This window comes from Myotis yumanensis, unplaced genomic scaffold, assembly GCF_028538775.1.
Source record: "Myotis yumanensis isolate MYYU_CA2020_CCGP unplaced genomic scaffold, mMyoYum1.0.hap1 SCAF_20, whole genome shotgun sequence".
NCBI classification, from domain to species: Eukaryota; Metazoa; Chordata; class Mammalia; order Chiroptera; family Vespertilionidae; genus Myotis; species Myotis yumanensis.
Window position 1 is genome coordinate 10,905,836 of NW_027223771.1, and position 280,225 is coordinate 11,186,060.

General features: G+C 59.3%; 7 protein-coding genes, 2 long non-coding RNA genes and 1 other non-coding gene across 13 annotated transcripts in view; 6 read left to right on the top strand and 4 right to left on the bottom strand.

Annotated features, from left to right (window-relative positions):
• Nucleotides 1–2,475: 2,475 nt before the first annotated feature.
• ABHD17C (abhydrolase domain containing 17C, depalmitoylase) lies at nt 2,476–41,586 on the top strand. 2 transcript variants are annotated; one of them, XM_070400440.1, is made up of 3 exons: nt 2,476–3,127; nt 29,482–29,661; nt 41,505–41,586. In XM_070400440.1, the coding sequence occupies exons 1-3, from the start codon at nt 2,514–2,516 to the stop codon at nt 41,557–41,559; spliced, it is 849 nt and encodes a 282-aa protein (XP_070256541.1). In that variant the 5' UTR covers nt 2,476–2,513; the 3' UTR covers nt 41,560–41,586. The 2 variants fall into 2 exon arrangements, with proteins under 2 accessions (XP_070256541.1, XP_070256540.1); XM_070400439.1 differs by lacking the exon at nt 41,505–41,586 and adding an exon at nt 33,926–36,094.
• TRNAH-GUG (transfer RNA histidin (anticodon GUG)) lies at nt 15,025–15,103 on the bottom strand. The gene has a single exon. It is a non-coding gene; the product is annotated as a tRNA-His (tRNA).
• Nucleotides 41,587–49,022: 7,436 nt separating the features above from the next.
• Nucleotides 49,023–166,605, top strand: CEMIP (cell migration inducing hyaluronidase 1). Its single transcript, XM_070400529.1, has 30 exons — nt 49,023–49,223; nt 109,094–109,190; nt 109,472–109,600; nt 112,460–112,606; nt 112,892–113,030; nt 114,830–115,066; nt 116,789–116,968; nt 118,738–118,808; nt 119,685–119,777; nt 120,732–120,853; nt 123,736–123,868; nt 125,449–125,640; nt 133,586–133,761; nt 138,103–138,312; nt 140,288–140,493; nt 141,050–141,119; nt 142,136–142,264; nt 145,242–145,327; nt 146,517–146,648; nt 148,702–148,737; nt 148,827–148,982; nt 151,393–151,573; nt 153,275–153,490; nt 153,863–154,074; nt 155,313–155,498; nt 158,593–158,797; nt 158,945–159,031; nt 160,989–161,146; nt 163,697–163,797; nt 166,244–166,605. Exons 3-30 carry the CDS (start codon nt 109,489–109,491, stop codon nt 166,369–166,371), a joined length of 4,101 nt encoding a protein of 1,366 aa, XP_070256630.1. The 5' UTR covers nt 49,023–49,223; nt 109,094–109,190; nt 109,472–109,488; the 3' UTR covers nt 166,372–166,605.
• On the top strand, nt 49,710–106,703 carry LOC138998329 (uncharacterized). The gene is made up of 4 exons (XR_011469136.1): nt 49,710–50,179; nt 51,718–51,901; nt 53,944–54,116; nt 106,357–106,703. It is a non-coding gene; the product is annotated as an uncharacterized lncRNA (long non-coding RNA).
• Nucleotides 166,606–170,056: 3,451 nt separating the features above from the next.
• Nucleotides 170,057–177,780, bottom strand: MESD (mesoderm development LRP chaperone). The gene is made up of 3 exons (XM_070400625.1): nt 177,563–177,780; nt 173,601–173,833; nt 170,057–171,152 (listed from the first exon to the last, which is right to left on the bottom strand). The coding sequence occupies exons 1-3, from the start codon at nt 177,764–177,766 to the stop codon at nt 170,897–170,899; spliced, it is 693 nt and encodes a 230-aa protein (XP_070256726.1). The 5' UTR covers nt 177,767–177,780; the 3' UTR covers nt 170,057–170,896.
• A 2,530-nt stretch (nt 177,781–180,310) lies between these two features.
• Nucleotides 180,311–183,291, bottom strand: LOC138998313 (zinc finger protein 296-like). Its single transcript, XM_070400375.1, is given in 4 exon segments — nt 180,311–181,333; nt 181,335–181,529; nt 182,259–182,368; nt 182,370–183,291. Coding segments are annotated over 4 exon segments (1,245 nt in total). The 5' UTR covers nt 183,216–183,291; the 3' UTR covers nt 180,311–181,239.
• Nucleotides 183,292–185,536: 2,245 nt separating this feature from the next.
• LOC138998494 (uncharacterized) lies at nt 185,537–191,966 on the bottom strand. Its single transcript, XR_011469177.1, has 3 exons — nt 191,843–191,966; nt 190,697–190,796; nt 185,537–186,752 (listed from the first exon to the last, which is right to left on the bottom strand). It is a non-coding gene; the product is annotated as an uncharacterized lncRNA (long non-coding RNA).
• Nucleotides 191,967–194,789: 2,823 nt separating this feature from the next.
• On the top strand, nt 194,790–196,433 carry TLNRD1 (talin rod domain containing 1). The gene has a single exon (XM_070400624.1). It carries the CDS (start codon nt 194,800–194,802, stop codon nt 195,919–195,921), a length of 1,122 nt encoding a protein of 373 aa, XP_070256725.1. The 5' UTR covers nt 194,790–194,799; the 3' UTR covers nt 195,922–196,433.
• Nucleotides 196,434–246,917: 50,484 nt separating this feature from the next.
• Nucleotides 246,918–260,531, top strand: CFAP161 (cilia and flagella associated protein 161). 3 transcript variants are annotated; one of them, XM_070400410.1, is made up of 8 exons: nt 246,918–246,997; nt 248,897–248,986; nt 249,895–250,127; nt 252,621–252,705; nt 255,752–255,910; nt 257,457–257,530; nt 259,273–259,402; nt 260,209–260,531. In XM_070400410.1, the coding sequence occupies exons 1-8, from the start codon at nt 246,929–246,931 to the stop codon at nt 260,227–260,229; spliced, it is 861 nt and encodes a 286-aa protein (XP_070256511.1). In that variant the 5' UTR covers nt 246,918–246,928; the 3' UTR covers nt 260,230–260,531. The 3 variants fall into 3 exon arrangements, with proteins under 3 accessions (XP_070256511.1, XP_070256510.1, XP_070256512.1); XM_070400409.1 differs by lacking the exon at nt 260,209–260,531 and having other exon boundaries at nt 259,273–259,488; XM_070400411.1 differs by lacking the exons at nt 255,752–255,910; nt 260,209–260,531 and having other exon boundaries at nt 259,273–259,488.
• A 19,218-nt stretch (nt 260,532–279,749) lies between these two features.
• IL16 (interleukin 16) overlaps nt 279,750–280,225 on the top strand; it is a 53,407-nt gene continuing 52,931 nt past the window's right edge. Inside the window, 1 exon segment of the mRNA XM_070400347.1 lies at nt 279,750–279,843. Coding sequence (XP_070256448.1) covers nt 279,804–279,843 — 40 coding nt within the window. The 5' untranslated portion in view covers nt 279,750–279,803.

Genomic DNA, 280,225 nt, shown 5'->3' on the forward strand with positions numbered 1-280,225 from the left:
GCGGGCGGTGGGAGGAGGGAAGCCCAGGTCCCGGGAGCTGGTGTCGGCAGCCGGGAGAAGGAAGGCCTACTCTTGCACGAATTTTTGTGCATCAGGCCTCTAGTCAGTGATGAGAGAGAATCATGGATCGGCTGCCTCCTGTACGTGCCCCACTGGGGATGGAGCCCGCAACCCGGGCATGTGCCCCGACTGGGAATCGAACCCTGACCTCCTGGTTCCTAGGTCCACGCTCAACCACTGAGCCATGCCGGCTGAGCTCAGAATGACTTTAATGAACAAATGGTCTTTGGGAGGCAGGTCCCCGGGTTATGAGATCCGTGTGGGCGAGTTCACGTAGGTGAGGCCTCCCGAAGGAGCCACGATAAAAGTTAATTTAATCCTCTGGGCGTCTGTGAGTGACAGCAGCAGGCCCAGAGAGGCAATTGGCCCCCCCCCCCCCCTCCCCCGTCCGCAGCCGCCCTGCTGGCGATCCAGGCGGGTCCCTCCTGCCCCTTCTTCCGGAGAGGGAATTCGGCTGCCAGGCCAGGAGGGATGAGGGCAAACGGGAGGCCCCGGGCAGTTGGCACGGGGCATGCTCAGGGTCAAGGCACTGAGTTAGATTTAAAAAGTCACCTATGAAATATTAGTGTTTATTGCATGTCATATATCCTATTTTTTAAAATATATTTTATTGATTTTTTACAGAGAGGAAGGGAGAGAGACAGAGAGTTAGAAACATCGATGAGAGAGAAACACCGATCAGCTGCCTCCTGCACACCCACCACTAGGGATGTGCCCACAACCAAGGTACATGCCCTTGACCGGAATCGAACCCGGGACCCTTCAGTCCGCAGGCCGATGCTCTATCAACTGAGCCAAACCGGTCAGGGCATATTATCCTATTTAAAATAGTGTTTCTTGAAATATTGTTTATTGCATGTCATATTATCATATTTAAAATAGTTTTTCTTGAAATATTAATGTTTACTGCATGAAAATGGCTAATTATTTTGCCTCTACAGTCTGGTAATAGATTTATTTTGTATATTGTAAAATAAAATTTAAAAAGTCACCTAAAGGTGAGTGCCAAGATGACAATGGATTTATTTTATTTTTTTATTATTATTTTTAAAATTTATTTTATTGATTTTTTACAGAGGGAAAGGGAGAGGGATAGAGAGTCAGAAACATCGATCAGCTGCCTCCTGCACACCCACTACTGGGGATGTGCCCGCAACCAAGGTCCATGCCCTTGACCGGAATAGAACCTGGGACCCTCCAGTCCATAGGCCGACGCTCTATCCACTGAGCCACACCGGCCAGGGAAATTTATTTTATTTTTTAAAGAGCGGGGCCAGGCCCTGCCTTAAATGTTTTAACATGCTTCTAACTACCTTATGACGTTGTCTCCATTTTATTTTATTTTATTATTATTATTATTATTATTTGTTAATCCTCACTCGAGGATATTTTCCCCATTGATTTTTAGAGAGAGCGTAAGAGAGAGGGCGAGACAGAGAGAAACATTGATGCGATTGACACCCATCTATTGGCTGCCTCCTGCACGCACCTCCACCAAACCTGCAACCCGGGCATGTGCCCTTGACTGGAATCGAACCCGGGACCCTTCAGTCCGAGGGCCAGCGCTCTAGCCACTGAGCCAGACTGGCCGGGGCGCACGGCGGTGGATTTAAATCGCCGCCGCAGGAGATTTATTGGGGGTTCAGACCCCTTCACATCCATGGCCCGAACCCGGTGGAGGTGCGTGCAAGTAGCCGGCAAAGGGCCTGCAGTCACTCACTCCCAGGGTGTCCCGTGCGCCTGGGCGCGCGAGAGGGAGGCTGGCTGCTCGGCGCGCACGGCCCCGCCTGCCTTCCGCTGACTCGGGGACCTTGTCCGGAGGGGAACAGCCACGACCGCCCGGCCCCACGACCCCACGACCCCACGACCCACCCCTCCCGGGACAGAGGCCGAGGACGAGGCGGCTGGGAAAGCAGCAGGCCCTCCCCACGCTCCCCGAGCCGCGGCTTGGCTACAGTCCCAAGGGCCTCCGTGCCGCACAGAACTTGGGGATCGGGGGGACGGGAACCCCAGGGGCCGGGCAGCGCGGGGCCCCGTCCTCCCCGGAGGCCACCCGCCCCCCTTGCCGCGGACGCTCTGGGCTCCTCCCGGCGGCCCCACGCGCGGCCGGTTCCCCGGCGGGGAGCGCGCGCGCCCTGAGCGCGTCCGGGGGTGGTGCCGCCGCGCGGTCCCCGGAAGTGGCGGGGCCCGGGCGGGCGGGTGGGGGCGTTGCGCGCGGGGATCGGGGCGCCTCCGCCATGGCCGCCGGCTTTGTGCGCTGCGCCCGGGCCCGGGCCGTCCACGCCTCCCCGGGGCGGCGGCGGCGGGGCCTCCGCTGACCCCTCCGCGCCCCGCCCCGCCCCGCCCGCCGGCCCCGCCTCCGCCTCCCTCCGCGCGCGCTCCCCGCGCCCGCGCGCCCGGCCTCGCTCCTGCCCGCCTGCCCGGCCGGCGGGGGGGTGGACCCAGCCGCCCCGATGCCCGAGCCCGGCCCCAGGATGAACGGCTTCTCGCTGGGCGAGCTGTGCTGGCTCTTCTGCTGCCCGCCCTGCCCGAGCCGCATCGCCGCCAAGCTGGCCTTCCTGCCGCCCGAGCCCACCTACACGGTGCTGGCGCCCGAGCAGCGCGGCCCGGGCCCGGCCGCCTCGGCCACCCCGATCCCGGCCGCCCCGGCCGCCCCGGCGCCCCCGATCCCGGCCGCCCCGGCCCCCGCGGCCGCCCCGGGGCCGGCGGCGGCGGCGGAGGAGGGCGCGGGCGCGTGCTCCCTGCACCTGAGCGAGCGCGCCGACTGGCAGTACTCGCAGCGCGAGCTGGACGCCGTCGAGGTCTTCTTCTCGCGCACGGCCCGCGACAACCGGCTGGGCTGCATGTTCGTGCGCTGCGCGCCCGCCGGCCGCTACACGCTGCTCTTCTCGCACGGCAACGCCGTGGACCTGGGCCAGATGTGCAGCTTCTACCTCGGCCTGGGCTCGCGCATCAACTGCAACATCTTCTCCTACGACTACTCGGGCTACGGCGTCAGCTCGGGCCGGCCCTCGGAGCAGAACCTCTACGCCGACATCGACGCCGCCTGGCAGGCGCTGCGCACCCGGTGAGCCCGCGGGGGCGCGCGCGATGGGGGGCGGTCCGGCCCGGCCCGGCCCGGCCTGGGGCTGGGCTGCGTGCGAGGAGGGGAGACGGGTCGGGTCGGGTAGCTGGGGGGTCCCTCCTGGGCTGTGCGTTCGCCTCCGTGTGCGTCCTGGCCTGGTTTCCACCCCCCAATCCTTTCCATCACCGCTGAGGGGCCTTGGAGAGCTCAGATTCGGAGGGTTTTGCAGGCTTGGGCACATCTGGGTGCCCCCGTCTCCCCCTCCCCCCCGCGGTTGGGTCTTCTGTTGCTCTGGTCACCCCAAGTGGCGCGTGGGGTGCTCAGGGACCGGCAGAGAGAAAACTACTGGGTTGGCGGCCAGGAGACGGGAGGTCCCTGGGGCTCCCGTGACCTTGGGCCAGGCACAGGGCGCCTGGAGACCTCTGGTTCCTGGTAAGCTCAGGGGTGAGGTGGGCTGGCCTCCCCAAAGGCTGTGCGTTAGGGGGGTGCGGTGCCCTGCGGGGTGGCAGCACCTGGGCGGCCCTGGGCAGAGCGGGAGGGCCTGGGGGTGTGTGAAGTTGGCGCCCTGGTGGGCAGGACGCGAGGGGTGCCGCCGCCGGGCGCCCTCCCTGAGCCTGGGCAGCAGCCCAGGGTGCCCGTGGGTTTTACAGGGTTCTGGGGTTCTCTTTGCCTTGGATTTGCACCCGCAGGAGGACGGGGACGTGTTGGTGGAGGGAAGGCCCTTGGCCGGGCCAGGCTCAAGCGGAGGGCATCGTGCCAGGCCAGCAGGACACTTGAGTGCCACTCTCCGCTTGCACAAAGTGGGGCGGTCACTTCACCGGGCGCCCATTTTTTTTTTTCTCTCTATCTGTGACTTGCCCTTTCCCGCCTGAGGTCAGTGATGAGTGGACACACCCAGGAGGGTGTCTGCAGGGACAGCTTCAGGGGACAGGGTTGCAGGGTACGTCTATGGCCTGGCCGCGGCCCCTACACGGCTTTTCTCTAAAATGTGTTTGCCGAGCACCGGCCGGTGTGGCTCAGTGGATAGAGCGTCGGCCTGCGGACTGAAGGGTCCCAGGTTCGATTCCCGGTCAAGGGCACAGGCCCGGGTTGCGGGCTCGATCCCCAGTGTGGGGCGTGCAGGAGGCAGCCGATCCATGCTTCTCTCTCATCATGGATGTTTCTCTCTCTCTCTCCCTCTCCCTTCCTCTCTGACATCAATACAAATATATTTAAAAAAAATAAAAGTAAAAATCAAACGTGTTTGCCGGGCTTATTCACGACCCTGTCCCCATTCCTGAGCCTAAATAAGCTCCTATGTTACCCTTTGCTGTTCTGGGGGGGAAATGGCTTGTCCACCAGGAAGTGCTTAAGATGTCATACAGGTTGCTTCTCCCAGTTCCGGGCAGACATGGAAGTCGTATGCAAATACGTTGAGTCAGAGAATCCACAGGTCGTTCAGAGCCACCTGTTCCGGGAAAGGGTGTCGAAGGTGTTTGTTTGTGGTTTTTTCTTCAAATATATTTATATGGATTTCAGAGAGGAAGGGAGAGGGAGAGAGAAAGAGAAACATCAATGATGAGAGAGAATCATGGATCGGCTGCCTCCTGCACGCCCCCCACTGGGGATTGAGCCCACAACCCGGCCCATGTGCCCTTGACCGGAATCGAACCCGGGACCCTTCGGTCCGCAGGCCGACGCTCTACCCACTGAGCCACACCGGCCAGGGCTCAAAGGTAGGTTTTACACACGGTCTGTGGGGCGCTGGAATTTGCTGTCGGTGATGAAGGTATTAAAGGGGGAAGGGTTTGGGCCCGGCTGGCATGGCTCAGTGGTTGAACGTCGACCTAGGAACCAGGAGGTCACGGTTCGATTCCCAGTCAGGGCACAGGCCCGGGTTGCGGGCTCGATCCCCAGCGGGGGGCATGCAGGAGGCAGCCGATCCATGATTCTCTCTCATCATGGATGTCTCTCTCTCTCTCTCTCTCTCTCTCTCTCTCTCCCTCTCCCTTCCTCTCTGACGTCAATCCTATATGATAAAAGGCTAATATGCAAATTGTCCCCTGGACCAGGAGTTCAAGCAGAACTTTGACCAGAGGGCGGGGCCTGCTGGCCAACCGCCTGCAGCCCCTCCCCCGGCCGCCCCCACCTCTGATCGCCTCCCCCACCCCGATCAGGGGCTGGGCCGGCCAGACCCTACCTGTGCACAAATTCGTGCACCGAGCCTCTAGTGTATATATATATATATATGTGTGTGTGTGTGTGTGTGTGTGTGTGTGTGTACAAAATGAGGGTTTGGCATTAGGCTTTGGTATTGGACGCAGTGAAGCTCTTCCTTGAGTGGGTTTTCTAATAAGATGCCAGTGGAACCCTGTCCCTCCCTACCTGAGCGTCCACCGCAGGGAAATGAACGCCTGTCCGGGGACCAGGCCCGCCCTTTGGCCCGAGTAGGCAGGTGTGTCCACGTTACAGCATCCGTGAGGCGTCGCTACTTCCCGGAGGCCGGGTCACGCTCTGTTGAACGCAGGGCGTGGTTCTGGAACAGGGCTTCGTTTTGAATCATCTGACGAGGTATCTACATTCTGCCCACGGTTTGTTTAACGTGAAGCCGGAACGCCTACCTCGACTGCCAGGCACGCCCGTCAGACGGGAGGGTCTTAGGATTCGAAGAAACCTGACCTGACCTCTGTCCTGGGCGTTTCACACATTTTAAAGTTATTATTGTTATGATTATTATTATTGCATTTACTGGTCCATTCTTGTGTGTGCCCTGACCGGGGATCGGACCCGTGACCTCGGCGTGTTGGGACCATGTTCTAACCGACTACGCTACCCGGCTGGGGCCTCAGACTCTTTGGATGGCGGCCCCCACAGTAAGAAACACATTTTATATCTTTTTAAAAAATATATATTTTTATTGATTTCAGAGAGGAAGGGAGAGGGAGAGAGAGAAACATCCATGACGAGAGAGAATCACGGATCGGCTGCCTCCTGCACGCCCCCCACTGGGGATCAAGCCCGCAACCCTGGATATGCGCCCTTGACTGGAGTCGAACCTGGGACCCTTCAGTCCGCAGGCCGATGCTCTATCCACTGAGCCAAACCAGCTGGGGCTATATTTTTATTGATTTCAGAGAGGAAGGGAGAGGGAGAGAGAGAGATAGAGACATCCATGATGAGAGAGAATCATGGACCGGCTGCCTCCTGCACGCCCTGCACTGGGGATCGAGCCCACACCCCGAGCCTGTGCCCTGAGTGGAATCGAACCTGGAACCTTTCAGTCCGCAGGCCAACGTTCTATCTACTGAGCAACACCGGCCAGGGCCCGATGTAAACGTTTTAATCTAGGGCAGTGGTCAGCAAACCGCGGCTCGAGAGCCATATGCGGCTCTTTGGCCCCTTCAGTGTGGCTCTTCCACAAAATACCACGTGCGGGCGCGCTCGTACAGTGCGATTGAAACTTCGTGGCCCATGCGCAGAAGTCGGTATTTTGTGGAAGAGCCACACGCAAGGGGCCAAAGAGCCGCATGTGGCTCTCGAGCCGCAGTTTGCCGACCACGGATCTAGGGCAAGGAGAGAGATGGGGCATTCGTGCTCCCGTTCACCACTGATAAATCAGAGACTCATAGCCTGAGTGCGAAAGGCAGATGAGGAAAGACTTACCATTTCATCCTCTTGTTCATTCATTCATTCATTCATTCATTCATTCATTGGACCAGCCAGCCATCATCCATTAAACACGCACGTGGCGATCCCGTGCTTGGACCGGACGCTGTGGTCGGCCCACACGGCCCCTCTGTGCTGTGCAAACACGGGTTAGGTCGCAGCGGCATTTTGAACGTGTCAGCACGCGGGGCCGTGGTTTCTCGGGATCGGAACAGGAAAACCCGTCTGTCCCGGGACGGTGGCTGGGGACCCCGGGCAGTCAGAGCGTCTGTCGGCGGCGAGTGCCGTGTGCCGTGCGGGTCTCTCCGGGAGGAGCAGGGAGTGGCTTCCCTGGACCTGCTGGAGGGAACGACCTGCCATCCCCGCTCTGTGGCCTCAGGGGGACCGGCCAGGCCGTCGAGGGGAGAGGGCTGGGAAGCTCCTGACCCTGAGTGAGCGGGGAACCTGTTAGAAATGCGTCTGATGTCGGGCGAAGACACACGGATCCTTCCAGAAAGGAAGCAGGCGACACCCTGTACCAGCCCATGAAGAAGAGCTTAACTCTGAAGCCGGGTGTGTTGAAATTGAGGGAGGCGGCCAGCAGGCGGGGCTCAGGGGTTGAGCGTCGACCTAGGAACCAGGAGGTCAGGGTTCGATTCCCGGTCAGGGCACAGGCCCGGGTTGTGGGCTCCATCCCCAGTGTGGGGCCTGCAGGGGGCGGCCGATCCAGGATTCTCTCTCATCGTTGATGTTTCTCTCTCTCTCTCTCTTTCCCTTCCTCTCTTTGAAATCCATAAAAATATATATTTTAAAAAATGATAGTGGCAGTAACAATAATGATAAATAATAACCAGCACGGCCTCGTGATGCGTGCTCCAGCACAGCGCCTTCCACTTAGTCAGGGCACAGTGAGCCGTCCGAGTTGTTCAGCGCCATCAGTACAACGAGAGGCGCGGTGCACGAAATTCGTGCAAGAGTAGGCCTTCCTTCCCCCGGCTGCCGGCACCGGCTTCCCTCTGGGACCCGGGACCCAGGCTTCCCTCGCAGCCCCAGGCTTCGTCCGGAAGGTCGTCTGGAAGGACGTCCGGTCTAATTAGCATATTACGCTTTTGTTATTAGAGAGTATTCGGGCTGTAGCCACCGCGTGCTTGGATCATGGGGGACACCAGGTGCTTCCATCAGAAGGCATCTGTAATAAGGAAAGCGTAATATGCTAATTAGACCGGACAGTCGAACGACCTTCCGGACCTCATTCTGGACGTCCTTCCAGACCAAGCCACGGTGGCGGGGGCTGAGGCAGAGTGGTTAGGGGAGATCAGGCAGGCAGAGTGATTAGGGGCGATCAGGCAGGCAGAGTGGTTAGGGGCGATCAGGCAGGCAGAGTGGTTAGGGGCGATCAGGCCGGCAGAGGGGTTAGGGGCGATCAGGCAGGCAGCAGAGTGGTTAGGGGCGATCAGGCAGGCAGGTAGGTGAGTGGTTAGGGGTGATCAGGCAGGCAGAGGGGTTAGGGGCGATCAGGCAGGCAGGCAGAGTGGTTAGAAGCTAGTGGTCCCGGATTGTGAGAGGGATGTCAAACAGGCAGTCGGACATCCCCTGGGGGGTCCCGGATTGCGAGAGGGTGCAGGCCAAGGTTAGGGGACCCTCCCCCACTCCGTGCATGAACTTCGTGCACTGGGCCTCTAGTGTTAAAGAAATTGCTCCCTCCCTCCCCACCCCGCACACACGTACATAACAGCAGGGCAAGCCTCGCTCGGTGGGTGTGGGACCGGGGGATGTTGGCTTTATTTGCGATGAAGGGGAAAGAGCGTCTTTGAATGAGCCCGGCCTCTCCTGTTTTAGCTTTGGGGCACCGCAGATGCATTCATATTTTTAACAAATATATATATTTTTATTGATTTCAGAGAGGACGGGAGAGGGAGGTGTAGAAACATCAATGATGAGAGAGAATCATGGACCAACTGCCTCCCGCAGGCACCACACTGGGGATGGAGCCCGCAACCCGGGCCTGTGCCCTGACGGGGAATCGAACCCGTGACCTCCTGGTTCCTAGGTCGACGCTGAAATACTGAGCCACGCGGCCGGCCGGGCTCTGCATTAGTATTTTAAGTCGGGCTGCACCTCATTGACCGCGGTGTTTATGTCCCCAGAGGAGCTCTGAGAGGAAGCGGAAACCTTACTACCTGTCACCCAACACCCGCCCGCTCCTTTGCAAACCGCCCCTCCTTGGCTCCGGCCGCCATCGCGTGTCGTGTCCCGGCTGAGTTCTCAGGACCTGCTCTGTCTCCTGCTGGAACCAGACCCGCCTCCCAGCTCAGGGTCAGGGGTGGAGAGGACGAGGAGGCGAAACCCCGTCTCTCCCCACCACGCAGAGCATTCTGGTTGCTTTTTTAAAAAAATTTAAAAATTTGTATTGATTTCAGAGAGGAAGGGAGAGGGAGAGAGAGAGAGAAACATCCATGATGAGAGAGAACCATGGACCGGCTGCCTCCTGCACGCCCCACACTGGGGATCGAGCCCAGAACCCGGGCCTGTGCCCTGACCGGAAATCGAACCCGGGACCCTTCAGTCCGCAGGCCGACGCTCTATCCACTGAGCCACACTGGCCAGGGCGCGAGATCCATCTTGCTCCAAAGCTGTTTTTAGGGGCCGTCCTGGGCAGAACGAGGCGGGGGGGGGGGGGGGTGTAATTATGTGGACGGCAAGTTCTGCGATGCCAGATTGTTGTACGCTGGTTCGACTTCTTGATTTATCCCCATCGTCTTAAAGAGCTCCAGGGAGGTTCGGAGTCGGCGCCGGTAATCGCTGAGTTTTTTTAGTGATCCTTGCCGCCCTTCTAACTGGAAACATTGGCATTTATACATATTCCGTGGCCGGTAGCCCAGCTGGTTAGAGTGTCGTCCCCCTACACCAAGGTTGCGGGTTCGAGCCCCAGTCAGGGCACACGTACAGGAAGCCACCAGTGAGTGAATGTATCGATACGTGGAACAGCACATCAGCGTTCCTCTCTCTCTCCTTAAAAATCAATAAGTAAAAAATTAAAAAATATATATACATGTGTTAGCCCTATCAGATGTGGCTCAGTGGATAGAGCGTCGGCCTGCGGACTGCAGGGTCCCAGGTTCAATTCCGGTCAAGGGCACAGGCCCGGGTTGCGGGCTCGATCCCCCGTGGAGGGCGTGCAGGAGGCAGCCGATCCATGATTCTCGCTCATCATGGATGTTTCTCTCTCTCCCTCTCCCTTCCTCTCTCTGAAATCAATAAAAATATATTTAAAATACATATATATATGTTAGAAAAGGACTATTCACATGCTAATCATTTCTAAACACATTTTATATAATTCAGTTGGATTAAAATACATTTTTTAAAAATATGTTTTTATTGATTTCAGAGAGAGAGAGAGAGAAACATCCATGATGAGAGAGAATCGTGGATCGGCCGCCTCCTGCACGCCCCCCACTGGGGATCGAGCCCACAACCCTGGGGCCTGTGCCCTGAGTGGGACTCGAACCCTGACCTCCTGGTTCCTAGGTCGACGCTCAACCACGGAGCCACGCCGGCCGGGCCACCTAATATTTTGGGGGTTTCTTTTCTCAGAATCACAGGATCTGAGCGTGAGGAGGAGTGAGGAATCTTACACATTTCAGTCCTTCAACAAACCCAGCCCCTGCGGGATGGACGGAGGTTGGGTGCTGGGCTAGCGGCTGGCATAGTCTCTCATTGTTCGCAGGTTTTCTATGGCACAGAGAGAAAGAACAAAAATCCCCAATTTGCATTTGAAAGGTGACTTTGAATTCCCCTGGAGAGCCAGCCCCCCTCCCCCTGCGATGGAATTCCGTGCTTTTGTCTCAAGGTTTTTCTGAAGGAGAAGAAGGCCCGGTGAACCCCTGGAAATCCATAGAAAGGGAGGAAAGGAATTTTCTAAGGAGGTGGCCACTGGGGTGCCTTTGCCAGGGACGCCCCCCCCCCCCTATGGCTCTGCGGACTTTGCCCTTTGTCCACTGAGGCCCGATAGGATGCAGGTGGCTAAGGATTGGTCCACAGAGCCCTGGGGGGCGGGGGGGGCCTCGGGGGCGCCTGGGTTTGAACCCCCCGGCCTCGCTGTGGCTTTGTGCCTCAGTTTACCCTTCTGTGAACCGGGAAAGGACGCCAGTGTTTGCCGTGAATAATGCTAGTGCGTAACTGTTCACCAAGTGCCGGGGTTTGCGTGTGGAAAAGTGAGTTTCGGCCCCGGCCCTGAGCTCAGGGGGTTAGCGCGTCGCCCCAATACACTGAGGTGCTGGGCTCGACCCCCAGACGGGGCACAGACAGGGACCGACCAGTGAGCGCATTAGTAAGCGGAACAACAAATCGATGTTTCCCTCTCTCTTTCTCCTCTCTCTCTCTCTCTGTGCCCCAAATCAATAAATAAGCCCTAGCTGGTGTGGCTCAGTGGATAGAGCGTCGGCCTGTGAACTGAAGGGTGCCGGGTTCGATTCCCGCTCAGGGCACAGGCCCGGGTTGTGGGCTCCATCCCCAGTGGGGGGCGTGCAGGAGGCAGCCGGTCCAGGATTCTCTCTCATCACTGATGTTTCTATCTTTCTCTCTCTCCCTCTCCCTTCCTCTCTGACATCAATAAACATATATTTAAAAAATAAAAAGAAAATCAATCAATAAAAACAATTGAAGAAAAATGAATTTTTAAAGCCGCTGAGTAGACGGAGGGAAAGAAATGAAAAGGTTTGTAGTGAACAGCCTTTAGCGATGGGAGCAGCCGTGTCTCTAGAGCAGTGGTTCTCAACCTTCCTGATGCCGCGACCCTTTCATACGGCTCCTCACGCTGTGGGGACCCCCAACCATAACATTATTTTCGTGGCTACGTCATCACTGTCATGTCGCTGCTGTGATGAATCGTCATGTAAATATCTGATATGCAGGATGGATTTTCATGGTTACACATTGAACATCATGAAAGCATCGTGATTGATCACAGAAACAATCTGTAATTATAGATGTGTTTTCCGATGGTCTCAGGGGACCCCTGTGAAAGGGTCGTTCGGCCCCCAAAGGGGTCGCGACCCACAGGTTGAGAACCGCTGAGAATCTAAAGGGTTTTGGCGTCGCCAGGGCACTGGGTGCACCAGCTCTGTGACCGAAGCCTCGTCTGGTGAGAGAGGGGGGGCCCCACGGCGGTTTCGGAGGGATTTGGGGATGCGGAGGGGCCTCGGGGGGAGTGTCGGTCGGCAGCCGGGGCGAAGCTGCCTTGTATTCCTCTGGACTTAAACCTGCTCTGGGCGGCGTTCTCTTACTTTGCCGCCATCTGCAGCGACTTCTGTCCTCGTGTGGACGAAAGGGGGCCACACGCTCACCCCCCCACCCCACACCTCCGCCCAGCAGCTCAGGGGGGGCCTGCGGGGGGGCCTTGCAAACCCCAGACCTGTAGTCACCACACAGGGTGGCCTGACATTAAAACTTTTTGGTTTTTTTTTTCAAAGAAAGAAGGTCTTTTAAATATATATATAATTTATTGATGTCAGAGAGGAAGGGAGAGGGAGAGAGGAACATCCATGATGAGAGAGAACCATGGATCGGCCGCCTCCTGCACGCCCGACACTGGGGATCAAGCCCCCAGCCCGGGCGTGTGCCCCTGGCCGGGAATCGAACCCGGGACCCTTCAGTCCTCAGGCCGAGGTGCTGTCCACTGGGCCACACTGGCCAGGGCTGAGCTGAAAACCTTTAAATTAAAAAGCAGTTGGTAGTGGGCAGCCGTGTCCGAGGCCAGTATCTTCCCTGACAAAGATCAGCTTCCGCCTCTACGGAGCCTCCTGTCTTTTTGCCTCTGAGATGACACACCTGGGGAACGTAACCCCCCTTTCTCCAGACCCCTCGGGGCAGGACTCATGGCGGCAGGGCACAGGCCACAGAGCCCCGCATTGTAGGTTGTGGTTTTAACTAGAGGCCCGGTGCACGAAATTCGAGCGCAGGGTGGGGGGGTCCCCTCAGCCCAGCCTGCACCCTCTCCGATCCCGGGGATCGGGCCTAAACCGGCAGTCGGACATCCCTCTCACAATCCTGGACCGCTGGCTCCTAATCGCTCACCTGCCTGCCTGCCTGGTTGCCCCCAACTGTCCCCCTCCCTGCTGGCCTGGTTGCCCCCAACTGCCTTCCCTGCCGGCCTGGTCATCCCCAACTGCCCCTCTTACCAGCCTGGTCGCCCCTCACGGCCCCCCCTCCCCCGCTGGCCTGGTCGCCCCCAACTGCCCCCCTGCCAGCCTGGTCGCCCCCAACTGCCCCCCCTCCCCCGCTGGCCTGGTTGCCCCTAACTGCCTCCCTGCCAGCCTGGTCGCCCCCAACTGCCCCTGCCCCCGCTAGCCTGGTCGCCCCCAACTGCCCCCCCTCCCCCGCTGGCCTGGTTGCCCCTAACTGCCTCCCTGCCAGCCCGGTCGCCCCACGCAGCCTGCTATTCAGTCGTTTGGTCGCCCCTCACTAACCCCCCTGCCTGCCTGGTTGCAGGCAGCCATCCTGTGAGGGCGTGAGGGTCAATTTGCATATCACCTTTTTATTCTCTAGGATAGGATTGCTGACTGTTAATGCTCCTGCACCCACCTGAGTAAAGAAGCAGGTGTCCATCATCTTACTTGTTATCCAATCCCAGGGGCTCCCCCCACCCCTGCTTTGCTTGCTCCCGCCTCCCTCGTCCGTCCCCCCATGGATCCCCTGTCGCCCACCTCCGCCCCTCCTTCGATTGCAACGTCTAAAAACAGGCGAAAACCAGCCCTTCCCCGGAGCACGGTCCCCATCCGTGGAGAATTCAGCTTCCCGGCGATTGTCTATAGATTGTCGGCCGTTTGGCCCAAATAAACCCACAGAAACTCTGCAGGTTTGAGTGTTTTCGCACGTTGACGGCTGCTTTCTAACGACCGTGAGTGAGGCAGCTGTGTGCGCGGTCCGGCCTCCCCTCCCTCCCTCTGGGGCTTCCCTCCCCCCATCCCTCCCCGTCCTGTTGGGTTTTATTTCTCACTCCCCGTCCCGCCGGAAATGGGCCTTAAACAGCCACGGTGACCTATTTTAAACTCGTTTCTGTCCGTGCTTTTAACATCGGGCCAGCGTTTCCCGCTGAGGGAAGGAGTTCCCTTTCGCGACGGGGAGTGAAAACCCTTAACAACACCCCCCCCCATCCCCGCCCGCGTCCCCATGTCCGTGGGGCCTCGGCCTCGAGAGAGAACCAGGGAGGGGGCTCCCCGGGCCGTGCCCACCGGGGACGGCGATGTTATCACGCCGGCTGCTCACGAGCTGGGCACCGGGCAGTTCTCAGGGAGGGTTTATCCACTGGATCCCAGGTTGGGCCCTTCTGTTGTTTTTTTAATGCATTTTTAAAATTAATTTCAGAAAAGGAGGGAGAGGGAGAGAGAGAGGTAGAAATAGAAATAGAAACATCAGTGATGAGAGAGCATCATGGATCGGCCGCCTCCTGCACACCCTCCACTGGGGATCGAGCCCCCAACCCGGGCCTGTGCCCTGACCGGGAATCGAACCCTGACCTCCTGGTTGGTAAGTCGCCGCTCAGCCACGGAGCCACGCCGGCCGGGCAGGGCCTGTGTGTATTTTGTGTGGTTTCATTCTTGTGCATCCTCACCCCAAGGATATGTTCCCACTGATTTTTAGAGAGAGCGGAAGGGAGAGGGAGAGACCGAGAGAAACATCGATGTGAGAGAGACACCTCCAGGGGTTGCCTCCTGCACACACCCCGACCAGGGCCCCGGCCGGGGAGGAGCCTGCCACCGAGGCCCGTGCCCTTGACCGGAATCGAACCCGGGACCCTCGATCCGCAGGCCAAAGCACTATCCACTGAGCCACACGGGCCAGGGCCTGATTCTTTTTTGAGGGCCCTTGGGGTATCCTGGGGAATAAGTCTCAGTAAGTACAGTCAGGTATGTCACTAGGCACCAGGTTATGCTTGTGTGGAGCCCTGGCCAGTGTGGCTCAGTGGTTGGGCGTCGGTCTATGAACCAGGAGGTCAGGGTTCGATTCCCGGTCAGGGCACAGGCCCACATTGCGGGCTTGATCCCCCGTGGGGGGACGTGCAGGAGGCGGCCGATCCATGAGTCTCTCTCATCATTGAGGTTTCTATCTCTCTCCTTCTCCCTTCTTTTATTTTTTTAAAAATATTTTTTTATTGATTTCAGAGAGGAAGGGAGAGGGAGAGATAGATAGATACATCCATGATGAGAGAGAACCATGGATTGGCCTCCTCCCACACACGCCACACTGGGGATTGAGCCAGCAACCCGGGCATGTGCCCTGACCGGGAATCGAACCCGGGACCCTTCAGTCCACAGGCGGACGCTCTATCCACTGAGCCACACCGGCCAGGGCTCCCTTTCTTTGTGAAATAAAAAATATATATATATTTTAAAAATTAAAATTAAAATAAAAGCTTCCGTGGCCCCCTCCCCCCTGGCCCCCAGCACCCGGGGGCGGGCGGCTTTCACGGTATCTGTTGACTCTCTGCTGAGAAACAGGATGGCTTGTCTTGGCCCTCCATCCCCGCTGGCTTCCTCTCGCTATTTCCAGCGTCTGAGGTTATTTTTGGGTCTCCCCTGGCAGCCTTTGTGAGGCTAAGTAACGGACTGGCTTCATCCCTGTGCCTCCAAGACCTTCCGTATCTGAACCCGCCTCCCCGCCTCCCCTCCTCCCCTCCTCCCTGCAGCCCCGCCTTCCCTGGGGCCTGGAGGGGTGGGCCCCCCCCCACCCCCCCTGCTCTCCCCGCCTCTGTCACCCAGGCTCCTGGCTTCGCCTCAGGGTCCCTCCCAGGCTCCAGCTCTTGGTCCGGCGCCTCTGCCCTCCCGTCTTCAGCAGGTCTCCCCGCCGGCCCTCGGTTTTCCTGTCCAGGTTCATCCGTGCCCTCCGACCTCCCTTTTTCTATTTTATTTTATTTTATTTATTTATTTTTTAAAATATATTTTATTGATTTTTCACAGAGAGGACGGGAGAGGGATAGAGAGTTAGAAACACGATCAGCTGCCTCCTGCACGCCTCCCACTGGGGATGTGCCCGCAACCCAGGTACATGCCCTTGACCGGAATCGAACCCGGGACCCTTCAGTCCGCAGATCGGTGCTCTATCCGCTGAGCCAAACCCGTTAGGGCTATTTTTTTATTTATTGATTTCAGAGAGGAAGGGAGAGGGAGAGAGAGATAGAAACATACATGATGAGGGAGAATCATGGATCGGCTGCCTCCTGCACGCCCCACACTGAGGATCGAGCCCACAACCCTGGCATGTGCCCTGACCGGGAATCGAACCCGGGACCCTTGGGTCTGCAGGCCGACGCTCTATCCACTGAGCCACACCGGCCAGGGCTGGGCTCCCTCTTTCAAAGCGTTTTCCAACCAGACAGGCGGTTTAGGGTGAGTTTAACTTTCCACTGAGCCGAGCGCCTGTACGGGACGGAGGTGGGGAGGCCTGACCCCCTGGGACGCCGGGGTTCCGGCTACCCCAGAGGCGGCCAGCGGCCCTGGGGGTCTGGTTCTAGACTCAGCACTTCGGAGCGGCCTGGTGTGTGGATTATTTTATTTTGCTTTTTTAAAAAATATATTTGTTATTGATTTCAGAGAGAGGAAGGGGGAGGGAGATAGAAACATCCACGATGAGAGAGAATCACGGATCGGCTGCCCTCTGCACGCCCCGCACTGGGGATCGAGCCCGCCACCCGGGCCTGTGCCCTGACCCCCGTGACCTGGTTCACAGGTCGACGCTCAACCACTGAGCCCTGATACCCTCAAGCTCAGGGGTGCGGGCGGGGAGGGGCCTCCTGGGTGCTCCTGCCCTCAGCTGCCTGGAGAGCTTGCCTTTTTCTCGTCGTCTCCTTCACATGTAAACACCTGTTATTTTTGCGTTGGGTGGTTTTTTGCAGAGAATGAGGACACGTGCCTTTACTTGGCCAGTGTTTATCAGCTGCCCCACCGTACCAGGTCCTGGCCGGTGCTGCTCAGTGGATAGTGCATCCGCCTGCGGACCAAAGGGTCCCGGTTCGATTCTGGTCACGGGCACAGACCTCGGTTTCGCAGGCTCCTCCCCGGCCCGGGCCCTGGTCGGGGCGCGTGCAGGAGGCAGCCCATCGATGTGTCTCTCTCGCATCGATGTCTCTCTCTGTCTCTCCCTCTCTCTTCCACTCTCTCTAAATCAATGGGAAAATATCCTCGGGGGAGGATGAACAGAAATAATCTATACTAATGAAAGCCTAGGTGGCCCTCACGCGTGACGTCGTCACAAGATGGCCGAGCCACAGCGGAGGCAGGGCCCAGCGGCCACTCTGTGTGGTGAGGCCTGGGTGTCCCACGGCTCCGCATGGCACAGAGGAGGCCCGTCCTGGCGGAGGAGGCAGGTCGCAGCAGGGGAGGGCAGTTGGGGGCGATCGGGCCGGCAGGGGAGGGCAGTTGGGGGCGATCGGGCCAACAGGGAGGGCAGTTGGGGGCGATCTGGCCGGCAGGGAGGGCAGTTGGGGGCGATCTGGCCGGGAGGGGAGGGCAGTTGGGGGTGATCTGGCCGGCGGGGAGGGCAGTTGGGGGCGATCGGGCCAGCAGGGGAGCAATTAGGGGCAATCAGTCAGGCAGGCAGGCGAGCGGTTAGGAGCCAGCGGTCCCAGATTGCGAGAGGTGTGTCCGACTGCCGGTTCAGGCCCGATCCCACCCTAAACCGCCAGTCAGACATCCCCCAAGGGGCTCCAGATTGGGGAGGGCGCAGGCCGGGCTGAGGACAACCCCCCACCCTGTGCACGAATTTCATGCCCCGGGCCTCCGGTAAAAAAAATATAACAAAATCCTGTGCTGAGTAGCGTTTCCTAATGAGCCTGGTTCCGTAGCTGCTGTTATTAGATGTGTTGATGCTGCAGCGTCTTGGAGAACAGCCCAGGAGGCGGCACCGAGGGGCCGTGCCAGCCGCCGTGGTCGCTGCCTGCGCAGCTCAGTGCACTTCAGAGATTGGGGGCGCCGAGCCAGGGAGGGGGTGCACAGAGCCTGGTCCTGGAGGAATCGGAGCTGAGATACCCAGACCGTGCGGCCGCGGGGCAGGTGGGCCCTGGGCGAGGCGTGTCCGCGGTGCCCGTGCGGCCGGGAGGGTTCGAACAGCCCGCGTTCCTCCAGCCGCTCTTGGGCCTCTCGCCCGTCCCGGCCGGGCATTCTCCCGACGTTAGGACTCAATCCCTTTCTTTTTTTTTTATAATATGTTTTTATTGATTTCAGAGACAAAGGGGGAGGGAGAGAGAGAAATATCCATGATGAGAGAGAATCATGGATCGGCTGCCTCCTGCACGCCCCCCACTGGGGATCAAGCCCGCAACCTGGGCCTGTGTCCTTGACGGGAATCGAACCCAGGACCCTGCAGTCTGCAGGCCGACGCTCTATCCACTGAGCCACACCGGCCAGGGCAGGACTCAGTCCCTTTCTAGAGAGAGGGACTGTTTTCCTGAGATGCCGGGGCAGTGCTGGGGGAGGAGGAGGGGAGGAGCACACGGAGGGGCCGAGAGCCGGGACCCAGCTGTGTTATTCCGGCGTCTGCGCCGGCAGCCCTGAGCCTGCCCGGGGCCCGGGGAGCCGGTGACTGGTCAGGGGGGGCGTCTGTGCTGATTTCTGCTGCTCCATTGATTGTGGGGTGTCCAGGGAGGTCCGATGCTGCATCATTTAAAGGTGTGAGTGTGGCCCGGCCGGCGAGGCCCAGTGTTTGAGCGTCAGCCTGTGAACCAGGAGGTCAGGGTTCGATTCCCGGTCTGGGCACAGAAACCAATGAAAATATATTTTTTTAAAAAAATATATGAGTGTGGCCCTGGCCAGGTAGCTGGGCTGGAGCGTTATCCCAATTTTCCGAGGTTGCGGGTTCGATGCCTGCTCAGCGCACAGACAAGAATCGGCCAATGAATGCACGAGTCAGTGGAGCAACAAATCGATGTTTCTCTCTCTCTCTCTCAAATCCTATATAATAAAAGCCTAATATGCTGAGTGTCTGGTGGTCCAGGTGGCCGTTCAACCAATCAAAGCGTAATATGCTAATGATATGCGAAGGCCGCAATGACATGTACTGACCACCAGGGGGCAGACGCTTCAACCGATAGGTGAGCTTGCTGCTGGCGTCCAGCCGATCGGGGCTGGACATACCCTGGACCCCTCCCCGGCTGGCCAACCTCCTGCGTCCCTCCCCCCGCCCCGATTGTGAACCGGTGGGGTCCCCCGGCCTGGCCTGCACCCTCTCGCAATCTGGGACCTCTCGGGGGATGTCGGAGAGCCGGTTTCGGCTCGATCCCGCAGGCCAGGCTGAGTGACCCCACTGGTGCACGAATTCGTGCACCGGGCCTCTAGTTAATTCATAAAGATGTGAGTGTGGAGCGAGGGAAGGACTGGTGACATCCTTACGGACACGGGGAAAGAGGGGTGACCAGGCCTTCTGTGCGCCTGACTTCACCTGGTCACCGAGGAGCTGCCCGCCAGCCCTGGCCGTCGGTGGCCACGGGGAGGCGAGGGGCCCATGACCTTAGCAGGTAGCATCTGACCGGGGCTCGGAGCCGGCCACTGCCACCTGCCTGCTCGGTGGCCCTGGGTGACTCCCCCAGCTGCCTGGGCCTTCAGCTCAGAGGAACTGCTGACAGCACCTTGCAGGTGGGGGTCGGGTTCAAGAGATGGCGTGTCGCAAAGTCGTCAGGGCTACCGCTTATCCTGCTTTTTTAAATATATAGATTTTTATTGCTTTCAGAGAGACAGGGAGAGGGAGGGAGAGAGAGAGAAAAATAGCCTATATAATAAAGAGGAAATATGCAAATTGACCCTCACTCCATCACGCCACCACAAGACGGCTGCACCCACAGTGGAGGTGGGGTACCCGTAATGAGCCGTAATGAGCGATCAGCAGAGACTTGAGGCTCCATGGCACCGGGCCAGGGCGGGGGGACCTGAGGCTGCACCCCCTGCCTGGTGGGGCTTGATGGGGGACCTCAGGCCGTGCCCCCCACTCGGCAGGGCTTGACAGGGGCCCTGAGGCTGCGCCACCCGCCCAGCGGGGCTTGGCGGGGGTGGGGCCGGCCGCGTCTGAATCTCGTGCGATTTCGAGGCGCACGTGGGTGGGCGGGGACTTGACTCTGGGTCCCGCGGCACGCCCCAGATTCTGATTTTCAGATACATTTTACTAATTTTCTTTCATCTCTGCCACTTCTATAATAGAGAAAGGGCAAATAGCAGTATTAAAATATTTCCTCTAATGAATCCCCTTTTCATGTGCACGAATTTCGTGCACCGGGCCACCAGTCCTATATAATAAAAGCCTAATAAGCAAATCAACCGACCGGTAGATTGACCGACAGAACGGCCAGTCGCTATGACGTGCACTGACCACCAGGGGGCAGATGCCCAACGCAGGAGCTGCCCCCAGCCTGCAGGCCCCAGGCCAGCCAAAGCGGGTGCCCTTTGCCCTGCAGAGGGAGGCGACTGCAGGTGGCCGCAGGGGCTGGCGAGTGGTAGGCGCCAGGCTGGCCAAGGTGGGTGCCAACAAGGGTCCCCTGGTCACCCCGCCCGTTGCCCCAGAGATCAGCCCTGATTGCCAGCCAGGCCTAGGGGCCGTACCGGTGCACGAATTTCATGCACCGGGCCTCTCGTCAATGAGGAGAGAGAATCACGGATCGGCCGCCTCCTGCACGCCCCACACTGGGGATGGAGCCTGCAACCCGGGCCGGTGCCCTGACCGGGAATCAAACCCTGACCTCCTGGTTCCTAGGTCGACGCTCAGCCACTGAGCCACGCCGGCCGGGCTCCTGTGCTTAATCAGCATTCATCCCAGGCTCTGCCAGCGGGTCCTGAAGCCCCCTGTCCCCGTAGCATGTGGGATCCACGCCGGAGGCCTGGCTGGCTCTGCCCTCCACGCTCCGGTTGACCGGTGGGGAGGTGGGGCGCCTGCACAGGCTCTGTCCCGGGTGTGACGGGGCCTGGAGGTGTGTCCCTAGCCCCGAGTTTCCGCGAGGACCGGGAGTCATTTCCGAACAGGAGCCCGGACTCCCTCCGTCCCCGGTGGACGCCTGACCGGCAGGGGAAGCCGCTCCGTTTCCTAAACGATTTCCGTCAGAGACACAGTGTTTTCTTTCTTTTAATTTTTTATTTATTTTATTTTATTATTTTTTAAAATGTATTTTATTGATTTTTTACAGAGAGGAAGGGAGAGGGATAGAGAGCGAGAAACATTGATGAGAGAGAAACACCGATCAGCTGCCTCCTGCACAGCCCCCACTGGGGATGTGCCCACAACCGAGGTCCGTGCCCTTGACCGGAATCGAACCCGGGACCCTTCAGTTCGCGGGCCAACGCTCTATCCACTGAGCCACACCGGCCAGGGCACAGTATTTTCTTACTTTGTCTTTTTGTGCATCCACCCCCGAGGGTATTTTCCCACGGATTTTTAGAGAGAGTGGGAGGGAGGGGGAGAGACAGAGAGAAACATCGATGTGAGAGAGACACCTCCAGGGGTTGCCTCCTGCACGCGCTCTGACCAGGGCTGGGGATGAGATGGAGCCTTCCACCGAGGTCCGTGCCCTTGACCGGGAATCGAACCCAGGACCCCTCCGTTCCCAGGCCGGCGCTCTGCCCACTGAGCCACACCGGCCAGGGCGAGAGGCACAGGGTTTTCCATCCGCCAGGGAGAGGCCGGGACCACAACGGGGAACACGTGAGACGCACAGGGGGAGGTCGAGAGTGTGGATTGATTGACGCGTAGACGTGGGGGGTCCAGAAAGGCTCGGGGTGTCGCCGGGGTTGCGTTGGCCTCGGGAGGCGGGGTCCCGCGGGCGTCGTCCGGGCCACGGCCGGTGCGTGGGGGGGACCGTGACCACTGGCCCGGCCTGTGGGTCGCCGATCCGCGCACACGGCGTCCTCGGTGGCCCATGAGCCTTCCCGTGTGTCCTGCGTGAGGACGCGGCCTGCGCGCTGTTAGGTCTATACGCCACCAGGTATCCGAATCGCGGTGTCTGTGGATGCCACCTCCGGTCCCGTCTGAGAAGGAAGTGAAGGTCCGCGTGGGTGAGACCGCCCCGAGTCCGGCTGTCCTGGGGAGTCCACGGGCTCTGCCCCCTGCCCCCCCCAACCTGTGGCGGACGAAGCTGATGTTTTAGAAGCAGGCGACTCGGTGACCACCGCCCTTGTGTGTCCAAATATAGGCATTGGAATCCTGCTTCGGTTGCATTCAGATGGCGGGGTGCCGCCCAGAGAGAGGGGGGTCTGTGTGTCCACCCGGCACCTGGGTCCTTTTGTGGGTTCCTGTGGGCACCCCCTCATCTCCGGGAGAGAAGGGACGGGGTTCTGTGGGCACCCCCTCATCTCCAGGAGAGAGGGGACGGGGTTCCTGTGGGCACCCCCTCATCTCCAGGAGAGAGGGGACGGGGTTCTGTGGGCACCCCCTCATCTCCAGGAGAGAGGGGACATGGGGTTCCTGTGGGCACCCCCTCATCTCCAGGAGAGAGGGGACATGGGGTTCCTGTGGGCACCCCCTCATCTCCAGGAGAGAGGGGACGGGGTTCCTGTGGGCACCCCCTCATCTCCGGGAGAGAAGGGACGGTGGCAGGATTGTGTGTTGTCCTAGGAAGTGGTCTCCTTCGTTTTGTATTAAAAAAAAACAACAAAAAACAAAAAAACCCAGGCGAGGTGGATGGAGGGATGATGGCAAGGACAGCAGGTCTTTGTGACAGGAGGTCAGAGTGACGTGTAAATAACATAGAGACCTCGCCCTGGCCGGTGTGGCTCAGTGGATAGAGCGTTGGCCTGCGGACTGGAGGGTCCCGGGTTCGATTCCTGCTCAGGGCACATGCCCGGGTTGCGGGCTCCATCCCCAGTTGGGGGGCGTGCAGGAGGCAGCCGGTCCATGATTCTCTCTCATCATGGATGTCTCTCTCTCTCTCTCTCTCTCCCTCTCTCTCCCTTCTTCTCTGAAATCAATAAAAATATACTTAAAAAGAAATGTCACGTGGGGCCGTGGGCATGCTGAGTGCAAATTGCTTGGATCTCTGAGCTCAAGGCGGGCGATTACTAACATCATGGGCGGGGGGTGGGGGTTGGGGGGGGGGTGGGCTGCAGGAGACGGAGGCGGATGTGCGAGCCCGTCTGGGCCGGGCTGTGTGCCCCGCGGCTGGGTTCCTGAGTGATCGGCTGGGTTCCTGAGTGATCGGCTGGGTTCCCCGATGATCGGCCGGGCTCCCGGGTGATCGGCCGGGTTCCGGGGTGATCGGCCGGGCTCCGGGGTGATCAGCCGGGCTCCCGGGTGATCGGCTGGGCTCCGGGGTGATCAGCCGGGCTCCTGGGTGATCGGCCGGGTCCGGGGTGATCGGCCGGGCTCCGGGGTGATCAGCCGGGCTCCCGGGTGATCGGCCGGGTTCCGGGGTGATCGGCCGGGCTCCCGGGTGATCGGCTGGGCTCCGGGGTGATCGGCTGACTCATAACTCCCCCCGGGGGCGGTCCCGTTCAGGCTGTCCCACACTCGGGGCAGCCGTCTGGGTCACCCCTGGTCTGAGTTGAGTCAGTCGCCCGGCCCCGCGCGCCGGCGTCCTCATCTCTACAGCGAAGTCGTCCATCCGTGAGGTCCCCGGGGGCCTCTCCGTCCTGTTCTGTGGTTCCAGGCGTTTCCATAACCGAGGCCGCGACCTTCTTATGCTCTTAAGAAAGTGGGGGTGGGGGGGAGTAGAAGGTTCTGGAAACAGAATGGAGCCGAGGAACTCTAGGAAAAGGGACCGAGTCGGGTGCCGTCACGGAGGGTCTGCCCCGGGGCCGTGTCTGTTAACAGACTTCCGGTCTGCGTGTGCGCACACCACTCAGAAGGGGATCGTCCGTGAGCGGCCGTGTGGCCGAGCCGGAGCCGACAGCGGCCCGCCTCCTGGTCTCAGGTCAGGTGTCGCCTTCTGTCCTAGGGCCTCACAGATCCCCCCGGGCCTCACAGATCCCCCGGGCCTCACAGATCCCCCCGGGGCCTCACAGATCCCCCGGGGCCTCACAGATCCCCCCGGGGCCTCACAGATCCCCCCGGGACTCACAGATCCCCCTGGGCCTCGTCAGATCCCCCCGGGCCTCACAGATCCCCCGGGGCCTCACAGATCCCCGGGCGCCTCACAGATCCCCCCGGGGCCTCACGGATCCCCCGGGGCCTCGTCAGATCCCCCCGGGCCTCACAGATCCCCCGGGGCCTCACAGATCCCCCCCGGGGCCTCAAAGATCCCCCCCGGGGCCTCACAGATCCCCCCTCCGCCCTCACAGATCCCCCGGGGCCTCACAGATCCCCGGGCGCCTCACAGATCCCCCTGGGCCCTCACAGATCCCCCCGGGCCTCGTCAGATCCCCCCGGGCCTCACAGATCCCCCCGGGGCCTCACAGATCCCCGGGTCCTGGTCAGATCCCCTGGGGCCTCACAGATCCCCCGGGGGCCTCACAGATCCCCTGGGGCCTCACAGATCCCCCCGGGCCTCATCAGATCCCCCGGGGGCCTCACAGATCCCCCCGGGCCTCGTCAGATCCCCCTGGGCCTCACAGATCCCCTGGGGCCTCACAGATCCCCCCGGGCCTCGTCAGATCCCCCCGGGCCTCACAGATCCCCCAGGGGCCTCACAGATCCCCCGGGGCCTCACAGATCCCCCCCTGGGGCCTCACAGATCCCCCGGGGCCTCACAGATCCCCCCGGGCCTCACAGATCCCCCCGGGCCTCACAGATCCCCCCCTGGGGCCTCACAGATCCCCCGGGGCCTCACAGATCCCCCCGGGCCTCACAGATCCCCCCCTGGGGCCTCACAGATCCCCCCGGGCCTCGTCAGATCCCCCCGGGCCTCGTCAGATCCCCCCGGGCCTCACAGATCCCCCTGGCGCCTCACAGATCCCCCCGGGCCTCACAGATCCCCCTGGCGCCTCACAGATCCCCCCGGGCCTCACAGATCCCCCCGGGCCTCACAGATCCCCCCCTGGGGCCTCACAGATCCCCTGGGGCCTCACAGATCCCTCCGGGCCTCACAGATCCCCCCGGGCCTCACAGATCCCCTGGGGCCTCACAGATCCCCCCGGGGCCTCACAGGTCCCCCCAGGGCCTCACAGATCCCCCGGGGCCTGGTCAGATCCCGGTGGGGCCACACCTGGGGATAGAAACAGGCAAGCGGTCTAGAAGGTGGAGAGGGGACTGCCTGGGGCCTCCCTCGTTCCCTCACTTCATCCCCCACCCCCCCATCTGCAGACCAGGGGACCACACGCCTTCCCCTCTGTGGCCGGGACGCGGGCTGCACCGAGGTCAGATACCGGTGCGTGGCCAAGCGGGACTCAGTCCTCGCTGGTCTGGTTGCCAAGGTCACACCTCCTGCTCGCCTGCCCTGAGTTTCTCCAGGCTCGGCCCCGGCCCCAGCCCCCCGCCCCCCCCCCGCCCCCCAGTCCCGACCACACCCTCCCTGTGGCTCACAGACACGTAGCTGTGTGAGCTCCACCCAGGTCCAAACTCCAGCTGGCCGGGCCAGGCTGGGCGGGGGCCTCCCTCGGTGCCGTCGGGCTCGGCCACTCCCTCCCACGGCCTCGCTGTCCTCTGCGCAGGACCCTTAAGGAGGCCGTTCTGTGGGTGACAGAGGGCGCCCCAGGCCCGTCCTGGCTCCACTCACGCTGGTCCTCGAAGGGGATCCCCTGCGCTGGCCAGAGCTGGGCACCGGTCCCCCCGCCCAGGGCACGTGGGGGAGGGGGACATGCTCTGAAAGATCCAGCAGGCGGCCCTGGCCGGTGTGGCTCAGTGGATAGAGCGTCGGCCTGCGGACTGAAGGGTCCCGGGTTCGATTCCGGTCAGGGGCATGTACCTTGGTTGTGGGCACATCCCCAGTGGGGGGCGTGCAGGAGGCAGCTGATCGATGTTTCTCTCCCATCGATGTTTCTAACTCTCTATCCCTCTCCCTTCCTCTCTGTGAAAAATCAATAAAATATATTTTTAAAAAGAGAAAGATAGAGCAGGTGGAAGCTCGCTGTCCCAGTGCGTGTGAGCCCCAGGGCTTCCCCGTGGGCATCTCAGCGGTTCCCCTGCAGGATCGGAAGCCACAGATGAGTCATCGGCGAGCGAGTGTCTTGTGCGCTGTGGCCGTCGCTGTGGTCCTAGGAGACCGACAGACACCGGATTCTCCAGTTTCTCCAGTTTCTCGTTTTTTGTGTGTTTTTTTTTCAAAATTGATGTCAGAGAGGAAGGGAGAGGGAGAGAGAGAAACATCCATGAGGAGAGAGAATCACGGATCGGCTGCCTCCTGCACGCCCCACACTGGGGATCGAGCCCGCCACCCCGGCCTGTGCCCTTGACTGGAATCGAACCCGGGACCCTTCAGTCCGCAGGCCGACGCTCTATCCACTGAGCCACGCCGGCCGGGCCTGGAATTAAGTTGTTCTGAAGGTGGGTTTGGACCAAAGCCCTCGCCTGCAGCACCGTCTGGGAGGAATTCTCAAACATCTGGGGTAGAAGGAAGCATCGCACACGTTCTGACGTGTTTTGAGAGGCTGTGGAGACGGGCATCCCTGCCAGCTCCCCGCGCCTCCTCGCAGGGACACGTCCCCCGGGCGCCGTGCTGTTCTGAGGGTGACGTTGTTGGCTCGGGAGACTGTTTCAGAAAAGGACACCTTAGTCCTGGCCGGTGTGGCTCAGTGGGTAGAGCGTCGGCCTGTGGACTGAAGGGTCCCGGGTTCGATTCCCGCCAGGGGCACGTCATCCCTCGGTTGTAGGGGCGCGTGCGGGAGGCAACCCATCGATGTGTCTCTCTCACATCGACGTTTCTCTCTCTGTCGCTCCCTCTCCCTCCCTTCCACTCTCTCTCTAAAAATCAATGGAAAAAAATATCATCAGGTGAGGATGAACCACAAAAATAAATAAATCAATAGGAAAAGTGGCCGGCGTGGCTCAGGGGTTGAGCATCAGCCCATGAACCAGGAGGTCTCGGTTTGATCCCCAGCGTGGGGCGTGCAGGAGGCCGCCGATCCATGCTTCTCTCTCATCATGGATGTTTCTCTCTCTCCCTCTCCCTCCCTCTCTGACATCAATGAAAGGATATATTAAAAAAAAAAAAAAAAAAAAAGCCAAACCAGTTTGGCTCAGTGGATAGAGCGTCGGCCTGCGGACTGAAGGGTCCCGGGTTCGATTCCGGTCAAGGGCATGTACCTGGGTTGCAGGCACATCCCCAGTGGGGGGTGTGCAGGAGGCTGCTGATCGATGTTTCTCTCTCATCGATGTTTCTAACTCTCTATCCCTCTCCCTTCCTCTCTGTAAAAAATCAATAAAATATATTTTTTAAAAAAAGGGGGGGTGGGAAATGAGCACATTTAAGCAATGGATGCTTCTATCGCTTCCTCATCATTAAACAGTGAGCGCACAGCACGTACACTCTGGCCACGGGCGGGCGGGCGTGGCTGGCCGTGAACGTGCCCGCAGGCCACGCTTCCTGGCGGTGTTTGTGTCCTCCCCCGGCAGCCCTGTTTACCCACCTGCTTCCCTGCACGGTTGGCCCCTCCGCTCCCCCGGCTCGGCCCTCACGTGTGTGAGGCTGTCTCCGTCCGCTCAGGCCCCTCCTCCTGCAGTTCACATGCCGTGAGTGACCTTGGCCGCTCGCCTCTGTCCTGGGACTGAAGGTATTTCCTCCCGGAACTGGAGCCTGGGATATTTACACCGGGGACTTCCCCGTCGGGGTCCCCGGGCCAAACCGCTTCCTCCGAGGGGCCGTGGACGCCCCCCCACAGCCCCCCACGGGACAAAGTCAAGGCCGGTCCCTGAACAGGATGCGCCGTGTCTGCGAGGGGCCCCAGAGCCCGCTGTGCAGTCGGCACAGAAAGCCTTCCGTCGAAGGGAAGCGAACAGGTCGTCCCCTACCTTCTCGGGGTGACGGGGCGTTCCCATGGGGCGTTCCCATGGGGCACATCCTCCAGGCTGAGTGGGAACCGAAGGCCGCGTTCTAAATGCTTTGTATTTTGTATTTTTTAAAAAATATTTTTTATTGATTTCAGAGAGGAAGGGAGAGGGGGTGTGAGAGAGAAACATCAACATGTATAAAAGCCGAAGTGACCGTTCGACCGGCAGCCATGGCGTGCACTGACCACCAGGGGGCAGACGCTCAACGCACAGGCATGGAAACAGGGAACAGACTGATGAATCTCAGGGGGGATGGGGGAGGGGGGAGGGAGGAAGAGATTAACCAAAGATCTTCTATGCATCCTAGCGGCCTGGTGCACGGATCCGGTCACCGGTGGGGTCCCTCGGCCCGGCCTGCAGGGATCGAGCTGAAACCGGCTCTCCGACATCCCCCGAGGGGTCCCGGATTGCGAGAGGGCGCAGGCCAGGCCGAGGGACCCCACCGGTGCATGAATCTGTGCACCGGGCCTCTAGTCAGTAATGAGAGACAATCATGGATCGGCCGCCTCCTGCACACCCCCATAATCGGGGATGTGCCCCGACCGGGAAGCGAACCCTGACCTCCTGGTTCCTAGGTCGATGCCCAACCCGGGCGCCACGCCGGCCGGGCCAGAAGGGCTCTTCCTAACGGTGTTATGATTGGCCCAGCACGCTGTTGTCGCTGTGTGTAATCCTCAACCGAAGACGTGTTTCTTATTGATTTTAGAGGAAGAGAGAGAGAGAGAGAGAGAAACACACACATCGATGTGGGAGAGAAGCCGATCAGTTGCCTCCGTACACACGCCGCCCGGGGATCTGTTCTGCAGCCGGGCACGTGCCTGGAACGGGGATGGAGCCTCCCGGTGCACGGGACGCCCCTCAACCCTCCAAGCCTCTGAGCCGTCTGTCTCGATATCAGAAATACAGACGTGATTCCCAAGGAATCTACATCCGGGGAAACGCAGAGAGTGAGGTGTCTGTAACATCATCGAGCGAAATGCATGTAGTTAATTGTTCAGAATAACAGTGTCCGGTCACTGTTGTGGCAAAATGTCGGAGGAGGTGGCATGTCCTGAGGGACGAGGTAACGCCTGCTTTTGCCAGGTGCACGTTCATTTTAAGCCGAAGCGTAGGATGTGGGTCTCATGCGTGTGAGATACGGTGGCTTTATTATTATTATTTTTTTACTAGAGGCCCGGTGCATGAAATTCGTGCACTGCGGGGCGGGGGGGCAGGGGGAGAGCGGGGGGGGGGGGGGGGACGGTGCCCTCAGCCCAGCCTGCACCTTCTGCTATCCAGGACCCCTCGGGGGATGTCGGACTGCCGGTCTGACAGTCAGACATCCCTCTCACAATCCTGGACCGCTGGCTCCTAACCGCTCACATGCCTGCCTGCCGGTGGCCCCTAAGTGCCTGCCGCTGCCAGCCTGATCGCCCCTAACTGCTCCCCCCTTCCAACCTGGTCGCCTGCAACTGCCCCCCCTGCCAGCCTGGTCACCCCTCACTGCCCCCCCTGCCAGCCTGGTCACCCCACGCAGCCTGCTGTTTGGTCGTCTGGTTGTTTAAGTCGTCACAGCCCCTGACTTTTTATATATTAGGATTGATTTCCGAGAGGAAGGGACAGGGAGAGAGAGAAACATCCATGATGCGAGAGAACCATGGATTGGCCGCCTCCTGCACGCCCCCCACACTGGGGATCCAGCCCCCAACCCGGGCCTGTGCCTTGACCGGGAATCGAACCCTGACCTCCTGGTTCCTAGGTCGACGCTCAGCCACGGAGCCACGCCAGCCGGGCAGACAGGGTGGTTCTGGTCTCTCTCCCGGCCACTCCTCGGCTCACGGCCCGCACCTCTGGCCCCGCAGGTACGGCGTGAGCCCCGAGAACATCATCCTGTACGGGCAGAGCATCGGCACCGTGCCCACCGTGGACCTGGCCTCCCGCTACGAGTGCGCCGCCGTCATCCTGCACTCGCCCCTCATGTCCGGCCTGCGCGTGGCCTTTCCCGACACCCGGAAGACCTACTGCTTCGACGTGTTCCCCAGGTAAGCCCGCCCGCCCACCTGCGCCCCAAGCCCCAAGTCCTGGCCTGACGTTGCCGGTAACTGTCACCCCCGTGCCGGCGCCTTCGCGGACACGGAGGCGACCAGACACGCCCGCCGGGCCCGGCGTGGTCCTCGGGGTGTGGCCTGCGGTGCAGACCCGCCCGATGGCGTCCGAGGGCCCCGTTCGCTGGGACCGGCCCCCGGGCTTCCCTGCTCCAGCTGTCTGTCTGTGTGGGAGGCAGAGCATCGAACCCTGGCCTCCTGGTTCATAGGTTGATGCCGGGGGAGGGAGGGAGGGAGGGGCTCAGAGTTCGTGCACCGGGGGAGCGTGGGCTGCTGAATCGCCGAGAGCCGCATGCAGAGGTGTGACGGGCGCTTAGCGTGGGGCACGCGAGCGGCAGACTGCAGGCACCACGGGTTTGCTTCTTGCTGTTGTGGATCCTTTTATTCATTTATTTTAAATATATTTTATTGATTATTCACAGAGAGGAAGGGAGAGGGATAGAGAGCTAGAAACATCAATGATGAGAGAGAAACATCGACCAGCCGCCTCCTGCACGCCCCCCACTGGGGATGCGCCCGAAACCCAGGTCCGTGCCCTTGACCGGAATCGAACCCGGGACCCTTCAGTCCGCAGGCCGACGCTCTATCCACTGAGCCACACCAGATAGGGCATGGATTGCTTTTTAGAGAGAGAGGCAGGGAGGGGGCGAGACAGAGAGAGAAACATGGATGCGAGAGACACGTCCACGAGTTGCCCCCTGCAGGCGCCCCAACCAGGGCCAGGGAGCAAGCCCGCCGGCCACCGAGGTCCGCGCCCTTGACCAGATTCGAACCCGGGACCCTTCCGTCCGAGGGCTGGCGCTGTCAGCACTGAGCACATGCGCGAGGGATTTTTTTTTTTTTTAATCCTCACCTGAGGACGTTTTCAGGGATATTGAGAGAACAGGAAAGAGGGAGAGAGCAAGAGAGGAACGTTGATGTGAGAAAGGAACATCCATCGCTTGTCTCCCGCGTGCCCCCCGGCCCGGGATCGAACCCCGCACCCCGGGCGTGTGCCCTGACCGGGAATCGAACTGTGACCTCCTGGTTCACAGGCCGATGCTCAACCACTGAGCCACACGGGCCGGGCTTTGAGGATTTTGATGGTCCTTCTGCAGCTGCTGGGGGTGAACTGTGGTCACGTAATTGTGCATACACGGCCGGCCTCGTTCACCAGGAGGGACATGGTGACCCCTGGGGTGAACCAGTTCAAGGCGGCGAATTCCGTGCCCGGGGAGTGCCCAGCGCTGCCCGCCCCAGGGCTGCGGCCGGGAATGCTAAGTGGCCGGCGGGCGCCTCCCAGGCGGCCTGGTTGGCACTGAATCGGCTACGAGAGGCCGGCCAGTGGCTGAACGGGAGGTGCCTGGCCTGCGTTGCCCTGGCAACAGAGCGAGAACAGCCTTTCTGAGTGACTCTTCAGCTCACTCCTTAACGGTCAAGCAGCCGCCAGTGTTTGCTGGTGGGTGGAGTGTGTGGCCTCGGGGGCCCGGCCGGCGGGGGCTCAGGGGCCGAGCGTCGACCTTGACCTATGGACCAGGAGGTCACGGTTCCATTCCCGGCCAGGGCACACGTCTCTCTCGCATCGATGTCTCTCTCTTATCTCTCCCTCTCTCTCCCTCTCTCTCTAAAAATCCATGGGAACATATCCTCCAGCGAAGATTTAAAAATAATAACTTGCCCTGGCCGGTGTGGCTCAGTGGATAGAGCGTCGGCCTGCGGACTGAAGGGTCCCAGGTTCCATTCCGGTCAAGGGCATGTACCTGGGTTGCGGGCACATCCCCAGTAGGAGATGTGCAGGAGGCAACTGATGGATGTTTCTCTCTCATCGATGTTTCTAACTCTCTATCCCTCTCCCTTCCTCTCTGTCAAAAATAAAAAAAAATGTTTAAATAATAATAATAAAGAAAGAAATGAAAAACGAAAATCTCATAAAGGAGGGTCCCTTCCCATGTTCTTTTTTCAAAAAAAAATTTATTTTTGCCCCTGGCCAGTGTGCCTCAGTGGATAGACCATCGGCCTGCGGACTGAAGGGTCCCGGGTTCAATTCCGGGTCAGGGCACATACCCGGGTTAGGGCATTCCTTGATTTTTTTTAAAAAAATGTTTTTATGCCGTCAGGGACTTGCACACTTTTTTAAAAAATATTTTTTGTTGTTGATTTTTAGAGAGAGACAAAATGAGAGGAAGAGATAGAAACATTGATGAGAAAGAAACATCCATCGCTGCCTCCCGCACGCGCCCCACTGAGGGTCCCGTCCAAAACCTGGGCATGTGCCCTTGACTGGGAATCGAGCCCGGGACCCTTCGGTCCTCAGGCTGATGCTGTATCCACTGAGCAACACTGGCCAGGGCTGGGACGCATCTTTTAAGTGGAATGTTATTGGACTCACGCGTTCTTTTTTTTTTTTTTTTTTAAATATATTTTATTGATTTTTTTACAGAGAGGAAGGGAGAGGGACAGAGAGTTAGAAACATCGATGAGAGAGAAACATCTATCAGCTGCCTCCTGCACATCCCCAGTGCGGGGGATGTGCCCGCAACCCAGGTACATGCCCTTGACCGGAATCGAACCCGGGACCCTTCAGTCCGCAGGCCGGCGCTCCGTCCACTGAGTCACACCAATTAGGGCTTTGATGTTACATGCAGGGGGAGGTAGTTTATAAACACGGCTCTTTTTTTTAAAAATATATTTTTATTGATTTTAGAGAGGAAGGGAGAGGGAGAGAGAGAGATAGAAACATTCATGATGAGAGAGAATCATGGATCGGCTGCCTCCTCCATGCCCCCTACTGGGGATCCAGCCTGCAACCCGGGCATGTGCCCTTGACCAGGAATCGAACCTGGGACCCTGCAGTCTACAGGCCGACGCTCTGTCCACTGAGCCACACCAGCCAGGGCTATAAACACGACTCTTAACCTGCGAGGCTGCGGCTGCCGCCGTGGCTCTGACCTTGGCCAGGGACTGGCCTGGGCGAGGCTCTGCCATCCTCAGCTCTGCTCCCCGCGTCGCTCTTCACGGCTGGGCAGCTGTTTGCACACGGGAGGACTGTGTGTCACCTCACCGCCCCTCGCTGTCCCCGTGGCCTCGGACGGCGGTTTATCTCTGAGCTTCGGACCCTCCCTGCTACACAGATGACCTTTCTCCACGCCCACGCCCCCCGTGCCACGTCCCACGAGGTCTCCTGTGCAAAGGGCGAAAGGCTCCCGGCTCTGGTCACTGTTTAACCATGTGAGCGATTGCTTTGAAGAGAAAGGTCCCAGGAGGTCAGGGTTCGATTCCTGCTCAAGGCACAGGCCCGGCTTTTGGGCTCCATCCCTAGTGGGGGGCGTGCAGAGGGCAGCCGATCCACGATCCTCTCTCATCGTGGATGTTTCTCTCTCTCCCTCTCCCTTCCTCTCTGACGGCAATAAAAATTATCTTAAAATTAAGAATTTCTAGAGCAGTGGTTCTCAACCTTCCTGAGGCCGCGACCCTTTCATACAGCTCCTCATGCTGTGGGGACCCCCAACCATAACATTATTTTCGTGGCTACTTCATCACTGTCATGTTGCTACTGTGATGAATCGTCATGTAAATATCTGATATGCAGGGTGTATAGGGTCTCCCAAAATTCACGCAAGATTTGAATTCTGCGTGAGCATTAACAACAACAACAAAAAAACACAAAAGCCTGATTTTACTGGGTTGATTGAATCAGATTCTAACATCTGTTGCCCTTGGAAGTCAATCCCTTCCATTGGATCAGCATCGCCAAGTACCAATGACGGCCCAGGGGCAGGGACAAGGAAGACCAATGAAGACCACGGCTTTGCGTCTGTGCCAGCAAAGCCGTGGAGGCCATGTACCCGATGTGCTGTTCCACACATAACCCTAGACTGTGTCCTTTATGGATCCATAAAACATTTACAACTTTTAATTATAAACCTGTGTTTCCTATCAAAATTACTTCTTGCGTGAATTTTGGGACACCCTTTGTTTTGATTGTTACAAATTGAACATCATGAAAGCATCGCGATTCATTACAAAAACAATCTGTAATTATAGATGTGTTTTCCGACGGTCTTAGGCGACCCCTGTGAAAAGGTCGTTGGACCCCCAAAGGGGTCGCGACCCCCGGGTTGAGAACCGCTGCCCTAGAAAAAGAGGAATTGGTCTGGGATGTCGTCTGCGAGCTTCACTCAAGAATCCTTTCTCCCCCCGCAACCCCCTCTTCTCTCCGCAGCATCGACAAGATTTCTAAGGTCACCTCCCCGGTGCTGGTCATCCACGGGACGGAGGACGAGGTCATCGACTTCTCCCACGGCCTGGCCATGTACGAGCGCTGCCCGCGGGCCGTGGAGCCGCTGTGGGTGGAGGGCGCCGGCCACAATGACGTGGAACTTTACGCACAATACCTGGAAAGGCTAAAACAGTTCATCTCCCACGAACTGCCCAACTCCTGAGGGCGCCCCGGGTTCTTACCTCAGTGACAGCGAACGCCGGGCCCTCTGTTCCCGCACACGCTCTCCCGGGTGGCGGCCACGGCCACGGCCGGCGACCGGGGGAAGCGCCCGGCCCGGACGCCAGCGTTCTCACTGTTCTCACCCGAGAGCCCGGGAGGCCTCGGCCGCGTAGCTAGAGAATTTCTACTGATTCGCACCACCTCCGACTCCGACCGGCTGTGGCTCCAGCTCCGTGACCTTGTGGGGGGTCGGGAAGGAGGGCTGGGGGGGGGACGACGGGTTCTCGTGCCATGTGAGGATCCTCCCAGCTGCGTGGCTTCCTTACCCACCACTTGGGGTTCATTTAAGCAGAACCCCCCCCCCCCCCCCGCCATCCCCTCCCCCATGTCCTCCGCATTCACGGGTGAAGCTGTGATAGAGCAACTAAAACACTGGTGACTAAAATTCCTTCACCTTTTTTCTTTCTGTTCTTTCTTTTTTTTTTTTTTTTTTTTGTTAATCCTCCCCCGAGGCTATTTTTTCATTGATCTTTTTGAGCTGCGGTTGGTTCTCAACCTGTGGGTCGAGACCCCGTTGGGGGTAAGGGGTCGAACGACCCTTTCGCAGGGGTCGCCTAAGACCGTCGGAAAACACATCTATAATGAAATATCGTTTTTGTGATTAATCACTATGCTTTAATGATGTTCTATTTGTAACAATGAAAATCCATCCTGCATATCAGATATTTCCATGACGATTCATCACAGTAGCGACATGACAGTGATGACGTAGCCACGAGAATAATGTTATGGTTGGGGGTCCCCACAACATGAGGAACTGTATGAAAGGGTCGCGGCATCAGGAAGGTTGAGAACCACTGTTTTAGAGAGAGTGGGAGAGAGAGAGAGACACACACACACACATTGATGTGGGAGAGACACATCGATGGGTTGCCTCCTGCACGAGCCCCCGACCAGGGCCCGGGCCGGGGAGGAGCCTGCCACCGAGGTCCGTGCCCTTGACCCGGAATCGAACCCGGGACCCTTCGGTCCGCAGGCCGGCGCTCTATCCACTGAGCCACACCGGCCAGGGTCCTTAACTTTGGTCACCATGCTGGCCTTTTCCCCCAGAACAGATCATTTGGAAGGGTATCTACTGGACCGACCCTGACCAGCTTCACCAACTAGAACCGTGGAGCCATCACGGGAATATTCTTAAACAAAAGAAACTGGTGTGTTTTTTTTTGTTTTGTTTTTTTTCTCCAGTATCCATTTATTACTCAGTCCACAGTTTTCCTACGTGGATGGTCGGGTTGGTCCTCTGACCAGAGCCCGGCCGGCCTTCTCCTCCCGGCAAACCCTCCCCGCAAGCTTTTCACAAAGTCCCGTCCGTCTTTGCCGTGACCTTGTGCATCGATCCCTAACGGGTCCCTGTCCCCACCCCCCCCCCCCCCCGTCAGGATCCACCAATGAACTGCAGAGTCCTCGTCTGTAATGTACATGATTGGGTACATTTTGTTAATACGTTTTTATTCCTCGGTTTTGCTATTAAAAAAAATTTTTATACCATTTCCAAGACACACAAAAAAAAAAGACAAAAAAAAAAAAGGAAGAAAAAGTGAACGCCACGTTGATGCTTTGAAGAACTCGTGTCCCTAAAATTCCACGAAACACGTCCTCTCAGTTTAGCGGGGATGTGGGTCTGGGCGCTGGAGTTGCGCCTTCGACGCGTCCGACACGGAAGATGCTTCACGTTGCTACGCCGCCCGTCTTGGGAGGGGGTTTGGGTTTGGGTTTGGAGGGGTTTTGCTTTCATTTCTTTGCTTTTTTTCCCCTCAATTGTAAAAGCCTTAAACGTACTGTCAGCCTCAGACCGCTGTCGGGCGGGGTCGCGGTCGATGGCCAGTCCGCGTGCTGTGGCTCGGACGCGGCCCGGGGGTGGGTCACGGAATAAAGGATGCATGGACCGGAGCCTGGAGCCCTTCTGTGCCTTCCTCCCCTCCCTCCCCCTGAGAACATAACGGTGAGCAGCGCGTTCTGATTCGATTTCGAAGGAATCCCTCGGGGCTCAGGCACTTCGATCCCTTTCTCACGGGACGGGTGGGCCTTTGTTGGGTGGGAGAACTTAGAGGACTTTTGGGAGAAGCTCGGAGAGAAAAAGCGTAGGAGGGCCCGGCCGGCGTGGCTCAGTGAGGGAGCATCCACCTAGGAACCAGGAGGTCACAGTTCGATTCCCCATCAGGGCACAGGCCCGGGTTGCGGGCTCGATCCCCAGTGGGGGGCGTGCAGGAGGCAGCCGATCCATGATTCTCTCTCATCAGGGATGTTTCTGTCTTCCTCCCTCTCCCTTCCCCCATCTCTGAAATAAAAACAAAACCAATAAAAACATCTTATACACACACACACACACACACACACAGGTTGCTGGCCTGATCGCCCCTCACCGCCTCCGCCTCAGCCCCTGCCACCGTGGCGTTGTCTGGAAGGATGTCCGGAAGACGTCTGGTCTGATTAGCATATGACTAAGCATAGTTGCTTAGTAAAAAAAATAGCCTAACCTAGTGACAAACTGGGGGGAGGGGGGACATTATAAAGCATATGGCAGATGACGTAAAAATATACTTCACTAGAGGCCCGGTGCACGAATTCATGCACAGGTGGTGGGGTCCAGGCGACCTGCCCTGATTGGGGCCGATCAGGCCGGGCCAGCCAGGGGGCGGGGCCGCCGGAGGTTGACTGGCCAGCTCCGCCCCCTGGTCAAACTCCCGGTTGAACTCCGGGTCAGGGGACAATTTGCATATCAGCCTTTTATTATACAGGATAACGGAACGATGAGGCCAGCAAGCACAGGACACGAAGGGACTGTTTATAGCAGATCCTTGTCCGTCGTCATCACATAGAAATAGTCACGGGAGCTTATCAGGGAACTAGAGATGCAAGTAATGCAATTGCATCTTGAAGGACGGAGTCGGTGAAGGTATTTATTTGAGCGAGTTGTTTAATATTTGAAGAGGTGACTGCCCATCATCCCCACTTTCAGACTTAAGCAAACCGTCTAGGTCAGGGGTCCTCAAACTTTTTAAACAGGGGGCCAGTTCGCTGTCCCTCAGGCCGCTGGAGGGCCGGACTATAGTTAAAAAAAAAACTATGAACAAATTCCTATGCCCACTGCACATATCTTATTTTGAAGTAAAAGGACAAAACGGGAACAAATACAATATTTGTATTTGCATGTGGCCCGCAGGCCGTCGTTTGAGGACCCTTGATCTAGTGAATACATATCCTATGTAATAAAAGGCTAATATGCAAATTGTCCCTTTGACCAGGAGTTCGGCCAGGGGGGTGGGGCCGGCCGGACAACTGCCCGCAGCCCTTCCCCCAGCCTGCCCAGCCCAATCGGCCTCCCCCTCCCCCTGCACCAGGGCTGGCTGGCTGGACCCCACCTGTGCACGAATTCGTGCACCGGGCCTCTAGCATCAAATACAGCAGGTCCTCGCGTTACGTCAGAGATCCGTTCCTACGGTGACATAACTCGATTTTCGCCATAGTCGGAACCCACCTGCATAAGCACCTATGTCACATGGGGCACAGACACAGCAGTCATGAAGGGAAACAGTAAAAAAAAATGTAAAAGATAACAATTCCTGACCTTTCCTTGTGGCAAATAAATAAAAAACATAAAGCACATAGGCACATACGTCGAAATGACGGAACTTTTTAAAAAATATATATTTTATTGATTTTTTTACAGAGAGGAAGGGAGAGGGATAGAGAGTTAGAAACATCGACGAGAGAGAAACATCGATCAGCCGCCTCCTGCACGCCCCCCACTGGGGATGTGCCCGCAACCAAGGTACATGCCCTTGACGGGAATTGAACCCGGGACCCCTCTGTCTGCAGGCCGGCGCTCTATCCACTGAGCCACACTGGTCAGGGCTCTTTTTCTCTTTTTAAAAGATGTTTTATTGCTTTTAGAGAGAGAGAGGAAGGGAGAGGGAGAGAGAGAGAGAGAAAGAGAGAGTGGGGAACATGGACCTGCTGCCTCCTGCATGAGTCACACCGGCCAGGCCAGATAAATGCTAATCTTGCACGCCAGACGGGCACAAACTTTGTAAAAGCATCCTTGGAATCCGAAGCCTTATCTAGCGACATGGCTTCCAGGAATTTCTCCCTGGAAAACACCATTGACAAAATAACATTGTCGCCCTGACCGGTGTGGCTCAGTGGATAGAGCGCCGGCCTGCGGACTCAAGGGTCCCTGGTTCGATTCCGGCCAAGGGCAGGTACCTGGGTTGCGGGCACATCCCCAGTAGGAGATGTGCAGGAGGCAGCTGATCGATGTTTCTCTCTCATCGATGTTTCTAACTCTCTGTCCCTCTCCCTTCCTCTCTGTAAAAAACCAATAAAATATATTAAAAAAAAAAATAACATTGTCATCTGATCACACGGGCAACCAAATATGACCTGTGGTGTGAGTCCCCCGTTCCTCCTGCCTCTGCGCACATCCAGACCCAGACCCAGAGCCAGCTTTGCAGCAACATGCTAACCGATGTGCCTCTCTGTGCCAGGGGCGTCCTCGTCTGGTCAAGCAGTCTTGTTTACTTTTGTTTTTATTTTTTATCCATTTCAGAGAAAAAGGGAGAGGGAGTGAGAGAGAGAAACATCCATGATGAGAGAGAATCGCGGATCGGCTGCCTCCTGCATGCCCCACACTGGGGATCGAGCCCGCAACCCGGGCCTGTGCCCTGAGCGGGAATCGAACCCAGGACCCTTCAGTCCGCAGGCCGACGCTCTACCCAGTGAGCCACACTGGCCGGGGCGGGAATCCTCGCCGCCAGGGCACGTGAGCGGGGAAAGGAGGGAGACGCTGGCTTTCTCGGGTACAGGGGGTTCCGGGCGAGGAGTCTTGAGACGGGAAGGCTCCCTCCCGCCAGGCTCTGGGGTCGAGAAGGGCTTTCCTTCGCCCCCACCCCCTGGGCTGGCTCAGCTCCCTCTTCTCGCCTGAACGGAGCTGTTATCGTTGCTGCTCGAGACCACCAAGGAGTCGATGTCTAGATCTGATTTATTAAGAACCAGAGGCCCGGTGCACGACATTCGTGCGGGGAAGCGGGGAGTCCCTCGGCCTGGCCTGTGCCCTCTCCCAGTCCGGGAGCCCGCTGCGCTGGCCAGCCCTGAGCCCGGCTTCTGGCTGACCGCCTGCCCCCTGGTGGCCAGTGCACGCCATAGTGACCGGTTGTTCCACCGATAGGTCAATTTGCATATTAGCCTTTTATTATATGGGATGTGCAAGTTGCGCCCAGCCGGCATGGCTCAGTGGTTGAGCATCGACCTATGAACCAGGAGGTCACAGTTTGATTCCCGGTCAGGGTACATGCCTGGGTTGTGGGCTGGATCCCCAGTGTGGGGCGTGCAGGAGGCAGCCGATCCATGATTCTCTCTCATCATGGATGTTTCTATCTCTCTCCCTTCCTCTCTGAAATAAAAACAAAACAAATAAAAACCTCTTATCCACACACACAAGTTGCTTTAGTAAAAAAATAGCCTAACCTAGTGACAAACTGGGGGGAGGGGGAAACATTATAATGACGTAAAAATATACTTCACTAGCGGCCCGGTGCACGAATTCATGCACAGATGGGGGGTCCAGCCGGCCCGCCCTCATTGTGGCGATCAGGCCAGGCCGGCTCGGGGGAGAGGCCGTAGGAAGTAGGGTGGCTGGCACCACCGCCCATCGGGGTGCGGGGCCGATTTGGGGCCGTGTTGGCCGGGGGGTGGGGCCATGGGCGGTTGGCCGGCCAGCCCTGCCCCCTGGTCAAACCCCGGGTTGAACTCCGGGTCAGGGGACAATTTGCATATCAGCCTTTTATTATTATATAGGATAACAGAACGATGAGGCCAGCGAGCACGGGACACGAAGGGCCTGTTCATAGTACATCCTTGTCCGTCATCATCACATAGAAATGGCCACGGGCCCATATCAGGTAAACAGAGATACAAGCATTTATTTGAGGGAGTTGTTTAATATTTGAAGAGGTAATTGCCCGTCGTCATCACTTTCAGACTTTGCTCTCTGAAACCAATAAAAAAAAATATATATATATTTTTAAAAAAGCTTGCCAGGCCTAACCGGTGTGGCTCCATGGATAGAGCGTCAGCCTGTGGACCCAAGGATCCCGGGTTCGATTCCGGTCCAGGCCACGGACCTCAGCTGCAGGCTCCTCCCCGGCCCGGGCCCTGGTCCGGGCGCGTGCGGGAGGCCACCCATCGCTGTGTCTCTCTCCCATCGATGTCTCTCTCTGCCTCTCCCCCTCCCTTCCACTCTCCCTAAGAATCAAGGGGAAAATACCCTCGGGGGAGGATTACAAAGGAAAAATAAATAAACAGTGGGTGGTGAAATGTCTGGTCTGTGATTGGTCAGGAGAACAAGGGGCTTCTCACAGACACCGGCCTGTGTGTGGCGCCCGCCCGCGTCCGTCCCCGATCGCTCTGTCTTTCCCCTTCTCCTGGCGACGGGTCATCTATTTGGGACACGAACCCTTTTTTTCGTGTCCGCAAATGTCTCGGGTCCCTTTTTATTTTGGTTTTCTCTGTGACGTCTTTTGCAGAACACACCAGCTCAACCCTTTGTGGGTTTTGGCCCCGTTACCCCGTGAATGAGTAGATTTGAAACACATTCACTTTCTTTTTTTAAAAAAAAATACGCAGTGGGGCCTCGACTTACGAGTGTCCCGACTAGCGAGTTTTTTGAGATACCGGCTGACTCTCGGCCGATTTTTTGCGTTGAGTTGACAGAGTAATTTGAGTTAACGAGCTCGGTCTCGGAACGAATTAAACTCGTAAGTCAAGGCCCCACTGTATTTTATTGATTTTTTTACAGAGAGGAAGGGAGAGGGATAGAGAGTTAGATACACCGATGAGAGAGAAACATCGACCAGCTGCCTCCTGCACGCCCCCCACTGGGGATGTGCCTGCAACCGAGGTACATGCCCTTGGCCGGAATCGAACCCGGGACCCTTCAGTCCCCAGGCTGACGCTCTATCCACTGAGCCACACCGGTCGAGCTAAACACATTCACTTTCTTTCAAAGCCACAAGAAGAAGCAGACAGCTACACCGTCTCCCCAGTCCCCCCAAACAGGACTCCCCAGGCCCAGGACACACAGAGCAGTGATGAGTATTAGCTGCTGTCCTTCGTAGAAACATGGCGTTTTATTCTCTGCTGAGAGAAAGGGAGAGGGGGAGAGCGAGAGAGAGAGAGAAACATCCATGATGAGAAAGAATCATGAATCGGCTGCCCCCTGCCCGCCCCCCACTGGGGATCGAGCCTGCAATCCGGGCGTGTACCCTGACCGGGAATCGAACTGTGACCTCCTGGTTCCTAGGTGGACGCTCAACCACGGAGCCACGCCAACGGGGCTGGATGTCTCTTATTTTTGAGGCTGAGTAGTAGCCCACGGAATGGACACACCGCCTGTCGCGTATCCACGCCTCTGCTGTCTGGCTGTCGTCACCGACGCTGCGGTGAGCATGGGTGCACAGCTGTCTCCTCCATTGTGGGAAGCCCAGGTCGGGCTAAGCCTCGGACTGACCGTCACGTGGGCAAAGTCACAAACAAGTCCCAGCTTAGAGGGCTCAGTCCTCTTAGCATATTTAGGCTGGACCTTATGACGCTCCCTAGATCTTACCTGGGAAGCTGATGGGCTGAGGGAAGTGCAGCAAGAACAAAAACCAGTGAAACTCACAAGAACAGTGTAACTATGGAAACCACTACCTTGTTTACCTCTGACTAGAAAATAAAGGCTCAGCTGGCCTCGGGATCTCTCTCTGTGGCCTCAGCCCAGCACAGGAAGATCCACAGAGACTAAAGAGAGAGCTAGAGAGTTCTGAACGCTGTCTCCGTGTAAAGCATTCTTCGCCGACTCCGTCCACACCTTTGGGAACCCCTGGACCCCCGGGGCTGGACCCCGGCACTCCATGCCTTGCTTTCCATTCCTTTGGCCATGTTCCCCGAAGTGGGATCGCTGGGGCAGAGCAATTTTTTGAAGAAAGCCCAGTTACTTTCCGCTCTCGTCCCTGCGTACAATCTCTCCAACACTTTGCCAATGCTTGTTATTATTTAAAAAATGTTCTTAAATCCTTACCTGAGGATATGTTTATTGATGAGAGAGAGACATCTATCAGTTGCCTCCTGTACGTGCCTCGACCAGGAATCGAACCCACAACATTTTGGTGTATAAGGACGACACTCCAACCAACTGAGCCAGCTGGCCAGGGCTAGATCATTATCTATACTAATAAAAGGGTAATATGCTAATTAGACCGAACATCTTCCGGGCGACCTTCCGGACGTCCTTCGGAACAAAGCCATGGTGGCGGGGGCTGCAGCAGAGGCAGTTAGGGGTGATCAGGCCGGCAGGGGAGAGCAGTTAGGGCAGTGGTTCTCAACCTTCTGGCCCCTTAAATACAGTTCCTCATGTTGTGACCCCAACCATAAAATTATTTTCGTTGTTACTTCATCACTGTGATGTTGCTACTGTGATGAATCGTCATGTGAATATCTGATATGCAGGATGGTCTTAGGCAACCCCTGTGAAAGGGTCTTTCGACCGCCAAAGGGGTCGCGACCAACAGGTTGAGAACCACTGAGTTAGGAGGATCAGGCCGGCAGGGGAGAGCAGTTAGGGGGATCAGGCCAGCAGGCAGGTGAGCAGTTAGGAGCCCGCAGTCCCGGATTGGGAGAGGGATGTCTGACTGCTGGTTTGGGCCCAATCCCGCAGGGGTCCCGGATTGGAGAGGCTGCAGGCCGGGCTGAGGGATACCGCCCACCCTGTGCATGAATTTCATGCACCAGGCCTCTAGTCCTATATAATAAAGAGCTAATATGCTAATTAGACTGGACAGTGGAACAACCTTCCGGAACGAGTCGGAGGTGGGGCTGTGAGGCAGCCGTGGCTGCGAGGACCGAGCCCCTTGCACGAATTTCGTGCACCGGGCCTCTAGTGTATTTATAAATAAGTATGTTTTCCTTTTGGACCAATCGTAGCTTGCTATACACGTCCCTTTGCACTTTAATTTTTCGTTTTGGTACATACATTTATCATTACTCTTTATTAAAATAACTGTAGCATTCCCTTGCATGGATGTAACATCATTTAATCAGCCCTATGACTAGGCGTGTAGGCTGCTTCCTCTTTTTTAGTTTTTTCCCTGTTACAAATAGGGTTGCGACGGACAGCGCTGTCATTCCCTACATTGTGCAAATATTCCTACAGGCGAAGCTATCGGAAGCGGAATTCCTGAGTCAGGCATTTTCAGGAATCTTGGCCGGTCGCCCTCCGCGGTGGTACCAGTTTGCGCTTGTATCAGTGATGTATGAGGCGAGGATGTGTCCACCACCCCCGCCCCACCCCCCAGCCAAGGGGGCAGCCTCGAGCTCTTGGGGTTTAGCCAGGGGGATGCGTATGTCGGCTCAGTATTAATCTGCCTCTCTCTGTGTGCAAAGCTGCGCCTCTTTGCAAAATGTTTAGGAACCACTGGGTTTCCCCCCCCCTGGCCCCGAATTCCAGGTGTAAGCGTTCTGTTTTATTTATTTATTATTATTATTTTTTTTAAATATATTTTATTGATTTTTTACAGAGAGGAAGGGAAAGGGATAGAGAGTTAGAAACATCGATGAGAGAGAAACATCGATCAGCTGCCTCCTGCACACCCTCCACTGGGGATGTGCCCGCAACCCAGGTACATGCCCTTGACCGGAATCGAACCCGGGACCCTTCAGTCCGCAGGCCGACGCTCTATCCACTGAGCCACACCGGTTTCGGCTAAGCGTTCTGTTTTAACTATAAACGCTCCCCCGTGTACTCACTCGTTCCCAGGGTAGATCCCTCCTGCCAACCGACTGTGTTGGTCGCTGTAGACGTGACCTCGAGGGCCGGGCCTCTGCCCTCCCAGGCGTGCAACCTGGGGAGAAAGATTTTGAGCTACACATCCAACTATTTTTTAAAAATATATTATTATTGATTTCAGAGAGGAAGGGAGACAGAGAGAGAGAGAAACATCGATGATGAGAGAGAATCATGGATCGGCTGCCTCCTGCACGCTCCACACTGGGGATCGAGCCCACAACCCGGGCATGTGCCCCTGACCGGGAATCGAACCCTGACCTCCTGGTTCCTAGGTCGACGCTCAACCCCTGAGCCACGCCAACTGTTTACAGACAACTTACATACATGTGTGTATCTGTGCATCTATAACAGCCGTGGGCAATCTACGGCCCGAGGGACGGATCTGGCCCGTTTGAAATGAATAAAACTAAAAAAAAAAAAAAGACCGTACCCTTTTATGTAATGATGTTTACTTTGAATTTATATTAGTTCACACAAACACTCCATCCATGCTTTTGTTCCGGCCTCCGGTCCGGTTTAAGAACCCATTGTGTTGCCGAAACCGGTGTGGCTCAGTGGATAGAGCGTCGGCCTGAGGCCTGAAAGGTCCCAGGTTCGATTCCTGTCAGGGGCATGTGCCTGGGTTGCGGGCACATCCCCAGTGGGAGATGTGCAGGAGGCAGCTGATCGATGTTTCTCTCTCATCGATGTTTCTAACTCTCTCTCCCTTCCTCTCTGTAAAAAATCAATAAAATATATTAAAAAAAAAAAAAGAACCCATGGTGGCCCTCGAGTCAGAAAGTTTGCCCACCCCTGGTCTATAATCACATGTGACCTGTACGTGGAAACGGACATGTACTGACATCGACCGAGCTGATCTTTGGTTAGAAGCAATTTCCCCCTTCTTCTCTATTTTTCAAGCTTTTTGTAATGTGCGGGCATGATGCTGCAATTAGGTGGTCAGGCCTTTGTCCATGATCTGAATTTTCAAAGTTCTTTTGCAAAGAACATGTAAGATTTAAAAAATGTTTTTTTTTAGTTGCACATTATTTATTTAGTATTTTCACTTAGTTCAGAATATTTCTAATTTCCTTGATGATTTCTTCCTTTTTATTTATTTATTTATTTATTTATTTTAAAAATATATTTTATTGATTTTTTACAGAGAGGAAGGGAAAGGGATAGAGAGTTAGAAACATTGATGAGAGAGAAACATCGATCAGCTGCCTCCTGCACACCTCCTACTGGGGATGTGCCCGCAACCCAGGTACATGCCCTTGACTGGAATCGAACCTGGGACCTTTCAGTCCGCAGGCCGATGCTCTATCCACTGAGCCAAACCGGTTAGGGCGATTTCTTCCTTTTTAAAATTTTTTTCTCTGTTGATGAAGGTATTACATATGTGTCCTTATCCCCCCACGGCCCCCCTAGCTCCCCACTCATGCCCTCACCTCCCTGGTGTCTGTGTCCATGGGTTAGGCCTATATGCATGCATATATGTCCTTTAGCGATCTCTCCCCTTTCCCCCCACCCTCCCCCACCTTCCCTCTGAGCACGTATGCTTTCTGCATTTAGAAAAAAGAATTTGATGTGAAAACATCACGCACAGATTAACATGTATTATATATATTTTTTATTGATGTCAGGGAGGAAGGGAGAGGGAGAGAGAGAGAAACATCCATGATGAGAGAGAATCACGGATCGGCTGCCTCCTGCACGCCCCTCACTGGGGATGGAGCCCACAACCCGGGCCTGTGCCCTTGACCCGGAACCGAACCCGGGACCCTTCGGTCCTCAGGCCGACGCTCTACCCAGTGAGCCACACCGCAGGGGAGGAACGTCCTTTCTCTTTGGAGATGCTGAGCTCGAAGGGGAAGATGCAGAAATCCATGTGCAGAGCTCCTGGTGGTTGGCCAGCGAGCGACCTAGGGCTTCCCGGCCCCAGATCCCAGCACCGACCTCCCTCCCTCCCCTCGGGAAATGAGGCCTGGCCTCCTGGCGGGCAACCTCATCTGCCTTCAGCCAGAACGGAACCGGGCCCATTCTGAGGCCTGGAAACCTGGCCCCAGCTCCCAGCCTGGGAAATTCCCTTCCCAGATGCCAGCGTCCGGCTCCGTGTGCAAGGGCGACCCCTGCAGCTGGCATCTGAAATGCCAGCGACCGGGGAGCCACCCCTCCAGGCCTGAGGTCTGGTGTGTTTGTGGGGTCCCCTCGCTCCTCACCCCACCTCTCCGGGCCCCAGGTCCCCACAGGCGGGGCCTGACGTCTCCCCTGGGAGGAACCAGACCCCAGGCTCGGAGGATGGAGCCGGAGGCGTGGGCCAGCCTTTCCCAGGTCCAGGGCAGGCTGCTGGCTGGTCGGCCAGCAGGTAGAGAGAGGGCGGTGGCTCTGCAGCCAGGGACAGACGTGGACATGGGAATGCAGGGCGCGGGCAGCTGGGGGTGGGGAGCCGGGCGCCGGCGGCCGGGCCGTGCAGGGGGCTGACCAGCTGGGGGAGGACGGGGCCAGGTCCCACCTGGACGGGGCGTCCCGGCTCCTGGATCTGCTCTTAGAAGAGCGAGCGTTGGGGTGGAGGGGAGTTGGCCAGGGTGTGTGTGCTGTCAGCATCCGTCCACAGGAGAATTCCCCGCCACAGCCCGTCCATCACGGGCGCTGAGTGGGGGCGCGGGGCGGCCGGGCCGAGGAATCTGGCTGCGGGCACGCCGAGCCCGCCTGCAACTCATCAGCGTTGCTCTGCTCCCCGGGGGCACCGGCTGCAGATAAAGCGAGAGGAATGTGAGGGCCTCGGAAAAACATGACACAGCATTTCTCTGGAGCCTCGGGCCCCGCAGGCCCCATGCCTGCCCCCCCCCTCCATGGGGCAAGGGCAGGCCCGCGTGCGGCCCCACTGTGCCAGGCGCTGGGTGAGGCCCGTTCAAGGCTGAGCCGCCGCCTCTGGGCCAGGTGCTCTGCCTTCCGCGTGGCTGTGGGTTCTGGGGTGTGTGTCTATGTGTGGGGGGTTGGGGGGCTCCTGTTACAGGAAGGAAAGGGGCCCTGGCCGGTGTGACTCAGTGGATAGAGCGCCGGCCGGCGGACCGAAGGGTTCCGGGTTCGATATTCCCGGTCAAGGGCACATGCCCGGGTTGCAGGCTCGATGGGGATTGTAATAGGGGGCGTGCAGGAGGCAGCCGATCCATGGTTCTCTCTCATCATGGATGCTCCTCTCTCTCTCTCCCTCTCCCTTCCTCTGAAATGAATAAAATATATTTTTATTTATTTATTTTTTAAATATATTTTATTGTTTTTTGTTTTTTTTTGTTTTTACAGAGAGGAAGGGAGAGGGATAGAGAGTTAGAAACATTGATGAGAGAGACACATCGATCAGCTGCCTCCTGCACACCCCGCACTGGGGATGTGCCCGCAACCCAGGTCCATGCCCTTGACGGGAATCGAACCCGGGACCCTTCAGTCCGCAGGCCGACACTCTATCCACTGAGCCACACGGGTCAGGGCATAAAATATATTTTTAAAGGAAAGGAACCAGGGCACTTGGTTCCACTGAATTTGCTGGAAAGGAAGGCTGGGGAGGGGCCTGCCTTAGCACCCAGCTGGCTCAGGGCGGGGTCCTGGAGGGAGGGAGGGAGGGCGGGCGGGCTGCCCAGGCTGTGCCAGGGGATGGAGGCTTTGCCCGCCCAGAGACTCGGGTGCAGACCCCAGGAGGCGGCTCTGGCCGACTGCAGCCCGGATGCGGCCTCAGGGAGCTGGTGTGTGAGCCCAGAAGGCAGACCGTCCTGCAGGCTGGGTTCTCCCGGGCACCGGCCTGGCTGGCTGGAAGGAGGGGGGTCGTCAGGGGACTCCAGCCACACAGGGGAGGGGGCCCAGCTGTAAGCTGCAACAACAAAAAAAGAAGGTGGAGAAGGAAGGGAGATCGGTATCAAAGCCCTCACCTCACAGATAACAGGCAGACCCAGAGAGGGCGAGGCGGTGGCCTGGGCCGCCCAGCAGGCGAGTGGCCAGGTGCCCCGGGGGCCTGTGCGGCCCCGCGCCAGGGGCTTTGTTTACTCAGCAAGACATAGCGAGAGATGACACCTCTGACCCTCGCGAGGATCCGGGTCTGTCCACACCTGGGAAGGATTCCCACGTCCTGAGCACCTACTGTGTGCTGGGCCCGCCACCATCCCAGCCTCTCTGGAGTCCTCTCGTCAGTCCTGCGGGGGGAAGCGCCATAGAACCCATTTCCCTGAGGAGGAGACTGAGGCCCAGCATAGGACCCTTGTCCACAGTCACACCCCCGTGTGTCTGACCCGCTTTCCATCAAAGGGCAGCCATTTGCCTCTGGGAGAGCCGGCGAGGCCACTCTTTCCTGACCAGTTAAACAAACAAACAAAAAAAGATGGCCCTGGCCGGTGTGGCTCAGTGGATAGAGCGTCGGCCTGCGGACTGAAGGGTCCCGGGTTCGACTCCGGCCAAGGGCATGGACCTAGGTTGTGGGCACATCCCCAGTGGGGGGTGTGCAGGAGGCAGCTGATCGATGCTTCTCTCTCATCGATGTTTCTAACTCTCTATCCCTCTCCCTTCCTCTCTGTAAAAAATCAATAAAATATATTTAAAAAAAAAAAAAAAGAAGATTGTGAGGGTCTCTCTCTCCTCCGTGGCCTCCTCCTCCGGGAAGCCAGCAGCGCGCGTGGGATTTTTCTGTCCTGGCGCCGCGACCCTCCCACCCTGGAGCCTGGATCGCGCTCCCAGCGCCCAGCTCGCCGCTTGGAGCCCGGGGATCCAGCGCCCCCACCCGGCGGCTGCGGCGCCTTCTCCAAGCGCCTGGCTCCGGCCGGGGCGCGGGCGGGAGGGAGGGAGCCCGGGCGGGGTGGGGGGTGGGGGCGGGCTGGTGGCGGGGCGCTTGGGCCCGGGGAGGAGCCAGCGCTCTGGCTGCCCGAGCGGCAGCTATAAAGCCCGGCGCTGGCGGCGGCGGCGGTTGGAAACGCGAGCGCAGCGCAGCGCAGCGGAGAGGTCGGTCGAGCCGAGCCCCGAGAGCCAGGAGCCAAGAGCCAGGAGCCAGGAACCAGGAGCCAGGAGCCTCGGGCAGCTCGGCCAGGCCTGAACCCCGCTTCCCGGACCCGCCCCCGCTCTGCCTGCCCGCGGCCCGGAGCTCTGCGCCCCGCGGCGGCCGCCGGACGCGCCGGCCTCTGCGCTCCCCGCCGGGGAGGCGTGGCACCGCCGGGGCGGCCGACAGACCGGGAGGTAAGGGCGCTGGCGGGCGCGCAGGCTGCCCAGCCTCGGAGGGGAGCGCAGAGTGGGGGGGCCGGCGGCTCCACGCGTCAGCATCGGCTCCTGTTTGTCTGCTCCGTGCTGTCTGTCTGTCTGTCTGTCCCCGCGCACGCCCCCCGTCCCCGTCCCCGGTGAGATTTTTTCTCTGCGGATCGATCCTGCGATCCCTTTGCCTGCGGCAGGTGCCCGGGCGCCTGTGTTCCTTGGAGCGCATCCAGCGAGGGGGCTGGGCAGACCCCCCGCTTTCCAGAGAGACCTCCCTCCTGGATGGGTCGCGGGGGTCGTACCCAGGACGGCCCTCCGCGGGGGGCTTGGGGGGGAGCCGGCTCGCAGGGTCCCGCTGCGGAGTCTGGACGACCTGGGAGCCGCTCGCGCTGCGCATAGGGGCGCGCGCGCCTGGAGACGCGTCTGCGCTGCGCTGCGCTGCGCCGCCGCCGCGGGGTCTGAGCACCGGCTCCTCTCCGGTCTCCTCTCCCCTCCTCCTCCTCCTCCCGGACGGCGCCAGGCTCCGAGCAGGGTGGTGGGGTGGAGGCCATTGAACCGTAGAAGACACGAGGGCCCCCGCGGATGTGCAGTCGGGGGCTCCAACCTGGAATCTCTGGAGGAGGGTTCGGTGGTTCCCGGCAAGGCATGGAGGTTCCGGGAAAGGTCCGACTTAGGTCGGAAGGCCAGGCAGGGACCCGGCGGAGCGCAAGGCCGGGTCTCCAGCGCGCGCGGCTCCGGGATCGAGGGCCGGAGACCTTCCGGAGCGGACGGACCCGTGGGGCGCACGTGCCCCCAGGAAAGGCGCTCCGTGCGTGCGCCCAGGTGCCCAGCCGCGGACTCGCTCTCAGCGCACCTCGGCGGCCCCCGGAGCCCAACGCCAGGCGCTGCCAGCTGCCGGATGTGCGGTCCCGAGTCCTGCTCCCTGCGGCCAGCGCTGCCCACAGGTGAGAACTCCCTTTGGACGGACCCTTTGAGGTGTGAGCCAGGGCCTGGCTGCAGCCCCGTCCCGGAGCTGGTGAGCCCGGAGCGGCTCTCTCCATTCCGGTGGTCGGTCTGGAGAGAGAGAGCGAGCCGGGGGCGGGCGGGCGGGCGCACCCGGGGTGGAGGGGGGGTGGGAGCCCGCAGGCGCCGCGCCACCATGGACAGCTCCCAGGCGCTTCCTCCGCGCCGGGTCCCCGGCCCTGGGTCTCCAGCAAGTCGCGCGCTTTCCTCCCAGACTCAGGGCGTTAGAGCGCAGCGCAGGGGAAGAGGGTGGGGGGCTGGTCTGGGGGAGCCCCCGGTGCCCTGTCCCCAGGCTGGGCGAGCCACTCGGGAGGAGAGCGTGTGGCCGGGCCGGGGGTCACCCTGGGCTCCTGGAGCCTCCGAGGGAGGCGGGGAGGGGAAGCCGGACTCCCCGGGGCCTGGCGCCAACCGCTCGCTGTGCCTCTCCCAGGATCCTGCTCCGCTTTGAGGACACTGTTCAGTGAGCGAGGTACCGGCAGCGTATGTTAGTGTCACAGTCCCAGGGACCAGCCAGACAGAGCAAGTTCATGGAGAACGGATCTGGGTGCCTTTGCCAAAGCCGCTGGGCTGGGTTCTGAGCCTGTTCGCTCCAAGGGGCTTACGGCTCCCAGCGAGGCCCCCAGCGTCCCCTCCCGAGCTCAGCGTGGGGTGTCCCTGGCTGGTTGCCTGGCAGCACGTGGGCGCACCTGTAGGGGCGCATCTGCCGTTCCAATACGTCCCTCCCCTGCATAGAAAGGCCGTGGGCTGGGGCGCTTCTGTTCTGGCGCCTCCATGAACACAGTGGTGTGGATCGCCCCCCACTTGGGGAAAAAAAATGTGAGAGATTCGGTCCGCTGCTGCCGAAGGCCGGCCAGAGAGTAAAATCCATGGAGCTTCCCCTCTTCTCTCTTTGGCCACAGCCTGTGTGAGTATCCAACAGTCATGTCCGCTCTGGGCCTGTGTCCAGACCCCCACGCGCGGACAGCACTGTTGGGACAGCTGAGCTGTTCATGAGAAGGGGTACAGGGAGTGCTCGGAAAGTGGTGGCCATCACAGGCGTATTTTGTATCTATTTATTTACATACCAGAGGCCCGGTGCACCGATTCATGCACTGACGGGGTCCCTGGGCCTCGGCCGGATCCCAGCTGCAGCAAGCTGACCTACCGGTCGGAGCGTCTGCCCCCCGGTGGTCAGTGCGCATCATAGCGACCGGTCGGGCGGTCAACGGGAAGGTCGGACACTTAGCACAGCACGCTTTTATTCTATGGGATGGCACTGAGGTCAGAGAGGAAGGGAGAGGGAGAGGGAGAGAGACATCCATGAGGAGAGAGAACCATGGATCGGCCGCCTCCTGCACGCCCCCCCCCCCCCCCCCCCGCACTGGGGATGGAGCCCGCAACCCGGGCCTGTGCCCCGAGTGGGACTCGAACCCTGACCTCCTGGTTCACAGGTCGTGGCCAGCCCTCTGTTCTCTCCCCTGACCGAGCCATTGTTCCACAGGGAGTCTGTCTCCAGATTATTTTCACTTTGAGAAGCCGATGGAGGTGCTGAAGTTGACGGCAATGCCAAAAAGGAAAAAAGGAAAGAAAAGAAAAAGTCGAATTCAAAGATAAATGGAATCATTTCTTGTGAGAGGGGTCTGTCCCCTGTTTTTCCCACCCGCACCGCTCGGAGGCAAGATCAGGTAAGTCATTTTTTAAAAAAATATATATATATTTTATTGCTTTTTAACAGAGAGGAAGGGAGAGGGACAGAGAGTTAGAAACATCGATGAGAGAGAAACATCCATCAGCTGCCTCCTGCATGCCCCCCACTGGGGATGTGCCCGCAACCAAGGTCCATGCCCTTTACCGGAATCGAACTCGGGACCCTTCAGTCCACAGGCCGATGCTCTATCCACTGAGCCACACCGGTCAGGGCCTGTAAGTCATTTTCAACACTTCCTCGCCGCCTCTGGTCGGAGCCTCCTCTCAGAAGCCGGCAGGGCCTCCCCAGGGGCCTCCGGGTCCCAATGGGGTGAGGTCCTGTGGGTGTCGGTGGGGAGCGGCCCCGGGGCCCCACTGCTGGGGCATGGGGTTCCCTGTCCCTGGGCGAGGAGCCCCTCCGTGGTCATCCCCACGCCGGAAGCACGTCCTCCCTTTGCGTGGGCCTGGGCGGCTGTGAGACCCTGACAGACGCTCGCTGAGCCGGGAGCCCTGGCTGAGTGCTGGGTCCTGTTGGGTTTCAACATTCCTTCCAGGCCTGGCTGGTGTGGCTCAGGGGTTGAGCGTCGACCTAGGAACCAGGAGGTCAGGGTTCGATCCCCGTCAGGGCACAGGCCCGGGTGGCGGGCTCGATCCCCAGTGTGGGGCGTGCAGGAGGCGGCCGGTCCATGATTCTCTCTCATCGTGGATGTTTCTCTCTCTCTCTCCCTCTCCCTTCCTCTCTGACATCAATAAAAATACATTTCAACAAAAGACATTTCACCCCAGTTCTTCGTGTGGGTGCAAATCTCCAGTTAGTGCAGCATCACAGGGGTTCGGATAATGGCAGCGCAGTGGGCCCTCTTATATGCATCCCACCCCCGCCCCCAAAAGTGTGTGTGTGGGTGTGTGTGAGGTATGTGTTGTGTGTGTGTGTGTTGTATATGTGTGTGTGGTGTGTATGTGTGTTGTGTGTATTGTGTGTGTGGTGTGTTTTGTGCGTGTGTTGTGTATGTGGTGTGTGTGTTGTGTTTGGTGTATGTGCTGTGTGCTGTGTGTGCTGTGTGTGGTTTATGTGTGTGTGTGTTGTGTGTGTTGTATGTGTTGTGTGTATTGTGTGTGTATGTGTTGTGTGTGTATGTGTGTGTGTGGTGTGTGTGTTGTATGTGTTATATGTGTGTGGCGTGTGGTGTGTGTGTATGGTGTGTTTTGTGTGTGTGTTGGGTGTGTATGTGGTGTGTGTTGTGTTTGGTGTATGTGTTGTGTGTTGTGTGTGTGGTATGTGGTATGTATGTGGTGTGTGTTGTATGTGTTGTGTGTGTGGTATGTGTGTTGTGTGTGGTGTGTGTTGTATGTGGTGTGTGTTGTATGCGGTGTGTGTGTTGCACGTGGTATGTGTGTGGTGTGTGTTGCACATGGTATGTGTGTGGTGTGTGTTGTATGTGTTATGTGTGGTGTATGTGGTGTGTGTGTGGTGTATGTGGTATATGTGTGGTGTGTGTGGTGTATGTGTTGTGTGTGTTGTGTGTTGTGTGTGTTGTGTGTGTGTGGAGTGTGTGTGTGTTGTATGTGGTGCATATGGTTGTGTGTGGTGTGTATGTGTGTGTTGTATGTGGTATGTGTGTGTATGTGTGTTTGTGTTGTGTGTTGTGTGTGGTATGTGTTGTGTGTGTTGTATGTGGTGTGTGTATGTGGTGTGTGTTGTATGTGGTGTGTGTTGTATGTGTTGAGTGTGTGTTGTATGTGGTTGGTATGTGTTGTGTGTGTTGTGTGTGTTGTATGTGGTGTGTGTATGTGGTGTGTGTTGTATGTGGTGTGTGTTGTATGTGTTGAGTGTGTGTTGTATGTGGTTGGTATGTGTTGTGTGTGTTGTGTGTGTTGTATGTGGTATATGTGTGTATGTGTTGTGTGTTGTGTGTGGTATGTGTTGTGTGTGTTGTGTGTGTTGTATGTGGTATATGTGTGTATGTGTTGTGTGTGTGTGTGTGTGTGTGTGTGTCTGCAGCCTCCCGTGTTGGTGCTGACTCCCTCTCTTTCTCTTCAGGAGCCAGCAGGAGGCCCAGCTCCCTGCACCGAAGGCCGCGGAGGCCCAGCCCACAGCCCACACCCCGGAGCCTCCTGTGGGTCCCCCGCCCGCCGTGTGGAGGGAGCAGGAGGCGGGGCCCGGCCCCCCGAAGTCCTGGCTGTCTCCTCGGTTACCACGCAGCTCCGGCTCCGGTAGGACAATGGTTAGCGCCGGAACACCGCGCCGTGCGGGGCTGGGCGGGGTGGACAGGGCTCCCGCGGCCCTGGGCCTTCTGTCTGAGGCCGCCGTGGCCCCGGGACGGACAGACGGACGTCAGGACCGTGCCGTGGGGAAGGCCGGGGGACGCGGGCGGTGACTCGGGGCCGCTCCAGCCCCCGCCAGAGTGACCGTCCCCTCGGATGGCGTGGGCAGAGCACAGTTTTGTGTTGCGTTTCGCACGGGCAGCTGCAGCTCAGGCGAGCAACGCGGGCGGGCCCGTGGGCTGGGTTCCTGCGAGGACCGGGGTCGTGTTGAGAAATCGCCGTTTCCACGGGCTTCGTGGCTCTCTCCTGGCGATGCACACGCCAGGCGTGGGGTCTGGCCAGGTCAGGGGGCTGGGGGGGGACTCCGGCGCCCAGTCGAACGGCCCTCTCACAGGGGTCGCCTGAGACCATCGGAAAACACATCTATAATCACATATAGTTTCTGTGATCAATCACGATGCTTTCATTACGTTCAATGTGTAACAATGAAAATCCATCCTGCATATCAGATATTTCCATGACGATTCATCACAGGAGCAACATGACAGTGATGACGTAGCCACGAGAATAATGTTATGGTTGGGGGTCCCCACAGCGTGAGGAGCCGTATTAACGGGCCGCGGCGTCAGGAAGGTTGAGAACCGCTGCTCTGGGCCCTGAGCGCCCTTCCCGAGCCCGGCCCGGCCCGTGGGGACTGGGTTACGTTGGGAGACTCTGCTGGTTGCCATAGTGACGCCTGTTCACCTCCGCGCCTCGCTGCCCAGCCCCGTCTCTCCAGGCACCACCCTCGCCCCTGTAGCACCCCATCCCCTCCCTCTCTGCTCTGTCTGTGCTCGAACCGGCTCTGCAGGAGGGAGGCTGCCCCCAGAGAAATGTCGCCAAAATGCATTTGTCCCCTGGCACCCAGGGACTCCCCCCCCAACGAGAGGAGCCGCCCCTCTTCTGCCCTGCGACCCTCCAGGGCCGGCTCTGGCTCCGCTGGGCCCAGGAACGCCTGGCCCTCCGTCCAGGGGACTGAGCCGGGCGCCTTCCTCCGGCTCCCTCTGAGCAGGTCTCCCCCTCCCGCCCCGACAGGCCGGCTCCTGGGCTCCTGGCCAGGGAAACAGCGAGGCCTTATCTCTGGATCTCCTGCCGGGGCAGCCGCCTGACAGGGTCCATGTCACTCAGCTCCGACCAGACAGCTGCTTAGGAAAGCCGGTGCCTGTCTTCCTCCCAGCTGTGCGCCCAGAGCCGAGCCCCAGGCAGCTCCTGCTCCAGGGAAGGCGGCGAGGAGCCGGTCCCCCCCCCCCCCCCCAGCCCCCATGGGAAGCGTCTATGCCAGGGCCCTGCCTCAGGGGGCGCAGGGGGCACAAGGGGCACAGGGGGCACAGGGGGCACAGGGGGCACAGGCTTCCCCGGTCCGGCTGTCCTGGGTCCCAGGAGCTTGTCCTGATGGGCAGGTCTGGGGCGGGGCCTGGGCACCTGCCTAGCTGACAAGGTCCCAGGCCAGGCTGCCCATGGCCGCTCGCTCTCTGTGATTCTGAGTCAGCTCGTGGCGTAGCTTCTGATGTCCACGTGGATGGGGCCGCTGGCCTGTGTCCTCCCAGCGACCTCCTCACGACCCTCCAAATTCTTGGAGACGGTGGTCGCTCGTCAGCTGCCTCGTTAGCTCAGTAAGAACCTGGGACCCCTTGAGTCGCCCCCCGCCCCCCATATTTTATTGATTTTTCACAGAGAGGAAGGGAGAGGGATAGAGAGTTAGAAACATCGATGAGAGAGAAACATCCATCAGCTGCCTCCTGCACACCCCCCACTGGGGATGTGCCCGCAACCCAGGTACATGCCCTTGATCGGAATCGAACCCGGGACCCTTCAGTCCGCAGGCCGACGCTCTATCCACTGGGCCACACCGGCCAGGACTGGACCGGGCATCTTTTAAGTGCACGGCCACCGTGCGAAGGCGGTTTAGCTCTGCCCGGCCCAGGCACGCGGCTGGCGCTAAGAGATCACTTGAATGGAAAGCTCATGTCTCTCCCTCGCTCCCCCTCCTACCCCCCGTCCCCGTGGCATCCCTGCGGCCGCCCGTCACAGAGGCCTCTGCTGAGCCTCAGGGGCAGGTGGTGTCCGGAGAGACGCGGGCCCCAGTGTTTGGCATGGTCTGCGTTAGCCACCCCGGGGGGACGGTGTTGGGGGAACGCTGCCCGCCCTGCAGAGCGAGCCGTCTGGCGTGGGGGACGGGCGTCATGTCGGAAGTCACCGTGCCGTGTGACGGGGGCCAGGGCAGGTGGCTCAGGCGGGGGCCGGCCGGGGGAATGGGGAGCTGAGGTCATTCCCGGAGCTGCCCCGAGAAGGGGCGGGAGGTGATGGGGAGAGATCAGACAGGGATTCTCTGCTGAGGCTCAGGTAGGGGTGTGGGAAGTGGGTGCAGGAGGCGTTTCACACAGAGAAACCGGGGGAAAGATCTAGAAGCCCCGCCAGGCCTGAGCCTCTCACCTCCTGCCGGCTCCCAGGTGTAGGAGGCGCCTCACCTGCCCAGGCCTTGACCTTGGGCCTCACCTCGCAGGAGAGAGAGCCCTTCTGAGCAGCTGGAGGCGTCTGGGTCCCGTAGTCTCTTAGACCAGGGCTTTAAGATGACTTGAACCGGCCCTGGCCGGTGTGGCTCAGTGGGTAGATCGTCGGCCTGCGGATGAAAAGGTCCCAGGTTCGAATCCTGGTCAAGGGCCCATGCCTGGGTTGTGGGCTCCATCCCCAGCAGGGGGCGTGCAGGAGGCAGCCGATGCATGATTCTCTCTCATCATGGATGTTTCTCTCTCCCTCTCCCTCTCCCTTCCTCTCTGAAGTCAATAAAAATATTTTTTAAAAAATGACTTTAACCATAACAAGGTTTCCCCCCCCCCCCCAACAACATCTTACTAAACCCGCTGTCTGGACCCGGTAAAACCGGCCGGGCCGGCGTCGGGCCTGGATTTTGGTCTTGAGGCCCCTCTGGAGCGCCCGGAGCTCCGAGGGTTCCCCGGAACACAGTTTGCAAACCTTGCCCTGCCCCGATGGTGTCCGCTTGCTCCCGGGCAGTCGGGTTGCTGGCGTGCGCGACCTTCGTTCTGTGGTGGTTCTTGCCGTGTCCTCTTTGCATTCCGATGTCTCGCTGGGTTTCGTGAATTTCCGGGGCGTGGAACCAGGATCACCCGCGTGTGACAACCTCACACACACACACATGGGCTCGGGGGCGGCCAGTGGGAAGGGACATGGCACGGGCGACCCTGGCCCCTCGATCCCACGGACCCACACTTGTCCCCCGCACCCGCTCACCGCGCTGGGGGCCGCCCTCCCTCCACCCCCTGACGGGCGGGGGTGTCCTCAGGGGGCGATGGGCTGGGGGGGGGGCACCTTGGTGTCAGCCTAGTTCCTGGTCCCGTGTCTCACTCCCCTGCCTTCTCCGGGCTCTCGGCCTTGCTGAGGGGTGGGGACGCGGGAGGGACGCGGGAGGGTGGTCAGCCCGGGAGGGGCTCCAGGGCGTGTCCGGCCCGTCTAGCTCAGTCCCGATTGGCCGGACCCCAGCAGCAAGCTAACCTACCCGTGGTCAGTGCACGTCATAGCGACTGGTCGACTGGTCGGCTGTCTGGCCCCTGGTGGTCTGTGCATGTCATAGTGAGTGGTTTAACGGCTTTAGCATATCATTAGCATATTATGTTTTGATTGGTTGAATGGCCGACCAGTCGACTGTCTGTCCCCTGGTGGTCTGTGCATGTCATAGTGAGCATTTGAGCGGCCTTAGCATATCATTAGCATATCACGTTTCGATTGGTTGAATGGCTAACCTGTCAACTGCCCCCTGGTGGTCAGTGCACGTCATAGCGGGCGGTTGAGCGGCCTTAGCGTATCATTAGCATATTACGTTTTGATTGGTTGAATGGCTAACCTGTCAACTTCCCCCTGGTGGTCAGTGCACGTCATAGCGAGCATTTGAGCGGCCTTAGCTTATCATTAGCATATTACGTTTTGATTGGTTGAATGGCTAACCTGTCGACTGCCTGCCCCCTGGTGGTCTGTGCACATCATAGCGAGCATTTGAGCGGCCTTAGCATATCATTAGCATATTACGCTTTGATTGGTTGAATGGCTAACCTGTTGACTGTCTGCCCCCTGGTGGTCAGTGCCGGTCATAGCGGGCGGTTGAGCGGCCTTAGTGTATTGTTAGCCGCCCAGCAGCTCAGTTTCCTGCAAACCCTCCCCACCCCCTTGCCCCTGCCCTGTCCTGGGTCCCCGGGCCCCCCCCCCACCCAGGCCACCGACAGTGGGTGTCGTCCACGGCCCCCCAGCTGGAAGGAAGCACAGGGATGAGCCCCACAAGGAGGGAGCCGGGGAGTCGGTGGGGGCCAACCGTGAAACACGCTTTTTAAAAACAAACTGGTGGTTCCTGCCGAGCCGGCCTCCCGGCCTCGGAGCCGACCCGTGAGCAGCCGCTGAGTAACCCGTGTGCTCAGCTCCCCGGGGCCTGGGCTCCGGAAAACCTCAGGCAGCGCGGCTAACAAGGTACTTTTCCTTTCCTTTCAAAATCCTGTTTGTTTTCTGGGGAATTCGACCCGTTTCCGTGTTACTCAGCAAAAGCTTGTTTTCCCGACGTGGCTGAGCCGTTCCCTGCCCTCTCGCTGCCCCCCCCCACGCCCCCCTCCCCGTCTGGCCGCCGGCCGGGCCCACGCGCTGCCCATCTGGAGCGCACAGCTGAGCCCCGGCCCCCCGCTGAGCCCGCGATGGTTTCTTACGGGGTTTTTTTTTATTTAGTTTTTTTTTTTTACGAGACCCAGTAGACATAGCCACAGGAGGAAGTCAGGAACACTGACCCTGTCTTTATTCAGCGTTTTCGTCCGTGGTCCACTGTGGTTTTTTTTTTCGCGTGAACTTGGACTGTCACATGTTGCCTGGCAATACTATATGGATGGCTGAGTCTTCTGATGCCCCCTTTATTAAAAATATATATTGATTTCAGAGAGGAAGGGAGAGAGGGAGAGAGAGAGACACACATTCACAAGGAGAGAGAATCGTGGACCGGCTGCCTCCTGCACAACCCACACCGGGGCTCGAGCCCGCAACCCGGGCGTGTGCCCTTGACTGGAATCGAACCCGGGACCCTGCCGTCTGCAGGCCGGTGCTCTATCCACTGAGCCACACCGGCCGGGGCTCTGACTCCCTCTTACATTTCAACCCTTCCCCTCCCCCGACCCCGGGGAGCACCCCCTCCAGGGGTCTGCCCCACCTTTCCGGAGGCAGAGGTGCATCCGGGCCAGAGATGGGGAGTGGGGGTGTGGCAACGGCTTTGGGTGATGCCGAAGGTGCCTGGGGCCCTTCAGCGAGCCGTGGACTTGAACTGGGGGCAGGACGGCCCCTCCCCACCTCCCCGAAGGCCCTCTCCCTGCCGGGTGGGGTGGGGGGTCGGGGGTGGGCGGAGAAGGAATGATGGTTCGCCACAGTCGAATGTTTTGCTCACGCTGCTGGGCTGATGTGTCACCCTGCCTACCGCCTTCTGACCAAGAAGGCCCCGAGTTCACCAGATTTCTCACCAGATGTCTCAACCCGGTTCCTGGTAGCGAAAGAGAAAGCAGCGGTCGGGCTCTGCCCCCGGAGCGTTCCTGAGGTTCAGGAGCCAGGGCTGCTTCTCATTTGCGCGCTGGTCGTGAACGCCCCGGGGGCACGGGGCGTCTGCCTGGTGCCCGGCTTTGAAGAGGCTTGGACGGCATCGCTGCGGGCTGTGCCGGTGCCTGGGCCTCCAGGTGGCTGCGGGCGCGCGCGCTGGGGTCTGGTTTAGATTTTAAAACCACTGGGTCATGTGGTGGCACGTGTGGGTCCCATCTCAACACGGTCCCGGCGTCTTTTTGAGAACGGCCCGGTGGTGGGCGGAGTTCCTGTTGCTCCACGCACCCCCACGTGCGGTTGCTTTACCTAAGAAACAATTTGAAACTTGCCAAGAAAAACAAACAACAAAAAAAAACCACGACGCTTTGATGCGATCTTGCTTCGTGCGCCTGAACTCGAGCTTCTGCTCTGCTGAGGTTGCGTGAGGACAGCTCCTCTCCAAGGTCAGGGGGACCGTGGGGTGGGGGTGGGGCGGGGGCGGGTCAGACGTCGCATGGCGTGCATCTGGGGGGGAGTCTGCCAGCATTGGAAATGATGGGCAGCCGCCCGGCCTGCAGCCTGTGCCCGGAGGAAGGTGGGTCCGGCGCACGGCCTGCGCCCCGCTCGGCGCCCACAGGAGCAGGAGCAGGGCCTGGGCTTTGCATGTTTCAGCCCTGAGACCCCGGGCGGGTGAGCTCTGGTTTAATTAATTAATTAATTTCGAACTAGAGGCCCAGTGCACAAATTCGTGCACCAGTGTGGTCCCTCGGCCTGGCCTGTGGGGTCGGGCTGAAAAGGGCTCTCCGACATCCCCCGAGGGGTCCCGGATTGCAAGAGGGTGCAGGCCAGGCTGAGGGACCCCACAGGTGCACAATTGGGGCGGGGGAGGGACGAGGGAGGTTGGGCAGCTGGGGAGGGACCGCAGGAGGCCTCCAGGGCGTATCCGGCCCGTCTCGCTCAGTCCCAATTGGCTGGACCCCAGCAGCAAGCTAACCTACCAGTTGGAGCATCTGCCCCCTGGTGGTCAGTGCACGTCATAGCGAGTGGTTGAGCAGCCTTAGCATCTCATTAGCATAGTACGTTTTGATTGGTTGAACGGCTGACCGGTCCACCAGACACTTAGCATATTAGGCTTTTATTATATAGGATTTCCTTATTGATGTCAGGGAGGAAGGGAGAGGGAGAGAGAGAGAGAAGCATCCATGATGAGAGAGAATCATGGACCGGCTGCCTCCTGTACGCCCCCCATTGGGGATGAGCCCGCAACCCGGGCCTGTGCCCTGACCGGGAATCAAACCCGGGACCTCGTGGTTCACAGGTCGACGCTCCACCACTGAGCCGGGCCGGCTGGGCGGGCCCATTGCTTTTATTTTATTTTATTTTATTTTATATTTTAAATATATTTTATTGATTTTTTTACAGAGAGGAAGGGAGAGGGATAGAGAGGTAGAGAAACATCCATCAGCTGCCTCCTGCACACCCCCTGCTGGGGATGTGCCCGCAACCAAGGTACATGCCCTTGACCGGACTCGAACCCGGGACCCTTGAGTCCGCAGGCCGACGCTCTATCCACTGAGCCACACCGGCCGGCTGGGCCCACTGCTTTTAACGTCAGCTCCTCTGAAGGGCCGCGCACTGTGCAGCCGTTACCTGCAGCCGAGGGCAGGGTCCCGGGCGACTCCTGTCCCGTGTGCGGGCTGTCACTGCCGTTACAGACAGGCTGGCCCGGGGCGGCTGGCCCGGAGGCATGCCTGGCCCACGGCACCTTAGCCCAGTGCTCACGCAGACCCAGGTGGGGCTCTCAGCGGAGATTTGGATCGGCCTCCCTGGCCGGCTGCGCTCGGAGCCACAGAGAGCTCTGTAAGCCGATAGGGCCGCGGCGAGACTCAGCCACGGACGCCGCCCCCTCCGCGGCCCACATTTCATCCTGGGCGGCCGGGCGAGGCGGTGAAACCCAAGACGCACTCCGGAGGAAGCAGCCGGGCCGGGAAGGGGCCGACCAGAGGGGTGCTGGGGAGGGAGGGGCCCTCATCGCAGGGCTGGCGGGGGGGGGGGGGGGTGCGTGCGCTCTGGGCCCCACTGCCGCGTCCGTCCGATGAGCCACCGAACATTTATCAGCCCGACCTGTCCACTGAGGCAGACACGGGGGCCGGGAGCTGCGAGGCAGTGGATCCAGAGGCCCCGAGGCCCTGTTTGCTCAGCCAGCTTGCCCAGTGCATGTCGACCTGTCGCTATGACATGCACTGACCACCAGGGGGGCAGTTTAACCAGCCTCTCCGCCCCGACACGGAGCCCGCGGGCCCATAGCTCCCGCTCCTGCCACTCATTGGAGGTGTGGGGCGGCCACGGGAATGAGTGGGGGATACTCAGATGGGGGGCAGGGAAGCGAGAGCACCCCGCGGTTCCTGGGGGACCTAGTGCTCGATTCCGACACTTGTCTGTTGGGTGGAGAAGGGCTCTCTGGACGGAGGCAGATCGGACCTCCTGGTACCGTGAAGGGCTTGGCGTGGCCCGAGTGTGCGGAGAAAGACGGATGTGGCCGAGAAGGCTCACGAGACCGGGCCTGGCAGGAGTCCCTGGCTTCGGAGACGGGATGGCCAGGGCTGCGAGGGTGGAGGGGCAGCAGCCGGTGGTCGGCACAAGTGCAGGAGGGGAGACAGAGCCCTGGCTGGGCTGCTCAGTGGTTAGAGCGCTGGCCCTCGCACTGAAGGGTCGTGGTGGTTCGATTCCCGGTCAAAGGCACGCGCCGAGGTTGCAGATTGGATCCCCGGCCCTGGTCAGGGCGCGTTCGGGAGGCAACCAGTCGATGTGTCTCTCACATATTGATGTTTCTCTCTCTCTCTCTCTCTCTCTCTCTCTCTCTGTCTCTCCCTCCCCCTCCCACTCTCTCTCTAAAGATCAATGGAAAAATATCCTCGGGTGAGGATCTATACTAATTAAAGGGTAATATGCTAATTAGACCAGACATCTTCCAGACGTCCTTCCGGATGTCCTTCTGGACAAAGCCACGGTGGCGGGGGCCGAGGCAGAGGCTGTTAGGGGGATCAGGCCAGCAGGAAGGAGCAGTTAGGGGGCTCAGGCTGGCAGGAGCAGGTGCAGGCCGGGCTGAGGGACCCCCCCCCCCCCGCCCCAAGCCGTGCACGAATTTGGTGCACCGGGCCTCTAGTTAAAAAAAATAAAAAGAAGCGGAGAGGCAATATCACCTTGCACGTAAGCACGCGAAAGCTTTCGCCTCCGTTTTCAAAATCATCATTGTTCTTCCCGTGAAAGGGCCTCCAATTCACGTCTAAGTCTCTGCTAAGCAATTTTTAAGCGACCGTTTCACACAGATGCTTTTCCCCAATTTTGAGTGTTTTCCCTCAGAAAGATTCCTGAGGCTGGAATGAGGTGGGCCCGGGGATATGGCCACTTCCGCGATGCCTTATCCACATGGCGGCCTCTGACGATTTATTCAAACCCGCGCCACCCCAAACTGCGTATTTCCCCGGCGTCAGACAGCGCGTCACGTTTTAAAGACCATGTCATCCCTGACCGGTGTGGCTCAGCGGATAGAGCGTCGGCCTGGGGACTGAAGTGTCCCGGGTTCGATTCCGGTCAAGGGCATGTACCTGGGTTGCAGGCACATCCCCAGTAGGGGGCGTGCAGGAGGCAGCTGATCGATGTTTCTCTCTCATCGATGTTTCTAACTCTCGATCCCTCTCCCTTCCTCTCTGTAAAAATATCAATAAAATATATATTAAAAAATAAAGACCACGTCAGCAGGTGAGAAGTCACACCTGATCGTTTAAGTCCGTGCTTCTTCCATGACTAGTCAAGCCAAAGACTAACTCCTCTGTTTGCTTCGCTAGCTATTTTTTCCTTTGCAGAATTGTCCATGGGTGTCATTGGGCCCGTTTATGGGGAACCCATCTGCTTATCAGAGGCAGTTCCGGGGTCTCCGGGTGGCCCCCCCGAGCGACTCTCACGCTTCCCGACCCGGCTGGAATGGCTTTCCGTTCCTGGTGCCGAGCGAGAGTCTAACCCCGTTTCTCCCTCGACTCGCCCGCCTGTTCTCCGACACAGCTTTAGGGAACAGTCTTCCCTTTCTCTGCTGACTCTGTGCTTCCAGTGAGAGCTTCTGTGACCCACTTCCCCGGTGGAAGATGTCAGGAATGCGATAAGGCTCGACATTCGATCTGCCCATCGGGGCGGGCTCCGTTCCCGGGGACCGGGCCTGGTCCTGTCTCCCCCGCCAGCCCTGCCAGCCTCTCTCTCAGACCTGAGCCGAACGGGGATCGGCCACCCCTGAGCTCCAGGTTGGGCAGTCCCGGGGGGCCGGGGGGGTGAGGGGGAAGGAGCTAGACAGCGCTTCCCCGCGAGGGGCTCGTTGGTGTGTCTCTCAGGGAGTCAGGGCCTGACAGAGACCCCCCACTGGGGCTCCCACACACGGCCCAGACTAGGGGAGGCCTGGCCAGGGGGGCGTCACAAATCTGGGATCCGGTGCAGGCCCTTCCCAGCCCCCCGACCCGGAAAAGGGAGTCTGTGCAAGGCTTTGCTCACAAGCAGTGTGAGAAAACGTGTTCATGGCCTGTGTCGAAGGGGCAGCGGAAGTCACCTCCCGACCTCGGGGTTCCAGGGCGCCTCTGTTGGCACAGACCAGGCGGGGGGGGCTGGTGTGGTGTGGTCAGGTGCCCATTCTCCCCCTCTGCCCGGGTGCCCAGAGAGCTGGTTCATGCCTGTGTATTTATACAGGGTCAGGGCCTGTGAGGTCTGACTGAGTCCATGCCTGCTGCCTTTATGGAATCAAGGAGTGGATAGAAGGATGGATGGAAGGAAGGAAGGATGGATAGATGGGTGGATGGATGGATGGAAGGGTGGATGGAAGGAAGGATGGATGGATGAATGGATGGAAGGAAGGATGGATGGATGGATGGATGGATGAATGGGTGGATGGAAGGGTGGATGGAAGGATGGCTGGCTGGATGGATGGATGGATGGAAGGAAGGATGGATGGATGGATGGATGGATGGATGGAAGGGTGGATGGAAGGATGGATGGAAGGATGGATGGATGGATGGATGGATGGATGGATGGAAGGAAGGATGGATGGATGGATGGAAGGAAGGATGGATGGTGGATGGATGGATAGATGGATGGATGGAAGGAAGGAAGGATGGGTGGAAGGATGGATGGATGGTGGATGAAAGGATAGAGAGGAGGGAGGGAGAGGGGGCCGGGGCCGTGTTGGTGACCAGGCCACCCCGCTCGCCTCTGGGAGAGCTGCTGGCTCTGTGGCGTGTTGCGCTCGGCTGTGTTGACGCGGCGACACCTTGCTTGTGGGTTCACCCGTGTCCCGATGCTGCAGCGCGTCCTGGGACTCCCCTCCATCTCCCTGGCCATGAGTCACCATCAGTTAATCTCCCTGGATATGTGGCCATCCATGCCCTGCATGCAGCGACGAGACCAGGCCGGCACTGGAGAGTGGGGGTCACCAGGAGGGTGGGAACCCTGTGGCGGGGGCGGGGGGACACGCCACACAGAATCGGGGCTGCGAGTCCCGAGGGCCGGGGCCCACCGCGCCCTCCCCGATGCCCCTGCCCTCCGTGGGTGTGGGAGGTCCCGCCGGCCTGACCCGCCTGTCAGCAACGCAGCCCCGGGGGACCTCTCCCGCCTGCCCACACACCCGGATGCCGGCGGGGGGCGGCTCCAGCGCCAGCCGCCGGCCTGAATGATGGCCTCATCCCTGCTCTGTAAGCATGACCGCGGCACGTGGGCGGGCCCGGCGGTGACCTCACCCCCTGCCATCCCCGTCCGTCCTGCCGCCTCTCCCCGCGTCTCCCCCCGGGGGCCTGTCCCGGAGGCTCCGGCGCTCACGGGCCGACGTGGCCAGGAGAGCCATGGCCTGGGAGCCGGGGTCCCGGGCCCCATCCCGCCCTGGCTCTGCCGTGTGATGGGGACCAGGAGCTTTGTTCACTCCTCCAGGCCCCGGTCTTCCCCGTCCCATGGCGGGGCAGCCGTGATGGGGTCGCTGGAGGCGAGGCTGATTCCTGTGTCCGAGGACACGGCCGCCCCACCAACATACGTTTCCCGCTGTGTGCGTTTCGCCAGCATGCCCCCGCCCCCATTCCCTCCATTCCTGTGTCCACACCCTCCCTCCCCCAGCTCCCACCAGCACAGGGCAGACAGCTCGGACACTGATAAGATCAGCAGAGGCTCTGGGGCCCCATCGGCCGGGAGAGGCCGCCCGCTGCTCTGCCCCGCAGGCCTGGCCGAGGAGGGCCGTTTGCCACCGAAGGAACCGGCAGGAGGAGATGATTATGGTGTTTTAAAAACCGGCCCCTTCCTGCCCCTTCCGGGACAATATTGACCAAGGCCACAGGCACACAGGCCAGCCTTCTCTCGGGTCCGGGGGGCCCGGGAGCCAGGCGCACCCGTGCCCGGGCCTGCCCTGCGCTGGTTTGTTAATTGCGCGTCTGCCCGCCCGCGGTGGTGACCCTGTGGCCAGGGAGACCGGAGCCGTGCTGTTCGTCCTTGAAGAGGGTGCAGGCCCTGTTTGCAGGGACCCAGCCTTGGGGCGCCCGGTGTGGGCTCGGATCCCCTTTACGATGAGGTTGTTTGTGTGCAAACGCGAAACCGGGTACGCATCCCCGCAGCTGCAGCTGTGAATCTAGAACAAACACAAACACACGAGACGCGAACAGAACTCCAAGGCCAGTGGAATCCCGCGTGTGGCGGCCACGTCCCGGTCTCTGCCCTCGGGCTTCGCGGGGACGAGAGTGGTGTCTGCATTTTGTGTCTCACGTGGTCATGGTGTCTGTGGGGAGCGCTCACGTGTCAGTATTTCCTACGTTTAGAAATATTTATTTTTAGGGATTTCAGAGAGGCAGGGAGAGGGAGAGAGAAACATCCGTGATGAGAGAGAATCATGGATCGGCCGCCTCCTGCACGCCCCACACTGGGGATCGAGCCCGCCACCCGGGCTTGTGCCCTGGCCAGGAATCGAACCCTGACCTCCTGGCTCCTAGGTCGAGGCTCAACCACGGAGCCACGCCGGCCGGGCGTGTTGCCCACTTTTGAACACGGAACTCGTGTTGAGCCACGGAGCTGTCGTTTCATGAAGCCAGTTGCTGTAGAAGGAGGAAGAGTCCTTAATATCTGACACTACAGAGAAGTTCAAGTGCTGGTCATGGACTGTTCTTTCTTTTTTTTATTTTATTAATTCGTTATTGTTGAAAGGATTACATGTGACCCCTTTTCCCCCCATGGGCCCCATCTAGCATGTCCCCGCCCCCCTCCCCCCCCACCCCAGGCCTTCACCACCCTATTGTCTGCGTCGGTGGGCCATGCATATCTATACTGATAAAAGGGTAATATGCTAATTAGACCGGTCATATTCTGGACGTCCTTCCGGACAAAGCCACAGTGGTGGGGGCTAAGGCAGAGGCGGTTAGGGGTGATCAGGCTGGCAGGGGAGGGGAGTTAGGGGGAGATCAGGCCAGCAGGGGAGGGCAGTTAGGGGAGATCAGGCCGGCAGGGGAGGGGAGTTAGGGGGAGATCAGGCCAGCAGGGGAGGGCAGTTAGGGGCGATCAGGCCGGCAGGGGAGGGCAGTTAGGGGAGATCAGGCCGGCAGGGGAGGGGAGTTAGGGGGCGATCAGGCCGGCAGGGGAGGGCAGTTAGGGGTGATCAGGCCGGCAGGCAGGCGAGTGGTTAGGAGCCAGCGGTCCTGGATTGCGAGAGGGTGCAGGCCGGGCTGAGGGACCCTCTCCCCGACCCCCTGCATGAATTTCATGCACCGGGCCTCTAGTATTCATACAAGGTCTTTGGTTGATCATGTCCCACCCACCACCCTCCCACCTTCCCTCCCAGATCCCGCCCCCTGTTCCCTGCTTCCTAGTCTCTGTCGTGGGCTATTCTTGATCACCTCCCGCTAACGAGGTCCGTATCGTGCGCTCTGCAGCCGGAACATCCTGTGCCACGTGTTAGGGGGGCAGGGTGGCATGTCCGTTCGAGCCTGTGGCCGCTGGTGGCGGACACCCAGGGGCTGTCACTTCCTCTCGCTTTGGCCCAGGGGGTTCACCAGGGCAGCGCACCCCTCCCTCCCCCCGAGACTGTGTCCTGAGGGAGGTGGGCTCCCCACAGTGTGGATGGCCAGGCTGGCGGCAGACCCAGGGGACAATGGACTCAGTGCACATGCAGGGAGCCCCATATGCTCACCCACCGGCGTGGGGGACGGGGGATCCCTCACCAGGCCTTACAGACTCAGGGCACCCCTGGCTCAGGGCACCCCAGGCTCAGGGAACCCCAGACTCAGGGAACCCCAGGCTCAGGGCACCCCCAGCTCAGGGCACCCCCGGCTCAGGGAACCCCAGGCTCAGGGCACCCTTTCACAGGGGTTGCCTAAGACCATCGGAAAACACATCTGTAATGACATACTGTTTTTGTGATTAATCACGATCCTTTAATGATGTTCAATTTGTCACCATGAAATTGGGGGGTCACCACAACACGAGGAACCGTATTAAAGGGTCGCGGCGTGAGGAAGGTTGAGAACCACTGGCTTAGAGGGATCCGACTTGGAAAACTGGAGCAGTAGGATCTTTTTCCGAGGAAGAGGGGGATGGGGAGGAGGGGGAGGAGGAGGAGGAGGAGGGGGAGGAGGGAGGAGGAGAGGGGGGGAGGAGGAAAGAAGGAGGAGGAGGAGGAAGAGGAGGAGGGGGAGGAGGGAGGGGGAGGAGGGGGGAGGGAAGAAGGAGAAGGAGGAGGAGGAGGGGGAGGGGGAGGAAGAGGAGAAGGGGAGGGAAGAAGGAGGAGGAGGAGGGAGGAGGAGGAGGAGGAGGAGGAGGGAGGAGGAGGAGGAGGAGGGAGGAGAGGAAGAGGAGGAGGAGGGGGAGGCGGAGGAGGAGGAGGGGGAGGAGGGAGGAGGAAGAGGAGGAGGAAGAGGAGGGAGGAGGAGGAGGAGGAGGAGGGAGGAGAGGAGGAGGAGGAGGAGGGGGGAGGGAAGAAGGAGGAGGAGGAGGGAGGAGGAGGAGGAGGAGGGGGGAGGGAAGAAGGAGAAGGAGGAGGAGGAGGGGGAGGGGGAGGAAGAGGAGAAGGGGGAGGGAAGTAGGAGGAGGAGGGGGAGGAGGAGGAAGAGGAGGAGGGGGAGGAGGGAGGGAAGAAGGAGGAGGAGGAGGAGGAGGAGGAGGAGGAGGGAGGAGGAGGAGGAGGAGGGAGGAGGAGGAGGAGGAGGAGGAGGAGGAGGAGGAGGAGGAGGGAAGAAGGAGGAGGAGGAGGGAGGAGGAGGAGGAGGAGGAGGAGGGAGGAGGAGGAGGAGGAAGAGGAGGGGGAGGAGGAGGGGGGAGGGAAGAAGGAGGAGGAGGGAGGAGGAGGGAGGAGAGGAAGAGGAGGAGGAGGGGGAGGCGGAGGAGGAGGAGGGGGAGGAGGGAGGAGGAGGAGGAGGAAGAGGAGGGGGAGGAGGAGGAGGAGGAGGAGGAGGAGGAAGAGGTTCGCTCTCGCCCCTGCTGGGCGCTCCCGGCTGGAGGCCGGACCGCCCACATGTCTCTATTTCTATTTATACCCGAGCCGCACGCCCGCTGGACGCCGAGCTGCTTTTTCCAGTCGGAGACTCGCCTTGGCCGGGAGCGAGCGAGTGCTTTTCCTGGGATGAGTCCACGCCGGCCCTCTCTCCAGCGCGCTCTTCCCAGCCTCCCGGCAGCAAGAGAGAGACACACACGGCTTCCCAGAGCAGCCGGGGGCGCGATCACAGCGGGAAGCCAGGCTGCTCTTTTATTTTTTAAAAAATATATTTGTATTGATTTCAGAGAGGAAGGGAGAGGGAGAGAAACATCCATGATGAGAGAGAATCACGGACCGGCTGCCTCCTGCACGCCCCCCACTGGGGATGGAGCCCGCAACCCGGGCCTGTGCCCTGACGGGGATCGAACCCTGACCTCCTGGTTCCTAGGTGGACGCTCAGCCACGGAGCCACGCCGGCCCCGGGCAGGGGCTGTTCTCTTTAAAAGGGAGTGTGTGTCCCGGCCGGTGTGGCTCAGTGGATAGAGCGTCAGCCTGTGGACTGAAGGGTCCCGGGTTCGATTCCCGCTCAGGGCACATGCCTGGGTTTCGGGCTCCATCCCCAGTGCGGGGCGTGCAGGAGGCAGCGGGTCCATGATTCTCTCTCATCATGGATGTTTCTCTCTCTCTCCCTCTCCCTTCCTCTCTGACATCAATAAAGAAATATATTTTTAAAAACAATAAAATAAAAGGGAGTGTGGACGGGGTGCCGTGTGCGTACGGTGAGCCCGAGTCACGGTTCGGGTCCGGGTCACAGGAGGGAGAGGACCCATCGCCCCCCCCGACTGCCCCTCCCAGCAGCCCCCTCACCCCACAGGCCTCCCTCTCCGGCCACACCCGGTGGGGGCGAGGCAGTCGGACCGGGTGGGGGGGCTGCCCTGACGCCTTAGATCAGGGGTTCTCAACCTTCCGGCCCTTTCATACAGCTCCTCATGTTGGGACCCAACCGTAACATTATTCTCGTGGCTCCTTCATCACTGTCATGTTGCTCCTGGGATGAATCGTCATGTAAATATCTGATCTGCAGGATGGTCTTAGGTGACCCCCGTGAAAGGGTCGTTCGACCGCCGAAGGGGTCGCGGCCCACAGGTTGAGAACCGCTGGCTTAGAATCTGGGCGGAGGAGCCTTTGGGTGTTTCCTCCGCCTCCTTTCTGCCTCCTGCGCCGGGTCCCCCTCAGGCTGATGTCCGCGCCCCCCCCCCCCCCAGCGGGTCCTGTCACCTCCCCAGCTTCCCCCTCCCCCTCCCCCTCCCCCCCTCCCAACCTGGTTCCCCCCCACACCCCCCGGCCCCCACCAGCAAGCCACGCTCCTGGCCCCGCTCTCCTGATCTCAACCCTCCTTCCCTGGGATCCTTCGCAGCCGCCACTGAAATAACCCCGTGACCTCTGGGGCTCTCGCCTGGCCGGGCCGCTGGAGGGCGGCGGGCGGGGGCACCGGGACAGAGGATGGGGTGTCCTGATCTGCCCAGCCCCCAGCACATACGGCAGGACGAGGGGACCAGTGGGTCCCTGTGGTTATAAACCTGCCTCACCCTGACTCTGGGGGGCGGGGGGAGCTAAGCAAAGTGGAGATGGTTCCCCTTCCGGGAGGCCGCCCCCCCCCCCCCCCCCCCCGCCCGCCGTGACTTCCTAGGCAGCGACTATTTGAAGGTCTGAAGGAGAATCTGTGGTTACATTTTTTCTTTGTAATTTATACTCCGCCTCCTTCCCGGAAAGAGTGGACTCGGCTGATGGCAAAGGCTTTGCAATAAGGCCATGTATATAGGGTGTCCCAAAATTCACGCAAGAAGTAATTTTGATAGAAAACACAGGTTTATAATTAAAAATGGTAACTTGTTTATTGATTCATAAAGTAGACAGCATAGGGTTATGTGTGGAATAGCACAGCGGGTCAATGGCCTCCACGGCTTTGCTGGCACAGACGCAAAGCCGTGGTCTTCATTGGCCTTCCTTCTCCCTGCTCCTGGGCCGTCATTGGTACTTGGTGATGCTTATCCAATGGAAGGGATTGACATCAAAGGGCAACAGATATTAGAATCAGATTCAATAAGCCAAGTCAAATCAGGCTTTTATTTTATTTTTATTTTTTATTTTTTAAATGAAACCTCTTTTAGTATTTGTATGAGCTTTTTAAAATATATTTCATTGATTTTTTCACAGAAAGGAAGGGAGAGAGATAGAGAGTTAGAAACATCAACGAGAGAGAAACATCGATCAGCTGCCTCCTGCACACCCCCCAACTGGGGATGCGCCCGCAACCCAGGCACATGCCCCTGACCAGAATCGAACCTGGGACCCTTCAGTCCGCAGGCCGACCCTCTATCCACTGAGCCAAACCGGTTTCGGCAGGCTTTTATTTTGTTGTTGTTGTTAATGCTCACGCAAAATTCAAATCTTGTGTGAATTTTGGGACACCATATATATACGGGCACCATATATGCCTAAGTGACCGTCCGACCGGTAGCTGTGACGTGCACTGACCACCAGAGGGCAGATGCTCAAAACACAGGCATGGAAACATGGGACAGACTGATGAATCCCAGAGGAAAGGAGGGAACGGGGAGGGCGGGAAGAGATTAACCAAAGATCTTACATGCCTACTAGAGGCCCGGTGCACGGATTCATGCACTGGTGGGGTCCCTCGGCCTGGCCTGCGGGGACGGGGCCGAAACCAGCAGTCTGACATCCCCCGAGGGGTCCTGGATTGCGAGAGGGCGCAGGCCAGGCCGCGGGACCCACCAATGCACGAATTTGTGCACCGGGCCTCTAGTTTATGCAGAAAAGCATATTGAGAGCTGTGTAGCAGGAGGAAGGAGGTGACGTAATCGTTACGATCATATGCAGCTTGGAACTGGGGGTGCGGGAGGCCGGGGGCACGCTGCCCAGGACGGTAGTACCTCTCCCTGGAGAGAGAAGAAGTGGCGAGAAGGCGATTTAAATAATTGTAGATTGCTTGCAGAAGATGGTTTTCGTAGGTAATGTGTGCTCGGTGGCGGAGAGCGTTCTGAGAAGGCTCAGGGGTGGGGTGCGGCCGGAGACGAGAATGTGGGTGCTTGTGGCGAAGACGCGAAAGGTGCTTAATTTAGGAGTTCATGGTGGTAAATTCTGGCTCTGCTCTGCCATGGCTGTCTTGGTCATCTTGGGAGTCATCAGGGTGTTTCTGGGTCAATTTTCAGGTGATATTGGCTTTTTCCGTGAGATCTAGGGCTTGCTCGTGTGCCCGCATCCTGTGAAAATGGCATGTTCGTTTCGGCGAGGAGGGGCTGTCCCCGTAGCTCAGGGCCCCAAGCTGGTGGGAACCGCCCGGGAACAGCTTCTACAGGCGCCAGGGCAGAGGGAGGGGGCCCCGGGCACCCCACCGTGGCTCCAAACCTCCGTGAGAGCAGGAGGTGGGGAGGGGAGGCAGCGGCCAGGCCTTTGTCACCTTGACCAGTTGCATCCATTAGAGGTCTGATGCAGGGACTTGTGGCAGAGACCCATGACCCACTGATCCACGCTCCACTGACCCACGATCCACTGACCATGATCCACTGACCCACGAACCACTGACCATGACCCACTGATCCACGCTCCACTGACCATGACCCACTGACCCACGCTCCACTGACCACGGTCCACTGACCATGATCCACTGACCATGATCCACTGACCCATGAACCACTGACCATGACCCACTGATCCACGCTCCACTGACCCACGATCCACTGACCATGATCCACTGACCCACGAACCACTGACCATGACCCACTGATCCACGCTCCACTGACCCACAACCCATGATCCACTGACCATGATCCACTGACCCACAGTCCACTGACCATGATCCACTGACCACGGTCCACTGACCATGATCCACTGATCCACGCTCCACTGACCCATGATCCACTGACCACGGTCCACTGACCACGATCCACTGACCATGATCCACTGACCCACGGTCCACTGACCCACACTCCCCGGGAGGCGGGCTCCTGTGTCTCCTCCCAGAGTGCATTGCAGAGCGGGGCACAGCTGACGAAGCGCCACCCGGTGTCTGCGGACTCGCAGTGCGACGGGGCCAGCCTGGCACCTGCATCTGTCCCCGGCCGTACTAGGCGACACATCTTCCCGAAGCCATTCCCCGAGTGCCCACAGGGCTGCCCAGAAAGACAGTTAAACAACTCACCCAGCCAGTTCTTTCCAAAAATACCCACTTCTGTTTGTGGAAACGGAGGATTATATAATTCCTAGCCAGCCCCACCCATCCGCCTCCTCGCCCAGATGCCACCGTGGAAGCCACGGAGGCCCATAGCCTCTGAACCGGCTGCCCCATCAGCCAGGGACATGGTCCTGTTCCTAGCAGTGCCGGGTCCCTCGCGTCCCGCTGTGCTCCGCCGGCCCTGGCTCGCTCTGCTCAGGTGGCTGGCGGCTGTGGTGCAGAAATGGCTTTTCCCCTGGGATCTCGGGGTGTCATTGATGCAGCCCCTCACCTTTATCCACACCAAGACCCGCCGGCCCGCATCCTGGGGGGTCCCTCCTTCCTCTCTGTAGCTTTCAGGACAAGAAACCAGGGGTGTTCCTCACTTATTTTTATTTTTTTAGTAATTCTGTATTGTTGAAAGTATTACATATGTTCCCCTTTTTTCCCCGTTGATCCCCTCCAGGCGCCCCCCATGCCCTCACCCTGGAGGCGTCCCTCAGTTAGAATGATGGGCTTGATTTTTTATTTTTATTTATTTAAAAATATTTTTATTGCCCTGACCGGTGTGGCTCAGTGGATAGAGCGTCGGCCTGCAGACTGAAGGGTCCCGGGTTCGATTCCGGTCAAGGGCATGTACCTGGGTTGCGGGCACATCCCCAGTGGGAGGTGTGCAGGAGGCAGCTGATCGATGTTTCTCTCTCATACATGTTTCTAACTCTCTATCCCTCTCCCTTCCTCTCTGTAAAAAATCAATAAAATATATTTAAAAAATATATTTATTAATTTCAGCGAGGAAGGGAGAGGGAGAGAGAGAGAGAAACATCCATGATGAGAGAGAATCATGGATCAGTTGCCTCCTGCACGTCCCCTTCTGGGGATCCAGCCGGCAACCCAGGCAGGAGCCCTGACCGGGAATCGAACCCTGACCTCCTGGTTCACAGGTCGACGCTCAACCCCTGAGCCACGCCGGCCGGGTCCGATTTTTTATTTTCAGGGGAGAGAAAGGGCCTTCCCTTACGTGGGGGAGAGCAGGGGGCGGAGGGTCACCGGTGGAGAGGGTCCTGGTGTCTCTTGGACACTCTCTCCTCCGGCCTCACCCTGGAGGTGCAGGTCCCGGTCATGGTCACGGTCACCCTGCTTAGAGAGGAAACAGGTTCATTCAGGCTGAACAGCGTGGTCACTCGGTCACCTGGGGGCCGAGTCAGGGTTCAGGGGCCGGCCTGGCCCCCGGGCTTCCGCAGGCGGCCTCTGACGTGGGCCGCAGGCCTCCCCCACCGCCCGGCGCCACCAGGCGGGAGCGGGGAGCCCGGGAGGCCTTCCTCTGGCTCCCCCAGACCCCCGCCCCTGCGGCAGACCTTCCAGAACTCCGTGGAGCTGGGCAGCACAGGCCCTTTCCCTCCGGCCGACGTTGCCTTGTTTGATCTGGAACCTGGGCGGGCAGCGCTGTCACCCGGGGGAGAGTGGGCAGCGGCTCCATATAAACACCCCGTCACGTGTCTGCCGGCTGCCAACGCCGCTGCCCTGGGCCGCGTAAATTTCCGAGGCCGTGCAACAGGCCACCCTTTGTGCTCCCAGCGCCTCCTGCTCTCCCGGGGGCTTCCGATCTCAGGGACCTGGTTGGTGATGAGTCAGGGTCCTTGCCTCAGCCCACGCCCCACGCGAACCACCGTTCTGATCATCAGATACTGGGAAGGCGGGGGGTCTGGGGAGGGGCGGGGCCTGGCCAGGCCGCTCCCCAGCTGTGTGGCCCCGAGCAACTCCCTGCGTTGCCCGGGCCTCAGTTTGCACATCTGTGGAATGGGCTGAGGCTGGATCTGGTTCCCGGGGACTGGAGGACGCGGTAACTCCGGGCAAGCCCCTCAGCCTTTTGCAGTTTTCTCGCCAAAGGAATGGGGGGTTGCCGTAGCGATGAGCCCAGTGGGTGGGCTCCCCCTCAACCATGTCATAGGGGCCCAGGGGGGGCCAGATCCCAGAGGCCTCTGCAGGGAAAGGGGGTGGTTTCCCCCCAGGGGACCGGCTGACGGGGCTGCCACCTGGCCGAGGGGGGGGGGCCGGTGTGGGGAGTGGGGGTGCGTGAGCGTGAGACCTCGGCGAGGGGAGAGGCGCTCGCATCCCTGTGCGTCTCCTCTCTCTCTGTGGACCCTCCGCTCTGGGCTGCCTGGGGCTCAGGGGACGGTGAACTCAGGGCTCAGCTGCGGTGGCAGGTCCCTGGGGGGACTCGGGGGGGGGGGCCCCGTGGGCCTTGGGGTGCAAGTCAGGAGCTTGTGGGGGACGGACGTTCTCGGGGTCCTGGGGACCATGTGTCGGAAGCTGCCGGTTGCCATGGGCACAGGAAGGGCTGGTCCAGCTCCCTCACTGCGTGGCTGTTGCAGCCGGAGGCTCCGGTCCAGTGACGGAGTGGAGACGCCGTGCCCGTCTCTGCCCATCGGTGGGTCCCACGGTCCCGCAGCAGCTCTGGCGCTGACAGCCGCCCCGACGGGGCTGGGCCCTGCACTCCCGTGGCTGCGGCCTGGCTGCAGGGGGTCCATCCTCCAGGCCCGTCGGTCAGCCCAGCTCCGAGCCCAGGCCGCCCCCTGGAGAAACAGTGTGGTCGCTGGCTGAGCGCTGCCCGCCCCTGGGGCCGCCACCCCGAGACCTGCAGGAAGCAGGGTGAGGGATGTGGATGGAGTCACAGCGCTGGTCCTTCCAAGCCAAACCCGGCGGGTGCCAGGCGGCAGGGCCCAGAGGCGGGCGCCCTGTCCCCCTGGGCACGGGGGGTGGGGGGCCTCCCTTGGAGCAACGCCGCTGGCTTTGGGGGGGGTGCTGTCCCCTCTCCCTTCTCCGTTTTCCACGGGAGGCTGGGGAGGCCGCGGACAAGCCGGGGGCAGAGAGCTCTGACCCCACGGCCAGGGAGCAGCGCCAAGGGGCTCAGGCTTGTCGTTAATCCTCCCCTGAGGATATTTCCCATTGGTTTTTAGGGAGCGTGGAAGGGAGAGGGAGAGACGGAGGGAAACATCGATGGGAGAGAGAGACACCTCGACGGGTCGCCTCCTGCACACGCCCCGACCAGGGCCCGGGCCGGGGAGGAGCCTGCCACCGAGGTCCGTGCCCTTGACCGGAATCGAACCCGGGACCCTTCGGTCCGCAGGCCAGCGCGCTATCCACTGAGCCACACCGGCCGGGGCCGGGGCCGGGGCTCCGTCGCTGGAGGAGCCGGCACAGCTGCCTGGCTTCATGGTCAGTCCGGTTCTATTTCCTCTTCCTTGTCGTTTGTGGCACCGAATGAGGACGCAGCCCGTGTAAGGGCGCCCCCCCCCCCCCCAGGCGCCATGCAGTGGCCTCGCCGCCATGATTGCCGTCCATCTGCCACCTCGCGGGCACCTGGCTCTCAGCGTCTCAGACAGATGGCCTGTCGCCGGAGCCCAGCGGGGACCTCGTCGGGCCAGCGGGGAGAACAGGGCGCAGCCGGGCTGAGCCGTGAGGGATCGCGGGTCCCCGGGCAGCGGTGAGCCTCGCCGGCCCGGCGTCCCACACGTCAGAGCCACCGCCAGCCGTGGGCCTGTCTCCCGTGGATCCGGGCGAGAGAGCCAGGCCCCGGGAAGGGGCTGCCAAGGCCAGGAGTCGGTGTGTGTGAACTGTTCCCACCAGTCGTTCCGGTCATGGAGGACCTGGTGGAACCGGTACGGTGTGCCCGTTTACAGAGGAAGGCATTACTGAGCGCCTACTGTGTACCCATGTGTAGAGGGAGGCAGTTACTGAGCGCCTACTGTGTACCCACGTATAGAGGGAGGCAGTTACTGAGCGCCTACTGTGTACCCACGTATAGAGGGAGGCAGTTACTGAGCGCCTACTGTGTACCCACGTATAGAGGGAGGCAGTTACTGAGCGCCTACTGTGTACCCACGTATAGAGGGAGGCAGTTACTGAGCGCCTACTGTGTACCCATGTACAGAGGAAGGCATTACTGAGCGCCTACTGTGTACCCATGTGTAGAGGAAGGCAATTACTGAGCGCCTACTGTGTACCCATGTGTAGAGGGAGGCAACTACTGAGCGCCTACTGTGTACCCATTTACAGAGGAAGGCAGATACTGAGCACCTACTGTGTACCCACGTATAGAGGAAGGCAGTTACTGAGCGCCTACTGTGTACCCATGTGTAGAGGAAGGCAGTTACTGAGCGCCTACTGTGTACCCCTTTACAGAGGAAGGCAGTTACTGAGCGCCTACTGTGTCCTGGGCGGGCAGTGTGTCACTATACTATGTGGGTGCGTGTGTGTGTGTGTGTGTGTGTGATCTCAGCTAACAACGCCCCCAGCAAACCTATGCTGGCTTCCCTTCCGTTCACAAAAGAGGAGTCAGAGGCTGAGGTCTGAGGTCTGAGGACCCGCACGGGGGTGAACGTGCCGAGGCCCCGACCCCCAGGCCCCCCCCGCCCCCCCGGCGAGGCGGGCCCTGTGCTCTCCTCTCATGCTGGAGAAGCTCATCAGCAGTTCCAGGCCGGCGGGCCGGGCGGCCTCCCTCTGACCCGCCCTTTTAACCACTGCAGCCCGCGCCGGGCCAGCCACAGCGCCAGGGCCAGCTGCTGACCAGCGAGCCGGGCCGGCCGCCTCCCGCTCGCGTCCGAGGGGCGAACAGAGCAGGACAGCTGCCCCGGCCGCCTCCCTCGGGGCCCAGTCACGGGCACACGGCGGGCCCGGCCTCAGGTGGCGCTCGGTCCGAGGAGGTCGGGTGGGCGCGGGGACGCCTCCTTCCGCTTTCGGAATGCTTCCCGCCCGCCTAGCCCGTGTGGCTCAGTGGATAGAGCGTCGGCCTGCAGCCCGGAGGGTCCCGGGTTCGATTCCGGTCAAGGGCATGGACCTGGGTCACAGGCTCCTCCCCGGCCCGGGCCCTGGTCGGGGCGCGTGCAGGAGGCAGCCCATCGCTGTGTCTCTCTCACATCGATGTTTCTCTCTGTCTCTCCCTCTCTCATCCACTCTCTCTAAAAAAAGAAAAAATTAATGGAACAATATACTTGGTTGAGGATTAAAAAATAAAAAAAGAATGCTTCATCCCCCCCAGTTAAGAGCCCGCAGAGAGCCCCCCACAGAGCCCCCTCCTTTCTCGGGCCCATTCATTGGGGCCTGTTACTGTCCAGGCCGCTGACACCCCTTCTCCCGGCAGCACCTGCCCCTCCCCTGCAGTGTGTCCAGGGGTCCGGCCTCGGTTCAGGGGCTCTGGGTGTCGCAGGCCCGGGGCCGGTCTCCTGGTTCCGCCGAGGCTGCTCACCCGCACGCCCCTCGCTCTCTGTTTAACCCTCTGGCCGCTCACTCACCGGTTTGCAATTCGGTTCCTTTATCGTCGTCCGCTGGCAGCAGGTCCCCGTCACCTCCCTGCGCGGGCCCTGCAGGGAGCGGTGCGCCCGGCCACAGCCTCGCCCGTCCTGGCCCTGGTCCTGTTGGACGGGGACACCCGGGACCGGGACCGGGACCGGGACCAGGACCGGGTCCCCGAGGGGCCTCCTGCTTCGGATCTGACTTCTCCCACCTCCCCGTGCTGCCCGTGGAGTCACTTACAGGAGTCTCTAGTTTCTTTTTTCTTTTTTTTTTTTTTAAATATATTTTATTGATTTTTTACAGAGAGGAAGGGAGAGAGATAGAGAGTTAGAAACATCGATGAGAGAGAAACATCGACCAGCTGCCTCCTGCACATCTCCCACTGGGGATGTGCCCGCAACCCAGGTACATGCCCTTGACCCGAATCGAACCCGGGATCCCTCAGTCAGCAGGCCGACGCTCTATCCACTGAGCCAAACCGGTTTTGGCAGTCTCTAGTTTCTTTTTAAAAAAATATATATGTTGCCCTGACCAGTTTGGCCCAGTGGATAGAGCGTCGGCCTGTGGACTCAAAGGTCCCAGGTCCCAGGTTCGATTCTGGCCCATGTACCTTGGTTGCGGGCACATCCCCAGTGGGGAGTGTGCAGGTGGCAGCTGATGGATGTTTCTCTCTCATCGATGTTTCTAACTCTCTATCCCTCTCCCTTCCTCTCTGTAAAAAATCAATAAAATATATTTAAATATATATATATATATTTATTGATTGCAGAGAGGAAGGGAGAGGGAGAGGGAGAGAGAGAGAGAAACAACAATGAGGAGAGAGAATCACGGATCGGCTGCCTCCTGCACGCCCCCCACTGGGGATCGAGCCCACAACCCGGGCCTGTGCCCTGACCAGGAATCGAACCCTGACCTCCTGGTTCATACGTCGTTGCTCAACCCCTGAGCCACGCCGGCCGGGCTGGAAGCCTTGTGTTTTTTTTTCAGGGGCTCTGAACAGGGAGGGCGAGAGGGAGACAGCGAGAGCCTGTGGGGACGGGCCCATCTATTGTCGTTCCCGTGGCCACGCTGAGCGTCCCCTGCTCTGGCCAGAGGGGGCCACACGTGCTCGCAGCAGCCGCCCCTCGCGCTGCTGGGGTGCCCCTGGGTCCAGCCTCTGTTCAGCACGGTCGGCTCAGAACCCCCGCCCTTCCCGCATTTAGCCACACGCCACAGGCGTGAACTTCTGCTGTGACAGCCACCGCCGTGGGGAAGCCACGCTTCCATCTGGGCGGGCGTTCGCGTTTTCGAAGCCTGCGTTTAAAACAGACGGTGTGTGTGTGTGCGCGCATGTGTGTACATGTGTGTGCCTGTGTGTGCCCGTGTGTCCTCTTATAGTACCAAAGTGTTATTTTTCAAAATGCGGGGGGGGGTGCCTCTGAATTTTGAAAGATCATGTTTCTTGGACTGAAGAATATTTGCGTCCTTGCTGTGGCGAGAGCGGCGGGCGGCCACAGGGCTCCCCGCCTGGTGTTTGGTGGGCGCAGCCGTGGGCTCCCCCTCCCGGGCCCACCCGTGGGCAGCTCCTCTGAGTCGCCCGGTTCACCTGCCTTTGCGCCTGCTGCTCCCTCCGCCCGGAACCCCCTTGGCCACCGCGGACTGCCGGTCTTTCAAGGCCCAGCCCAGCCCTGGCCGGTGTGGCTCAGCGGTTAGAGCGTCAGCCTGCGGACTGAAGGGTCCCGGGTTCGATACCGGTCCAGGGCACGTCCTTCTGGCCCTGGCCGGGGGCGTGCAGGAGGCAAGCGATCGATGTGTCTCTCTCACGTTGGTGTTTCTCTCTGTCTCTCCCTCTCCCTCCCTCTCTCTCTAAAAATCAATGGGGAAAAAAAAACAAAGGCCCAGACCTTGAGCTCCCCATCCCCAGACCGAGCGGCCGCGTCTTCCCCTGCCCCCTGGCCCTCCCCTCACGCCCTCCATCCTCGCATCTATCACTCTGCCTCCTGCAGGGGCGTGTGGGACAGGACCATGGTGGCAGACATTCCCCCATTCATTCATTCACTCACTCACTCACCAATCATATCTGGGGCCCTCGTGGCGGCCGGCCCCGTGCTGGCTCCTGAGCCACAGGAAGACTAGGCCGTGCACTCGGCCCTCTGTGCACCCAGCTGCATGCAGATGCACAGAGGGGTCCTTAGACACTGGGCTGGAGCGAGAGCTGGCGGGGCGATATCAGGGAGGGCTTCCTGGAGGAGGTGGCACCCGGGCAGAGTCGGAAGGACGAGGGGGAGTTTCTGGGCAGAGAAGGGGCAGTGCCCGCCGCCCACCATTGCCTCGGCCACGCACAGGCAGCACCTCGGTCGGGATTTGCCCAGCTGTGGCGTGTGTCACGCGTGGGCCTGGGGGACAGGCCGGGGCCAGGCGTGAGCACCCTCGCCCTGTAGGGACAGCCGGCCTTGCTTCTCTGGGGCCCGGCTCGTCCGGAGCCTGTGGCCTCCACCGGGCGGTCTGCGGCCGGAAACAGATGGCGTGGTTTTGTGTGGACGGATTGGAGATGAGTGAGGAGCCGCTGCGCGTGTTCTCTGTGTGGGACTTGGGGGCACCCCGATTCCTTCGGGGGACGCCCCTGCTTCGGGGCCTTCGGGGCGTGGAGGTGTGCCCGCCACACCTCCCTCCTGCACGACACCATCCATCTAGATGGGTCAGGGCCTGGCCCCAGCAGGAGCCATGGAGTTTTTTAAAATTTTTTTTTTATCAAAAACACATAATAAAACTCTGGCGAAAGTGGAGAAAAGCAACATGTTTACTTTTCAGTGGCCTTTCAAAATGTTAAGTTCCTTTGTCGGCCGGGAAACGTCAAGACAGGCCGAGGGTGACCCGGCCGCTCGTAAACGGAGGCTCACACTGGATATATTTAGCAAGGAGACGGGAGCGAGGTTCCTGTCCAGTTTTCCTCTGTTTGGCTCGTTGGACCGAAGACGGCCTGGAAAATTCCTTCCCCCTCCCCCTCCCCCCTCCCGGCTGCTGGTGCGATGCTGGGGCGGCCTCCTGCCTCCCGGGGTGAAGAGCAGGACGCGCCCAGCGGGGTCTGACCTTGAGTCCCGGGGTCTGACCTTGAGTCCCCCCATCTGGGGACCTTGGGTCCCGGGGTCTGACCTTGAGTCCCGGGGTCTGACCTTGAGTCCCGGGGTCTGACCTTGAGTCCCAGGGTCTGACCTTGATTCCCTTCCAGCGGGGTCTGACCTTGAGTTCCAGGGTCTGCCTTGAGTCTCCCCATCGGGGTCTGACCTTGAGTCCTGCTTCTGCTTTACGAGAGGAAAAGCATCGTTTCCAGGCCGGGGTTGGCCGCGGGCGGTGGAGGGCAGGGCTGGGGAGGGCAGCATAAGGCCTGGCCGGTAGGAGCCTGCGTTTGCCAACCTGCGGGCTGTCTGTTTTTCGTCCGCTCGCACCAAGGGCATCGGGGAGCGTGGCAGACGGGCCCGCAGGGAAGGGGGTGCGGGTGCGAGCCTGTGAGCGCCGTCCGCACGTCGGTGCTGCAGGCGGACTGCCCCGCGGGTGACCTGCAGGGCCCCGCTCTGCCCGGCGCCCTGCTGGCACCCCTCGCCCCTCCGCCCCCAGATCCAAAGGCCGCCCCTTGACATTTGGTCTGGCGTCCGCTTTCACGCCCGGGTTTCCATTTCGCAGCCAACAGCAGCGGGCTGTTCCCCGGACCGTGGCTGAAGGAAGTTCTTTTTTTTTTTGTAAAATATATTTTTATTGATTTCAGAGAGGAAGGGAGAGAGAGAGAAACATCCATGATGAGAGAGAATCACGGACCGGCCGCCTCCTGCACGCCCCCCGCTGGGGATGGAGCCCGAAATCCGGGCCTGTGCCCTGACCGGGAATCGAACCCTGACCTCCTGGTTCCTAGGCCGACGCTCGGCCGCTGAGCCGCGCCGGCCGGGCCGTAGGCAGCTCTGAGTCACACTTTCACGACCAGCCGGCGTACGAGGGGGGGGTATTGTCCGGAAGAAGCGGAAAAGACCTGGGAGAATTTCTGAGCCGCTGGCTGCCCTGAGCCCTGTTCTAGAAGGACGGACCAGCGTCTCCCAGCCCCAGCCCCATCCTCCGGGCTGGCCCGGCCGGCGCTGCCCCTTCTCCCCACCATCCTCAGCTGCACGTGGCCTCAGCTGGGGCCCGGGTCCGAGGGGCAGGCGGGGTTGCCAAGAGCCCCCCCCCCCCCAAGTGGCACCAGCCCTCCTGGCAGCTGAGCCCCTCCGGGACCTGTGTCTGTCTGTCTGTCTGTCCTGCAGGCCTCGCTCCTCAGAAACAGAACGTCAACCAGGCCCTGCCCTGGCCGGTGTGGCTCAGTGGATAGAGCCTCGGCCTGCGGACTGAAGGGTCCCGGGTTCGATTCCCGGTCAAGGGCACGGACCTCGGTTGCGGGCTCCATCCCCAGTAGGGGGCGTGCAGGAGGCAGCCGGTCCATGATTCTCTCTCATTGATGTTTCTCTCTCTCTCTCTCTCTCCCTTCCTCTCTGACATCAATAAAAAGCTTTTTTTTTTTTTTTTTTTAATGGCAGGCCCTAAACCAACACCAGGGCCCCTCCCTGCCCGCCTGGCCCAGGGCGCCTCCTATAGGCTCCACCTTGCGCCGGGCCTCACTGCACCCCCAGAGGTGGCGCAGCCGGGGACCCTGAGGGGGATGCTGAACTGGGGGGTGGGGGGCGGCAGAGGGGGGCGGGGGGATGAGGAGGTCACGGCCAGTCGCTCCCCGGGAGCCGCTGCTGCGGGAGGCCCCCATGCCCTATCAGTGCTCATTCCATGCCACTCGGGGTGCCGGCTGGCAGGGGCCACGCGTGGCACAGACACCAGGGTTTGCTCAGTGCCCACATCTCTCCGCGCCAGAGGGCACCCCTGCACCCGGGAGTTTCCCAGCATGCACTGCGGTCTCTGCGCCAGAGGGCTCCCCTGCACCCAGGGGTTTCCCAGCATGCACTGCGGTCTCTCTCCAGGCCAGAGGGCTCCCCTGCACCCGGGAGTTTCCCAGCATGCACCGCAGTCTCTCTCCAGGCCAGAGGGCTCTCCTGCACCCTGGAGTTTCCCAGCATGCACTGCGGTCTCTCTCCAGCCAGAGGGCTCCCCTGCACCCGGGAGTTTCCCAGCATGCACTGCGGTCTCTGCGCCAGAGGGCTCCCCTGCACCCAGGGGTTTCCCAGCATGCACTGCGGTCTCTCTCCAGGCCAGAGGGCTCCCCTGTACCCGGGAGTTTCCCAGCATGCACTGTGGTCTCTCGCCGACGCCCTGGTCTGCGCTTCCCATCCGCCCACCGCCTGCCCTGCTCACCTGTCTGGAAGGGGAAGCGCTCTCTCCCGCTGAGCTCCCGGGCGTGGCTCCCACCCTGCCCCTCCCGCTGGTCCCGCAGGTGGTGGGCACCCCGGGGTGTCCCTGGCTTGTCCCAGCCCCGCCCCGGTCACGGCCACGGGTGGAGCCACGCCCCCGCCTGCCCAGGTGCGTGCGGGGTGGGGGGATCGGACTCCCTGCCCGTCTCTGTCCCTCTAAGGCAGCGGTTCTCAACCTGTGGGTCGCGACCCCTTTGGGGGCCGAACGACCCTTTCACAGGGGTCACCTAAGACCATCGGAAAACACATCTATCATTACATATTGTTTCTGTGATGAATCACGATGCTTTAATGATGTTCCATTTGTAACAATGAAAATCCATCCTGCACATCAGATATTTCCATGACGATTCATCACAGCAGCGACATGACAGTGATGAAGTAGCCACGAGAATAATGTTATGGTTGGGGGTCCCCACAGCGTGAGGAGCTGTATTAGACGGTCGCGGCATCAGGAAGGTGGAGAACCACTGCTCTAAGGGGCCCCCTTTCCTCGGCATCTCCCTTTGCTTCGTGGCCCCTCGCCGGTGGGCAGGCCCACGGGGGGGGGGGGGGCAGGGTCCCCGCGGGACTGGTCCTCCTGTTCCCAGAACAGGTGCCAGCACAGCTTAGGCCGGTGTGGCCGGCGCTCACACAGCTCCTGGGGTTCAGAGCAGCCCCTCATGTGGGTGTGAGGTGGGACCCCGCTTCCCAGAGGGATGCACGGAGGCCGAGGACGTGGGGAGGACGTGGAGGCCGTGGAACTGGGGGAGGGGGCGAGGCCTCGGGGTCCGGGAGAGGAGGAGGAGGAGCAGCTGGTGGGCATGGGGTGGGGGCAGCCAGCTCACCCAGGTCAGGGGCACCCGCATGCTTTCTCCTCAGTCAGCAAGAGCCAAGGCCGTGTGTGATCATGTGTGTCTGTTGCATGTGTTTGCATGTACACGTGTCTTGTGCACACATGTATTTATATGTGTACATGTTTGCAGATACGTGTGGTGTGTATTTGCATGTGCACACAGGTATTTGTGTTTGCATGTACACATGCATTGCGTGGGCACACATGTGGCATGCATGTGGGTGGGCATTTGCACATATGTGTTGCATGTGTGTATGGCATTTCTGCAGGCCCGAATGAACTAAGCAGACAAACAAGGGAATCCTGTCCCGCGTGGGGGCAGGACCGGTGTGGACTGGGAGGCCGGGCGTCTCAGGAAGTCAAGTGCAGAGTCGAGGGAGGGCAGCCCGGGCCCCTTTGCGTCCCCGCCCCCATCTGGGCTGCAGAGGCGGCAGCACCTTTGGGGGCTACAGGGGGGCCAGACCTCCGGGTCCCCCTGGGCGGCAGGGGGCCGAGGCTGCAGAGCTGGGCCACCCTGGGTGCAGGCTGCTGGCCGAGAAGGACGGAGGACCAGGGGCCTCGTGGGGGGTGGGGGGACGCACTGGGGCTCTGGGAGCGGGCCCCTCGCAGGCAGGCGGCCCAGGAGGGAGGCACCGCGCTGGCTGTGAGGCCTCTCACTCCCGGACGCGTGTCCGTCCAGCATCGGCGCGGCCCCAGCGGTGCCCCAGGCTGGTGCTAGACATGTCACACCTCTTCCTCAATCGCCTGCTGGGCAGGGACCAGGAACCCCATTCCAGCTGAGGCACAAACCCGTCACCAGGAAGGAGGGGCCCGTCCCAGGTCGCCCGGCTGGTCCGGGCGGGGTTGGGCCTGGGAGCGAGCCCTCTGCGTGTCTTCCTCTCCGGGGATGAGAAGGCCATGAGCACCCCATTCCGGGGGAGGTGGGAAGCAGAAGGGGGTCCACGGGGCTTCAGACGGGGCCTGAGCTCCCCTAAAAGGGGGGTGGGATTTGGGCCGTGACGGGGCTGGGGCTGATGCATGCACTGGGGTCTCGGAGCAGCCAGGCCCGGCCCCCACCCTCCTCCGGGGCCTGACCCCCAGGTCTCCTTGCACAGCCCCGGGGACGGTGGCAAATCGTTGCAGCTCCTGGTCTGGGTTTCCTGGACGCCCCTCGGGGTGGGGATGAGCATGGCATCTGCCCGGTGGTTCTGCGAGGCCTGCCACCCCCGCAGGCCTGGCTCCGGCACCGCCCGGGCGTAAACAGGCCACGCTGCCCGCTGGGTCGTCGGGCGCCAGCCCCAGGCGTGGGAGGCCCGGGGCCCTGCAGCGCGGCCGGTGTTTGCCCAGGTGCCCTGGACAGACCGGCCTGGGGCGTGGGGGCCCGGGCTGCCCGCGGGGTGCCCCAGGGGGCCCGGCCAGGAAGCCCGGAGCCGTTTGCTGTCACCGTGGCAACCCCAGCAGCTTCCTGGCCGGGCCGGGGGCCAGTGGTCAGACGTGAGCAGGCTTGGCGGCCGCCTGGCTCCCCCCGGGTGGCCACCGGGCCTCGGCTCCTTCACGGACAAAGCGGGTCCCTGTCCCTCGGCCACATGTGGAGGGGGGGCGGCTCCTGGGAGCATCGATCGGGCTGCTATCCCGGAACTTGGGGGGGTCATGGCCAGGGGCCCCTCCGAGCCCCCTCCCTTCTCCCTGGTCCTCCAAGGTGGGGGGGTGCGGGGGGAGGGAGGCTGTGCCCGCAGCTGCAGGCGGGGCTTTGGCCCTGAGCTGCCAGGTTTTTATATTTTATTTTATTTTTCCAGCAAAGCGGGGGAATCCAGATTATTTGTGTGAAATGCCTCAATCTTTGCAAAGCTCGTGGCGAGCGCTCTGCAGGCCGCGCTGCACATCTGCAGGCCAGATGCGCGCCCGGGCGGCCAGCGCGCGACCTCAGACTCCGGGGTCGCCTAAGAGAGGGTCCCTCGCCCGTGACCGGGTGGAAGTGGGGTGCAGGGAGGGCGGGAGGAGGACCCCCGGACTCCACAGGCAAGAAAGGCGTGGCCCCCTTCTTCACCCCTGAAAAGGCAGGGGTCGGGGGTGGCTCCACTTCTGGGTGCTCGGTGCCAATTCGGGGGGCGCAGACGTGGGGGGCAGGAGGGCAGGGCTGGGGTTCCTGCTCTCGGCCTGGCCTCGTTCGTTCATTCATTCTGGGGGTTCAGCCCACGAGAAGGCTCTTTCTCCCGCCCCCTTCGACGCCGCGCCTACATCCGCCGCCCTCATAGGTCCTGATGGCCACCGGAGCCCGCCCCCTAGGAGGTGTAGGCCAATGACAAGGCTGGGAGGCCGGTGGCTGACCAATCAGAGCAGGGGGCCATCCCGGTGGGAATTCATTGACAAGTTTGGGGAGGGGGAGGGAGACAGCGGGAGCTTGGGGACCAGGCAGACGGAGGTTCAGCTGCGTGTCCTTGAGGATGACCTTGAGTTGACCTTGAGGATGACCTTGAGTTGTCCAAGCTTCCTGCTCCGAGGCCTCTTTATCTGCAGAATGGGGAGAGCCATTGCCCCCCGGAAGGGGTGGGGGTTAAACCCCAAGATGCTGGGAAGGGCCCGCCCGGTCCCAGGCCTGCAGGAGGAGCTGATCAGCCCTGACCGTGTGGCTCAGTGGTTAGAGCGCCGGCCTGCGGACTCAAGGGTCCCGGGTTCGATTCCGGTCAAGGGCATGGACCTGGGTTGCGGGCACATCCCCAGTGCGGGGTGTGCAGGAGGCAGCTGATCGATGTTTCTAACTCTCTACCCCTCTCCCTTCCTCCCTGTAAAAAAAAAAATCAAGAAAATGTATTTTTTTAGGTAAAAGCAAAGAGCTGCTCCGTCACAAGCTGGTCGCCGCCCCCTCCTCGGCCTCCACTCCCTGCGCATGTTTTATAGCCGCGTTCCCATGTCACCTGCCCCCTCGGGTCCCCTTTAAACAAAGCCCCGGTGGATGAAAAGGTAATAATTCATGGCGCAGACTGCGGCCTCCCCTCTTGTCCTGTGCTCGGCCCCCTGCACGCACCAGGCCCTCAGCTCTGTCTCCCGTGTTCGCTGCTTCATCAGCCAGCAAAAACTTATTTATTTATTTATTACTGGAGGCCCAGTGCACGAATTCGTGCACAGGTGGGGTCCCTCAGCCTGGCGGGCGATCGAGGCCTATTGGGGGGCCGGCCGGCTGGGGGGAGGGGCCGCGGGAGGTTGGCTGTGAGAGCGCACTGACCGCCAGGGGGCAGCTCCTTGTTGAGTGTCTGCCCCCTGGTGGTCAGTGTGCGTCATAGCGACTGGTTGACCGGTCGTTCCGTTCATCCTGGTTGTATGGTCCTAAAAGTCGCTTAGGCTTTTGTGTCTATAGATTTAAAAATATATATTTTTTTTATTGATTCCAGAGAGGAAGGGAGAGAGAAAGAGAAAAAAATCAATGATGAGAGAGAACCATGGATCGGCTGCCTCCTGCACGCCCCACACTGGGGATGGAGCCCGCAACCCAGGCCTGTGCCCTGACCGGGACTTGAACCGTGACCTCCTGGTTCCTAGGTTGACATTCAACCACTGAGCCACACCGGCCGGGCGAGAGCCCTGCTCCTTAACCACTTGTTCACGCGTCGCTTCATCTGTTTATTGAGCACGTACTAGGGGCTGGCACGGCTGGGGTGCTTTGCAGGTACGGCCTCCGCTTGGGGACCTGGAGTGTGCGGGTGGCGGGTCTGGGCTGGGGGTGCAGGTGGGCGCTGCCGGCTCACGGGTGGGAAGGTGAGGTCTTGTGGGGGCTCTTCCCCTGGGGCTCCCAGCAGCTGCACCCTAAGGAGGTCACGGAGACATGGCACCTGGGACAAGGGCGGCCTCCCCTTGCTCCACAGATGGGGACAGTGAGGCGGGGAGGAACCTGGCCGAGGCTTCCTGGGGGCACTAGTGACAAAGCCAGGGCAGCACCCAGCCCAGTGGAGGTCTCGCTGCTCCCCAGTCCCGGATCCCTGACTCTCTGGGGCCTGCGCCTGGGGGAGCCGCCCTCACCCACACCCCTCCCAGGAAGGTGGGCACAGAGGCCTCCACCAGCTCCCCCCACCCCCCGTGGGCCCGCAAGGCCGGAGCCCGCCCCCCTGGCATGGACACCCAGGCTCAGGCGCGAGCAGCTGGGCAGGGGGTGCGAGCTTCCTGGGCCCCCCCAGCTTGTGCCCCATCCCTGAGGCCCAGTGTCTCGGGGGCCAGAAGCAAAGGCCGTTAAAATCAGCCGAATGCCAGGGCGAGGGGCAGGAGGGGGTGGGACAGCTGCTGGCCGCTTCCAGATTTAGCCAGATGATGGGGTGGCAGGGGCCGGCTGGCCACGCCTTCCTGGGGGGGGGAGTGGCTCTCAGTGGCCATCACCTCTGTGGAGGGGGGGGGGGCGGACGTGTGTGTGAACCTGAGTGCGCCCCACCCCCGGGCTGACTCAGGCAGGAATGTCTGCTCAGTTCAGCCCAGGCCCTTGGGAGCCAGTGCAACCTGCCTGGTGCCCCCCCCCCCCCCATTCCAGGGCCCCCGCCCCGGCCTCAGGGGTTTGGGGGTGCGCTGGGACAGGGGCCAGCAGGGAGTGGCTGGGACCTCAGATCAGGCCGTCGGCGGGCCCCCCAGGTGAATGACCGGGGAGCGACTTTAAACGGATACAGGGATCGGCGTAAACATTGTCGGTAGCCGTCAGCGACGTAGCCCGTGATCAAAGCAGGAAGCTGGTGTTTGAAGAGGCAGGTGGGTGCGAATGGCATTGGGCAAGAGCCGGGCTGCAGCGGGCATGTCATCGCGGCACGAGGGAGCCCCGAGCAGAGCGCCGGCCCGCGGACCGAAGGGTCCCGGGTTCGATTCCGGTCCAGGCCACGTGCCCCGGTTGCAGGCTCCATCCCGGGCCCTGGGTGGGGCTCGTGTGGGAGGCAACCCATCGAGGTGTCTCTCTCACATCGATGTTTCTCTCTGTCTCTCCCCCTCCCGTCCACTCTCTCTAGAAATCAATGGGAACATATCCTCAGGTGAGGATTAACCAAAATAATAATAATAATAAAGAAACCCTGTCAGTGACCCGTCAGTGATGATGTGGGACTTGCTGGTGGTCTCCTCCCTTTCAATCCTGTGTGTCAGGTCTTCGTCCCGGCTGCTGCCTCCTCCCCCCCCTCCCCCCTCCCCAGGCTGTCAGGGAGCACAGGTGTTTGCGTGGACGGTTCCCACGGACCGACTTTGGTGTAGACCAGGGGCCCTCAAACGACGGCCCGCGGGCCACATGCAAATACAAATACTGTATTTGTTCCCGTTTTGTTTTTTTACTTCAAAATAAGATCTGTGCAGTGTGCACAGGAATCTGTTCATAGTTTTTTTTTAAACTATAGTCCGGCCCTCCAACGGCCTGAGGGACAGTGAACTGGCCCCCTGTTTAAAAAGTTTGAGGACCCCTGGTTTAGGGGGTCCAGGGCGGCTCCTAGTCCAGCCTCTCCCAGTTCCGGGGTGACTCTGGCGGTGGCCCGTGAAGGGGGGGGGCGTGCAGGCTGTGATGACACGGACAGTCCTGTCGGGTGAGCTGGGTGGCGTCACTCGCTGGGCGGGCAGGTGTCCTGGAGTCTGAGGCCGGGGCCCCATAACCAGGCAGCCCAGCGGCCCCACCCATCCTGCCTCCTCCTCGGGCCCATCCGGGTGAGTCCTCGCCCTGAACCCCCACCAGCCCACCTGGCCGCACCTGTCCGGTCCTGTCCTCCTGGGCCTGCCCTCTGCTAACCGGCCTCGCCCCGCCCCACCCCGAAACCACTGCTGCAGGGAGGCCAAGGTCAGGGCCAGGAACTTCCTTCCAAATCCGCACCCTGTGCTCGGGCCACCCCGGGGCGGGGGGTGGGAGGGACAGACCCCGGGAAGGACGGCCATGGGACAGTTTTCGCCTCCCCCTTGTGAAGCCCCGGCCCTGGGGTTGCTGCCGAACTCGGGCTCACAGTGGGCGTGGGGCCTGTGTCCACCTGCTCACGTGGTCACTCACTCACACAGTCGCTCACGCAGCCGGGAGCACGGGCCCCTGTCCCCTGGGTGGCCACACACGGCCCGCAGGTCTGTCCCTGCCCACCCCGCCCGGCCGCCCCCTGCTCTCCTGTCTCTCGGTGCCCTGTGTTTGCACTTAGGACGTAGGTGGGGTGGAGCTATGCGTTTGGCTTTGTGGCTGTTGGGTAAACGGATGCTGGCCACCCCCGTGGAGGAAATACGGCAAGAGGATGGGGACGCGGCTGTTGTGTTGAATGTTGGTTCCCCAGGTCCTGGCCCAGTGCTGGACTGTGGAATGAATGAATGAATGAAAGAATGATGGCTAGATGAATTAATGAATAATGAATGGGTGGATGGATGGATGAATGAATGAAATGGATGGATGGGTGAATGACTGGATGGATGGATGGATGGGTGGGTGAATGAATGAATGGATGGATGGATGGATAGATGGATGGATGGATAGATGGATGGATGGGTGAATGAATGAATGGATGGATGGATGGATGGGTGAATGAATGAATGAATGAATGGATGGATGAAAAGATGGATGGATGGGTGAATGAATGAATGGATGGATGGATAGATGGATGGATGGGTGAATGAATGAATGGATGGATGGATGGATAGATGGATGGATGGGTGAATGAATGGATGGATGGATGGATGGATGGGTGAATGAATGAATGGATGGATGGATGGATGGATGGGTGAATGAATGAATGAATGAATGGATGGATGGATGGGTGGGTGAATGAATGGATGGATGGATGGATGGATAGATGGATGGATGGGTGAATGAATGGATGGATGGATGGATAGATGGATGGATGGGTGAATGAATGGATGGATGGATGGATGGATGGATGGATGGGTGAATGAATGGATGGATGGATGGATGGATAGATGGATGGATGGGTGAATGAATGGATGGATGGATGAATGGATGGATGGATGGGTGAATGAATGGATGGATGGATGGATAGATGGATGGATGGATAGATGGATGGATGGGTGAATGGATGGATGGATGGATGGATGAATGGATGGATGGATGAATGGATGGATGGATGGGTGAATGGATGGATGGATGAATGGATGGATGGATGGATGGATGGATGGATAGATGGATGGGTGAATGAATGGATGGATGGATGGATGGATGGGTGAATGAATGAATGGATGGATGGATGGATGGATGGATAGATGGATGGGTGAATGAATGGATGGATGGATGGATGGGTGAATGAATGAATGGATGGATGGATGGATGGGTGAATGAATGGATGGATGGATGGATGAATGAATGATAGGTTCGGAGTGGGACACGGTAAGATTTCCGTGTTGATCAGGTACTTCCCAGGTGTGGGCCCATGAGCATTGTCTCCTTCTGTGTGAGCCTGGCGTCATGGTCCTCTTCCTCCCCGGCCGCGTGCCCTCCTCGGTCACCTCCTGCAGGGACACGGGGGGCTTTGTCCCCAGGACGCGCTGTGGGCTCTGCACCCACACGTGGCAGGTGGGACGGGGACGGCCTTCAGACCTGGGGGAGGAGGTGGCCGATAGCACGGAACAAGGGAGCGTCTATCACAGTGACCCCGAGACAGCCGTGCGGGATCCCCGTGTCTGGGAGGACCGAGGTGGCTTCCCCCGACCCCCCTCATCGCCTGCCCCCACGGGCCTCTCCCCCCCCCCGCCCCAGGCTGCTCTCACTCTGTGGTTCTGGGGGAGCAGGGCCACCATTGAACTCGAGCGGCGGTGGGGTTCCCAGGGAGACAGGAAGGAGGCTGACATCGGGGTCATTCTCCCTCCACGCGTGGGCAGGAGAGGAGGGAATCCGGCCCCCGAGGCCCCAGGGAGGGGGAGACTGTGGCGTCCACCCGCCTGGAGCTGCCCAGCAGGGCCGAGTCAGCAGCTGCTGGCGGGGAACGCGGGCACCTGGCCGGGCAGGTGGTGGGCCTGGCTGGCAGCCAGGTGCTGGCTCGGGCTCCGGCCCCACAGGCACCAGCGGAGACTTCAAATGCTCTGGCAGCTCGGCCGGCCCCGAGGGCGCAGCCTGCCCTCGGAGGGAAGGGGCCCCGGGCAGGAGGGATGGGGGGGCAGGAAGCTGGTCCCCAGAAGCAGGTCTCCCAGCCCCGCCGAACTCGGGCTCACAGTCGGCGTGGTGCCTGCACCCACCTGCTCACGTGGTCACTCACTCACACAGTCGCTCACGCAGCCGGGAGCACGGGCCCCTGTCCCCTGGGTGGCCACACACGGCCCGCAGGTCTGTCCCTGCCCACCCCGCCCGGCCACCCCCGGCTCTCCTGTCCCCTGGGTGGCCACACACGGCCCGCAGGGCTGTCCCTGCCCACCCTGCCCGGCCGCCCCCGGCTCTCCTGTCTCGCCGTGCCCTGTGTTTGCACTTGGGACTGAGGTGGGTGGGGCTATGCGTTTGGCTTTGTGGCTGTTGGGTAAACAGATGCTGGCCACCCCCGTGGAGGAAACACGGCAAGAGGATGGGGACGCGGCTGTTGTGTTGAGTGTTGCTTCCCCAGGTCCTGGCTCAGTGCTGGACTGTGGAATGAATGAATGAATGAATGAACGAACGAATGAATGAAATGATGGATGTATGAATGAATGAATGGATGGATGAATGGAATGAATGGATGGATGGGTGAATGAATAAATGGATGGACAGATAGCTGGATGGATGGGTGAATGAATGAAATGATGGATGGATGAATGAATGAATTAGTGACTAGATGGATGAATGAATGAAATGGATAGATGGATGGATGAATGAAATGAATGGATGGATGAATGAAATGAATGGATGGATGGGGGGGCAGCCTCCTCCTAGGGACCCTCAGGGCGTGGCAGGGTCACGCCACTGGGGCTGTCTGTGCGCAGCCTCCTCCTGATCAGCGTGTCCCCCCCAATTCCCACCCCCTGGCTCAGGGTCCTCTTTATGCTGTGACCACAGCCCACACCTCTCTGCTGACCTCCGACCCCACCACACACTCTCCAATGCCACAGCCCAGCCAGGCTCACCCCTCCCGCCAGGGGCCCACCTGCGCCCGGCCACAGCCCCGAGTCCCCGGCGCCTCCTGCCTGCTCGCCCCCTTCACACACAGGATGGGTCGCCTGCTCTGCTAGGGACCCTGGCCTCGGCGTCCACGGGTGCTGGGAGGCGGGGGGGAGGGCAGGACCACGAAGGACACGCAGGGTTTCCCTTCATTTGAGTGTCACGTGTGCTTAAGTAGAAAGATCAACAGAGAGAGAGGGGGAGGGAGGGGGAGGGAGGGAAAGAGACCTTTGTCAGGAACCCAGGGGTCAGGGGTCTCAGGGAAATCCTCAAAGGCCAGGCAGGGTGGAAATTGTCAGAAGGGGGAAGGGCCGCAGGCTGGGGGGCGGGGCGGGCAGAGATGTCGGGGTGTCCCCGGGGAGAGTGGTCCCCCGAAGGGACCGTCCGTCCCTGAGGCTCGCAGGGCAGCGGGGCCACAGGGGTGACCCCGAGTCCCCAGTGTGGACCCCAGAAGAGACTCTCACTTGTTGATGGTGTGGAAGGGACCAGTCATTCACTTGGCCTCAGGGACGTGGGGAGGGTGAGCCAGGCCGTAATGTGTCTTTTATTTTATTTTATTTTATTTTATTTTATTTTATTTTATTTTATTTCTAGAGGCCCGGTGCACAAAATTTGTGCACGGGGGAGGGGGTGTCCCTCAGCCCAGCCTGCACCCTCTCCAATCTGGGACCCTTCGGGGGAGGTCCGACTGCCGGTTTGGGCTGGATACCTGTGGGATCGGGCCTAAACCGGCAGTCGGACACCCCTCTCGAAATCCAGGACCGCTGGCTCCTAACCACTCACCTGCCTGCCTGCCTGATCGCCCCTAACCGCTCTGCCCGCCGGCCTGCTCGCCCCCAACTGCCTCCCCTCCCCACTGGCCTGATCGCCCACACTGCCCTCCCCGGCCAGTCTCCTGGTCTAAATAGCATATTACCCTTTTATTAGTATAGATTTTTTATTTTATTGATTTCAGAGAGGAAGGGAGAGGGAGAGAGAGAATCACCGATCGCTGCCTCCTGCACGCCCCACACCGGGGATCAGGAATCGAACCTGGTTCACAGGTTGATGCTCCATCACCGAGCCACGCTGGCCGGGCCCAGCTTGTCTCTGTTCCGACGTGAACCGAATCATAAACACACCAGAGCAGCCCCTCCCAGGTGCCTGGCTAGCAGAGCGCCCATCTCCCCGGGTCCCAGCCCGCATGACCCCTGACCCCCCCGACACCCCGCCATGGGACCCGGAGTGGGTCGGGGGCATGGAGATCTCTGTCCCGAGAGAGCCCTGGCCGCCCGGACGGGACAGCAGCCGCCCAGGAGCGCCCCGAGAACAGGGTAGGAGCCCCCCCTCGGAAAACCGGGCTGCGTCCGAAAGCTCAGTGGCCCTTTAAGGCCTTGGGAGAGAGGGGGCCGTCCCTCCGCCCTCGGCTGAGAACTAAGACACTTTTTTGGTTGTAGTAATAGACACCAAACGGGACTAAATTTAGCAAAATGGAAAAAGAAAGAAAAAAAAAAAAGCTGGATTTATTCGAAGGGCCTGGGGAGCTGGACAGACAGCCGGGCCAGAGGCGGGGGTGGAGCTGGGAGGAGAGAACCAGCCTGGCTTTGATCGTGTGGAACCGCCGGGCCCGTCCGTCCCTTCGGCCCAGGACTCAGGGTCCCACGGAACAGGCAGGGCTCGGGGACACCACCCCCCCCCGACCCCGGGAAAGGGCAGGTCACAGACTCAAGGTGGAGGTTTGGGGGCCTCAGAACCGGGGTCTCGGGAGCCCCAGGAAGGGCACCAGGCCAGTTCAGAGGGCGTGGGTCTCACGGTAAGAGGGGCGGTCCCCTGAGGTCGCATCGCCACCCACGCACAGGCCACAGGCCCAGCGTAAGCGCCGTCTCCCCTTCTCTGCGCCCCCAGCGCCGGCTCCCAGACTCGGGCCTGGGAGAGCCGTGTGCACCCACAGGGGCTGCCTCCTACGAAAGTGCGTCTTTGTCGATGAGCATGGTTGACGATACACGGTTTCAGGTCCTTCAAACCAACGCAAGACCCCCGTGCATCGAATCGAATTGGGACCAATTTTTAAAAAAATACATGTTTTTATTGATTTCAGAGGGAGAGAGAGAGAGAAATATCAATGATGCCCTAACCGGTTTGGCCTGCGGACTGAAAGGTCCCGGGTTCGATTCCGGTCAAGAGCATGGACCTTGGTTGCCGGCACATCCCCAGTAGGGGGGTGTGCAGGAGGCGGCTGACTGGTGTTTCTCTCTCATCGATGTTTCTAGCTCTCTGTCCCTCTCCCTTCTTCTCTGTAAAAAATCAATAAAATATATTTTAAAAAATATTGATGAGAGAGCATCATGGATCGGCTGCCTCCTGCACGCCCCACACTGGGGATGGAGCCCACAACCGGGGCCTGTGCCCTGACTGGGAATCGAACCCTGACCTCCTGGTTCCTAGGTTGACGCTCAACCACTGCGCCAGGCCGGCCAGCGAATTGGGACCAGCGTTGAGTCTTCGCTGGGTGACCCCGAGCCAGTCCGGGCTCCCTGGGTGTGAAGGCCCTCCCTGGTCCGAGGTGCCAGAACTCGCCTCCAGGCCTGGCCGCACGGCCGCTGGCAGTCGGGCAGGAGAGAGTGGGAGGGAGAGCTCTGGGCACAGGGCCGACCTCTCTAACCCGGGACCCCTCGGGGGACGTCCGACTGCCGGCTTAGGCCCGATCCCTGCAGGCAGCGTCCGGCGGGCCCACCCCGCGCCGACCGTGCCACCCCTCACGGCCAGCCCTGTCCCTGTTTACGGTGCAAAGCGGGGAATAACTTTTTCCAGCTGGAGCCTCTGGAAGGTTGAGCAGCACAGGCAGCTTGGGCTGCACCCGGGCCAGCATCCCGGGGCACAGCTCAGTCCAAGGGAGGAGGCCGGAGCCCACGGTTGGACGGCAGGGGGAGCGGGCCCTGCGCTGGCCGGGCGGGAGGCCTGGGCCGACCTGTGTGCCCGGTGCCCTGACTCCTGGGGGCAGGATTCTCTGGGAAGCGAACATTCCTCATTTCTTGCTCTTCTCAGCGACTCTGAACCGGTGTCTGTTCTGCCCCTTCGGTGAGCCGGGCTAGGAACGGGAGGAAGCTTCTGTGGAGCGCTTACTGCGTACGTGGAACCGTCCGCGGACACGCTCTCTCCAAAGCTCCATCAGCTGCAGACACGCACCGCCTCGCCCTCCGGGCTGGGGAAGGAAGGTCATTGGAAAAGGGGGAGGGCCCCCCGGCGACGCCATCAAACCTGACAAAGCGGCGCCTGTGTTCAAAGGACCCGGCCGAGCCCTGGACCGTGTGGCTCAGTGGGTAGAGCGTCAGCCTGCGGGTGGAAGGGTCCCGGGTTCGATTCCGGTCAAGGGCACGGACCTGGGTTGCAGGCTGGCCGCTAGGCCGTGGGCCTGTTGGCGTTTCCCTGGGAAACTCTTCCAGCTTGGCCATGTGTTTGGGAATGTGCACCGTGCAATGCTGGGGGCGTGGGGGCAGCCATTCTGTACAGCCCTGGGGTCCCCGGGGGTGAGGCAGGGGTCCCCCAGCTCAGGGACCCTGCCCTGAGGCCGTGCCGAAGTGCGCGGGGGTGGGGGCTTGGGAGGCTGGGGGTGGGCCAGAGGCCTCCCCGACTTGAACCCGGGCCTCCTGGTCTGCAGCCACTCCTCCCCAGTGTCTCAGAGCCCAGAGCCGTTTCCCCGCAAAGGTCACGGCTTTCACCCCCACCCGGGCTGCACGTTGCATCTGCCCGTAGGGCGCCCAGGGCGGTAACCCAGGCCTCCAAGGGCCCCTGCCCGCCCGCCCGCCCCGGCTGCCGGCCTCGCTTCCTGGAGGCGCGTTTGAAGTGGTGGGAAGCCAGCGCAGTTTCTGAAAATGAATAACCGGGAGGGACGGCCCCTTGGATCAAAGCAGAGCCGTGGCCCAGGCTTGAACCCGGCTGGGGTGGGCCTCCGCCTCCGCACTGCCCAGCTGGGCAGAGGGAGGAGCGGGGAGAGGCTGGCCGCTGTGCCCACACCCCTGTCTCTGTCCTTCCTGGGTTTGTGAGCACCTGGGATCGGGAGCCGGGGGAGCCGGGGGAGCCGGGGGAGCCAGGAGGAGCAGGGAGGAGCAGGGGGAGCAGGGAGGAGCAGGGGGAGCCGGGAGGAGCTGGGAGGAGCAGGGAGGAGCAGGGAGGAGCAGGGGGAGCAGGGAGGAGCTGGGAGGAGCAGGGAGGAGCAGGGGGAGCAGGGAGGAGCAGGGAGGAGCTGGGAGGAGCAGGGAGGAGCAGGGGGAGCAGGGAGGAGCTGGGAGGAGCAGGGAGGAGCAGGGGGAGCTGGGAGGAGCAGGGAGGAGCAGGGAGGAGCTGGGAGGAGCTGGGAGGAGCTGGGAGGAGCCGGGGGAGCCGGGAGGAGCTGGGAGGAGCAGGGGGAGCCGGGAGGAGCCGGGAGGAGCAGGGAGGAGCTGGGAGGAGCAGGGAGGAGTTGGGGGAGCAGGGAGGAGCAGGGGGAGCCGGGAGGAGCAGGGAGGAGCTGGGGGAGCAGGGAGGAGCTGGGAGGAGCAGGGAGGAGTTGGGGGAGCAGGGAGGAGCAGGGAAGAGCCGGGAGGAGCTGGGGGAGCAGGGGGAGCTGGGAGGAGCAGGGAGGAGCTGGGAGGATCAGGGAGGAGCTGGAGGAGCAGGGAGAGCTGGTAGGAGCAGGGAGGAGCTGGGAGGAGCTGGGAGGAGTAGGGAGGAGCTGGGGGAGCAGGGAGGAGCTGGAGGAGCAGGGAGGAGCTGGGAGGAGCAGGGAGGAGCTGGGGGAGTAGGGAGGAGCTGGGGGAGCAGGGAGGAGCAGGGAAGAGCCGGGAGGAGCTGGGGGAGCAGGGGGAGCTGGGAGGAGCAGGGAGGAGCTGGGAGGATCAGGGAGGAGCTGGGAGGAGCAGGGGGAGCAGGGAGGAGCAGGGAGAGCTGGGAGGAGCAGGGAGGAGCTGGGAGGAGCTGGAGGAGCAGGGGGAGCTGGGAGGAGCCGGGAGGAGCAGGGAGGGGCAGGGGGAGCAGGGAGGAGCCAGGGGAGCCGGAGGAGCCAGGGGTAGAGGGAGGAGCCAGGAGGAGCCAGGGGTAGAGGGAGGAAGGTGGTTCCGTCTGAACTTCTGCCAGCCAGCCTCCTGACATTCCAGCCGGCTCCCCACGGCCCCAGGTGCTGGCAGGGTTCGGGGCCCCTGGTTCATGTCCGAGCCACTCGGGGACGGAGAGAGGGGTAGGAACGCACACAGGCCAGCAGGGCGAGGTGAGGCGAGGTCAGAGGTGACTCGCAGGGGACAGAGACCCCTCGGAAGGGAAGCTCGCCAGCTTCAGGGCGCGGAGTCCCTGAGGTGTGCGGGCCGCAGCCTCCCTCCCGCCTGCGGCCCCCGGGACCACACGCCCAGCAGCACCAGCTGTGGCCAGGGTGATGGGAGGGTTTTTAAGCAAAAATGAACCATGCCCTGGCCGGCTTGGATCAGTGGATAGAGCGCAGGTCTGCGGACTGAGGGGTCCTGGGTTCAATTCTGGTCAAGGGCACATGCCCGGATTGCGGGCACATGCCCAGTGGGGGGCAGCTGATCCATGGTTCTCTCTCATCATGGATGTTCCAGTCTCTCTCTCCGTCTCCAAAAAAAACACACAGAACCGTAATGCGCGCTGGGCGGCCTGCGGGAGTGGGCTGGTGGGGGCAGAATCTTACGGGAAAGAGACTCAGGCTGTGGCGGGGGCTGACTCCCATCCTCCCAGGCGTGGGCCCCTCTCCTGAGGACCTGCCCACGTGGGGCCGCGCTCCCACGGGAGACGGGAGGCCTCCCTGAGGAAAAGGGACGTTTCGGGAGCAAAGAGACTTGTGAGCAGATGAGCCTTCATCTCGCCTTTCCCTTTCGGCGGTCAGGGTTGTTTCCATGGTAACTGTCAAAACACGCCTCCCATTGGCTCCCGCGGAAAAGAGGCTGCCCTGGTGCGTGTGATTGAAAAGGGCAGGCGGAGGGCTGGCTTCAGGTATGGCTGGATCCAGGCGCGCGGGGGGCGGGGGAGGGGGGGCTGGCGTGGCTCAGGGGTTGAGCATCGGCCTAGGAACCAGGAGGTCAGGGTTCAATTCCGGGTCAGGGCACAGGCCCGGGTTGCAGGCTCGATCCCCAGTGGGGGGCGTGCAGGAGGCAGCCGATCCATGGTTCTCTCTCATCATGGATGTTTCTCTCTGTCCCTCTCCCTTCCTCTCTGACATCTATAAAAATATTCAAACAAACAAACAAAAAGCACCCGCCCACATCCCTGTCCCCATCTGCCCAGCGCCATGCAGGTCCCCCTCCCCCCCTCCCTGCCCCCGTCTTCAAGGCTGTTCCTCCCTTTGGCAAAACTCCAGGCGTGTCTGGCACCTGGAGTCCCCGGGCCCTGGGAGCAGAGGTGCGTCGCCCGGGGTGCAGGCCTTTGCCCCGGGCCCCCCTCCCAGGCCGAGGACGCCTAGAGTCTAGTTCACAGCCCCCGGCCCCGCCTGGGCCCATCCCGAGTCTAAACACAGCTCTCCGCCCGGGCCCCCGAGGGCGGGGCCTGCACCTGAACCACCCAGGCATCAGGGGTGTGTGCAGAGGGGGCTCCTGGGTCCCGGCCCAGACCAGCCTCAGGGTCAGGACCCCCCCGGGCAGGCGGGGTTGCATGCACATCCTGCTCGGCAGAGAGACCTCTGTCTGTCTGTCTCTCTCTGTCTCTCTCTATATCTCTGTCTCAATCTCTGCCTCTATCTCTATCTCTGTCTCTATTTCTCTCAGTCTCTCTTTGTGTCTCTCTGTGTCTCTGTCTCTCTCTGTCTGGTGTGTGTCTCTCCTCTAGACCTTCCCAGCTCAGGCTGTCAGCCCCCTGCCTCCAGGCGTCTGGGGCGACCCTCTCTGGAGCCCCTCCCCCCCACCCCCCGCCCCCGCCCCCTGTACATCTGAACGTGGGTGCTTCAGAGCTGCAGCCTCACCCAGAAATAGTCGGAACACACAGAACAGAACCGCTCAGAACATCCCGGAACCGCTCACCTTGGCCAGGGCCTGGGTTCCGGGAGCAGCGTGTACCGAGCGGCCCACTCCGCGAGCACCAGCCCCGGGGCACCCGCCCCCCCTCCTCCTCTGGGCACCGGGACTCCATGGCCCCGCTGACCAGGCCCCGAGCCCGGCCCCTTCTGCAGGTCAGGCCTCCCCTGTAACACGCCCGTCACAGCCCCTGGTCTGAGGGCCTCCCCTGCCCCTCACTCCCCTGCCCCTCACTCCCCCCGCCCCTCACTCCCCCGCCCCTCACTCCCCCGCCCCTCACTCCCCCGCCCCTCACTCCCCCGCCGGTCTCAGCTGCCCTCACCACTCAGTTCCAGCCCCACCGCTGTCCACTCCGAGGACGTGACCTGCTGGGCGCACATCCTTGTTTTTATATATAAACCAGAGGCCTGGTGCACAAAATTCGTGCACTGGGGGGGGGGGGGCCCTCAGCCCAGATTGCAAAAGGGCACAGGCCAGGCCAAGGGACCCCACCGCTGCACGATCGGGGCCGGGGAGGGACACGGGAGGTTGGCCAGCCGGGGAGTGACTGGGAGAGCTGGCCCATCTCACTCTGTCCCGGTCGGCCAGACCCCAGCAGCAAGCTCACCTACCGGTCAGAGCGTCTGCCCTCTGGTGGTCAGTGCACGTCATAGCGAGCGGTTGAGCGGCCTTAGCATATCATTAGCATATTATGCTTTGATTGGTTGCATGGCCAACCGGACAACTGGACACTTAGCATTTTAGGCTTTTATTATATAGGATATTTTCATTGATTTCAGAGAGGAAGGGAGAGGGAGAGAGAGAGATAGAAACATCCATGACGAGAGAGAATCATGGATCGGCTGCCTCCTGCACGCCCCCCGCTGGGGATCAAGCCCGAAACCTAGGCATGTGCCCCAACCGGGAATTGAACCCGGGACCCTTCAGTCCTCAGGCTGACGCTCTATCCACTGAGCCACACTGGCCAGGGCTGGGCTCACATTCTTGACCCTCATGTCCTCTGCCTGGGTGCTCACCTGGCACCCGTCCCGCCCTTCTCCGCTTCGCCCTCAGGTCTCTGCTCACGTCACCTTCCCAGTGGCCACTGCCCTGAACCCCTGGACAGTAGCCACTCCTTCCCCTTTATCTGCTGACCGTTCTGACCCCGCAGACACCCCGGGAGGCCCTGATTGATCCCTGTTCTCTGCCCACGCCCACCCGCCTGAGCTGGGCTATGAGCTCCCGCCCCCGCCCCCGCCCCCGCACCCTCTCCCCAGCTGTGCGCTGGGCCCGGGCCTGGAGCCCGCCTGCCCACAATTCATACATGTGCCTTCAATTAATCCCACTGGGCCCAGGCGGCAGGCGGCTCTCTCCCCCCCTCTCCCCGCCCACCCCTCCCGCCTGGCTGTCAGCATCTTCATAAAATACACCCGCCGTATCCTCTGCCCGGCTCCTCCCGCCTGCCGGGGCCCCCACGCCTTTGGGGTGAAGTCCAAACCCCTCAGCTTCGCACCCAAGGTCCTTCGGGCGCCGGACCTGCTCATCTCGGCCCCCCACTTGGAAATAAAACTGTTGGTGGGACTGAGCCTCGGGCAGGGACCCCTCAGCGTGGACAGCGGGTGCAAGGCCCATGGGGGGGGTCCCCGGGGAGTGACGCAGGCCCCGCCCTGGAGAGAGGGGGCGCCGAGAGGGTGGGGCGCAGGTTGCAGATGTCTTTCTGGAGCCTCAGAGACAAGGGGGCCCCCACAGGGAAACTGGAGGCCAGGCCAGCTGCCGATGCTGATGCTGGGACTTTCAGGGACAAACAGCCGATGGAGGGTTTCCTCCCGCTGGGAAGGTGTGCAGACGGCCGGTGCGACCGGGGCGGGTCTGGGCTCTGACTCACCCCGGGGAGGCCTCCTTGGAGGTGGTGGCACTCAGTGGTGGGGGCCCCGGGACCCGAGGGCTGGCCCCTCCGTGGGCCCCGGGTGGGCGAGAGGCCAGCAGCCGCCGGGTCCCGGGGAGCAGAGCCCAGCGCAGAGGTGCAGTGTCACCTGCAGGGGGCGCCCGGCTGTGGCGGGGCCGGGGTGGGGCCCATTCAGCTTGTCCTTGGAGCTGGGCGTGCTGTTTTAGAGAAATTACAAATCGCCAGTCATAGACATAGTCACAGGGATGTCAAGTACAGCCTGGGGGACAGAGGCAGTAACAGTGTAACCAGGATGAGGGAACATGGTCAGTAACAGTGTAACCAGGATGAGGGAACATGGTCGGGAACAGTGTAACCAGGATGATGAGGAAACATGGTCGGTAACACTGTAACCAGGATGAGGGAACATGGTCGGTAACACTGTAACCAGGATGAGGGAATATGGTCGGTAACACTGTAACCAGGATGAGGGAATATGGTCGGTAACACTGTAACCAGGATGAGGGAATATGGTCGGGAACAGTGTAACCAGGATGAGGGAATATGGTCGGGAACAGTGTAACCAGGATGAGGGAATATGGTCGGGAACAGTGTAACCAGGATGAGGGAATATGGTCGGGAACAGTGTAACCAGGATGAGGGAACATGGTCGGTAACATTGTAACCAGGATGAGGGAATATGGTCGGTAACATTGTAACCAGGATGAGGGAATATGGTCGGTAACACTGTAACCAGGATGAGGGAACATGGTCGGGAACAGTGTAACCAGGATGAGGGAACATGGTCGGTAACACTGTAACCAGGATGAGGGAACATGGTCGGTAACAGTGTAACCAGGATGAGGGAACATGGTCGGGAACAGTGTAACCAGGATGAGGGAACATGGTCGGTAACACTGTAACCAGGATGAGGGAATATGGTCGGTAACATTGTAACCAGGACGAGGGAATATGGTCGGTAACAGTGTAACCAGGACGACAGGGAATATGGTCGGGAACAGTGTAACCAGGATGAGGGAATACGGTCGGTAACACTGTAACCAGGATGAGGGAACATGGTCGGTAACATTGTAACCAGGATGAGGGAACATGGTCGGGAACAGTGTAACCAGGATGAGGGAATACGGTCGGTAACAGTGTAACCAGGATGAGGGAACATGGTCGGTAACACTGTAACCAGGACGACAGGGAATATGGTCGGTAACACTGTAACCAGGACGACAGGGAATATGGTCGGTAACATTGTAACCAGGACGACAGGGAACATGGTCGGTAACACTGTAACCAGGATGAGGGAACATGGTCGGGAACAGTGTAACCAGGATGAGGGAACATGGTCGGGAACAGTGTAACCAGGATGAGGGAATATGGTCGGGAACAGTGTAACCAGGATGAGGGAACATGGTCGGGAACAGTGTAACCAGGATGAGGGAATATGGTCGGTAACACTGTAACCAGGATGAGGGAATATGGTCGGTAACACTGTAACCAGGATGAGGGAATATGGTCGGGAACAGTGTAACCAGGATGAGGGAACATGGTCGGGAACAGTGTAACCAGGATGAGGGAATATGGTCGGGAACAGTGTAACCAGGATGAGGGAATATGGTCGGGAACAGTGTAACCAGGATGAGGGAATATGGTCGGGAACAGTGTAACCAGGATGAGGGAATATGGTCGGGAACAGTGTAACCAGGACGATGGGAACATGGTCGGTAACATTGTAACCAGGATGAGGGAATATGGTCGGGAACAGTGTAACCAGGATGAGGGAATATGGTCGGGAACAGTGTAACCAGGATGAGGGAATATGGTCGGTAACAGTGTAACCAGGATGAGGGAACATGGTCGGTAACAGTGTAACCAGGATGAGGGAATATGGTCGGGAACAGTGTAACCAGGATGAGGGAATATGGTCGGGAACAGTGTAACCAGGATGAGGGAATATGGTCGGTAACACTGTAACCAGGATGAGGGAATATGGTCGGTAACACTGTAACCAGGATGAGGGAATATGGTCGGGAACAGTGTAACCAGGATGAGGGAACATGGTCGGGAACAGTGTAACCAGGATGAGGGAATATGGTCGGGAACAGTGTAACCAGGATGAGGGAATATGGTCGGGAACAGTGTAACCAGGATGAGGGAATATGGTCGGGAACAGTGTAACCAGGATGAGGGAATATGGTCGGGAACAGTGTAACCAGGACGATGGGAACATGGTCGGTAACATTGTAACCAGGATGAGGGAATATGGTCGGGAACAGTGTAACCAGGATGAGGGAATATGGTCGGTAACAGTGTAACCAGGATGAGGGAATATGGTCGGTAACATTGTAACCAGGACGAGGGAATATGGTCGGTAACATTGTAACCAGGATGAGGGAATATGGTCGGTAACATTGTAACCAGGACGAGGGAATATGGTCGGTAACATTGTAACCAGGATGAGGGAATATGGTCGGGAACAGTGTAACCAGGATGAGGGAATATGGTCGGGAACAGTGTAACCAGGATGAGGGAACATGGTCGGTAACATTGTAACCAGGATGAGGGAATATGGTCGGGAACAGTGTAACCAGGATGAGGGAACATGGTCGGTAACATTGTAACCAGGACGACAGGGAATATGGTCGGTAACATTGTAACCAGGATGAGGGAATATGGTCGGTAACAGTGTAACCAGGATGAGGGAATATGGTCGGGAACAGTGTAACCAGGATGAGGGAACATGGTCGGTAACATTGTAACCAGGATGAGGGAACATGGTCGGGAACAGTGTAACCAGGATGAGGGAATATGGTTGGTAACATTGTAACCAGGATGAGGGAACATGGTCGGTAACATTGTAACCAGGATGAGGGAACATGGTCGGTAACATTGTAACCAGGATGAGGGAACATGGTCGGTAACATTGTAACCAGGATGAGGGAACATGGTCGGTAACATTGTAACCAGGATGAGGGAACATGGTCGGGAACAGTGTAACCAGGATGAGGGAACATGGTCGGTAACATTGTAACCAGGATGAGGGAACATGGTCGGTAACATTGTAACCAGGATGAGGGAACATGGTCGGTAACATTGTAACCAGGATGAGGGAATATGGTCGGTAACACTGTAACCAGGAGGAGGGAATATGGTCGGTAACATTGTAACCAGGATGAGGGAATATGGTCGGGAACAGTGTAACCAGGATGAGGGAATATGGTCGGGAACAGTGTAACCAGGATGAGGGAATATGGTCGGGAACAGTGTAACCAGGATGAGGGAATATGTAACGACGGTGAGCGATGGTGTCGGGCGGGTACTAGACTTACCGGGACCATCACCTCCTAAGCTCCGTAAATGTCTATCATTATTATGGTTCACCTGAAGCTAATATAAATACTGTCTGTCCACTGTAACTGAGAAGGAAGTTTTAAAAACAATCTAAAAAACTAAAAGATTAAGAAAAAAGGACGCAGGGGCCCCTCTGGAGGCGAGACTGACCCTGCTGCTCTCTCTCCCTGTGCAGGTGCCGAGCCCAGACCCAGGGCAGGTGTGGCCGGGCCACCTGCCGGACGAGGACAGACCCGGCGCCGGCCATGATGGAGCCAGGAGAGGCCGAGACGTGGTGGCAGCCGGCGTCCCTGGACCCTATTTGCTCTGCGTCTCCTCGGCCCAGGGGCCTGGCAAACTCAGGGACCGAGCTACCGCTGGAGGGGGACCCGGCTTCCAGATAACATCGGCCGGCTGCCCAGCGAATCCCGGGGCGCTGGTCCCCTGACGGAATGAGCCAGCTCGGGGCCACCGGGCCCGGCGAGCACAGGGGGCCTCCAGCCTGGGCCACCACGTCCTGTGGAGACTTCTCTCTCGCACCGTGAGCCCACGGCGCCGTCCCAGCCTCCCACGGTCTGGGTTCGTCTCCCAGGGGCGTCCTGGCCGCGGAGAAGCCGAACCCCAGCTCCAGGGCCAGGGAGCTCTCGGGGCGACCGAGAAAGCTGCCCCCCACTTCGTGTCCAAGTGAAATTTGGGAATCACGTCGACAGACTGTGTCCGAGGGCGGCTGCGAGCGCTCGGGGGATGGAAGCTGCACGGGAGCACATGGACCACCCAGCAGCCTGGGGTTCCCGTCTCTGGGCCGGGCCTCGGCCTCCCGGCTCGGGAAGCCGTCTGAGCACCGTCCCTCCGCGGGGAACTGCCTACGTCCCCCTGGAACGGGATCTTGTTGACCTTTGAACTGAGCTGCGAGCGATGAGACGGGATCCAGCTCTGAGCCTGTGGCCGCCTCCCTCTCCATCCCCGCACGTGCAGGCCCAGGGGACACCCTGGCTGCCGCGGGGAATGGGCCGGAGGGTCCACATCGATCGAGGGCCCCGGCCCTGCCGCCTCCAGCCGCTCGGCCCTCACTGTCCTTCACCGGAGACAGGCCGGCTCTTGGGCCCACAGGCCGGGCTCCCTCCGACGAGCCCCTGCGATTGGGGGCTTGTCCGCAGTGGACGGCCAGCTGCCTTCGGTGCCTCTAAGCCAGCGGTTCTCAACCTGTGGGTCGCGACCCCTGAAAATCCATCCTGCATATCAGATATTTACATGACGATTCATGGCAGCAGCAACATCACAGTGACGAAGTAGCAACGAAGATAATTGTACGGCTGGGTCCCCACAGCATGAGGAGCTGTGCTAAAGGGTCCTGGCGTTAGGAAGGTTGAGAACCGCTGCTTAAACAGATGGCGCCGTGGGAGCCGCTCGACTCTCCCCGGGGGACCCCCCCCCCCGCCCGAGCTCCTGTCCCCAGCGGCGCCCCCTCTCTGTGGCGGGAGCACGAAAGCAGACACCTTCCTCTGGGCCGTGGGAAAGGGCCGCCCCAGATGCCGCGATGCGTGACCTCGGCCCCGGCTCGGGCACTAGAATGGGCCCTTGTTCTCCGCGGGCCAGGCCTGGCCGGCAGAGTGCCCGCTCCCGGGACACCGCCCCTCCCGCCCCGGCCCGGGCCCCACACACCTGTGCGGAGGGGCGGGCAGCGGGCCAGTGGCGCCCTTCTCTGCCCCCCAGTCCCCCCTGTGGCCCGGCTCTCTGTGCTCCCACAGAGCACCCCCCCGAGCGGGAGGTCAGGGGTGACCAGATCGGTCCCCGAGACAGACCCGAGCCATGGGGCAGGGTATCTGTTTCTGGGCGCAACCACCGCCAGACTCAGGGGGGCCCCGGGCCCCGGGCGCTCCCGGCCCGTCTGCGCCATCGGCGCGCCCCACGGGACCGGGGACAGAGCCGTCTCGCCGGGTGGCATTGTGTCTGAAAGGGCGAGCTGGCGCCTGGCTTTGCAAGCTCCTGTCCTGAGGGTTATCGGGGCCCGGATCACCCTTTGGGGGCAGTGAAAGGGACACCGTAGGCGGCTTTCCTAGAGCGCAAGGCGCGTCCATCGCTCCCAGAGACAGGAACCCGAGCCGGGCTGTCCGTTCTCACAGGTGGGACCGGGGTCTCGCTCTTTGCTTTGCCGTCTTCATGTGCCGCCCCCCCCCCCCCCCCGTGGCCCAAAGTGGCTGCTGGGGACCCGGCCATCGCGTCTGCATCCCAGTCCGAGGGAAGGAGGCGAGGGGGGCTTCCCGGCTTCCCGCCTTCTCTCTCATTTCCTGAAATTCACGCGCTGGACGCAGCCGGCTGTGTTGGCCAGAACTGAATGCCAAGGCCACCACTAATGTGGCAGCGGCCGGGGGAGGCGGCCTTCCTCCTGGGTGGCCATGCGCCCCGATAAAAAATCAGGGGTTCTTTCACTAAGTAAGGGGGTGGGGAACGGCTACTGGGGGGGCTCAGCGCTCTCTGCCCCCCCCCCCCCACCCCACCCCCCGCCTCCCGGATGGGTCGTAGGAGGGTTTATGGCACAGGCGTCGTATTTAGGATTTCAGCTTTACGATCCAGACTTGTTTTGTTTATGTATTTATTTGTCTGTGTGTTGGTTCATCCTCCCCCGAGGATATTTTCCCGTTGATTTTAGAGAGCGTGGAAGAGAGAGGGAGAGACAGAGAGAAACATCGATGCGAGAGAGACACATCGATGGGTTGCCTCCTGCACGCGACCCGACCCGGGCCCGGGGCCGGGGAGGAGCCTGCCACCGAGGCCCGTGCCCTTGACCGGCATCGAACCCGGGACCCTTTGGTCCGCAGGCTGATGCTCCACCCACTGAGCCACACCGGCCGAGACTTGTTTTAGACGCACAGACGGGTGAAGGCGGAGTCCAGCTTAGACGCCGCCTGACGGTGCCCGTCCTCCCTTTTCAGATCAGGTTGCCGAGGCCCAGAGAGGTTCAGCAAGCCCGCCGAGACCACACAGCACGTCGGTGGCTTCCAACGCCCGCCCGGCTCCTGCTGCGTGGGAGTATGTTTGTTTTTCTCTGTGTTTTAAGGGGAAAAAAAATTTAAAAAGCCCCGTCAGGGAGGGGAGGGAGAGGGCGAGCATCAGAGCTGACACTCCACCCACCGCAGGGTCTGCGTGCCCCGATCTGCCCGCGGCGCTGAGTCACGGTGGCGGGAGCGTGCCCGCCCTGGCACTGCCCGCGTGTGCGCACGTGGCCCCGGCTGGGCGCGTGTGTCTGCCCCCCTCCCCCCCGCCCGGGGGAGGAGGCCGGTCTGACCTGACTCGACGGGCTTGTGTTTCAGGGAAAAGCTCAGCCAGGATGGGGTTCGCCGGGAGGCGGGACCGCTCCTTCCAGCCGCTGCTGTTGCTGCTGCGGCTGCTGACAGCCAGCTGGCTCCTCCTGGGCCCCCTGCCTGGGGCCGGGGCCGCAGGTGAGCCGGGGCCCAGCAGGTGACGGGAGCTGCTGGGTGGGCGGGGGCGCGGGGTGGGGCGCCGGGGGTCCCTGCTCGCCAACTCCATCCCGGGCAAGTCTCACCCTGGGCCTCAGGCTCCCCCCGCACAGGGGCCCGGCTACACTCAGGGGTTGCACCCTCCGTGGCGAGGGGAGCCGGGCGAGCGACATAGACCCGTGCAGCTGGCCAGGCGGGGGCTGTGGTGGCCCGGCAAGTTCAGGGTCCCCCCCCATACCCCCTCCCTCGTAAGGGACACCCACTTTTTTTTCTTTATTGATGAAGGTATTACAAATGTGTCATTCTCCCATTGTCCGTGCACCCCCCCTCCCCGGTCCTGCCCTCACGCTCACCCCCTGTTGCCTGCGTCCATCGCTTCTGCTCATCTGCATGCGTACAAGTCCTCTGGGCGGCCCCCAGTTCTCCGCTGTGGCCGGTCGCTGCCCTGTGGGGAGGGGGGCCTTGTTGTAGGATCCCGCGCATCCTTAAGAGGAGCCAGAGAGGTAGGTTTTTGCGTAAAAGCTCCGGGCGCGTTCCCTGCTGGCAGCCGGCTTCGATTTTACAAACCGGGCGTCTGAGGCCGTGAGCCGTGGGCCACCTCGTGTCAGGGCTCCCGTCCTGGGGTCTGGGCGCCTGCTGCACGCGAGAGGCGGGGTGTCCAGCTTTTTTAAAAAAAAATCTCAGCATCAGCCTTTTCTTTGCTGCTTTTGAATGAACAGCCAGAAGCAGAAGGTTCGTGAAATGAACCAAAATAGGGGAGAAGGTGAGAGGCAGGGAGGGATGCCCATATTCTGCAAAGAGGTTTAGCGCTAATACCATCCCTGTCGATCGCTCTTTTTTAAAAAAATATATTATTGATTTCAGAGAGGGAAGAGGAAGAGAGAGAGAGAAACATCAATGATGAGAATCATGGATCAGCTGCCTCCTGCACGCCCCACGCTGGGGACCGAGCCCGCAACCCGGGCCTGTGCCCTTGACCGGAATTGAACCCGGGACCCTTCAGTCCACAGGCCGATGCTCTATCCACTGAGCCACACCAGCCAGGGCCGATCGCTCTTTTTAAAAAAATATGTTTTTAATGATTTCAGAGACGAAGGGAGAGGGAGAGAGAAACATCCATGATGAGAGAGAATCATGGATCGGCCGCCTCCTGAACGCCCCCCACTGGGGATGGAGCCAACCACCGGGGCCTGTGCCCCGACCGGGAATCGAACCCTGACCTCCTGGTTCCTAGATCGATGCTTACCACTGAGCCGCACTGGCCAGGCTCTGTCTTCTGTTTGAGCTCAAACCGCTTGGAAAGTCGGGGCCCCTCCGGCCTGTGCTTTGCTCTGACGTCAGAGATTCGTGGTCCAAGTGGGCCGGGCTCTCATTCCCTCCCCCCTCCCCCCGCTTCCCACGGCCCCTCCTGAGGAGGGCGGACGCCATGGAGACTGTTCAGCCAAAGGCCCCAACCACCTCCAGCCGCTCCAGTGGCTCCCGTGGCAGCCAGGCTGTGCCGAGAGCCGGGCATCGGGCCTGGGACAGTGCCCGGCCAGGGCTCTGGCCGCGGGGCTCGCACGTGGGTCAGCGCTGCTGGGCCCCTGCTCCTGGGGACGGGAGAGCCCGGGGGCCAGGCTGACCGCCCACAGCTCAGGGCAGAGCCGCGGGGGGCATGTGGAGAGGGAGGGTGCCCTCGGTGCTGTCCTGGGAGGTGGGTGCTGCTCCCTGGATTTGGGAGAATTCCTCCTGGGCCGGCTCATGGCTCCGCGCCCGGGCCGTGGGCTCGGCCCTGTGTGCTCCCCGCATGATGGGGACTCACCTCCTTGGACACGGGCACCCCAGGCCCGGGACCAGGGGGAGGCCAGCCAGGGGCCTCTAATCGGCCACTGCTGAAAGCCAGCCAGCGCCAGACCTGTCCCAGGACAGACCCAGGGGCCGGGCCCCCCTTGGGAGGCCCTGGTTGGGGGGGACGGAGGCTCCAGGCCACGTGGGCCGCAGGGCGAGGGAGCAGAGGCCCCCCATCCCGGCCGCCCTGCCCTGCGCTGAACGGAGCGCCTGCCGAGGGGCCGGGTCACGCCTCCTCCTGGGGTCCCCGGGGTTGGCAGCAGCAGGAAGAGCCATTTCAGTAAAAGCCGGTGTGAGGCTGAGTCTCTGGGTGGAGGACAGTGGGAGCCTGAGCCGGGGCTGCGGCCAGGCAGGCGAGGGCAGGAGGAGGGGGCCGGGGTGGAGCTCCCAGGCAGTGGCCTGTTCACAGGCACCTGATGGACCAGTGGAAGGCGTGGGGCTGGGCCCGGGCTCCTGGCTCCGGTGGGGGACTCCTCGCTCACGAAGGCCTCGCTTTTAGTTCCGGAGAGAGGAGGCCCGAGCCGTGAAGATGCGCGAGAGCCCCCCACCCCCGCTGGCCTTCTCCCCCTCGTCCCATCCCCGTGGTCTGTGGCCATCTCGCGTGGCCAGGCTGGTGATGGGAGCCCCCCTGCCCACCTTCTCCCCCCGCACCCCCCCGTGGTCGGTGGCCATCTCGCGTGGCCAGGCTGGTGATGGGAGCCCCCCTGCCCACCTTCTCCCCCCCCGTGGTCTGTGGCCATCTCGCGTGGCCAGGTTGGTGATGGGAGCCCCCCTGCCCACCTTCTCCCCCCGCACCCCCCCCGTGGTCGGTGGCCATCTCGCGTGGCCAGGCTGGTGATGGGAGCCCCCCTGCCCACCTTCTCCCCCCCCCGTGGTCTGTGGCCATCTCGCGTGGCCAGGCTGGTGATGGGAGCCCCCCTGCCCACCTTCTCCCCCCGCAACCCCCCGTGGTCTGTGGCCATCTCGCGTGGCCAGGCTGGTGCGTGGGAGCCCTGACATCTCTCTCCTTGACAGAGGCCCCCGCGTGCCCAGACCAGAGCCCCGAGCTGCAGCCCTGGAACCCTGGCCACGACCGGGACAACCACGTGCACATCGGCCAGGGCCGGGCCCTGCTGCTGGCCTCGTCGGCCACCGTCCACTCCATCCACATCTCAGACGGGGGTAAGCCGGCCTTGCCCGCCCCCCGATCGCTCTGTCCCTCACGGCCCCAGAGCCTCGGAGCAGGTGGGGTGCAGGCGACCCCGTGCAGGCAGGCAGAGCAGGGCAGGGGCTTGGGGCTCATGGCAGAGCATCCGGACCTCTGAGATGCCCATCATCCGGCTCCGGGCACCTGGGTCCAGGCACAGAGAGGAGCCCCGATGGGGCAGAGCCTCCCGGTGCTGGGGCACAGCTCGCCTCCGGCCCTCCCGCTCCCGGGCCTCATCTCGCCCCCTTCCCGCCCCTCAGGAAGGCTGGTCATTAAAGACCACGAGGAGACCATTGTCCTGCGCACCCGCCACATCCTCATCGACCAGGGAGGAGAGCTGCATGCTGGGAGCACCCTCTGCCCCTTCCAGGGCAACTTCAGCATCCTGCTGTACGGCAGGTGGGTAGGCGGCGCCCCCGGGCTGGGCTGCTCTCCGATCTGACGAGGGAGGCTTCTTAGTCCTTCATTTATTTGTTTACTAGAGGCTCAGTGCATAAAATTCGTGCACTGGAGTCCGGGAGCCCTCGGGGGATGTCCGACTGAGGGCTTAGGCCCACTCCCTGCAGTGAGCCCAGCTTGTGGCTGAGCAATGCTCCCCCTGTGGGAGCACACTGACCACCAGGGGGCAGCTCCTGCGTTGGGCGTCTGTCCCCTGGTGGTCAGTGCGCATCATAGCGACTGATCATTCCGCCATTTGGTTGATTTGCATATTAGCCTTTTATTATATAGGACTAGAGGCCCAGTGCACAACATTCGTGCACTGGAGGGGGCGGGGGGAGTCCCCTCAGCCCGGCCCGTGCCCTCCTGCAGTCCGGGAGCCCTCGGGGGATGTCTGACTGACGGCTTAGGCCTGCTCCCCATGGATGCAAGAGAGGCTCCCGCCACCGCTGCTGCGCTCAGCAGCTGTCTGGCTAGTGGCTGAGCAGAGCTCCCCCTGTGGGAGTGCACTGACCACCAGGGGGCAGCTCCTGTGTTGAGCGTCTGCCCCCTGGTGGTCAGTACACGTCATAGCGACCGGTTGCTCTGCTGTTCGGTCAATTTGCATATCACCCTTTTATTACATAGGATTTTAAACTGTGTTTTTATGGAATTCAGAGAGGAAGGGAGAGAGAGATAGAAGCATCAGCGATGAGAGAGAATCATGGACCGGCTGCCTCCTGCACGCCCCACACTGGGGAGGGAGCCCGCAACCTGGGCCTGTGCCCTTGACCGGGAATCGAACCCTGACCTCCTGGTTCCTAGGTCAACGCTCAACCACTGAGCCACGCCGGCCGGGCATGGAGGGAGGCTTTTTAAGGGAGAGAGGGGACGAGGCGGCTTTAGTGCGAGATGGGGTTACCATCCCGCTCTGCCCCATCGTAAGCATGAACGAGACAGACATGGTGGCGGGGGAGCGGGGCTGGGGCCCGGGCACTTCACTGCTGTGCCCGTGTCTGTCCTGAAGTCACCGAAATCCGTGCCAGCCTCCCGCCGCCCCCAGCCCTGCCCTGCCCGCTCGGGGAGGCTCTGTGTCTATTTAATTGGCTGCGATGGACAAGATAAAGACAGTTCCCTGCCTCGTTGCCTCTGGCTGCGCGCCCTCCCCCGGCGCTGGAGATGGCGAGGGAGCCGCAGCCAAGAACGCACAGGGGTGGGCGGTGCGGGGCCAGGGGACGCTGCGCCCTCGCTCTGGACTGAAACACCAAACGCGGGGCCCTGAAAGAACTTGCGAGCCAGAAGCCAAGGCTGTGAGCTTCCGCGTGGCCTGTGGCCGCGTGCGGTCCGGCTTCGGAAGGTGTGGTCGTCCGGCTGGTTCTCCTGACCCGTGACCTCACTCCCTGGGGCTGGCTCTGTGGTCGCCTCAGTGGGGGTCCGGGAGCCGTGAAATCCCCGCCGGCGCCCTGGCCAGTGTGGCTCAGTGGATAGAGCGTCGGCCCGCAGACTGAAGGGTCCCGGGTTCGATTTCCGGTCGAGGGCATGTGCCTGGGTTGCGGGCTCAATCCCCAGTAAGGGACGTGCAGGAGGCAGCCGATCCGTGATTCTCTCTCCTCATGGGTGTTTTTCTCTCTCTCTCTCCCCTTCTCCCTTCCTCTCCGTAAAAAATGAATAAAAATATATTGAGAAGAAAAAAAAAAAGGGAAAAATGGGAAAGAAACCCCGGCTGGGGTCAGCGCGCAGGAGAGAGGAGGTGCTGACTCGGGGTCTGCCTTCTCCCCCAGGGCCGACGAGGGGGTGCAGCCGGACCCCTACTTCGGCCTCAAGTACATCGGGGTGGGCCCGGGCGGCACACTGGAGCTGCACGGGCAGCGCAAGCTCTCCTGGACCTTCCTGACCCGCACGCTGCACCCGGGCGGCCTGCAGGACGGCGGCTACTATTTCGAAAGGAGCTGGGGCCACCGGGGGGTCATCGTCCACGTCATCGACCCCAGGTCGGGGGCGGTCGTCCACTCCGACCGGTAAGGTTTGCCCTCCCCTGCGCGCGGGCGGCCGGGCCCTGGCTGGTGTGGCTCAGTGGTTAGAGCGCCAGCCCGCACACCGGAAGGGCCTGGGATTTGATTTCCAGTCAAGGGCACGTGCCTGGGTTGCAGGTTCGATCCCTGGCCCTGGTCCAGGTGTGTGTGGGAGGCTACAGATCGCTGTGGCTCACATCAATGTTTCTCTCTCTCTCTCTCTCTCTCTCTCTCTTTTTCTCTCTCTCCTGCACCCCTCCCTCCCTTCTACTCTCTAAAAAAGAAAAAAATGCCCTGCCCAGTGTGGCTCAGTGGATAGAGTGTTGGCCTGCAGACTGAAGGGTCCTGGGTTCGATTCCGGTCAAGGGCACGGACCTCGGTGGCAGGCTCCTCCGGGGCCCAGGCTCTGGTCGGGGAGCGTGCAGGAGGCCACCCATCGATGTGTCTCTCTCACACCGGTGTTTCTCTCTGTCTCTGCCTCTCTCTTCCACTCTCTCTAAAAATCAATGGAGCCCTGGCTGGTGTGGCTCAGCGGATAGCGCGTCGGCCTGTGGACTGAAGGGTCCTGGGTTCGATTCCGGTCAAGGGCACAGGCCCGGGTTGTGGGCTCGATCCCCACTACGGGACATGCAGGAGGCAGCCGATCCATGATTCCCTCTCATCATGGATGTTTCTCTCTCTCTCTTCCTCTCCCTTCCTCTCTGAAATCAATAAAGAAATATTAAAAAATAATAATAAATAAAATAAAAATCAATGGGGAAATATCCTGGGATGAGGATGAACAGCCACAAAGAACCTGACCGCTGACGAAGTCTGAGCAAAGATAATAGTCCGCACTCAGCACACAGGCAGAGACGCGGGCTGCAGGCACCTGGGGAGGTAGCTGGAGGAGCAGTCACACAGGCGGGAGCGGGAGAGGCGGTGCCAGGGGAGGCGGTGAGCGTGTGGCCAGCAGCGAGGGGGCGAGGCCGAGTGAGTGGAGGCAGGAGCGGGCATGTGTGCGGCCAGGAATCGCCCAGGTGCGCCCAGGTGCGCGAGGCTTGCGGCTGCGGGTTCCCGGGGCGGGGCCCTGGCTGCAGAGCCAGGTTATGCAAACAGTGACTCAGGCACCTGCCCCGCCCTCCCGGCCCCGACCCTTGCTGCTCTTTTCCAAAATCTTGGCTATTCACGCGGCTTTATTTGTTCTAGATTCATTTCAGAATTATTTTGCCCGGTAAGCCCTAAGACTTAAAATTCTTTGGGGAGTTTCCACCGTAATGGCACCAGATCTTTATAGCTACGTGGGGGAGAGTTGGTGTCCTTACGGAATTGTGTCTGTTTTTAAAATATATTTTTATTGATGTCAGAGAGGAAGGGAGAGGGAGAGAGAGAGAAACATCCATGATGAGAGAGAATCATGGATCGGCTGCCTCCTGCATGCCCCCTACTGGGGATGGAGCCTGCAACCCTGCCATATGCCCTGACTGAACTCGAACCCAGAACCCTTCAGCCTGCAGGCCGGGGCTCTACCCACTGAGCCACACCGGCCAGGGCAGATACAGGCTTGTTGAGATCAGCACTTCCTGGGCAGTGTATCTGCATGAGGGTAGGTTATCGGTGTCGAGTTTGAGGGACCCTCTTTTCTTTTCTGGAATGAAAACTTCTCTCTTTAAAAGGCAGAGCCCTCGGGGGTCTTGGGCTGGCTCGTTGGGGGTGCCTCCCTGTGACGCCCTCCCCGCGCGTCCGCAGGTTCGACACCTACAGGTTCAAGAAGGAGAGCGAGCGCCTGGTGCAGTACCTGAGCGCCGTGCCCGGCGGCAGCATCCTGTCCGTGGCCGTGAACGACGAGGGGTCCCGCAACCTGGACGACTCGGCCCGGAAGGCGATGACCAAGCTGGGCAGCAAGCACTTCCTGCACCTCGGCTTCAGGTGCCTGCGCCCGCGCCTCCCCCGGAGCACCCCCTCCCCACCCAGGTCCCCTCCCCCCAGGGCCGCGCCACCCCCAGGGGCACCCGGGACACGCAGGCTCCTTCCCCCTCCGCACGGGGCATCCGGGAACCTGTATGGGATTTCTTAGGAGCGTGTTTCACTCTGAAAATGCCAGAAGTCTGTGTTTGTATGTCAGCCATGTGCAGAATATATATACACCAGAGGCCCGGTGCACAAAATTCGTGCACGGATGGGGGGGGGGGTCCCCTCAGCCCAGCCTGCACCCTCTCCAATCCGGGACCCCTTAGGGGATGTCCGACATCCCTCTCACAATCCTGGACTGCTGGCTCCTAATTGCTCACTTGCCTGACTACCTGGTCACCCCCAATTTCCCCCCCCTGCTGGCCTGATCGCCCCCAACTGCCCCCCCAACTGCCCCCCTGCCGGCCTGGTCGCCCCTCACGGCCCCCCTGCTGGCCTGGTCGTAGGCAGCCATCTTGTGAGGGTGTGAGGGTTAATTTGCATATTGCCTCTTTATTATACAGGATATTTTTAAATACATTTTTATTGATTTCAGAAAGGAAGGGAGAGGGAGAGAGAGAGAGACACATCAATGATGAGAGAGAATCATGGATGCCTCCTGCTCACCCCACAGTGGGGATGGAGCCCGCAATCTGGGCATGTGCCCTGACCAGGTATGGAACCCGGGATCCTTCAGTCCCCAGGGCAAGACTCTACCCACTGAGCCACACTGGCCAGGGCGACTTGCAGAATATCAACTGTTCATCTGCTGAGTGACAGCCAGACCTCAGAGGCGCAGCCCGGGATCATTGGCCTTCCTCTTCCTCTGAGAGAGGAAAGAGAGAGAGGAGAGAGAGAGAGAGGAGAGAGAGGAGAGAGAGAGAGAGAGAGAGAGAGAGAGAGAGAGCAGGAGGCAGAGCCTGCAGGGAGGGGAGGGCAGAGTCCCTGGGCGACCAGCAGTCCAGAGGCCCAAGCGCAGGGCAGGTGTGGGTCTCCTGAGGATGAGAGAGGTGCAGGCGGCTGCAGGTGTGCAACGGTGGGAGGGGGAGTCTGGGGGTGGGCACAGGAGGGCCTTGCTCCATGCCAGGGAGCTTGGTTTTTACCCAACGGGCAACAGGGAGCCCTGCAAGGATTTAAGCCGGAGAGCGACACAGTCCACCCCCAACCTCAGCAAGAGACTGGCTTCCCAAGGTCAGAGGTCAAAGCCGACCTCTCGCCGCTATTGGGACTCAGAGCGGAGAGAGGCCACTCTAGGCATTTGGCTCCATCAGACAGGGCGGGTGAGGCCTTCCTGCCCCCGGCCGTGCACGCTCGCCCCTCCCCTGTGCTCCCCATTACGAAGGGGCATCTCTCTGCTCCCCAAGCCGGTGCCCATCGGGGCCAGTCACTGCACCCCGGCTGTCCATCCAGCTGCCCCCGGACCCGCGGGGAGGGCGAGCCCGGCTCCTGGGCCGGGTTCCTCGTGGCCCACAGCAGCCAGAGCCCTTGCCCCAGGGCCTGCGGGCGCCTGGCGGGGGGAGGCAGGTCTGTGGGCCGATGACACGCGTGGCTCAGGGCCAGGCGCAGGCCGGCCAGGTGGGGGGCGAGCCCCGCGTTTGCAAGAGAGGCTCCCGCGTGGGAGAGGGAAGCCCAGCCCGGAGCCGTTTCCCGGGACGCCAGGCGCCCTGCCCCCGCGGCTCCGCGTCCTGCCCGCCTCCGCTCAGGCCCCGGCGTGTGCGGGGCTTGACTTCCGCGCGTGTTGCCCGCAGACACCCCTGGAGCTTCGTGACGGTGAAGGGAAACCCGGCGTCCTCCGTGGAAGACCACGTGGAGTACCACGGTGAGCGGCGGGGGCGGAAGGCCCGGTCTCCTCCCCACCCACGCGTCTCCATGGCAACGACGCTCCCTGGCGTCGAAGCTCCATGGCAACGACGCTCAGGGCTTCCCCAGGGCGCGCTGGCTGACCCGCCTCCAGGCACCTGATTGGCCACGTTCCATCAAATGGCAAAAGCTATCCCTGCAGCGGTTCTCAACCTGTGGGTCGCGACCCTTTCACAGGGGTCGCCTGAGACCCTCGGAAAACACATCTATAATGACATATTGTTTTTGTGATTAATCACGATGCTTTCATTATGTTCAATTTGTAACAATGAAAATGCATCCTGCATATCAGATATTTACATGACGATTCATCACAGTAGCAACATGACAGTGATGAAGTAGCAACGAGAATAATGTTATGGTTGGGGGTCCCCACAACATGAGGAGCTGTATTAAAGGGTCGCGGCGTTAGGAAGGTTGAGAACCGCTGGGGGCCGATCAGTGAGACAATAAGCGTGAGTGTGAATCCTCACCCGAGGATATTTTTCCATTGATTTTTAGAGAGAGCGGGAGGGAGGGGGAGAGACACAGAGAGAGAAACATCGATGTGAGAGAGACACCTCAGTGGGCGGCCTCCTGTACATGCCCGGACCAGGGCTGGGGATGGAGCCCGCAACCCACGTACGTGCCCTTGACTGGAATCGAACCTGGGGCCCTTCAGTCCGCAGGCCAGGGCTCTACCCACTGAGCCACACCGGCCGGGCATGGAGCTCTGTTTTTCAAGAAGCGGCTTAGATCCTTGTGGGGGCTCCCTCTGCCTTAGACTCTCTCCCCTCCAATCCCCCCCTCCCCGGACTTGGGGTCTGCCTGTGGCTGAACGTCTGCTCTCTGCCAGGTCACGGCTCCGCCGCCGCCCGGGTGTTCAAACTGTTCCGGTCGGAGCACGGCGAGTACTTCAACGTGTCCGCCTCCAGCGAGTGGGTTCAAGGTGAGGCGCGGGGCCGCCGGGCAAGCCTGGCGTTCGGACCAAAGGCCGGACGGACCGAGTTTGCAGAATCGAGATTTTTCTCTTGTGCCAATGAGACCCCGTCCCTGTGGCAGGATCACCTAAAGTTGCAACAGAAATTTGTCCTTTTTAAAAATATAATTTTTTTCTTGAAGTCAGAGAGGAAGGGGGAGAGAGAGAGAGAGAGAGAGAAACATCCATGATGAGAGAATCATGGATCGGCTGCCTCCTGCACACCCCGCACTGGGGATGGAGCCCACAACCCGGGCTTGTGCCCTGACCAGGAATCGAACTCTGACCTCCTGGTTCATTAGGCTGACGCTCAACCACTGAGCCACGAGGGCCGGCCGAAATCTGCCTGTAATTCATCAGGCCCCGTGGCCAATTATAGCCCAGAGAGATGGCTTTGTTCTCCCAGACTCAGATCCCTTTTCCGGGCCAGGCAGGCCTGCGGGGTCCTGGCCCTGGGGGAGCCCACACCTGGGGGTGGGGTGCAGCCGGGCCCGATCCTTGGGTCGTGGGTTCACGCACGGATTTCCTCTGCCTCCTTTTTGCAACCACGAGGACTATCTATTGCTTTTATGAATCAAGAGGCATTTTAAAATATATATATATATTTTATTGATTTTTTACAGAGAGGAAGGGAGAGAGATAGAGAGTTAGAAACATTGATGAGAGAGAAACATCCATCAGCTACCTCCTGCACGCCCCCTACTGGGGATGTGCCCGCAACCAAGGTCCATGCCCTTGACTGGAATCGAACCCGGGACCCTCCAGTCCGCAGGGCGACGCTCTAACCACTGAGCCACACCGGTCAGGGCAGCAAGAGGCGTTTTTAATGACCAGCTGTCTGCCCTGGGGGCTTGGGGGCTGCGCGCCGAGCCGGCCTGGCCCCGCGGCCTCCCTGTCTGACTTCCTGCTCTGCTTCCTGCACAGATGCCGAGTGGACGGAGTGGTTCGACCACGACCGAGCGGCCCCCGCCAAAGGCGGGGCGAAGATCTCCGACCTCCGGGCGGCCCACCCGGGCAAGATCTGCATCCGCCCGCTGGACATCCAGGTACCACGCCGCGGGGTCACGGTGACTGGGGAGAGGGCGGTCTCCGGGGCGCTGGCCACGGTGGGGGGGTGCCCGGGCCCCCGTGGCTCCCAGGATCGAACCTGCCACCCAGGCCTGTGTCCTGATGGGGAATCGAACCACTGAGCCGCACCAGCCGGGCAGCTCTGTCTACCTTCAGTGGACAGTGGAGTTGACAATATTACGGGCCGGCTGCAGAAGAGCCTGTCGGCCTCCGGGAGCCAGAGGTGCCGGGCGTGGCGGTCGGGCGACCTTGACCTTCTAGCCCGCTCCGATCCGCGTGCAGGAAGAGGCTGAGCTGGCGTCCCCCTGGCTCTCCTGCGCGGGCAGAGCCAGCGGCCATCTGCTGGGCTCAGGACACTATTTCCTAAAAAGCAGCCCAGTTGAAGGCCAGCTGTCCTTGGCCTCCTGTGGCTCCGGCCCTGGGGACCTCGGTCCCGGTGCCAAGCGGACAGCAGCTGGAGGCCGGCTGTGCCCGGCCGCCCCGATGACAGCCAGTCTCCCCACGCCCCGCCGCCGGGACCAGCCCCAGCTGGCCGGACAGCCCTCCCGGGAGCCCGCTCGTGGCCCAGTCCTCCCCCTGCCAGCCCCCGGGCCACGGAGACCCCGTCCCGTGCCAAGCCCCGGGCTGGTGCTGGGGTCAGGGAGACGGGAGAAGCCTGGTCCTTGCCCCCCGGGCCCCCGGGTAGGGGGAGGAGGCAGCATGGACAAGGGTACCAGGCCGAGGCCCCAGGGCCGCAGTGTGAGGGCAGCAGCAGGCTCTGCTGGATCCCGATGGTGCTCAGGCCCCGGCCGGTGTGGCTCAGTGGATAGAGCGCCGGCCCGCGGCCGGAAGGGTCCCGGGTTCGATTCCGGTCAAGGGCACGATTTTGCTCAAGGGCAGGTACCTCGATTGCAGGTTCCCCGGCCCTCCCTGGTCGGGGCGCCTGCAGGAGGCAACTCATCGATGTGTCTCTCTCACATGGATGTTTCTCTCTGTCTCTCCCTCTCCCTTCCATTCTCTCTATTAAAAAAATCAATGCAGCTGAAACCGGTTTGGCTCAGTGGATAGAGCGTCGGCCTGCGGACTGAAGGGTCCCAGGTTCGATTCCCGTCAAGAGCATGTGCCTTGGTTGCTGGCGCATCCCCAGTGAGGGGTGTGCAGGAGGCAGCTGATCGATGTTTCTAGCTCTCTCTCTCCCTTCCTCTCTGTAAAAAAAAATCAATAAAATATATTAAAAAAAAAAATCAATGCAGCCGAACCGGTTTGGCTCAGTGGATAGAGCATCGGCCTGCGGACTCAAGGGTCCCGGGTTCGATTCCGGTCAAGGGCATGTACCCTGGTTGCGGGCACATCCCCAGTGGGGGGCGTGCAGGAGGCAGCTGATGGATCTTTCTCTCTCATCGATGTTTCTAACTCTCTATCCCTCTCCCTTCCTCTCTGCAAAAAAACAATAAAATATATTTTTAAAAAATCAATGCAAAGCCCTGGCCGGTGTTGCTCAGTGGATAGAGCGTCGGCCTGCCGACTGGAGGGTCCCGGGTTCGATTCCCAGTCAGGGCACAGGCCCGGGTGGCGGCCTCGATCCCCAGTGTGGGGCGTGCAGGAGGCGGCCGATCCATGGTTCTCTCTCATCATGGATGTTTCTCTTTCTATATCTCTCTTTCCCTCTCCCTTCCTGTCTGACATAAAAAAAAAAAATTTTTTAAAACAACAACAAAAAGCCAATGTTGTTGTGCCCCTTGCCGGCTGTGTGGCCCTGGGCGAGTCCTCTGCTCTGTGAGTCTCTGTTTCCTGGTCTGTGAGGCCAGCAGAGCCCAGACCGTTCGCCCTGAAGGTGGAAGGAGATGATAGACGTGAGTGCTCGGCTCCCGGCTGCAAGGCAGGGCTCTCACGCTCCCCCGCCCGCCCGTTGGAATCCCCCCCCCCCACGTTCCCAAGGTCTGGTGCCCCGGCCACACCCAGACCCAGTCAGATCCCAGACTCGAGGAGGGAGGGGCCTGGGCGTCGTTGGATTTTATTATTTTTTAAAATATATTTTGATTGATGTCAGAGAGGAAGGGAGAGGGAGAGAGAGAGAGAAACATCCATGATGAGAGAGAATCATGGATCGGCTGCCTCCTGCACGCCCCACACTGGGGATCGAGCCCGCAACCCGGGCCTGTGCCCTGACTGGGAATCGAACCCGGCACCCTTCAGCCTGCAGGCCGGCGCTCTATCCACTGAGCCACACCGGCCGGGGCCTGGGCGCCGTTTCAAAGAGAGCCCCCACGTGGTGTGATCATCAGCGCATTGAACGTGGTTTATATCCTCCTGCAGTCCATGGTGCGGGGAGGGGTGGGGGGGGGCAGCGGTCCAGCCGCAACCAGCCAGCTGGTTCCGAGACAGCACCTGCTCCTGGCGGAGTCTCCCGAGATGCTAAGGCTCAGCACGGTGATGGCGAACCTATGACCCGCGAACTCATTTGATTTTTCTTTGTTAAATGGCATTTCAATACATAAAATAAATATCAAAAATATAAGTCTGTTTCACTGTGGTTGCAAAGATCAAAAAACTTCTCTATGTGACACGGCACCAGAGTGAAGTTGGGGTTTTTCAAAATGCTGACACGCCGAGCTCGGAAGGTTCGCCATCACTGGCTCAGCATGTCCCCGGCCTGGACCCCGATCCCGTGGGCCCCGGGGACAGGGCGTGGGTCCCCCCGGCGCCCTCACTCGGGAACCGGGGCGGCGGCGGGAATGACAGCCCCGGCCGGGCCGCAGGCTCATCTCGGGGGCGGTTTAAGACGTGAGTGTGTGTTTAGGGCGTGAGTCACCCCCTTTCTTCCTTACAAAATAAAGGAGAGTCACGCTGTGCCCTGCAATTTCCCTGCCTCCCCACCCAGGCCACGGCGGCGGACGGGGCCAACCTCACCATCCAGGCCGTCTACAAGCGGGGCCAGGATTACAGGTTCGCCTGCTACGCCCAGGGCCGCGCCTGCCCGCCCTACCGCGTGCGGTTCCTGTGCGGGAGGCCGGGTAAGCAGCCCTGGCGGGGACAGAGCCGGCGGGGGGCCTTGTGCGTCTGGGTGGCTGGGTCCGTGGCCTCCAAGCCTCTTGGGGACAGCGCCCCCCCCCCAATGACACAGGAGGGAGGGGAGGGTGCTGGGAGCGGGGGGGGGGAGGTGGCAGACCCCGCCCTGCCCACTGGTCTATCGGGGGAAGGGCCTGGTCCAAGAATATCAGGGGGCCGTGGACAGGGTGACCTTCCTGCAGCCCCACCACCCCCTGCAGCCCCCCCAAACCCCTGCAGCCCCCCACCACCCCCTGCAGCCCCCCAAACCCCTGAAGCCCCCCACAACCCCCTGCAGCCCCCCAAACCCCTGCAGCCCCCCACAACCCCCCTGCAGCCCCCCAAACCCCTGCAGCCCCCCACCACCCCCCTGCAGCCCCCCCAAACCCCTGCAGCCCCCCACATCCCCCTGCAGCCCCCCACCACCCCCCTGCAGCCCCCCAAACCCCTGCAGCCCCCCACAACCCCCTGCAGCCCCCACAACCCCCCTGCAGCCCCCCAAACCCCTGCAGCCCCCACCACCCCCCTGCAGCCCCCCACAACCCCCTGCAGCCCCCACAACCTCCCTGCAGCCCCCCACAACCCCCTGCAACCCCCCCACTCCCCTGCAGCCCCCCAAACCCCTGCAGCCCCCCACAACCCCCTGCAACTCCCCCACCGCCCCCTGCAGCCCCCAACCCCCTGCAGCCCCCCAATCCCCTGCAGCCCCCCAAACCCCTGCAGCCCCCCACAACCCCCCCTGCACGGACACCGCGGCCCCTGGCCCCTGTGGGAGCTGTTATTATTATTATTTTTAACAAAGTATTCTTTTAAAAAATATTCTTATTGATTTCAGAGAGGAAGGGAGAGGCAGAGAGAGATACATCCATGATGAGAGAGGATCATGGATCGGCTGGCTGCCTCTTGCACGCCCCACACTGGGGATCGGGCTGTAACCCAGGCATATGCCCTGACCGGGAATCGAACCCGGGGCCCTTCAGTCTGCAGGCCGACGCTCTACCCACTGAGCCACACCGGCCAGGCCGGCTGCTGCTATTTTAAACCTGTGCCCTTAGGTGCTCATTACCAGGGGCTGGGAATGGCCGGTTGGTGCGCGGAGGCGCTGGGCCGCCTTCAGAAAGGCAGCGTCCAGGAGGGAGGTCTGGGGCGGGAGGGGGGGGGGGAAGGAGGGGCGGGAGGAGGCTCATGGCCCCTGTAAATAATGACCGGGAGGAACTGGATTTGTGTTACGTCTCGAGCGAAGTGGGTGTGGGGAGGCGGCCCCATGGGACGAGGCCTCGGTGGAAAATTCCTCCGCCCGGAGCTGCTGAATGGCCCTTTAATGGTGGGGGTTTTTGTGGACTCCCCAAAACCTGCACCAGGACGGGCAAGATGTGAGCCAGGCGATGTGGGGTTTGGCTAGGCAGCCCTGGCATCGCCTTGTCTAGGGAAGGGCAGGGAGGAGGCCGACAGTGCACAGGGCGCCCAGGGCCAGAGCCCGCCTCTCACTCCCTCCCTCCTTCTCTCTGTCCCTCCCGCCCGCCCGCCCCGCCCGGGGTCCTTACAGTGAGGCCCAAGCTCACGGTCACCATCGACACCCACGTCAACAGCACCCTCCTGACGCTGGAGGCCGACGTGCGGTCGTGGAAGCCCGGGGACACCGTGGTGGTGGCCAGCACCGACTACTCCATGTACCAGGCCGAGGAGTTCCGGGTCCTTCCCTGCCGGGCCTGTGCTCCCAACCAGGTCAGAGTAGCAGGTAGGACGCGCCCCCCGCCCCGGCCCAGGCTGGTGGGACCTGGGGATGGTGAGGCTGACGGCTGGCTGGAGCCACGGACGGACGACCTGTATCTGTCAGCGCGCCGCGTAACAAAAGGACCCGTCGCCATCTCACGGCAGACCTTTTCTGATTTCTTACTCGTGCACCTGCAGGCTGTCTGGGCTCGGCTTCTCCAAGCTGAGAGGTGGGCTCAGGCCGGGCCCCTGTGGCTCTTCCTCTCCCCAGGACACAGTCCTCTGGTGGGAGCGGGGCTGGAGGTCCCCAGAGAGGTGCACAGAGACGCAGGAGGACGCTGGGGGCCTGTGCGCCGGACTTGCAGCCTCTGCCCACATCCCATTGGCCAGAGCATATCACGTGGCCGCCACGCACGGGGTGGGGAGCCCTGCTTCTCCCACGGGGGAGTGGACATTTCTTAGGTAACCATGCGATCTGCCAGGGATGTTAAAATCTCTTCTTTCGATAGCTTTTGGCCCAAAAGTGGTTCTCAACCTTCCTAATGCCACGACCCTTTCATACAGTTCCTCATGCTGTGGTGACCCCCAACCACACAATTATTCTCGTGGCTACTTCATCACTGTCATGTTGCTCCTGTGATGAATCGTCATGTAAATATCTGATATGCAGGATGGATTTTCATGGTTACAGATTGAACATAATGAGAGCATAGTGATTGATCACAGAAACAATATGTCATTATAGATGTGTTTTCCGATGGTCTTAGGCGAGCCCTGTGAAAGGGTCGCTCGACCCCCAAAGGGGTCAGGACCCACAGGTTGAGAACCGCTGCTTTTGGGTTTTCTTCTCCTCCATCTTGACTTTGACACCCCGGTTAGCAGACATCATCATCGGGTTCGTTATTCTCGGCGGCCAGAGCGATGTGTCCGTTCGGGTGGCCTGGTTGTAAGCGACAGAGTCTGACTCGACTGTGTTCATCCAGAGGCCGAGCGGCCAGGCAGGGCACAGGGCACAGGGCTGCAGGGCCCTGGGGGGCGGGGACCGGCGGGCAGCTTTCTGGGGGCGTCCCTGTCTGCAGGCTCCACCCTTAGTCCCCGGGACAGAGCTCAGAGGTCACATTCAGGGCGAGCACTGGCTGGGCCGCCGGCAGGGGACAGGCCCTGCCCTCACAGCCCCTCTGAGACGGCCCCACACGGAGAGATGGTCCCGTCCCAGGGACACTGGGTGCATTGCCGGGAGCAGTAGAAATACCAGCTCCAGCCCTGGCCGGTGTGGCTCAGTGGATAGAGCGTTGGCCTGCGGACTGGAGGGTCCCGGGTTCGATTCCGGTCAAGGGCAAAGCCCGGGTTGTGGGCTCCATCCCCAGTGGGGGGCGTGCAGGAGGCAGCCAATCCATGATTCTCTGTCATCATGGATGTTTCTCTCTCTCCCTCTCCCTTCCTCTCTGAAATTAATAAAGAAATATATTTAAGGAAAAGAAATACCAGCTCCACCAGAGAGGTAGTAGGATTGGGGGCTGGAGATGGCCACGGAGTGAGGAAGCATATCAACTTGGTTCAAAATACACTATTTTGGAAATAGAACCACAGAAAGTAAAATTCAACGCAATCTTTCTTTTAAATGTATTTTGATTGATCTCAGAGAGGAAGGGAGAGGGAGAGAGAAACATCCATGATGAGAGAGAATCACGGATCGGCTGCCTCCTGCACACCCCCTACTGGGGATCGAGCCCGCAACCCGGGCATGTGCCCTTGACTGGAATCGAACCCGGGACCCTTCGGTCTGCAGACCGACGCTCTATCCACTGAGCCACACAGACCAGGGCTCCGGCTGCTTCCCGAGGCCTCTTGGGCGGGTTGGAGAGAGCGCTGGGCTGCTCTGGGCCTGAGTGCAGGGAGGAGAGGGGGAGGGGGGACGCTGGCTCCCTGGGGACCCTCCAGCCGCCCTGGGGTTAGCGAGGCCAGTGACTGTGTCTGCAGCAGCCCACACCCAGCTGACCCCACCCCGGAGGGTTAGCCCAGTGGTCGGCAAACTCATTAGTCAGCAGAGCCAAATATCAACAGCACGACGATTGAAATTACGTTTGAGAACCAAATTTTTTAAACTTAAACTATGTAGGTGGGTACGTTGTTATTAACTGAATTAGGGTGCTCCTAAGGCTTAGGAAGAGCCACACTCAAGGGGCCAGAGAGCCGCATGTGGCTCGGGAGCCGCAGTTCGCCGACCACGGGGTTAGACTCAGAGGGGATGGTCCACTGGGCTCTGCTCACCAGCGCCTCCTGGTGGACAGTGTCAGGAACTCCCCAGGCAGGGGTCTGTGTGTGTGAGTGTGCTTGTGTGCAGGTGTGTGCATGTGTGTGCGAGCATGTGTGTGTGTGTGACTGTGTGTATGTGTGTCCGTGCTTGCATGCATGTGCGTGTGTGATTGAGTGTGTGCATGTGAGTGTATGTAGGTGTGTGCACATGTGTGTGAGTATGCACACATGTGTGTATGTGTGTGAGTGTGCATGTCCATGTGCGTGCATGTATGTGTGAATGCACACGTGTGTGAGGGAGTGTGTGGGTGTGTGCATGTATGTGAGGGAGTGTGTGTGCATGCATGTGTGTGTGTGCATGTGTGTGAGTGTGTGCATGTGAGTGTATGTAGGTGTGCGCACATGTGCGTGGGTATGCACACATGTGTGTATGCGTGTGAGTGTGCATGTCCATGTGCGTGCATGTGAGTCTGTGTGCATGCACACGTGTGTGAGGGAGTGTGTGGGTGTGTGCATGTGTGTGAGGGAGTGTGTGTGTGCGTGCATGTGTGTGAGTGCATGTGTGCATGTGTGTGCATGTGTGAGTGTGTGTGTGTGTGTGTGTGTGTGTCCAGGGGACTCGCATGCCTTCTCTTCAGCCCCAGCCCCTCTCTCTGGCTCTCCATCTCCCCCCCGAAAGAGCGAGGACTCCACCTGCTCCCTTCTTTGGGGCAACGGCCCCCCATTCTCTCACGGGGCTCCCCTCCCCCAGCTGCTGCAGAGCGGGGCGCGCACAGCCCCCCCGGCTGCTCCTCTCCGCCCCCTTCCAGTAAACAGGCATGTGGAGACTTCTCTGATGGGAAACAGATGAGGGTAACGAAGTCTTGAAAACGTGTGAATCATCCAAAAAGAAAACATTTCCTGGTCTCGCCAACCGCAGGCTAATTCCCAACACCTCCTGACACGGCCATGAGGGCGCCTGGCGGCGTGCTGCCCGCGGGCCACCCCGCCCTCCGGCTGGGACCCGCCTGCCCCCTCGTTCAGTGACACTCCTGTTGGGAGGCCTGACACGCGTGCAGGTTCCCGTGACACGCCCACACGCACACGCTCCGACCGCTCCCTCTTCTCGGGCAGCTACCACAGATGCGGAGACTGAGGCTCCGGGAAATCCAGGGTCTAGACCAGGGGTCGGCAAACCGCGGCTCGCGAGCCACATGCGGCTCTTTGGCCCCTTGAGTGTGGCTCTTCCACAAAATACCGACTTCTGCTCATGGGCCACGAAGTTTCAATCGCACTGTTCCTGGTATTTTGTGGAAGAGCCACACTCAAGGGGCCAAAGAGCCGCATGTGGCTCGCGAGCTGCATTTTGCCGACCACTGGTCTAGACTCGTCCTTTCTAATGAGGTAGCCACCAGCCACATGTGGCTGTTTAGGTGTCATTCCAACCCGGCTGGCGTGGTTCAGTGGTTGAGCATCGACCGATGAGCCAGGAGGTCGGGGTTCGATTCCCGGTCAGGGCACAGGCCCGGGTTGCGGGCTCCATCCCCAGTGTGGGGCGTGCAGGAGGCAGCCGATCCATGATTCTCTCTCATCATGGATGTCTCTCTCTCTCTCTCTCTCTCTTTCTCCCTCTCCCTTTCTCTCTCTGAAATCAGTAAAAACATATCTCTATATATAAAAGCCTAATACATAAAATGTCCCCTCCAGAGTTTGACCAGGAGTTCGATCGCTCGCTATGACGTGCGCTGACCACCAGGGGGTGGTGCAGAATGAAGGAAGGCCCCGGCCGGCAGCCAGCAGGCCCTGATCGGCCCTGCTCGCCAGCCAGGCCTAGGGACCCAACCAGTGCATGAATTTCGTGCACCGGGCCTCTAGTTTTAAATAAATAAATAGAGCCCTAGCCAGTTTGGCTCAGTGGATAGAGGGTCGGCCTGCGGACTGAAGGGTCCTGGGTTCGATTCTGGCCAAGGGCACAGGCCCGGATTGCGGTCTCAATTCCCAGTAGGGGGCGTGCAGGAGACGGCCGATCCATGATTCTCTCTCATCATGGATGTTTCTCTCTCTCTCTCCCCCTCTCCCTTCCCCTCTGAAATGAATAAATAAATAAAAAAGAGAATGATAACTTTATAAAAAATATGAATAAATAAATAATTATTCCAACTACAGTTAGAAAGTCCGTTTCTCGGACACGCGAGCCGGGTTTCCCGTGACCGTGGCTGCAGGTGGCGAGAGGCCACAGGCGGCCACTGTGCAGGCAGAGCGTGGCCGTCACCCTGAGGGTGTGGGGGTGCTGGAGTCGGCCACACACGTCTCCCTGGTGGGCGAAGGCTGGGCAGGATTCCCACCCAGAGCCGCCCGGCCGGCCCCAGGCTGCGCGGCCGACACCGTCCTCCCCCCGACGACCCCGATCCCGCATCTCCCCTCAAAGCCGAAGCCGGCTGGGCTGCGGGAGGAACCGGGGACTCCATGGCTTAGCGTTGCTTCCCCGGGACCTGCCCCGAGCACCTCAGCCTGGTCCTCGGGGGTCCGGAGGGCAGGCCCCTGGCCCCGCTGGGTCTGAGCCTCGATCGGCACGTGTGTCTGTCCCCCACTCCCCCCCCCACAACGGCCCTTGATGCTTTTTCTTCTCTGCACCCCAGAGTGGCCAGCACCGTGCCACCCCGGGGAGAGGGCCGGGGGCGAAGCCAGGGCCGCAGCAGCGTGGCCACTTGGGGGGAAGGTCAGGGTCTGAGTCCCTCTGTTTCCCAGCCACCCCCACCCCGTGCTCGCGCTCACGGCCCTTCTGGAGGGTTCCGGACAAACGCGGCCTGTCTGCTGTCCCTGATCCCTCAGTGTCAGCCCTGCGAGGAGGGAGGGAGGGCGGAGGCCGGGAAATGGACGGGCGCTCAGCTTCCTGGGGACAGCGGCCGGGCGCGGCCTGGGAACGCAGCCGCGGACAGATGATGGGCCACAGGGTTCTGTGCGGGTCTGACAGGGGCTCCCGTGGGGGGTGGGAGGGAGGAGGCTGTGGCAGAAGCACGCTGACAGCTCTGTCTCCCCGCCCGCCCCGGGGTCTGACCCTCTCAGTCCCCACCCACCGGGAAGCCACTCCTACACCCCTGCCGGCCGGTCTCCCCGGGACCAAGCAAGCCGCCAACAGGAGGCCATCACAGGTGTGAGGCTGGTGGTAGCATCCTGGGCTCCAGCCCTTTTTAAAAATATTTTTTTATTGATGTCAGTGAGGAAGGGGGAGAGAGAGAGAGAGAGAGAGAGAGAGAGAGAGAGAAACATCCATGATGAGAGAGAATCATGGGTCGGCTGCCTCCTGCACGCCCCTCACTGGGGATGGAGCCCGAAACCCGGGCCTGTGCCCTCACCGGGAATCGAACCCTGACCTCCTGATTCATAGGCCGATGCCCAACCACTGAGCCACACCGGCCGGGCCCAGCTTTGGTGACAAGAACTCTGCAGGCCGGCCGAGCGCCGGCCCCCAAGGCGTCCCCCCTCCTAGTCCTCGGGGCCTGCACGTGGGGCGGGCCTGGCAGAAGGGACGCTGCAGGTGTGATGGCGTCAGGGCTGGGGGGTTGGGGGCGGGGGCACGGTCCGGGTGGGATCGCGGCGTTTACATCACGGGACACGGGGGTCAGGGCCACGGGAGGAGGCGACGAGGCGACAGAAGAGACTGGAGCGATGGGGGCTGCAGGTGGAGGACGGGCCACCTGCCAAGGGGCACAGGGCCCATAGAAGCCGGAAAGGGACAGACCCCCGCCCCCCCAGGCCCCCTCCCCGCACCCCCCTCCGGGCCCAGCCCTGCCGGCCGCGGCTGCTGGCCCCTGGGGCTGGTTTGGACGTCTGACCCCCAGGCCGCTGAAGGCCCCGTGTGTGGTCCTCTGGGCGGCAGCCCCGGGAGCTGGCACGGACTCCCCGGGGGTGATTTCTTGGCTTGGCCGTGAGCCGGGATCCCCGCTTTGAACTTGGGGGCTTCGGAGAAAACAGCGCCTCCCTGTCTGCAGATGCCAGGGCGGCAGCACCCCCAGATCCCGCAGGCCCAGCCCCGGGCGGCCCCGGGCAGGCAGGTGGGAGGGGTTGGCCGCTCAGGGCTCCCTGAGTCCACGACCTTGCATGTGGTCTGCGTCCCGGACTGGAGGAAGCGTGCGCTCTAATGCTTACACCAGGGTCCCCCCTCCCTCCTCCCCCTCCCTCCCCCCCCATGAGCACCAGGAGGCGGCTGTGATGTGGTCCAGGCTGGAGGCCACAGGACAGGTGGCTGCTCCCTGAAACGCCGCCCGACCGGAAGGCGAAGGGCCCGCGGCCAGGACAGCAGTCCCGCCTGGAGCGAGCTAGAGGCAGGCTAGGCCCTGGCCGGTGTTGCTCAGTGGTTAGAGCACCGCCTCCTCCCGGGACCGGGCCCTGGACGGGGTTCCTGCAGGAGGCAACCCATCAATGTGTCTCCCTCCCATCGATGTTTCTCTCTGTCTCTCCCTCTCCCTTCCACTCTCCCTAAAAATCAATGGGAGCCCTGGCTGGTGTGTCTCAGTGGGTAGCACGTCGGCCTGCGGACCGAGGGGTCCCGGGTTCGATTCCCGGTCAAGGGCACGTGCCCGGGTTGTGGGCTGGATCCCCAGTGGGGGGCGTGCAGGAGGCAGCCGATCCATGATGCTCTCTCATCATGGATGTTTCTCTCTCTCCTTCTCCCTTCCTCTCTGAAATCAATAAACATCTATTTTTTTAAAAAATCAATGGGGCGCAATCCTCGGGGGAGGATTAGCAACAACAACAACAAAATTAGAAGCAGGCTGGGGCCGTTGTTCCAGAAAAGCACTCGGGGCTGTGGTGCAGGCAGGATTCGGGCTGACAGTCAAACGCAGCTGCAACGCTTCAAGCTCTTGTCCCCTCCCCGCCCGGGTTGGGGGGGAGGGGGGGCTGGGACCAGTGGTACAGGCTCAGAGCATCCTCCCCTCCCCGGCCAGGAGGAGGGATGGGGAGAGAGAGGGGGAGGGTGTGCTGCGGCCAGCACGGGGCTGGTGAACCCTGCGCTGTCCAGCGGGACCTGGAGGCACCCGGAGCCGGCCACCGGCCACCGTGCTGGGCACAGAAGCTTCTAGAAAGTGTGGGTGCAGACACTGAGGCTGAAGCCAGTCGGACACAGACGGGCTCGCTTTCACAAATACGGGTTGTGGCAGGGGCCTCACGGGGCGGGGGGGAGGGGGTGCGCGTCGTGTCTGTGAGAATCCCAGCCGCGTGGGGGTCGGGGCGCAGGCCCTGGGGGGCCATCAGAGCCCAGGTTTTCTATCTCGTTGTGGTGCCATCTCCAAGGCCCTGTCCTCACCTGCCCGGGGGGGCCTGGATCACCCCCACACGTCCTCATTCCAGCCCGGGAGCAGGGCCCCCGAGGGGGCCCACATCGCTCCGCCCGCCCTGTGCCCACAGCAGCTGCAGGGCGCCGGGCACCTGTCTCTCCCGCGCAGCCCTGCGTCCGCCTGACGCCCTGGGGATTTCAGCCCCGAAAAGCAGAAGAGGGGCGGATCCTGGGGACAAACAGCCGTGCCGGCCCCGGCCCAGGTCTGAGCATGCGTGGCCGGCTCAGAGGCGGCCTCCCCGCCCTGGGCTTCCTGCTGTGCAAAGGGCCTGGGGCCGCCTCGCAGGTCGTGGAGGGAGCCCCGCACAGGAGGGTCAGGCAGCCGGCAGGGCCCGGAGCCCCGCGGGTACACGCAGCCCGTCTGATGCCCCCCCTCCCCCCCCCGTGTCTGCCCCAGGGAAGCCCATGTACCTGCACATCGGGGAGGAGGTGGACGGCGTGGACATGCGGGCCGAGGTCGGGCTGCTGAGCCGCAACCTGGTGATCGCGGGCGAGATGGAGGCCGGGTGCTACCCCTACACCAGCCACATCTGCAGCTTCTTCGACTTCGACACCTTCGGGGGCCACATCAAGGTAGGGGCCTGCCCCACGCGGCCATAGCCCCCCCCAACTCCACCGGAGACTTCCCAGGGTGCCAGGCTGTGGGCGGGAGGGGCGCAGGGGGAGGAGGGGCAGGAGAGGGGCTGAGGCAGGAGAACCTTCTATAGGGTGGAGAAGTCTTATGAGTTAACGCTGGCGTGCTGTCCACCCATCGGGACTTGGGAACGGGAGAGACGGGGTGCAAACTGGGGACAGCTCCTTACCCGCCTCTCACCAGCCACACTAGTCCCACCAGCCACACTAGTCCTACCAGCTAGACCAGCCACAACAGTCCCACCAGCCAGACCAGTCCCACCAGGCCCACCAGTCACACCAGCCACACCAGTCACACCAGTCACACCAGCCACACTAGTCCTACCAGCTAGACCAGCCACAACAGTCCCACCAGCCAGACCAGTCCCACCAGGCCCACCAGTCCCACCAGCCACACCAGTCACACCAGTCACACCAGCCACACCAGTCACACCAGCCACACCAGTCCCACCAGCCACACCAGCCACACCAGCCAGACCAGTCCCACCAGGCCCACCAGTCACACCAGCCACACCAGTCACACCAGTCACACCAGCCACACTAGTCCTACCAGCTAGACCAGCCACAACAGTCCCACCAGCCAGACCAGTCCCACCAGGCCCACCAGTCCCACCAGCCACACCAGTCCCACCAGCCACACCAGCCAGACCAGTCACACCAGCCACACCAGTCACACCAGTCACACCAGTCACACCAGCCACACCAGTCACACCAGTCACACCAGTCACACCAGCCACACCAGCCACACCAGTCCCACCAGCCACACCAGTCCCACCAGCCACACCAGCCACACCAGTCACACCAGCCACACCAGTCCCACCAGCCACACCAGTCACACCAGCCACACCAGTCACACCAGGCCCACCAGTCACACCAGCCACACCAGTCACACCAGCCACACCAGTCCCACCAGCCACACCAGCCACACCAGTCCCACCAGCCACACCAGTCACACCAGCCACACCAGTCACACCAGCCAGACCAGTCCCACCAGGCCCACCAGTCACACCAGTCACACCAGCCAGACCAGTCCCACCAGCCACACCAGTCACACCAGCCACACCAGTCACACCAGTCACACCAGCCACACCAGTCACACCAGCCACACCAGCCACACCAGCCACACCAGTCCCACCAGCCACACCAGTCCCACCAGCCACACCAGCCACACCAGTCACACCAGCCACACCAGCCACACCAGCCACACCAGCCACACCAGCCACACCAGTCACACCAGCCACACCAGCCACACCAGTCACACCAGTCCCACCAGCCACACCAGCCACACCAGCCACACCAGCCACACCAGTCCCACCAGCCACACCAGCCACACCAGCCACACCAGCCCCACCAGCCACACCAGTCACACCAGCCACACCAGTCATACCAGCCACACCAGCCACACCAGCCACACCAGCCACACCAGCCCCACCAGCCCCACCAGCCACACCAGCCACACCAGTCCCACCAGCCACACCAGCCACACCAGCCACACCAGCCACACCAGTCCCACCAGCCACACCAGCCACACCAGCCACACCAGCCACACCAGCCACACCAGCCCCACCAGCCACACCAGCCACACCAGCCACACCAGCCACACCAGCCACACCAGTCCCACCAGGCCCACCAGCCACACCAGCCACACCAGCCACACCAGCCACACCAGGCCCACCAGCCACACCAGTCACACCAGCCACACCAGCCACACCAGCCACACCAGCCACACCAGCCCCACCAGCCCCACCAGTCACACCAGTCCCACCAGCCACACCAGCCACACCAGGCCCACCAGCCACACCAGTCACACCAGCCACACCAGCCACACCAGCCACACCAGCCACACCAGCCACACCAGCCACACCAGCCACACCAGTTCCACCAGCCACACCAGCCACACCAGCCACACCAGCCACACCAGCCACACCAGCCACACCGGTCACACCAGTCCCACCGGCCACACCAGTCCCACCGGCCACACCAGCCACACCGGCCACACCAGTCACACCGGCCACACCAGTCCCACCAGCCACAGCAGCCACACCAGCCACAGCAGCCACACCAGCCACACCAGTCCCACCAGGCCCACCAGCCACACCAGCCACACCAGCCACACCAGTCACACCAGCCACACCAGCCACACCAGCCCCACCAGGCCCACCAGCCACACCAGTCACACCAGCCACACCAGTCACACCAGCCACACCAGCCACACCAGCCACACCAGTCCCACCAGCCACACCAGCCACACCAGCCACACCAGCCACACCAGCCCCACCAGTCACACCAGTCACACCAGTCCCACCAGCCACACCAGCCACACCAGCCACACCAGCCACACCAGTCACACCAGCCCCACCAGTCACACCAGCCACACCAGTCACACCAGCCCCACCAGTCACACCAGTCCCACCAGCCACACCAGCCCCACCAGCCACACCAGTCACACCAGTCCCACCAGCCACACCAGTCCCACCAGCCACACCAGCCACACCAGCCACACCAGCCCCACCAGCCACACCAGCCACACCAGCCACACCAGTCATACCAGTCCCACCAGCCACACCAGTCCCACCAGCCACACCAGTCACACCAGCCACACCAGCCACACCAGCCACACCAGTCCCACCAGCCACACCAGCCACACCAGCCACACCAGTCACACCAGCCACACCAGCCACACCAGCCACACCAGTCCCACCAGCCACACCAGCCACACCAGTCCCACCAGCCACACCAGTCCCACCAGTCCCACCAGCCACACCAGCCACACCAGCCACACCAGCCACACCAGCCACACCAGCCACACCAGCCCCACCAGCCACACCAGCCACACCAGCCACACCAGCCACACCAGCCACACCAGTCCCACCAGCCCCACCAGCCACACCAGCCCCACCAGCCACACCAGCCACACCAGCCACACCAGCCACACCAGCCACACCAGCCACACCAGTCCCACCAGCCACACCAGCCACACCAGCCACACCAGCCACACCAGCCACACCAGCCACACCAGTCACACCAGCCACACCAGCCACACCAGCCACACCAGTCCCACCAGGCCCACCAGCTACACCAGTCCCACCAGCCACACCAGTCCCACCAGCCACACCAGTCCCACCAGGCCCACCAGTCACACCAGTCACACCAGCCACACCAGCCACACCAGTCCCACCAGCCACACCAGTCCCACCAGGCCCACCAGTCACACCAGTCACACCAGCCACACCAGTCCCACCAGCCAGACCAGTCCCACCAGCCACACCAGTCACACCAGTCACACCAGCCACACCAGTCACACCAGCCACACCAGCCACACCAGCCACACCAGTCCCACCAGGCCCACCAGTCACACCAATCACACCAGCCACACCAGTCCCACCAGCCACACCAGTCACACCAGCCACACCAGCCACACCAGCCACACCAGTCACACCAGCCACACCAGCCACACCAGCCACACCAGTCCCACCAGCCACACCAGCCACACCAGTCACACCAGCCACACCAGCCACACTAGTCATACCAGCCACACCAGCCACACCAGCCACACCAGCCACACCAGTCACACCAGTCTCACCAGTCACACCAGTCACACCAGCCACACCAGCCACACCAGCCACACCAGCCACACCAGTCTCACCAGTCTCACCAGTCACACCAGCCACACCAGCCACACCAGCCACACCAGCCACACCAGCCACACCAGCCACACCCGCCACACCAGCCACACCAGCCACACCAGCCACACCAGTCCCACCAGTCCCACCAGTCACACCAGTCACACCAGCCACACCAGCCACACCAGCCACACCAGCCACACCAGTCTCACCAGTCTCACCAGTCTCACCAGCCACACCAGCCACACCAGCCACACCAGCCACACCAGTCCCACCAGTCCCACCAGCCACACCAGCCACACCAGCCACACCAGCCACACCAGCCACACCAGCCCCACCAGCCACACCAGCCACACCAGTCACACCAGCCACACCAGTCCCACCAGCCACACCAGCCACACCAGCCACACCAGTCTCACCAGTCTCACCAGTCTCACCAGTCTCACCAGCCACACCAGCCACACCAGTCACACCAGCCACACCAGCCACACCAGCCACACCAGCCACACCAGTCACACCAGTCACACCAGTCCCACCAGTCCCTCCAGTCCCACCAGTCCCACCAGCCACACCAATCACACCAGTCCCACCAGGGTGCCAGGGAGCGACTCCCGCCTCCTCTGACCCCTGCTTCCCCCGACTCTGTCCCTCCTCCCAGTTCGCCCTGGGCTTCAAGGCCGCGCACCTGGAGGGCGTGGAGCTGCGGCACATGGGGCAGCAGCTGGTGGGCCAGTACCCCATCCACTTCCACCTGGCGGGCGACCTGGACGAGCGGGGCGGCTACGACCCGCCCACCTACGTGCGGGACCTGTCCATCCACCACACCTTCTCGCGCTGCGTCACTGTCCACGGCTCCAACGGCTTGCTGGTGAGCGCTCCCCACCCCCCTCCCCCCTCCTCCCAGGGAGAACGGACCTCGCGGGCCCTCCCTCCCGCCACGCAGCCGCCAGCTCTCGGGTCACCAAGTCCAGGGCCCCGGGGCAGAACCACCCTCCCTCCCCTTGGGCGCCAAGTGACCTCCAGTGACAGCAGCTGCCAGGCAAAGAGAAGGAGAAGATGGGCTGCCTGCTTGCCGAGGGCACCAAGACGCCGGGGTGGTGGTCAGGGGGAGGGGGAGGGTGCCTGCGTCGGGGGAGGGTCCTCCCGGGGCCGTGCGGCGGGACAGTCTGCGAGCTGAGGCGAGGGGACCACGCCAGGACGGCTGTGGCGTCGGCCCGGCCACCGAGCCCTTTGCTGCCCGCAGACCAAGTGTCCGTCAGAGCAAAGGCTGCTGGGAGACGTGTGGTCAGTAGCTCGTCGGCCTGAGTGTCAGAGGCCTGTCTTGATTTGCACAGATAGTTCTTTTTTAAAAATATATATATATATTTTTATTGATTTCAGAGAGGAAGGGAGAGGGAGGTGGATAGAAACATTAGTGATGAGAGAGAATCATGGATCGGCCGCCTCCTGCACGCCCCCCACTGGGGATCCTGCCTGCAACCCAGGCCTGTGCCCTGACCAGGAATCGAACCGTGACCTCCTGGTTCCTAGGTGGACGCTCAGCCACTGGGTCACGCCGGCCGGGCCCAACTTAGCCTATAGAATAAAAGGCTAATATGCAGATGGACCGAATGTGGAACGACCGGTCGCTATGACGTGCACTGACCACCAGGAGGCAGGTGCTCGATGCAGGAGCTGCCCCCTGGTGGTCAGTGCGCCCCCACAGGGCCAGAAGCTGGGCTCAAGGCTGGTGAGCGCAAGGGTGGTGGCGGGAGCCGCTCCCGCCTCCGCAGCAGCGCTAAGGATGTCCGACTGCCGGCTTAAATGGGGAGCGGGCCTAAGCCATCAGTCGGACATCCCCGAGGGCTCCTGGACTGGGAGAGGGCGGAGGCTGGGCTGAGGGACCTCCCCCCACCGAGTGTATGAATTTCGTGCACCGGGCCTCTAGTATTTTCTGTAAACGTGTCCAACTGGACGATACAAAATGGCACCTCCAGTTTGTGTTTGCTTCGGCTTGTATGGTGTTTTAGAGAAACATCTGATCGTTTTTCCTCTAAACCGATCATTGTACGCTGCCCTGCACCCCCTTCTCACGGACCGAACTCACGCCCCCTGTGAACTTTACGAGCAGATGTTGCAGGTGCCATGCGGGCCCCAGATGTGTTTCCTTTGGCCTGAACGGTGTTTAAAGCAACATTCAAATCCGCTCCCACAGTTTAAACACCGAGAAAGTTCAAGTCAGAGCCGGGGTTCCTGGCTTCTCTGGGAACGTCGGCCGAGCCGGCGGCACCAGACCCACCTTGCCGCCTGGCCCAGAGTCCCGGCTGCCCCGCTGGACCGGCCTGTGTTCCACGGGGGTCCCGAGCCCAGCGCCTCCTCGTGTGTGTCAGGCGGTGCCCGGGCGGGTGCCACCCGTGCATTTGTGTTTGTGAAACTTGCTTTTTTTAAACTATATTTTGATTTCAGAGAGGAAGGGAGAGGGAGAGAGAAACATCCATGATGAGAGAGAATCATGGATCGGCTGCCTCCTGCACGCCCCCTACTGGGGATGTGCCCGCAACCAAGGTACATGCCCTTGACCGGAATCGAACCTGGGACCCTTCAGTCTGCAGGCCGACGCTCTATCCACTGAGCCACACCGGTCAGGGCCACACCTGCTTCTCCTGCTTTATCCCTCTTCCCACCCCTTGGGGCCTCGGCCGGAACAGCTCCAGCTGGAAGGCACCTGCCCAGGCCCCCCTCCCAACCCCCCCAGGCCCAACCCCTGCGTCCGGTCCTCCTCCAACCCCCTCCCCCCTCCCCTGTGCTCCCCGCGGAGCCCGTGAGCAGCCGGACGCCGGTGACAGGCCCCCCTCGCCCCGCAGGTCAAGGACGTGGTGGGCTACGACTCGCTGGGCCACTGCTTCTTCACGGAGGACGGGCCGGAGGAGCGGAACACCTTCGACCACTGCCTGGGCCTCCTCGTCAAGGCGGGCACACTGCTCCCCTCCGACCGGGACAGCAGGATGTGCAAGGCCATCACGGAGGACGCGTTCCCGGGCTATATCCCCAAGCCCAGGCAGGACTGCAAGTACGCGCTCCCCGTGCCCGCCGGTGCCCACACCCGGCTGCCGAGCCCCCAGGCCCCGCCCTGAGCCCCCTGCCGCTCCGAGAGGGGGCGAGGTCCCTTCCCAGGTGCCCCTGTCACCCATCGTGTCCCCGGAGAACCGCAGTTCTCGCCCTTGGGCTTTCCTGACGCCATGTAATGCTCTCTGGGGCGCTGCTGCCCCTGGCTCCCAGGTGGCATGTGGACCAGAGAGATGGCTCCCTGTGCAGCGGCCTCCTGAGCCCGGGCCGCTCCCTGAGACATGGCCACTGTCCTGCTTCCGGTTTATTTCCCACCATCTCGGGCTCCACCCACACGCGGGCCCGTCCACCCACAAAGATCCGGGCCCATGTCAAGTCCTGATCACGTTAAGGCTCCGTGCACCCCGCTCCCCCGAGAACAGTGGGTTTCAGATCAACAAACCCAGGGTTCCCCGGCCTCTAAGGGGCTCCTGGGGGCAGCGTCCGCGAGGCGAGCCCGCAGGGCCCCGCGCAGTGTGGGGCTGGGGCTGTGTCTGACCCTGCCCCTCCCCTCCCCGCAGCGGCGTGTCCACCTTCTGGATGGCCAATCCCAACAACAACCTGGTGAACTGCTCCGCCGCGGGGTCCGAGGTGAGCGGGGAGGTCTCTTCTTGGGAGGAAATTAGGGGTGCGGTGGGGGGCCTGTGGGGGCCCAGCCAGGCCTGAGGTACGTGTGCGCCGAGCCCCAGGCCTGAGGGGTGCCCTGGTTTTCAGCGATGGCTGTGCCTGCGTCCCCTGGTGATCGTAGCCAATGAGAACACAGCACTTTATGCGAAACTAGAGGCCCAGTGTACAAATTCGTGCACAGGTGCGATCCCTCAGCCTGGCAGGCAATCGGGGCTGATCAGGGCCTGCCAGCCGGGCGGGGGGGTTGGGGGGGAGGGCCGGGGGACAACCGCAAGAGGTTGGCTATGGGTGCACACTGACCACCAGGGGGCAGCTCCTGCATTGATCATCTGCCCCCTGGTGGTCAGTGCACATCATGGCTACCAGCCAGTCGTCTGGTTGTAATGGTTGCTTAGGCTTTTATATATATAGTTAGCTCATGTCAGACTGAAATCGCTGTCGCTTAGACCAGTGCCTGGCCCGCCAGCGTTCTCTAAGCTAAATAATTCCGTTCTCACATTGGCCCTGTGAGGTCGGGGCTGGGTGTGTCAGGAGACGGGCACGGGGAGCTCACGTGCCCAGGGCACCATGGGGTACCAACAGGGCTTCGCTCCCATCCACCCCTCCCTGCCGCTCACCCCCGAGGGACCCTGAGCGAGGCAGTGCGGGCCCTGGGCCCTGGGCCCGGCCTCCATGTCTGTAGAAGGAGAGAGAGAAGCCGAGAACACCGCAAGCCCCCCTCCCCCGTTACCTGCCAGGGGTGATGGCGCTGACACCCAGCCGCGTGGAGTCGGGCCGATAGAGTCGGACCCGGTGAAGGGTTTTAACAGACGGGGTGGGCCCCACAAAGTGTATTTGCCTCAAGCTTTTTGCTGTTTCCCAAGGAGTGTTTGGGGGTGGGTGGTGGGCCCGTTGGAGAAGGCGGGGTTTGGGGCCATTCGGTCGCCCGGCCAGAAGCCGCCTGGAGCTGAGTCCTGTGCCTTCCTGTACCTCTCCCACAGGAGACGGGATTTTGGTTCATTTTCCACCACGTGCCGACGGGCCCCTCAGTGGGCATGTACTCCCCGGGCTACTCGGAGCACATCCCCCTGGGAAAGTTCCAGAACAACCGGGCACATTCCAACTACCGGGTGAGTCACCCCAGACCACCACCCCCAACCCTGTCAGGGCAGCCCTGAGACTGGAGCTGTGGACGCAGGCATGGGGCCATCCATCCATCCACCCACCCATCCAGCCAGCCAGCCACCCATCCACCCACCCATCCACCCACCCACCCATCCATCCATCCACCCACCCACCCATCCATCCACCCACCCATCCACCCATCCACCCACCCATCCATCCATCCACCCACCCATCCATCCACCCACCCATCCATCCATCCACCCATCCATCCATTCACTCATCCATCCACCCACCCATCCACTCATCCATCCACCCACCCATCCACCCATCCACTCATCCATCCACCCACCCATCCATCCACCCACCCATCCACTCATCCATCCACCCACCCATCCATCCACCCACCCATCCATCCATCCACTCATCCATCCACCCACCCATCCATACATCCACTCATCCATCCACCCACCCATCCATCCATCCACTCATCCATCCACCCACCCATCCACTCATCCATCCACCCACCCATCCACTCATCCACCCACCCATCCACTCATCCATCCACCCACCCATCCATCCATCCACCCACCCATCCACTCATCCATCCACCCATCCACTCATCCATCCACCCATCCACTCATCCATCCACTCATCCATCCACCCACCCATCCATCCATCCACCCACCCATCCATCCACCCATCCACCCACCCATCCATCCATCCACCCACCCATCCACTCATCCATCCACCCATCCACCCACCCACCCATCCATCCATCCACCCACCCACCCATCCATCCACCCACCCATCCACCCATCCACCCACCCATCCATCCATCCACCCACCCATCCATCCACCCACCCATCCATCCATCCACCCATCCATCCATTCACTCATCCATCCACCCACCCATCCACTCATCCATCCACCCACCCATCCACCCATCCACTCATCCATCCACCCACCCATCCATCCACCCACCCATCCACTCATCCATCCACCCACCCATCCATCCACCCACCCATCCATCCATCCACTCATCCATCCACCCACCCATCCATACATCCACTCATCCATCCACCCACCCATCCATCCATCCACTCATCCATCCACCCACCCATCCACTCATCCATCCACCCACCCATCCACTCATCCACCCACCCATCCACTCATCCATCCACCCACCCATCCATCCATCCACCCACCCATCCACTCATCCATCCACCCATCCACTCATCCATCCACCCATCCACTCATCCATCCACTCATCCATCCACCCACCCATCCATCCATCCACCCACCCATCCATCCACCCATCCACCCACCCATCCATCCATCCACCCACCCATCCACTCATCCATCCACCCATCCACCCACCCACCCATCCATCCATCCACCCACCCACCCATCCATCCACCCACCCATCCACCCATCCACCCACCCATCCATCCATCCACCCACCCATCCATCCACCCACCCATCCATCCATCCACCCATCCATCCATTCACTCATCCATCCACCCACCCATCCACTCATCCATCCACCCACCCATCCACCCATCCACTCATCCATCCACCCACCCATCCATCCACCCACCCATCCACTCATCCATCCACCCACCCATCTATCCACCCACCCATCCATCCATCCACTCATCCATCCACCCACCCATCCATACATCCACTCATCCATCCACCCACCCATCCATCCATCCACTCATCCATCCACCCACCCATCCACTCATCCATCCACCCACCCATCCACTCATCCACCCACCCATCCACTCATCCATCCACCCACCCATCCATCCATCCACCCACCCATCCACTCATCCATCCACCCATCCACTCATCCATCCACCCATCCACTCATCCATCCACTCATCCATCCACCCACCCATCCATCCATCCACCCACCCATCCATCCACCCATCCACCCACCCATCCATCCATCCACCCACCCATCCACTCATCCATCCACCCATCCACCCACCCACCCATCCATCCATCCACCCATCCATCCATCCACCCATCCACTCATCCATCCACCCATCCACCCACCCACCCATCCACCCATCCATCCATCCATCCACCCACCCATCCACCCACCAGATGGGAAGGCCTGGGTGTCAGGCTGGCCCTCGGGCCCAGTCCCTTATGGTGCAGGTCAGAAAACCGTGGTCCCAGAGGAGAGTGGACACGTTCAGGGTCAAAAACAAAACAAGGGCCAACGAGGAACTAGACCAAACAGGAGAGAGAGATTCTCAGCATGACCTGTGCTTACGCTGAGGGGGTGTCCTGTGAGGAGGGCTGGGTGGCTGGGCAGAGAGAGGACCCCCGGGCGGGGCCACGTCCCAGAAGCTAAGAAAGACGCGAGCTCCCGGGGCCGAGGACAGAGGCCAGGAGGACCATGGTGTCGCCCAACAGAACAGCACGGGCCTCGGGGGACGTTCTGAGGCTGTCGGGGGCCCCAGGGAGCTGTCCCCATCGGAACGGGCCATCAGCGGTGGGGTGGGGGCGGGGACAATGCATCGGCTACTTATCAGACCCCCGAGGGCCTTCCCACGAGAGGGGTGGGGGTGAGCCTTGTTCGACCTGGATGTGCGGAGAGGTTGGGACTGGTGAGGCTATGGGGGGAAGTGGTTTGCCGCCGGAAGTCGGCCAGGGTCACGGGCACGCGTGGAGGGGCGGCCTGGAGGACTTAGCAGGAGGGACTCGGCCGCGTGGCCTTGGACCAGGTCCTGAACCCCTGTGTCCTCAGCGTTCTCCGCTGTGCCTCCCAGAGGGTTTCAGACCTGACCGAGCCACACAGGGCCACCCCCACACCGCACGGCAGGCCCCTGCTCCCACTAGTGCATCCTGGGAGCAGAGGTGGTTTGCGGGAGCGTGCGAGGTGGTGCAGTGAGGCTGGGCGTGAGGAGATGCCTGGCCTGCAGGGCAAGCCAACGTGCCCCTGAATGTCTACCCCCCCCCCCCCCGCAGGCTGGCATGATCATAGACAACGGCGTCAAAACCACAGAAGCCTCTGCCAAAGACAAGCGGCCCTTCCTCTCGATCATCTCTGCCAGGTAATCAGCCCTCGGGACCCTCAGGTCAGCCCCATTCCACCCACCCATCCATCATCCATCCATCCCTCCATCCCTCCATCCCTCATCCACCCATCCCTCCATCCATCCATCCAGCCATCCCTCATCCACCCATCCCTCCATCCCTCCATCCATCCCTCCTCCATCCATCCATCCCTCCATCCACCCATCCATCCACCCACCCATCCTTCCATCCATCCATCCACCCACCCATCCATCCATCCATCCATCTATCCATCCATCTACTCATCCATCCACCCATCATCCATCCATCCATCATCCATCCACCCACCCACCCATCCACTCACTGTCATTCACTCAGTCAGTCATCCGGTGTCTGTGGAGCACATCCTGTGTCCTGCACGTTGAGCTAGTTGCTGGGGGAACCGTGGTGAGAATCCGGACAGAGCCAAGTGTGAGATTCCAGCATTTAGGGTTTCAGCATTAGGGCTGAATTAGGGCTGAGTTAGGAGTGAATTAGGGGTAAATAGGGGTGAATTAGGAGTGAATTAGGGTTTCGGCCTTAGGATTGAATTAGGTTTCAGTCTTAGGGGTGGATTAACGGTGAATTAGGGTTTCAGCATTAGAGATGAATTAGGGGTGAATTAAGGTTCAGTCTTAGGGGTGAATTAGAATTTCAGCCTTAGGGGTGCATTAGGGTTCAGCAAAAACCCGCCCCTGGTCAGTGAGCGGGATGGGCCGGGGCGGCAGCAGGTCGGGCTGGGAGGGACCGCGTGGAAAGGAAGGAGGGAAGAAGGACTCCTTCGGAGTAAAGAGGAGGAGCCAGCCGGGCCGGGCCCACACGTCGAGGCCCCCAGTGCCGAGGAGCCGGTCTCTGTGAGGGGACCCCGTGGCCGGGGCTCCCTCTGAGGTGACCCCAGGGACACGGTGATGGCCCCAGGGGACATCTGTAGGGCGCACCCCAGTGAGCGTCTGGGCCCCCAAGCTGCTGCCCAGCTGAGAGGCTGAGGCTTGGGGTCAAGGTTACCCCAGTGGGTGGAGAGCTGGCACCGCCGTCCTGGCCCTGAGATTCTCTGACCTTTGACCGCTGGGCGGGGTGCTCCTCGGGCAGCTGATGGGCAAGAGAGGGGACGCAGCTGCCACCTGCATGAGGGGGCCCATGCAGGAGCCCCCCCTCTGACCCGTGACCCCCCGCCCGTGCGCCCCGCAGGTACAGCCCGCACCAGGACGCCGACCCGCTGAAGCCCCGGGTGCCAGCCATCATCAAGCACTTCACTGCCTACAAGAACCAGGACCACGGGGCCTGGCTGCGGGGCGGGGACGTGTGGCTGGACAGCTGCCGGTGAGTGGGCCGTGTGGCGTTGTCACCGAGTGGGCACGGAGCCCCTGCCCGGGGCGGGGAGAGAGCAGCACGGGGCGGGGAGGAGTGGCCAGGGCCGGGCGGGGGCGGAGAAGGCAGCAGGCCTGGCCCCCAGCCCCTCCCAACAGCCTCGGCCCAGTGCCAGGTGCTGGGGCCGCGAATGGCCTCCGGGTCGTAGGGGGTGGGGCCCCCTCAGGCCCATAGCCAGTCCGTGAAGGTGGGGGAGCTAGGCGCCCACTGTGTGCTGCGTCCTCGTCCTCAGTGGCCTTTGTTTCTTACCCTCTCAAAAGCACCCAATGTGTGCTGCGTCCTCAGTGGCCTTCGTTGTTTACCCTCTCAAAGGCACCCACTGTGTGCTGCGTCCTCGGTGGCCTTCCTTTCTTACACTGACTCTCAAAGGCACCCACTGTGTGCTGCGTCCTCGGTGGCCTTCGTTGTTTACCCTCTCAAAGGCACCCACTGTGTGCTGGGTCCTCGGTAGCCTTTGTTTTTTACACTGACTCTCAAAGGCACCCACTGTGTGCTGCGTCCTCGGTGGCCTTCTTTTCTTACACTGACTCTCAAAGGCACCCACTGTGTGCTGTGTCCTCAGTGGCCTTCGTTTCTTACACTGACTCTCAAAGGCACCCACTGTGTGCTGGGTCCTCGGTAGCCTTTGTTTTTTACACTGACTCTCAAAGGCACCCACTGTGTGCTGTGTCCTCAGTGGCCTTCGTTTCTTACACTGACTCTCAAAGGCACCCACTGTGTGCTGGGTCCTCGGTAGCCTTTGTTTTTTACACTGACTCTCAAAGGCACCCACTGTGTGCTGCGTCCTCGGTGGCCTTCTTTTCTTACACTGACTCTCAAAGGCACCCACTGTGTGCTGCGTCCTCGGTAGCCTTCGTTTCTTACACTGACTCTCAAAGGTCGAGCTTGGCGCCTTTATTTCAGGGAGGGTCCCCAGGCTGGGCTTAGCGAATCCCCCTAAACCAGGAGGTGCTTGCCTGGGACCCGAAACCGCAGCTTCCCGCCCCGGAGGCCAATGAGAAGGGAGCTGCGGGGCGAAGGCCCGTGGAGAACGTGCAGCCCCCGAGGGACAGGACCGAGGGACAGGCTCCCAGGACAGACATATGCTGCCCCGCTCCACCGGGACCCCCTAGAGCAGCGGTTCTCAACCTGTGGGTCGTGGCCCCTTGGGGGCCGAACGACCCTTTCACAGGGGTCGCCCAAGACCATCGGAAAACACATCTATAATCACATATCGTTTTTGTGATGAATCACTGCTTTAATTACGTTCAATTTGTAACCATGAAAATACATCCTGCATATCAGATATTTACATGACGATTCATCACAGTAGCAACATGACAGTGATGAAGTAGCCACGAGAATAATGTTATGGTTGGGGGTCCCCACAGCGTGAGGAGCTGTATTAAAGGGTCGCGGCGTCAGGAAGGTTGAGAACCGCTGCCTTAGAGGAACCCTGACAGTTAGGGTGAGGGAGCGAGAGGAAGCGGCAGGGCCCAGGCTTGGGAAAAGCAGGCGGGAGGAGTGGCTGGTTCCCCAGGCCCTCCCAGGTGTGTGTGTGTGGGGGGGACACAGCCCTGAGTGTCTCTGAGGCCCCCGGGGCTCAGCGGACGAGAAGGGAGAACGCAGGCCAAGCGCTGGGGGTGCAGGGACAAGGAGAAGCCGGCAGGGGCCTGCACCCCGATCCAGATCTGGCGAGGAGCCAGGCCCTGCACGCGCCAGGGTGCAGCCTCCACCAGCCGGCGAGGGGGCTGGAGACGCAGGCCCAGGGCGCCTGTCTCCCCAGGCCTGACGCCCAGACACACGCTGTCACTCATTCTCTGTGGAGCCAGGCTGAGCAGGAGGGGCCTGAGCTATCCCAGCTCCCTCAGGGAACCCCAAGCTCAGGTCCCGATCCCCCCAACCCCCACAGTAGCTGCAGTGGCTCCAGGGCCCGGGGGGGAGGGGGGCCGCAGGGCGAGTGAGCGCGCTCTACCCACTGAGCCACACCGGCCAGCGCGCTCTGACTGTCTGCTTCCGTCCCCAGGTTCGCTGACAATGGCATCGGCCTGACCCTGGCCAGGTAAGCAGGCACCTGTCCCCGGGCGCCGGGCCCCCTGGGAAGGTGCCCGCGGCTTCCTCACCCTGACACCCTCCCCCACCCCCCTGCAGCGGCGGGACCTTCCCCTACGACGACGGCTCCAAGCAGGAGATCAAGAACAGCCTGTTTGTGGGCGAGAGCGGCAACCTGGGGACCAGGATGATGGACAGCAGGGTCTGGGGCCCCGGCGGCCTGGACCCCAGCGGGAGGACCCTGCCAATCGGCCAGTAGGTTGGCGCCCACGGCGGCGGCCGCCTCGAGCCGCGGGGCCCAGACGTGAGAGGGGAGGCAGGACTGCTGAGGGGAGGCAGCAGGCGGCATGGCTCTGGGCTGTGTTGATAGGAATTTTATTTGTAATATATTTTATTGATTTTTTACAGGGAGGAGGGGAGAGGGATAGAGAGTTAGAAACATCGATGAGAGAGAAACATCGACCAGCTGCCTCCTGCACACTCCCTACTGGGGATGTGCCCGCAACCAAGGTACGTGCCCTTGACCGGATTCGAACCCGGGACCCTTCAGTCCACAGGCCGACGCTCTATCCACTGAGCGCCGGCCTGTGGACTGAAGTGTCCCGGGTTCAAATCTGATCAAGGGCACATGCCTGGGTTATAGGTTTGATCCCCAGTGGGGGGCGTGCAGGAGGCAGCTGGTCCATGATTCTCTCTCCTCATGGATGTCTCTCTCTCCCTCTCCCTCTCCCCCTCCTCTCTGAAATCAATAAAAATATATTTTAAAAAAAGGAAAGAAAAGATCTTGCAGACAGAACCATGGGCTCGAGGTGGCCCTGGTCGGACTGTTATAGGAGCCGCCCTGGGTCTGCACGGCCGGGCCCTGCTCTGAGGGTCCCACTCCCGGGCCCAGGCGCTCTGACGGTTCACGCCGAGGGTTCCCATCGGTGCGTTAGTTGAGCGTCTGGCTCCTCTGTGGGCCTCCAGCTGCACTCGGAGCCAGAACCCGGGACGTGCAGCCCGGTCACGGCTGATTCATCCTGTCTGGGCCCGGCTGGGGTCTGAAGGGACACTGAGTGGTCCCAGAGATGCGTTCCATGGACAGAGGCCCGGGGCCGCCCCCGGCAGGCAGGACTCACGGCCGTGACGTTCATCGGCCGCTCATAAAACAATGCAGAAGGGCCCGGTCCCTGGCGTCCGCTGACGCCACCTTGCCCAGCCCGCGTGACGCAGCGTCCCCCGGGAGCCGTGTCTGCCTGGAGGGGGGGCGGTGTGAGGATGGGGGGCAGCTGGGTGCGGCCTCTCTCCCCAGACATTCATATCTGCATTCTTGTTCATCTTCCTGCCTTGGCCCAGGGGTGGAGATGCCAGTAAAAGCAAAAAAGCTGGGCCTGGAGGATGAGCAGGCCTCGATTTGGGGCCCTCGTAGGCCCTTGCCCCCCCCGCCCTTGCCCCTGGCTCAGGAGCCCGAGGCACATGGAGAGGGTCCCTGACCCCTGCCCCCCACTGGGCTCGAGGCGAAATGTCCCAGTCACAGTCCTACTCCAGTCCCCTCCCTCCACGGCCACGCCTGCGTCCCCTCCGGCCTCCTGGGGATCTGGGATTTCTGGGGTCTCCTGCTGGCTTTCCTCTGTCCCCCAAATCCAGCCCGCGCCCCAGCGAAACGCTTGCTCACAGACAGGAAACGCACCCCAGGCCTCATCTGATTAAATTGTTGTAGCAAGTGAGGCTGAGGCGGCCATGACGACTGGCTCTCCCTCCCCACGGGGCACGGTGCTGGCGGTGCTGGCAGTGTTTGCCCAGTGACTCTTCACAGGATGGAAATGTTGGGGGATAGGTTTGCAATAGAGGATGGTCCCCCAAGCCCTAACCCAGCACCTACAGAGATATTCATCTCTCTGTCCATCATCCATCCACCCATCCAGCATCCATCCTTCCATCCATCCTCCACCATCCATCCACCCACCAATCCACCCATCCATCATACATCATCCATCCATCCATTCATCCACCCATCCATCATCCATCATCCATCCATCATCCATCCATCATCCATCATCCATCCATCCATCCATCCTCCATCATCTATCCACCAATCCATCATCAACCATTTATCCATCATCCATCCATCCTTCCATCCATCATCCATCCATCCATCCATCCATCATCCATCATTCATCCATCCATCCATCCATCATCCATCCATCATCCATCCATCCATCATCTATCCATCATCAATCCATCATCCATCCATCATCCATTATCCATCCATCATCTATCCATCCATCATCCATCCATCCATCCATCCATCATCCATCCATCCATCATCCATCCATCATCCATCCATCCATCCATCCATCCATCCATCATCCATCCATCCATCATCCATCCATCATCTATCCATCCATCCATCATCCATCCATCCATCCATCCATCCATCCATCCATCATCTATCCATCCATCATCCATCCATCATCCATCCATCCATCCATCCATCCAGCGATCAGTGAGTGACACTACGTCCCTGAATGCTTTCCCCATGAGCTAACGAATGAGCCCGCCGTGTGCTAGGCAGGGGAGCTGCTGGGGGCGGGGCCAGGCCTCGTTTGCCTGGCAGGTCCCTGGTGGCACCCACGAGGGGGCAGACGTGGCAACATGCCTGACACTGCCTCGCCCGCCCCCGCAGGAACTTCCCCATCCGGGGGATCCAGTTCTACGACGGCCCCATCAACATCCAGAACTGCACCTTCCGCAAGTTCGCGGCCCTGGAGGGCCGGCACACCAGCGCCCTGGCCTTCCGCCTGAACAACGCCTGGCAGAGCTGCCCCCACAACAACGTGTCCAAGGTCACCTTCGAGGACGTCCCGGTGAGCGAGGTGCCGGGCCCTCTCCCAGCCACCCAGGCCCGGGCGGTTACTCATCGCAGGGTCTGAGCGGCCTCCTCCGGGCAGCCTGGACCGCAGCCCAGTTCTGGCTGCATCCAGACTGGAAAAGTACAAGTGTGGGGGCCGGCCGGTCAGGCCGGGGTCACTGCCCGCCTGCCCTCGCCCTGCCCAGGGCTCACGGGCCTCAGCGGGAGCCTCGCGCTGGGCGCCAGAGTCAGGCTGCTCCTCCAGGCGCCTGGCTTTTGACCTGTGAGTCCTGTGCCTGGGCCACCTGAGTTTGGCCCAGTTCATTTAATTTTCTAAATATATTTTTCCTAGAGGCCTGGTGCACGAAATTCGTGCAAGAGTAGGCCTTCCTTCCCCCGGCTGCCGGCATCAGCTTCCCTCCGGCACCCGGGACCCGGGCTTCCCTCCGGCCACTGGCAGGCATTCAGGGCCTGGGCTTCCTTCACAGCCTCAGCTTCATCTGGAAGGTCGTCCCGACGGACGTCCAGTCTAATTTGCATATGACGCTTTTATTATTATAGATTGATTTCAGAGAGGGAGGGAGAGAGAGTCACACACACATCCATGATGAGAGAGAATCATGGACCGGCTGCCTCTTGCACGCCCCCCACAGGGAATCGAGCCTGCAACCCGGGCCTGTGCCCTGAGCGGGAATCGAACCCTGACCTCCTGGTTCCTAGTCGATGCTCAACCTCTGAGCCACGCCGGCCGGGCGGCGCAGTTAATTTAAAAACCTGCCGTGTCTGAGGGATCTTTGCTGAAGCTGCTGCGTTCAGTCCCCCCCTGAGAGCAGGGCCGCCTGGCCACAGACAGCCTAGGAGCGTCCTGGTGACGGGATCAGGCCGGGTGCCCCCGGGGACGAGGCAGGGCCGGGCCTCCTGGGGCGGGCGTTCTCTCTCTCTCTCTCTCTCTCTCTCTCTCTCTCGCTCTCTGGTTGCAGATTTCCCAGGCCTCCCCTCCCGCCTCCGCTCCTGCCCTTTGCCTGTCTGCGCGCTCAGGGCAGGCGGAGGGGACAGATGTCAGACTGGAGTTAGCTAATTCCTTTACTCGGGCCGCTCGGGCCCCAAAGAGGCCGGTCACGGGAATGTCCAGGGGCCACGAGGAGAGCCTGCCCCTTCCTCACCCATGTGGGTGCACACACCGCCTCGTGCAAACATTCTCTGCCGCCTCAGTCTCATTCACACACACACACACACACACACATTCACATGCAATCACACACAGATACACATGCAATCACGCATGCACGCACACACAGATACACACACGCACATGCAATCACACAGAGATACACATGCAATCACACATACACGCACACACAGATACACACACGCACATGCAATCACACACAGATACATATGCAATCACACATACATGCACACACAGATACACACATGCACACACGCACACGCGTGCCCCTGCGTCCCCGCCCAGCTCTGCAGCCTTTCGAGCTGGAACCGGCGCCCTCCCCTCCCATAAGCAGAGGCCAGAGGCTGGGTGTGGGGGTTGAGGGGTGGCGCGGTCTGGCCGTGGTCCCGCCCCGTCTGCGAGGTCCGCCTGTGGTCCCCCCCCTCCCCCGCCCCCACCCGGGAGCGAGCGCCTCTGGTTAGGCCGGTGCGGTGTCCGCGGGGTCCCCCCTGGCCCCGCCCCCTGACACCGGGGCTCTGGCTCTGGCAGATCACGTCCAGGGTGTTCTTCGGGGAGCCCGGGCCCTGGTTCAACCAGCTGGACATGGACGGCGACAAGACGTCGGTGTTCCATGACGTGGACGGCTCCGTGTCCGAGTACCCCGGCTCCTACCTCACCAAGGCCGACAACTGGCTGCTGCGGCACCCCGACTGCATCGACGTCCCCGACTGGCGGGGGGCCATCTGCAGCGGGCACTACGCACAGGTGGGCACGCACAGGGGGGCACGCACAGGGGGGCACACAGGGATCGGCTGCCTCCTGCACGCCCCCCACTGGGGTTCGAGCCCGCAACCCGGGCCTGTGCCCTGACCGGGAATGGAACCGGGGACCCTTCAGTCCGCAGGCCCGCGCTCTACCCACTGAGCCACACCGGCCGGCAGCGCAGCCCTTTTTAAAGATGCAGAGGCCTTGGCTGGAGTGCGCTGTGCGGCGTGGGCTGTGTGGGGGAGGGGGACCCCTTCTCTGGCCGCCCCTTCACGTGGTCTAAGCAGGGCTGCAGGCAGAGGCTCACCCCGCGCCCCTGGCAGGATCCCTGGTAACCGCCCCGTTGTGCGCTTCCTTTCTGGGTCCGAGAAGATGTACATCCAGGCCTACAGGACCAGCAACCTGCGCATGAAGATCATCAAGAACGACTTCCCGGGGCGCCCCCTGCACCTGGGGGGCGCGCTGACCGGGAGCACCCACTACCAGCAGTACCAGCCGGTCGTCACGCTGCGCAAGGGCTACACCATCCACTGGGACCGCACAGCGCCCGCCGAGCTCGCCATCTGGCTCATCAACTTCAACAAGTGAGGGGGCGTGGCCGGGAGGGCGGGGAGACGGGGCCTCGGGAAGGCCACGCCCCCTAGGGCCGGCCACGCCCCTGCAGGCCTCTGGAAGCCACGCCCCTCCAGGGCCTCTGGAAGCCACGCCTCCTGGGAGGCCTCAGCCTGGTCAGCCCCCTAGGGCAGGCCACGCCCCCTGCAGGCCTCTGGAAGCCATGTCCCCCCAGGGCCTCTGGAAGCCACGCCTCCTGGGAGGCCTCAGCCTGGTCACGCCCCCTAGGGCAGGCCACGCCCCCTGCAGGCCTCTGGAAGCCACGCCCCTCCAGGGCCTCTGGAAGCCACGCCTCCTGGGAGGCCTCAGCCTGGTCAGCCCCCTAGGGCAGGCCACGCCCCCTGCAGGCCTCTGGAAGCCACGCCCCTCCAGGGCCTCTGGAAGCCACGTCTCCTGCAAGGCCTCAGTCTGGTCACGCCCCCTAGGGCAGGCCACGCCCCCTGCAGGGCCTTAGACAGTCACGCCCCCTGCAGAGTCTCCGGAGGCCACGCCCCTTCAAGGCCTCAGGCAGCCACACCCCCTTTCAGGGCCTCAGCCTGGTCACGCCCCCTAGAGCAGGCCACACCCCCTGTAGAGCCTCTGGAAGCCACGCCCCCTGCCGGGCCTAGAACAGGCCACGCCCCCTGCAGGGGAAGCACCACAGGGCCCCTTGTCACCCAGCAGCTCAGCCTGGAGACCTGGCCCAGTCCCACTGGGGGTGGGGGTGACCTCAGGCCGGGCGTCCGACCCAGGGAGCCCCAGTCCCTTTGTCCAGGAGGCGGGGCCAGTGACACCCACAGGGTGCAGCGGGGTGCAGGGAGGTCACGTGTAAGGCAGACACATGCCTGCCCAGGGCGTTCCATTCCACACGGAGGGAAAGGGGCTCTGGGGCCCGAGGCCGAAGGGGGGGCAGGATGGGGTTTTCTGTGTGTGTTTGCGTCTGAGCATCTTCCATGCAGCAGTCCTGCGAGGCAGGCATGTGTCGGATGCTGGGAACGAGCCCCAAAGCCATGCCAGGGCCCTGCGGTCAGGCGGGGCCGGGAGGGGCGGACCCAGGGCCTCCGCCTGGACTGACCCCCAGTGGAGAGGATGTCTTTGCAGCCCGGGTCTGGGTGGGGCCCGATGTCGGCTCTGGAGGTGCCCCCGGGACCCTGCATGGTCCTCCCTGATGGTCCTCCCTGCATGGTCCTCCCTGCATGGCAAGGTTCCTTAACTCCGTCTCCGTTGCCAGGGGCGACTGGATCCGCGTGGGGCTCTGCTACCCCCGAGGCACCACCTTCTCCATCCTCTCGGACGTGCACAACCGCCTGCTGAAGCAGACGTCCAAGACGGGCACCTTCGTGCGGACCCTGCAGATGGACAAGCTGGAGCAGAGCTTCCCGGGCCGCAGCCACTACTACTGGGACGAGGCCTCGGGGTGAGTGCCCCCCCCCCCCCCCCCGTGGGATGTCCTCATGACCTCCCGTGGCCTGGCCCCGCCAGGCCGTCAAGCTTGGAGGAAGAAACATCTGTGCCCTCAGCCCTCAGCCCTTGGCTGAGCCGCCTGGGGTTCTAGTCAATGGAGAGATGAGGGGAGACGAGGGGGCCCCCAGCCCCTCCCCCTGTGCAGACAGCCTAGCACCCCAAGGATGCCAGCGCTTCTCCACCGGGTGGCGCTGTGCACAGCCAGGCCTCGGGCGCGAGGGAGGCTCACCTGGAGCCCAGTCCCTTCTAGAAGCCTGTTTCTGTTTCATTTGCTCAGTTATTTTGTTTTTTGTTTGTTTGTTTTTACATATTTTTATTGATCGCAGAGAGGAAGGGAGAGGGAGAGAGAGAGAGAAACATCAGTGATGAGAGAGCATCATGGATCGGCTGCCTCCTGCACACCCCCTACTGGGGATCGAGCCCACCACCCGGGCCTGTGCCCTGACCGGGAATCGAACCTGTGACCTCCTGGTTCCTAGGTCAACGCTCAACCACCGAGCCACGCCGGCCCCGGGCCATTTGTTCGGTTATTTTTTTGTTTCGGTTCCACCTACGACTTTCTCTGACTTATTCCGGTGAACATAGCGCCTTCTCGGCCCATCCATCTCGGACATGGGAAGCTGCGTTCTCTCCCGTGGCTGCGTCATTTTCCACCGCGTGCAGGCACCCGGTCTTCCTGGCCCACGCGCCCATCGACGGGCACTTAGGCCGTTTCCAAATCTTAGCTATTGTCAGTTGTGCTGCTATGGACATAGGGGGCATACGTCCTTTCTGATGGGTGTTTCTGGTTTCTTGGGATAGATTCCTAGAAGTGGGATCACTGGGTATAATGGGAGCCCCATTTTATATCTATTATCTATCTATCTATCATCTATCTATCTATATATATATATATATTTCAGAAAGGAAGGGAGAGGGAAAGAGAGAGAGGGTTAGAAACATCAATGATGAGAGAGAATCACTGATCGGCTGCCTCCTGCTCACCCCCCACTGGGGATTGAGCCCACAACCCAGCCATGTGCCCTTGACTGGAATCGAACCCGGGACCCTTCAGTCCGAGACGCTCTATCCACTGAGCCATGCCGGTTTGGGCCTCTGTCCATTTTTTAAATCGGACTGTTTGCTGTTTTGGTATCAGGTTGCATGAGTTCTCTCTATATATTTAGGTATGGGCCCCTGATTGGCTGTGTCGTTGGCGAAATCTCTCCTCCCATTCAGGTTTCCTTTGCATTTTGTTGCGTTTCCTTCGCTGTGCAAAAAAGTTTCCAGTCTGGCCCATTTGTTTATTTTTTCTTTCGTTTTCCTTGCGCAAGGAGACACATCCCCAAAAAATGTTGCTAAGAGCAATGTCAGAGCTGACTGCCCGTTTTTCTCCTGGTTTAATGGTTCCAGGTCTTACACTTAAATCTTCAATCTGCTTTGGGTTTATTCTTTTTTTAAAAAATATATATATATTTTATTGACTTTTTATAGAGAGGAAGGGAAAGGGATAGAGAGTTAGAAACATCGATGAGAGAGAAACATCCATCAGCTGCCTCCTGCACGCCCCCCACTGGGGATGTGCCTGCAACCAAGGTACATGCCCTTGGCCGGAATCGAACCCAGGACCCTTGAGTCCGCAGGCCGACGCTCCATCCACTGAGCCACACCGGCCAGGGCATTTTGGGTTTGTTCTGGTGTCTGGTGTCAGAGGTGGTCAATTTCACTCTCTTGCGTGAGTGGCTGGTGAGTGGCGAGTTTCCCCCACAGCGTTGACGGGAGGGACGGGCTCTGCCCACCATCTGCTCTTCCTCTGTCTTGGACGGACCACAGGGGCGTGAGTTTATTCCCGGGCTCTGAGGATGCAGCGCTTTAATGCAGCGGCGCCCGGGGCGGGGGGGTGGGGGGGGGGGACCGCCCGCCGGGTTACAGGATGTGTATTTCCTGGGCAGAAGCCCACACTCGGGGACTTTCTGCAATCGCAGGGCTGTTTTTCATTCTCTTTGTGCCTTTTAGAAGTTTGTCCTGGTTTCTTACTCAGGCTCAGAGCACCTGCCTTCTCCTCTGCTGGCGAGGACGCTATCATTGGGGGTAAAATAAAAGTAAACAGGCTGACCCCAGCCAGTGTGGCTCAGTGGATAGGGCGTCGGCCTGCGGACTGAAGGGTCCTGGGTTCGGTTCCCGTCAAGGGCACGTGCCCAGGTTGAGGGCTCGGTCCCCAGTGTGGGGCGTGCAGGAGGCAGCCGATCCATGATTCTCTCTCATCACAGATGTTTCTCTCTCTCTCCCTCTCCCTTCCTCTCTGACATCAATCAAAATATATTTGAAGAAAAAAAATAGCCAAAACCGGTGTGGCTCAGTGGATAGAGCGTCGGCCTGTGGACTTAAGGGTCCCAGGTTCGCTTCCGGCCAAGGGCATGGACCTTGGTTGCGGGCACATCCCCAGTGGGGAGTGTGCAGGAGGCAGCTGATCGATGTTTCTCTCTCATCGATGTTTCTAGCTCTCTATCCCTCTCCCTTCCTCTCTGTAAAAAAATCAATGAAGTATATTTAAAAAATAATAATAATAAATAAATAAAATAAAAGTAAACAGGCTAGCCCTGGCTGGCGTGGCTCCGTGGTTGAGCATCGACCTAGGAACCAGGAGGTCAGGGTTCGATTCCCGGTCAGGGCACAGGCCCGGGTTGTGGGCTCCATCCCCAGTGGGGGGCGTGCAGGAGGCAGCCGATCGATGTTTCTCTTTCACATCAATATTTCTCTCTGTCTCCCACTCCGCTCCTCTCTCTCCAAAATCAATAAAAACATGTTTTTTCAAAAGCAAATAGTCTGAAAGGGCGGGAGGTGCAAACACATGTGACGCCCTGATTCACCCCCGTTTCTCAGGGTTACACACCCTTGAGTGGTGTCAGCTGTGTCCCCGACAGCGGGGTCTGCCCGGTGCCACCAAGCGAGGTGTCGCTGACACATGAATAAGCGTCCTGTTTAGGGGCCCGGCAGGCTGGCCCTCGGGGTTCTGATGCCACAGCCACGTCCCCCCCCCCTCCACACCCCCCCCCCCCCCCCCACAGGCTGCTGTTCCTGAAGCTGACGGCCCAGAACGAGCGGGAGAAGTTTGCCTTCTGCTCGGTGATGGGCTGCGAGAGGATCAAGATCAAGGCCCTGATCCCCCGGAACGCGGGCGTCAGCGACTGCACGGCCACCGCCTACCCCCGCTTCGCCGAGAGGGCCACGGTGGACGTGCCCATGCCCCGGAAGCTGGTCGGGGCGCAGCTGGTGAGTGGCAGGCAGCCAGCGCTGCCCCTTGGCCCTCAGCCTGGCCCCCGGCCCGGCTCCCCAGGGGGCAGGAGGGTCATGGCCACTCCCTGGGCCGCACACCTGACCCCCCAGAGCTGACCACCCCCCGGGCCTGTTTTGTTCTAGAAAACAAAGGACCACTTCCTGGAGGTGAAGCTGGAAAGTTTCAAGCAGCGATTCTTGCACCTTCTCAATGACCTCGCTTACATCGAGGTAGGTGGCCGGCCCTGGGGGGGACGGGCTGGGCTCCCCCTCTTCCCCCGCCACCCCTCCCCGGGCAGTGGCTTCCTCGGGCCGCTGTCCTCACAGACTGGCGGCTCCAGGCCACAGGGATCTCCCCGCCTCTCCGTTCCGGAGGCCGAAAGTCCAAAGGCAAAGTCTTGGGCCCCGGCTGGTGTGGCTCAGTGGCTAGAGCGCCAGCCTGCGGACCGAAGGGTCCCGGGTTCTATTCCGCTCAAGGGCACGTGCCTCTGTTACAGAACTTACCGGGCACCCGAAAAATACGCAGGAGTGCCGGAGGCGCAGGAAAACCCCTTTATTTTCAGAGGTTTCGCGTGTATTAGTACAGTGTCTCCGGGGGAGACTTTCTCTCCAAATGCTGAGCAAACCCAATACGGGGGAGGCTCTCCCTTTATACCCTTTTGGTTCCTTTGTCCCCCAGATAGGGGTGGGACTTCCGGACCTTTCTCAGGCTCTGCAAAAAGCCCCGTGCTGGGACGGGGGCCGTGAGACCGCACCTGAAGGCCTGGCCTGGGGCCAGCGCTGATGACCCCGTCGGGGGGTTGTGCATGGTTCATGGTTTATGGCCTCTGTAAAATGGGGGTATTTAGGTAAACCGGTCGTGCAAGACCAGATCATTAAGGAAGGGGCAGGGACTAGATAGAGTGGTGGCGAACCTTCTGAGCTCGGCGTGCCAGCATTTTGAAAAACCCTAACTTCACTCTGGCGCCGTGTCACATAGAGGCATTTTTTGATCTTTGCAACCGTTGTAAAACAAAGACTTATATGTTTGATATTTATTTTATATATTGAAATGCCATTTAACAAAGAAAAATCAACCCAAAAAAATGAGTTCGCGGGTCACCTCTGACACGCGTGTCACAGGTTCGCCGTCACTGGATGAGACTATAGGCCAGTGGTCGGCAAACCCATTAGTCAGCAGAGCCAAATATCAACAGTACGACGATTGAAATTTCTTTTGGGAGCCAGATTTTTTAAACTTAAACTATATAGGTAGGTACGTTGTTATTCACTTAATGAGGGTCCTCCTAAGGCTTAGGAAGAGCCACACTCAAGGGGCCCAAGAGCCGCATGTGGCTCGCGAGCCGCAGTTTGCCGACCACGGCTATAGGCTAAGAGGAATGTGATTCGGTTGCCGGCACAGATTCAGATCGCTAGCCTCCCCGCCCCCCCAAAATGTCTCATTTTCCCCATCACCTCGGTGGCAGGCTCCTCCCCGGCCCAGGTCGGTGCGCATGCAGGAGGCAACCCATCAATGTGTGTCTCTCACACATCGATGTTTCTCTCTCCCTCTCCCTTCCACTCTCTCTAAAAATCAATGGAAAACTATCCTCAGGGGAGGATGAAAAAAATAAAATATAATAAAGATAAAGTAGAAGTGTTGGCAGTGTGGTCCTTTGGGAGGCTGAGGAGGAGGCTGAGGATGAGGCTGAGGATGAGGAGGCTGAGGTGGAGGCTGAGGATGAGGAGGAGGCTGAGGAGGAGGCCGAGGAGGAGGCTGTCCAGGCCTCTTCTCGCTCCGGTGGCGGCTGGCAGCCCTGGACGTCCGAGACCTGTAGACTGCCCCCCGACCCCCCCGTCTCTGCCTGGGTCTTCTCATGGCCGCCCGCCCTGCCATGGTGTCCCGTCTCCCACGGCCCCTGCCTCTCCTACGTGGACACCAGTCATTGCATCCAGGGCTCATCCTGGATCGAGGATGATCTTGTCTGCGGGCCGTTCATTGCACCTGCAAAGGCCCCGTTCCACGCCCGGTCCTTCACCGGGCTCCGGGGGGCAGAGCCGTTCAGCCCCCAGCAGAGGCCGCCGGGAACGGATTCACGCTGCAGAGGCACCCCGTGTCCGGGTCCCCGTGGGGACCCCGGGCAGGTGACCTTGGGCCTGGCTGCCTCCGGGCCCCCCCCACACCCGCCGGGTTTGCTCTGCTCTGCAGGTGGACGGCCGGCGGTACCCGGGCCTGGAGGAGGGCATCCAGGTGGTGGTGATCGACGGCACCCACGGGCGCGTGCTGAGCCACGCCAGCTTCCGGAACGCCGTTCTGCAGGGCATCCCCTGGCAGCTCTTCAACCACGTGGCGGCCATCCCCGACAGGTGAGCGGGGGCCCCGTCCCCCAGGACCCCTCCCCTCGCAGCGCAGCCGGGGCGAGCTCAGGGGGCCTGCACGCTCGGCCGGGCCTGGGAGCGCAGGGCCGGGCTGCTGGGCTGCTGGGCCGGGACCGCCCGCCGGAGCCAGGCCTGTGAATGTAGGTCAGGCCCGGGTAGCCGCGGGAAGCCTGCCCTGGCCCGCGGCCCGTCATCGCCGTCCCCGCATGATCTCATCCCTCCCACACCGTTAATACGATCCACATGCCGGTGGCTTCTGAGCCTCTCCGGCCCAGATCTCGCTCCTAAACACCGGTCGTTCCCCCCAAAGGCGATTCGAAGTCGCCCCCTACAGGTCTCCTGTGGAACAGAGCTCTGAGCGTTTATTTTTAACTATATTTTTACTAAAGGCCTGGTGCACGAAATTTGTGCACTGGGGGTGGAGGCTGGGGGAGGGGGGCGTCCCTCAGCCCGGCCAGTGCCCTCTCGCAGTCCGGGACCCCTCGCTCCTTACCGCCCGCCTGCTTGCTGCTCCCTACCGCTCGGCTCGCTGTTCCTTAGCGCTGCCACAGAGGCTCCCGCCACGGCCACTGCACTGGCCGGCTTGTGGCTGAGCGGCGCTCCCCCTGTGGGAGCGCACTGACCACCAGGGGGCAGCTCCTGCATTGAGCGTCTGTCCCCTGGTGGTCAGTTCATAGCGACCGGTCATTCCACCATCTGGTCAATTTCCATATTAGGGTTTTATTATATAGGATTGATTTCAGAGAGGAAGGGAGAGGGAGAGAGAGATAGAAACATCCATGATGAGAGAGAATCACGGATCGGCTGCCTCCTGCACGCCCCCTACTGGGCATGTTCCCTGACTGGGAATCGAACCCTGACCTCCTGGTTCATGGGTCGACGCTCACTCACTGAGCCACGCCGGCCGGGCCTGGCTCTTTTTGAATCCCTCGAACCAGCCAGTCTTCCTGGTCTCCCTGTCTTGGCGGCGTCATCTCTCCATCCAGAGCTGGGCCGAGTCTGCATTGCGTTCATGCTGTCTTTCCTTTGCTGCATTGCTGACCGTGGTCTGTCGACCCTGCTGCTGCTCCTGGCAGCCCCGTGTGTGTGTGTGTGTGTGTGTGTGTGTGTGTCCCACTCCCCGCCCCAGCCTTCCTGCCCCACCCCGTCCCTCCCACCCGGGGCCACCGCTGCCCCAGGCCCCGGCTGCTCACACCTGGAGCATCAAGGATGGCTCCTGGGAGCTGCTCCGCCACCCTGAGGGCCATTCTGTGCCGACAGGTGCAGGGAGCAGAGAAGCTCATTCCAGGCCGAGGGGCCTGCGTGTGCCCGCCGTCAGGGGCTGGGACACAGGAGAGCCCTGCCCGGTGTCCAGCTGCCATGAGCTAACCCAGCCCCCGACGGAGGGCCCGGCCTTCCTGTGTCCCCCCAGCTCAGGGGGCTGCAGCGCGTCCTCCGAATCGGAGCGATGGGGACACAGCCTTCTGGGCCCAGAGCCCGAGCCGAAGCCGAGGGTGTGTTTGCGATGCTGCCATCCGCGTCGCCACCCGCCGCCCCTGGCTCTCCTCCCGGCCTCCTGCACCCCCGCCCTCGCCGTGGCTGCGCACGGCCCGTGGCATGTTAAGAACCGGCCTCCGCTCGCTCCCGCTGGGACCGGGGGAGGGCCTGGCAGCCGGCGCCAGGCTCCCAGGCACATTTTCCAGTCTGGCCTGCGGTCTGTGGTTCCCGGGGCTCCTGTGAGAGGGGGACGGCGGCCCCGCTGGGCTTCTGCCCGTTTCTATTCCCGGGAGCTGCTCACTTCCTCCGTCTGGGCAGCGCTGTCTGCCACCGGGGGGCCGTTTGCACGGCGCTGGGGCCTGGACACAGCCATGGCAGCTGGGCGCACCCCTGCTCCAGGCCTCTGCCGCCTCCTCAGCAGGGCTCCCGCCGGCAGGTCCTCTCAGACACCTAGTAACCATATGCCTCGGTTTCCCCATTTGTGAAACAGAGCAGTCATGCGGTCTGGCGTGACCAGGAAGGGAGGTGACAGGCAGGTGACAGGTGAATTCCCTGAGCAGGTGGTTGCTCAGGTTCTCTCATTCCCCATGTTTCTGCCAGCCCTGTCCGAACAGAGTGGAGAACATTGCAATGGCTCGGTGCTGCCCCTGGTGGCACCCACTGGTACTAACGCCCTACTCAGTGCTGCCCCCAGTGGTGCTCGCTGGTACTGCCCCTGGTGGCGTCCTCTGGTACTGGCCCTGACTCAGTGCTGCCCCTGGTGGCGCCCTCTGGTACTGGCCCCGGGCTCAGTGCTGCCCCCAGTGGCGCCCGCTGGTACCTGCCCTCTCCTCCTTGGGGGCAGATGTAAAAGCAGTGAGCAGAGCAGAGCCTTAGAGAGTCATGGGTGCCAGCTGCAGCCAATGTGAGGGAGGGTGTCCAGGACATGGGTCCTCCCCAAGGTCGCTGGCCGGGCCTCTGGACACTGCTACCTCGGCCCCACCTCAGACAGTCCCCCACACCTCCCAGGGGCCTTTGCTCTGCGGTGCTCGCTCACGCTCTCATTGGCCCTCTCTCGCTCAGCTCCATCGTCCTCGTGGCGTCCAAGGGAAGGTACATCCCCAGAGGCCCGTGGACGCGCGTGCTGGAGAAGCTCGGCGCGGACAAGGGGCTCAAGTTGAAAGGTGAGGAGTTTGGACTGGGGTTTCTGAGTCCCGATGCCGGGGGCGCAGGCGCTCCTGCCGGGGCTGAGACCAGCTCCTCCCCCCAAACCTGGCACAGCCTCTCATTCCAACTGCGGAATGATGCCTGGCCCTGGCTCAATGCTGCCCCTGGTGGTGCTCGCTGGTACTGGCCCTGGCTCAGTGCTGCCCCCGGTGGTGATCTCTGGTACTGGCCCTGGCTCAGTGCTGCCCCCGGTGGTGATCTCTGGTACTGGCCCTGGCTCAGTGCTGCCCCCGGTGGTGATCTCTGGTACTGGCCCTGGCTCAGTGCTGTCCTGGTTGCAGGGCAAGTGCCACCTCTAGACACTTTCCTTAAGTTTTTAAAAATTTTTTTGTTAATGCTCCCTCGAGGATATTTTCCCATTGATTTTTAGAGAGCGTGGAAGAGAGAGAGAGAGATAAAGAGAAACATTGATGTGAGAGAGACACATCGATGGGTTGCCTCCTGCGTGCGTCCTGACAAGGGCCCGTGCTGGGGAGGAGCCTGCCACCGAGGTCCGTGCCCTTGACTGGAATTGAACGCGGGACCCTTCGGTCCGCAGGCCGGTGTGCTATCCACTGAGCCACACCGGCCGGGGCCAGTCACTTCCCTTTACGTGTGACCAGACCCTGAAGGAAGCTGTTGGCGTTGCTCGTCATCTACTCAGCAAGTGGCTCATTATTTCAACAAAAATCTCAGCAGAAATTGGCTCGGTCTGACCTCTCCCAGTTCTGGCCGCTCAGGTGGCTGGGACCCCCCACTGCCTGCTCAGCATCCTGGCCCGGGCCCCTTTGGACAGGCGCTGCGTTTGCAAAGCTCTCATTGGCTCCCCAGAGGTTATCTGGGGAGAGCCAGAGACCCAAGGTCACCCTGGTCAAGGTCACCCTGCCCTTCTGGGCTGCAGCCTGGCACAGCCCACAGGGGAGGGGCAAGAGCACGCTGTGCTCAGGGGGTCCCCAGGGGCCGAGGGGAGGCGGGAAACTGTGCAGATAACAGAGGACGTCACCATAGTTATACGTCAAGTTCAGCCTGGCGCCTCGCTGCAGGATTTTACGCTGATCCCACGTATTCCTTAAAGCAAGCATGTCACACTCACAGGCTGACACGGGCCAGATAAACGAGGTTTGAGTGGATGTGGCCGCAAAAAAACAAAAGCTTCCATTTTCTTCTTTTTCTTAAAAATATTTTTTTATTGATTTCAGAGAGGAAGGGAGAGGGAGGGAGAGAGATAGAACATCATCGATGAGAATCATGGATTGGCCGCCTCCTGCACGCCCCCTAGTGGGGATTGAGCCCGCGACCTAGGCATGTGACCTTGACAGGAATCAAACCCGGGACCCTTCAGTCCACAGGCTGATGCTCTATCCACTGAGCCACACCGGCCAGGGCAAAAGCTTCCATTTTCATAGAAACGTAGGTTTATTTCGATGGAGACGTGCTGAATACAAAGGGCTGAAATAAATGAGTCATCGTTCGCATAAAATAATAGAACATTTTAATAAAAATTAATCTTTTTTCTTGAACATGAACTCACCAGACCCTGAGTCACTGCACAAATGAATAAGCGTCACGCAGATAAACCCATTTCTCTCGTTCTCCGGAAGCGAGGTATTTCCTGTTGCCACACCAAGCAGGTCAGTCCCAGACTAAGGACGTGGCCGTTGGCTGCTGGAACCTTCGCTGCCGGTATCAGTGGGGAGAGACGGTGCGCCTGCGGGTGAGGCGCGTAAGGGACGTGAATGCGACACGATGACAGTCATCCGTCGAATGTTGTAGCTCGTTGTTCATAATTATGTACAACAGGATATTGTAAAAATGAAGTGATGAAATTTTTATTAGAACGTTCCTTACATACCGTTCTATTGGCTGGGCCACAAAAATATCCGTTGTGGGCTGCAAGTTTGACATGCTTGCCTTAAAACGATGGAACAGGTACGTTATTCCCATACTAGAGGCCTGGTGCACGAATTTGTGCACCGGTGGCGTCCCTCGGCCTTGCTGGTGATCAGGGCCGATCGGGGCCGGCCAGCTGGGGGTAGGGACTGCTGGAGGTTGGCTGGCTGTGGAAGGTTGGCTGGGGGAGTGGATTGACCACCAGGGGGCAGCTCCTGCATTGCGCGTCTGCCCCCTGGTGGTCAGTGTGCGTCATAGCTACCGTCCGGTCGTCCGGTTGTAAAGGTCGAGTAGGCTTTTATATATATAGTAAAATGAAGACACTGAGAATGAAGACAGCTAAGTCGCTTGGATCCTAACAGCTGAGACCTGTGCCCGCGTACGCACAGCTGTCAGGCACTGACTGTCAGGAGCTGGGCACAGAGCATGTCCCAGGGGCCAGGGGAGGGGGTGCCCGGGCGGGGCGGGGCGGGGCCTGGCGGGAGCCACTCCCTCTGGTGCTTTCTGCTCATGTGACTCGTCACTCCTTTTCAGACAAAATGGTCTTCGTTGGCTTCAAAGGCAGCTTCCGGCCCACCTGGGTGACCCTGGCCACCGAGGACCACCAGGCCAAAATCTTCCAGGTGGTGCCCATCCCCGTCGTGAGGATGAAGAGGCTGTGAGGAGCGTGACGGCGGACTCCTGGCAGCGGACCCAGGGGCGGGGGGCGGGGGGCTGGCTCCCCAGTCCCTGCCCAGCGGCTGCCGGGAAAGACCAAGCATCCGGCCAGGCCGAGGGAAGGACGCCGAGACCCCGGTGCCTCCGCCCGCCCCACTCGTGTCTACTGCAGCCCCGGGCAGCCCAGCCGATGCTGACACCTCATGTTCCCTGCGGCTCATGGGTGCTTCTCTCCCATCCGTGCCTCTGGGGGGGGGGGGGGGGGTAGGGGCCATGCTCGGAGGCCTGGCTGGCTGGCAGCAGGGATGTGGACGGGGGCGCTGGCTCCCTCCCAAGCCCCCATGCTCCCAGCACACACATCAGGGGGAAGATGTAGGCCAAGGAGCCCCGGCTTAGGGGAACCTTTATCCTGTAAGAAGCAGCCTTCACGGGGTTAGGAGTGGAGACGGACCGGCTGCCTCTGGGGGGTCCACCTTTCAGGGGAATCCAGGTCCCAGGTTGAGATCGGACTGTGTGACTTTTAAAGTCAGAGATTCCAGGCGTCCGTGGCTCTCCCTGTTGTGCCTGGAACCAGGCGCGGGTGAGAACAGCGGTGATGCTGAGCGGGGTGCCTGGGGGAGGGGCAGGCCAGGCAGTCAGGGACACGTGCCCCCAGAGGACCCAGAGTGTAAAATCGGGCCCAGAGCCAGTTCCGAGGAGGGAAGGATCCTCCCTGCCTGGGTAAGTCAGGAAGACTTCCTGGAGGAGGCGGCAGCGGGGCTCGCAGGAACGACGGGCAGCCTCCACTTTGCTCCAACTACCAGCCGGCCCGCACGTGCGGGTGCACAGGGCCGCGGCGACTCCATTGGTGCTTGCTACCCGTTCCCCAGCCCAGCAGCCAACGCCAGGCCCGCGGGGCCTTCTCTGCCAACCACCTGGGCTCCTGCTGTCCTCTCCCTCCCCCTGGCCCACCCGGGAGAAGGCCGAGAGCTCCGTGCAGAGGGGAACGGCCTGTGGTTACAGCTCTGCTGCTCCAGGGCACTTGGTCTCCAGATGAACTGCCTGCCCCTGTCCTTCCCCAGCCAGGACCTCTTCCCTCTGAGAGGGCCCAGCTGCACCCAGGAGGCCCCCGGCGAGTGGTTCCCAGGCTGCGCCCGCGGCCAGAGGCCACAGCGGGGCTGCTGCGGGCCCGTCCCAGGAAGGCCCTCCTCTGGGCAGGGCGTTAGTGACCTCATGTTCTTCTGTCTCTCGTTCTGTCCGTTTTTCCAACTCTTTGTGCAAGGGTCTCACACTGTGAACCACGTGGGTGGGATGCGGTGGCCCCGGGCGGCCAGGAACGGCCCGACTTCGGTTCGGCCCCGAAAGAATCTATTTGAGGATCCTCAGCTGTGCATACGGCCCGCGTCGAAGCTGCCTGCACCCACCGTGGCCACTTGTCTTACTGCCCAGGAAACTGGCTTCGTTCTTTCTGTGTGTGAGCGTCCCCCTGAGCCAGGCTTCTAAGAACTACACGCCAGCGACATGCGTGTCCTTTTCCTGTTGCCGAAACAGCTGGCCCCTGTTCGGGAAGGCGCTGGCTAGTGTGTTGTATGTAAACATGTCTTGTGTGCGTCACCGGGGACAGAGATCTATTTTCTATTTATTTATTATCTGTGCACTTGGAGAAATCCTCCTCAGAGAAATGAAGAACTGTTTGTTGTACATGTTGTCTGGGGGGGTCCTTTGTCGGCTTGAAAGCGTCCCCGAGCCTTCGCTGGCCTCAGAGCGCACGGCTCTGCGGGAGGAACCTCGCTGTCCCACAGTAAACGCGCAAAGGTGCCACCGGTCTGTCTGTTCTTTCCCTTTAAACTGCGTCTCAGAGCCCTGGCCGGTGTCGCTCAGTGGATAGAGCGTTGGCCCCGCGGACTGATTCTGGTCAAGGGCACAGGCCCGGGGTGTGGGCTCGATCCCAGGTGGGGGGCCTGCAGGAGGCGGCCGATCCATGATTCTCTCATCGTTGATGTTTCTCTCTCTCTCCCTCTCCCTTCCTCTCTGATTAAAAAATAAATAAATAAATAAACTGGGTCTTGCCCTGACTGGTGTGGCTCAGTGGATAGAGCATCGGCCTGCGGACTGAAGGATCCCGGGTTCGATTCCGGTCAGGGGCATGTACCTGGGTTGCAGGCACATCCCCAGTGGGGAGTGTGCAGGAGGCAGCTGATCGATGTTTCTCTCTCATTGATGTTTCTAACTCTCTATCCGTCTCCCTTCCTCTCTGTAAAAAAAATCAATAAAATATATTTTTTAAAAAATAAACAAACTGGGTCTCATAGCTAAGAAAAATAAGGTTGGTGAATTGCCCTCCGGGTCTGCTTTCACTATCCCAGCTATTTGCTTTTTTTTTTTTTTTAAATATATTTTTATTGGTTTCAGAGAGGGAGAGAGAGAGAGAGAAACATCAACGATGAGAGAGAATCATGGATCAGCCGCCTCCTGCACGCCCCACACCGGGGATGGAGCCCGCAACCTGGTCATATGCTCCGACCGGGAATCGAACCCCGACCTCCCGTTTCATAGGTCGATGCTCAACCACGGAGCCGCGCCGGCCGGGGGTTGACCTTTTCCATCTCATGGCCCGTAAACTAATTCCTAAAATCCGGAGGCAGAGCACAAACCGTGCTTCTGGCCGAGCTGACAGAAGGTCCTGGTGACCCACTCCCACCGGCCGGCTCCGGCGCTTCCTGGCCACGTGGCCTGGAGGGACAGGCCCACCTTCGCGGAGCTGAGCCCCAGTTGGCGTGGGGGGAAGGGGGACAGCAGAGCCCTGGGCCTGGGGTCGCTATGACAACGAGGTAAACGAACACAAGCCGCCCCGGGATCAAAGGGAAACGCGGAGGAGAGGTGCCTGCGGATCCTCACTGACACCTGTCAGCTCAGCTGGGGCCTGAGCTCCGACAGCGGCTGAGGATTCCACTCCGGGCGGGAGGCGGGGGGCCGGGGCCGGCGGGTCTCTGCCGCCCCCTCGTGGACACCCGGCTCCATTTCAGAGGCTGAAGGGATCTCACCCATCTGTCTCCTCTGGGCCGGGGTGGCGCCATTCTGACTCTGGACTCACACCCTCCGGGTTCAAACTGCATGAGAAGCAACGGCCAGGGGGGGACCCAGGAAACAGGGCCCGGTCAGCTCCCCACCCTGCAGAGCAAACACCCACCCAGAGACAGAACTGAGGGCGTGGCCAGGACCAGGGGAGACGGAGGCTGCGAGGCGCACCCTCCCCACACACACGTGTGCACACACACCAGGGGAGACAGGCTGCGAGGGTCCCACATAGGCACGCACGCACACACACACACGCACACACAACCAGGGGAGACGGACGTTCCAAGGTGCACACACGTACACACACACACGTGCGCATGCACACACACACACATCCACAGACACACACGTACACACACACACAACCAGGGGAGACGGACGTTCCAAGGTGCACACACGTACACACACACACACGTACACACACACACACGTGCGCAGGCACACACACATCCAGACACACACGTACACACACACACCAGGGGAGACAGACGTTCCAAGGTGCACACGCACGTACACACACACACACACACACACACACACACACGGGCGCTACAAGCTGGTAGATGCACGTGTTTGGGAAACGCTAACGGGAGCTCCTGCAGTGGCGAGGGAGAGACCTGGGACCACAGCACCTTCTGAGCACGTACGCGTGTTATTTTGTTAAAATCACAATGGACGGTGTTTACAAACGACTGCAGCTCTGAAAAATGGCACCTGTGTGTAACCCGCCCCTCCCACTCAGGGCGGGAATCAGACACCAGCGGGGAGGGCGCCGTGAGGACCACACACACATGTAGGCACTTCATCAGACACACGTGTACACATGGAGGAGGGGGGGGCCGCCAGTTCCCGAGTGACCCCTTTAAAACGGTCAGGTCACCTGGCAGACAGCCAGCGCTGGGGCTTCCTGAATAAGGGACAGACAGGACCCGGACCCCACGGCCCCAGCAGCGGGCAGGGACCCAGAGTCCCTCTAACCGAGAAGGAGGGACCCCGAGGGACTGGATTTCCTGTCTCTGCGGTCCCTGCAGGGCCGGGGGTGCACACGTCCTGGTGGCCCGTGGCTCGTGTTCACTTCACAGTCACGAAGCCACGTTTCTGTGGCGCGAAGAGGCCGATTCAATGACGTCAGGTCTTAGCGTGTCAGTTAGAACCCGGCATCCTCTCTCAAAATCTGCACAAAACCCAAAGCACAGACACTCGACCGGAGCAGGGCCACGGGGGGCGGAGACGGCGGTCAGGGGCTCCCTCCATGTAAGTGGGAAAAGCCACCGTCCGGCTTCCATCGAAGGCGACTTCACAGGAAACCTGAACTGGGCCGTGGCCAAGGAGAATGTGAAAGCCGTCTTCGTCCCTCAGCCTTTCCAACAGGGATTCTCATCTGCCCACAGCCCGGGCGTGTGGTCAGCCAGAGCACATGCTCTAGAAGCAGCCAGAACGCCACGCGGTGTGGGTCCCCAAGCCCGCCCGCCGTTACAGGTCCTCGCGCGTCTTCCCCGCTCGGTTGCCTTCCTTCGAGGCGCGAGGCTTCGTGTCTCCCTCCTTCTTCTTGCCCTTCCCTGGCTTGGTCTGGTTTTTCTCTTTGCCGCCTCCGCCTCGGCCGGGGTACACCTGTCCCTCCAGGGTGACGTCCGCACACCTGTCCTGGCTGACCAGGAAGTCCTTGATCTCCCAGGCGTAGCTCCCGTCCCGCAGCATGAAGATGGCACGGTCCGAGCCCACGATGAACCTGGGGAGGGAGAGGCCACCGGTCAGCGCACGCAGTGAAGGGCGAAGGCAGGGGTGGGGAACCTTCTCCTGCCCGGGGCCCTGTGGATATTATAACATCGTCCGAGAGCCACACACAATCATCAACTTAGACATCAGCCCGTAAGCCCGGCGGCGTGGCTCAGGGGTTGAGCGTCAACCTGTGAACCAGGAGGTCACGGGTTTAATTCCGGTCAGGGCACAGGCCCGGGTTTCGGCCTTGATCCCCAGGAGGGGGCGTGCAGGAGGCAGCCGATCAATTAATCAATCAATCAATGATTCTCTCTCATCACTGATGTTTCTATTTCTCCCTCTGAAATCAATAAAAAAATAAATTAGCCTGTTACATTTGGTCAAACCTTTAATTAACTCACCCCGAATGCCTTGGCAGGGCCAGACCAAATGATTTCCCGGGCCTCACACAGCCAGCGGGCCGGACGTTCCCCACCCTGGACAGGCTCAGCGTTTCTGTGGCACTTAACCAGGAAAAACACTTCCGTTCAAATTCTACAGGAACACGGAACAACATACTGGACTCGTCGAAGCCCAGTAGCTTCTGAAACTTCATGTCTGAGATCCAAACAGAATGAACTGGTTCACCCCTCAGATCAGCTCAGATCAGAAGCAGCACCTGGCCTGGCCGGCGTGGCTCAGTGGTTGAGCGTCGATCTAGGAACCAGGGGTCACAATTCGGTGCCCACTCAGGGCACACACCCGGGTTGTGGGCTCCATCCCCAGTGTGGGGCCTGCAGGAGGCAGCCGATCAGATTCTCTCTCATCATTGATATTGACATTTCTCTCTCTCTCTCTCTCCCTTCCTCTCTGAAATCAATGAAAAAAGAAACAAAAAAAAAGCAACGCCTGGGCTTGCTGTGGGGAGGTGGGAGCCGGCCTGGAGGGAATGAGGCCCCGAGGCTGTGCAGGGAGCTGGGAGCGTGAGCAGCTGCCCGGTGCATCTGTTTCCGAGGTGCCCGCTGAGGTTTCCTCTGCTGGTCGAGGCTGGAAACCACTGGTTTCGACTGGGTCACGCCGAGGCCTAGGAGGGCCTGAGAGGGGACCCGCCTGCTGGACAGAAACCCTGGCCCAGAGGTAACAGCAGCCCAAGTCGCCCAGACTCCGCACTCAGCAGGCACCACAGAGCAAGAGGAAGAGAATGGGGTCTGTGTGGACCACTGGCTGCCCGTGGGCATGGCTCTTCTGTTCCCAAGGGGCTCCATCCACATCAGTGGTAGCGGATCTGCTCCCGAGTGTCTATTCAAGCTGACGAAGGCATTCTGCCGGCCTTGACACTCTGGGATTCCTTCATTTCTTCTTATTACTTTCACTAGAGGCCCGGTGCATGAATCCATGCACAGGTGGGGTCCGGCCGGCCTGCCCCAATGGGGGCCGATCGAGGGTGAGGCCGCCGGGGAAAGGGGCCTCAAGAGGTTTGGGGGGTGGGAGGGGGGTGGGGGACTGGCCGCTGCAGTGCGCATCATAGCGACTGGTTGGTCCTGGCTTTTATATATATAGGTACTTCTTAAACTAAGACCTGGGAAGACCCTGGATTTTAGAACTGCTATTGAGAAGGAAAAAAGAAATTCCTTGAAATTGCACCCTAGGCTCATACGGAGCTTCCCTTACACTAGTTACCTGTGAACCAGCTACCTGTGTGCACGGCCACCCAGAAAAGCCCGCTCCACGGGGCAGGCACTTCTGAAGGAAGCACACGGTCCACCTGTAACTGACTGGGCCCGGGGAGGCTAAACTAGACAACTTCTGACTCAGGTAACAGTTAGAGGAACAAAGGTAAATAAAACTTTATGATGAAATAAGACAACAATGAAAACAACAAAAAGAACTTTCTGGTTTTGACCAACGATGAATCTTCTTTCTTTTTTTTAAATATATATTTTATTGATATTTTACAGAGAGGAAGGGAGAGGGATAGAGTTAGAAACATCAATGAGAGAGAAACATCGATCAGTTGCCTCCAGCACACCCCCTACTGGGGATGTGCCCACAACCCAGGTCCATGCCCTTGGCCGGAATTGAACCCGGGACCCTTCAGTCCGCAGGCCGACGCTCTATCCACTGAGCCACACCGATCAGGGCTGAATCTTCTTTAAAGAACAGCCTGGTGCCCGGCCGGCGTGGCTCAGTGGCTCAGGGTCACCCTATGAACCAGGAGGACGAGGTTCGATTCCCGGTCAGGGCACATGCCCGGGTTTCGGGCTCCATCCCCAGTGGGGGGCGTGCAGGAGGCAGCTGATCCATAATCCTCTCTCATCATTGATGTTTCTCTCTCTCTCTCTCTCCCCCTCTCCCTTCCTCTCTGAAACCAATAAAAATATATTTAAAAAAACAAAGAGTCCTAGCTGGTTTGGCTCAGTGGATGTAATAAACAAAGAACATCAGCGGACTGGAGCCCCCTCACGGCGGGGGCGCTCACCTCTGGACGTCGTAGTTGGCGTTGAAGAGGCTGCCCTGCCACAGGGAGGTGATCTCCTCCGTCTCCTTCTCCGTGGGGCTCCCGGACACGGTGACAAACATCATGAGGGTCTTGCCCTTCTTGGTCAGCTTCAGGATGCTCTCCGGCTTGCCCGGGTCCAGCTGCGAGAAGTCCACGGGGGCCGCCGGCCGTTTGTGCTCTGGGAGGTCCCCTTCTTCTATGTCGTCGTCTTTCTAGGAGGGGGAAAGCCAACCGTCAGAAATGGGATTTGCACCCGGCAGAGGCAAGAGCATCCGCACAGGACATGGGGGGGGTGGGGGGGGCTGTGACTATGTCACAACAGACAAAAAGGACACCCAGCAGGTACCCCTGTGCTTGACTTTCTACTGCACATTCCTTCTAAAGTCCAAACCCGCCGGCCAGTGTGGCTCAGGGGATAGAGGGTCGGCCTGTGAGCTGAAAGGTCCCAGGTTCGATCCCAGTCAGGGCACACGCCCAGGTTGTGGGCTCGATCCCCAGTGTGGAACGTGCAGGAGGCAGCCGATCCATGATTCTCTCTCATCATGGATGTTTCTCTTTCTCCCTCTTCCTTCCTCTCGGAAATCAATAAAAATATTAAAATAAATAAATAAATAAATAAAGTCCAACCCCCACAACATCAGCGCCCAGCAGCACTGGTTCCCACCATCTTCACTTCTCACCACCTTGCTTCAGTCTATTCCAGCCAACCACACGCATTTATATCAAAGGACTGACTTTTATATTGCCATAGCTAATCATGAGTTGATGTATTTTTAAAAAAATAGTTTTTATACTGATGAGAGAGAGAGAGCGAGAGAAACATCAATGATGAGAATCACTGACGGGCTGCATCCTGCACCCCCCCACAGTGGGCCTGTGCCCTGACTGGAATCGAACCGTGACACTCGACCACTGAGCCACACCAACCGGGGCCGAGTTGCCAAATTCTCGGCTCTTCCCATGTTCTCTCCGTTGATTCTCAGAACGACCCAAGTGAATACCATTAACACCTCTATCCTGCAGAAGAGGAAACTCGAGGACAGAGAGGCTCCTGCTGTCCACACTCACAGGGGAAGTGGCTGGAACCCGGATGGTCTCCCGTGGTGGGCAAACTGCGGCTTGCGAGCCGCATGCGGCTCTTGGGCCCCTTGAGTGTGGCTCTTCCTAAGCCTTAGGAGTACCCTATTAAGTAAATAACAATGTACCTACCTATAGAGTTTAAGTTTAAAAAATTTGGCTCCCAAAAGAAATGTCAATCGTCGTACTGTTGATATTTGGCTCTGTTGGCGAATGAGTGTGCCGACCACTGGGCTAACCGCAGAGCCCCGGCTGTTAGTATCTGCTCCTTTCCGCCCAGTTCCCTCTCGGCCCTTCCTCTGCTCCTGCTGCTCGGTCAGAGGCCCTCCCCCCACTCCCCTCGCTTCTCTAAAACTACTTCCTCCCCGAAACCCCCTGAGAGCCCCACAGCACTTTCTTTTTTTGAAAAATATATTTTTATTGATTTGAGAGAGGAAGGCAGAGGGAGAGAGAGAGAAACATCCATGATGAGAGAGAAACACGGATCGGCTGCCTCTTGCACGCCCCACCGTGGGTATGGAGCCCGAAACCCGGGCCTGTGCCCTGACCGGGAATTGAACCGTCACCTCCTGGTTCATAGGTCGACGCTCAACCACTGAGCCACGTGGGGGGCAGCACTTCCTTTTTATAGAGCTCAGCCATTCCCGCATTGCATTGTGGCTATTTTTATTGGTACCTGCTGTCACCAATGGTCAGACCCCCTGTTCATCTCGGCAGCACCCCTTCTGTCTAGCTCAGGCCGAGTATTTCCGGGGTGGGATTTGCTAATGAGACAGTCGGCATATCCAAAACTTCACTTGATGCCCTGGCTGGTGTGGCCCAGTGGATAGAGCATCAACCTGCGGACTGAAGGGTCCCAGATTCGATTCCCAGTCAGGGCACATGCCTGGGTTGTGAGCTTGATCCCCAGGGGGGTCCTGCAGGAGGCAGCCAATCCGTGATTCTCTCTCATCATTGATGTTTCTCTCTCTCCCTCCCCCTTCCTCTCTGAAATCAATAAAAATATATATTTAAAAACACACACACACACACAAAAACATTTCACTTGCAGGAACGCACAGAGAGGGGGGAAGATGGTGAGGGCGATGGCCAACGGGGAAGGGAGCGTGACATGCACCTCTCTTCTTTCATGGTCCCCGCACCCCCCACTCCACCCCAATCTCCCCACCAGCTGCACATTCACATGAACACACAGTCTGCTTTCTGCTAAGCCCGGGTATCAGATGGCACTTCAAACTCAAGACCAAAAGCCCTCTATCAAACACACACACACACAGAGGTAACCACAACATCAGGAGGCATGAAGCGCTGGCAGGAACACTCCAGTAAAACCTCATCTTGGAGATACGGAGACCTGACTTGCCCCAGGTGACACCCGAAGGGAACCCTGGATGCCGACTCTGAATCAACCAGGACAATCCAACCACCTTCGGAAGGGAAAGAGGCCGCGACAAATTCTTGGCTGGAGAACTTCATCTAAAAAGCTTATTACAGCCCCGGCCACCGTGGCTCAGTGGTTGAGCGTCGACCTAGGAACCAGGAGTTCAGGGTCTGATTCCCAGTCAAGGGCACATGCCCGGGCTGCGGGCTGGATCCCCAGTAGGTGTGCAGGAGGCAGCCGATCCATGATTCTCTCTCATCTTTGATGTTTCTCTCTCTCCCTCTCCCTTCCTCTCTAATAAATACACACACACACACACACACACACACACACACACACAAGCGCCTACAACCGAACAACCAGTCGCTATGACGCACACTGATCACCAGGGGGCAGATACTCAACGCAGGAGCTGTCCCCTGATGGTCAGTGCGCTCCCACAGCCAACCTCCTGCAGCCCCTGCCCCCTGGTGGGCGTCCCCAATTGCCTCGATAGGGGCTGGGTGATATTGCCTGATGGGCCCCAATCGCTGGTCAGGCCAAGGGACCCCAACTGTGCACAAATCAGTGCACCGAGCCTCTAATGTGTGTGTGTATATATATATATGTGTGTGTGTGTATATATATATATATATATATATATATGCAAAAAGCTTATTACAAACTCCCTGTAATTACACACTCCGGTGCACTCAGAAAGCTCACTCCCACAAAAAGAACTCACGGCGCCTTTAAATGAAAAAAAAAAGGGGGGGGCTCCCATGAAAGAGTGATAGAGAGGAGAGAGCGCAACTAGCCTTGGCTTACTGCCCAGGTGACCCCTAAAGTGACAACACTCCCAGCAGGGAAATGCACCCCAAAGGGGAAGTTTGCAAACCCTCCCCTCCCCGCTGGGCTCAGGGGCTGAGCGTTGACCTATGAACCAGGAGGTCACGGGGTCGAGGTCACGCGCCCGGTTGCTGGCAGGATCCCCACTAGGGGGGCGTGCAGGAGGCGGCGGATCCATGATTCTTTCTCATCATGGATGTTTCTCTCTCCCTCCCTCCCTGAAATCAATAAAAATATATTCAAAATAACAACGTAATCTTGTCCATCGTCCTCACCTCCCCCCCAATTCTTCGGGGATTCGGTGCAAAAGGCCTCCCTGCCATGTGCAGGGCTCACCGACCAGCGGGAGCCGCGCAGGAGGAAGGGGGGCTGGGGGTCCGGGCACTGGGGGGAAATGACGGCTCCGGGCGAGAGGCCGACCCCCGACAGGCGAGGCCCCAGAAAAGCGGGTGGAGGCCACAGGGATGGCGGCGTGGGCCCGGGGCCCCGGGGTCGGGGCAGGCCCGAGGGTCGGCGGCGGTTCGCGAGGAGAGAGGAGGGGAGAGGGTCGGACACAAGCGGGGGGGTGAGAGGTCAGGGAAGGGGTGCGAGGCCAGAGACGAAGCAAAGCCCTCGGGGAGGGGAGTGTGGGGAGGGGAGCGCGCGGGCCGCGGACCTCCCACTGCTCCAGAAGACGCGCCATGTCCGCATCATTGTAATCGCGAATGTCCTTCTTCTTCTTCTTCGGCGGCGGCGGGGCCGCCTCGCCGGGCTTCCCGGCCGGGCCCTCGGCCGCGCGGGCCCCGAGCGGCAGCACCAGTAGCAGGTCGGAGGCACAGAGCAGGACGACGGCCGCGCGGAGCCAGCTGGAGGCCGCCATCTTCGCCGCTGCCGCCGCCCCAGCGCGCCTGCGCGAGTTGTCGGCCCCGCCCTAAACGCCCCTTTCCGGAAGCCAGACCTGCCCCGAGCCGCCCACCCCGCCCCGAACGCCCCTTTCCGGAAGCCAGACCTGCCCCGAGACGCTGGCCCCGCCCCCGAACGCCCCTTTCCGGAAGCCGGACCTGCACCTGCCTCCGGCCACGCCTCTTCGCGGCCCCGCCCCCCCAGGAGCGCTGACCTATCAGGCCCCGCCCCGTCCTCGCCGGAAGCCCGCCCCTCCGCCATCTTTCCCCGCCCCGAGGTCCCTCCCCTAGTCCGGCTGCGGTGCGCGCGGGGCGGAGGGGCGGCCCGAGGGGCGGCCCCAGCCTGCGCTCCCGCCTGTTTTCCGCCAGAGGAAGGCCTTTCCTCCTCCAGCGCCAGGCCCCGGGCCCAGAGCTCCCTCGGGGCCTCGGGGAGCCCTCGCAGCGCCTCGCGAGGCCTCGCGTCCCGCCCGCGAGGTGAGTAGGCGCCGCCTCGGCCTCCGGCCATCGCCCCGGAGAGGTTTTTTGAGACTCTGAGCGGCTTCCCCAGAGGGTCCTGGCCGAGGGGGCTCGGTCCCACCGGCTCTCGGAGATTCCCGTCGGCTCTCGGAGATTCCCGTCGCCTCTCCGGCTCCAAAAAGCTTTAAAGGAACCCCCCAGCCCCGGCCGGTGTGGTTCAGTGGGTAGGGCGCCGGCCTGCGGACCGAGGGGTCCAGGGTTCGATTCCCGATCAGGGCACACGCCCGGGTCGCGGGCTCCATCCCCACTAGGGGGCGTGCAGGAGGCGGCCGATCCGCGATTCTCTCTCTCCCTCTCCCTTCCTCTCTGAAATCAATAAAAATATGTTTTTTAAAAAATAAAATAACCCCCAAACCCCAGCAATGACTTCTAGAGGATTCCATGCCCCCGGCTCTCAGATATTCCCGTCGCCTCTCGGGCTCCAAAAAGCTTTAAAATAGCCCCCCAGCGCTGGCCAGTGTGGCTCAGTGGGTAGGGTGCCGGCTTGCGGACCCAAGGGTCACAGGGTTGTGGGCTCTATCCCCAGTGGGGGGCGTGCAGGAGGCGGCCGATCCATGATTCTTTCTCATGGATGATGTTTCTAGATCCCTCCCTCTCCCTTCCTCTCTGCAATTGACAAAATATATATATATATTTAATATAAATATATATATATATTTAAAAATAACCCCCAAATCCCAAAAATGACTTACAGAGGATTCCATGTCCCCTGCTCCCAGAGACTCCTGTCAGCTCTGGAACTCAAAAAATCTATTTTTTTTTTAAATTTTACTTTTCATTTTTAAAATCGCTGCAGTGTTTCTTCTCACATGGACTCGGACTGACGCATCGTTTTCGAGGCTGAATCATTCACTTTTTGTTTCTTAAAAAAGGTGCCGGTCCCAAGCGCTTTGAAATTCGAGTTTTTAAATGGCAGGTCTGCTGCATTCTTGCAAAATTTAAAAAAAAATTTTTTTTTATTGATTTCAGAGAGGAAGGGAGAGGGAGAGAGGAACATTGATGTGAGAGGGAATCATGGATCGGCTGCCTCCTGCACGCCCCCCACTGGGGATCGAACCCACAACCCGAGCATGTGCCCTGACCGGGAATCGAACCCGGGACCCTCCAGTCCCCAGGCCGACGCTCTATCCACTGAGCTGCACCGGCCAGGGCACACTTTTAGTCTTTAGACAGGAGCTACTTTATGGTTTGGTACTAATATGCCAATCGTTTATTCCTTTACCACCCCAATTGCTGGACATTTACTAATCTTAATAAATTTTGTATTATAACCAAAAAAAAAAAAAAAAATAGCCACAACAAACCTCTTCATTCGTTCCTTTTTTTTTTTTTTTTTTTGTTTTTTTTTGTTTTTTTTTGTTTGTTTGTTTTTTTTTTTTAATCTTTATTGTTCAGATTATTACATTTGTTCCTCTTTTTTCCCCCCATAACTCCCCTCCTTCCAGCTCCCACCCCATCCTCCACCCTCACTCCCCACCCACTGAGTTCATCCATAGGTGCATGATTTTTGTCCAGTCACTTCCCGCATCTCCCACACCCCTTTTCCCCCAAGAATAGTCAGTCCATTCCCTTTCTATGTCCCTGATTCATTATAGTCACCAGTTCATTCTGTACATCAGGTTATTTATTCACTTGATTCTTAGATTCATTTGTTGATAGATGCATATTTGTTGTTCATAATTTGTATCTTTACCTTTTTCTTCTTCTTCCTCTTCTTAAAGGATACCTTTCATCATTTCATATAATACTGGTTTGGCGGTGATGAACTCCTTTAGTTTTTCCTTATCTGTGAAGCTCTTTATCTGACCTTCAATTCTGAATGATAGCTTTGCTGGATAAAGTAATCTTGGTTGTAGGTTCTTGGTATTCAGCACTTTGAATATTTCTTGCCATTCTCTTCTGGCCTGCAAAGTTTCTGTTGAGAAATCAGCTGACAGTCGTATGGGTATTCCCTTGTAGGTAATTGAGCCTCTTTCTCTTGCTGCTTTTAAGATTTTCTCTTTGTCTTTTGCTCTTGGCATTTTAATGATGATGTGTCTTGGTGTGGTCCTCTTTGGATTCCTTTTGTTTGGGGTTCTCTGCGCTTCTTGGACCTGTAAGTCCATTTCTTTCTCCAGGTGGGGGAAGTTTTCTGCCATTATTTCTTGAAATAGGTTTTCAATATCTTGCTGTCTCTCATCTTCTGGCACTCCAATGACTCTGATATTAGTCCGCTTAAAGCTGTCCCAGAAGCTCCTTACACTATCTTCACACTTTTGGATTCTTTTTTCATTTTGCTTTTCCAATTGGGTGTTTTTTGTCGAATCTTTGGTTTGATTCTTGTGCTCCTCTGGTCTGCTATTGGGTATAATATTCTTTATTTCAGTCCGTGTATGCTTACTTTCTAATTTCTTTATCGTAGCATCGAGGGTCTCATTAGTTTTCGTGAGGCTCTGCACAAATTTATGGCAAGCCCTCAAAATTGCGATTCTTAGCTCCATATCCTCCATTTCTGTCATGTTTTTTTGTCTCCACATCTTTTATGCTTTCTTGGTGCACCCCCTTGTGGTCTCTGTGTGCAGTCTTGTTCTAGCCAAGCCTTAATTGTTGTAGTTAACACTAGAGGGATTTGACCACCAGGCCGACTGGCCTTCATTCGTTCCTTGTGTCATGGGCTGGATTGCATCCCTCCACCATTTTCAGGGAGAAGCCCTGAACCCCAGGACCTCAGAATGCGACTGTATTTGGAGACGAGGTCTTTAAAGAGATAATGAAGTTAAAATGAGGTCGTTAGGGTGGGGCCCTAATCTAATAGGATAAGTGTCTTTATTTTTTTTTTTAATTTTTAAATTTTTTTTTTAACCAGAGGGAGGGAGGGAGAATTTATTCACAGCAGGACATGATCAACAGATACATGAGCAGTGGTACCAGGGACGGCACGGGGGAGGGGCAGGACTCAGGCCTCCCCTCCCCCTTGGGGGTGCTTCTGCCACAGGTGTTTGTCCAGGGTGGCCCGCAGGCCGAAGGGCACACGGCAGTGGGGGCACTCAGCGGGCACCACCAGGCCCTGGACCGTGCACAAGGCGGTGACGGCTCAGCTTGCTGCTCTGGGCACAGGCATAGGGGCAGAGCTCGAAGGTATAGGGCCGCTCCCCGGTGTGTGAGCGCCGGTGCACCGTCAGGCTGCTGCTGTCTGTGAAATGTTTCCCACAGAACTCACAGCTGCCCCCGGCCCTTGGCGCTGGCCTGCTGTCTTTGGAGTCTGTTGAGGTCCAATCCCAGCAGGTCCAGGGGTTCCCAAAGGTGTTGACGGAGTCCGTGAAGAAGGAAATGACACAGAGACAGTGTTCCGTTGATCAGCAGCCTAGCCACGATCTCCAGCCAGGTTCTGTTTATTGTCTTGTTACATCTGTATTTATACCAGTTGCTCTTTTTTAAAAAATATATTTTATTGATTTTTTACAGAGAGGAAGGGAGAGGGATAGAGAGCTAGAAACATGGATGAGAGAGGAACATCCATCAGCTGCCTCCTGCACACCCCCAACTGTGGATGTGCCCGAAACCAAGGTGCATGTCCTTGACTGGAACCGAACCTGAGACCTTTCAGTCCACAGGCCAACGCTCTATCCACTGAGCCAAACCAGCCAGGGCTGTACCAGTTACTTTTAATCCTATCAATTTCTATTCCAAACGTTAGGGCGTTTCTTATCTCCATTCCAGGGAGTAAAGATTATGTAGTTAAAGTGATTACCCGGCACTTAGGTAAGGGGTTTTATCCCCTCCCTAACTTCAGGGAAAAATCCCTACCTGGGGAAACAACCTTTCTCGGAGGGGTGACCTTGGTTAAAACACATAGCGCCAAGAAGGGGAGCAAAGATATGAAGAACAGGATGCCATAGACGCCAGGTCCCTTGAAACATAGGCTGTGCGGATGTTTCTTCCCTGCAGCGACTATGCCAAGCAGCAAGGATGGACCGGCTCCGGGCCGGAGTCTTCTTAGGGAACATCTCTGGGATCCGGGCAGAGTGGATTCTCTCTTCCTTGATGGCGACGCCGAAAGCGTCCCCAGGAGGACCAGCCTGAGCCTCCCCCACCCGGAGCCCCAGGTTCCTGCGCACCTGCTGTGTCGGCAGCTCCGGCCCCTTCACAGCTGCACAGGAGAGTCCCGGCGGGGGCAGGAGGGGCAGCTGAGGCCTGTTTCCGAGGGGCCTTGGCAGTGTCGGGGCTCTGAGGCTGCAGCCGCTGGTGGATCTTCTTGTGGCGGTTGAGCTTGCTGCTCTGGGCACAGGCGAAAGGACACTGGTCACAGGCGTAGGGCCGCTCGCCCGTGTGCACCTTGAGGTTGCTGAAGGCGCTGAGGGTCTCCGTGCACACGGGGCAGGTGGGACTCTGCCCGGGGAGGCTGTTGGCCCGGGAGCCCTCGGCCTCCACTTCCTGCCCCGCCACCGCTGGCATGGCTGCAGCCACCTCGGCCAGGCCCAGCAGCGGGGTCTCCGGGGCCTCGGATTCCGTCCGGTAGATGGGCAGTCCATGGTCCCACTGGACATGGCGCAGCAGTTCCCAGGCCGTGAACTGTCGGCGGCAGCGGAAGCAAGTCAAGGCCTTCGAGTCCTCCAGTTCTGAGTCCGGGCCAGGGCTGGGGCCGCGAGGGTGAGGGACCGGAGCAGTCCACGGCGCCGGCTGGTTCTGCAAGCCGAGGGCGAGGAGGGTACGGGCGGCGGCGGGCACCAGGGTAGGGGAGGAGCGGGGTGCGCCCTCGAGGCAGCCCGGCGCGGGCACCTCCTTCGGGGAACGCCGCTGCAGCCCCGCGGCCTGCAGGGGCCACGGAGGTGGCTCGGGCTTCACGTCGATGACGAGGTCCCCCATCTCCATCTCGTCGTCGGTGTGGGCGGCGGGCTCCGGGTCCACACGGCGGGGCATGCGGCCGGCCATGGGGCGGGACGTGGGTCGCGGGGCAGAGGATCCGGCGCGCAGGCGGGCGGAAGGCGCGGGAGGCGTGTGCGCTGGGGCCGGGACGCTCGGGTGAGTGAGAGGCAACCTGCCGCGAACTTTTATATGTGCGGTCCGGCCGTGGCCCCGCCCATCGGGGGGCGGGGCCTGATGTGGGCCTAAGGGTGGGCCACAGTGCGGGTCTGGCGTGGCTCCGCCCACCGGGGCGGGGCCTGATCGGCCGAAGGGGCGGGCCACAGTGCGGGTCTGGCGTGGCTCCGCCCACTGGGGGCGGGGCCTGATGGGAGCCGAAGGGGCGGGCCACAGTGCGGGTCTGGCGTGGCTCCGCCCACCGGGGCGGGGCCTGATCGGCCGAAGGGGCCGCCCGCAGGGCCAGGCAGGAGGCCAAGCTCAGTCTGAGCCGCGCCCACGGGCATTGGCTTAAGCCAGTGACTGCGAACCTTCTGAGCTCCGCGTGTCAGCATTTTGAAAAACCCTAACTTAACTCTGGTGCCGTGTCACACAGAGACATTTTTTGATATTTGCAACCACAGTAAGACAAAGACATAGTTTTGATATTTATTTTATATATTTAAATGCCATTTAACAAAGAAAAATCAACCCAAAAATGAGTTCGCCGTCAGATCCCGTTTTAGGGCTGGGGAAACTGAGGCACGGCACCCCCACGGCCACCCAGGAGGGAGAGGATTTCAGGGGCCGCGTGTCTAACTGCGCCCCTAATGGTATCTCGGACTCTTTCAGTAAATACATCATCAGAATTCACTGGGCAAACCTTTATCGAGTGCCTGTGGTGCACCAGGAACTGTTCTAAGCACTGGGGACGCTGCAGCGAACCCAATGAAAGAGGCTCACCAACCCTGCCACCCCCGCTATCCGCTACCTTTATTTTATTCCTTTTACATCACCCAACAAGGCCCCAAGTGTCTCTCTTTTAAAAAGTATTGTTTTTATTGATTTTCGAGAGGGGAGGGAGGGAGAGAGAGAACCATCAATGAGGAGAGAGAATCATGGATCGGCTGCCTCCAGCTCCCCGCTTACTGGGGATCCAGCCTCCAATCCAGGCATGTGCCCTTGACCGGGAATCCACAGTGATCTAGGTAGGCACCCAACCATGGAGCCATGCCAGTCGGGCGGGACCAGTGCCTTCATAAGAAGAGGAGATTGGGCCCTAACCAGTGTGGCTCAGTGGATAGAGCATCGGCCTGCAGACTGAAAGGTCCCACATTCGATTCTGGTCAAGGGCATGTACCTTGGTTGCGGGCACATCCCCAGTGGGGGGTGTGCAGGAGGCAGCTGATCAGTGTTTCTCTCTCATCGATGTTTCTAGCTCTCTAGCCCTCTCCCTTCCTCTCTGTAAAAAATCAATAAAATATATTTTAAAAAAAAAAGAAGAGGAGATTGGCTGTTGTCATGGATGGGGAGACATGAGAAGACACAGGGAGGGGACAGCCATCTATCTGCAAGCCCAGGAGCGAGGTCTGAGAAGAAGCCAGTCCCGCCCACACCTTGATCCGGAGCTTCTGGCCTCCAGGACAGCGAGATAACACATCTTTGTGGCTCGTGGACGAAAGGGGCCACGTGCTGACCTGACAGCTCAGGGAGGCCTGCGGGCGGCCTTGCAAACCCAGAGACCTAAGGTCACCACACAGGAGGGTCTGACGTTAAACTTGAACTAGAAGCAGTGGTGGGGGAGTCACCTCCTAGGCCGGTATCTTCCCTGACAAGGGCAGCCTTTGCCTTCACGGAGCCTGTCTGTCTTTTTGCCTCTGTGGTAACACACCCTTGAAGTGTCTGGGTACCTGGTAACGTCCCTTTTCCGGACCCCTCGGGGCACAGCCTGATGCGCTGGGCGCCAGGACAGAGACCACAGATCCCCTCATTGTCATGTTCATGGTCCCTGCACCCACCTAAGCGTGTGTCCATCATTTTACCTTTTATCCAATCCCAGGGGCTCCCCCCGACCCCGCTTTGCTTGCTCCCGCCTCTCTGATCCATTCCCAATGGATTTCATGTCACTCACCTACGTCCCTCCTTTGATTGCAACATATTAACACAGATGGAACCCCCATTCTCCGGAGCTTTATCCCAATCCCTTGAGGTTCTGCTTCCCGGCAATTGTCGACAGTTTGGCTCAAACAAACTCCCAAAAATTCTGTACAGGTTTCCATGGTTTTTTACGTGAACATTCTTAAGCCACCCGGTCTGTTGTCGTTTGTTGTTGTTTTTTGTAAGTGTTGCATTGAAATAACCCCAAGATCTTCCAAGTCTTTACAGAAACATATTTTTATGGATTCTTTTGCCAATTTTTATTGGATTGTTTATTTTTTTCCCCAATATATTTTTATTGATTTCAGTTAAGGAGGGAGAGAGAGAGAGATAGAAACATCAATGATGAGAGAGAATCATTGATCGGCTGCCTCCTCCACGCCCCACGCTGGGGATAGAGCCTACAACCCAGGCATGTGCCCTTGATGGGAATCAAACCCGGGACCCTTCAGTCCACAGGCCGACGCTCTAGCCACTAAGCCAGCGGTTCTCAACCTGGGGGTCGCGACCCCTTTGGGGGGATGAACGACCCTTTCACAGGGGTCGCGTCGCCTAAGACCATCGGAAAACACATATATAATTACATATTGTTTCTGTGATCAATCACGATGCTTTCATGATGTTCAGTTTGTAACCATGAAAATACATCCTGCATATCAGATATTTACATGACGATTCATCACAGTAGCCACATGACAGTGATGAAGTAGCCACGAAAATAATGTTATGGTTGGGGGTCCCCACAACATGAGGAGCTGTATTCAAGGGTCGCGGCATCAGGAAGGTTGAGAACCACTGCACCGAGCCAAGCCGGCCAGGGCTGTGGTGCTTCGTCCCGGCAGCCCTAGCACAGGAGCCGCCTTGCTTGGAATAGGTTGTACAGAACAGAAAAATAAATGGTTTCCAAAGTGCTTTAGAAGAGAGAGAGGGCTTGTTGTTATCGCTGGGTTTTTCTCTCATAGAAAAGCAGCTGCAAACCAAGCCTCCGGGGCTGGTCTTGTGGCTCCCAGTCCCTCTGTCCTGCTCAGTCGCACTGGCCTGAGCCTCCCGTCCTCAAGGTCGCCACAAGGTCCACCGTGGCCACCGGCGCTCCAGCCCTCAGGCTGACAGCCATGCAGAGGAGGGGGAGGAAGGCCGAGAGGAACATACCTTCCTGTGGAGTCAGCTTGCCAAGCGGCCCGCGTGGACATTCCACACACCACTGTGTTTACAGCTCGGCGGCCGGAGCCTGGCCCTCGAGGTGGGCTGGGAAGCTGTCTTAGCGCCGGACGCATCCGCACCCCCAATAAAGTTGGGGTTCTGTTATCCAGGGACGAGAGGAAGCGGATGGGGACAGGGCAAGCAGCTGGCAATGTCGGCCTCGCCTTTGCTCTCCGGGAACATTGCAACTTCATGTCTCTCCCTGTGGCGGTGGCTGATACTGTACGTATTCACGCAAACATCTATATGTGCGCACACTATGGCATTTTCTTCCTTTAAGATATATATATATATATTTTTTTTTTACAGAGAGGAAGGGAGAGGGATAGAGAGTTAGAAACATTGATGAGAGAGAAACATTGATCAGCTGCCTCCTGCACACCCCCCACTGGGGATGTGCCCGCAACCAAGGTACATGCCCTTGACCGGAATCGAACCCAGACCCTTCAGTCCACAGGCCGACGCTCTATCCACTGAGCCACACCGGTCAGGGCTTTAAAATATATTTTTATTGCCCTAGCCAGTTTGGCTCAGTGGATAAAGCATGGGCCTGAGGACTGAAAGGTCCCAGGTTCGATTCCGATCAAGGGCATGTACCTTGGTTGCGGGCACATCCCCAGTGGGGGGTGTGCAGGAGGCAGCTGGTCGATGTTTCTCTCTCATTGATGTTTCAAATTCTCTATCCCTCTCCCTTCCTCTCTGTAAAAAATCAATAAAATATATTTAAAAATATATATATTTTTATAGATTTCAGAAAGGGAGAGAGAGAGAAAAACATCAATGATGAGAGAGAATCATTGATCAGCTGCCTCCTGCACGCCGCCTACTGGGGATGGAGCCTGCAACCCAGGCCTGTGCCCTTGACTGGAATGGATCCCCAGGCCGATGCTCTATCCACTGAGCCACACCGGCCGGGGCCGGGGCAACATTTTCTACTGACCTTGAGCAGAACAACCCATAAGGAAAAGAGGTGGGTTTTTTTTTTTTTCCTTTTTCTTTTTTTAAATCATAAGGGAAATGTCACACGCTTTCTCCCCCTGGCGAACTGCTCCACCCAGTGGCTCAGAGCCCTGTCCTGGTGCCGTCAGGCCAAACAACACGCACAGCTGTGGCCGGTCACGTGCTCCGCTGGGAGGGGTCGCCCTGTCCATTCATTCTGCCAGCTGCCAAACGCAGGGGCCAAGTGCTGGGAGTCCCAGGTAGACAGAAAAAAAAAGTCACTTGGTGACTTGGAGAAATTGCGGGGATTGTATACAACATCCCAGGGCTGCTGACTTTTGCCCAAGGAAGAAATTCATCTTAGAACCCACTGATGGGAAAACATCTGGATTGACTGCGTTTTTACCGTTTCGGCATTCGGAACTTGATTCGGTTCAACTCTCCGAGAATCTAGCCCAGGGGCGGGCAAACTCTTTGACTCGAGGGCCACAGTGGGTTCTTAAACTGGACCAGAGGCCGGGACAAAAGCATGGATGGAGTGTTTGTGTGAACTAATATAAATCCAAAGTAAACATCATTACATAAAAGGGTACGGTCTTTTTTTCTTTTAGTTTTATTCATTTCAAACGGGCTGGATCCGGCCCACCGGCCGTAGTTTGCCCACGGCTGATCTATACTAATAAGAGGGTAATATGCTAATGAGACCGGGTCATCCGGCCATCTTCTAGACATCCAACTTCCTTCTGGACAAAGCCGTGGTGGTGGGGGCCGAAGCAGAGGCCACTGGGGGCGAGATCAAGCTGGCAGGGGAAGGCTGTTGGGGGCGACCAGGCCTGCAGGGGAGGGCAGTTGGGGGTGAGATCAGGCTGGCAGGGGAAGGCTGTTGGGGGCGGCCAGGCCTGCAGGGGAGGGCAGTTGGGGGTGAGATCAGGCTGGCAGGGGAAGGCTGTTGGGGGCGGCCAGGCCTGCAGGGGAGGGCAGTTGGGGGTGAGATCAGGCTGGCAGGGGAAGGCTGTTGGGGGCGACCAGGCCTGCAGGGGAGGGCAGTTGGGGGTGAGATCAGGCTGGCAGGGGAGGGCAGTTGGGGGCAACCAGGCCTGCAGGGGAGGGCAGTTGGGTGCGAGGCAGGCAAGCAGGTGAGTGGTTAGGAGCCAGTGTTCCTGGGTTGCGAGAGGGATGTCTGCACAGGGATCGGGCCTAAACCAGCAGTCGGACATCCCCCGAGGGGTTCCAGATTGGAGAGGGTGCAGGCCGGACTGAGGGACAACCCCCATGCACGAATGTCGTGCACTGGGCCTCTAGTTTATTTAATGAGGGCCTTCGGACAACCAAGACCCAGCTGAGGCCCCGATGGAAAGGTGACTACAACAAGGTCCCTGCCCTGAAGAGCTTGCAGACCAGCAGAGGAGATAAGCAATACCCAGATCACAGGAGGCCAGGACCTGAAGATAATATGGTGATAACTAGAGGCCTGGTGCACGACATTTGTGCCCTGGGGGTGGGGGGGTGGGAGGGGGTTCCCTCAGCCCAGCCTGAGTGCTTTAGCAGCCCAGGAGCCCTCCGGGGATGTCCGACTGATGGCTTAGGAGCCCGGCTTCCGGCTGAGTGGTGCTCCCCATTTGGGAGCTCACTGACCACCAGGGGGCAGCTCCTGCGTTAAGCGCCTGCCCCCTAGTGGTCAGTGCACATTATAGCGACCTGTCATTCTGCCATTTGGTCGATTTGCATATTAGCCTTTTATTAGATAGGATAATATCCCTGTTTTAAATAAGAGGAAACCCTAAGCAGTGGTATTTTAAATCCGCTGTATTATAAAATGCAGAGAGGCACAAAAACACACTGATGCCTCCAAAATACTGATTGATACTGTTCTCTTCAGCAAGATAGAAGAAAAAAGTCAAATTTCAGCCCTGGCCGGTGTGGCTCAGTGGATAGAGCGTCGGCCTGCGGACAAAGGGTCCCGGATTGGATCCCGGTCAAGGGCACATGCCCAGGTTGCGGACTCGATCCCCAGTGGGGGGCGTGCAGGAGGCAGCCGATCCAGGATTCTCTCTCATCATGGATGTTTCTCTCTCTCGCTCCCTCTCCCTTCCTCTCTGAAACCAATGAAAATATATATTTTTAAAAACTCTAATTTCAACTGAAATGCTCAGAACGATACACTCAATTCAAAGAATCTATAACACTGCCATTGCCATGAAAATTCTCTCCCTCATAGATCTCTCCAAAATGGAAAATACATACAAAGTTCCTTAGCCAGTAGGGAAATGGGGTGGAGAAGTTTCCTGTGAAAGCAAGCTTCACCTCCATGCAGGGCTCGCCAGAAAGCTGGATTGGGGGAAATTCTAGGTCTCCCAGATCTTAGGACTGAATGCTCAGGGTGCCCGCCATGGTAGAGCTGGCCCTGCACACAGGCCTCCTCGCCCACTGAGCTTCAGGTGAACAGAGAGACAGCACAGAGGAGAGGAGGAGGAGGAGGAGGAGGAGGAGGAGGAGGAGGAGGAGGAGGGGGTGGGGAGGATCAGGGGCTGGCGGATGAGACCCCGCCCACCTGTCTTACCGTATGGGAACCCACACACTGCAGGGCGGGAGGGCATGCTGGGTAAGGAGTGACCGGTCTGTCACCCAGTGACCCTGCTCCCGTGAGCCCTGGCCCATGCATGTCAGACTCTTTCATCCCCCGTGGGCGTCGGGGAAAAGGGAGGGGAGATGCTAGTTTTCCAGAGACCGAAAGAAGATGACAACGCGGGATGCTTGGATGTGTGTGAGGAAGACGGCCTGAGCCCTGACCGGTGTGGCTCAGTGGATAGAGCGCCGGCCTGGGGACTGAAGGGTCCCAGGTTCGATTCCGGTCAAGGGCATGTACCTTGGTTACGGGCAAATCCCCAGTGGGGGGTGTGCAGGAGGCAGCTGATCGATGTGTCTCTTTCATCGATGTTTCTAACTCTCTCTCCCTCTCCCTTCCTCTCTGAAATCAATAAAATATATTTAAGCCCTGGCTGGTGTGGCTCAGTAGATAGAGCGCAGGCCTGCAGACTGAAGGGTCCCAGGTTCGATTCCGGTCAAGGTCACCTGCCTGGGTTGCGGGCTTGATCCCCAGGGTGGGGTGTGCAGGGGGCAACCAATCAATGATTCTCTCCCATCATTGATGTTTCTATCGTTTCCCTCTCCCTTCCTCTCTGAAATCAATCAATCTATCTATCTATCTATCTATCTATCTATTTTTAAAATGCTACAGCAACCACCCTCAGATCGCAGCGGCTTAACACTGAATTTACCTTTCGTTCACGTGTCAAGTCCAGCGCAGGTCAAAAGGTCTGCTCCACATCACACAAGGACGCTCCACACGGTCCAGCAGAAGCATCCAGAACACAGGGCCTGGGGGAGAAACAGAGGGGGGGCGGGCTGAGAATCCCAGGCTGCCCATCGCCTCATCCCACCTGATCTCTTGGGTCAGAATGGGTCACGTGATCTTGCCGAGTGGCCAGCGGACTGGACCGTGAGCTGCCTTATCTCTGCGGTAGGTCCTATACTCCACGCGCTCACTGTCGCAGTGGTGAGACCGGGGCTCCTCGCTGGTGTGACTCTTGCGAGTCTGTTGCCCTCTCTGAACTCGACTCCCCAGAAGGGCTAGAGCCCTGGTATTTCTTACGTGCCTAGTCCAGGGCCTGGCACATGGCAGCTGCCCAGTCTGATTGATTTCAGAGAGAGAGATGGAAACACCAATGATGAGAGAGAATCACGGACCGGCTGCCTCCTGCACGCCCCCCACCGGGGATCGAGCCCGCAACCCGGGCATGTGCCCTGAGCAGGAATCGAACCGTGACCTCCTGGTTCCTAGGTCAACACTGAGCTACATGGCTGGGCTCAACATTTTAATGTTGAGCCCTAACTGGTTTGGCTCGGTGGATAGAGCGTCGGCCTGCGGACAGAAGGGTCCCAGGTTCGATTCCAGTCAAGGGCACATGCCTGCGTGCGGGCTTGGTCCCCAGTGGGGGACGTGCAGGAGGCAGCCGATCGGTGATTCTCTCATTATTGATGTTTCTGTCTCTCTTTCCCTCTCCCTTCTTCTCTGAAGTTAATAAAGGTATATTTAAAAAAAACATTTTCAATGTTGAACCAAACCTCACTGAATACAGTGGGGCAGCCTGAGTGACACAGCTCATGGTTGGGGGGAGGGGCTCTCCAGCATCAACAGAACAGGTTGCAAACATAGAAGGAAAAGAAATAGGACCCTGGGCACCGGTGGCTTTGGGGGGGTGGGGGGGTGGAGTGGGGTGTGAGGGGGAATCCCGATTCCAATGCAGTTTCACGGAGGGACGGGTCTGACTTCTCCCTCAGAGTGTTTTTGGGCCTAGATAGGACCAAGGTGCGCCTCCTGGGCAGCCATGGGAAGAGCCTGGTGTATCAGCTGTTTTTCTCACCGGCACCAAAATAAGCTCAGCTGCCCGTTCAAAAAACGGTGTTTTCTCGGCCTTGTTTGCACACCCCAAAGGCTCAGCCAGGGTCTGGGCGGCAGCGAAGCAGACCTTGCAATTCGGTGACTGCGGGCTGTGCCTCTGCTGCTCCCGGTTAGTTTATTAACAGCAGGGCTGACTCAGGGTGTTTCAGTTTGGAGGATAAATTGCAAAGTCATCCTCCTTATATGGAACAACTAGGGGCCTGGTGCACGAATTCGTGCACAGGGTGGGGGGGTCTCTTGGCCTGGCTGGCGATTGGGGCCATCAGGGTGGAGGGAGGTTGGCTGGGGATGGGGGAGTGTGTGGGGGGGGAGGGGGTCAGGGGAGGTTGGCTAGGGGTGGGGAGTGTGGGGGGGAGGGGGTCAGGGGAGGTTGGCTGTGGGAGCGCACTGGCCACCAGGGGGCAGGTCCTGTGTTGCCAGTCATAGTGCCTGGTCACCCGGTCACTCGGTGGGTTAGGCTTTTATATATATAGATGGCAACTGGCTGAAAGGGTGGCTCGGGCCCTAGAAGGGGAGGGAGGAATACACATGACTGGGGGCTGCCCACACCCAGCCAGCGTGTGAGCCGGGCACCTGGAGGGCCCGCTGGTTTCAGGCCCCGGAGGTGGGGCCCTTGGCTGGGCAGAAAGCCAAGGTGCTTCAACCACTTTCTAGAAAACACGGTCTGAGAAGAGGTGGGGCGGGCTCCTCGCCTGGCCGGGCGCCACCCTCCTGCCCCGGGGAAGGCATGCCAGGCACCGAGCAGCAGTTTTCCTCGGAGAAACGGGGCTGGGCCGCGGTCACCCCATAATGCGGCCGAGCCCTGGAGGTCACCGGAGGGCAAACGGCACCAGCCGTGGCGCACGCTGACCGGTCCAGCTCAGGAGCCAAGGACTCTGCAGTCAGATCAGAAACCGGGTCCTGGGCGGGAGGGCGGGAGGGAGGGAGGGAGGGGAGGAGGGAGGGAGAGCTCGCGCCCGGGAGAGCGAGCTCCCGGGGAGGGGCGCGCAGAGCCCGCGCGCTAAGTGCCCAAGAGACGCGCCGAGTTCCAGGGGGACCCGGCCGCGCTCCTGGGCCTCTGCGTCCAGTGCGCCCCCGCCCCCTCGCCCCGCTCACCCCTCAGATCCCGCCCGGGGAGAGGATCAGCCACATAAAGGCGGGGAGGGGGGGGGTACGGGGGAAGGGGCGCTTGGAAAGCGGGACGAGGTCCCGCCAAGCGCGGGGACCGGCCCCCGCAAGTCCCAGGGGATGGCACCGGGCCCTCCTCCCGCTGCTCCAGAAAACAGGTCACCGCTGAGACCGGCTCCCAGGGCGGGGACGGCGCGCGGGGCCCCTGCCCGGCCGAGCGCTTACGTAAGGCCAACCGGCGGCGGCGGCGGCGGCGGCGGCGGCGGCGGCGGCGGCGCCCCGACTCCCCCGATCGCGCGCAGCGCAGAGCCCCGGCCCCGCGGCCTCCGTCCCGGCCTCCCTCCCCGGGACAGCAGGGAAGGCCCGGGACCCCCCGGCCGGCCCCGGCCCCGGCGCCGGCCTCCCTCCGAGATGGGCGGTGGCGTCCGCCCGCTTCCCGGGGGAGGAGCAGCGCATCGCGCAAGCATCCGGCAGCGGCGAGGGGGCGGGGGCAGGCGAGAGGAGGAAGCGGGATTTAAACGAAAGGCGGTGACGCCACACAAAAGCTTTCTATAGGCTCCCGGGAGGCGGCGGCCGAGGCGGCGGCGGGGGCGAGGCCGGCCGGGACCAGGGGAGCCTCCGGCGGCCGGCGATCGGGCGGGCGGCGCGCCCAGGACCGCGCGCTCCGAGGTGCCGAGCGGGGAGGAGGCGGCGTCCCCCAGCGCCTCGCGGCCCCCGCCCTTCCTCCCCGTCTCCTAGGCTCGCTCGGAAGTTGGAGGTTTGGCAAAAAATGGCAGAAGCCGGGGCCCGGGCGGGTGGCCGCCGCACCGCGGGGACCTTGTGAGTTTGGCCACCGCCGCCGCCGGGGACACGCGCGCGCCGAGGACGCCCCGTCCGATGCGCAGGGCCCGCGGAGAGGACGCGCCGGGCATGGACTCGCGCCCACGGTCGCCAGCTGCGGGCCGCGGGGCGCGCGGGGCCGGAGGGCGTGCCGCCCGGGCGCCGGGCCGCGCGCTGTGAGTCGCGAGGCGGGAAGGGCCGCCGGGCGTGGCGTGGCGGGCGGACGGACGGACGGAACGCGAGCGGGCGGCCTCCGTGCTCATCCGTGCAGCTGCCGCCCGACTGACTCGGCCACACCGGCCACACCCTCGGCCCCCGCCGCCGCCGGGCCGCTTCCCGAGACCCGGGGGGACCGGCGATGCGCTGCGGAGAGGCCGCGAGTCCCCCCAGCGCCAGGCCGGGCCACCGTCGCGGGGACGTGCCGCCGCGCGGGGTCGCGGCTCCCGGAGCCCACGTGCACCGCCGAGCCGCGGAGGCTGACAGCTGAGCCCGCCCGGGGCCCGGCGCGCGCCCGCGCTCCTCCCCGAGGAAGGGATTTGGATTTCAAAGAAAGGAAGGAAGGAAGGAAAGACAACTCCCAGCTTCCCCTCCCGCCCGCCCGCTCCGGCGGCTGGGCCGGGCCATGCCCAGGAAGGCGGCGGCGGCTGTGGTGGCGGCCCCGCCGAAGGGACTTTCCTGGCAGCCCGGCCCCGAGGAGCGCGCGCTGTGAGTTGGCGGGGCCCGGTTCATGGTTCCTGCACGTCGTCCCGGAGGCCGGAGGCCCAACGCCGCAGCTCCTTCCTGGAAGAGCCTCCTGCGTCCCCCGGCCCGTGGGCCCGCCCCGCGCCCCCGCCGCCGCCGGCCCGCGCCCTCCGCCCGCGGCGGTGGATGGCATGATGGTGCGGGGACGGCACCGCGGCCCCGGCCAGCTGAGTCGCGACGGCCGCGCGGGCGGCAGCGGCAGCGGCGGCGGTAGCGGGGTCCCCAGCGGCATGCCAGTGCCCCCCGGCCGCCATGGCTAGCGGCAGCGCGGGGAAGCCCAGCGGCGAGGCGGCGGCTTCTCCGGCTCCTACGAGCGGCGCCGTCGGGGGGACCGGCTCGCAGCCGCGGAAACGGCTGGTGGCCGTGTGTGACCAGTGCAAGGGCAAGATGCAGCTGGTGGCCGACCTGCTCCTGCTGTCCAGCGAGGCCCGGCCCGTGCTCTTCGACGGCCCGGCCTCCTCCTCCTCTTCCTCCGCTGCCGTCGGTGCCGGCGCCGCCGCCGAGTCCTTCGAGCAGTGCCGGGACACCATCATCGCGCGCACCAAGGGGCTCTCCATCCTCACCCACGACGTGCAGAGCCAGCTGAACATGGGCCGCTTCGGCGAGGCGGGGGACAGCCTGCAGGAGCTGGGCGACCTGGTGGTGTCGCTGACCGAGTGCTCGGCCCACGCGGCCTACCTGGCGGCCGTGGCCACGCCGGGGGCCCAGCCCGCGCAGCCGGGGCTGGTGGACCGCTACCGGGTGACGCGCTGCCGCCACGAGGTGGAGCAGGGCTGCGCCACGCTGCGCGCCACGCCGCTGGCGGACCTGACCCCGCAGCTGCTGCTCGAGGTGTCGCAGGGCCTGTCGCGCAACCTCAAGTTCCTGACGGACGCGTGCGCCCTGGCCAGCGACCGGTCGCGGGACCGCTTCGCGCGCGAGCAGTTCAAGCTGGGCGTCAAGTGCATGAGCACGAGCGCGTCGGCGCTGCTGGCCTGCGTGCGCGAGGTCAAGGCGGCGCCCAGCGAGCTGGCCCGCGGCCGCTGCGCGCTCTTCTGCGGGCCCCTGGCGCAGGCGGTGGGCGCGCTCGTGGGCTTCGCCACGGAGCCGCAGTTCCTGGGGCGCGCGGCCGCCCTGAGCGCCGAGGGCAAGGCGGTGCAGACGGCCATCCTGGGCGGCGCCATGAGCGTGGTGTCCGCCTGCGTGCTCCTGACCCAGTGCCTCAGGGACCTGGCGCTGCACCCCGACGGCGGCGCCAAGATGACGGACCACAGGGAGCGGCTGCGGCACTCGGCCTGCGCCGTGGCCGAGGGGTGCGCGCTGCTATCTCAGGCTTTGAGGGAGAGGTCTTCGCCCAGGACTTTACCGCCAGTGAATTCCAATTCTGTGAATTAGCACCCCCTCCGCCCCCCTTCGCCCCACTCCCTTCCCCCCCCCCCCGCCCCCCTGGAATAAAGGAAGATGCTTATTGTCTGCCCCTCTCAATTTATACCAAAGAAATCGTAGGTGAAGCTCCCCCACACCCCCCCCCCCCACCTTCCCCTCCACGTTAGATGCTCCAGAGGAATCTTCCAGAAGCCAGAGCAATGCATCTGATATATTTTTACGCGCACGCACCTGGGCCCCCCCTGAGCCCAGCAGCCCACGCTGCAGGGATGTGGAGATTGGGGGGCGGGGGGGTGCTGACTGCCCTGGCAGGGGTCCCCCACTGCACCCCCAGCTCCTCTCCGGGAGTCCCTCACCCAAACCTGATTGGTTCATGGGGCAGGAAGGAGGTCATGAGTTCATTTCTTTTTTTGGTCCTTTTTTTTTGTTTTGTTTTGTTTCCTGATGAAAAGAAAGGTTACCTCAGTTCGCACTCCTTAGACATGGATGTAGCTACCCACCCCCCCCTTTTTTTTATATGTTGTTGATTATTTTTTTTTCTCAGTTGGATGAGGCGTCGACTTGGTGTGGAGAGAGTCTGAGCTCGCCAGGTGATGTGCAAACGTGGGGTGGGGCGGGGGAGCTACTGTGAGCGTGTGTTTTATTTTTCTGATTGACACTAGAGTGATTCTCCGCCTCCCCCCCGGCCCCCCCCCCCCCCCCAATGTCAAGTTTGTACCTTGCATGTACTGGAGTATTTATTTCATCTATTAAAGTGTTATGTTTCTCAGATGGCTTTGGGCGGTCATTGTGCGCTGGCGGTCACTGCGAGGTGGCAGGCACGCTGTCCGGTGTGGGGACAGAGAGGCCTCCCGGGAGGGGGCCGCTGTCCTCCCAGCCCTCGGCCCTGCCTCCCTCTCCCTCCGGTTCCTTCCCGAGCAGCCTTGAACTCAGGAAGGGCCTGTCTCCCTCAGAGTGTTCTCGGCCTGTCTCTCCCTGATGAGTCCCGGACGTTCTGTGCAGTCAGCTGTCGGTCAGCTGAGGGCCTGCCGCCTCTTTAATGGGGTCAGGTTTGTTCAGATCCGGCTACTCACGGTTTTAGAGGGTTCTAGATTTTTTAAAAAAGATATAAAGGGTGTCCCAGAATTCACGCAAGAAGTAATTTTGATAGAAAACACAGGTTTGTAATTAAAAATTGTAAATTGTTGATTGATTCATAAAGTACACAGTCTAGGGTTATGTGTGGAATAGCACATCGGGTCCATGGCCTCCACGGCTTTGCTGGCACAGACGCAAAGCCGTGGTCTTCATTGGTCTTCCTTGTCCCTGCTCCTGGGCCGTCATTGGTACTTGGTGATGCTTATCCAATGGAAGGGATTGACATCAAAGGGCCACAGATATTAGAATCTGATTCAATAAACCAAGAAAAATTAGGCTTTTATTTTTTGTTGTTGTTGTTGTTAATGCTCACGCAAAATTCAAAACTTGCGTGAATTTTGGGACACCCTTTACATATTTTTAAAATATATTTTTATTGATCTCAGAGAGGAAGGAAGAGGGAAGGAGAGAGAGAGAAACATCCATGATGAGAGAGAATCATGCATCGGCTGCCTCCTGCACGCCCCCCCATTGGGGATCGAGCCCACAACCCGGGCCTGTGCCCTAACTGGAATCGAACCTGGGGCCTTTCAGTCTGCAGGCTGACACTCTATCCACTGAGCCACACCGGCCAGGGCTAAAATATATTTTTATTGGTTTCAGAGAGGAAGGGAGAGAGAGAGAAACATCCATGATGAGAGGGAATCACGGATCGGCCGCCTCCTGCACACCCCACACTGGGGATGGAGCCTGCAACCTGGGCATGTGCCCTGACTGGAATCGAACCCAGGACCCTTCAGTCCACAGGCCAATGCTCTATCCACCGAGCCACACCGGCCAGGGCAAGGGTTCTAGATTTTTTTTCAGTGGCGGGATCGGCATGCTGCCAAGTGTTCAGAGCTTCCTAGACTCCCAGCGCGATTTCGGGCCAAAGGTTTATGGCTGTGACCTTGATCTTGTACGAGAGGCTCTGGTTGGCTGTGTGTTGGAAGAACGCTTTGTTAACTGAAAAGCTGGGAGTTATGGGAAGGTAGCTTTCGCTTCTGCAGACATTTTCAGAAAAAAGACGGGGAGAGGAGCGGAAGGTGTTGCAGAAGCTAGAGATATTTTGGACAATTTTTTTTTCCACTGACGTACAACAGATTCCTTCGCAGCTCGTGCTGTGCATAGAAACTGCTGGGTGCTTTTCCTTTGCTCGGGTCCCCTATTCCTTGGGGTTGGTTGTGCGGCCTAAACCCTTGCGGTTCCCACAGATCTGAAAAGAAAGACTTCTCACCGAATATGCGAGGAGGAACGGACAGCCACATGAACTGTTGAGTGGCCCTCTTTATTTTTTTTAAGAAAGTATATTTTATTGATTTTTTACAGGGAGGAAGGGAGAGGGACAGAGAGTCAGAAACATCGATGAGAGAGAAGCATCCATCAGCTGCCTCCTGCACGCCCCTACTGAGGATCGAGCCCACAACCAAGGTCCATGCCCTTGACCGGAATCGAACCCGGGACCCTTCAGTCCGCAGGAGAGGCCGTCTTTGTTACCAGAGCATCCAGCTTGACGTGTCACATGGCTTTAAGCCCGCGTCACCTAAAACAAAGACTGTTTAGTTCCCCTGAATTGGAAAAGTCTTAACGCGGTGGGCTGCCTGCATGTTTTGAAATGGCCAAGAGCGCTGGTGTTTTCCCTCTGAGGTCCGGGGCGCGTTAAAGGTTCAAGGTCATTAAAAGATGAATGATGCCCTGACCGGTGTGCCTCAGTGGATAAAGCGTCGGCCTGCGGACTGAAGGGTCCCGGGTTCGATTCCGGTCAAGGGCATGGACCTTGGTTGCGGGCACATCCCTAGTGGGGGGCGTGCAGGAGGCAGCTGATGGATGTTTCTCTCTCATCGATGTTCCTAACTCTCTCTCCCTCTCCCTTCCTCTCTATAAAAAATTCAATAATATATATATATATTTTAAAAAATGATGACTGTTCGGTCCTCTCCCCCTCCTCGTCTCTGCCTTCTGGATCGCTCAGGTGCAGGAAGTATTTGGGTTGAGAAAGGCCAACTAGAAAGGCTAATGACAGCCCTGCCTGCCCATAGGAATTCGACCTCATTTGACTCCAGTGGGTTTCCAGGAGCAATGCTAGAGCGTATAGCTCAGGTAGGCCATGCAGATCACAAAGAATCAACTGAAGCCCTAACCGGTGTGGCTCAGTGGATAGAGCGTCGGCCTGCGGACTGAAGGGTCCCGGGTTCGATTCCGGCCAAGGGCATGGACCTGGGTTGCGGGCACATCCCCAGTAGGGGGTGTGCAGGAGGCAGCTGATCGATGTTTCTCTCTCATCGATGTTTCTGACTCTCTATCCCTCTCCCTTCCTCTCTGTAAAAAAAATCAATAAAATATATTTTTTTAAAAAAAGAATCATCTGAAAGGGACACACAGAATGAAAAGAAGAGCAAGGCCAGAAATCTGTAACCTTGATTATGGAAAAAAAATTTAAAAAAGGCCATTGTGCCTTGCACTCGATTCTCGCAGACGCAATTTTCAGGACAATACGAGCTCCTCCCCAAATCTGTTTCACTACGTACTCGGGTGGCGCTAACCAGCTAGTCACCCAGTTAAATGGCACTTTTTTCCCTCTTTTTTTTTTTTTTAAAAAAAAACATTTGTGGTTTTTAAAAAAATAAATATAATATTTATTGATTTCAGAGGGGAAGGGAGAGGGAGAGAGCCATAGAAACATCCACAATGACAGAGAATCACTGGTGGCTGCCTGCTGCACACACCCCCTATGGGGGATGGAGCCCACAACCCAGGCATGTGCCCTTGACTGGGATCAAACCCGGGACCTTTTGGTCCACAGGTTGATGCTCTATCCACTGAGCCAAACTGGCTAGGGCACTTTTTCCCCTCCTGGTTAAGCAGTAGCTGCTGTTAACATTTTCTTGTATTTAAGGTGTTGACTTGTAAAATTTCAAAACCTCCCTTAAAGTTTTTCACTTCCCATGGCGGCGTCTTCACCTCTTCCCCCTCTGTCTGTCTCTAAGATCAAGTTCAGGGTTTCTTTTTAATATATATATATATATATATTATTGATTTTTTACAGAGAGGAAGGGAGAGGGATAGAGAGTTAGAAATATTGATGAGAGAGAAACATCGATCAGCTGCCTCCTGCACACCCCACACTGTGGATGTGCCCGCAACCAAGGTACATGCCCTTGGCCGAAATCGAACCTGGGACTCTTCAGTCCACAGGCCGATGCTCTATCCACCGAGCCAAACTGGTTAGGGCTAAAATATATTTTTATTGATTTCTGAGAGGAAGGGAGAGGGAGAGAGAGAGAGAGTGAGAAACATCCATGATGAGAGAGAATCATCGATTGGCCGCCTTCTGCACGCCCCACACTGGGGATCAAGCCCCCAACTCCTGGAAGATGCCCTTGGCCTGAATCGAACCTGGGACCCTTCAGTCTGCAGGCTGGCGCTCTATCCACTGAGCCACACCAGCCAGGGTTACTCCTCCAGCAGGTGACTCGAAGTGAATTCTCCGGCCTGTTTATTTTCCCAGAAGCGTTTGGGGGACAGCGTGAGGGACCTGTGTGTGGACACAGACACTGCTGACCTCTCCCAGGCCTGTGTCCGCCGTGGCCCGGCTCCGGACTTGGGCACAGGCCTTTGCCAGCGTCACACTGTCCCAAAGCCCCAGGTTGCTCAACTTGTTTGTAAAACAGCCCTGGTCTTTTTTAAAAAATATGTTTTATTGATTTTCTTACAGAGAGGAAGGGAGAGGGATAGCGAGTCAGAAACATCGATGAGAGAGAAACATCGACCAGCTGCCTCCTGCACACCCCCCACTGGGGATGTGCCCGCAACCCAGGTCCATGCCCTTGACCGGAATCGAACCTGGGACCCTTCAGTCCGCAGGTCGACGCTCTATCCACTGAGCCACACCGGTCAGGGCAGCAGCCCTCGTCTTTACAGAGGAGCAGCTCAGACCTACTTCGCTGGGTTTAATAAGGTCAGCGGAGGTAGCTGGGTCCAGGAATAAAATCGCAGTGGCCTCATTTATTTTTATTTCTAATGAAACCGCACGAGGGTTCATGTCATTGACATCAATTCGCAGGCTTTTCTGACGCTCCCGGGCATGTCTCGGTACCCAGGCCTCGCGGGCACCATCCTGACGGGGGATGTGGGAGACCTGCCCTCGAACGGTCACGAGAGAAGGAACCGTCATGGCTCGGCCCGCGGAACAAAGGCCGTCACTGCCCTGGCCGGTGTGGCTCAGTGGTTAGAGCGTCGGCCTGCGGACTGAAGGGTCCCGGGTTCGATTCCCGGTCAAGGCCACAGGCCCGGGTTGCAGGCTCCATTCCCAGTGGGGGGCGTGCAGGAGGCAGCCGATCCATGATTCTCTCTCATCATGGATGTTTCTCTCTCTCGCTCCCTCTCCCTTCCTCTCTGAAATCAACAAAAAAATATATATATTAAAAAAAATGCCCTCACTTATGACAGTCACCCCAAGTCAACGGGACCAAGGCTTCCAGATGCAGGACTTTGCTAGTATTAAGCAGACCTGTGTTTCCTGGGCTGTTTGAAGATCGTCCTTTAAAAAATATATATATTTTTATGGATGTCAGAGAGGAAGGGAGAGGGAGAGAGAGAAACATCCATGATGAGAGAGAGTCGGGGATCGGCTGTCTCCTGCACGCCCCCCGCTGGGGATCGAGCCTGCAACCCGGGCCTGTGCCCTTGACTGGAATTGAACCCGGGACCCTTCCGTCCGCAGGCCGACGCTCTATCCACTGAGCCACACCGGCCAGGGCGTAAGCTGGGCCTTTTTCTATTCATTCTGGGTTGATGTTAGGAAATACAAAAATTACGTGTGTGTGTGTGTGTGGATACATATATGTGTGAATATGTACGTATGTTTTTCTCCGTACCTTTATCTTCATCTCCACCCCAGTTTTTTTCCTAATTCAGGACCATGTTTCGCAGAAACTAGTTAGTTTTATCGTTCTGGGAACATCAGTTTCATCTGATTGGTTGTTTTATACACACTTTTTTTTTTTTAAGCTGGCACAGGGATCTCAGATATTTGGCAGTTCTGAAACAGCTAATTTTAACCGAAACACCTGCTTTTCGGAGTGACTGTGGCTATGGTAACACGCCGATCAGGCAGCGGGTTTGAAAAGCCGCCTGCGTGGTGCCCGGGGAAGGCCCGGGAGAGGAGGCGGCTGTCCCCTCGCCGCCCTCGGCGCCTGGCGTCCCGTGTGGACACAGATACGGCCGATCTCTCCCAGGCAAATTTATTTATTTTTATTTTTTAAAAAGATAAAAAGATATCTTTTTTTTTTTTTTCTCTTGTTTTCCTAACCACTTACTCCTTCAGGCTCTGCTTCATTCCCGGGCCTCTGGTTTCCGTTGCCAGTACGGAGCCTCATCTCTGATCAATTTAATGACTTCCTATTAAACACTTAATTGTATACTTAAAAAGGTACCTTTATTGATGTCAGAGAGGAAGGGAGAGGGAGAGAGAGAGAGAAACATCCATGATGAGAGAGAATCACGGATCGGCTGCCTCCTGCACGCCCCCCACTGGGGATCAAGCCCACAACCCGGGCCTGTGCCCTTGATTGGAATCGAACCCGGGACCCTTCAGTCCGCAGGCCGATGCTCTATCCACTGAGCCACACCGACCAGGGCCCAGGCAAATTTATTTATTTATTTTTTGGCATGAGCGTGTGTGACATAAATTGGCCTTTTTTTTTTTTTTTTTTAACCCAAGTAGGGTTTTTGTTGATTTCAGAGAGGAAGCGGGAGGGAGAGGGAGATAGAGACATCAATGATGAGAGAGAATCATGGATCGGCTGCCTCCTACATGCCCCCTACTGGGGATCGAGCCTGCAACCCGGGCCTGTGCCCTTGACCAGAATCGAACCTGGGACCCTTCAGTCCGCAGGCCGACGCTCTATCCACTGAGCCACACCGGCCAGGGCTGGAGCGGTTGCTTTAGGGCAGCGGTTCTCAACCTGTGGGTCGCGACCCCTTCGGCGGTCGAACGACCCTTTCACAGGGGTCGCCTAAGACCATCCTGCATATCAGATATTTACATGACGATTCATCACAGTGGCCACATGACAGTGATGAAGGAGCCACGAGAATAATGTTATGGTTGGGGGTCCCCACAACAGGAGGAGCTGTATTTAAAGGGCCTGAAGGTTGAGAACCGCTGCGTTAGGGTCACGTGGGTAAGTGAGTGGTCAGCTTCGCTGGCAGGACAAGGCTCGGAGCCTGACCACCCGGACAGAGGAGGGGAGATTGCGATGCCGGGTCTGTCGCTGGGCCAGAGGCGACCGGACCGCCCCTCCCTCCAGTTCAGGGGCTCAGGGGCCGGCCCGCGTGTGACTGACACCTACTGTGTGTGCAGCACGCCCACGATAAGTGTGCATCAGCAGGTCACCCCGGGGCCTGAGGAATGACGCTTCTAACGGCCATTCATTCGGCAGGTGTTCCTCGGGGGCCCGTGGGTGCGGGCACGGTGCTGGGCAGGGGGAGCGAGGCCTGGTTCCTCCGCTTGCAGTCGCTCGGAGCTGCTACAGGCGCGGGTCCTGGACACACGGCGTCAGCAGCGGCCTGGGCCCTCTGTCCGGCTGTTGGACAGAAACGGGGTCGAGCCAAGCCGTCGTGGCTGAGCCCGGACCCAGGAACCAGGAGGTCAGGGTTCGATTCCTGCTCAGGGCACAGGCCCGGGTGGCGGGCTCGGATCCCAGCGGGGGGCGTGCAGGAGGCAGCTGGTCCATGATTCTCTCCCATCATTGATGTTTCTCTCCCTCTCCATTCCTCTCTGAAATCAATAATATATATATATATATTTTAAATAATGCATTTAAAAAAGGCAAAGAAACTGGGGGTGGCTCAGCCTGCGGTTCCAGGCCCCCCTGCTGACGCCGCCGGGTGCCCAGGCCGCAGACCCACGGCCTGCGGGCCTTTCTGCCTCCTGCAGGCCCCACGCTGGGGACCGTGCCCTGACCGGTACTCGAACCCTGACCGGGAATCGTGCCCTGACCTCCTGGTTCACAGGTCTCGGCTCAGCCACCACGGCTTGGCTCGACCCCGCCTCTGCTCCCCGACGGCTCGAGTGCCCAGCGCGGCTGTGTCTGTGTCGGAGGCAGCGGCGGTCCCCCAAGTTGCGTGTTTGTCCGGGTGTGGGTTCCCGGGGTGTGAGCCCCTCCCTTCAGGTGGAGGAGATGCCGTCCCGCCTGCCTCTTGGAATTGGCGGGTTTTTCTCTGTGTTTTTGTGTGCGCGTGACTCTGTGCGCGTGCTTGTGTGCATGCGCGCGTGTGGGTGCATGCGTGTTCCTGTGTGTGTGCATGTGTGTGAGCGTGTGTGCATGCATGCGTGTATGTGCGTGTGAGTATGTGTGTGTTCCTGTGTGCGTGCGTGCACGTGTATGTGTGTGTATGTGCATGTGAGTGTGTGCGTGTGTGTGTGTTTACAAGTACAGAGTTCTCCCCCTCCCCCTGCCACCCCTTTTGGGATGAACTCAAGTCAGAATAAAAGGCCAAATTAGCTTTCTATGTTTTTGTTACATTTTTATTGATTTCAGGGAGAGGAAGGGAGAGGGAGAGAGAGAGAGAAATATCAGGGATGAGAGAGAATCCTGGACCGGCTGCCTCCTGCACGCCCCCTACTGAGGGATGGAGTCCGCAACCCGGGCCTGTGCCCTTGACCGGGAATCGAACCCGGGACCCTTCAGTCCCCAGGCCGGCGCTCTATCCACTGAGCCACACCGGCCAGGGCTGCCAGCGCATCTAGATTTGTCGGCGTGATTGGCACACCCACACCCCGATGCTAAACCTCATTTCCCAAGAGCACACCCGTCTCCAGGATTTGCTGACGCCGGACACGGGCCTTCTGAACCCGGTGTCTGGAGAGGGCGCTGTGGGTGGGCGGCCCCCGGAAACCCGCTCGCGCTGCTGGTTTCTGGCTCAGTTCTCATCTGCCCACTCAGTTCTCGGTGCCACTCAGGATGCTGGTTGAGTGACACATCGGCGGCCAGTCGCCGTGGTGACGCTGTCAGCAGCTTCTCACGGGGCTGAGGTCGGGGTCAGACCTCTGACGCTGGAGATGTGTGGTGGGAACCCGGGCTGATTCCATGCTCACCGACCGGCGCCCTCTCCGCCAGCTGTTCTCTGTGTGATGACCGTCAGCTTCCTGTTCCAAAGTAACTAGAGGCCTGGTGCACGAGATCCATGCACTTGGGGGAGGGAGGGCCCCTCAGCCTGCAGTCGGACACCCTCAGCGCTGCCGTGGAGGCGAGAGGCTCCCGCCACCGCCGCTGCCCTCGCCAGCCGTGAGCCCGGCTTCTGGCTGAGCGGCGCTCCCCCCGTGGGAGCGCACGGACCACCAGGGGGCAGCTCCTGTGTTGAGCGTCTGCCCCCGGTGGTCAGTGCGCGTCATAGCGACCGGTTGTTCTGCCGTTCGGTCGCTTTGCACATTAGCCTTTTATTGTATAGGCTTGGAAGGTCGTTCCAGCACCTCCCCTCAGATAAAAATTTGGTAAAATGATTTTCTTTTCTTTCTTTTTTTGATCAGCCTCACCCGAGGATAGTTTTCCATTGATTTTTAGGGAGAGTGGAGGAGAGAGGGAGAGACAGAGAGAAACATCGATGTGAGAGAAACATTGATGGGTTGCCTCCTGCACGTGCCCTGACCAGGGCCCGGGCAGTGGAGGAGCCTGCAACTGAGGTACGTGCCCTTGACCAGAATCGGACCCGGGACACTTCCGTCCACAGGCCAACGCTCTACCCACTGAACCACACTGGCCAGGGCTAAAATGACTTTCTTAAACATTTCCATGGTGGTTCGGTTTTAGTTAAACTTTCCTTTTCCTGTCAGTTCCGCGATAAAGATATTTGTAAAAACATGAATAGGATTCCTGTTTTATCCTCACTTAGAATTTATTTTTTAAAAAATTTTTTGATGGTAGAGAGAGAGGAAGGGAAAGAGGGAGGCATCGGCTTTGTTGTTCCACGTGTTGATGCGTTCACGGGTTGATTCTTTTTTTAAAATATTTTATTGATTTTTTACAGAGAAGAAAGGAGAGAGATAGAGTTAGAAACATCGATGAGAGAGAAACATCAATCCGCCGCCCCCTGCACATCTCCCACTGGGGATGTGCCTGCAGCCCAGGTACATGCCCTTGACCGGAATCGAACCTGGGACCTTTCAGTCTGCAGGCTGACGCTCTATCCACTGAGCCACACCGATTTCGGCCATGGGTTGATTGTTATCTGTGCCCTGAGCAGCGATCGGACCCGCAACCTCGGCGTACCGGGCTGATGCTCTGACCAGCTGAGCTCCCGGCCGGGGCTGGGATTGATTCCGAAAGTGGTGAGTGATGCTGGGGAGCGTTGTCCGCGGAGGAACCGACAAGAACGGGGAGGGGGTGTCTGCGGCCGTCTGAGCAGTTTCCAGGAGGCTGTTGCGTTGTGCGGAGGCTGCTCCGTGGGCTTTCGGTGGATGTGGCCTGTGACCAGAGAGCCCCATGCAGACGCCTCTAACACCCCGTGTGCTCGGCCGCAGGGGCTCTGATAACTCAGGGCGAAGGAGGCGTTTTCCGCCCCGGCCTGGCGCCTGGCTGGTGGGAACATCGTCCGGATGCGCTGGGGTTGCCGGTTCGGTCCCTGTTTGGGGCACATCGACCAGGGAACGCAGGGAGGGCTTGATGATTCTCTCTCCCCCTCTCTCCTTTCCCCTCTCTCTAAAACCAATCCTATAGAACAAAAGCCTAGTATGCTAAGTGTCCGGTCATCCACTCAACCAATCAAAGCGTAATATGCTAATGACATGCTAAGGCCGCTCAACCGCTTGCTATGATGTGCACTGACCACCAGGGGCAGACAGTTGACCAGTCGACCAGTTGCTATGACCTGCACTGACCACCAGGGGGCAGACGCTTTGACCGGTAGGTTAGCTTGCTACTGGGGTCCAGCTGATCAGAACTGAGCGAGATGGGGCCGGACACGCCCTGGAGCCCTCCCGAGGTCCCTCCCTGGCTGGCCAACCTCCGCGGTCCCTCCCTGGCCCCGATCGTACACCCATGGGGTCCCTCGGCCTGGCCTGCGCCCTCTCGCAATCTGGGACCCCTCGGGGGATGTCGGAGAGCTGGTTTCGGCCCGATCCCACAGGCCAGGCCGAGGGACCCCACTGGTGCACGAACTCGTGCACAGGGCCTCTAGTAAATAAATAAAAAAATGTGTGTTTTTTTAAAAAATAATTTTCCCACCAAGGTGACCTATATAGCTAAAGCAGAACTCCCCACTGAATGGGTAGGAACCATGTTATAGGTGATCGAGTTCCTTCCTCCTCCTTGAACCTCAGCCCAGGGCTTGGGGTGTCACTAGGACGTCTCGCCTCCCAGGCGAGCACAGAACCCCTGAGCGGTCCCCACGGACAGCAGGGGAGGGCGGGGACCCTTGTCGCCGAGGGCCAGGCTGCGAAGGACATGGACTGTGTCATCAGCTGAGTCTACAGTAGCGTCCAACTTAGCAAGTTGGGTGGTCACACGTCTCTGATCTAACAGACAGTTCCTGGGCGTCCGGGACCGCATCAGGCACGTTCTGTCTATACCTTATATTAAAACGCGTGAGCCTGGCCCTGGCTGGTGTGGCTCAGTGGATAGAGCGTCGGCCTGCGGACTGAAGGGTCCCGGGTTCGATTCCGGTCAAGGGCATGTACCTGGGTTGCGGGCACATCCCCAGTGGGGGATGTGCAGGAGGCAGCTGATCGATGTGTCTCTCTCATCGATGTTTCTGACTCTCTATCCCTCTCCCTAACTCTCTGTAAAAATCAGTAAAATATATTTTAAAAAAATAAATAAAACGTGCGAGCCTATTGGGTTGTTTCCCGCGTGAAGGCGTCCACGGGGTTCCTTGGGGTGGGGACGCCTGTGGGCTGTGGGGCCCCGGGCCCAGGCCCTTGATCTGTTTCTGCCCCCTTTGCCGTTGGAGACGTGAGCTCTGCGTGTCCGCTGGGAGCTCACGGGTGTTGTCTAAAGCGCTTGCTAATGGCCTCCCCCGATGGTTCCTCCTGCCTTATTTCAGCCCATTTTTTTCTGGCTGAGGACAGAATGATTTCAGAGAGGAAGAGAGAGATGGAAACATCCACGATGAGAGAGAATCATGGATATGCACGCCCCACACTGGGGATCGAGCCCGCAACCCAGGTACGTGTCCATGACCGGGACTCGAACTCAGGACCCTTCAGCCCCTAGTCCAGTGACGGCGAACCTTTGGAGCTCGGCGTGTCAGCATTTTGAAAAGCCCTAACTTCACTCTGGTGCCGTGTCACATGGAGACATTTTTGGATCTTTGCAACCATCGTCAAACAAAGACTTATATTTTTGATATTTATTTTATATATTTAAATGCCATTTAACAAAGAAAAATCAACCAAAAAAATGAGTTCGCGTGTCCCCTCTGACACGCGTGTCATAGGTTCGCCATCACTGCCCTAGTCTGACGCAGTAGCCACAGAGCCACATGGGCCAGGGCCCCCATAGGCCTTTCTTTCTTTCTTTTTTAAAAAATATATTTCATTGATTTTTTACAGAGAGGAAGGGAGAGGGATAGAGAGTCAGAAACATCGATGAGAGAGAAACATCGACCAGCTGCCTCCTGCACACTCCCCACTGCGGATGTGCCTGCAATCCAGGTACGTGCCCTTGACTGGGACTCGAACCCGAGACCCTTCAGCCCCTAGCCGGACGCACTAGCCACTGAGCCACACTGGCCAGGGCCCCCGTGGGGCTTCGCTTAAGCCTGAGTTTGTACCCGGAGTTGGAGGACGGAGGTGAGCTCAGAATGAAGTGCGAGCGGCAGGAAGGGAGGAAAAATGACGAAAGGCAGACGATCGCCTCTGTTCACGGTCGTGAGGGTCGGAGTCTGGGCCTTCGGCTGCCAGACCTCGTGGTCCTCAGAGCTGGTCCGCTGGGGTCTGTTCTCTGGTGGCCGGAGGAAGGTCTTGTCCATCCTCAGCGTCACCGACGTGGGCATGTCATTGGCTTTCTCTTCTGTGCGGCTGGAGGGGGGCTCCAGGTCAGGGATGTGGGTGCCCGTGCTGAGTGGCCCGCGTCCCCCCACTGCCCAGCGATCAATCAATCGATCGATCGATCGTTTGCTCTCCTGCTCGTTGGCTTGGAGTCACGTCGAGGATGCAGAGCGCAGGGCTGTCCCTGGGCTGGTTTCTCCGCAGGAAACAACACAGGTCCCCCCACCCCCACCCGTCATGGTCCAAACTGCAGCCTGACCTCGGATCAGGGGGCCTGGGGGGATCAGGAGCCCTGGTGAGGGGGAGTGGGGGGCGTGGGACCAGGTTCTGGGCTCTGGGCCTGGCTGTCTGCCTGTCGTTGCAGGACGGCGAGAGCCGGGCTGGGGCCCTGAGGGTGCGTGTGGCCAGGAGCAGCCGGCCCAGGGTGGGGTCTTCCCGGGCCGGATCCGGGGCGTCTCTCCCTCTGCCGTCCGCGGCAGGTGGCTAGCCGGCTCCACGTTTGTTGGAACATGGCCTTCAAAGTCTTGTCCTCACTGTGCAGGTGAGGGCGCCGACCTGAAGACACAGAGCAGTGGGTTAAGGACAGGAACCAAGAACCCAGTGCTCTTTATTTAAAAAATAGACCCGGCTGGTGTGGCTCAGTGGATAGAGCGTCAGCCTGTGGAAGGAAGGGCCCCAGGTTTGATTCTGGTCAAGGGCAAGAAAAAAAAAAAAAAATATATATATATTTGCCCTGGCCAGTGTGGCTCAGTGGATAGAGCATCAGCCTGTAGACTGAAGGGTCCCGGGTTTGATTTCAGTCAAGGGCACAGGCCCGGGTTGCGGGCTCGATCCCCAGTGGGGGGCGTGCAGGAGGCGGCCGATCCATGATTCTCTCTCATCATTGATGTTTCTATCCCTCTCCCTCTCCCTTCCCCTCTGGAATCAATATACATATATTTTTAAAAATACACATAAAGATTATATATATATATATACTAGTGGCCCGGTGCACAAAATTCGTGCACGGGGGAGGGTGTGTTCCTCAGCCTGGCCTGCATCCTTTCCAATCTGGGACCCCTCAAAGGATGTCCTACTGCCAGTTTGCAGGGATCGGGCCTAAACCGGCAGTTGGACATCCCTCTCACAATCCAGGACTGCTGGCTCCTAACCGCTCACCTGCCTGCCTGCCTGCCTGATTGCCTCTAACCACTCTGCCTGCCAGTCTGCTTGCTCCCAACTGCCCCCCCCGCCACTAGCCTGCTCACTCCAAACTGCCCCCCCCACTGTCCTGATCACCTCCAATTGACCCCCACTAATGGCCTGCTTGTCCCCAACTGCCCCCCTGCTGCTCTGCTTACCCCCAACGGCCCTGCCCCCCACCAGCCTGATCACCCACAACTGCCCTCCCCTCTTGGCCTCTAACCGCCTCTACCTTGGCCCCGCCACCATGGCTTTGTCCAGAAGAACATCTGGAAGGTCTCCCAGTCTAATTAGCATATTACCCTTTTATTAGTATGGATACTTTTTAATTGATTTCAGAGAGGAAGGGAGAGGGAGAGGGAGCAAGATAGAAATATCAACGATGAGAGAGAATCATGGATCGGCTGCCTCCTGCATGCCCCCCCCCCACTGGGGATGGAGCCCGCAACCCGGGCCTGTGCCCTTGACCGGAATCGAACCCGGGACCCTTCAGTCCACAGGCCGACGCTCTACCCACTGAGCCACACCGGCCAGGACCTGAGCCCTCTTCTCATCTCCATGACTGAAGCCGGGTGGCCCCCCGCAAACCCCTCTGCCTGGACAGGCACGGCGCTGCTGAGTCCTGTTCCGTGTTCCCGGAGCCTCTCTTCCCTTTGTCTTCAGACACTTACCAGGGCCTTTCGCCTTCTCCTCTCTGGGACCCTCAGCGTTGGTTCCTTATCGCCCCTCCCCCCCCCCACCCCCCTGCACTGCCCAGACCCGGCCAGGTCCTCAGTGGCCTCGGCTGGATCGTGCCCCGAGTCCCCGTGGCTGCCTCCTCATCATCCCCCTCCCCATCACCCATGCCTGGGGCAGCCAAATTTTTTTTTTAAAAATATATCTTTATCGACTTCAGAGAGGAAGGGAGAGGGAAGGAGAGAGAGAGAAACATCCATGATGAGAGAGAATCATTAATCGGCTGCCTCCTGCACGCCCCACACTGGGGATCGAGCCCGCAACCCAGGCATGTGCCCCCGACTGGAATCGAACCCGGGACCCTTCAGTCTGCAGGCCGACGCTCTATCCACTGAGCCACACCGGCCAGGGCGGGCAGCCAGTTTTTAGACCCTAATCGTGGGTATTTCAGCGCACTTATTGAGCACCGACAGTGTGCAGCGGGCCCGGCCCACAGTGGACTGGACGGGATGGGCCTGGCCAGGCTGTGGCCATCTCCACCCCCCCCAGCCCCCACCCCCCACCCCCCACCCAAGCCTCATGTCAGTGTCACAGATATATCAGGCCACCCCGTGCACTCCCGGCCGCCCCCGGCTGGTGTGGCCTCCACATGGGGTGTCAGTCCATCCCCCGGGCGGTGCTAGGCCGAGTCCAGGCCTCCGTGCCCCAGATGGGGCTGCCCCGCTCGGCTGGTCCTCTGAAGCCGTCCAGGGGTTGGGGTGGTGCCCACGGGAAAACGAAGAAGTCCCGATGGACTGACCCCCCAATCCCCCCCTCAACCCCCCAGCTGGTCTCGTTCCTGGGCCTCCGGAAACCTTGGCCCCGGGCTGGGAGCTGCAGACGCGCTGCCCACGGCCACGGCTCCCGCCCGCACACGGGGACAGGGATGGAGAGGGCACCCTGTTCCCACACCCCAGTTTAGAACCGTGGTCCCCGGGGAGCCACGGAGGCAGCGTGAGAACTGGCGGGGGGAGGGCCTTGGCTTCCCGTTCCATGACTGTCATCACACAACCCACTGAGGACTGTCCACGCGCAGGTGAGGGTCGGAACCGCGGGTTTAGGCAGAGCTGGGGGTGAGCGGCGCCCACCTGCACCCCTGCCTGCCCAGGCCCAGGCCCAGGCCCCGTGCAGGGAGGAGAGAGGCTGAAGCTGTAGGGAGGGAAGTGGGGTGCTCGGCGAAGTCCTGCTTACGGTGCACACGGGAGCTGACCCCTCGGCCTTCCTCTCGCACATGATGCTCCTCTCTGTCTCTGCCTCTCCCTCTCCCTTCCTCTCTCTCTCAAATCAATAAAAACACATTGATCAAGTACGGTGCGAGCCATGGCCAGTGTGGCTCAGTGGATAGAGCATCGGCCTGTGGACTGAAGGGTCCTGGGTTCGATTCCAGTCAAGGGCACATGCTGGGGTTGTGGGCTCGATCCCCAGTGGGGGGCGTGCAGGAGGCAGCTGATCCATGATTCTCTCTCATCATGGATGTTTCTCTCTCTCTCTCTCCCTCTCTCTCTCTCTCTCTCTCTCCCTCTCCTTTCCTCTCTGAAATCAATAAAAATATCCTATATGGTCCTAACTGGTTTGGCTCAGTGGATAGAGCGTCAGCCTGCGGACTGAAGGGTCCCAGGTTCGATCCTGGTCAAGGGCATGGACCTCGGTTGCGGGCACATCCCCAGTAGGGAGTGTGCAGGAGGCAGCTGATCGATGTTTCTCTCTCGTCGATGTTTCTAACTCTCTATCCCTCTCTCCTCCTCTCTGTAAAAAAATCAATAAAATATATATTTTAAAAAATATCCTATATAGCAAGAGCCTAATATGCTAAGTGTCCGGTCGTCCATTCAACCAATCAAAGCATAATATGCTAATGATATGTTAAGGCCGCTCAACCGCTCACTAGGATATGTGCGCTGACCACCAGGGGGCAGACGCTCTGACCTGTAGGTTAGCTTGCTGCTGGGGTCCAGCCAATCAGGACTGAGGGAGACAGGCTGGACAAGCCCTGGAGCCCCTCCTGCAGCTCCTCCCGCTGGCCGGCCCCACCCCTGATGGGCCCCCATCGGGACAGGCTGGCTGGATGCCACCTGTGCACAAATTCATGCACTGGGCCTCTAGTCCTATATAATAAAGAGGTAATATGCAAATTGACCGTCATGCCCTCACACAAGATGGCCACCCCCATGTGGTCACAAGGTGACCACCACAAGGTGGCCAGCAGGGGAGGGCGGTTGGGGGTGACTGGGCCGGCAGGGGAGGGCAGTTGGGGGTGACCGGGCTGGCAGGGGAGGGCAGTTGGGGGTGACCGGGCCGGCAGGGGAGGGCAGTTGGGGGTGACCGGGCTGGCAGGGGAGGGCAGTTGGGGGTGACCGGGCTGGCAGGGGAGTGGTTAGGGGGTGGTCAGGCCAGCAGGCAGAAGCAGTTAGGAGTAATCAGGCAGGCAGGCAGGTGAGTGGTTGGGAGCCAGCGGTCCCAGATTGTGAGAGGGATGTCCGACTGCCGGTTTAGGCCCCCGAGGGGTCCCCGATTGGAGAGGGTGCAGGCTGGGCTGAGGGACACTCCCCAGTGCACGAATTTCATGCACCAGGCCTCTAGTGTATATATAAAAAAGAGATCGTACTTGGGGAACGCATCCCCTAGGAGGGGCGCAGTCTGTCCCTTTAGGGTGGGGGTGGGGTTGTGCTGGGGGGAGGGGGCCTCAGACTGGGCACGGCTTCCCTCGTCTTTATAAAAGGGCCTCACTGAGGGACAGCCTTAGCAGCATGCTCCGGCCCGGCCGCTGCTCTTCGTGGCGAAGATGGGGAACTGTGTGAGTTGTGCCGTAGACTCCCCACCGCTGAGCCCCGAGGCCGGCTCGGAGCTGGGGCGGGGGAGGAGGGGAGGAATGTGTGAGCTGCGGCCATTGGGTGCTGGAGGTTACAGCCGCGCTTGCAATCGACTCCTGGTTCGATTTGGAAGGCCCTGCAGGTCATGACGTAACGTCCCGGGGACTTGAGGGCTGGCGCTGGCTGTCACCGCGGAGCTGGCCGAGGGCCGGGGCCTGTGGGCGAGAGCCCGCTTTTGTTAACCTCCCATCTTCCCCTCCTGATAAAGTGAAGTTCGTTCCAATACAGGTCCAGCCCTGCTGCCTGGGCACACCGCAGTATACTTGGTCATGCCCTCGAAGTCAGACATTCGCCTGTTTTTTGTCAATAGTTCACTACGACAGCCCGGCCGGCGTGGCTCAGTGGCTGAGCGTCGACCTATGAACCAGGAGGTCACGGTTCGATTCCCGGTCAGGGCACATGCCCGGGTTTCGGGCTCCATCCCCAGTGTGGGGCGTGCAGGAGGCAGCCGATTCGTAATGCTCTCTCATCATGGATGTTTCTCTCTCATTCTCTCTTCCTCTCTGAAATCAATAAAAATATATATATATATATATATATATATATAATAGTTTACTATGACAAGGACTACTTGCCTGAACATCTTTTTTTCAAAAATATATATTTTATTGATTTTTTACAGAGAGGAAGGGAGAGGGACAGAGAGTTAGAAACATCGATGAGAGAGAAACATCCATCAGCTGCCTCCTGCACGCCCCCTACTAGGGACATGCCCGCAACCAAGGTCCATGCCCTTGACCGAAATCGAACCCGGGACCCTTCAGTCTGCAGGCCGACGCTCTATCCACTGAGCCACACCGGTCAGGGCCTGAACATCTTTATGAATGAATATTTTTTGCTCCATATGTGTTTTTGTTTTTCACATGCTTTTTATTGATTTCAGAGAGAGGAAGGGACAGGGAGAGAGAGAGAGAGAGAGAGAGAGAGAGAGAGAAACATCAATGGTGAGAGAGAATCATTGCTCGCCCCCCACTGGGGATGGAGCCCGCAACCCAGGCCTGTGCCCTGACCCGGATTCAAACTGTGACCTCCTGGTTCATAGGTCGACGCTCAACCACTGGGCCACACCGGCCGGGCTTCCCAATTTCTTCATAATAACGGACACACATGGGATGATTCCATGTTCCAGGCTCGGTTCCAAGCACTTACATATAACAACTCATTTAATGTTCATGGCATTGCCAAACTGGTGTGGTTCAGTGGATAGAGCGTCGACCTGCGGACTGAAGGGTCCCGGGTTCGATTCCGGTCAAGGGCTTGTACCTTGGTTGCGGGCACATCCCCAGTGGGAGGTGTGTAGGAGGCAGCTGGTCGATGCTTCTCTCTCATCGATGTTTCTAACTCTCTCTCCCTCTCCCTTCCTCTCTGTAAAAAATCAATAACAAAAAATATAATGTTCACGGCAACCCTGTGACCATCATCCCCATTTCACAGACCGGGAAACTGAGGCCAGAGGGGTCCGCCCGCTTCCCCCAGATCACAGCTGGTGAGTGACGATCACGGGTTCGGGGTCTTCTCCTCCCCGGCTGCTTGGAGATCAACCTTTGTCATGAACGACACGGTCACTGTCCGGACCAGGACGTCCATGGCCAGCGGCTACTTCAGCGGAAGCAAATGGGCCTTGACGTCCTGCACCCCCCAGAAGGCAACAGCGCCCAAGACAGAAATTCGGGAAAAACGAGCCAGATGTATAAGACCCCACCTGATGCCTTCTTTGCGTCTGGACTGTGGGCGAAAGGGGCCGCGTGCTGACCTGACAGCTCAGGGGAGGCCTGCGGGGCGGCCTTGCAAACTCAGGGACCTAAAGTCACCACACAGGAGGGTCTGAAAATTAAATACTTAACTACAAACAGGTTACGGTGGGTCCTCCTGGCCTAGGCCGGCGTTTCCCTGACAAAGATCAGCTTCGATCTTTACTGAGCCCATTTGCCTTTGTGACTCTAAGACAGCGGTTCTCCACCTTCCTGACGCCGCGACCCTTTCATACAGCTCCTCACGCTGTGGGGACCCCCAACCATAATATTATTTTTTCGTGGCTACGTCATCACTGTCATGTTGCTCCTGTGATGAATCGTCATGTAAATATCTGATATGCAGGATGGATTTTCATGGTTACAGATTGAACATAATGAAAGCATAGTGATTAATCACAAAAACAATATGTAATTATAGATGTGTTTTCCGACGGTCTTAGGTGACCCCTGTGAAAGGGTCATTTGACCCCCAAAGGGGTCGCGACCCACAGGTTGAGAACCGCTGCTCTAGGATGACACATCTGCGAGGTGTCTGGGTAACTTGTAACTCCCCCCCGCCTTCACCCCGGACCCCTCGGGGCACAACAGGTGGCACCAGGACATTCCCTCGTCGTTATTGTTACCAAGTTCATCGTCAGCTCTTGGTTATGTTAAACTATCCCGTGTCCATCCGTGTAAGAGAAGCACGTGTCCATCATTTCACTTTTTATCCAATCCCAGGGGTTCCCACTTTGCTTGCTCCCGCCTCCCTCGTCCATCCCCAATGGATCTCATGTCACCCACCTACGTCCCTCCTTTGATCGCAACGTATACACACAGACGGAACCCCCATTCTCCGGAGCTTTATCCCCATCCCTTGAGGTTCTGCTTCCCGGCGATTGTCGACAGTTTGGCTCAAACAAACTCCCAAAAATTCTGTACAGGTTTCCATGGTTTTTACCTGAACAGGATTCAGAAGCCACTTTGGTGGCGGCAAGACCACCGGCCTTCGCACGATTTCATTCCTGGGATGACGCCAAGAAAAAGAACAAGCGAACCCAAACACAGACTTGCAAGACGCGGCCTCGGCGAGAAGAAGAGCTCAAGGAGCCCTGACCGGTGTGGCTCAGTGGGTAGAGCGTCAGCCTGCAGACTGAAGGGTCCCGGGTTCGATTCCGGTCAAGGGCATGGACTTTGGTTGCGGGCACATCCCCAGTGGGCGGCGTGCAGGAGGCAGCTGATCGGTGTTTCTCTCTCATCGATGTTTCTAATTCTCTATCCCTCTCCCTTCCTCTCTGTAAAAATCAATAAAATATATTTTTTTTAAAAAAAGACCTCCAGGAATCAGAAAAGGGAATGCGAGAACAGAAGGAAGAAAGCCGGGGGCCTGCCATGGCCAGCGTTGGTGCTGGCAGAGGGGAGTCAAGGTTCTCTCCGTGACTGTATCCGGGGTGGCTGTGCGGGTTTTGCGTGAGAGAATTAATCTCCTATAAACGTTAAAAAAAAAAAACAAAGAAAGGGGATTGGGACCCGGGCAGTATCCAGGCTCTTAAAGGTGCTGCTCCCCGACGCCTCTCAGGGGAGGCGCCCACCGGCCGGCCGACCCCTCTGCGTGGTCTGTGCTCCTGAACCAGCTGCCTCCTCCAACTCCCACCCCTCCTCACAGGGGCTGCTCCTGTGCCCTGGTGCGTGACACCTCCTCTTCCCAAGGGGCTCCTGTTTAAAAAGAGGGTTCTGGCCCTGGCCTGTGTGGCTCAGTGGATAGCGTGTCAGTCTGTGGCCGGAAGGGTCCTGGGTTCGATTCCCGGTAAAGGGCACAGGCCCGGGTTGTGGGCTCGGTCCCCAGCGTGGGGCGTGCGGGAGGCGGCCGGTCCATGGTTCTCTCTGATCATGGATATTTCTCTCTCTCTCCCTCTCCCTTCCTCTCTGACATCAATAAAAATAAATTTAAAAAAATAAATAAAAAGAGGGTGTGGGTCCCCAGGAGGCTGGTGGAATTTCAGATGCGGCAGCGTGAAGGGAGAGACGCTTAGGAAGAGAATAATCTGGTCTCCGCGTCCACCCCCTCGGGCCGCCTCTGCCAGGCGAGTCCAGGGTTGGGTCCCGCCTTCCCTTCTGCCTCCCTCTGGGTGTCACTCGGGTGTCCGTCGTTGTTTGCAAGACATAGGACAAGGGAGGCAAAGAAGGTGGGGAAGCTGGGCCCCTAGAGGGTTCATGCAAAGACAGGCACTTCGCCCCGGCCAGTGTGGCTCAGTGGATAGAGCGTCGGCCTGCGGACTGAAGGGTCCCGGGTTCGATTCCCGCTCAGGGCACAGGCCCGGGTTGCAGGCTCGATCCCCAGCGTGGGGCGTGCAGGAGGCGGCTGATCCAAGATTCTCTCTCATCATGGATGTTTCTCTCTCCCCCTCTCTCTTCCTCTCTGAAGTCCATAAAAATATATTTAAAAAAAAAAAGAAAAAGAAAAAAGACAGGCGCTTCACCTGCGTTCTCACTTTGCCCAACACCTGGGGGATACGCGCGATCATCACCGTCTCAGCGGTGAGCAGCCAGGGTCTGGGGGACCAGGCCACGTGTCCGAGGTCACCCCACTGGCCCGGAGCAGAACCAGCACGTGGGCCCTCTTGGTGGGGGGGGGGTCTCGCCCCCCGCATTGGTGCTGGCCCTTTCCTGGCAGTCACGTCGGGGAGGGTTCCTGGGCAGGTCAGAAACGCAGGGTGCCCCCCTCCCCCCGTGTGCTGTGGGGCCCCGCGTGCTTCTGTGTGTGGCTGGCTCCCTTGGCACTCGGGGCCGCGTTGCCTCATTCTATCTGCAGTCCTCTGGCTGCCCCGCCTGACCGGGGATGGGCGGGCCGTGCCAGCCCTGGCCCGCAGGCCAGCAACTCCTGCCCGACTAGCCTCCCCGAAAGTCCCTGCCCCGGGGGAAGGGGAAATAGGGCCGTGAGCTGCAGCTGACCTCAGAGCCCTGTGACCTCCGGCCCTGCGATGAGTGAGCGCCATGCGTGACTCAGCATGACTCAGCGGCTCCTCGTGTGGCTGCAGGAGACTCGCTGTGTCATCAGTGGTGACCGGGAATCTGTGGGCGGGCGGGCTTCTCCTTGCTGAGTTTACTTTCTGTGTATTAAATATATATATATATATATATATATATATATATATATATATATATATAAACTAGAGGCCCGTTGCATGAAGAGATTCGTGCAATAGGCCTTCCTTTCCCCTGGCTGCTGGCACCGGTTTGCCTCCGGCACCTGGGGCCCAGGCCTTCGCTCTGGCCTAGTTCTGGCCGGATGTCGGGGCCTCGTTGCTCTGCCGGCCCCAGGGCCGTGAGGCCTCGCTCCACCGCTTGGAGCCTACGTATGCAAATTAACCGCCATCTTTGTTGGCGGTTAATTTGCATATCACGCTGATTAGCCGATGGGATGCGTAGCGAAGGTATGGTCAATTACCATGTTTGTCTATTATTAGATAGGATTAGAGGCCCGGTGCACAAAATTTGTGCACTCGGGGGTCCCTCAGCCCAGCCTGCGCCCTCTCGCAGTCCGGGAGCCCTCGGGGGATGTCCAACGAACATCCTTGGTGCTGCCGCAGAGGCGAGAGAGGCTCCCACCACCGCCGCTGCGCTGACCATGCGCCCGGCTCAGGGCTTCTGGCTGAGTGGCTCCCACCTGCAGGCGCCTCCTGGTGAGTCCGATCTTGGTCGTTCCGCGTTTCGCCTGACACCCACAGGCCTTTTATGATATAGACTAGAGGCCCTGTGCACGGATTCGTGCACTGGTGGGGTCCCTTGGCCTGGCCTGTGGGGATCGGGCCGAAACGGGCTCTCCGACACCCCCCGAGGGGTCCCCGCGAGAGGGCGGTTCTCAGGTGACGCACCCCGGAATCGGGCTCCCCCCTCTCTGGTTCTGGGTGAGTCACCCAAGAACCGCAGCTGTCCAGTCACGGCAGCTCCTGTGTTGAGCATCTGCCCCCTGGTGGTCAGTGTGTGTCATAGCTACCTGTGGGACAGTTGCTTAGGCTTTTATATATATAGGTGTATTTTTATTGATTTCAGAGAAGAAGAGAGAGAGAGAGAGAAACATCAATGACGAGAGAGAATCATGGATCGGCTGCCTCCTGCACGCCCCACACTGGGGATTGAGCTCACAACCCGGGCAGGTGCCCTGACCGGGAATTGAACTGTGACCTCCTGGTTCACAGGTCTGCGCTCAACCACTGAGCCACACCGGCTGGGCGTGCGCGCGGGCTTTGAAAGGTGAATTTTCTGGCAGCTCTGCAACTTGCTGGGGGACGGGTTAACGCTGCAGCTCCTGAGGGATAAGAGATGAGTGTGGGTCACGAAGGAGCCATGGCGACATCTCATTGGCTTCTGAGCCGCAGCGCCCAGCCCATGGGCCTGAGCAGGGAGCTGAGCTGTCACCGGGCCCGCCCCACCCAGCGCACACCCGCCAGCAGCCACGTAAGGTTCTCCCCCTTTTGGCATTTGTACCAAAAAAAAAAATTTTTTTTTCTTTTTAAAAATAATTTTTGTTTTTCCTGAAAAGTTAGCTGGGCTTCTCCCGGGGATGACGCGCTCCATCCTACTCATCCATCCCTCGCGGTTCCGCCCCTCCCCGCGGTGCGAATAAGGGCTGTCATTTCAGCATTTGGGGAGCACGTGGAGGGGCGGGATGCGGGGAGACCCGGCGCCTCCTGGGTGGGGGTGGGGGCACAGAGGGCCGGCCCCACGGAGCGCTGGGGGAGGGGGAGCGGGGCGCAGACCACGCCCCGGAAGGAGCAGGGGCCCCGCAGGGATGCGCTTCTTCCCGGGGAGACTGCGCTCGCAGGACAGACAAGGGTTCCCAAGCTCCTTTGCCTGTTAGAGAAAAACAACAAAAAAAGGGCTGTGTTTTGTGCAATGAGACACTTATGTGGCCCAGATGTTAGCGGGGGGCCGCCGGCCCCTCCAGAGCCGGGTACCCGGAGCCCAGCCCCCTCCGCTTCCACGGGCCACCGACGGCAAAGCTTCCCAGGAACCTGGGCGCCCAGGGCGCGCGGTGTCCCCGGGTCCTGGTACCCGAGTGCGCGCGGCACAGCCTCGGAGTCCGTCCCCTGAGCGCAGAGCCGTGGGGAACAGGGGCTCAGGTCTCACCCTGCGGCCCGGACCTGCTGAGCCTGAGCCGGAGCCGGAACCGGAGCCTGAACAGATTCCCTCCAGGTCCCCTAGCTCCATGCGCAGCCAGGCCTCAGCGCGACCCGGGGCTCCGGAACCCAGCAGATCTGGTTCAGATCACGCCTCTGCCGTCCCGATCCGGAGCCCGGCTTCCCCCTCGGGGTGCCCGGGGCTTAGCCGAGTGGGCGCGCAAAGCGGCATCTCCCCATCCTCCCGGGACGCACAGCCCTGGAGCAGGGGGACGTGCGCGCCTCCCTTGCAAGGCTGCCCCTGGCGCGTGTGGGAGGAGGCCCCGGGGAGGGGGAGGAGGGGCTTTCTCCTGCCTCCAGCAGGGCGTGCGTTTTCCTTGCTCTGGAGATGGCGAGGGAGGCCCAGAGCCGGTCCCGCTCCTGCCTCCCCGCGGGCAGCCCAAGGCGGAGGGCGCAGGAGGGGCGGGCGGCTCCTCTTGGGGCCCACAGACGGGTTAGCTCCGTGGCCAGCATCGTGGTGACCTGCTTGCAGGTGCCACACCTCCGTGTCCAGCACCTTAACACGTCCCGGTGTGGCCCTGGCCGGTGTGGCTCAGTGGGTAGAGCATCAGCCTTCGGACTGAAGGGTCCCGGGTTCGATCCCGGTCAAGGGTACTGACCTCAGTTGCAGGCTCCTCCCCGGCCCCGGGCCCTGGTCGGGGGCGCGCAGGAGGCAACCCATCGATGCGTCTCGCTCACGTCCATGTTTCTCTCTGTCTCTCCCCCTCCCTTCCTCTCTCCCTAAAAATCATTTGGGGAAAATATCCCCGGGGGAGGATTAAAAAAAAATTAAAATAAAATGCAAGATTCTGAGCCTGGGGTGGGACTGAGAGCCCCGTGACCGGGGCGGGGGGTCCAGGCGAACCCGGGGTGACCCTCCCCTTGGTCCGCGCTCACCCCAGGCCTTCGGCACAGTTGCTGCAAAAGGAATGAAGTCCGATGGGCACAGGCGTGACGAGGAGAGGCGCCGGAGTACCTGGGCGCTGAGTTCAGATTTCAGGAAGGGAGAGTCCGAGGGAAACAGGTGCGGCCCGCGGGCCGCGTCAGACCCGGGGAGGGGGTGGGGGGGCCGGGCTGGTCCCGCATTTCTCCTCGCGTGACCATGACTCAGCTCTGCTCCTCTCCCTCCCAACCCCCGCCCCCGTGGGTAGGTGGAGCCACGTGGCAGCCTGCTTTGCTGAGTCACCCACCCTAGGGCCTACTGGTCAGCAAACTGCGGCTCGCGAGCCACATGCGGCTCTTTGGCCCTTTCAGTGTGGCTCTTCCATAAAATACCGGCTTCTGCGCATGGGCCACGAAGTTTCCATCGCACTGTCCGTGCGCGCCCGCACCTGGTATTTTGTGGAAGAGCCACACTCGAGGGGCCAAAGAGCCGCATGTGGCTCGCGAGCCGCAGTTCGCTGACCACGGGCCTAGGCCAAGGGTGCAGGAATGACTGCTGTTGCTTTGACACATGGGTGATGTTTGTTTCAGCAGCAAAAAGCTGGCTTATCCCGGCTGGTCCCTCCCAGTGAGGCCTGTGAGGGAGCCAGGGAGGCTCCATAGACGCTCAGCCTTTTTTTTTTTTTTTTTAATATATTTTTACTAGAGGCCCCGGTGCACGAATTCGTGAACAGGTGAGGTCGGGCTGGGCTGGCCGGGGGAGGGGTTGAGGGACGTTGGCCAGCCGGCCCTGCCTCTGATGGGGTGGGGGGGCCAATAGGGGGCAGAACAGGCCAGGGGAGGGTCCTCGGGCGGTGGGCCAGCCGCCCCATCCCCTGGTCCAACTCCCGGTCAAACTCCTGGTCAAACTCCCAGGCAAGGGGACAATTTGCATATTAGCCTTTTATTATATAGGATTGATTTCAGAGAGGAAGGGAGAGGGGGAGAGAGAGAGAGAAACATCCATGATGAGAGAGAATCACGGATCGGCTGCCTCCTGCACCCCCCACACTGGGGATGGAGCCCGCAGCCCAGGCATGGGCCCTTGGCCGGGATCGAACCCGGGACCCTTCCGTCCGCAGGCCGATGCTCTATCCACTGAGCAACCCCAGCCAGGGCCACAGGAGCTCAGCCTTGGGGAGATCTAGATCACAGAGAAGCAATGGAAGTGGGGCTTTTGCAGAAACAGGGCCGGGAGGAGCAGAGGCCTGGGGGACGCGCTGACCTCACCAGGGGAAGAAGAACAAGGTCAGGACAGGCCTAGCGCCTGCAGGAAGTGAGGTCAGGTGACCAGGGCCCGGAGGGGAAGCGAAACCTCACCGGGGGCTTCGGTTCCATTTTCCGCAGCCGCGGGAATCCTCGCCTTTCACCTAAGGAGGGTGACCGTGGCGGGAGAAGGGAGCCGCTGCCCGGCCCTGCCCTGGCACACAGCTGTGGCTCCTCAATGTTCCTGGAAGGGCCTGGCCGGTGTGGCTCAGTGGCTAGAGTGTCGGCCTGCAGACCGAAGGGTCCCGGGTTCGAGTCTGGTCAAGGGCACGGACCTCGGTTGCAGGCTCCTCCCCTGCCCGGGCTCTGGTCGGGGCGTGTGCAGGAGGCAGCCCATCGATGTGTCTCTCATCAATGTTTCTCTCCGTCTCTCCCTCTCCCTTCCACTCTCCCTAAAAGTCAATGGAAAGATACCCCCGGGGGAGGATTAAAAGAAAAAGAAAGAAAAGAGAGTATCTGTGGAAGGAAGGAGTGAAGGTGTGTGATGGGGAAGGAAGGGGGTGTCTAACTGCTCTCCTTGGATCAGGCCTCTGTGCTCAGATGAATTAAACTCCAGCAGCCGGGGAGGAAGTGCCTCTGAGGAAGCTGAGCAGACCAGGCCCCGCCCAGCCTCCAGGGCAGGGGGAGAGGGGAGGGATAGGGTGAGGGGGGGAGAGGGCAAGGGCGGGGGTGAAGGGGGGGCACCTGGAAACCGCTGCTGGCAACCTTGCTCCTAGTTCTTTTAAAATATATATATATTTTTATTGATTTCAGAGAGGAAGCGAAAGGGAGAGAGAGAAACATCGATGATGAGAGAGAATCATGGACAGGCTGCCTCCTGCACGCCCCCCACTAGGGATCGAGCCCGCAGCCCGGGCCTGTGCCCTGACTGGGAATCGAACCCGGGACCCCTCAGTCCGCAGGCCAGCGCCCTATCCACTGAGCCACACCGGCCAGGGCCTTAGTTCTGTCCGTAAAGGGAGAAGAGAAGGGGTGAATCCAGAAACTCTCTGACAGCGAATTGATTTTCATTTCTGGCACGTTTGTTGGAGAGTCTATCGAGTGGGTGGCTTGTGGGCAACCAGGAAATAAAATCGATATTATTGGGAGTCTGCACCTACTTAGAAAGTAGCTTATTTTTATGGAGGGCGTGCCGGGTGCCAATCGGTGTGCTACCCGGACGATTCTAGGCAGTGCTCCTTGTAATCTGATGAGGAGGGTACCCTTAGTAACCTGTTTATTTATTTATTTACTTATTTATAAATATACTAGAGGCCTGGTGCACGAATTCGTGCACCAGTGGGGTCCCTCGGCCTGGCCTGCAGGGATTGGGCCAAAACCAGCTCTCCGACATCCCCCGAGGGGTCCCGGATTGCGAGAGGGTGCAGGCCAGGCCGAGGGACCCCACCGGTGCACGATCGGGGTCGGGGACGGATGTGGGAGGTTGACCAGCCGGGGAGGGACCGTGGGAGGGCTCCAGGGCGTGTCCGGCCCGTCTCACTCAGTCCCGATCGGCCAGACCCTAGCAGCAAACTAACCTACCAGTCGGAGCGTCTGCCCCCTGGTGGTCAGTGCATATCATAGCGAGCAGTTGAGCCGTTTTAGCATCTCATTAGCATATTATGCTTTGATTGGTTGAACGGCTGAAGGGTGGACTGGACACTTAGCATATTAGGCTTTTATTATATAGGATTTTTGTTTATTTCAGAGGGGAAGGGAGAGGGAGAGTTAGAAACATCAGTAATGAGAGAGAATCCTGGAACAGCTGCCTCCTGCACACCCCACAGTGGGGATCGAACGCACAACCTGGGCATGTGCCCTTTGACCGGGAATCGAACCCAGGACCCTTCAGTCTGCAGGCCAATGCTCTATCCACTGAGCCACACCGCCCAGGGCCGACAGCACCTCTTGCATCGCTGTTCCTGCTCTTGGAGGTGCGTGTGAGGAATGTCTGAAGACGGATCACGGGAATTCTCGCTTCCTATGACACAGTGTTTTACGAAGCCTCCTACTTTAAAAAGCTATTAGCTTGCAAGAACATGGGATACATAACTTCCAAATGCAACGGATGTTCGATTTTCAGGCGCGCCTTTAGCATTTACGTAAAGCGTTCTCTGTCCTCCCTCCATACAATCGTATCTGGCCGCCCGGTCAAGCCAGCAATGAAACGACTGGTCCGCGATGCGTTACAGCGATAAGAGTTCCAACTGCTGACGGCGGCTTAGACAAGGGGGGGTTACGCTTTCCCAACACAACATGCAAACACAGGCCGTCCACAGCGGGGAAATGGCCTCAGAAGCACCATCACAAGATGGCGGCTGCGTGGCCTGGGTGTCCACGTGGACCGGGGGCAGAGCCGTTTCTAGCTGGAAGGGAAGGCAGATGAGCGAGTCTCAGCCCCCTGATCGCCGTACCAGAGCGGGGTGAAGGGAGAGGGGTTGGGTCGAGGTGTCCAGTGGGTGAGACTGCCCGCTGGCATCAGACAGCACCCCACTCGGCTGGGACCCACCACCCAGGGACTGGAACCATCATGAATTTGTGCCCCGAGTCCCCGGTGCCTGGGGCAGTACTTGGCCTGTGGTTGGCACTAACGTGAAACCTCCTAAGTATTCGAATGAACAGAGGCACGCAATAGACCAGGGCTGACGACCAGGAGTCATCATGTCTTTGATCAGACAGAGAATATATTTTTCCTAGAGGCCCAGTGCACGAATTTGTGAACAGGTGAGGTCGGGCCCAGCCGGCTGGGGGGAGGGGATGTGGGAGGTTGGCCGGCCGGCCCCACCCCAGATTGGGGTGGGGGGGCCATTTGGGGGGAGCAGGCTGAGGGAGGGGCTGCAGGCTGTCAGCTGTCCCCATCCCCTGGTCGAACTCCTGGTTGAGGGGACAATTTGCATATTAGCCTTTTATTATATAGGCTTGATGTCAGAGAGGAAGGGAGAGGGGGAGAGAGAGAAACATCAACGATGAGAGAGAATCAAGGATCGGCTGCCTCCTGCACACCCCCCATTGGGGATGAAGCTGTTCTCCCTGCAGCCCTGAGTGCGTGGCAGGGGGGCAGGCCTGAGGGGCCAGGGCTTGTGCTGCTGGGAGCCTCGGCCCCTCCCCGCCCTGCTCTCAGGTGGGCGAGTCCTGCTAGTTGGAGGGGGAGCAAGTGGGACAGACGGTAGGACAAAGCCACACCCTTTGGGGCAGCAGATGGGGATGGGAAGCAGGAAGGAGAGAGAATAGACGCAGAGAGGGGGCGAGCCTGGGCACCGGGGTGCCCGCACACATCACCAGAAGGGGTTCCACCTCCCGGGGAGGGATCGCTGTCGCGTGGATGGCGGGCACGGCTCTGCTGTGTGCACCCCCCACGTGTCTTCTACGTCAGGATTCCCTTTAGGGGCTCCAGCTCCCCAGGAAGAGGGGCTCCCCACGCAGCCGCAAGCGGGGCTGTGGGCGGGCCTGGGCGAGGCCTAGGCCAGTGGTCCCTAGCGTGGGGCACATGCCCATGGGGGCGGGATCTGATGTTTAAGGGGGGCAATTGGAGGATGAGTCATTCACAGTGAATTACTTTGCATTTCTTCGGGTTCGAGGGGCCTCGTAGTCTATACATACATATGGTGACATGTTCATGCATTTCAGTGCTCTCGTCTATGTTTTGAAACTTGACTTGCTATTTTTTTCATGTCACTTCATAGTATTATTATTTTGTTAACAATTTCTTAGTGATTTCTTCCTCAGGATGTCTACGGTCCTTTCGCTCTTTTGTTTTTCTCTCTCATGGATGCCATGTTCATTGGAAGCTTGTTTAGACCAAGTTCATGGCCTGTTGGGCTCCCTCTACGTCAAGCCTGTCAAACTCGCGGCCCGCAGGCCGCATGCGGCCCACAACGCATATTTTTGCTGCCCAGCCGGTATAACGGTGCATGAGAAACGTTCTAATAAAAATTTCAGCCCTGACTGGTGTGGCTCAGTGGATAGAGCGTCGGCCTGCGGACTGAAGGGTCCCAGGTTCGATTCCGGTCAAGGGCATGTACCTGGGTTGCGGGCACATCCCCAGTGGGAGATGTGCAGGAGGCAGCTGATCGATGTTTCTCTCTCATCAATGTTTCTGACTCTCTCTCCCTCTCCCTTCCTCTCTGTAAAAAATCAATAAAATATGTTTTAAAAAATGTCATCACTTCATTTTTACAATGTCCTGTTGTACATAATGATGAGTAACGAGCTACAACGTTCGCTAACGACGGGTGACTGTCATCGAGTTGCATTCACGTCCCTTACGCGCCTCACGCAGGCGCACCGTCTCTCCCCACTGATACCGGCAGCGAATGTTCCAGCAGCCGATGGCCACGTCCTTGGTCTGGGACTGACCTGCTTGGTGTGGCAACAGGAAATACCTCGCTTCCGGAGAATGAGAGAAATGGGTTTATCTGCGTGACGCTTATTCATTTGTGCAGTGACTCAGGGTCTGGTGAGTTAATGCTCAAGAAAAAAATATTAATTTTTATTAAAATGTTCTGTTACTTTATGTGAACGATGACGCATTTATCTCAGCCCTTTGCACTCAGCACGTCTCCATCGAAACAAGCCTGCGTTTCTATGAAAACGGAAGCTTCTGTCTTTTTGTGGCCACGTCCACGCAAACCTTGTCTATCTGGCCCGTGTCAGCCTCTGAGTGGGACACGCTTGCTCCACGTGAATACGGGTCACTTTTTGAATAATAAGAATCCTGTGTCCCGGGCGGGGGCGTCCAGATGTCAGAGATGCTGAGGGGGGCGCAGCCAGAGAAAGGCTGGGGGCCGCTGGTCCAGGGGGCGGCTGCTCCCCCACCCGCCCTCCTGGGGCCGGCGGGCAGTGAGGACATTGAGGGGACACGGGTCGCCCTGCACCTGCCCGGCTGCCACGCTCAGGACGAGATGCGGGGCCCACGGCGCATCCCTCACCATCAGATACCCCGGAGGAGGGAGCCCCTAGGATGGGGCGAGGGGTGGGAAGTGGGGTGCGGGAATCTAGCTCTGCCTCTCAGTGGTCATGACCGTCAGCGAATCACTCTCTCCAAACCCCCCAGGACCCACGCGACAGGCTCGCTGTGCGGCGGGGCCGACAAAACCGTTAGTCCTCCTGTCCTGGGACCATCTTGACAAGTTCATCTGACTCCGTACCCAGACCCTCCCGAACACAGGGCAGCCCAGCTGAGGAGCAGGAGAGACTGGTTTGGGGCGCAGCTGCCGACGGCCAGGGCGTTCTAGGGTAGCCGCATCCCAGCCCTGATCGTATTATTCAAAAACTAGAGGCCCGGTGCACGAAATTCGTGCACTGGAACAGGGCGGTGTCCCTCAGCCCAGCCTGCACCCTCTCCAATCTGGGACCCCTCAGGGGATGTCCGGCTGCCAGTTCAGGCCCGATCCCTGTGGCCGTTGGACATCCCTCTCACAATCCGGGACAGCTGGCTCCTAACCACTCGCCTGCCTGCCAGCCTGATCGCCCCCTAATTGCTCCCCTGCTGTGGGGAGCCGGCACGGCCCTGGCATACTCAGCTCCAGGGCACCTTATGTGCCATGCCAGCTCAGCCTGGTTCAGTGACCCTGGGGGCGGGGGTGGCGGGGTGAAAGGCTTAGAAAAGACAGACATGAGGATGAAAGCTGGGTCTCGGTGGGACGCTGCTCCCTGATGAGAAGACAGCGCCAGCGCCCACACGCCGTGTCTTTATTTTAGAGCAGATGCCACGAGGCAAAGTAAGGGCGTGACAAAGATGTTTACAAAGTTCTCCTGGGTTTCAATCCCACTCAACCACATGCACATGACCTATATCACTCAGGCACGTGGGGCCACGTGTTCGGACCACGGGCTCAAGCTCACAACTACAGCTGTTGGCTATCGTTGTGCTGAGAGGGCTCTGCCATCCAAGCTGAGACTTGCATGTGACAATGACAGGACTGTGCCCTCTCATCAGTCCAAGGTTTGAACCTGTCCAAAGCACTGTAGCTGCTCCCCACACCCTGCCAGCCTGATAGCTCCCTAACCGCTCCCCTGCCAGCCTGATTGACACCTAACTGCCCTCCCCTGCAGGCCTGGTCGCTCCCAACTGCCCTCCCCTGCAGGCCTGGTCGCCCCCAACTGCCCTCCCCTGCAGGCCTGCTTGCCCCCAACTGCCCTCCCCTGCAGGCCTGGTCACACCCAACTGCCCTCCCCTGCAGGCCTGGTTGCCCCCAACTGCCCTCCCCTGCAGGCCTGGTCGCACCCAACTGCCCTCCCCTGCAGGCCTGGTTGCCCCCAACTGCCCTCCCCTGCAGGCCTGCTTGCCCCCAACTGCCCTCCCCTGCAGGCCTAGTCACACCCAACTGCCCTCCCCTGCAGGCCTGGTAGCCCCCAACTGCCCTCCCTTGCAGGCCTGATTGTACCCAACTGCCCTCCCCTGCAGGCCATCTTGTGATGACGTCAGGGTGGCCATTTTATGATGTGAGGGTGAGAGGGTCAATTTGCATATTCCCTCTTTAGGATATAGGATTATTTCAGCCCTGGCCGGTTTGCTCAGTGGATAGAGCGTTGTTGACCTGCAGACTGAAGGGTCCCGGGTTCGATTCCCGGTCAAGGGCACATGCCTGGGTTGTGGGCTCGATCCCCAGTGGGGGGAGTGCAAGAGGCAGCCGATCCACGATTCTCTCTCATCGTTGATGTTTCTCTCTCTCTCCCTCTCCCTCTCTGAAATCAATAAAGAAATATATATTTTTAAAACATTATTTCACATCAGCTTCCGCCTGTAAGGCGACGATGTGGAAGGAGAGGCCCGTCCCAGCCACCAGCAGATCCCGGCATGGCACAGAGCCCAGCGAATCAGATTCCCAGCACACGTATGCGGAGCCACGCCTGGTGCCCGCGGGGCCTCCCTGATATCGGCACCCCCTCGCCACCCTCCCTCTGGCCGCTCGGAGTGTCCTGGCGGCCCCGCTCTGGCCGGACCACTCAGCAAGGACCTGCAGGGGACAGCCACCCTGCCCTGTCCTGTCTGTTCCTTTCCTGTCGCGTTGGGAAGCCTGGCTCCTCGCAGCCCAGCAGGAAGCCATGGCCCTGCGCTATCAGGAGACGCTTCCTTCGCACCACAGACGTCTGAGTAACCGCCCGAGCCGGCTTCACCCATTTCCTGCCGCTGGAGGCCCGCTTGCCGGCCCGTCAGCAGGGCCCTCGCTGTCCAGACGGCGAGGCAGCGCCGTCCGCGGGGGGACCTGGCCAGCCTCTCCCCCTGTCACCCCAGATGAGCGTCCCTCGGAGAACGGCCCCTCCAAGCTCACCCAGAACAGAGCGTCCCTGTGGCTGATCCGTTCCCTGGTCTGAAAACGGTTCATAGGCAGTTCCGAGAGGGCAGATCCGCGGGGTGGGGAGACCCAGGACTGTCTCGGAAAGTCCCCCAGGGATGGGCAGAGACGAGGGGCCAGGAAACATCTAATGAGCGGACGCCCCGAACACCGCACGCCCACGGCTCCTAAATGAGAGGCGCCGTGTCCTCCTCCGTAGTCACGTCCGATCTTTCCAGAACGAGTCTGGAAGAACACAGAGGCCTCGCCTGCATTTTATTCACTTTTTAAATTTTTTAAAATATATATATTTTTATTGATTTCAGCGAGGAGAGGAGAGGAAGAGAGAGAGAGAAACATCAGTGATGAGAGAGAACCATGGATCGGCCGCCTCCCGCATGGCGAGCCCGCAACCCAGGCATGTGCCCTGAACGGGACTCGGACCTGTGACCCCCAGGTTCCTAGGTCGATGCTCCGCCCGCTGAGCCACACCGGCCGGGCCACTGGCCTGCGTTTTGCATGCAGGATCATGGCGGCCTCAGAGGCAGGTGACTTCTCGTGGGCTGTGGAGCAGGTAGGTCCCTGGCAGAGCCGGGCGAGAGTCCAGGCGTCTTCGTTCTCGGGCCCACGTGGCTCTTTGCTTCTCATTCTGTCATGGAACCTTCTCACGTGGATAGGAATCAGAACGTGGTTGCCTGTGGTGTGGACGGGGGTGGGAGGGTGACTAGAAGTGGGGGACCGAGCCGGCGATGAACAGGTTCTTTCTCTTGATGGGGACGTACCTGTCTTTCCAAACTCATCAGAGTGTTCACCTAAGATGTGTGCATGTCAGTGCATGTCAGTTTTAAAACATGGAAGTAGCCCTGGCCGGTGTGGCTCGGTGGATAGAGCATCGGCCTGCAGACTGAAGGGTCCCGGGTTTGATTCCCGGTCAAGGGCACATGCCCGGGTTACGGGCTCGATCCCCAGTGGGGGGCCTGCAGGAAGCAGCCGATCCATGATTCTCACTCATCATGGATGTTTCAATCTCTCTCTCTCCCTCTTCCTTCCTCTCCGAAATCAATAAAAATATATTTTAAAAAATAAAAATAAATAAAAAATGGAAGTAAACACGGAGGAAGAGCAGGGTGATTTATGTAGAAACTAGAGGCCCGGTGCATGAAAATTCGTGCAAGAATAGGCCTTCCTTCCCCCGGCTGCTGGCACCCGGGACCCAGGCTGCCTTCCCTCCGGCCCTGGCTTGGTCAGGAAGGACGTCCGGAATGACGTCCGGAAGACATCTGGTCTAATTAGCATATTGCCCTTTTATTAGTAAAGATATTCCTGTGCGGCACCACACTTCAAAAGAGAGACAGGAGAGCCTCGGGCTGCAGCCTTCACCCGGAGAGGGTGGCTGACAGATAACACGCAAGACCGGATGCGGGTCTGCTGGCCACGCGTGTGGGCGACGCCCGCCTCTCTGCCTCTGCCCTGGACTGTGAACTGAGGGCATTTCCCCCGGCGCTGGCCACGCCCGGACAGCCCACCACGCCCTGTGCCCACATTCTGAGACCAGCTGGCCCAGGAGGAGCTGTGGGTGTGGCCTGGCTTGGTGATTCTTGTAATCTGACCCTCTAGCCACGTGGCTGCCGTGGCCCAGCCAGAGAGAGAGAGAGAGAGAGAGAGAGCGCAGGAGGCAGGGCGGGCCATCCGATCCCTCCGGGAAGTCCAGCGCTCGCTGGATGCAGCTAAAATTAGAAGCAGGCCCGTGAGATCAAGGCCAGTCCCCTCCCGTCCCTCCCTCCCCCTCCCAGCTCACTTCTCCTTCGCCCTGGCCCACAGATGGGCTCAGAGGCCCAGCCACGGTCACGTGAGCTCCCGATGACCCTGACCTCTCAGACAAAGAGACGCGGAGGAGGAGGAAGGAGCCAACGTGCAGCGAGGAGGGGAAGGAAGACAGAAAGGAGGCAAGAAGGGGTCAAGAGAAGTAACCCGAGTGGGCGACCCCGTGAGTCGGCCCCTCCCCTTGGCTGCTGTCTGCGTGGACTCAGGGCTTCCCCAAACACAGCTGGGCAGCCTCCTTCTAGACAAACCCCAGAAATGAAGTTAGGTCTCTCCTCACCGTGTACACAGACCTGGATTGGGCCTCCCAGAACCTGTGCGTCCGTCAGCTTGAGGCCAGCCCTCCCCCTGCCCCACCCCCTGCGGGCTCAGACGATGGTCAGCACATTTTATTTCATTTTTTAAAAAATATATTTTATTGATTGTTTACAGAGAGGAAGGGAGAGGGATAGGGAGTTAGAGACATCGATGAGAGAGAAACATTGATTGGCTGCCTCCTGCACACCCCCCACTGGGGATGTGCCCGCAACCCAGGTACATGCCCTTGACTGGAATCGAACCCGGGACCCTTCAGTCCGCAGACCGGTGCGCTATCCACTGAGCCGCACTGGTTAGGGCAGCCAGCACATGTTAGCAAGAAAGCATTGTTCACTAAGGCATGTTGTTTTAGACACAATGCTATTGCACGCTTAACAGACCGCAGTGTAGTGTGAATGTAACTTTCGTAGGTCACCAGACACCGAAAATTTCGTGTGACTCACTTTTAAAAAAAAAATATTTTTTTTTATTGATTTCAGAGAGGAAGGGAGAGGGAGAGAGAGAGATAGAAACATCCATGATGAGAGAGAATTATGGACCGGCTGCCTCCCTCAAGCCCCCCGCTGGGGATGGAGCCTGCAACCTGGGCTTGTGCCCTGACCGGGAATCGAACCCGGGACCCTTCAGTCCGCAGGCCGACGCTCTATCCGGTGAGGACGGTGACTCACTTTTTTGCAGTATTTGCTTCACTGCGGTGTTGGGGAATGGACCCCCAGTGTCTCCAAGGTGTGCTGGGTGTCGGTAGCTCGCCTTGGAGGGCCGGGCTGGGCTGGAATCCTAGTCCTTACGGGCAGATGACCATGTGTCCTGGGCTGTTCAGCTAATCTTTCCTGCCTGGTCTTCTCTGTCAGCAAGAACAGAGAGCTCTCGCCCCGGCTGGTGTGGCTCAGTGGATAGAGCGTCGGCCTGCGGACTGAAGGGTCCCGGGTTCGAATCCGGCCAAGGGCACAGGCCCGGGTTGTGGGCTCCATCCCCAGTGTGGGGCATGCAGGAGGCAGCCGATCCAGGATTCTTTCTCATCACTGATGTTTCTCTCTCCCTCTCCCTTCCTCTCTCTGATATCAATAAAGATATATTTTAAAAATATTTGATAAATAAATAAAAGACAAATCTCTTCCTGGAAGACCTGGGAGGGAAGCATTAAGGTTTCCTCCCCCTTAAAAAAAATAACTAAATAACGTAATGGCAACGCAAGCTGGAGGCCGCACCGGGGGTCCAGGGCCACTTCCTGTGGGACAGGGTGGAGTTTGCATCCTCATGGCTGCCCAGGGACTCCCCCGCACAGTGGGTCTGACGGCCTGGGACTCCTGCTCACAGTGGGTCGGAAGGCCCGGGACTCCTGCTCACAGTGGGTCGGAAGGCCCGGGACTCCAGCGCACAGTGGGTCTGATGCCCAGGGACTCCAGCGCACAGTGGGTCTAAGGGCCTGGGACTCCCGCGCACAGTGGGTCGGAAGGCCCGGGACTCCAGCGCACAGTGGGTCTGATGCCCAGGGACTCCTGCGCACAGTGGGTCTGATGGCCTAGGACTCCCGTGCACAGTGGGTCTAAGGGCCTGGGACTCCCGCGCACAGTGGGTCTGACGGCCCGTGAATTTTGGGACACCCTTTACATTGCAATCAAAGGAGGGACGTAGGTGGGTGACGTTGAATCCATTGGAGGTGGACTAGAGAGGCGGGAGCAAGCAAAGCAGGGAAGCCCTGGGACTGGATAGAAAGTGAAATGATGGACACACACTTAGGTGGGTGCAGGGACAATCTATGCTAATAAAAGAGTAATATGCTAATTAGACTGGGAGACCTTCTGGAGACCTTCCAGATGTCCTTCTGGACAAAGCCGGGGGCGTGGCCAGCCTGCAAACCACCTCAGGCCCCTCGCCCAGGCCGGCCCCGCCCCCCAAGGGCACCCCCACCCTGATCCAGGACCCCCTTCAGGGCAGACCAGCCGGCCCCCACCTGTGCACCAGGCCTCTCTTTATACTAATAAAAGGGTAATATGCTAATTAGACCGGGAAACTTTCCGGACGTCCTTCCCGACAAAGCCATGGTGGTGGGGCTGAGGCAGAGGTGGTTCGGGGTGATCAGGCCAGGAGGGGAAGGTATTTGGGGGCGATCAGGCTGGCGGGGGGGGGCATTTGGGGGCAAACAGGCTGGCAGGGGGGTAGTTGGGGGCAATCAGGGGGGCAGTTGGGGGCGAGAAAGCCGGTGGGGGGGCAGTTGGGGGTGAGCAGGCCGGCAGGAAGGGGAGCGGTTAGGAGCCAGTGGCCCCGATTGCGAGAGGGATGTCCGACGGCCGGTTTAGGCCCCTTCCCTGTGGGATCGGTAAAAGGCACGTTACCAGGTACCCAGACACTTCAAGGGGGTGTTACCACAGAGGCAAAAAGACAGACAGGCTCCGTGGAGGCAAAGGCTGCCCTTGTCAGGGAGGATACCGGCCTAGGAGGTGACTCCCCACCACTGCTTCTCGTTCAAGTTTAACGTCAGACCCTCCTGGGTGGTGACCTTAGGTCTCTGGGTTTGCAAGGCCGCCCGCAGGCCTCCCTGAGCTGTCGGGTCAGCACATGGCCCCTTTCGTCCACATTCTGGACGTGACCTTGGAGATCAGGTGTCCAGCAGACCCCGGCTTTTGTGTCTTCTGTGTCGGCCGACGCCTGCCATCGGAGAGGGAGCCCTGGACGGGGCCCGGCCGTCTCACTGCCCGCGGGAGCGCCCATCTGCGGACTCGCGTGTCCCCCTGCAGGATGCCGGCTGGAGACGCCGCCGGGCGCGTCCCCCGTGTGTGTGGTAAGTAAGGGCCCCTCCACCAGTTTCTCCTTGAACTTGGCGCCAGGAGCGCTGTCCCTCTGGTCTGAGCCCAGAGCTCTGGTGCGAGGAGAAGCGTACGAGCCAGCAGGCACCCTCTCACCCAGGAAACTGGGGGCTGCGCCCAGCCTGCGCCGAGCAAACAGCAGCTCATCACGGCTGGACACTCACTGCTCTCTCTCTCCAGCTCGCCCTTCTGGTCTGTTTCTAGGGGTTCTGTGGGCCCTTTGGGGGGATAGTGAGGTGCGATTCCCCCCAGCAAGTCCCCGGGACCATGCACACACGCATGACACAGATCCCCTGGCCTCTGTCTTCCCATCCTTCCCGCCCGGCCCCGGTCCAGGCCCCGGGAGTGTGGTGGGCGGGCATGTTGGGAGATAAGCAGACGGACAAGACCTTGACCGCAGGCAGAGGGGGGTCTGGCTGGAGTCGGGGGGGGGGGGAGGTGGAGGGGTCAGAGGGGAGAGGGAGGCTTCTCTGGAGGAAGGGGCTCCTGACCGGCCTGGAGGATGGAGAGGGTTCCGAACGCAGAGGTCAAGAGGTCAAGGAGCAAGGACACTCGGACTGGGGGTCCTGGTCTGAACAGAGACGCGTCTGGGGAGAAGCGATTGGCCCTCCACGTTGGGCCAGGACATTAGGACTCAAGTTCGGTCGGCAGGTCAGACACGCCAAGGAGCCCTGGCCGGTGTGGCTCAGTGGGTAGAGTGTCGGCCTGCGGACTGAAGGGTCCCGGGTTTGATTCCCGGTCAGCTCAGCGCACATGCCCGGGTTGTGGGCTCCATCCCCAGTGTGGGGCGTGCAGGAGGCAGCTGATCCGTGATTCTCTCTCATAATCGATGTTTCTCTCTCTCTCTCCCTTTCTCTTCCTGTCTGACATCAATAATGAAATCCTATATAATAAAAGCCTAGGTGGCATCACACCCTTGCACGATGTCATCACAAGATGGCTGGCAGGGGCGGGCCGTTGGGGGCGATCAGGTCAGCAGGGGAGGGCAGTTGGGGGTGATCAGGCCGGCATGGGAGGGCAGTTGGGGGTGACCAGGCTGGCAGGGGAGGGCAGTTGGGGGCGATCAGGTCAGCAGGGGAGGGCAGTTGGGGGCGATCAGGTCGGCAGGGGAGGGCAGTTAGGAGTGATCAGGCCGGCAGGGGCGGGCAGTTGGAGGCGATCAGGTTGGCAGGGGAGGGCAGTTGGGGGTGATCAGGTCAGCAGGGGAGGGCAGTTGGGGGTGATCAGACTGGCAGGAGAGGGCAGTTAGGAGTGATCAGGTCGGCAGGGGAGGGCAGTTGGGGGTGACCAGGCTGGCATGGGAGGGCAGTTGAGGGTGGTCAGGTCGGCAGGGGAGGGCAGTTGGGGGTGACCAGGCTGGCAGGGGAGGGCAGTTAGGGGCAATCAGGTCAGCAGGGGAGGGCAGTTAGGGGCAATCAGGTCAGCAGGGGAGGGCAGTTGGGGGCGATCAGGTCAGCAGGGGAGGGCAGTTGGGGGCGATCAGGCCAGCAGGGGAGCAGTTAGGCATCAATCAATCAGGCTGGCAGGCAGGCGAGCGGTTAGGAGCCAGCAGTCCCGGGCAGTCGGACATCCCCCGAGGGGTCCCAGATTGGAGAGGGTGCAACCCGGGCTGAGGGACACCCCGCCCGCCCCCTGTTCATGAATTTCGTGCACCGGGCCTCTAGGATATTAAAAAAAAAAGTATTAGAGAAAAAAAAAGGTACAGGAAGGAGGCGTGGGAGTTAAGGATCCGCGTTGACAGTGACATGTCCTTGTCACTTGTGAGCAGATACCGTGTTCCCTGCATTCCTTTGTTCAAGCCCCCGTGAGGGAGGCAGAGGAGAATGGCGGCTCTTTGCTGTGGCAGGTCCTGGGGCTGCAGAGGGACACCTAAGTGACTCATTGCGGGGGGGGGGGGGGGGGGGGGCAGGGGCTGGAGGTGGAAGCCAGTCCCTCAGACCCAGATGCAGCCCTTCCTCACCCCATCACGTCTCCCCTCGTCGCTGGAGACACGGGACCAGGCTGCTCACCTCGGGGGATGCCAGTCCGTCCTGTTTTGTTTTCCTCAAGAGGAGGGTGGGGTGCTGGGAGGAGGAAAGGGAGGGGGGGATTGAAGGCAGCCGTTTCCCTTAACGACGCCAGCAGATGGGCCAGCTGTGCTCCTTCTGTGACCCAGAGGAACAATGAGGGAGTGAGGGATCGGCGATGTTTATCTTTCCTGCTCTGAGCTTCCCAGGGCGGAGCCCCCCGGGGTGGGGATCCTGAGAGTCCAAGGCAGACGGGGGCGGGGGCGGGGGGAGGGGGGGGAGGGACAGGGCCTGCTCCCCTGGGAAAGGGGGGGGTGTGACTTCCCAAAGAGGAGGCCGCAGTCACCCACACTTATCTCCAGAAGCAGATGGGCCCCGCCCAGGGCTGCACCCCGAAGGGGCCCAGTGAGCCAGGGGAGGGAGTGGGGGGTTACAGGCCAGGACCCTGGCCAGGGAGCACCTGCTGCCATTGGGGGGTGGAGGGAGGATTCTGCAGGTCAGACCCCGTGGGGTGGGGGCCCCAGCAGCTCCTCTGAAGGGGGATTTGGGTCCTGACCTCCCCGGGGAGGGATGGGGGGCGGCAGAGGCCTGTGATGAGCATCCCAGCCCGTGGCGTCCGGCTCTGGGAGTCCCAGGGGCTGCACAGATAGCCCGGCCCGCGGGCGGCCTGTGGGGAGGAAGCACGTCTTACCGCCCAGAGCCGGGCAGGAAGGAAGCCGTCCTACACCCAGAGGCCAGCAGGCAAGCGTATTCCTGACATCATTTCAGTTTCCCTACACCCTTATTTTTAAAAAAATACATTTTGATTGATTTCAGAGAGGAAGGGGGAGGGAGAGAGAGAGAGAAACATCCATGATGAGAGAGAACCATGGATAGGCTGCCTCCTGCACGCCCCCTACTGGGGATGTGCCCACAACCCGGGCATGTGCCCCGACCAGGAATCGAACCTGGGACCCTTGAGTCTGCAGGCCGGCGCTCTGTCCACTGAGCCACACCGGCTAGGGCTGAACACGTATTTTTAAACATGTATTTTTAATTACAGTTGACATACAATATTATATTCGTTTCGGGTGTACAACGTAGAGATTCGACATTTATGTACCTTACAGAGTGATCACCATGATAAGGCTATTGCTCATCTGTCATTGTATATAGGCACTACGATATGATTGACTCCTAATCTGTGATTTGTGATAGTTCAATGCTTATTATTATTCATTTCTGCTGGAATTACTTAGCAGGGCATCCTTTTGTCACTACATTCACAGTAGTTATGTTACCTTAGCTAAAATGATGTCGGTGTCTGTGTAATATATATATTTTCACAGTTTATATAATAACTAGAGGCCCGGTACATGAAATTCATGCTCTCGGGGTGGGGGTCAGGGTGGGGGGTCCCTCAGCCCAGCCTGTGCCCTCTCACAGTCCTGGAGCCCTCGGGGGATGTCCGCCTGCCATGGAGGTGGGAGAGGCTCCCGCCACCACCGCTGCGCTCGCCAGCCATGAGCCCGGGTTCTGGCTGAGTGGGGCTCCCCCTGTGGGAGCTCACAGACCACCAGGGGGCAGCTCCTGTGTTGAGCATCTGCCCACTGGTGGTCAGTGCGTGTCATAGCGACCAGTTGTTCCGCCGTTCGGTCGATTTGTATATTAGCCTTTTATTATATAGGATAAGTTCTTTTTTTAAAAAAATAATATATATCTTTATTGATTTCAGAGAGGGAGAGAGAGAGAGATAGAAACATCAATGATGAGAGTGAATCATTGGCCGGCTGCCTCCTGCATGCCTTCTACTGGGGATCGAGCCCGCAACCCAGGCATGTGCCCTTGACCAGAATCGAACCCTGGAGCCTTCAGTCCACAGGCCGACGCTCTATCCACTAAGCCACACTAGCCAGGGCCACAATAAGTCCTTTTATAACACAGTCTCGCAGTGATCGGGCTGTTTAACTTGATTTACAGCCCGACTGCATCGCGTTTTTGAGCGAAGGTGCCTGAGAGACACAGTCAGAGCTCAGTGTCTGCCTGTTGCCTCCAGTCCTGAGCAGCAACCGCTGGGTTTTTGTTTTTTTTTTAAATATATTTTATTGATTTTTTACAGAGAGGAAGGGAGAGAGACAGCCAGAAACATCGATGGGAGAGAAACATCGATCAGCTGCCTCCTGCACATCTCCCACTGGGGATGTGCCCACAACCCAGGTACATGCCCTTGACCGGAATCGAACCCGGGACCCCTCAGTCCACAGGCTGACAGTCTATCCACTGAGCCAAACCGGTTTCGGCAACCCCTGGGTTTTGAAACGTTGCTCTGCAGGCTTCTGAGCTTTTATCGGTGCGCTAGAGGCCTGGTGCACGAAATCCGTGCATGGGTAGGATCCCTAGGCCCGGCCAGTAATCAGGGCCTATCTGTGGGGCAACCGGCAGGGTAATTGGGGTCCCCCAGCTCGCTCCCGCCTTGTTTGGCCTGGCGCCACCCGCTCTCCGGCCCCACACCCTGCCTCTGCAGCTGGTCCCCTCCCTCTGCAGGGCAACCGGCGGGGCCATTAGGGGGTCCCTGCTGGCACTCACCTGGGCCGGCCTGGGGCCTGCGGGTTGGGGGCAGCTCCTGGGTTGAGCGTCTGCCCCCTGGTGGTCAGTGCACATCACAGCGACCAGTCGTTCTGCCGTTTAGTCGATTTGCATATTAGGCTTTTATTAATAGGATTAGACGAGGAGTGGCCAGCTGTGTCCTTCCTTCTCCTGTGACGTTCCATCGGCACCGTCGCCTCTGCGATTATGGTCATCTCCCTTTATCCTTGAAATAAAGAAGTCTCCACTTTTTATCTCAGGAATTCTCATTCTTGTTTTCTTTTTTTTAAAATCCTCCCCGAGGATATTTTCCCATTGATTTCTAGAGAGAGTGGAAGGGAGAGGGAGAGACAGAGAGAAACATCGACGTGAGAGAGACACCTTGATGGGTCGCCTCCTGCACGAGCCCCGACCAGGGCCCGGGCCGGGGAGGAGCCTGCAACTGGGGTCTGTGCCCTTGACCGGAATCGAACCCGGGACCCTTCGGTCCACAGGCCGATGCTCTATCCACTGAGCCACACCGGCCAGGGCTCATTCTTAACAAGAAGAGGTTTAAGTTGGCCGTGCATTGGGGGTGTCTGTGGGTCCCCGGCTGGCTTGTCCCGAGTGCAGGCAGCGCCTTCTCTCAGTTGCCCAAGGGAGAAGGCGGCCGACTGCGTCCATGTCACTAACTCAGGGAGGAGGTGACCCCAGCTTGGAGGAGAGAGAATTCTCATGTCTGTGTTTTTCCGGAATATACCGGACTGGGGCCACTTCCCGTCTCAAACTTAGGATCCGCGTAGCCTTCCTTTTGTAAGCGGGGGAGGCAATCGCCAGGCAGAGCTGGGCTGTGGGTCACTGCACCTCATCCTGTGAGAAGTGGTGGGAGTCCCTCCCCGGAGAAGAACGGAGAGGTGCCCTGGGACCTGGCATCTCTGGGCAGGTCGTGAGCGTGAGGGATACGGTGGGCATGGCTGTGCGTGGGCCTGGGCGGAGCGGCCGCGTCCAGCCTTCTGGACATTCTGTTGTTGTTCAGCCCCGTTCCCAGCTCATGACTGTGCCAGCCAGGGTGTGAGGTCACACGGACGCCCGTCTCGTGGGGCTGGTTCCCTCTCCCGGGGGCGGGAGGAGGGGTGAGGGGAGGTAGCTCTGCCCTGGGGCCGTGCCAAGGGGTTGGACACACGTCGGACCTTCTGTGGAATGTTCCGGAATGACGGCCTTTGCAGTACACACACCGAGGAGCCGTATAAAGGAACTGGAGGCCCGGTGCACGGATTCGCGCACACCGAAAGGAAATTAATTCGAGGAAATATTTTAATATCGCTATGCGCCCTTTCTCTATAATAGAAGTGTCAGAGATGAAAGAAAATTACCGGCAAAATCCTCAGTGTGAAAAGACAAATTGTGATCGTTGGTGCCGTAGTTTGGGAGTATTAAGGATGATCGCACCGTCAGCCGTATCTTCCCAGATTGGCGCCATATGTACCGGATGGTTGGACGGTTGGACGGTTGGACAGTCCGACAGATGGTCGGACTGACGGTCAGACGGACGGTCGGACGGATGGTCGGTCACTTAGCCTTTTATATATATAGACTCTTCCCAAATATCTTCTGTCTGAGTCTTACACATTCCCAGTCCAGGACTTTGGAAAGGTTAAAACACACGGAGGGGGATCAGTTCACGGCGCCCCCCAATCACGAGGGAGTAAGGACTCTAATTTTTCATGTTAGGTTTGAGCTGTGGGCGAAAGGGGCCACGTGCTGACCCGACAGCTCAGGGGAGGCCTGCGGGCGGCCTTGCAAACCCAGAGACCTAAGGTCACCACACAGGAGGGTCTGACGTTAAACTTGAACTAGAAGCAGTGGTGGGGAGTCACCTCCTAGGCCGGTATCTTCCCTGACAAGGGCAGCCTTTGCCTTCACGGAGCCTGTCTGTCTTTTTGCCTCTGAGGTAACACACCCTTGAAGTGTCTGGGTACCTGGTAACGTCCCTTTTCCGGACCCCTCGGGGCACAGCCTGATGCGCTGGGCGCCAGGACAGAGACCACAGATCCCCTCATTGTCATGTGCATGGTCCCTGCACCCACCTAAGCATGTGTCCATCATTTTACTTTAAAAAAATATATATTTCTTTATTGATTTCAGAGAGGAAGGGAGAGGGACAGAGAGAGATAGAAACATCAATGATGAGAGAGAATCATTGATCGGCTGCCTCCTTCATGCCCTCTGCTGGGGATCGAGCCCACAACCCAGGCATGTGCCCTTGGCCGGAATCGAACCTGGGACCCTTCAGTCCACAGGCCGGTGCTCTATCCACTGAGCCACACCGGCTAGGGCCATCATTTTACCTTTTATCCAATCCCAGGGGCTCTCCCCCTCCCCCCCACTTTGCTTGCTCCCACCTCCCTCATCCATCCCCAATGGATTTCATGCCACCCGCCTACGTCCCTCCTTTGATTGCAACGTATAAACACAGATGGAACCCCCATTCTCCGGAGCTTTATCCCAATTCGTTGAGGTTCTGCTTCCCGGCCATTGTCGACAGTTTGGCTCAAATAAACTCACAAAAATTCTTTACAGGTTTCAATGTTTTTTATGTGAACAGAGGGTTTTCAGGGAAGATGGGGAGCTCCCGGAGAACCAGGGAGGGGTGGCTGGCTCAATCCAGCCGGAGGTGCTGCGGAGGCAGATGGCGGGGTGGGGGGGGGGGGGGTGTCTTGATGAATGAGGAGGAGTCACGTGGAGAAGCGTCCCATAGGACATCCAGGGCTATAGCGGCGTTGCCGTGGGAAACCTCAGCCATTGGGTTCTCCTGGAATGGGATGTGCCGGGGGCCGCAGACAGGGACCTGACCGGCTTCTGATACTTGCCTGGCTCTTCGCCTCGGCGTTCGCCACCGAGCAGGGATGGCACAGAAAGTTCTAGAAGCCCCACTCGCCATCCGCTTTGGGAGCAGACACCCCCTGGCAAGCTGGGGGCTCCCGCCTGGGGGCCCCAGGTCATCTCATGACCTTCTTCCTTCAGGGAAAGTGCTGTACCCGGACCTGCCACAGGGGGGCGCCATTGCCCAGCTCTCGCACAGAGATGGGGAAAGGCCTGGTCCGCACACTCTTCCTGGATTGGATTACGGTGAGATGAGAATCTGGCCACGTGACTGTGTGAAAGCTGCAAACCTTACCAAGGGAGGCACCGGAGGAATCTGAGCAGAAACAGGCTCTCTCTCTCTCTTTCTCTCTTTTTAATATATTTTTATTTATTTACTAGAGGCTCAATTCACAAAATTCGTGTCCTTCCTACCCCTGGCTGCCAGCACCGGCCTCCCTCCGGCCGCCGGCACCCAGGACCCAGGCTTCCCTCACAGCCCCTGCTTCATCCGGGAGGTCATCCGGAAGGTCATTCAGTCTAATTAGCATATTACACTTTTATATTATAGACTAGTGGCCCGGTGCACAAAAATTTGTGCACTGGCGGGGGGGGGGGGGCAGGTTCCCTCAGCCAGACCTGTGCCCTCTCACAGTCTGGGACCCCTCGGGAGATAACCACCTGCCGGCTTAGGCCCGCTCCCCGGGTAGCAGATGGCAGGCCCGGATGTGATGGGCGGGCGGTGGCTCGCGCTGTGCCGCCCTGCCTACAGTATGCAAATTTAACGGCCATCTTTGTTGGGTTAATTTGCACACTCTTCTGATTGGCTGAAGGGCATAGCAAAGGCACGGTCAGTTAGCATCTTTGTCTTTTATTAGTGTAGACTAGTGGCCTGGTGCATGAAATTCGTGCACGGGGTGGGGTATCCCTCAGCCGGCCTGCACCCTCTCCAATCTGGGACCCCTCGGGGGATGTCCGACTGCTGGTTTACCGGCAGTCGGACATCCCTCTCGCAATCCGGGACCCCTGGCTCCTAACTGCTCACCTGCCTGCCTGCCTGATTGCCCCTAACCACTCTGCATGCCAGCTTGATCACCCTCAACTGCCCCCCCCTTCCAGTCTGATCACACCTAACTGCCCCCCCTTGCCGGCCTGCTCACCCCCAAACACCCCTCCCACCTGCTCACCCCCAACTGCCTCTGCCTCGGCCAGGCCACCATGGCTTTGTCCAGAAACACATCTGGTCTCCCGGTCTAATTAGCATATTACCCTTTTATTAGTACAGATGAGAGGGAGGGAGAGGGAGAGAGAGATAGAAACATCAATGATGAGAGAGAATCATAGATCGGCTGCCTCCGGCACGCCCCCTACTGGGGATGGAGCCCACAATCCCCATAATCTTTGTGGTCTGAAGCCACAGAGGCGAGAACGCTCCTCCCACCAGGACTACAGGATGCATGTGGGCACGTGGCCCGGGGGTGAGCCTGCTGGAAGCCCAGATGGACTGCAGGAGGCCCAGGGCAGTCAGGAGGGGTAGGGGTGTCTGCCCTGGGGGTGGGGGTGCTTGCTGGGCTCTGGGCACGTGCCTGGCTGAGGAGTCAGAAACGCATTGTTGCCCTGGCCGGTGTCGCTCAGTGGATAGAGCGATGGCCGGCGACCAAAGGGTCCCGGGTTCCCTTCCAGTCCAGGGCACAGATGGGCACATATGTTGGCTATATTGGTGGCAGGCTCTGGCCCTGGCCCTGGTAAACCAATCGATGCGTCTCTCTCGCATGGATGTTTCTCTCTCTCTGTCTCTCCAGCTCCCTTCTCTTTTCTCTAAAAATCAGTGGGGCCCTGGCTGTGTGGCTCAGTGGATAGAGCATCGGCCTGCAGACCCAAGGGTTCAATTCCCAGGTCAAGGGCACAGGCCTGGGTTGCGGACTCCATCCCCAGTGTGGGGCGTGCAGGAGGCAGCCGATGAATGATTCTCTCTCATCATTGATGTTTCTAGCTCTCTCCTTCTCCCTTCCTCTCTGAAATCAATGAAAATAAATAAATACAAAAATTAAAAATAATAATAATGCATGCCCTCATGAAGATGGCCCCAACAGGAAGCCGAGAGCCAGCATTTCCCAGGTGTATGGACCACAGAGCTCTTTCCCTCTCCATTGACTAACACATCACAGACTAGTTTGAAAAGCCCGCCCCCCCCCCCCTGGACCCACCCTGGCACATCATGTTCATCAATGAAGATCCTGAGCTTAGACAACACTGACACAAGCTGAGTGAGAGGAGTTTCAGTGCCATTTCTTTTCTTTTTTCTTAAAAAAAATATTTTTATCGATTTCAGAAAGGAAGGAAGAGGAAGAGAGAGAGAGAGAAACATCCATGACAAGAGAGAATCATGGATCGGCTGCCTCCTCACGCCCCCCACAGGGGATGGTGCCTGCAACCCGGGCCTGTGCCCTGAGCGGGAATCGAACCCGGGACCCTTCAGTGAGCAGGCCGACGCCCTATCCACTGAGCCACACCAGCTAGGCTCCCCTTCTTTTCTTTCTTTCCTGCACTGTGATGGCTCATCCTCAGGGTCACCCGCTGAGCACGGTGAACTGAGTTCCAGCACCCGGGAAGGTGCTGCCTCTATGGTCGTAGCTTCCATTTCTCTTTCCCAACATCTGAACTTTGTCCCACTTCTCTCTCCGAAAACGATTCTGTCCAAGTGTTTTCTTGGCTTTTCCTGCCAGAGGTTGCACAAGGAAGTAAAAAAGGCTCCAATTGAACTTTTCCAAGAGCCTCAAATAAGTCAGGGAAAAAGTCCCCGGCCAGTAAGGTTTCCAGCATCTACCTGGTTTATGTCAAAAGCATAACTGCAGAGGGAAGGGACTGATTTCAGGGAGACCATATCCTCTGTAACAGTGGTTCTCAGCCTTGGCTGCACATTAGAATCACCTGGGAATCTTTTTAAAATCCTGATTTCTGGGCCTCATCCCCCGGAAATTCTGTTTCTTTGTTACTCATGTTGTGGCCCCACCCCATCGCAAAGAAACATCCATGATGAGAGAGAATCATGGATCGGCCGCCTCCTGCACGCCCCCCACTGGGGATGGAGCCCGAAATCCAGGCATCTGTCCTGAGCGGGAATCGAACCCGTGACCTCCTGGCTCATAGATCGATGCTCAACCACTGAGCCACGCCGGCCGGGCCATCCCTCCTGTTCACAAAATATTTTAACAGATGTTGGCTCCCGCATGATCTGGTTTTATCAGATTTGGGATTCGCCATCTTGCAAATCCAGGGTTTGTCCTTGTCCTTGGAGAGGTGGGGAGGGAGGAGAACGACTGTCGAGCCCATACAATGATGGGCCACCTCCCGGACATGTAAATAGAAGTAGATCTGGTCTACTTCTTCCTTCTGAGGGGTGACATGTGAATTCTCCCTCCTCCACCCCCCTCCTATGCTGTTTTAGTTTCTACACGGAGCCCTGTTATTCTACGGTCAGGGTGAAACTGCTCATAAAAGTAGGCTGTGCCCTGGCTGGTGTGGCTCAGTGGATAGAGCGTTGGCCTGCGGACTGAAGGGTCCCGGGTTCGATTCCCGGTCAAGGGCACAGGCCCGGGTTTCGAGCTCCATCCCTAGTGTGGGGCGGGCAGGAGGCAGCCGGTCCATGATTCTCTTTCATCATCGATGTTTCTCTCTCCCTCTCCCTCTCCCTTCCTCTCTGAAATCAATAAAAAAAATACATATATTTTTTAAAAAGGCTGCAAACAGGCTATGTTGCCCTTGAAAAGCCCCTCTGCTGCCTGAAGGAAGGGGTATTCTCCTCTGACAACAGTTCCTGCTTGGATTCTAAAAGGACAAAAGCTTAAGACCCTAAGGGGAGCCCTGGCCGGTGTGGTTCAGTGGATAGAGCGTTGGCCTGAGGACTCAAGGGTTCCGGGTTCGATTCTGGTCAAGGGCATGTACCTTGGTTGCGGGCACATCCCCAGTAGGGGGCGTGCAGGAGGCATCTGATCGATGTTTCTCTCTCATCGATGTTTCTAACTCTCTATCCCTCTCCTTTCCTCTCTGTAAAAAAATCAATAAAATATATATTTAAAAAGACATTGGATGGGGGGGGGTGATGGCGTGTGCGGGGGAGCGGGGTGTAGGGGAGGCCGGGGGAAAGTCAATGGGGAAAAAAGGAGACAGACGTACTACTACTATTTGTAATACTTTAAACAATAAAATAAAATTTAAAAAAAAAAAGCTGCTGGGGCCTCAGCCTTCCCTCTGGCCGCCGGCTGTGCAGTTACATGTAGGAACCACAAGGGGCGGCAGCGGGCGGGGCGGGGCAGAACAGCTCGGGGGCGGGGCCGCTGACTCTCATTGGCCGGCGGGGTCCACGCCTTGGCCAATCAGCGCTGGGAGGCGGGTTGTCATGGCGACGGGGACGCTAACACAGCAGCGGCAGCAGCAGCCCGGGGGAAGGCGATGGCGCAGAACATGTACGGTCCCGGGGTGCGGATGGGCAACTGGAACGAGGACATCTACCTGGAGGAGGTGCAGATGGATGTGGACGGGTGTCTCAGGGCCCCCCCCGCGGCCCCCGGCCCGCCCTCAGCCCCCCTGGACTCTGAACACCCCGTTTCCTTTCACCCCTAGCACACCCCGGAGTCCCCCTACAGTCCCACCCTCTCTGACCACCCAGGAATCCCACCTGAGGCCCTGACACCCCAGGCCTGTGCCCTTTGATTCTCTCTTTCTTTGGGTCCCTTGGTTTCTCAAGCTGCCTTGACGCTCAATCCGTCCCTCACCCCCACCCCACCCCACCCCAACCCACCCATCCCACCCCACCCCACCTCACCCCACCCCACCCCACCCCACCTCACCCCACCCCACCCCACCCCACCCCACCCCACCCCACCCCACTCCACCCACCCCCTCCCCACCTGTGCCTCCTCCTTAATCTAGAACAGGGGTGGGCAACCTTTTTGTGAGTGCGTGCCAAAATCTCTGACTCAAAATTCTTCTGCGTGTGCCAACCCTAACTTTTTGAGAACATGTTACGCCTACTGGATATCTCTTAAGGTGGACGTATGTGAAGAACCTTGAAGAAATAATAAAATTCACTCGAGCGACAAAAACACAGTCTGTGATGGTGACAAACACATTTATTTTTAATGGATACATGTCCACTGAGAGTCCGACAGAAAACTTGGTGACTCCGTGTGAGAGTATCAGTGGGACTTTTGCGGCTGCATCGCCGATGACGGAGATTCTGCATCAGGTTTATACTTCGTGACCTTCAGAGATATGCACGCGCTACGACTGTCATCCGTCAGGCTACTCCTCTTACGAGACTTAACAAAATTCATCACTGAGAACAAAGATTCACAATTGTAAAGGGAAGATTATAAGAGAGGGTTTCGCGTGCCAGCAAAAGTTACTGGCGTGCCATCTTTGGCACGCGTGCCAGGGGTTGCCCACCCCCGATCTAGAGAGCCCGTCTGAATTACTTTCTCTCCGTTCCGTGGACACTTATAGTCCCAGAGGCTGTGGTCCCGGGTGAGGATGGCGAGGAGGCGGATTCTAAACAGGAACCCGCCCCCCCCCCCCAAGCCCCACCTGTCACACACGCCCACCTGGGTGCCCCCGCGGGGTCCCTACTGCTGACTGTCCATGCTCTGCCTTGAATCCTCCTATGATGGTCTTGACAAGGCCCTGGGCCCTCCGTGTATCAGACTTGTTGTTGGGGGCACGGGGGCGGGGACTTCCAGTGTCAATCATCATATCACCAGGGGGACCTTAGTGGGGGACACGTGGCCTCCCCATGTTACTCTTTTAAAAAATATATAGTTTATTGATTTTTTACAGAGAGGAAGGGAGAGGGATAGAGGGTTAGAAACATGGATGAGAGAGAAACATCCATCAGCTGCCTCCTGCACACTCCCTACTGGGGATGTGCCCGCAACCAAGGTCCATGCCCTTGACCAGAATCGAACCCGGGACCCTTGAGTTCGCAGGCCGACGCTCTATCCACTGAACCACACCGGTCAGGGCCTCCCCATGTTACTCCCGCCTGTCGCCGGCTGGAGTAATTCTAGGTGATGTTTCCCTTTTTGAATCTTTGCCATTTTCCTAAACACTGTTACAGCGAAATGAAAATCTATACTAATAAAAGCGTCATGTGCGAATTAGACCGGACAGCCGGACGACCTTCCAGGCGTCCTTCCGGACAGCCTCCCAGGCGAAGCTGGGGCTGCGAGGGCCGGGCCCCCTTGCACGAATTTCATGCACCGGGATTCTAGTATTAAAATAATGCTGCAAACATTTTTCCCATGACGCCCAGGTTTCTTTTTTTTCTGTTCTCAAATTTTGTTTTTTTCACCTCTGAGCTGAAAGCTACGAGTGTCTCTGGGTTATCAATCATGTGTGTGTGTGTTTTTCCCCCCTCACCAGGAGATCATGAAAGACTTCTTAGAGAAGAGGGATAAGGGACAGCTTCTCATACAGAGGAACAGAAGACTGAAGAGTCATCTCCTGCGGCCGGTAATTTTACATTCAAACGCTCTCTCCCATCAACCGCGAGTCTGTGCTAAACCAGCCAGAATTCCAGAAACGAGTTAGCGTTTGGGAAATACCAGTTGTTCTCTTCCGATCTGAACACCACAATGTTTCAATGTCCCCAGGATGTCAGACACACGAGGGAAGTTTGCTGTTATGTTAACCTGCGTTAAGTCCAGCCTGTGTGGCTCAGTGGTTGAGCATCCACCCCTGAACCAGGAGGTCAGGGTTCGATTCCCGCTCAGGGAGCATGCCTGGCTTGCGGGCTCCATCCCCAGTGTGGGGTGTGCAGGAGGCACCGATCCATGATTCTCTCTCATCATGAATATACTTAAAATATAAGTATGAGCCAAACTTCCCATCTCTCTCGCCCTCTCTAAAAAACACAAAGTATTTTTAAAAATTCATGTTGCCCTAGCCAGTGTGGCTCAGTGTCTAGAGCGTTGGCCTGCGGACTGAAGGGTCCCAGGTTCGATTCCTGGTCAAGGGCACAGGCCTGGGCTGCGGGCTCCATCCCCAGTGGGGGGCGTGCAGGAGGCAGCTGCTCCATGATTCTCTCTCCTCATAGATGTCTCTCTCTCCCTCTCTCCTCCTCTCTGAAAGCAATAGCAATATATTTTTTAAAGAAATAAATAGGGCCCTAACCGGTGTGGCTCAGTGGATAGAGCGTCGGCCTGAGGACTGAAGGGTCCCAGGTTCGATTCCAGTCAAGGGCATGGACCTGGGTTGCGGGCACATCCCCAGTGGGGGGTGTGCAGGAGGCAGCCGATCGATGTTTCTCTCTCATCGATGTTTCTCACTCTCTCTCCCTCTCCCTTCCTCTCTGTAAAAAAATCAATAAAATATATTTTTAAAAAGAGAAATAAATAGAAACACGCTGATTCCCACCGCAGATGCAGCTCTCAGTGACAGAGGACGGCTATGTGCATTTCGGGGACAGTGTGATGCTGGTGAACCCCGACCACCCCGAGGTCCAGGCCGACCAGTTTCTCCCCGGAGACCTCAGCCTGTGCCTGACTCCGGACGAGATCAGGGCCCACATGAGCGACCAGTTCGAGCTGCCCTGCGGCCTGAGCGCCTCGTCCACCAGGACCCCCGTTGGCAGGAACACCTTCACCGTGTTGAGGTGAGGAGGCCACGCACGACATCATACGTGTCTGCTTCCCTTGCAGCTCAAGGCCGTCCCGGGGTTGGAGCCGGCGGGCTGCCTGGAGGCGGCGGTCCCGAGGACATTCTTGCTTTTTTAAAAAAAATATATTTTATTGATTTTTTACAGGGAGGAAGGGAGAGGGATAGAGAGTTAGAAACATCGATGAGAGAGAAACATCGATCAGCTGCCTCCTGCACACCTCCCTCTGGGGATGTGTCCGCAACCAAGGTACACGCCCTTGACCGGAATCGAACCTGGGACCCTTCAGTCTTCAGGCCGGTGCTCTATCCACTTAGCCACACCAGTTAGGGCCGTTCTTGCTTTGTTCCCTGGAGAATGACTGTCAAGGGGCCTTTGCTGCTCCTTGGACCTTAACCATCAGGGTCACTCGTCACTCGTGATCCATGCAAAAGGCTCCATTCAAGAGCATCGGATCCAGAGGATGAAATTCATCTTCAGTTTAGAAGCAAAGTGGGCTTTCCTAGCCACTCCTTAGTGCTTGGAGCAAATCTGAGGGCTTTCCATGTTTTTAATGTTGCCATGTTTTTAATGTTATTGTTCACACCAGACATATGTCATTTCATGCAAGGTGGCACACCATGGGGGTTTGCTGTTTTAAAATTCATTGTCCGCTATATCACGGTTCGATTCCCGGTCAGGGCCCCTGCCTGAGTGGCAGGCTCGATCCCCAGTGTGGGGCGTGCAGGAGGCAGCCAATCCGTGATTCTCTCTCACCATTGATGTTTCTCTCTCTCTCTCTCTCTCTCTCCCTCCCTCCCTCTCTGAAAAATTTTTTTTAAAAAGAATTCACTGTCCACTATAAATGTACGTGAGGATATTTTTTAAATGAGCATTTGAACCCTTAGAGAACAGACACATAATGACAGTTAGAAATAGTGCTTCAGCCCAGCCGGTGTGGCTCAGTGGTTGAGCATTGACCTAGGAACCAGGAGGTCAGGGTTCGATTCCTGCTCAGGGCACACGCCTGAGTTGCAGGCTTGATCCCCAGTGTGGGGCGTGCAGGGGGCAGCCGCTCCATGATTCTCTTTCATCATCGATGTTTCTCTCTCTCTCCCCCTCTCCTCTCCTCTCTGAAATCAATAAAAATATATCTTAAGAAACTATTCCTTTACTTGGTTGCTAAATTTTGATAGGCACGTTTATATTACAGGAATATAGACTCCAAATCTTGAGTTTAGATTTATTTTTGAATACAGGTAATGTATTTATTTTAAGTTGTCTTTGTGAGTATTTATTTACTTATTTATTTTTAATCCTCACTCGAGGATATTTTTCCATTAGCTTTTTTTTTTTTTTTTGAGAGAGTGGAAGAGAGAGGGAGAGACAGAGAGGAACATCGATGCGAAAGAAACACATTGATGGGTCGCCTCCTGCACGCGCCCTGACGGGGGCCCAGGGCTGGGGAGGAGCCTGTAGCCGAGGTCCGTGCCCTTGACTAGAATCGAACCTGGGACCCTCCGGTCTGCAGGCTGACGCGCTATCCACTGAGCCACACCGGCCAGGGCTGAATCCAGGTCATTGGCCTGAACCTCGAAGTTTCCTGGAGGATTCAGAGGGAAAATAGCATGAAGTGCTCTCAATGCGTGGCCTTGGTTTTCTCTGAAGACCTCGCCGTGCCCTGGCCGGTGTTGCTCAGTGGGTAGAGCGTCGGCCTGCGGACTGAAGGGTCCCGGGTTCGATTCCGGTCAAGGGCATGTACCTGGGTTGCGGGCACATCCCCAGTAGGAGACGTGCAGGAGGCAGCCGATCGATGCTTCTTTCTCATCAATGTTTCTAATTCTCTCTCCCTTCCTCTCTGTAAAAAATATATAAATAATATATTTTGTAATATATCAATATATCAATAAAATATATTAAAAATAAACAAATAAAATAAATCTCAACTTCCAGTTTAAAAAAATAAAAATAAAAAAGACCTCGCCCTGACCAGTGTGGTTCAGTGGATAGAACGTCGCCCTGCGGACTGAAGGGTCCCGGGTTCGATTCCGGTCAAGGGCATGGACCTTGGTTGCGGGCGCATCCCCAGTAGGGGGCGTGCAGGAGGCAGCTGATCGATGTTTCTCTCTCATCGATGTTTCTAACTCTCTATCCCTCTCCCTTCCTCTCTGTAAGAAAATCAATAAAATATATTTTTAAAAAACAAATAAATAAAAGACCTCGCTGCACCTGACCCAGCTCGTTCCTGTAGGAAGGCCTGCGTGCTTGGTGCACTCCGGGCTGGCCACGCGGGGGCGCTGTGTGTTGGGGCCCCGCTGGGAGGTGGGGGCTGGGGGGGTGGGGAGGGCAGGGTGCCCGCTGGATGGGCAGCTTGTGCCTAGGGACATAGCTCCGGGGGGACGTGAATAGACGTGATCGGGAAGATTGTGGGCACAAACCACACGCATAATGAGGAGCTCGGACTGGTTCCCCCTCGGAAACACTTCAATGGTGCGTTCTCTTCCCCGACAGGGCGGACAGAGAGGCCGTCGGCCAGGTCCTGCGATTCGGGCAGAGCTTCCGCCTGGGGATCACCCTGGGATGTGAAGACCAGATGGTGAGTCGCCCTGAGGCGTGTGGACGTGGGATCGGCCACTCTGGGCCCCGGGCGGGCTCGTGGTTCCCTCCCAGCTGGACAGGGAGCGCTGCGGGCCGGGGCTGCGTCTCCGCAGCTTTTTAAATAAATATATATATTTTATTGATTTTTTACAGAGAGGAAGGGAGAGGGATAGAGAGTCAGAAACATCGATGAGAGAGAAACACCTATCAGCTGCCTCCTGCACACTCCCTACTGGGGATGTGCCCACAACCAAGGTCCATGCCCTTGACCGGAATCGAACCCGGGACCCTTCAGTCCTCAGGCCAACGCTCTATCCACTGAGCTACACCGGTTAGGGCTCTCCGCAGCTTTGCACAGGCGTTTGGGGCCAGTCCTTTCCTCCCAACTTTGCAGATATTTTTTTAAAAAATATATATTTATTGATTTCAGAGAGGGAGAGAGAGAGAGAGAGAGAGAGAGAGAGAGAGAGAGAGACATCAATGATGAGAGAGAATCATGCATCGGCTGCCTCCTGCATGCCCCCCACTGTGGATGGAGCCCGCAACCCCAGCATGTGCCCTTGATCAGAATTGAACCCAGGACCCTTCAGTCCGCAGGCCGACCCTCTATCCACTGAGCCAATTGGCTAAGGCCTAACTTTGCAGGTTTCAGACATACACCCTTAACAGGAGAAAACCCTACTTTCTTTCTTTCTTTTTAAATATCTTTTATTGATTTTTACAAAGAGGAAGGGACAGGGATAGAGAGTTAGAAACACTGATGAGAGAGTAACATCGATCAGCTGCCTCCCGCACACCCCCTACTGGGGATGTGCCTGCAACCAAGGTACCTGCCCTTGACCAGAATCGAACCCGGGACCCTTCAGTCCGCAGGCCGATGCTCTATCCGCTGAGCCACACCAGCCAGGACGAAAACCTTACCTCCCATGCAGCTGCAGAAGTAAAAATGTAGATCGCCTTTACCTGTAAGTTAAATGATTGAGTTACCTAAGAATCATTTAATGTCCCCGATGCTAGACCTGACATTAAACAGGCACTGGGTTGCGGGCTCGGTCCAATGTGCACGAGGCAGCCAATCAATGAATCCCTCTCATCATGGATGTTTCTATCTCTCTCTTCCTCTCCCTTCCTCTCTGAAATCAATTATATGTATATATATATATATATATATATATATATATATACACACACACACACACACACACACATATACACACACACACACACACATATATACACACACATATATACACACACACATATACACACACACATACACACGCACACACATATATACACACATATATATACACATACACACACATATGTATACACACACATATATACACACACACATACACACACATATATACACACACATATATACACACACATACACATATACACACATATATATACACATACACACATATGTATACACACACATATATACATACACACACATATATATACACACACATATATACACACACACACATATATACACACACATATACACACAAATATATATACACACACACATACACACACATATATACACACACATATATACACACACATACACATATACACACATATATATACACATACACACACATATGTATACACACATATATATATACATACACACACATATACACACATATATACACACACATACACATATATACACACACACATATACACACACATATATACACACACATACACACACATATACACATATATACACACACATATACACACACATATATACACACATATACACACACACATATATACACACACACACATATATATACACACACACACATATACACACATATTTATACACACACACACACACACATATATATACACACACACACACATATATATATATATATTTTTTTTTTTTTTTAAAGAAACCTAACGACTTGGGGACAGTAACCCCTTTGTGCCTTCCCCCTAGTCCCCGGGGCACTGCTCTGCCTACGAAATCCACCTAAACAGGCAGAAACGACCCCAGATTCAGGGTGAAGGTGGGTCCGTAAGGCGCTCACAAGGCACCGGCATTTCGGACTCGTTGGCAGGACGGCGTGGTTCCTGGCAGCCACAGGCCGCCAGACAGCCGACCCAATAAATTCCACGTGTGAGCATCAACCCCAGCGGGCGTGGGCCTCCGGAGGAATGAATGATGACGCAAGGAGGGTTGTAAGAGCGCTGCACTTCACAGCCAGCCTCAGGCAACATCGTCCCATGGAATAAAAGCCTGACACGCTAAGTGCCCCTCCGACCGTTCGACCGCTCGACCGGTCGCTATGGCGCACACTGACCACCAGGGGGCAGATGCTCCCACCGGGGTAGGTTAGCTTGCTGCTGGGGTCCAGCAGATCGGGATTGGGCGAGACGGGGCCCTACCTCGGTCCCTCCCCGGCCCCGATCGTGCACCGGTGCGAGGCGCCCCACCGGTGCATGAATCCGTGCACCGGGCCTCTAGTGTATAATAAATAAATACCGAGACAGGCCCTGTGCCTTACAAAAGAGGAGGCGCTTGGGGACAGGCATGGGCACAGAGGGAGGTTGCGTCTGGTATTCTAAGAAGGAACAGCAAGCAGTTCGAGGTGACACAGAACTCGAGGTGGAGGAAAAATGAGTGTCCTCGTACAGTCAGTCCTTGACAGCAGGGATTCCAGCCTGGCTGGTGTGGGTCAGTGGTTAAGCATCATCTCAGGAACCAAGAGGTCACAGTTCAACTCCTGGTCAGGGCACAGGCCCAGGTTGTGGGCTCCATGCCCAGTGTGGGGCGTGCAGGAGGCAGCCGGTCCACGATTCTCTCTCATCATTGATGTCTCTCCCTCTCTCTCTCTCTCTCTCTCTCTCTCTCCCTTCCTCTCTGAAATCAATGAAAGTATTTTTTTTAAAAAAAAGAACAGGGATTCTGAACATGGCCTTTGAGCAGCCTGGCCGCCAGCCGGCCGACGGCTTGGTCTTTCCCAGGCGCTCGCCTCGTGTGATGGCCCCTCTGCTTGCTGTCCTTCCAGTTGTACTTGTCCAGCGAGCACAGGACGCTCCTCCGGTCGTCCAAGATGTCCTGGCTCCAGGACGTGTACCTGACCGACGAGGAGTCCTACCTGAACTGCTGGCAGGCCACCTGCCCGGACCCCCAGCTGCGCCTGGAGTGGGAGGGCCTCCCCGTCCCGGTGAGCCCAGTGCCCCCTGGGGAGGGGGCATGTGGGAGCCCCTGCTGTTCCGGGGGGCGATTCGCTGCTGTCTGACATGGTGGCTCCTTGTTGCTTATGTTTCTTCTTCTTCTTCTTCTTCTTCTTCTTCTTCTTCTTCTTCTTCTTCTTCTTCCTCTTCCTCTTCCTCTTCCTCTTCCTCTTCCTCTTCCTCTCCTTCTCCTTCTCCTTCTCCTTCTCCTTCTCCTTCTCCTTCTCCTTCTCCTTCTCCTTCTCCTTCTCCTTCTCCTTCTCCTTCTCCTTCTCCTCCTTCTCCTTCTCCTTCTCCTTCTCCTTCTCCTTCTCCTTCTCCTCCTCCTCCTCCTCCTCCTCCTCCTCCTCCTCCTTCTCCTTCTCCTCCTCCTCCTCCTCCTCCTCCTCCTCCTCCTCCTCCTCCTCCCCCTCCTCCTCCTCCTCCTCCTCCTCCTCCTCCTCCTCCCCCTCCTCCTCCTCCTCCTCCTCCTCCCCCTCCTCCTCCTCCTCCTCCTCCTCCTCCTCCTCCCTCCTCCTCCTCCTCCTCCTCCACTTCTTCCTCCTCCTCCTCCTCCTTCTTCGTACCTAAGGTTGGAGGACACGATTTTTGCCTGTGGCAGCATCCCGCACTGGTGTTTCTCCATTCTTCTCTCTCCCTCTCTCTTCCTCTCTCTCTCTCTCGCTCTTCCTCTCCCTCTCTCTTTCCTCCCCTCTCTCTAAGCATGTTCTCAGGTGAGGACCCACCACCAAAAATAACACCACTGCCCGGCTAGCATGGCTCAGTGGCTGAGCGTCGACCTGTGAACCAGGAGGTCAGGCTTCGATTCCCGGTCAGGGCACAGGCCCGGGTTGCGGGCTCGATCCCCAGTAGGGGGCGTGCAGGAGGCAGCCGGTCCATGATTGTCTCTCATCATGGATGTTTCCATCTCTCTCTCTCTCTCTCTCTCTCTCTCTCTCTCTCTCTCTCCTCTCCCTTACTCTCTGAAATCAATACAAATATATTTGAAAAAATAACACCCCTGACCATATTTTAGGTTGTCAGATGGTGTCCAAGATGACTTTGAATGACTGTGTAATGTTTTAGCATCTGTGTCTCTACCTTAATGTCTTTAATCACTCTATCATGATTCGCCTCCTAGGTTACCCCATATATATGTACGTATTTTATTTTTATTTATTTATTTATTTATTTATTTATTTATTTATTAATAAAGTACACTAGTGATTTTTAAAAATATATATTTGTATTGATTTCAGAGAAGCAGGGAGAAGGAGAGAGAGTTGGAAACATCCATGATGAGAGCATCGTGGATCGGCTGCCTCCTGCACACCCCACACTGGGGATCGAGCCCACAACCCGGGCCTGTGCCCTTGGCTGGAATCGAACCCGGGACCCTTCAGTCCGCAGGCGGACGCTCTATCCACTGAGCCACACCGGCCAGGGCTATACGTGTAGATTTTAAATAAACATGTGGTGCATTTACACACGTTTGCTTGTGGGAACTGGGAGGCCTTAGCTCACACCGCAAATGGCGCCCTTGCTTTATCTCTAAAGGCAAACACCAGAGTCCTCATCAATCACTGCCACACCAACCGGGGGCTGGCGGTCCACCGCTACCTCTTCCTAAGGTACTGGGTGCGGGGCCCAGCCAAACGCGGCTGTGGGCGGGGCTGTGGGCAGGGGCACAGCCAAACCGGCAGTGGGCGGGGCTGTGGGCAGGGGCACAGCCAAACCGGCAGTGGGCGGGGCTGTGGGCAGGGGCACAGCCAAACGCGGCTGTGGGCGGGGCTGTGGGCAGGGGCACAGCCAAACGCGGCTGTGGGCGGGGCTGTGGGCAGGGGCACAGCCAAACGCGGCTGTGGGCGGGGCTGTGGGCAGGGGCACAGCCAAACGCGGCAGTGGGCGGGGCTGTGGGCGGGGCTGTGGGTGGGGGCACAGTCACACAGGGCTGTGGGCGGGGCATAGCCACACACCGCTGTGGGCGGGGCCCAGCCACATGCGGCTGTGGGCGGGGCTGCGGGTTGGCTGTGGGTGGGGGCACAGTCACACAGGGCTGTGGGCGGGGCATAGCCACACACCGCTGTGGGCGGGGCCCAGCCACATGCGGCTGTGGGCGGGGCTGCGGGTTGGCTGTGGGCAGGGGCACAGTCACACAGGGCTGTGGGCGGGGCTGTGGGCGGGGCTGTGGGCGGGGCATAGCCACACAGGGCTGTGGGCGGGGCTGTGGGCGGGGCATAGCCACACAGGGCTGTGGGCGGGGCTGTAGGCGGGCCCAGCCGCATGCGGCTGTGGGCGGGGCTGTGGGTGGGGCTTGGGCGGGGCCCAGCCACACAAGTCTGTGGGCGGGGCGGTGGGCAGGGGCACAGTCACACAGGGCTATGGGCAGGGGCTGTGGGCGGGGCTGTGGGCGGGGCTGTGGGCGGGGCTGTGGGCATCAGCAAAGAAGCTGCGACCAGAGTGTGGCAACAGGCAAAAAAGTCCTTGGGTGATGAAATGTCACCGGGACTTTCCTGGTGTGTAAGGTCCCATGGGAGCCCCTTCGGATCCCCAAGTCCCTGCTCTGGGGGGGGTGTGAGCCCCGGTGGGGACTCCCCACCCCCAGCCTTGCCCGCGGGCGAAGCTTCCAGCACAGGCTGTACCGTAGAGCAAGCATGTCAAACCCAAAGGCTAACACGGGCCAGATAAACAAGGTTTGCGTGGACGTGGCCGCAAAAGAACAAAGTTTCCGTTTTCATAGAAACGCAGGTTTGTTTCGATGGAGACGGGCTGAATGCAAAGGGCTGAGATAAACGAGTCATTGTGAACATAAAGTAACAGAACATTTTAATAAAAATTAATACTTTTCCTTGAACATGAACTCACCAGACACTGAGTCACTGCACAAATGAATAAGCGTCACGCAGATAAACCCATTTCTCTCGTTCTCCGAAAGCAGGGATTTCCTGTTGCGGACACCAAGCAGGTCAGTCCCAGACCAAGGACGTGGCCATCGGCTGCTGGAACATTCGCTGCCGTATCAGTGGGGAGAGACGGTGCCCCTGCGCGCCAGGCACCTAAGGGACGTGAATGCAACACGATGACAGTCCTCCGCCTCCGTCATTAGCGAACGTTGTAGCTCGTTGTTCATAATTACGTACAACAGGACATTGTAAAAATTAAGTGACGAAATTTTATTAGAACGTTCCTTACATACCGTTACATTGGCTGGGCCACAAAAATATTCGTTGGGGGCCGCATGTGGCCCGCGGGCCGCGAGTTTGACATGCTTGCTGTAGCTCCCTCCCAGGCTCCCTGGAGCATCTGCCGGGCCAGGAAGGCACTGGAGCTGGACGGGTTCCGCGTTCCCACCCCTCATTCTCTCCCGCCCCAGGACCTACTTCGGGAAGGAGGCGGAGGTGGCCGCGCACACCCACCTGGACTGCCACCGGGTGGAGAGGCCGCGCAACCACTGGATGCTGGTGACCGGCAACCCCAGGAAGGAGGCGTCCAGCATGTTGGACGTGCCCAAGCCGCCCGTGGAGCGCGGGCTCCCCCTGGAGCCAGAGCCGGTGGCCGCCGGCGGGGCCCAGTGACCGCGGGCCCGCTCCCCCGGGGGGAAGGGGTGGTGGGGGGTTAGGGGGAGCGGGGGGGCGGCAGGAGACAGGCCTTGGTGGCGCCCCGCTGTCCCAGGTTCCCAGCCCTGCCAGCGGCTGTTGGAATAAGGCGGTAGCCCATGACTGAGTTAGTGGTGCGGGGTCTGGAGCACAGTTAGTCCTGGGAATAGCTCAGCCAGGAAAGGGGCACGCGGGGTCCTTTGTTGGTGACCGAACGCGACAGAACCGGGCTCCTGGGTGTCCATGCTGCTCGGCTGTGTGTTCCTGGAAGGCGGGTCTGCAATAAAGTGCGAGGACTGTTCTGAGCTTCGGCCCCAGCTTCCTCCCCCTTCGGACAGTGTCCTGAGATCCCAGCGCATGGCCGCTGTGAGCTGCCGCCGACCTTGGGGTTGACCATGTCCCCTTGTCCTTTCTGCTCTGCCTCTGGCTTAGGAGCTCTACCTGACCAGCCATGTGTTATTATTATGATGATGATAATTATTATTATTACTAGAGGCCCAGTGCACGAAATTCGTGCACAGGTAGGGTCCCGAGACCTGGCTGGTGATCAGGGCCAATCCGGCTGGGCCTTCCGGCTGCCGGCTGGGGCCTGCCTTCATTCCGCGCCGCCCCCTGGTGGTCAGTGCGAACTCCCCAAGGGACAATTTGCATATTAGCCTTTTATTATATAGGATTCTTTTAAATATATTTTCATTGATTTTTTTTTTTTACAGAGAGGAAAGGAGAGGGATTAGAGAGTTAGAAACAGTGATGAGAGAGAAACACTGATCGGCTGCCTCCTGACAACCAAGGTACATGTCCTTGACCGGAATCGAACCCGGGACCCTTCAGTCTATGGGCCGACACGCTATCCATTGAGCCACACCAGCCAGGGTGCCAGTCTCGTGTTATTTTGTGGTGAGTTTTAAACAGCTGATTCCCTTTCTCGCTCCCTCCGCTTGCAAACTGGCGCAGTGGTAGGAACGCCCACGTGTCCGGAACGTTCCTGACAAAATCCCCGAGTCCTCCCGGGCGTCCGGCCATCTGTGCCTTCTTTGAGGGGGACCTGTGATGGGCGGGGTGTCCTGGGGGGTGAAGGGAAGGCAGAGGTGTACATGCGTGGCCAGCGGGGGTGGCTTCAGCCTGCGTGGCCTGGCCCTCTGGGGGGTGGGGGGGATGTGGGCGCCGGCCACCCAGCTGCGGGGTTCAGAGTGGCGGTGCCCGTCCGGCTGGGCCCTGGATTGACCTGCGGGGACTCTGATTCCCAGGCAGCAGGTGGAGAGCCTCGGGGTGGGGCGCGGAGGAGGGAGCGGCGGTCCCCAGAGTCGGGACGGCTTGTCTCACGGCCCCGCCTGGCTGTGGAGGGAGGTGACCTTGAGCCCAAGGTCACACAGCCCGCAAGTGGCAGCTCGGGGCAGGACCAGCCAGACGTGCCAGACCCCCTCCCACCCGCGGCGCCCAGCCTGGGCGCTCTGGCCTGTTCGAGGCTGTCCCGTGCACGGGGGTCTGCAGCGTCCACGCGCTGGGGCAGCTGCACCCCTGAGCCGTGACACCCCAAAGTGTCCGGGCGTGCTCTGTCCCCGGGTACCACCGCCCCGGGCCTGCAGACCCTCCACTTCCCGCCCACAGAGGATGCTGGGGAGGGTTTCCCGAGGAGGAGAGGACCTGTGGTCTCCGAGGTCGCTTCCGGGGGCGCTGATAGCCCGCGTGGGCACCTGCCCGGGCCGGGGTGGGCGTGGAGAGGACTGTGCAGGTTGGCCCTGCAGGACAAGGCCGCGCCGGGCCCACGGATGGCGCACGGAGGTGTGCACGGGGAAGCTGGCAATTTCTGTGCGTGTCACTGTTTTCACCTTTAAGATGCATGGAGGTGAGGCCCTGCCTCTGTGCGCCTCACGGGGGAGGGGGGGGGGGGCGGGAGGCGGGGGCGGGGTGTCTCCTAGAAGCGCCCAGGTCTCTCCCAGGGGTTTGGTCTTGCACTTCCCCGAAGTGGCCAGAAGGTGTCGCTGTTGAGAACCTCCGCAGGTCCGCGCTGGCCCTGTTCCGCCGTCAGAAGTTAATTTCAATGAAAGAAAAAGACCACATGATCTCACTCATTTATGGATAATTAAGACCATGATAAACTGATGAACAAAAATAGATCCAGAGGCAGAGCAGCCTCGAACAGACGGTCAAACTGCAGCGGGAAGGCGGGGAGGGTTGGGGGGTGGGGGGGAGGGGGGTAAGAGACCAACCGAAGGACTTGTATGCATGCAGATCGGCATCACCAATGGACACCAGACACTGACGGGTAGGAAAGGGCAGGGGAAGGTCAAGGAGAGAGAGAGGAAAAAGGAGACATATGTAATACTCTTTGTAATACTTTAAGCATAAAACAATTTAAAAAAGAAGCTAGTTTCAAAACACGAGGGAGCTGCCTGTTGCAAACGTACGTTTTATAAGACGGGAAAACCCATAGAAGCGCTGTGGTCAGGGTATCGGTTCGCTTTTTTCCTTATAAAGGAAGAGGGCGGATGTAAGGCGTAACAGCGTGTTCCCAGGGACTTGCGGGGGAGGGTGTGAAAGGGGGTACCAAGGGACTGGCCAGGGGGTTAAGGGGCTGGGTCAGGGGAGTTCCAGTTCGAACACAGCCCCTCTGGGACCCCTATAGACCTTCCATCGACGTCTAGAGTCCCCCCCCTCCCCCCCCCCCGCCCCCAGGAGAAGGTACTCAGAAGCCAGGCCTGGGGCCCCCGACCCCCAAAACTGCCCCCAAGTGACCCACGTAATACACAGGGCTCCTGCCAGCCTTGCCCAGGCCACCTCCTCGCCAAGCCTCAGTTTCCCCCACGGGGCTTCCTCTCGGAGTTGTGGGAGGCCCAGGGCCACGAGGAAATGTATCGGAGAGAGGCTGGTGGTGGTGGTGGTGGTGGGGGCGCCGGCATGACCCTGGCCGTGGGTCAGCCAGCACAGCGCGGACACCGGCCCTCCCCTCGCTGCCACCGTGCCTCTCGGCGCCCCCATTTGTGCGTAGGTTTAAAAGCACATTCAGTGTGGCCCGGCCGGTGTAGCTCAGTGGGTAGAGCGCCGGCCTGGGGACCGAAGGGTCCCGGGTTCAATTCCGGTCAAGGGCACGTACCTGGGTTGCAGGCTCCTCCCCGGCCCGGGACCTGGGTCGGGGCGCGTGCAGGAGGCAACCCATCGATGTGTGTCTCTCCCTAAAAATCAATGGAAAAACATCCCCGGGCGAGGATCAGCAACCACCACAAACAGGTTAGGTGCGCCCCTCGCCTGGGTGAGCCCCTGCTGGCGGCAGGCGCTGTTCTGAGCCCCTTTGGGTGTGCCAGCCGATCACATCCCCACGTGCACCTGGGAGAGGCGCCCCACGCGCCTCTGAACTTGACAGGAGGGGAAACTGAGGCACAGGACGGTGAAGGACTCAGGCGGGGAGCTGGGCGGCCTGGGTGCGGGCCGGGCACTCGGCCCCCGGGGGTGCGTGTGGGAGGCAGGGTGTCCCCGGGTGCTTGTTGGGTTGGAGCAAGCACGTCACACTCAAAGGCTAACACGGCCCAAATACACAGGGTTTGCGTGGATGCGGCGAAAAAAAAAAAAAGCTTCCATTCTCATAGAAACGGAGCTTTCTTTTGAAAAGTATATTACAAACAGAAAGCATAAGAGCGATGATAAAATTCATGTTTCCTTCCTGACACCTGGCGTCTCCTGTCTGCTACTATCTTTCCCACGTCGCTCGCGGGGAGGTCTTGTTCGCAGGGGTCACTTTCAAAACTGCCCCCAGGTGAATGTCAGCGATGCTGGATCTGACAGGAGACTCGCTTCCTTTCATGATTGTAAATAATAGTAACTGCTCACGCCCTTATGTTGGCTGGGCCGCAAAAATATTCGTTTGCGGGCCACGTGCGGCCCGCGGGCCGCGAGTTTGACATGCTCGGGTTGGAGTGAATCAGTAAGATCTGAGATTGAGCCCCACTGCAGTGCATGATGGGGAGTGGCCGTGGGGGGGGGGGGAGGGGGGGCGGGGAGAGTGCAAGTCTGCGCTCAGACCCGTGCACTGTGCCCTCCATGGAGGACGGAGAGCCCAGCCGGAGGCGTCAGGGGCCCTCTCAGTGCAGGGGGTGTCCCGCTGGGGCAGCAGGCGCAGTGGGGTGTGTGTGTGTGAGGGGGGAGGGAGGCAGGGACAGGCAGCTCCCTGGGCAGAAGGCGGTCTCCGAGCCCCGACACCTCAGCTGTCCCGCTCCCCTGGAAACCCGGTCACCCCCTGCCCCCCGCAGGCCTGGGCAGGGTGGTGCCTGGGGGTCGTCTGGGGTCCCAGCTCTGTCCACGTAGAGGCTCTGGACCCGGTGCGGAGCGGGATGTGGGGGCAGATGCCATGTCCGTGGAGAGAGGGTAGAGACGCCCCGTGTGTGCACGAGGAGGCCTTGGGCCACGTGGGCCAGGGACCAGCCAGCCAGCCCCACCCGCCCCTCCTGAGGGGCCCCAAAGCCTGCCGCGCCCCCCTCCCCAGGCCTCCAGGGGGGCCTGGAGCCGGGCGCGGGGCTGTGGGCTCTGCCTGGGGAGCTGGCCACCCAGGCCCCACAGGAGCACAGGCACCGCGCGCGCGGGTCCCCAGGGGCAGCCCCGCCCTCCTCCGGGGAAGCTCCGCCCCCAGGGAAGCCCCGCCCTCATACAGGGGCAGCCCCACCCTCCTCCAGGGGAAGCCCCGCCCTCCCCAGGGGCAGCTCCGCCCGCCCCCAGGGAAGCCCCGCCCTCATACAGGGGCAGCCCCACCCTCCTCCAGGGGAAGCTCCGCCCTCCTCCGGGAAGCTCCGCCCGCCCCTAGGGAAGCCCCTGCCCTCCTCCAGGGGAAGCCCCGCCCTCCTCCGGGGAAGCTCCGCCCTCCTCCAGGGGAAGCCCTGCCCTCCTCCCGGAAAGCCCCGCCCTCCTCCCAGGAAGCCCCGCCCTCCTCTCAGGAAGCCCCGCCCTCCTCCCGGGAAACCCCGCTTTCCCCAGGGGAAGCCCCGCCCTCCTCCGGGAAGCCCGGCCCTCCTCTCAGGAAGCCCCGCCCTCCTCCAGGGGAAGCCCCGCCCTCCTCCTGGGAAGCCCCGCCCTCCTCCTGGGAAGCCCCGCCCTCCTCCCGGGAAGCCCCTCCCCCTCGGGGCAGCAGAGCTGGTGTCCTCAGAGGCTGTCCACTGTCCCAGCTGCTGGCAGGAGCCGCCCTTCCTGCTTCCGCAGCCGCTGCCCTGCCTGTTGGCCGATGTGCGGGGCTGGAGGCTGGGCCGCGGCCAAACATCTGCTCGCGCCTCCCGGACAGATGGGCTCGCACACAGACGCAGGAAGCCGCACCCCCAGAGCCAGTGCCAGGGCGGGAGCTGCACCAGGGGCGCTGCCCGGACCCTGAGCCTCCGAGACCTGGTCTCTGCGGGGGGTGGGGGGGGGATGGGGTTGGGGCCTCTGGGTGTCACGTCCTCCCTCCTTCCTGGGAAGGGACATTTTTTAAAAGATATTTTTATTAATCTCAGAGAGGAAGAGGGGGAGAGAGAGAGAAACATCCGTGATGAGAGAGAATCACAGATCAACCGCCTCTGCACGCCCCGCACTGGGGATGGGCCCGCAACCCGGCCTGTGCCCTGACCCCCGTGACCTCCTGGCTCCTAGGTCGATGCTTGACCACTGAGCCACACCAGCCGGCCAGGAAGGGACCTTTAATGGAGGGGGATGTAGGTCATAGCTGGAGGGGGAGAGGGGTGTGCTATGGCCCCCTCCTGCCTGGGGAGAAGGGAGGAGGTTTGGGGAGGGAGGGGTGGGGAGGGAGGTCTGAGGAGGGAGGGGTGGGCAGGGAGGGGTTGGGAGGGAGGTCTGAGGAGGGAGGGGTGGGCAGGGAGGGGTGGGGAGGGAGGTCTGAGGAGGGAGGGGTGGGCAGGGAGGGAGGGAAGGATGGGGAGGGAGGCTGAGGAAGGAGGGGGAGGGAGGGAGGGGTGAGGAGGGAGGGGTAAGGGAGGGAGGTGTGAGGAGGGAGGGGTGAGGAAGGAGGGGTGAGGGAGGGAGGGGTGGGAGGGAGGGAGGGAGGAGGGCTGAGGAGGCAGGGGTAAGGGAGGGAGGGTTGAGGATGGAGGGGTGGGCAGGGAGGGGTGAGGAGGGAGGGGTTAGGAGGGAGGTCTGAGGATGGAGGGGTGGGCAGGGAGGGAGGGAATGATGGGGGGAGGCTGGGGAAGGAGGGGTGGGCAGGGAGGGGTGGGCAGGGAGGGAGGGAATGATGGGGGGGAGGCTGGGGAAGGAGGGGTGGGCAGGGAGGGATGGGGAGGGAGGGGCGCCGGGATGCTGTGGGATTAGGAAGACTTCACGGTCTAGCCCAGCAGGAAGGGCCAGCGCACGCGTGTGACCTTGAAGGAGAACTGAGGTTTCCACGCGTGAAGCCCGGTGATGCGTTAAGCACAGGGGTCGCCAGCCGGTGGCCCGCGGGCCCTGGGGGTCCCCGAGGTCGGACAGGCTGGCGGCCGCTGGTGGAGCGGACGCCCGGGGACTGCAGGACGCGCCGCCGGCTCTCCTGACAGCCACCCAGGCTTCTCTGGAAAAACGTGAAGCCAACGAAACACTCGGTTTCCTGGGCGTCTCCTTCTCCCAGCTGACTAGGCTGGGGCGCTGCCCGCCTCCCACCACCTCGCTCCTTCGAACCCCTGAATCTGGGGGTTCACCCAGGGCCCTAAGATCCCAGCTCATTCTGACTGATTGGGAAATCGGTTGTAAAGGGTGTCCCAAACCTCACGCAAGATTTGCATTTTGTGTGAACGTTAACAACAAAAAATAAAAGCCTAATTTTACTGGGTTGATTGAATCAGATTCTAACATCTGTTGCCCTTGGATGTCAATCCCTTCCATTGGATAAGCATCACCAAGGACCAATGACGGCCCAGGAGCAGGGACAAGGAAGACCCATGAAGACCACGGCTTTGCGTCTGTGCCAGCAAAGCCGTGGAGGCCATTGACCCGATGTGCTGTTCCATACGTAACCCTAGACTGTGTACTTTATGAATCAATAAAAACTTTACAGTTTTTAATTATAAACTTGTGTTTTCTATCAAAACTACTTCTTGCGTGAATTTTGGGACACCCTTTAGCTGCAGGATGTTCCTGCCACAGGAGTGAAATTCCGTGCACTGACACGCTGGCCAGGCTCCCGGCGGCGAGACGGGGAACATGTTTACCAGCCTGGTCGCCCGGGTGATGTGGGAGGACATGGGAGGACATGGGAGGACATGGGAGAACATGGAAGGACATGGGGTCCCCAAGGGACACACAGCTCCAGTGTGGGAGCTGTCGGACCGGCCGAAGGTGCAGGTGCTCCCGGCTGCTTAACAGGGCGTCGAAGGCAAGCAAGTGACCCGCATCCAGGGGTAACAGGACGATGGAGACCGGCCAGCGATGGGAAGTGGCCGCCCCTGGGTGGCAGCTCTGCGCTGGGAGGGGGGCCAGCTGAGGGTGTGGTGCCCGGGGTGCCGCCAGGGGAATCCTGGCAAACCCCAGGCAAGGTGCGGCCTGACACCCACAGTGGCTGGGATGGTGGTGCAGCCGCCCTGAGGCTCCTGAGGGACCGGCTTGCGGGCCTGGAAGAAAGAGAGAAAGAGAGAGAGCAGGCTGGGCACGGAGTCTGGAAAGAGCGGAGGGTGTGGTTCCCGGAAGATGAGAGGGACATCTCGCTGCCAGAGAAAGAAGGAAGGAAGGACGGGATCCCAAAAGGAAGGCCTGGGGCTATAAGCATTCTCTCTTTTACCAAGTCCGGCGCGGCTAGAGAGCCGTCCACGAATCCTGAGTTGGGGTGGCTGGGGATCGAGGAAATGAAAGAAAGAGACACAGGGGCAAAGCTGGGGCCGGGTGGGCAGCTGGCCCTCGGATGGGGGGACAGGGACCCAGAGCCAGCACGGCGCGTTTCATACAGTGTGATTCCAGGAAGTTTTACTAGAGTTTAAGACAGCGGTTCTCAACCTTCCTAAGGCGGTGACCCTTTAATACAGCTCCTCATGCTGTGGGGACCCCCAACCATAAAATTATTCTCGTTGCTACTTCATCACTGTCATGTTGCTACTGTTATGAATCGTCATGTAAATATCTGATATGCAGGGTGCATTTTCATTGTTACAAATTGAACATAATTGAAGCATAGTGATTAATCACAAAAACAATATGTAATTATAGACGTGTTTTCCGATGGTCTTAGGCGACCGCTGTGAAAGGGACGTTCGACCCCCCAAAGGGGTCGAGACCCTCAGGTTGAGAATCGCTGGTTTAAGACAAAGGAAATTGTGTGAAATTATGGTTAAGGACCAGGCTGCGATTCTTCATTCTTGTGGCTTCTTTGTGATCGTCACTCCCCGCTGAGCCCAGATAATTGCATCCCTTCCTGGCACCTCGCTGAACTTCGATAACCAATACCGCCCCCCCCCCCCCCCCCCCGCCCACACCTGAGCTAAGGATCAGGCTGACAACACACCCGCCTCTGGCCTGGTATGTTTCCGGGACGTGGCTCTGCCGACACCACTGGGCTCAGCCGACAATCAGCTCGTGCGCCTTCCCCGGCGCTCTCTAGATGTGGCTATCGAAGAGCCTTAACCCTATAACAGCCCTGAGACCCAACCGTGTACAGGGAGCGAACGGGTGAGAAGCGAGCCCTAAATAAGACAGATTGTTCAGAGAGCCCCCCTCTGATGTGGCCGAGGACGCAGTGCCGAAGAACCTTCTAGAATGCGTGCTGGGAGGGCAGTCGCCGAGGCAGCGCCTTCCCCAGAGCAAAATACAGGGCTGGCTGCTCAGGGACACCCTGCGGGACTAGAATCTGTGGACCAAAAGCCACTGGGTGTCTCCTGGGCTCCCCCCCCCCGCCGTGAGGGGGTGTTGTGGCTACTGTCCTGTCCCTGTTGGGCCAGGAGCTAACTGCACTTTTCAATAGATTTTTATTGATTTCAGAGAGGAAGGGAGAGGGAGAGAAACACCAATGATGAGAGAGAATTGTGGACCAGTGGTCTCCTACACGCTCCCCACTGGGGATCGAGCCCGCAACCCGGGCATGTGCCCTTGACCGGAATTGAACCTGGGACCTTTCAGTCCACAGGCCAACACTCTATCCACTGAGCCACACTGGCTAGGGTGGTAACTACACTTTAAAATAGATTTTTATTGATTTCAGAGAGGAAGGGAGAGGGAGAGAGATAGAAACTTCAATGATGAGAGAGAATCATGAATTGGCTGCCTCCTGCCTGCCCCACACTGGGGATCAAGCCCGCAACCCAGGCATGTGCCTGCCTGCCTGATCGAACCCGGCCCCCTCAATCCGCAGGCTGATGCTCTATCCACTGAACCACACCGGCCAGGGCCTAACTGATCTTTCACATCAGACGGCCGCCCACTGGCCACTGCAGCGCTCCGCCCGTGACTGTGAGGAGGCCTGATGGGCGCACAGCCAGGCCCGTCCATGTGCAGACCGCCGGTGCTGCTGTGGGGCGGCCATGGCGGAGCGAGTCATCGCCACAGGGACTTCGTGGCCCTGCCAGGGAAACACATTGACTTCACCCCGTAAGGACAACTTTGCTTCTGCCTGTTCTCGAAAGACAGTCCTCTGGACAAGAGAGCCAGATGCTGGCCGCAGGGGAGCTGGGTGCTGGGGGTGGAGGGACTGTGGTCCTCTCCCCTGAGCACGAGGAGACAGCCTGGGTCCCGGGCACAAGCACAGTGGCCTAACTCGCATCAGACTGTGAGTGAGGGATAACCTCCTATCTGTACTAATAAAAGGCAATATGCTAATTAGACCAGGAGACATTACGGGAGACCTTCCGGACGTACTTCCAATCAAAGTCATGGTGGCGGGGCCGAGGCAGAGGCAGTTAGGGGTGATCAGGCCAGGAGGAGAGGGCGGTTGGGGGTGATCAGGCTGGTGGGGGGGGGTCAGTTGGGGGTGAGCAGTCCGGCAGGTAGAGTGGTTAGGGGCGATCAGGCAGGCAGGCAGGTGAGCAGTTAGGAGCCAGCGGGCCCGGATTGTGAGAGGGATGTCCGACTGCCGGTTTAGGCCCGCTCCCCCTGTGGATAGTGTTAGGGTTAGCGTTAGGGTTAGGGTTAGGGTTAGGGTTATGGCTCTTCCCCAGATAGTGTTAGGGTTAGGGTTAGGTTTAGGGTAAGGGTAGGGTGAGGGTTAGGGTTAGGGTTATGTCTCTGCCCAGGATCCCTGTGGGATTGGGCCTAAACCGCCAGTCGGACATCCCCTGAGGGGTCCAAGATTGGAGAGGATGCAGGCCGGGCTGAGGGACACCCCCTCACCCCCGGGCATGTGCCCTGATCAGGAATTGAACCGGGAACCCTCCAGTCCGCAGGCCGATGCTCTATCCACTGGGCCACACCGACCAATCATAGCTTTATTTCTAAGATCAAAATGAGGGATCATCTCAGTGTCCGATGGGAACCAGGTATCGACATGAAGGGCGGTGCTCCCAGGCAGGATGAGTCTCATTTAGTGCCCGGGGCCTGCAGCCTGAGGGACGGAGCGTGGATCTGACCCGATAACAGGCCGACTGGGGCCTCTGTCCTCCGCGCTGGACCCGGCCACTCCCTGCCGACCGCCTCCAGTCACGGACGCGGCTGGCCAAGCCCGTCTCCTTTCCTTTTCCTTGGCGACTCCCCACTGCCCGCTGCCAAGTGTCTTCGGAGAGACCATGGTCGGCAAACCCATTAGTCAACAGAGCCACATATCAACAGCACAACGATTGAAATTTCTTTTGAGAGCCAAATTTTTTAAACTGAAACTATATAGGCAGGTACATTGTTATTCACTTAATTAGGGTCCTCCTAAGGCTTAGGGAGAGCCACACCCAAGGGGCCAAAGTGCCGCATGCGGCTCGCGAGCTGCACTTTGCTGACCACGGGGATAGAGTCTTGGACATCAGCATTGGGTTACAGAGAGTGCGGGTGAATCATGCACACGTGGGTTATGTTTTTGTTCCAACGCACGGGGCGTTCGGCTTATGGGAAAGGGCTGTGGGCTGTGCACACGAGCGCTGGGTTTGGGAAATCGGTTGAACCGCTGACCAGTCCTCCCTCATGTCCGTGTGCTCCCCCCGACATTCCCCGTCTCAGCACCTCAGCAAGGACCGCTGCTGGATCCCAGGGATGCCGGGAGCTAGTCTCTCCTCCCAGAGAGAGGGGAGGCCACGCAGCTGCCGAAGTTTCCTCCCTCCCCCTGGCCCTGCTGGAACGGCCTCGCGTTGTATCTCTTCAGTCTCTTCTCTGCCGGACGCTGCCCACCTCCTCCGCTGCTTGTCGCTGACGTCTGGGATTCCGGAGCCTTCCCCCCGAGCCCGCAGTTCTCACTGTCCCTTCTCGGTGATTTCCCACCCGAGTCCCTGGTCTGACGGGTCTCTGTGCCCTGACTGCTCCACCCAGATCTCTCTTCCACCTCCCGTTTCTGCCTTCACGTGCCCACCAGGCGTCTCTACGCTCTGGGACCCACAGATGCCCCAGACGCGTTGTGTGCAAACTCCACTCCACTCCTCCCCTCACCTCCCCCTCCTTTCCACTCCTCCACCATCGTCATCATCACCATCATCTCCACCATCGTCATCATCACCATCATCTCCATCACCTTCACCATTACCACCATGTCATCATCATCACCATCACCATCACTGTCATCACCTTCATCACCATCATCACCTTCATCACCTTCATCACCTTCATCACCATCATCACCTTCATCACCTTCATCACCTTCATCACCGTCATCACCTTCATCACCTTCATCACCTTCATCACCATCATCACCGTCATCACCTCCATCACCATCATCACCATCATCACCATCATCACCTCCATCACCATCATCACTGTCATCACCCTCATCACCTTCATCATCATCACCTTCATCACCTTCATCACTGTCATCACCTTCATCACCGTCATCACCTTCATCACCTTCATCACCCTCATCACCTTCATCACCTTCATCACCTCCATCACCTTCATCACCTTCATCACTGTCATCACCTTCATCACCTCCATCACCTTCACACTGTCATCACCTTCATCACCTCCATCACCTTCATCACCTTCATCACTGTCATCACCTTCATCACCATCATCACCTTCATCACCTTCATCACCTTCATCACCTTCATCACCATCATCACCATCATCACCTCCATCACCATCATCACCTCCATCACCATCATCACCTCCATCACCTCCATCACCTCCATCACCTCCATCACCTCCATCACCTTCATCACCTCCATCACCATCATCACCTTCATCACCTTCATCACCTCCATCACCATCATCACCATCATCACCTTCATCACCTCCATCACCTTCATCACCTCCATCACCTTCATCACCTCCATCACCATCATCACCATCATCACCTTCATCACCTCCATCACCTCCATCACCTCCATCACCTTCATCACCTCCATCACCTTCATCACCTTCATCATCTCCATCACCTCCATCACCTCCATCACCTTCATCACCTCCATCACCTCCATCACCTTCATCACCTCCATCACCATCATCACCTCCATCACCATCATCACCTCCATCACCCTCATCACCTCCATCACCGTCATCACCTCCATCATCTCCATCACCATCATCACCTCCATCACCGTCATCACCTCCATCATCTCCATCACCATTATCACCTCCATCACCGTCATCACCTCCATCATCTCCATCACCATCATCACCTCCATCACCGTCATCACCTCCATCATCTCCATCACCTCCATCACCCTCATCACCATCATCACCCTCATCGCTGTCACCATCAGCGAGGCTGGGGGCCGGGAACAGACTCATCCTCTGCCTTCAGCAGCACAGCCCCACGGGCCCCGTTTATGCGTTGATGCTGCAGGTCCGATGCTTGACAACAGGGACCTGGGCCTGCTACCCGTTTGCAGACCACGTGGCTGAGCGCACCCCTAGGCCCTCCCAGCTCTGACCTTCGTGGTCCCACGACTGCTCGCCCAGGGCCTGGCGTGGGTCCCAGAGACCACGGCCTCCATCTGCAGACACGCTGGCTAGGTCCTTCCCACAATGCACTTATATACAGAGTCTTTTTTGTTTCTTTTTTTAAATCTTCCCCTGAGGATATTTTCCCATTGATTTTTAGAGAGAATGGAAGGGAGAGCGAGAGACAGAGAAACATCGATGTGAGAGAGACACATTAATGGGTTGCCTCCTGCACACACCTGGACCAGGCCCTGGGCCGGGGAAGGAGCCTGACACCAAGGTCCGTGCCCTTGACCGGAATCGAACCCGGGACCTTTCGGTGTGCAGGCCTCCAGGATATATATCGAGTTTTTTTAAAAAAATATATTTTATTGATTTTTTTACAGAGAGGAAGGGAGAGGGATAGAGAGTTAGAAACATCGATGAGAGAGAAACATCGATCAGCTGCCTCCTGCACACCCCCTACTGGGGATGTGCCCGTAACCAAGGTACATGCCCTTGACCAGAATCGAACCTGGGACCCTTCAGTCCGCAGGCCGACGCTCTATCCACTGAGCCAAACCAGTGAGGGCTAGATCGAGTTCTTGATCGAGAAACTGTAACAGGCCCTTTTCTGGCCTTTCTATAGAAACACCCGTGTCTCGCCTCCATTGTGTCTTAGTTCTGTGACCCCGGCCAGTCCCTCCACCTCCCCCAGCCACCACGTCCCCATCTGTGCAATGGGCACACCGTGCGGATGGACTGCTGACCTCGGATAGGGTGTTCCCTGCCCAGGTGAGTGGGGAGCGAGAACGGACCGTCACTGCTGGGCGGCTGGCAGCTCCGCAGCGCCCGTGGCCCCCAGCGCTCTCCCCGACGACCTGACGGATTTCGGGGCTCGCTAGGCCGGAGACCGGCCTGTGCGCGTGGCCTTCAGTGAAGGCTGCACGGGGCTCACTCTGTCCTCACAGTGCTCAGGACATTAGAAAGCATGTCCGGTGCGGTGCGGTGGCGTGCGAGGCCGGCTGGAGCTCTGAGTGCAAAAGTGAATTTTTCAGGCAGCGGACAGTCCGACACAAATGGGTCAGTTGAGCAGGAACGTGGATCTGTAGCCACGTTTACCACCATCGGGCTGGAGGGTTCGGGTTCTTGATGGCACATCAGGGCCGGAAGACAGTCCCTGGCCCTCCCCGGGCCCCAGGCGGCCTCGGGGCCTGTCGTGCAGGCTGTCACAGCCCCCACCCCCCCCGTCTTCCCGTGCAGGTGGCAGCCATACCTGTGGGAATGTGGGGAAGTGGCCTGGGTTCGAGACCATGGAGCACAGGCCCTGTGGAGGGTTACATGCCATGAGAGGATGCGGCAGGGGCAGTGGGAAGTGATCCCGGGGCTGCTGGGGGAGCTGGGCGTGGTGGGGCGGCCCCCGCAGGACGGAGGCCATGGTGGACCCGTGCGGGCAGCAGCTGGTGGCTGGGGGAACGGGGCACAGGCCCCTGTCCACGTGGAGGTCGCACACACGATGGGACACGGTCAAGGGCAGGCTCCAGGTCCGGCAGGGAGCGGACAGGCCAGCCAATGGGATGGGAGCAGGCCTGGCCGCCAAGCCATCCATGGGAGCCAGGAGGACGAGGGCTGGGCACCCCGGCGGCCGGGGCAGAACCGGCTCAGCACTGGGTCAGCCACTGTGAAAGGGGGGTGTCTGTGTCTGTTCCCTGAGGGGCTGGGAGACGCGGGACCAGCTGAGGCAGGTGACACAGTCCTGGTGTGAGCACAGCGAAGGGGCCTGGTGCACGAAATTCGTGGACAGGGAGTGGGGAGAGTGTCCCTCAGCCCGGCCTGAACCCTCTCCAATTTGGGACCCCTCACGGGGTGTCCGACTGCCAGGGAGGTGAGTCCAGCCCGTGGCCAGGCCAGGCCCTGGAGGTTGGGGGGCGGGGGTAAAGGCAGAGGCCAGGCCCTATCTGGTTTGGCTCAGAGGATAGAGCGTCGGCCTGTGGACTGTAAGGTCCCGGGTTCAATTCCAGTCAAGGGCACATGCCCGGGTTGCAGGCTCAAGCATCAGTGGGGGGCGCTAAGGAGGCAGCTGATCAATGATACTCTCTCATCATGGATATTTCTATCTCTCTCTTCCTCTCTGAAATCAATAAGTATATATATATTTTTTAAAAGGCCAGGAGGCCAGGACTGGGAGGCGGTGGTTGAGGTTCGGCTCTCCCAGGATGTAACTGGTCAGAGGCGGGGCCTCCTGCTCTTTGCTGCAGACCAGGAAGGGGGGGGGGGGAGGGCAAAGGGTCCCCTCAGGCACTGATCGGGGGAGGGCCCAGGGATGCGGCTCTGAGGGGGACAGGCTCTGCCTCCCAGGACCAGGGCCCCCTGTATGTATATGACGTCACCTTTTTATTTAACCAAGAAGCAAACCTGTGCCTTTTAAGGAAAGAAAAAAAGAATTAGAAAATTCAAAGGAAAAGAAATAAAAAGGATTCATGATCCACTAGCCAGAGTTAGCCTCTGTACACATCTGGACATGCACCTCACAGGCTGTTTACGAAATAATAATAATAATAATAATAATAGATAATGGCCCAAGCCAGTTTAGCTCAGTGGATAGTGTTGGCCTGTAGACTGAAGGGTCCCGGGTTCGATTCCATGTCAAGGGCACACGCCCGGGTTGCATGCTCGATCCCCAGTGTGGGGCGTGCAGGAGGCGGCCGATCCATGATTCTCTCTCATCATTGATGTTTCTATCTCTCTCTCTCCCTATCCTTTCTTCTCTGAAATCAATTAAAAAAATTATACTGCCCGGCCGGTGTGGCTCAGTGGTTAAGCATTGACCTCTGAACCAGGAGGTCACGGTTCGATTCCCGGTCAGGGCATAGGCCTGGGTTGCGAGCTCGATCCCCAGTGTGGGGCGTGCAGGAGGCGGCCGATCCATGATTCTCTCTCATCATTGATGTTTCTCTCTCTCCCACTCCCCTCCTCTCTGACATCCATAAAAATATTTATATTTTTTAAAAGTCACGTATAAACATGCAACCTTCCTTATGTCTCTACTTGAACTATGTCTCTCCTTGGGCCCCATGTCTGCGGACGGAGGACAATGGGTTTTGCCGATTCAGGGTGACCCCTCCGCGCTCTGGCTGGGCCGCCTTCCACGGCCTTTTACTCGAGGAAACAACTGCTCATTTATTGTCACAGGCTCTTCCCCCAACTGTGGGCTGACGGTATGAGATGTGTGATTTGAGTCCTCCGGGCTTGGCTCTCTGCGTCAGAACCAAACTTTGGCACAAAAGAAACGAAGTATAAACAAACCCAAAGGTATGAGTCTTCTACCGCTGCTGTGACAAATGGCCACAAGAGCAGGGGCTTAACACAATCAGCTATTTTTTTTCTTTCTTTTTTTCTGTATATTCTAGAGGCCCGGTGCACGGATTCGTGCACAGGTGGGGTCCCTCGGGGTGACCTGCGGGGATTGGCCGAAACCCGCAGTCCAACGCCGCCTGCAGCTCCTTCCTGCCGCTCCTGCTCATCCCGGCCCCACTGCGCCTGCCGCGGGCTCACGTCCAATCAGTTCCCATGGGGAGAGGCTCGCACTGCCACAGCTGTGCTCACCAACCATGAACCCTGCGTCTGGTGCCCTTCTGAGGGATCCGGCCGAAACCGGCTCTCCCACATCCCCCCAGAGGTCCTGGATTGCAAGAGGGTGCAGGTCAAGCCAAGGGACCCCACGATTGGGGTGCACGATTGGGCCCGGGGAGGGACTGCGGGAGGGCTCCAGGGCAAGTCCGGCCCGTCTCACTCAGTCCCAATCGGCCGGACCCCAGCAGCAAGCTAACCTACCGGTCAGAGCGTCTGTCCCCTGGTGGTCAGTGCACGTCATAGCGACTGGTTGACCATTCCACTGTCTTCCCCCTGGTGGTCAGTGCATGTCACAACAAGTGGTTGACTGGCCTTAGCATATCATTAGCTTATTTCGCTTTGATTGGTTGGACAGTTGACCATATTAGACGACTGGACACTTAGCATATTAGGCTTTTATTATATAGGATATATTGTTTATTGATTTCAGAGAGGAAGGGAGAGGGAGAGGGATAGAAACATCCATGATGAGAGAGAATCACTGATCCGCTGCCTCCTGCACGCCCCCTACTGGGGATCGAGCCTGCAACCTGGGCGTGTGCCCTGACAGGGAATCAAACCCGGGACTTCAGTCCACAGTCCGACGTTCTACCCCACTGAGCGACACCGGCCAGGGCCAGGGTTATTTTCTTACAGTTCCGAAGGTCAGGAGTCCACAGTGGGTCTCTCAGGGCTGCACTCACCGTGTTGGCCGAGAGAACATTCCTTCCTGGACCTGGGGGAGGGTCCGTGTCCTGGCTTCCCAGCTTCCGAGGCACCCACAGCCCTGGCTCCTGGCCCCCCACCCTCATCGGCAGAGCCGGGCCTGGCTTCTGCGGGTCTGTCTCGGGCCCTGACCTGCCCCCCCCCACTCCGTCTCCCCCTCCCAGCTGGAGCTTGAGACTAATCCCTTTAGTGTAAGGTCATCAGATGAGCAGCCTCAAGGCCCTCCCATACATGATCACAGGTTCGGAGAACAGGATGTGGGCGGCGTTGGGGGGCCGTGGCTCTGTCCCCCACATCAAATAGCTCTTCCTTTGTCCAAGGCTGGATTCATATGATCAAAGGCCGTGACTTTCCAAATCGCAGCCTCTGCCATCGATTGAGCAGAGTCCATTTAGGAGCTGCAGAGGCAATGGTTTAACTGAAAAAAACACACACACACACACACACAAAACAAAAATTTAAGTAAATTTTTTTCTATTCTCTAAACTGGTGGTTCCCAAAACGGGGCGTGTGCCAAACCAGACAGGGGGGTGATTTGAGGTTTAAGGGGTCAATTCGAGGATGAGCTATTCACAGTGAATTTTTTGCATTTCTTAGGGTTCTAGGGGCCTCAGAGACAGTCTATCCCAGTGATGGCGAGCCTTCTGAGCTCGGCGTGTCAGCATTTTGAAAAACCCTAACTTCACTCTGGTGCCGTGTCACGTATAGAAATTTTTTGATCTTTGCAACCATAGTCAAACAAAGACTTGTATTTTTGATATTTATTTTATATATTTAAATGCCATTGAACAAAGAAAAATCAACCAAAATATGAGTTCGCGTGTCACCTCTGACACGCGTGTCATAGGTTCGCCATCACTGGTCTATCCTATTTAATAAAAGGCTAATACGCAAACTGTCCCCTACGGAGTTCCACTGACTGGGAGTTCGACCGTTCCCTATGAGGTGCGCTGACCACCAGGGGGCGGCGCAGAATGAAGGAAGGCCCAGCAGCTGGGGAAGGAAGGCCCTGGTCCCGGCCGGCAGCCGGAAGGCCCGATTGACCCTGATTGCCTGCCAGGCCTAAGGACTCTGCCCGTGCACGAATTTCATGCACCGGGCCTCTAGTAAATACATATTGTGACATATTTATGCATTTCAGTTCTCTAGTCTACGTTTGGAAACTTTACTTGCTTTTTTTTCATATCACTTCATATTATTATTATTATATTTTTACATTTTCTTAGTGATTTCTCCCTCAGTCCGTCCACGGTCCTTTCGCTCTTTTGTTTTTCTCTCTCATGGGTGCCATGTTCTTTGGAAGCTTGTTTAGAACACGTTCATGGCCTTTCGGGCTTCCTCCACGTGAATAGGAGTTCGCTTTGTGAATAATAAGAATTCTGTGTCCCAGGGGGGAGTCAGGGTGTTAGAGATGCTGAGGGGGCGTGGCCAGAACAAAGTGGGGAACCACTGCTCTAGATGGTTTGAGTGGAAAGTTATTGCTGTTCCCTGAACTGGGGGGGGCCGGGGGGGGGCACAGAGCTATTGGGAGGCTCAGGTGGGAAAAAACAACCCTCTGTGCTACTTCTTCGCATGTAGTCGTGTTCCACGGACATGGCCCGGAACACGTACCTGCATTGGTGGCCCGGTTGATTCATTCAGCCACATCAGCAAACATCTGTCTGTGACAGCGAATGGCCCTCATTTCTGTGAAGAATCCGCATGCACCTGTGGGGCCTGCCCCCATGAGCTGCCGGCCGGGCAGACGGGCCTCGGGTTCAAGGCACAGCGAGGCCTCTGGAACTCCCAGGCCCGGCCTTAGGTGTTACTCAGAGCCGTGGCGCTGGTGGCGGGGAGGGGGGGGGGGGGGAACAAAGGGGTGGGGGGAGACAGTCCCTTGAGGCCTCAACCCTCCTCCTCTTTGGGGAGAGGCTGACGGTGGGGAGCTGTTCTGTCTCCGGGTGCCCAGAGCCAGGGTTTCTGGCCACACAGCACCGCCTGAAGAATATGGTTATTAGTAAAGGTGTGTGTGGCCCTGGCTGGTGTGGCTCAGTGGATAGAGCAGCAGCCTGCTGACTGAAGGGTCCTGGGTTCGATTCCAGTCAAGGGCACTGTCCGGCAGGAGGCAGCCGATCCCTGATTCTCTCTCATCATTGATGTTTCTATGTCTCTCCCTCCTTCTCCCTTCCTCTCTGAAACCAATAAAGAAATATATTTTTTAAAAAACACACACACAGAAAAACAAACGGGTCCTTTAGAGTAATAGTCCGTCTTGTCCAAATCTAAAAATAGGCCCTCCTGGTAGGAGCGGGCAGGGAACGGGGGACAGGGTGGCCGGGGCTGGTGAGGCTCCAGAGCCCGGGCCAGGGCGGGGCTGGCGGCCACTCTCCCGGTCCCGTCCCGGAGTGACTGCGCGTCTTGATGGAAACCAGCCTCGCTCCACCTTGGCCGCCGCGCCCTGCCCGGCCCGGGGACACACAGGCCGCATTGAGCCCGCGCCCGGGCCGGGCGGGCTTCATGAAAAGGCGTGTTCACTGCGCGCCCAGGAGAAAATGAATCACCCCAGGGCGGGAGGGCGCGCGGGGCCGCGTGTGTGTGTCGCTGGCACGTCCAGAAACACGCCCGCGCGCATGCAAGGAAAAGAGTGTGTGTGTGTGTGCGCGCGGGGGGGAGGGGGCCGAACACTGTAGCGATTTCCACACCTTGGACCTCGTCTCCGGGCTGCGAGGCCAGAGGGAGGCCTGAGGTCGAGGTTTTGCATTTGTTTGCGGCGCAGGGAGAAGCGCGCTTTGGGGGTAACCTTGCTCCCTGCACCCTCTCTCCCTGCACCCTCGCTGCGCGCGCGCACGGAGGGCAGGGCTGCAAGCGAGGCGCCCCGACGCTCGCCCAGGACTTGCGGGCTCGGCTCGGGGGCTGGGGGCTCGGGCAGGGACCCCCCTCCCCCGCTCCCTGCCCAGGGGAGCGTCCCAGCGGAGTTTTAGGGGAGTTTCAACTCGTCTCCACATCCTCCCCCCGCGGCCCCGGAGGCCCCCGCCGGGTCCCCGCCGGGTCCCCGCCGTCCTCGGCCCCGCGGATGGGTCTACACAAGAGGATCTTCCCTCGCAGGGGCGCCGGTGAGTGCGCGGGGGCTCCGGGGAGGGCGGGGGGGGGGGGGGAGGAGGGCGCGCAGTGGCTCCCCGGGATGGGGAGCCGAGCAGGGTGCGTGCGCGTCTGCTCACGTGTGCGGAGCCTGTGCACACGTGTGTGTGTGTGTGTGTGTGTGTGTGTGCGCGCGCGCGTGCGGAGCGGCAGGGCCCGCTCTGCTGCCAGGGTCCGGGCTGAGCTCCCGAGGCTGCTTGGCGGGGCGCGTAGGGGGGGGGGGTGCTCGCCGGACCCCCAAAGCGGGGAGACTGAGCCTGCCTGGCCGTGTCTTTTCTTTTCTTTTCTTTTCTTTTCTTTTCTTTTCTTTTCTTTTCTTTTCTTTTCTTTTCTTTTCTTTTCCTTTCTTTTCTTTTT

Coding starts and splice junctions, on each gene's coding strand:
- ABHD17C (XM_070400439.1), top strand. CDS start 2,514: ATGCCCGAGCCCGGCCCCAGGATGAACGGCTTCTCGCTGGGCGAGCTG. Junction 3,128..29,481: donor TGGCAGGCGCTGCGCACCCG/GTGAGCCCGCGG, acceptor CTGGCCCCGCAG/GTACGGCGTGAGCCCCGAGA. Junction 29,662..33,925: donor TGCTTCGACGTGTTCCCCAG/GTAAGCCCGCCC, acceptor TTCTCTCCGCAG/CATCGACAAGATTTCTAAGG.
- CEMIP (XM_070400529.1), top strand. CDS start 109,489: ATGGGGTTCGCCGGGAGGCGGGACCGCTCCTTCCAGCCGCTGCTGTTG. Junction 115,067..116,788: donor GCGGTCGTCCACTCCGACCG/GTAAGGTTTGCC, acceptor GCGCGTCCGCAG/GTTCGACACCTACAGGTTCA. Junction 116,969..118,737: donor TTCCTGCACCTCGGCTTCAG/GTGCCTGCGCCC, acceptor TGTTGCCCGCAG/ACACCCCTGGAGCTTCGTGA.
- MESD (XM_070400625.1), bottom strand. CDS start 177,766: ATGGCGGCCTCCAGCTGGCTCCGCGCGGCCGTCGTCCTGCTCTGTGCC. Junction 173,834..177,562: donor GTCTTCTGGAGCAGTGGGAG/GTCCGCGGCCCG, acceptor TCCCCCTCCTAG/AAAGACGACGACATAGAAGA. Junction 171,153..173,600: donor GCCAACTACGACGTCCAGAG/GTGAGCGCCCCC, acceptor CTCCCTCCCCAG/GTTCATCGTGGGCTCGGACC.
- TLNRD1 (XM_070400624.1), top strand. CDS start 194,800: ATGGCTAGCGGCAGCGCGGGGAAGCCCAGCGGCGAGGCGGCGGCTTCT.
- CFAP161 (XM_070400409.1), top strand. CDS start 246,929: ATGGCGCAGAACATGTACGGTCCCGGGGTGCGGATGGGCAACTGGAAC. Junction 246,998..248,896: donor AGGACATCTACCTGGAGGAG/GTGCAGATGGAT, acceptor CCCCCTCACCAG/GAGATCATGAAAGACTTCTT. Junction 250,128..252,620: donor AACACCTTCACCGTGTTGAG/GTGAGGAGGCCA, acceptor CTTCCCCGACAG/GGCGGACAGAGAGGCCGTCG.